Below are 288,358 nucleotides of genomic sequence, written 5' to 3'. Positions count from 1 at the left end.
TGACATTTTTTCCCATTCCTCCTTGCAAAACAGCTCGAGCTCAGTGAGGTTGGATGGAGAGCATTTGTGAACAGCAGTTTTCAGTTCTTTCCACAGATTCTCGATTGGATTCAGGTCTGGACTTTGACTTGGCCATTCTAACACCTGGATATGTTTATTTTTGAACCATTCCATTGTAGATTTTGCTTTATGTTTTGGATCATTGTCTTGTTGGAAGACAAATCTCCGTCCCAGTCTCAGGTCTTTTGCAGAATCCATCAGGATTTCTTCCAGAATGGTCCTGTATTTGGCTCCATCCATCTTCCCATCAATTTTAACCATCTTCCCTGTCCCTGCTGAAGAAAAGCAGGCCCAAACCATGATGCTGCCACCACCATGTTTGACAGTGGGGATGGTGTGTTCAGCTGTGTTGCTTTTACGCCAAACATAACGTTTTGCATTGTTGCCAAAAAGTTCAATTTTGGTTTCATCTGACCAGAGCACCTTCTTCCACATGTTTGGTGTGTCTCCCAGGTGGCTTGTGGCAAACTTTTTATGGATATCTTTAAGAAATGGCTTTCTTCTTGCTACTCTTCCATAAAGGCTAGATTTGTGCAATATTCGACTGATTGTTGTCCTATGGACAGAGTCTCCCACCTCAGCTGTAGATCTCTGCAGTTCATCCAGAGTGATCATGGGCCTCTTGGCTGCATCTCTGATCAGTCTTCTCCTTGTATGAGCTGAAAGTTTAGAGGGACGGCCAGGTCTTGGTAGATTTGCAGTGGTCTGATACTCCTTCCATTTCAATATTATCGCTTGCACAGTGCTCCTTGGGATGTTTAAAGCTTGGGAAATATTTTTGTATCCAAATCCGGCTTTAAACTTCTTCACAACAGTATCTCAGACCTGCCTGGTGTGTTCCTTGTTCTTCATGATGCTCTCTGCGCTTTTAACGGACCTCTGAGACTATCACAGTGCAGGTGCATTTATACGGAGACTTGATTACACACAGGTGGATTGTATTTATCATCATTAGTCATTTAGGTCAACATTGGATCATTCAGAGATCCTCACTGAACTTCTGGAGAGAGTTTGCTGCACTGAAAGTAAAGGGGCTGAATAATTTTGCACGCCCAATTTTTCAGTTTATGATTTGTTAAAAAAGTTTGAAATATCCAATAAATGTCGTTCCACTTCATGATTGTGTCCCACTTGTTGTTGATTCTTCACAAAAAAATACAGTTTCATATCTTTATGTTTGAAGCCTGAATTGTGGCAAACGGTCGCAAAGTTCAAGGGGGCCGAATATTTTCGCAAGGCACTGTATATCAAACATTAACTTCCATCCCAACTTCTTAACCTGAATTTAAGGACAATCCACTGGGCATAATATGTCATTTCAAAGTGGATAATTGGTTAATATTTGGTTGAGACGTTGATCAATGAGATTGCAACCTAGACTACCGTTCAAAAATTTGGGGTCACTTAGAAATGTCCTTGTTTTTGAAAGAAAATACAATTTTTTGTCCACAGTTCCTCTGTCCAGTGTCTGTGTTATTTTGCCCATCTTAATCTTTTATTTTTATTGGCAAGTCTGAGATGTGGCTTTTTCTTTTCAACTCTGCCTAGAAGGCCAGGATCCCGGAGTCACCTCTTCACTGTTGACGTTGAGACTGGTATTTTGAGGGTACTATTTAATGAAGATGCCAGTTGAGGACTTTTGAGACGTCTGTTTCTCAAAATAGACAGACACTCTAATGTACTTGTCCTCTTGCTCAGTTGCACTGAGCACCGGGGCACCGGGGCCTCCCACTCTTTCTATTCTGGTTAGAGCCAGTTTGCGCTGTTCTGTGAAGGGAGAAGTACACAGCATTGTACGAGACCTTCTGTTTCTTGGCAATTTCTCGCATGGAATAGCCTTCATTTCTCAGAACAAGAATAGACTGAGTTTCAGAATAAAGGTCTCTGTTTCTTCCCATTTTGAGCCTGTAATCGAACCCACAAATGCTGATGCTCCAGATACACAACTTTTTTATATCAGCACAACAGTTTTAGCTGTGCTAACATAATTGCAAAAGGGTTTTCTAATGATCAATTAGCATTTTAATATGTTTAAGCTAATCCAGGTTTATCAACGTGCCATTGGAACACAGGAGTGATGTTTGCTGATAATGGGCGTCTGTACGCCTATGTAGATATTCCATTAAATATATATTTTTTTTAATCAGCCGTTTCCAGCTACAATAGTCATTTACAACATTCACAATGTTTCCACTGTATTTATGATCAATTTGATGTTATTTTAAATGGACAAAAAAACATGTATTTTCTTTCAAAAATAAGGACATTTCTAAGTGATCCCAAACTTTTGAACGGTAGTGATTGTACCCACTCAAAAAGACAACCAAAAGTTAGTTGGATTTCCAATGTGTTATCACTATGCTTTTAACAATCTAAAAAGCACAACCAAATTCCAATGGAAAAACAATGTCATATTTTTGGTTTAGTTGTCACCCTATCAATGCGCTTTCAACCATTTAAAAGCACAACCAGGTTAAAATTAGAATATTTTGTTTATTTATATAACAGATTGTGTTATCACTGGTCTACATTAAAAGTATATGGTGCGACCATCTCCCCAGACTTTTGCATGCTATCTTGAACATGCATGCTATCTTGAACATGCATGCTTTATGATTACATAAGAAATGTATACAGTTACAGTAAACTCAAAATGTGGCCATGGATTGTGTTACTCATTTTAAAAGGTTGAACGTTACATTAATATTAACTTTAGGGTATTTACTGTATTACACATGTAATATTGAACTGTGTTTGGTTGACAACGCAACCAAATATTAACGGAGTCACTGGCTTAATCCCATTCTTTAACTTGTATTTTTGGTTGAGTTGAAGACGTGAATCTAACATATCTAACTTGATATGGGCTATTTATTGTATTTTAAAAGTGATATTGAATTGGGTTTGGTCGTCAACGCAACCAAATATCAACATTTGAAGGAGATGTATTTTCTGCTTGGAAAGTTCCATTGACTTAATGACTTAATCTGGCTTTAATATTTTCTGCTTGGATAGTGCCACTGACTTAGTCTGGCTTTAATTCCAGTTAGTCTACAAATTAATAACTGATATGTTGGATTCACGTCTCCATCTCAACCAAAAATCTAAGTTAAAAAATAGGACTAAATCAAATCAAACTTTAAATGCACTTTACATTCTTTAACATAGATGTTTGGTTGAGAGGGAGACATTAATTCATTTTTTTCTGCAAATTAATAATTTATAAATTGGATTATGGCAGACTGTCAGTGGCACAGATGGAACTATCCAAGGCGTAGTTACAGTACATCCCTGGGTGGGATCTCCTTCAAAATGTTGATATTTGGTTGTGTTGACATCAACGCATCATCACGCTGTAATGCTGAACTTCAGTTGATTGGAATTGAAAGGCTATGTTCCCTCGTTAGCGGAGACCACATTCACAGTAAACGCTGCATTCAGGGTCTTCAGAAAGTATTCACATCCCTTTTCTTTTTCCACATTTTGATGAGTTACAGCCTGAATTTAAAATTGATTACATTTAGATTTTTTGGGGTCACTGGCCTACATACAATACCTCATAATGTCAAAGTGGAATAATGTTTTTCAAAATGTATACAAATTAATAAAAAATTAAAAGCTGAAATGTCTTGAGTCAATAAGTTTTCAATCACTTTATTATGGCAAGCATAAAGTTCAGGAGTAAAAATGTGCTTAACAAGTCACGTAATAAGTTGTATGGACTCACTCTGTGTGCAATAGTGTTTAACATGATTTTTTTAATGACTACCTCATCTCTGTACCTCACACATACAGATAATTGTAAGGTCCCTCAGTCAAGCAGTGAATGTCAAAAACTGATTCAATCACAAAGACCACAGAGGTTATCAAATGCCTTGCAGAGAAGGGCACCCATTGGTAGATGTTTTAATAAATGTTTTAATTAAAAAGCAGACATTGAATATCCCTTTGAGGATGGTGAAGTTATTCATTACACTTTGGATGGTGTATCAATACAACCAGTCACAACAAAAGATACAGGCGTCCTTCCTAACTCAATTGCCAGAGAGAAAGGAAACCACTCAGGGATTTCACCATGAGGGAGAAAACTGAGGATGGATCAACATTGTAGGTACTCCTGTACAGAATAAAAATATTCAAAAACAAGCATCCTGTTTGCAACAAGGCAATAATGTAATACTGCAAAAAATGTGGCAAAGCAATTGACTTTTTGTCCTGAATACAAAGTGTTATGTTTGGGGGCAAATCCAATACAACACATTACTCTCCATATTTTCAAGCATAGTGGTGGTTGCATCACGTTATGGGCATGCTTGTAATAATTTTTCAGGATAAAAAAAAGAAACCAAATACCTGGTTCCGTCTGCTTTCCACCAGACACTGGAAACCCAAAATACAAGGCTAAATCTACACAGGAGTTGCTTACCAAGAAGACAGTGAATGTTCCTGAGTGGCCGAGGTACAGTTCTGACTTAAATCTACAGCAAGACCTGAAAATTTTTGTCTAGCTATGATCAATAATACATTTGACAGAGCATGAAGAATTTGGCTGTAAGAAAAAATGTGGAATAAGTCAAGGGGTATGAATACGTTCTGAAGACACTGTAAGTAGGCTACATTGGAAATGTAAAATTGGGAAATCTGTAACGCTTCAGTGATACCTGATATTTAGATTGAATCGAGCCCTAAATATCATTACATTTCGCTAGGCCTTTTGTTTGTTGAATTCTGCGTTGAATTCAAACAATAGCTGTTGATGACTTTGCAAAGGTTCTATAGGCCTAAATGGCATCATTGATGATTATTTTGCTCTGTTAGACCTACTCCTTGTAAAAATAGCACATTGGTAATAGTCAGTGAAAAATATCATAGCTAAGCAGGGCTGGGCTTGGTTAAAACCCTTGATAGGAGACCAGAGGGTAGCTGTAGACAAATCAATTCTCCAGTACTTTGTTTTAAGGTACAGATTCAACATATTTTATACAAGGTTTGTCTTTGTAGAAACTTGATTACCATGATGACATAATCCTGTAGTTAAAATGTCACCCTCAAAACAGTTGATTACTTTTTTCAAATCCAATGTATTTTCCACTTAATTTGTCAACGTGCAATCTAAGTTTGTCAACGTATAGTTTGGGCAGTTTGTGCCCAGTGGGAAGGTTAATTCTATGTTTTTTAACCTGTGCACTTGGATTCCTGTTTATCAGCACATCCCCTTATAATACCAAACCAAACTGGGCATAAGTACACACACACACGACAGGTTTCCTTTTGAACTAATTAGGCCCACATTGTAGGATCACTCCTTTCACTGTGAAGTGAAGCCAAAATGGGGCAAACATCATGTCAGTGTACTATTTAACTAGATGGAAAGAAGACTGGCCAACAGTTAATTGTCACGGATGAAAAAAACTCTCACAAATGTGGATTTTACTCTGTATTGCGTCACATTTGCAGATCAACGTTAACAACAAAAGAAAAACGTATAACATTATGATGTGTGATAAACCTCCATAACAAGTTACAACAATGATTTAGGCTTTGTCCATACTAATAATGATATTTGGAAATAGTTCATTTAAAAATAATCCATCAGGCACTACGTGTACTGGAAAGCTTATGTATGACACATGTAGTGTTACCCATGAACAGTAGGTATGAAACTGAACATGTGACAGATGAAAAAAACACACAAAAGAAACAAGCTGTGAACAAGCACAGCTTTTAAGAAACAATCTTATTTATAAAGGACTGTTTGTACAAAGGCCATTCCTTTTATAACTTGTAGCACGTGGGCAGGAGTCTCTAACGTGGGAAGGAGAGCTTAAATTAAAGCTAAACAACAGGGTGCACCTTGTTTTTGAAAAAATAAGTGAATTAGTGAAGAACACTTAAGGGTGAAAGTAATGGTGCAAAATGATTGCATGGGTGGTATAGTGTAAATACTTATGAGTGGCAGTTAATTGCATAAATCCTTCTATTATTATTTTATTCTGCGAACACCTAGTATAAACCCAATAGGCTATTCATGTGTAATGTCTAAATAATTAATAACATGTCAACAAAGATGTAGACTATTGTTTAAAGCCAATTTTGAGTCATATGACATTGTCGAGTAACACCGGAACCTGATAACAGTTTATTAAACCCTTCCCCTTTTGAACAAAGGAGCAACCTGAACCTCCACATGTTAATCCCTTTACCCGTGCCAAGTAGGCCTACTGTACATATGCGCTCATTAAAATATCATTGTCTCTTTGCTGGACTCTTCCAGGTTGGCTAAAACCAACAGAAAATGGTGGATAAAGGCTAAACATGTGAGGCTTGGGAACCATAGGCCTGTGGATAATACTCACCTTTGAACAAGGGGCAGATTGTGGCTAGAGCATGCACCGGTCCCAGACGGGTGTACTGCCCAATAGCAAACTCCATGAAGAGAAGGGGGATGCCACACAGAAACAGCATGAGAAAGTAAGGAATGAGAAAGGCACCTAAACGAAGGGAGATATGGAGCCAAATAGATTAGTAAAACAAGAAGTGTTCAAGATAAACAATAAATGTCTTGTTTAATTTGCAGTTTTTCTGGACCCCCGCAAGGCCGGAGTTTGTTAAACCTAACATTTCACAAAGCTATACACAGTGTCACAAATTGCTGGCTGGTGGCAATAACATATGTTGGAAATTCAAACATTGCTGATTGTAAAATAAATGTCTGATGCAACATACTAATCAGCTACCAATATATATTTTTATTTTAATATACAACTGTCCTGTATAGGCTACTTGAACCTGCATGACATGAGTCGTCCTCACGCTACCTCCCAGCGTGTATAGAAAGTTGTTGTGCGTGTGTACAATCTATAGCTATATACTGTATTTGGCTGCTATTTATACACTTTTTTTAAATGACACATGAAACACACAACCAAACAGCAAGAAAAAAAAAGTATTCGGCTTGAGGATAAATTCAGCCATTATTTCTTGTTGAACTCGGCGAATTTTGTCTGGCTAATGGCCAACACAAATGGGCTGCAATATTCAAGGTAAATTCAATTAAATCAAATTAAATCCAACAAGAGAGACTCCCCGGTCTCCTGAAGTCCTCCTTTATTGTGTGCAAATGTTTTCCCTACGGCCTGTAGGTCAATTGCGCTGCACACAACTTAAACTTAGTCTTGAATGATGCGTGCCAAGATACAGCGGCTTTGGAAAGTATTAAGACCCCTTCTCTTTATCCACATTTTGTTACCTTACAGCCTTATTCTAAAATTGATTCAATTATTTTTTTCCCCTCATCAATCTACACACAGTACCCCATAATGACAAAGTGAAAACAGGTTTAGACATTTTTGCAAATTTATACAAAAATAAAAACAAATACCTTATTTAAGTATTCAGACCCTTTGCTATGAATCTCGAAATTGAGCTCAGGTACATCCTGTTTCCATTGATCATCCTTGAGATGTTTCTACAACTTGGAATCCACCTGTGGTAAATTCAATTGATTGGACATGATTTGGAAAGGCACCCATCAGTCTATATAAGGTCCCACAGTTGGCAGTGCATGTCAGAGCAAAGGAGGCCCGTGATATGCGCTTTTGAACACCTGAGTAAGCTCCACTCATTGCACTGGCGCCGTCGAAGCCTTGACCACGGCATTTCTCACTGATATCCCCTTATACTTTCAATCAGTTGAATTTTGTATTTTTCAAGGCCTGAGGCCCAAGAAACAATGAACTCTCAATGTTGGTTAAATTCAATTGAAACTCGACCCAGGTAGTGCACCATCAACTATTGTCTACTACTACCACCAATACAGCATCTCCGTTTACATAGCAGATCCACCCTATCTCAGTAACTGGATAGAGGTCTGGACTGCTAGCCCAGGAAACGGTCATATATGGTAATTACCATGACAGATAGCTTAACACCAAGGAGGATGAATAGGCAACACATGGTGTGTCTTACTGTAATAAAATCAAGACAGTCTTAATTCCCTAAACTACAACTAGAAATGTCCTTATACTTGTTTTAAGCTCTCGGGTGAGGGAATGAGATGCAGACCCCTTATTGTAGTTGTCACAGACAGGATTTGAACCCTGGTTCCTCACAGGAGAAACATACATCTTGACCATTAGACCAAGAGGCAATTCCCCCACGAGATTATAAATCCAATTTATGTCTGCTACATAAACCAGGGATGTGAATGAATGCCAGATGAATTGAGTGCCTTCTAAGTGCCTGAGCAAACCAGTGTGATGGTATCTGTCAAGGTAGCACATTTCTGTTATACAGTGAGGTCCGTGGCAAAACAGGAGAAGAAGTAAACTATTTGTATTTATTTTATTTAACCTGTATTTAACTAGGCAAGTCTAACGAGGAAATACAACAGAACACATAATCATCCATGTCTGTTGCTTGGGAAGGTCTGATGTTTTTCCGAGTCACACATGCCTAGATCTCAGCGGTGCTGTAAGCCAAGGCAATGCAAAGTCATGATGATGATGATGCAACAATAAAGGACCAGTGCAGTCAAAAATGTGATTTTCCTATGATATATATATATTTATTTCCACCTATGTGGTTTGAATAACACTGTGAGAATGATCATATAATTTTAGTGTAAGAGCTGTTCGAAAAGATAGAGTTTGGGATAGAGTTTTTGCCTGCCTCGTGATAATTCCTTAATAGAACAATACAAACAAGAGTTCAAAACCTCTGCCAATAACAGCTTGTTTTCAGTTTCCCCCTCCCCACTTAGCCCACTCCAAGACAGTCCCAGCAAAACTAGTAGTGTGGCTCCTGGCTCCTTCAAGAAGTCCAGTTTATATTCATAACATCTTGACGTTAATCTCAACCTGAAAGTCTTCCTTTGTGGTGTATTTCAGAGGATGTGGCAGACAGAATCCCTGAGATCCAAGTTTCAACATTTTATTAAAAACAGAATCCATATGGCATCATTTGGCTCAATCCTTCCTATATTCTATAAAAGGCATGCAAGTAAGATTAAAATCAGCAAGTAAGATTAAAATCAGCAAGTAAGCAAAATGTCATACATCTTCAAGAAACAAACATCTAACATAAATGAACACATTATCTTTATTCTGAAAGCAACCTTGTTATTGCAGTGTGAAAAGGCTTCTCCTTTTTTAATTAGTAAGGCTATTGTTCAACCAAAAGGCACATACACCACAAGTAAAGTTTATGTAGGCTACATCACAGATTGATCATACCTGTTGGCAGGTAGACTAGCAGTTAGAATGTTGGTCCAGTAACCAAAAGGTCGCCAGTTTGAAAGCCCCGAGCCTACAAAGTGAAAAGTCTGTTGATGTGCCCTTGAGCAAGGCACTTAACCGTAATTTGCTCCAGGGGTTCTATACTACTATGGCTGACAACAACACATTTTACTGCACTTATCATGTGTATGTTGCAATAAAAAAAAATGCAACAAACAGGATTGCAAACTTCATGTGACTGTGCTCAGTAATTACACTCGTTTCTAAATTAAACAAACCGAAAAATCTTTCTGGATGTATACTTCCACATATACATGCTTACCTCCACCGCTCCTGTAGCAGAGGTATGGAAAGCGCCACACGTTCCCAAGTCCCACCGCGTACCCCACTGACGCGAGGACGAACTCAAGGCGGCGACCCCAGGTGGCCCTTTCTGCTGTCGCGTGCCCCACTTTCTTTGATAACATAGCATTCACGTTTAAGGGTGCTTTCGAGGCAATATCAGTCTCCTCTTTGTAGACTCCCTTGGTGGTGGATGATGTCTTTTCGGACCCCACTCCCATTGTAAAAGTGTAATAGTCTTGACTCTCACCAACAATTTCAATTAAGTTATGGGCTACTATGCCACTTACTAACAGATAACAGTCGAAGTTTCAGCTTAATCAATAGGCTAAATGTGACGAGAACCTTTATAATAGAATAAATCAGTAGGATAATACTGAATATTATGAACAAAGCCTATAGCAGGAAATATATAATAGGCGCACGAGTAAAATGTCTAAACCAAATAGGCTACAGACAATCTGGACAACTCAATTCCCTTATGAAACACAATTATATTGGTATACTAGCTTTAGCCTACAACGTGCGCTATCTTACTGTAGGCATCAGATGATACCTCATTCGACGACTGCCTGACATATCACAACTAATGCCCCGATTTACCATCAATTCACATGCAGGATAATATGCACTAAACTCCCGGTAACCTACCCGTTCTTATTATACCTCAATGAACCCACCGAAACATTGACCTAAAAATGTTCATTCTACCTGCTTATGTACTGTCATAAAAAAAAATCGGGAACCCGCCCCTACGTGCCGTAGTTTCCTAGCGATGCCCTTGTTGTGGGGTTTCCACTAGTTACCACAGCCACAAACTACAAATTGGCAGTCAATATGAATGAACACAAAAATGGTCTTAATTTAAGGTTAGGGTTAGGCATAAAGTTAGCAGTGTGGTTAAGGTTAATATTTGGTTTGAGTCGAGTGTGACGCAATTATGTATATAATCCCTGGATTGCCGATGCTATGTATTGGCCATTGACAGGCTCTGAAGCCACCGGTCGGCCATGTTGGCTCTACCCTGTAGGCGCAGTCCTCCTAAGAATGAATGAAATTCCACAGTATTTCAATTAAGTGTCACATGTATTTACAAAATTATATTCAGTTTTTATTTTGTTGTAGTGGGGACGACCGTAACATTAGTAGTCTCTAATAATTATACTTTAGGGGAAAGGTTTTTATCTATTTTTTCAGGTTTTATTTTTATGTTTAGCTCACATTATATAATTTAAAAGTATGCATTAAGGGGTCTTTAATATAATAAAACGTGGCAGAAACGAATTGAGACATTAATAAATGCATTTCTATAGCTCCAAAATGTGTTTTACGACAGTGAGGGAGTGCCAAGATGGAGGCGCAGGGGCTTCAAAACAGTGCCCCATATATCATCAAGTGTAAATATAAATCATTGGTGCGATGTCTGACGTCACTGTTTTAAAGGCTGCGTTCATACAGGCAGACCCATTTTTTTTCACTAATTGGTCTTTTAACAAATAAGATAATCTCTAAAAAGCGCAGACGTGAAAAGATTGCATGTGTTTGGTCAAAAGACCAATTAGGGGAAAAAAATATCAGAATTGGGCTGCCTGTGTAAACACTCAAATCAAACCTTTTTAGTTGATTATCTTTCATTATCACTTGACTTGTAAAGGATTTAGATGCGATTCTTAATAATTTTATTTGGAGGAACAAGCCTCAATATCTAAGGAAATCAATTATCAGTAGTGCCCAGAAACAAAGAGATCTTGTGGTTTTAGATTTCAATATAGGGTGAGTTCAGAAAGAGTGGGACATATAAACTGGGAGAGTTTAAACGCCCACAACATTAGAAATCCACTTTTTCGAGTTGAAAGATGGCCAGAGCTTACCCATGATGTTGCACAATGATGTAAGTCAATAAGTTAGCGTTTTAGTCAAAGTATGATATATTTGGGCTTAAAGTGGCAAAACCGAACTACCTGCTTCATGCAAAATTGTGCCAATGATGTGTCTTATGAAATTACGTATAAATAATTTTTCGCCTATGTTTAATTGAAGGCTGGGTTTTATTTGATTGGTACCACCCACCAGTATGGCTTTGTTTATTAATCAGAAACATATGCAAAGTTTGAGTCGCTGCTGAGCAATATTAAAGTCCGCCACAGCGGACACGTCATAATACCTATAAAACTTTTACAGATGCACAATCGAGAGCATCCTGTCAGGCTGTATCACCGCCTGGTACGGCAACTGCTCCGCCCACAACCGTAGGCTCTCCAGAGGATAGTGAGGTCTGCACAACACATCACCGAGGGCAAACTGCCTGCCCTCCAGGACACCTACACTACCCGGTGTCACAGAAAGGCCAAAAAGATCATCAAGGACAACAACCACCCGAGCCACTGCCTGTTCACTCCGCTATCATCCAGAAGGCGAGGTCAGTACAGGTGCATCAACGCTGGGACCGAGAGACTGAAAAACAGCTTATATCTCAAGGCCATCAGACTGTTAAACAGCCATCACTAACATTGAGTGGCTGCTGCCAACATACTGACTCAAATATCTAGCCACTTTAATAATTAAACATTGGATGTAATAAATGTATCACTGGCCACTTTAAACAATGCCACTTTATATAATGTTTACATACCCTACATTACTCATCTCCTATGTATATACTGTACTCTATCTAGAGGAATAAATGCATTAAAAAATGAACGGACAAATAATTTACTTGAATGGGGACTCCTGTTCTATTCATTCTATTTCTATGCCTTTAATCCTATCTGATAGGCGAAATCCAGATATACTGAACAAAAATATAAACGCAACATGTAAAGTGTTGGTCCCATGTTTCATGAACTGAAATAAAATATCCCAGAAATGTACTTTATGCATAAAAAGCTTATTTTTCTCAAATGTTTACATCCCTGTTAGTGAGCATTTCTCCTTTGCCAAGATAATCCATCCACCAGGCAGGTGTGGCATATCAAGAAGCTGATTAAACAGCATGATCATTACACAGTTGCACCTTATGCCGGGGATAATAAAATAACACTTTAAAATGTGCAGTTTGTCACACAACACAATACCACAGATATCTCAAGTTTTGAGGGAGTGTGCAATTGGCATGCTGACTGCAGGAATGTCCACCAGAGCTGTTGCCAAATAATTGAATGTTCGTTTCTCTATGTTGTTTTAGAGAATTTGGCAGTGCATCCAACCTGCCTCACAACCACAGCCCCAGGATCTCCACATCCAGCTTCTTCACCTCCGGGATCGTCTGAGAGGGAGCTGAGGCATATTTCTGTCTGTAATAAAGCTCTTTTGTGGGGGAAAAAACTCATTCTGATTGGCTGGGCCTGGTTCCCAAGTGTGTGGGACTAGGCCCACCTATGGCTGCGCCCTTGCCCAGTCATGAAATCCAGAGATTAGGGCCTAACTTAAGATAACTTATGAAAAGCTGGGCGCAGGTATACTGCTGGTCAAAAGTTTTAGAACACCTACTCTTTCAAGGGGTTTTCTATGTTTGTACTATTTTCGACATTGTATGAAATAACACATATGGAATCATGTAGAGACTTGCTTGGGTTGAGGGAATGCCAAGAGTGTGCAAAGCTGTCATCAAAGCAAAGGGTGGCTATTTGAAATATATTTTGATTTGTTTAACACTTTTTTTTGGTTACTACATAATTCTATATGTGTTATTTCATAGTTGTGATGTCTTCACTATCATTTCTACAATGTAGAAAATATAAAAAATAAAGAGAACCCCTTGAATGAGTAGGTGTCCTAAAACTTTTGACAGGTATCCACTCCACCAAACCGTAGAATAGTAGCTATCCTGTGTGGAGAAATAAAGTGAGATCCCTACTTTTTGACAGTAGATGGTGCTCCCGTTTCAGTGCAGTAGTGCCTGTGGGCTCTCCAATTATTTTCTCCTGTTCCAGGTGTTGCTGTTTGATTCGTTCCGGTCTCCGTTCAGGAATTTAAACTGCATGACGTCATTTATCCTGCTAACAAAGTTAGGCTACTGCAAAACTGAGCTGGGATATTAACCTTCCGTGGAAAATGTGACGGGATTTAGCGGACAATTTCCCAAGAACTGGATTTTAAGATTTTTGGATGTGTAGAATGAAAACACCCCATTGTAACTCATGCTGGATCACGATGAGAACTTCCTGAGAAGAAAAAAAATCGACGACACACAGAAATTAGCTATATGGAGGAACTGGAAGGTGAGCGGTCTAAACTTTTTTTCCCATTAAATTGTTAATTTGCTTAGCCTACATGTGGATAACAATGTGGATTTAAAAATATATATTGTTATATATCAACAATATTTGGTGTGTAAAGGGAAGCCCAAGTTACATCCAGTAGGGGGGACGCACTATTTTCTGGACTTGGTCAATTTTCGACTAGATAGTGTTTATGTCAAATGAGAACTTGCTGCAATGTATCTGATCATCGGGACATACACAGTTACTTTCTAACTACGGCAATGACTCTGCCATCAAAGTTCAGCTGATTATGTTGACTTATACTATGTATTCTACTGCGAGTCCAATTCACTACCCACTTTATATTTGTAAATATAGTCAATTATTACTGTGCATACTTACTTGTTATTTTGTACTTTTCTGTTATTGATTAATGTAGGCTACTGCATTGTTGAGGGAGCTAGAATTTTGCTGCACGTTTTATACCTGCTGTAAACTGTTGAAATATGAAGAAATAAGATTTTACTCAAACTTGAATTTAGCTTCTTGGATTCATTGGGCTTGTTTGAGTGGTAAAGCTGAAGCAACCAATCCTTTACATATACACTAGAATTAATGATGGGGGCGCTGTGTTGAAGCCACCTTGCCTCCACTTTGGCACTCCCCCACCATTGTAAAACATATTTTGGAATCTATAGAAATCCATTTATTAATATCTACATTTGTTTTTGCCACATTTATTCTATTAGACACCATAATGCATACTTTTAAATGATATTATGTGAGCTAAAAAATACAAAATATGTAAACATTTTACTTTAAAGTAAAAAAAATTGAGATTACTAATGTTACTGTCAACAACAAAAACTTAAATTAATGTAATTTGTCCTTGAAGCATTTAATTGAAATACTGTATAATTCCTATGGAGTACTGCTCCTACTGGGGAGTGCCATTATTGCCAACCGGTGGCTTCAAAGTATCTCAATGGCCAATACATGTTTTATATACCTAATTGGAAGCAACCTACTTCAGATGAAAGTCGAGGAGTGGAGTTGAGGTAGGTACATCTGTGACTGCCGAAAGTCGGACACTGATTGGTTTATCAACAGCAAGGCTCAGTGCAACATGGCAGTGTTGCCATTGTTGATTAATCTTTTCTTTGTAATTTTGAAATGTCTCCAAACACTATAAATATGTGTGTACATTGTACTATCAATTAGGGAGAGAGGGACTCAAATATCAATCATTTGTACACTGTATACATTGCGGCAAAGTTGCTTCCTGTTTCAGTCACGTCCTGTTCGCGTGGGTCAAACAAAAACACTTGAATGATTGGTTGACAGTTATTGCCTCCCACAATGCAGGTGATGGCTGCAAATTGCAGCTGGTGAGGGGCAACTGCAGAAAATTGCAGTCGACTTCATGACCATTGATCACATGGTTGTTATAAAGTTCATGCAGTCGACAATATTTATCCCCATAATGCAACATACTTTGAAAGGTCACCGACTTGACAAAAGTGAGCTGCTCGAACACGCCCACTCATTTCTAAATCCCCCAGTTTTCACACCATATTCTTTGCATAGAGCTTGCTAGGGGTGTATTCATTACATAAACATTTTTAAGAAGCAAACAGAGGAAACAGGGAGGGACTTACCTGAATTTGTCCAATAAAAACTCTTGTTTGCGTTTTACATTTGGAGTAGGTCCCGTGTGGCTCGGTTGGTAGAGCATGGCACTTGCAACGCCAGGGTTGTGGGTTTGATTCCCATGGGGGACCAGTATGAAAAAGTATGACAATGTATGCACTCACAACCCTGGCGTTGCAAGCGCCATTGTAAGTCGCTCTGGATAAGAGCATCTGCTAAATTCGATAAAAAAATAAATAAAACACTTTTTATGGCTACAGGGGCAGTATTGAGTAGCTTGGATGAAAAGGTGCCCATTGTAAATGGCCAGATCCTCAGTCTCAGTTGCTAATGTATGCATATTATTATTAGTATTGGATAGAAAACACTCTAAAGTTTCCAAAACTGTCAAAATATTGTCTGTGAGTATAACAGAACTGATATTGCAGGCGAAACCCTGAGGAAAATCAAAGCAGGAAGTGGCTTCTATTTTGAAAACTCCATGTTCCATAGCCTCCCTTTGCTCCATTTAAAGGCATATGAACCAGATTCCTTTTCCTATCACTTCCTCAAGGTGTCAACAGTCTTCAGACATAGTTTCAGGCTTTTATTTTGAAAAATGAGCCAGAACGATAACATCGCGTCAAGTGGTCACGTGAGTTTTGCTCGCGCAACAGAGTTTGGATAGGTATTGCTTTTCCCTCACCTACTGTGAAAGACATTTGCGGTTGATATATTATCGATTATATATTATAAAAACAACCTGAGGATTGATTATAAAAAACGTTTGACATGTTTCTGTGGACATTATGGAAACTATTTGGAATTTGTCTGCGTTGTCGTGTCTGCTCTTTCCTGTGGATTTCTGAACATAATGCGACAAACAGACAGAGGTATTTTGGATCTAAAAATAATCTTTATGGAACAAAAGGAACATTTGTTGTGTAACTGGGAGTCTCGTGAGTGAAAACATCCGAAGCTCATCAAAGGTAAACAATTAATTTGATTGCTTTTCTGATTTTCGTGACCGAGCTACCTGATGCTAAGTGTACTTAATGTTTTATCGTGCGATTGATAAACTTACACAAACGCTTGGATTGCTTTCGCTGTAAAGCATATTTACATGATTTACACGTGGATTAACAAAATACTAAACTGTGTTTTCCTATATTGCACTTGTGATTTCATGAATATAAATATTTATAGTAATATTTATTGTATGTAGCGCTATGCTATTCAGCGGTTGTTGATGACACAGCCATAACAAGTTTTAATGCGTAAACGGTTTCTGTTGCAAAATGTTTTGCAACAGATGAAGCTTTGCAACAGAATATGTGTAATGATTTCATCCCAGCTTGTAGTCCTAAAAACCGGAAACGAGTTACTCCTGGTTCGTTCAGCCAATCCTATGGGGGAAATTAATGAGGTCTGAGGTTAACACAGGCTTAGGAGATCTCTTCAGTAAGTTAACATTACCTTTATGAAGCCTTTATGTGCTTGTTTTGTTTACATAAATGCTTTTTTAAATACATTTTACTTCAGCTGATGATGATTATCTCCTAAAACAAAACGTATAAGATCTCCTAAGCCTGTGTTTACCACAGACCTTATTTTCGGCGTTTATCCCCCCAAAATTGATTAATTTCCCCATAAGCTTTGGCCAGCGAGCCATGGCGGAGTTAGTGCCTACAAAAAGACGGCATTACTATTGCTCTCTATTGGAATGGAAGCGTTGTGAGTGCAGGCTTTTGTGAGAACAAAACTTTGGGAAAAGCTCAATTAAATATCTTGTTTAAGAATGATACGCAGGCTTGTCTGAAAGTTTTCCTTGTTACTTGAGAATCACTTATAGCCTTAACTTTATAATGTAAACAGCCTGTGTCACCCTATGTTCTACAAAAACAGTAGCGGAGTTTCTCAACTCCACGATGTACATCACATCAATGGAGGTGAGGTGCGACGAGTCTGGGCGAACTGTACACCCAACTACATCGAGTCGCTGTCAGACGATTCTTAAACTCTTTCCGTGTACCAACGTTTGTCCAGTGTAAAGGCACGCCTTTGTTTGTTTAATGAAATTTGTGGTTTTTGATAAAAGTATAATTTTCTGAACCTCTGCCAAGGTTCCATTTTTGGGATCTCTGTCAAATCCAACTGACAACTCTAACAATCAGGGCAAGCACAGGTACAAGTATCAATCAATCAATCAAATGTATTTATAAAGCCCTTTTTACATCTGCAGATGTCACAAAATGCTATACAGAAACCCAGCCTAAAACCCCAAACAGCAAGCAATGCAGATGTAGAAGCATGGTGGCTAGGAAAATCTCCCTAAAACGGCAGGAACCTAGGAAGAAACCTAGAGAGGAACCAGGCTCTGAAGGGTGGCCAGTCCTCTTCTGGCTGTGCCGGTTGGAGATTATTAGAGTAAATGGCCATTAAGGCCAGATTGTTATCAAGATGTTCAAACATTCATAGATGAACAGCAGGGTCAAAGAATCACTGTGGTTGTAGAGGGTGCAACAGGTCAGTACCTCAGGAGTAAATATCAGTTTGCTTTTTATAGCTGAGCATTGAGAGTTCGAGACAGCAGGTGCGGTAAAGAGTCGAAAACAGCCGGTTCGGGACAAGGTAGCATGTCCGGTGAACAGGTCAGGGTTCCCTAGCCGCAGGCAGAACAGTTGAAATTGGAGTCGCTGCACGACCAAGTGGACTGGGGACAGCCAGGAGTCATCAGGCCAGGTATTCCTGAGGCATAATCCTAGGGAGCATACTTAAATTCATACAGGACACCAAAGAAGACAGGAGAATTACACCAGATGTAACAGACTAATAACCCTTGCCCCCCGGGACATAGAGTATTGCAGCATAGATACTGGAGACTGAGACGGGTGGTTCAGGAGACATTGGCCCTGTCCGACGATACCCCCGGACAAGGCCAACCGGGCAGGATATAACTCCACCCACTTTTCCAAGCACAGCTCCCACACCACTAGAGGGATATCAACAGACCACCAATCTCCTCCACCGCACAAGCTCAAGGGGGCGCAAAACCGTCTGTAACTCAACCCACTCAAGTGACACACCCCTCCTAGGGATGGCATGGTAGAGCACTAGTAAGCCAGTAACCCGTAATCGGGTCAGAGGCAGAGAATCCCAGTGGAGAGAAGGGAGCCGGCCAGGCAGAGACGGCAAGGGCAGTTCGTCGCTCATGTGCCTTGCCGTTCACCTTCGCTACCCTGGGCCAGACTACACTCAATCGTAGGACCTACTGAAGATATTAGTCTTCAGTAAAGACTACAAGTGGTAGTGCCAGCTTGAAGTCGTAACTTCCTACTCCATTGGAAAACAATGGGTTATGGGGCATAGTTTGACAGATCACATAAAATGAATCCCAAACTACGGATTTCAGCAAACAAAGAAATGCACGCTTTTAAATAGGACAGACATGGGTACACGGTAAGCGTTTTAAGAATTCACATTTTTGCAAGTATCGACTGACTGCGACACGATGTAGTCGGAGGTACAGTTCGCCCACACTCTTCAATTCCACTCCATTGATGTGATGTACAGTGCCTGCAGAAAGTATACATACATCTTGACTTATTCCACATTTTGTTGTTACTACCTACATTTTTTTTTTAAACAAGTAAAACATTTATTCTCACATCTACAGACAATACCTCATAATGAGAAAGTGAAAACTTATTTTAAGAAATGTATTGAAAATGAAATACAGAAATATCTAATTTGCATAAGATTTCACGCCCTTGAATATACAAGTTAGAATAACCTTTGGCAGCAATTACAGCTGTGAGCATTTTGCACATTATAAAAACAAAAAATATTACATTTCTGTCAAGTTGGTTGTTGATCCTTGCCGTAGACATTGAAGCAGATTTAAGTCAAAACTGTAACTAGGCCACTCAGGAACAGCAACTCCAGTGTACATTTGTCATCGAGTTTTAGGTTATTGTCCTGCTGGAAGGTGAATTTGCATGTGCTTAGCTCTATTCCATTACTTTTTAGCCTAAATAACTGTAGTCATTGCCGATGACAAGCATACCCATAACATGATGCAACCACCACCATGGTTGAAAATATGAAGAGTGGTGCGCCGTGATGTGTTGCGTTGGATTTGTCCCAAACACAATACTTTGTCTAAAGGACATAAAGTACATTTCTTTGCCACATTTTTTTGCAGTTTTACTTCAACGCTTTATTAAAATCAGGATGCATGTTTTGGAATATTTTTATTCTCTGCAGCAGGGTTCCCCAATTTTGTGGTAGTACTTGGCCCCCCAAGTTTTCATATTTTTTATTTATTTATTATTTTGGGGGGACATAAGACTGTAAAAACACCAGGAAATCAGCTCCAAGTGATTTTAATTTAGGGATTCTGTTCCCAAGTATTCCCACGTATAAGAGAGAGACGTGATCGTAAACAAATGTAAGACATTTTAAAATAAATGCCAAATATTATAAATGTTTGGACTTCTTGCAGTCAATTTCCAGTCTACAAATGATTTGTAATTGTGTTCCAGCCCCCTGACCATCCGCTCAAGAAAAAAATAGACCCATGGTTGAATCTAGTTGATGATCATTTAGGTTAGTATTGTGGAGTATTGTGGAGTAACTACAATGTTGTTGATCCATTATCAGATTTCTCCTATCAAGCCATTAAACTATTTTAAATGTTTTAAAGTCACCATTGGCCTCATGGTGAAATCCCTGAACTGTTTCCTTCCTCTCCGGCAACTGAGTTGGGAAGGACACCAGTATCTTCATAGTGACTGGGTGTATTGATACACCATCCAAAGTGTAATTAATAAGTTCACCATGCTCAAAGGGATATTCAATGTATGCGTTTTTATTTTTACCCATATACCAATAGGGGCCCTTCTTTGCAAGGCATTGGAAAACCTCCCTGGCCTTTGTTATTGAAATTCACTGCTTGAATGAGGGACCATACAGCTTAATTGTATGCTTGGGGTACAGAGAAGAGGTAGTCATACAAAAAATCATGTTAAACATTATTATTGCACAAAGAGTGAGTCCAGGCAACTTTTTATGACTTGTTAAGCAAATGTTTACTCCTGAACTTATTTAGGCTTGCCATAGCAAAGGGGTTGAATACTTATTGACTCGACATTTCAGCTTTGTAAAAAAAAATCTAAAATCATCATTCCACTTTGACGTTATGGGGTTGTGTGTGTGTGTGTGTAGGCAGGTCAGTGACACAATCAACATTTAATCAATTTTAAATTCAGTCTAACACAACAAAATGTGGAAAGAGTCAAGTGCTGTGAATACTTTCTGGAGGCACTGTACATTGTGGATTAGAAAAACACAGCAAAAAAAAAAAAACAGTACCCCTATAACCATGGTATTTGCAATTACTCAGAATTGCAGATATTTCCCTATCTTCTTATTTCCTTAAGAAAAATGTGACTATGCAAAAAGAGTAGATAAAATGTTATTTGTCACATGCTTCGTAAACAACAGGTGTGGACTAAGTGAGATGCTTACTTACAGGCCCTTCCCAACAATGCAGAGAAAAATAATAGCATGATAAATAAATACACAATGAGTACCGATAGCTTGGCTATGAACACGGGTACGAGTCGATGTGCAAGGGTACGAGGTTATTGAGGGTGGTATGTACAGTTGAAGTCAGAAGTTTACATACACCTTAGCCAAATACATTTAAACTCAGTTTTTCACAATTCCTGACATTATAATCCTAGTAAAAATTCCCTGTCTTATATCAGTTAGGATTAGAGGTCGACCGATTAATCGGAATGGCCGATTTTAATTAGGTCCGATTTCAAGTTTTCATAACAATCGGAAATCTGTATTTTTGGGTGCCAATTTTGCCGTTTTATTTATTATTTATTTGTATACCTTTTTATTTAACTAGGCAAGTCAGTTAAGAACACATTCTTATTTTCATTGACGGCCTAGGAACGGTGGGTTAACTGCCTTGTTCAGGGGCAGAACGACAGATTTTCACCTTGTCAGCTCGGGGGATCCAATCTTGCAACCTTACAGTTAACTAGTCCAAAGCTATAACCAGCTACCTCTCGTTGCACTCCACAAGGAGACTGCCTGTTACACGGATGCAGTAGAAGCCAAGGTAAGTTGATAGCTAGCATTAAACTTATCTTATAAAAAACAATCATAATCACTAGTTATAACTACACATGGTTGATGATACTACTAGTTTATCTAGCGTGTCCTGCATTGCATATAATCAATGCAACGCTGGGGGAGGATTTAACAAAAGCGCATTTGCGAAAAAAAGCACAATCGTTGGTCGGCTGTAAGTAACCATAAACACCAATGCCTTTCTTAAAATCAATACACAAAGTACATATTTAGCTAAAAGAAATCCAGGTTAGCAGGCAATATTAACCAGGTGAAATTGTTCTTCTTGCGTTCATTGCACGCAGAGTCAGGGTATATGCAACAGTTTGGGCAGCCTGGCTCATTTCAAACTAATTTGCCAGAATTTTACGTAACTATGACATAACATTGAAGGTTGTGCAATAATGTAACAAGAATATTTAGACTTAGGGATGCCACTCGTTAGATAAAATACCGAACTGTTCCGTATTTCACTGAAATAATAAACTTTTTGTTTTCTAAATTATAGTTTCCGGATTCGACCATATTATTGACCAAAGCCTCGTATTTCTGTGTGTTATGTTATAATTAAGTCTATGATTTGATAGAGCAGTCTGACTGAGCGATGGTAGGCAGCAGCAGGCTCGTAAGCATTCATTCAAACAGCACTTTTGTGCGTTTTGCCAGCATCTCTTTGCAAGCACAGCGCTGTTTATGACCTCAAGCCTATCAGCCTAGTGGCTGGTGTAACCGATGTGAAATGGCTAGCTAGTTAGCGGGGTGCGCGCTAATAGCGTTTCAAACGTCACTCGCTCTGAGACTTGGTAGTTATTCCCCTACTATATTAAGTACAACCTAAAACATCTTACCTTGGAATATTGAAGACTCATGTTAAAAGGAACCACCAGCTTTCATATGTTCTCATGTTCTGAGCAAGGAACTTAAACGTTAGCTTTTTTACATGGCACATATTGCACTTTTACTTTCTTCTCCAACACTTTTTGTACATTATTTAAACCAAATTTAACATGTTTCATTATTTATTTGAGGCTAAATAGATTTTTATTGATGTATTATATTAAGCTAAAATAAGTGTTCATTCAGTATTAGTGTAATTGTCATTATTACAAATACATTTTTAAAAATCGTCCGATTAATCGGTATCGGCTTTTTTTGGTCCTCCAATTATCGGTATCGGCGTTGAAAAATCATAGTCGGTCCACCTCTAGTTAGGATCACAACTTTATTTTAAGAATGTGAACTGTCAGAATAATAGTAGTGATTTTATTTCAGCTTTTATTTCTTTCATCACATTCCCAGCGGGTCAGAAGTTTACATACACCACTCAATTAGTATTTGGTAGCATTGCCTTTTAAATTGTTTAACTTTGGTCAAACGTTTCGGGTAGCCTTCCACATGCTTCCCACAATAAGTTGGGTGAATTTTGGCCCATTACTCCTGACCAAGCTGGTGTAACTGAGTCAGGTTTGTTCATAGGCCTCCTTGCTTGCACACGCTTTTTCAGTTCTACCCACACATTTTCTATGGGATTGAGGTCAGGGCTTTGTGATGGCCACTCCAATACCTTGACTTTGTTGTCCTTAAGCCATTTTGCCTCAACTTTGGAAGTATGCTTGGGGTCTTTGTCTATTTGGAATCTTCACGGTTGGAATGGTGTTCTTCGGCTTGCAAGCCTCCCCCTTGTTCCTCCAAACATAATGATAGTCGTTATGGCCAAACAGTTCCATTTTTGTTTCATCAGACCAGAGGACATTTCTCCAAAAAGTACGATCTTTGTCTCCATGTGCAGTTGCAATTTTCTTTTTTAACCTTTTATTTAACTAGGCAAGTCAGTTAAGAACAAATTCTTATTTTCAATGACGGCCAAGGAACAGTGGGTTTAACTGCCTGTTCAGGGGCAGAATGACAGATTTGTACCTTGTCAGCTCGGAGGATTTGAACTTTCAACCTTCCGGTTACTAGCCCAACGCTCTAACCACTAGGCTACCCTGCCGCAATCTGTAGTCTGGCTTTTTTATGGTGATTTTGGAGCAGTGGCTTCTTCCTTGCTGAGCGGCCTTTCAGGTTATGTCGATATAGGACTCGTTTTACTGTGGATATACAGTGGGGCAAAAATCTATTTAGTCAGCCACCAATTGTGCAAGTTCTCCCACTTAAAAAGATGAGAGAGGCCTGTAATTTTCATCACAGGCACACTTCAACTATGACAGACAAAAAATCCAGAAAATCACATTGTAGGATTTTTTTATGAATTTATTTGCAAATTATGGTGGAAAATAAACTTTTGTTATTGACCAAATACTTATCTCAATACTTTGTTATATACCCTTTGTTGGCAATGATAGAGATCAAACGTTTTCTGTAAGTCTTCACAAGGTTTTCACACGCTGTTGCTGGTATTTTGGCCCATTCCTCCATGCAGATCTCCTCTAGAGCAGTGATGTTTTGGGGCTGTTGCTGGGCAACACGGACTTTCAACTCCCTCCAACGATTTTCACTAGATCCCCCCCGTGTGGTTCTGGGATTTTTGCTCACCGTTCTTGTGATCATTTTGACCCCACGGGGTGAGATCTTGCGTGGAGCACCAGATCGAGGGAGATTATCAGTGGTCTTGTATGTCTTCCATTTCCTAATAATTGCTCCCACAGTTGATTTCTTCAAACTAAGCTGCTTACCTATTGCAGATTCAGTCTTCCCAGCCTGGTGCAGGTCTACAATTTTGTTTCTGGTGTCCTTTGACAGTTCTTTGGTCTTGGCCATAGTGGAGTTTGGAGTGTGACTGTTTGAGGTTGTGGACAGGTGTATTTTATACTGATAACACGTTCAAACAGGTGCCATTAATACAGGTAACGAGTGGAGGACAGAGGAGCCTCTTAAAGAAGAAGTTACAGGTCTGTGAGCCAGAAATCTTGCTTGTTTGTAGGTGACCAAATACTTATTTTCCACCATAATTTGCAAATAAATTCATTAAAAATCCTACAATGTGATTTTCTGGATTTTTTGCTTCTTATTTTGTCTGTCATAGTTGAAGTGTACCTATGATGAAAATTACAGGCCTCTCTCATATTTTTAAGTGGGAGAACTTACACAATTGGTGGCTGACCAAATACTTTTTTGCCCCACTGTAGATACTTTTGTACCTGTTTCTTCCAGCATCTTCACAATGTCCTTTGCTGTTGTTCTGGGATTGATTTGCACTTTTTGCACCACAACCTAAGTGTATGTAAACTTCTGACTTCAACTGTAAATAAATACTACGTGGTCAAAAGTATGTGGACCAACCTTCAGATTAGTGAATTTGGCTATTTCAGCCACACCCGTTGCTGACAGGTGTATGAAATTGAGCACACACCCATGCAATCTCAATAGACAAACACTGGCAGTAGAATGGCCGTAAATGAAGAGCTCAGTAACTTTAAACGTGGCACCTTCATAGAATGTCACCTTTCCAACTACCGTAATTGCTGGACTATTAAGCACACCTGAATATAAACCGCACCCACTGAATTATTTAAAAATATGTATTTTGTACATAAATAAGCCGCAGGTGCCTACCGGTACATTGAAACAAATGAACTTTACACAGCCTTTAAACGAAACACGGCTTGTAAAAAAAATTAAACAGTAGCCTACCAAGAAAGTCATTGGTCACTATCTTCCTCCTCCTGTGCACTGAAACCACTGAAGTCATCTCCTTCGGTGTCGAAGTTGAATAGCCTTAGAATTGCTTCATCCGATGTTGGATCGCTGCCCCCTTCAACACGCAGCAGTCCAGCCTTTCGAAACCCGTTGATGATAGTGGATTTTTTGACAATGCTCCACGCTCAGCAGCTCTATTTCCTTTTCCAAAAGCCAGATCGATCGCCTTCAACTTGAAAGCTGCATCATATGCATTTCTCCGTGTCTTTGCCATGATGAGGGTGACAAAATGACTACCGTAATCAGAATGATGGGAAGTTTGAGCGCGCTCGATTTACGTCACATTATGTGACAGTGCTCAGTTTTTTGGCGGCATGAATCTTGTGAAAGCGGGAAAAATCCATAAATTAGCCGCGTCATTGTATAAACCGCGAGGTTCAAAGCGTGGGAAAAAAGTAGCGGCTTATAGTCCGGAAATTACGGTAGTCAGTTTGTCCAATTTCTGGCCTTGACTGGCCTGCACAAAGCCCTGACCTCAACCCCATCGAACACCTTTGGGATGAATTAGAATGCCGACTGCGAGCCAGGCCTAATCGCCTGACATCAGTGCCCGACCTCATTAATGGTATTTTGGCTGAATTCAAACAAGTACCCGCAGCAATGTTCCAACATCTAGTGTCAAGCCTTCCCAGAAGAGTGGTAGCTGTTATAGCAGCAAATGGGAGACCAAATCCATATTATTGTTCATGATTTTGGAATGAGATGTTCGACAAGCAGGTGTCCACATACTTTTGGCCATGTAGCGTAGGTAGGGGTGAAGTGACTAGGCAACAGGATAGATAATTAACAGTAGCAGCAGCGTATGTGATGAGTCAAATAGTGCAAAAATGGTCAAATAGTCCGTGTAGCTAACTATTTAAGTGTTATTGCTTGGGGGTTCAGGGGTCCTTTTGGTTCCAGACTTCATCAGTACCGCTTGCTGTGTAGTAGCAAAACAGTCTATGACTTGGTTGGCTAGAGTCTTTGACAATTTTTAAAGGCCTTCCTCTGAAACCACCTGGTATAGAATTCCTGGATGGCAGGGAGCGCTGCCCCAGTGATGTACTGTGCCGTACGCACTACCCTCTGTAGTGCCTTGAGGTCAAATGTCAAGCAGTTGCCATACCGAGCGGTGATGCAGCCAGTCAAGATGCTCTCAATGGTGCAGCTGTAGAACTTTTTGAGGATCTAAGGGCCCATGACAATTATTTTCAGCCTCCTGAGGGGAAATGGCTCATATCAACATCATGACTCACATGTATGAGCCACACCTTTGTTCAGTCAACAAAACATATTCAGAAATTCGTAGCTAATGTGATATGACTTTTATGGATGGATAGAGTATGCTTTTCCTTTAACGAAATCCTTGAACCCTACAGGTACACATGGACGCCACTGTGCGGGTTGCGGAGGAGTGATTCAAGATGCATTCAATGTGAAGGTTCTGCAAGGAACTTGGCACAATACCTGTTTTCAGTAAGTCATACTTTTAAATGTGGATTTCAGTTATATTCACGGTTTTATTTAATTGACCATTTATTGTAGGAATCACGTGCTGTTTGCACTACGCATTAGAACTGTTTTGACATTAAATAAGCAGCATTGACGTCAACAATGGACTGTTTTGCTGGTCAACATACAGCTTTTGACAATTTCAGGGATTCTTTGGGGTGAAACTGTATGCACATGTTTAGAAATGGACTTGTGGGTAGTCCTATAGAATTCTACCTGTCCTGTGAAATGTTTTATCATTTTCGGCAGGAATGTCTCTGTTCAGTGTTCAAACTATTCTACAGTAACGCAGAACTCCATTACAGTACTTATTGAAAATCTAGTCACTCAAATCCCATTTGCTGAATACCACCATTCTACTTTTTTTCTTCAAACCATTGTAATTAGAAGTTGGTACAACAAGTTAACAACTTTAAGGTGGTAGCTATTTGTTATCCTTTTGCCTTTTTAAAGGTGGAAAATAATAGACATGAGGCATTACTCGCACATGAATTTGCATGGGTCACAGGGACAGAGAATCCCCCCACCTCTCTCTCCGGCCTTGTGGACTTTGGCCCTGGCAGTTTCTCTTCGTCCTGTGGCTTAGTCATTGTCAGGATTGAGACTGTCTGGCATTCTCCGGTCACTGGCCCCCAGTGATAACCCTCTAGACTTGGGCTGAACAGAGGTCAATATGGTAGGACCTATGTACAGATGCTCAAACAAAAACAATTTTTAGCTCCCAAAGCTCTCTTTGTGAAATACGATCACTCAGGTTTTCTTTTCCCAGAAGAGAATGTATAGATATGATGATGGTGCTTCAGTTAGATAAGCAGTCCAAGAGTCATGGTCTAGATGATGATTCGCCCCACAGCGTTTTTGTGGAATGGGAAGTTGGGATTGAGGGCAGAGTCACAGCAGCTCTGTTCATATAATCCGGAGAGGGAGTGTATTTCTGACACTCACTGTGCCCATCCAGCACACAACGTGGCGTAACACGAATGAAAGAATAGAACTGATGAATAGTTGAATGGAACTGAATAAAGTAGAGCTGTTTTTCTAGAGCTCTGAATTCCCCCTGAATATAATAAATGAATTAGGAATATAGCCTAAGAGGACGCCAAATTCACGTCATATCATTTCAGTAGTCTCCATTGGGTAGAAGGGGCTTGAAATCTGTGTGTTCCTTAGCCCAAGCACTCAAATTTCAAACAAAGCTTTTCAGCAACAGTGTCCTTATATAACCCAGGATTTGGGTCTCTTTCTCTATTTATATAATGGCTCTTTTATAGAACCACGGAACCTTGTGTCAGTTCAAAAGCCAAGTCCTTGATACAGCTGTGCAATTCTCACTCTCTCGCTGTCAGTCTGTGTCTGGGCATTTCCATGTAAAAAGCACCATGAGAACTTAACATGCGAAGTTCATCCAATTTGGTGAATAATAAAAGCTAAGAGTCTATTAAGGCATATACATTGTTCAACCATTTTCCATACTAAAAATCTTGATTATGTAAAGGCTTTGATTTCTGGTCTAACATATGGAAAAGGGGTCTGAGAAAACATCTAGCAAAAAGTCAAATTTCACATTTCTCTCCCTCGTGAAAAGGGAGGATAATGGAAGTTCACAGAAGTAACAAGGTAGACCTACTAATTAGTTATTGATTTTACTGATACAATTTGGTTTATGATTTAAAATGAGTCGTTCTGTTACTAAATCGGTAACTCTCTCTCCCTCTCCCCTCTCTCTTGTTAATATCACTGACACCTACCCATGAGCCTCCTCTCTTTCCATTTACTGTAACCAGCCCTCTCACCTGCTAAGCTCTGACCGACACCGGACGTCCATGGACGCTGAGAAGTTGCAATTTGGTCAGTCCAAATCTGAACCAGGCATAGACTGTTTCACAAGTTTGTAAAGAAAAGTAGAGTATAGTACTGTACAGTGAAGAGTGGTGTATCGGTTAGTACAATACTGTAGAGTTTAGTACAGTAGAGCACACTAGAGTACTGTATATTTTACTGTACTGAACGATACTTTACTCTGCTGTGCTGTACTCTGCTGTACTGTGATGTCCAAACCTTTTAAATAGAAAAATCAGTCTCTGCGTCATTCTGTTACCGTGGAATTGCCCCTTTGTCTCTCTCTCTCTCTCCCCCTCATCCTTCTCTGTTCCTGCCCAAGACCACCTCAGTCATTTTCTATGAAATTAACACTTTAGATGGAGCATCTGCTTTGGGAAAAACTGCCATCGAGCCAGACTACCGTACTGACGCTCAGCCAAGTGTGCTGGAGTTTAGCCCTCAGCAGTCAGACCCCCTGGCCCCAAATCTGCCCATTTTCTGGTACTTTGAGATGACCAAAGTCCTGTTTTTGTAAAATGTTGTACACAAATTTCGTCCTTGGAGTACACAATTCCTTTCACTCTCCGTGTGGGACATTGTCTAACTTTAAAGCAACTACAGTAGTTTCCTTTTCCATGTTACCCCCTGCTCTGTTCTATTGTGTACACAGTCCTGCACCTCCCCCAAGTTGTGCAGCATTGTGAAAGGCTGACGTTATCCCTGTTCCAGTAAAGCTGACATTCAGGCGAATGTATAGGTAAAGACTAGACTAGACAGTGTGTGCCCCGCTGCCGCATTCCTAGACAGCGATTCAGAGTCGTGGGTCGGCTGCTCCCGACACTGCACAGAGTCCTTTGTTTTTCCCAGGGAAAACTAGATTTTGGGTTGTCCCAAAGGACTGTCCTTTATGAGTCGATGTTAGTCCTCTAAAAGAGGTGAAGCCTTCTGGCTCAAGTCATAATGATAGTACTTTCCCCTTGTTAATTGTCTGTTGGGTCCAATCATGTAACGTTGATGTGTTTGACTTGAACTTTTACTCTCTGTTCACATTGGTTGCCTTCTGAAATGAAAATGTGCTTTCACTTAGCCACTGCTCTGGCTGGTTTGCTTTGGTTTGGTTACTCATGAGTCCCTTGATAACAGCCAGACCTGCATTGACCAATACCAACCATGATTGCAATGTGTGCTATTGTGTTCTTGATATGTTGTTATTAAATCGGATCTTAGTTGGCTAACATTGACAGTTGTACATGCAGTCCATTAATACATATGCTAAAGTTTGAGAGGTTTCAGGTTAAGTTCCGTGTTATGGCATCTTGAAGTAGTGTTTCTTGTTTGCATTACTACGACTCTGCTTCCCCATAGGCCTAGTGCTTAGTGTCCGTTTTCATCATAGAAAACTTAAGTATGGACTCTAGTACACTACAACAAAAGGCATTAAAGTTGGCCTTCCACAGGTATAGTGGAATTGAGGAAATGGAATAAGTAATGTTTGCCCATTGGTGTTTGTTCATAGCATTGTTGGAGGACCAGTCCTTCCTCTCACCTGAGACAGATGTTTCTCTTCTTTTTTTTCCCTTCTTGGATAAGAAATGGCACCCGTGTTGTTTACTCTGCTGATTGAGGTGTTTGTAAGGTCAGATGGTCTAAAGACCAAAACAATGATTATTTCTTCAGGGACATGACTGTGTAATCTTCAGTTATCTGTCATCCCCTACACTGGCATTGACAAAAAACAATGTTTGTCATGAGGTATTGGGTTGTTTTGCAATGACAGGGAGGGAGGACACAGTGACTCAACAGGGACCAGCCAAGGTTACTTTGTTCAGTTTTACAGTGAAAGTTGTTTTCCCTGCAGCATACCTGGAGCCCCTGTGAGACTCGTCTGTCCAAGGCACGACATTCTTCACACTTGTCGCGTGCGTGTTTGTCAGTGTAGTTCGGCGTTGCCTTCTGTTTCTGTCTGTTTCCGTGACTGTTATAAAAACACTCATACAGTGCATGCCTAGCAAACAGACAGCCATGAGTGCACAGGCAATATGCAGGTTTACTATCACATACAGTAGGACACTACTACTGACCACAGATTGGCTAGCAGACTAAACTGTTGCTCACAGAGGAGAGTATAGAGGAGGGAAAAGACTAGTGTTTTTAAAATGCACTTCCTTTTTTTTGTCACTTGTTTAGTCTCGTTTTGTAACCGGGGCGTATTGTCTCGTCAACATTCTGTCAGAATGTTGATCTTTATCTGGACAGCCTTTCAGACCACCTCTGCTTTTCCACATAATCCCTCTGTGCACAGGAAGGCCCGGAAACCTCCTTTTCACTCTATTCCTGCTTACCTATTCTTGCTTTCATTTCTGTGTGTGGTCTGCATTTCCTCACACAATGTACCAGAAGCTATTAACCACCTCTATAAGGTTTACCCAGTAATAAACATTGTGTTAAAGAATGAACCATTGTAAAAGGGAATTGACTTTCCTAATCTCCAGGAGTGGATTGTCTCTCCAAAGGCTGATCAATTGGGATTAGCTCTACTGCAGGGTTCAGAGATCACTGTGATCCACAGACCCAGGCCAGCAGTGGGCAAAACTACAGCAAATCCCCAGACCGGCAGGTGGTTGGCATATTTGTTAACTGTTACCTCAGTGTTTGTCTGTTGCCAGTGCACCGACTGTTCTCCATATGAATATCAGTCAGTATGCAGAACTGGCAAACTCTTCTTCACAGGGAGCTGTCTGTGGAAGTGGGTTGCCAGTTTAGTGGCTTCATCTCTTTGACAGAGGTGTAGAATTGATTGTGTGCCTGACACAGCTTAACCTGGTGCCACCATTTTGCATAACCTGTGAAACTTTGGGAAGGTGCGCTCATAGCCTGAAGGTGCTCTCTCTGCAACTTCAGCATTCCTAACTCTGAACGTTTCGTGACTAAGTCCGAGCCATACTTTTCTGCCTGATTTGCCAAGTTTCACTCCAGTCAAGGATGTGGATCAATCCGCTCTTGAGTAGTGGCATGGCAGGATCATTGGTCTAATCATTGTATTAACCACAATTTAAGTTGATACCCCTTCACCGGGCTGTAGATGGTTGTCCGGGTTTCTGTCAGAAAGGTGCTGCAGAAACATCTGGAACACATTAAGATGCTGGAATGTGGCTGTGGACGGGGAGGGCAGTGTTTGGTGTTGGTTGCTGGTATTTAGTACCAGGTTAATGACCATTGTTTCCCACCGTCTACTGCTTATCGCTTCATTCTTCTCTGAAACCACATCCCTCCGGTAGACACTGTGTGTGTGTAGTCACTAGTCACCCTGTTCTCAGTGTTGCCCACCTTGTGCTGGAGCACACCAATGAGGCGTGACATGTCTCAGGAACAAGGTAGCCTACTTCTTCATCGTACCTGACGATCAGAGACGAGTACATACCGTCCTTCTAAAGAAAGGCCTGAAGCAACCGCTGCACTCCAGTGCAACATGGGAGTGGAAAGTATTATGTTCACCAGTGTAATTTCTCACACGATGAATGGCTTCTGCTGCACTGTGTCTAATGTGCCAGTTCCTCTCATTAAAGCATACTTTCACCTCCACACTCACTTTGTTGGTTGAGGTTTGGTTGAGGGAAATTTTACAGACAGGTCTGGTTAACTGTTTGGGCGTTGGTTAAACTATTTCCAATGTTACCTGACTTCGATCGCACACTAAGCATATTTGTCTTTGTCAAATGCTGTTTTCTTTCAGGGTCTTTTGCAAGGCATTTCTGCTCTAGCTTTGTGTCTTGTTTATTTGTTTCTATATGTGTATGTCAAATCTCTCAGCTCAGTCAATACGTGAACGCTCACAGACTCCTTCATTGTTTGAGAGTGGACTCTCTGCTCAATTGGAATCTTTCAGGAATCTAACACAAGCCTTTGAGATTGTCAACTTGTCTTTGAAATGATGCACCCAGGCTTTGTAGTGAGTCTCCTTTGAATGGCCTTGAAACAGATTGCTTTACGCTTGATATGGTCTCCACTGAAAGGATTTGTCTGTCCACTCTACTCCCTTCATTTCCTGCAGAGGTCATGAAGTGTGTTTTCCCATCCACAGGTGCTCGGAATGCTGTGACCACCTGACCAACTGGTACTATGAGAAGAATGGCAAGCTGTACTGCCGTAAACACTACTGGGAGAAGTTTGGGGAGCTGTGTCACGGCTGTTCTCTGCTCATGATTGGACCTGCCATGGTAAGTTGCCCCGTGTGAAATCAAGATGAACCCTGGTTGGCCCAGGATCCAGCGTATCAGATATTATGATGCAGTAGGCTTCTAGCTTGGTTCACTTGGATCTCATGGAACATGAAGAGGACAGTGTTGGCGAAGAACCGCTATTAACTGTGTGGTTCCAGCCCTGGTATGTCAGACCATATACCCCGGGTATGACAAAACATTTTATTACGTTGTTAACCAGTTTATAATAGCAATAAGGCACAAGGGGTGTGGTATATGGCCAATGTACCGTGGCTAAGGGCTGTATCCAGGCACTCCGCAATGCGTTGTGCCTAAGAACAACCCTTAGCCGTGGTATATTGGCCATATGCCACACCCCCTTGTGCCTTATTGCTTAATTATAAACTGGGTGGTTCGAGCCCTGAATGCTGATTTGGCTGACAGCCGTGGTATATCAGACCGTATACCACGGGTATGACACAGCTTTTATTTTTACTGCTCTAATTACGTTGGTATCCAGTTTATAATAGCAATAAGGCACCTCGGGGGTTTGTGGTATATGGCCAATATACCACGGCTAAGGGTTGTGTCCAGGCAATGACAAAGCTGTACATTTAATATAATATTTGAATAATAATTCACTGTCAAGGTTACCATTGTATTCAGAGGTTAGATGTGTAGGGCCATACTCAAGTAACACCAGTTCACAGTGAATCACTGTTCTTTTGATGTGAGTTCAGGGGGTTGTGGACTAATAGGATCTGTTTTTCCTCTATGTACACAAATGATGGAATGGTCAGCTTTACCCCTGTCCCCTTGCCCCTCATCTGTGTTGTAACAAACATCTCCTTGGTGATTGAGGTCAATACTTATGTACAGAAGAGGTCATGGGGGCTGGGCTATGGCTCAACAAGTAATCACCCACACAGAGCAGCCATACTTTGCATCCTGGTTGCTTTGAAAGATAGCCGACTGGACCTGAACCTTCTCTCTGAATCTGTGGAAGTTAGGTTCCCCATCACAATGTGTGTATTAGTTAGGTCCCCCATCATGGCCCTGCTCTGGTCTCTGTATAGTCTCCACAGTTCACTTCCTCCAGCACAATCTTTGGGGTGAAAACCGAGAACATGGAGTGATTTTGGAGCCAGTCCATCACCTGATTCGGTCCACTGCGGTGGAAAGGCAATGGATACTACGCACACTGCACCACCAGACCACCACACTGTTTATTGGGGATGGTTTTTGAAAGATCGACTATCTGTTATTAAGGGAAGGTTAGAATGGTTATGGTCGACTGCATTTGTCAAATCTATGTTTATCTTACAGGATTAGACCATGAGCTCATGGTTATGATATGGAAGAGTCACTGAAGGCTGGATATCGGTTAGCTTTCTTGTTGTTTCATCAGTGCTATGGAATGCCCATGCCTCATGCATGGGGTTGGAGTGCTGTGGAACTTCATTTTAACAGTGTTATTGGCCCAATTTAAATCAGGTCTAAATTAAACTGCTGCTGGCACAAACAATTGCTGGTCACAAAAGGATGCTTTCTCTTCAACTGGATTAAAGGGGGGTCCCAAAATGATTCTTTTTTTAGAGCAAGAAGTTTGCCAGTAAGCAAAACACACAATGGGCCTTTCTATTTGTTCTTGGCCACATTGGCTCTGAAAGCGAGATGCCAAGTATTTCTGGCAGAGTTGAATTGGCAGGCTTCTCTTACATAGCAGCCGAACCAACACGGCGTAAAATCGTATGGCTGTTGGGTCTTTCAGGAGAGGAGAGCAGTGTGGAGCAGGCCGCTACTTATGACCGTTGTGTGTTTGATGGGCAGGTTACGGCACAAAACTGCATTCAGTTCTCCTAATTAGGAGTGCGTGGCATGACATTTGTTTTCTTCAGTTTTGCTTACTGTAAAACACGTTTCACAGTTCTGACACGTTGTAAATCTGACACGTTGTAAGATCCTTCTTTTTGTTCCCTTTTATTTGGATGAGATGGGAAAATGAACTCAAGTGTGTTGTGTAAGAGACATTTCCTCTGGAGTCATGTTGGTCATACACACACACACACACACACACAAATGCACACCAGCCTAGCCTCCCCTCTGAGAGAGCCTGCACACACACAGCCACCTATGGACTATGACACAGCCATGTGTGTCCTTCAGGCTGTTTCTGACTGGGGTCAGTGTGGTAATGCTCCAGCCTGGAGGGTGGGAGGCACAGCCACAGATGCACACATGGCTTACATCACCCAGCCTAATCTCACTGCTGCCTGCAACGGCAACAATATCCTTTCCCAACAGTCTTACTCATAGCAGCATACAATGAACAGCAGGGGGGTAATGGAAAAGGTTATCCTACTTCAAAGACTACAGGTTTTCATTAATATCTTCACATTCCTTATAAGTTATCCCTCTTTGAATTCATCTGGGGAAGAGCTTGCGTCTTGGCACAACAGTCGTAAGACTCCCCTGGAAGTCTTAATACTGTAGATTATCTCCCCACACTCTCCAGGCCTCATATTTAGGTTTTCCAGCTGCCTGCCCAGCCTTAAAAATAAAGAATTGGGGGGGAGCGGTTGAGGTTTTATTGTCACATACACCAGAAAATTGCAGTGAAATGTGTTATTTTACAGGGTCAGCCATAGTAGCACAGTGCCCCTGGAGCAAATTGGGGATAAGTGCCTTGCATAAGGGCACATCAACAGATTTTTCACCTTGTCGACTTGGGTATTCGAACGAGCGATCTTTCAGTCACTGGCCAAACGCTACAGTGCATTTGGGAAATATTCAGACCCCTTGACTTTTTCCACGTTTTTTGTTGTTACAGGCTTATTCTAATATGGATTCAATTGTCCCGTCCGTCCCCGTCCCCCCCCCCAATCTACACAAAATACGCTATAATGACAAAGCAAAAACAGGTTTTTAGAAATGTTTGTAAATGTATTAAAAATTTAAAAACGGATCATATTTACATAAGTATTCAGACCCTTAACTCAGTACTTTATTGAAGCACCTTTTGGCAGCGTTTACAGCCCCAAGTCTTCTTGGGTATGACCCTACATGCTTGGCACACCTGTATTTGGGGAGTTTCTCCCATTCTTCTGCAGATCCTCTCAAGCACTTAGGTTGGATGGGGAGAGTTGCTGCACAGCTATTTTCAGGAACCCCATCGAACATCTCTGGAGAGACAAGTCTGCGCTCTGGCTGGCCACTCATGGATATTCAGAGACTTGTCCCGAAGCAACTCTTGCATTGTCTTGGCTGTGTGTTTTTGGGTCATTGTCCTGTTGGAAGGTGAACCTTCGCACCAGTCTGAGAAGCTGCTCCGGAGTGCTCAGGACTTTATCAAGGATCTCTCTGTATTTTGCACCGTTCATCCTTCCCTCGATCCTGACTAGTCTCCCAGTCCCTGCCTCCAAAAAACATCTCCACAGCAGGATGCTGTCACCACCACCTTTTGGCAAACTCCAAGCGGGCTTTCATGTGCCTTTTACTGAGGAGTGGCTTCCGTCTGGCCATTCTACCATAAAGGCCTGATAGGTGGAGTTCTGCAGAGATGGTTGTCCTTCTGGAAGGTTCTCCCATCTCCACAGAGGAACTCTGGAGCTCTGACAGAGTGACCATCGGGTTCTTTGGCACCTCCCTGACCAAGGACCTTCTCCCCCGATTGCTCAGTTTGGCCAGTAGCCACATCTAGGAAGAGTCTTGGTGGTTCCAAACTTCTTCCATTTAAGATTGATGGAGGCCACTGTGTTCTTGGACCTTCAATGCTGCAGAAATTGTTTGGTACCCTTCCCAGATCTGTGCCTCGACACATTCTTGTCTCGGAGCGCTATGGACAATTCCTTCGACCTGATAGTTTGGTTTTTGCTCTGACATGCACTGTCAGCTGTGGGACCTTATATAGACAGGTGTGTGCCTTTCCAAATCATGTCCAATCAATTGAATTTACCACAGGTGGACTCCAATCAATTTGTAGAAACATCTCAAGGATGATCAATGGAAACAGGATGCACCTGAGCTCAATTTCGAGTCTCATAGCAAAGGGTCTGAATACTTATGTAAATAAGGTATTTTCTGTTTGTTATTTGTAATACATTTGCAAAGATTTCTAAAAACCTGTTTGTGCTTTGTCATTATGGGGGGTTGTGTGTAGATTGTTGAGGATGTTTTATTTATTTAATCCATTTTAGGCCGCAACGTAGCAAAATGTGGGAAAAATAAAGGGGTCTGAATACTTTCCGAATGCACTGTATAACCTCAGGAACCTCTGCTATGGCACAGCCCCTGTTTGTACTTGTTCCTTGCTTTAGAGGGTGGATACTGGGGATCAGGTTAAAAAAAATCAATACAGTAGAGTTTTGCAATTTTTACAATTTATTTTTGACGATATTATATTGATTCTCCCCTCAAAAAAAGGTTGTTTTTGCTAGGTAGTTGACGTTAGCTAGTCGGCTGTACCTGTGCTAAAACTTCAGTATTTCTTCTATAGCTTGGCCTCATTCTTCTTAAATGCTGAGGTAACATGTTTTCAGCACTTTTTTCCCCCCGTGACTTATCAAAACTTGTTTTTATTATGACTCTCGATTGTCCCTCTGCAGCAGAGACATAGTGAACAATATGTTTGGAACATTGAATCGCAATTCAATCGCTGTATCAAATCGCAATACATTTTGAATCATGATAAATTGTGTAATATATAGAAGCACAATGCATATCGTATCGTGATATTGTGTGGTCCCTGGAAATTCACAGCTATAGTGGATAAGTTGTTTAATTTAGCATGAGTGCAGGACCAACAGATTAGGAGTGCGTAAGTTGTAGATAAAAAGGGAATGAGTAAGCAAGGGTGTGAGGAAAGTTAGCGAGGGTGAGAGTGTCAGCAAGAGGTGTGCTGTGATTGGAAAAGGCAGGGCTTGGGAGCTGGGAGGTAGATGACATCATAGCAGATTCCAGACAGGCTGAGAGTGGAGCAGCTGTTACTGACTGTGTTACTGCCACAAAGAGAGGACAACACACACACACACAACACCATCTAGCACACAACACAGGACAATATAGAACACCACATAGTGTACAACACAGCTCAGCACAGCAGGATCACCCTGAAGAATTTTCTGCTTGGACCTGGAACACCATGGGAAAGATCAAAGCCAGGAGACAAACTCACCTTTATCTGTTCTTCCAGGTGGCTGGAGAATACAAGTATCACCCAGAATGCTTTGTATGTCTGAGCTGCAAGGTGGTCATCGAGGACAGAGACACCTACGCCTTGGTGGAGCGATCCAAGCTGTACTGGTGAGGGTTGTTTTACGATCTACTGCTCACAGAGTTGTTGGTTTTATTTGTTTAGATTCTGTTTGTAAGTATGGTGTTAAGTCAGATGTTGATAGAGGCAACTAGGGAATGTGATGTTTGTTATTGCAAACCGTCAACGTCACTCTGATTGATCTTTTAGGAATCTGGTGCGTCTGTCACACTGTAGAGTCCCCTCTATAGTCTGACTCTCTGCATACCCCTCCTTCCTGCTCTCTCCTTCTCTTCATATTTTTCTCCAATTAAATGTTATTGAAAGTAGAATAATTTGATGTTTAAACACTGATGAACACTTTTGAATACTTTAAGAACTGGTAAGAACTTAAAAAACAATTATCCACAACAATACCCCTTATTCCTTGTTTCTTCTCTCCTCTCTCCTCCTCTCGGTGTAGTGGGAAGTGCTATAAGCAGGTAGTCCTGGCCCCCGTGCTGGAGAAGCGTTCGGCCGACTCGGCCCTGGACTCTCTGCCCCACACGGTCACCCTCATCTCCATGCCCTCTGCCACCAACAGCAAGAGGGGCTTCTCTGTCTCTGTCCTAAGAGACGTTGCCAGCGGCTCCGCTAGCGTTCAAGTCAAAGAGTGAGTGGATTTAACTGTCACACACAACTAGTGAATCTGTACACCCTTCACTATCTAGGCCTGAGTGGGACCGGGTGAGTCGGGTTCTGTAACTGATTATAGGTTTGCTGAAATAACAGGGCATTAGTCCTGATGTGTGTACATTACTAATACGATTATGTAATCTGGATTTAATAGTTAAACCCCACATCTCTTTACTTTGGTGTTTATTATAGTCTTGATCCAGGTCAGGCAAAGGAGTCTCATTAGCTGATAGATGTACTAGATGTTGTGGACAGACGGACACACCCACCTCTGTATTGTCCAGGTGCTCACTGCTGATTGGTCAACAGAACCAGCTCTCCGTTGACAGACCTATATGGAGTCATAGTTCATTCTGATACTGGTGCTCCAGACTGACATGGCTATGTGCTGTATTTCTCTCAGGGTCAGAGGAATGCATATCAGCCCGGAAGTTCGGAATGCCATCCATGTTGGTGACCGGATCCTGGAGATCAACGGTCTTCCAGTGGGAACACTGATGGAGGAAGAGGTGAGTTGCAGGATCCAGCTTTTGACAGTACACTGAATAATAAAACATTGAAACTATTCAGACTATTCAGTTGTGACCCAGTGGTGTATAAAATGTGACTATTACATAAGTATTTGTTACTCTAAAATAGATTTCGGGAACATGTGATCTTTGCATTCCATTCATTCTGCCTTCATTTAAACATTCTTTAGCTGGGAGAGGATGGCATCTGAAAGGACTCCAACACACAATCTCACAACACACCTCACTCAACCATGTTCATTCCAATGGTGCATTCACTAATTACATTTTAGTTCCCACCTTTCCTGTTTGCAACAAGGGGCATTCCAATTTTAAATTATTTGGCTTTATTCAAGTCATGTAGTTTAAGTCAATTTGATAGCTCTTCGTTGTCAGGAATCAGGATCCTTTTCTCATTGGAACCCTGCCTAGTTCTAATTCCATCCTGTGTTCTGTATAGGCCTTATACCAATACCTCTCTCAATAGTGTTGCTTGCTCATGTTACTATGTCAGAGTACTTTGGCCTAGCAGATTATGTATTCTGATTGATTTATGTTTCAGGTGGAGGACCTCATTCATCGGACCAGTCAGACGCTGCATCTGCTCATAGAGTATGATCCAGTCAGGCAGCGGTTAGAAAGGCTCAGACTGGGGTCCTCGCACAACCGCTTGGGGGTCCCCGCCACCTCCCGCATGCGCCTGTCTTCGCCCTCTGACAGTGTCCTGGAGAGGACAGATCTGGTGGATGATGCCACCCTAAAGAGGAGGTCTCTAAGGTACAGCTTAACCAGCCAACCTTGGGAGAGAGGGAGTCTAAGCATTGGGGCAAAAATTAAGAGATACAAAGTTATTTATTTGTTCCAGTAGAACCTGATCAATGTCTTACTGACCTTTGTTCCTCTCCGTTAATGGAAGGCGTAGCAACAGCATCTGTAAGTCCCCTGGGCCAGCCTCCCCTAAGGAACACCCTATCTTGACCCGGGACATCGGGCGCTCTGAATCCCTGCGCTCCTCCAGCAGCTGCTCTCATCGCATCTTCCGCCCCTGTGACCTCATCCATGGAGAGGTGCTGGGCAAGGGCTTCTTTGGCCAGGCTATCAAGGTCAGCTTTTCACTCAAAAATCAACTTCTTTTCCACACACATCTCAATCTGTATTTCCATACCTATTTGCTATAACTTTAACCAAAGCCTAAAGGAGTGCATGTGTCCACAGGCGTAGAAGGAAGCTAAAGTAATTCCACTGCCTAAAAATAGTAAAGCACCCCTTGCTGCCTCTAACAGCCACCCAATCAGTTGGCTGCCTGTTCTTAGTAAACTGATGGAGAGAATTGTTTGACCAAATACAATGCTATTTTTCAGAGAACAAGTTAACTACTGAATTTCAGCATGCTTATAGAGAAGGGCACTCAACGTGTACTGCACTGACTCTGATAACAGCTGTCCCGACCTAAAAAACGTATTGGTCAATTGAGTCATCTGTTCTTTCGACTCAATCGATTGGTCTACATTTTTAAATGTGCATTTTTCCATACATTCACACCCTGTGTGTTTTAATAAAATCAACTATGCACTGCGCTTGTCTGATGCTTTAAGCACACTGTTTGATGAAATGATTAAGACACAAATGACTTGAGGGAGCCAGAGATCAATAGCCCCCCCTCACAATTGTTTCTGATCTGCGTGCCAGTTATGATTTTCATATGCAAATTTTTGTGGAACCGTTTAATTTCAGTTATAATAACGTGTTTTTGTTATTTTGACAACGAGGTAAAACCAATTTAAAAAACAATACAAATATTGCAGGCATAAAATATCCTGATATAAATAAATAAATAAATAAATAAATAGCCACTTAATCAAATTGGCTACGCATGCAGGTTTGTTCATGTTCTTCAATCGCATGAATCTCTCTACTCTGCCTGCCTGTCTGCAATGAAAGTGAAACATGGTATCAACTATCACCTGGGTAGGGCCTCCCGCGTGGCGCAGTGGTTAAGGGCGCTGTACTGCTGCGCCACCAGAGACTCTGGGTTCGCGCACAGGCTCTGTCGTAACCGGCTGCGACCGAGAGGTCTGTTAGTTCAATCTGAAAGCCACACTCCCCTTCTTGACTCAACATTTTAAATTATAGGCCTACACATTATCTTCACACATACTCTAGGCCTAAGGAATACTCTCACAAACGGTGTCAGGTTCAAAGGAGTAGCCAATTATGGAAAACCAATGCAATTTCACTTATTTTCTAAATTTGCTTGGTGTGCCAAGGCAAATAAATACCCTCGCGGCACGCATGCCTGTCTTAGTGATGTTCCATGCCCGTGGCCTCCGCAATGGATTCATCCACTGAGACAGGTATGCCATGATTTTGTCTTTTTGTGACTGCTCGACTAAACAAATCTCAATCAACAGCCTATCGACCAAACAATCGGCCAGTCGACTAAATGGGGTCTAGTTAAAAGAAATGTAGTTAAAAGTTATTGATAGTTGACCCTAGTTAAAAGAAATTGATAGTTGGAGCTCTGTTAGATTTCAGTGCAGTGATGTTAATGATCATAAATTGTTATTGAAGAAACTCACTTGCTATGGCTTTCCCTGCCATCCCCATGGTTGGAGAGTTCTCTAATAGAACCCAGAGTGTTCTCCATTGGAAGCTCCTCTAACAGCAAATACAGTGCATTTAGAAAGTATTCAGACCCCTTGACTTTTTCCACATTTTGTTACATTACAGCCTTATTCTACACACAAACTCTAACACACACTTTTTTCTTTTTTTTTTTTTGCTTAGTTTGTATTTTAAATGTGTGTGAATGTCCATGTCTGTCAGTGTATGTGATTTATTGTCATGTTTTGTTTTTTTGTGGATCCTAGGAGTAGCTGCTGCTTCCACAAAACCTAATAGGGATCCAAGTAAACAAATGACTCTCTCACATCTACACAGATGTCAGTGTTTTGTTTTTCTCCAATTTGACAGGTGACCCACAAAGCCACTGGTGAGGTGATGGTGATGAAGGAGCTGATTCGCTGTGATGAGGAGACCCAGAAGACCTTTCTAAAGGAGGTCAGTAGACTAATCTGGTTATACATTGGGCCGTGATTTATTATACCCACAAATGAGAGCTTGCCAAATGTCCCTGTATTAGCTTCATAGATGGATTCCTTTAGGCCAGCCTTATTATTTTTGTATGCATTTGCTCCAGTCCTCAGAGGGAAAAAATAAGCTTGTGATTTTTTTGCAAAGATAAAATAGTTCCAATGTGGAAACTGATTACTGTGGTGATAAACACAATGTAATTGTGAAAGTGATGATAATGCCCTTGTGTGAGAGCTGTTTGGAAGAAGAAAATAATTGCAGTTTCATTATGATCTGGTGGGATGGAACTTTTGACCCACATGTCGTCACAATTTGATCTGCTTATAATAAATAGACCAATGCCTGTACATATGGGTAAGGGGGTGGGCTCTAGACCATCCTATCAGCCAATCAGAGATGTGTATGTAAATATCTTGACAATTCTTTCCTGTTGCCCACACGATCAGACTGAGCATTTCAAGGGCCAAAGGAGGCTCAGGGAAATAAATGAAAAAAATATATTTCTGAGTTATATTCGTTAAATATACACACCCAGTGGTTTTAATAAACATACAGTGAAAATAAAATGACAAAGACTGCATGGTGGGGGCTTTAAAGGAAAACTCCACCCAAAAACTATATTTTGGTGTTTGTTTCATTAGTCCATTGTTGACATGGTCCCAAAATGTTTTGCTTGTCAGCAATCAAGTTTTCAAGATATGTAACTTTCAAAATACAGAAATCCTCCCAGTATGATGCATATGTTATAGGTGGATGATATCTGTATTTTTGAAAGTTACATATCTTGAAAACATACCTCTTTCTTTCTTTCTCCCCAGGTCAAAGTGATGAGGAGTCTGGAACATCCCCACGTGTTGAAGTTCATCGGCGTGCTATACAAGGACAAGAGGCTGAATTTAATAACCGAGTTTATCCAGGGAGGGACACTGAAGGATTTCATTAGAGACATGGTGTGTTTCAACTAGTTAAATTCACTTCACTCTCTTTATGCTCTCCCACGCCTCCAAAATAGCATTAATGTTGGCCTTGGGTCTGCTGTTAGTGTTTTCCTTAAAGGAGAAGTCATTTTTTACAACCAAATCTAAATATTTTCTGTAAATGGTATGTTATAGAAGGGTTAAGACACCTTTTTGGTGACTTTTTATTTTTTATTTACTTACCCCAAACAGCGAATCACTTCCTCATTCTTGTTGTGCGGTATAGGGGCCTGTAAAAAATGTGTACATGGGTTCCAAAAACACCCAAATACGTCCTTTTGGAAACAGCAAAGCTCTCAGTATATTGATACGGGTCTTTTAGATGTTATACACATGAAATTGTGTCATTCCTAACTTTATCCGCAACATTCTATTCAAGACCTGCATCACTATACTGAGAGTTTTGCCGTTTCTTGTAGGACGTATTTCAGGGCCCCCATACTGCACAACAAGGGTGAGGAAGTGAGTCACTGTTTGGGGTAAGTTTATCAAAAACAAGTGATATTGCAAAAAAAGGTGTTTGGACCCTAAAATTCCATTTACATAAAAAATTGATTTGGTTGTAAAATAAAATTCAAACTTTTCCTTTTATGGGCCTGTGCTGTGTGGGACTGGGACTCACTGACCTCAGCTAAAGGCTGTTGGCTCAATGGTGGGCTGGCTGGCATGTCAACCAGCAGACCTATTCATTTAGTTCTTTCTTCTCTGGGTTGTTATAGGACCAGTTTCCATGGGAGCAGAGGGTCAGCTTCGCTAAAGGTATTGCTTCTGGAATGGTGAGTTGGTGCCTTCCAGGGATATTTACCATTGGCGGTAAAACACTGTCCATATAGACACTGTCTGCTTTTTTGTTCAGCTGGACTAGCCTCCAATATGTATGGTGGTAGTTTAACACAATGCACTTAAAGGTACAGTACCTGAAGTGTTTAATTCCAAAATGCTATGCTATGTAATGCTATGTGAACTAGCTTTTAATGTTTAAAGAAGTTATGAAAGAGTAGTCCCCCCCCCCCCCCCCCCCCATCTAATCATGAGGAATGAGGTTGTTAAATAACAGACATGTACAGTGCCTTCAGAAAGTATTCATACCCCTTGACCTATTCCACATTTTGTTGTTAAAGCCTAAATTCAAAATGTATTAAATTAATTTTCTTTCCTCCCCCCCCCACAACACCCCATAATGACAGTGAAAACATGTTTTAGAAATTTTGGCAAATTTATTGTAAATTAAATACAGAAATATCTCATTTACATAAGTATTCACACGCCCTTGACCATCCGCTCAAGAACAAAAATTGTCCCGTGGCTGAATCTAGTTGATGATCCCTGTTCTACAGGCTTCCTTCTTTTCACTCTGTCATTTAGGGTAGTATTGTGGAGTAACTACAATGTTGTTGATCCAGCCTCAGTTTTCTCTGATCAGTCTTTAAACTGTAACAGAGTTTAAATGTATTATAATATAATCTATTTCTTTTTTTATAAAAGAATGTCTTAACATAATTCCATATGACTTAAGGTGTCGTGTGTGTAGGCCAGTGACGCAACATTTCAATTTAATACTTTTTATTTATTTTTTATTTTATTCATTTTAATTAAATATTTTTGAATTTGACCCCCTTTTTCTCCCCAATTTCGTGGTATCAAATTGTTAGTAGCTACTATCTTGTCTCATCGCTACAACTCCCGTACGAGCTCGGGAGAGACGAAGGTCGAAAGCCATGCGTCTTCCGATACACAACCCAACACAATCCAACCCGGAAGCCAGCCGCACCAATGTGTCGGAGGAAACACCGTGCACCTGGCAACCTTGGTTAGCGTGCACTGTGCCCGGCCCGCCACAGGAGTCGCTGGTGCGCGATGAGACAAGGATATCCCTACCGGCCAAACCCACCCTAAACCGGGCGACGCTAGGCCAATTGTGCGTCGCCCCCACGGACCTTCCGGTCGCGGCCGGTTACGACAGAGCCTGGGCGCGAACCCAGAGTCTCTGGTGGCACACCTTAACCACTGCTCCACCCAGGAGGCCCGTTAATTTAATACATTTTAAATTCAGGCTGCAGCACATCAAAAAGTCAAGGGGTGTGAATATTTTCTGAAGGCACTGTATTTGTTTGAAATCTAGCCTTTGACGGTTTCGTTTCAGAGACAAATAATCATGTTTTGTTGCAAAATACTATACATATTTCAAAGGTTTGGGTTCAATTCGAAATGTCATTGTTTTTGAATGAAAAGCTAAACATTTTGTCCATTTGTGCTAACATAATTGCAAAAGGGTTTTCTAATGATCAATTAGCCTTTTAAAATGATAAACCTGGATTAGTTTACACAACGTGCCATTGGAACACAGGAGTGATGGTTGATGATAATGGGCCTTTGTACGCCTATGTAGATATTCCATTAAAAATCTGCTGTTTCCAGCTACAATAGTAATCTACAACATTAACAATGTCTACACTGTATTTCTGATCAACTTGATGTTTTAATGGACAACAAAAAAAATAGCTTGTCCTTCAAATACAAGGACATTTCTAAGTGACCCCAAACTTTTGAACGGTAGTGTATATCCCACCTTTACACAAGGTGATAAATAATTACATATTTTAATAAAGAACTGTGCAAATGATACATTTGTGACATCAATATTTTAAAATCTGGGTCATACTGGAGTGGTTGGGGCTGGGCAGTGACCAATCATATGCTCCAGAGACCTTACTGTCTGTCTTAGCCAACAGTGGCAGGCATGGGCCTGCATGTTTCCCTGGAGACCAGCTCAATGCTGACAGTAATCCTAATTTTCTTTCCTTTTCCACAGTTCCACCACAGAAACACAACTATGTGGGGCAACAAAAACAAATTTAGATTTTCCTACTTAAGGAATTGTCAAATGATGAGGTTTCTGTCTCTAATATGGCGTGTTTGCTTCCCTTTGTGGATGATTGGTTTGTTTTGACTCATGTTTTTTCTTTATTTCAGGCCTACTTGCATTCAATGAGCATCATCCATAGAGATCTTAACTCTGACAACTGCCTGGTGAAACTGGTAGGTGACCTGTCCTGAATTGTACATTGCATGCAAACTCGGAAATAGATGTATAGAGGAGCAGTGATCCCTTTCAATTTTCCTGATTTTAATTTACAGAAACACCATAAAGATACTAATCCAGACTCATTATCTCAAATGAATCATGAAGTCATTGTTTCTCTCTTATACCAAAGTGTTTGGCTCCTAAACAGTTAAAGCTAGATGTACCTTGGGCGTAGGTTAATGTTTCAGATGAGCCTGGGGGCAGGGTGTTCTAGAGCATGTTTTGTTGTTGTGACAGGAGTCTGTTACTGAGCCAGTGCGTTCTTGTCGATACAGGCCAGGGTCCGGTAGAGCTAGGTTCTATTCTAGCAGCCGAACACAATTTACAACAACATGTTGTGTAAGTAGTAAAGTACAGGCTTATATAGATCTTCACAGATCTTTCACTGTATGGCAACACTCAATGAGGTGTAATGAGTCTTGTCTGTTATTTCCATTGAGGTGGCATCTGTATAATTGTCTCAGTTCAGTGACATTATATACAGGAAGACAACTCATTGTTTAAATTTGATACACATTTCTGGTCATATTGCATTGTGATTTATTTTATTTTTTTGTCAATGACTTTACACACAACAAGCAAAATCCATTGAACAATCTTATTTTATTGTTGACCCATATTGATTGAGGTATGAACAAAACACCTACCACTAATTACATTGCCACTACATATGCTCTTGACCTCTGACTTCTGACCTCTGTCCTCCCTTAGGACAACACAGTGGTGGTGGCAGACTTCGGCCTATCCCGGCTCATGGTGGAGGAGAAGGTCAAGCACCCTCCCCCAGAGAAATTGGCCAATAAGAAAAGAGTGTTCAGGCGCATTGATCGTAAGAAGCGCTACACAGTGGTGGGGAACCCCTACTGGATGGCTCCAGAGATGCTGAACGGTGAGCAGAGCAGGAGGACCCAGCGTGGAGCTGTGGATCACACGGATCAGTCACTTCAACACGTCTTTATTCACTCTATGCTGGTCAGTTAATTGTCTTTCTATTTTGTCATCCTCAGGTAAACGCTATGATGAAAAGGTGGACATTTTCTCCTTTGGAATTGTGCTTTGTGAGGTAAGAATGCCATTTTTAAAGTCTTGCTTTTTATATTGACAGTTTTAGGCTATGAGCTGTATGTTGAATTGAAGGATACATTTTGTGCTTCAAAGTTAGGCTAATATAGCTTCAGTATAATTTTCATCAGTTTGATTTGTCCAGTGTTAGTCAGATACTGTAATCTGGAGTGTGGATCCATTCTTAACTCTGTCTCTGTTGTAGATTATTGGGCAGGTGAATGCCGACCCAGAGTGCCTTCCAAGGACCTATGACTTTGGCCTCAATGTAGACAAGTTCATGGAGAAGTTCCTTCCTGATGACTGCCCACAAGCTTTCTTTGCATTGGCTGTGGCTTGTTGTGACCTCATCCCTGAAAACCGGTGAGTTTTATACAGTATCTTATGGCTTTTCACTCTGAGTAATGTATTACAGTTGAATCTGTTGTATTATCTAGATTATATTTGTATGCTAGTGACAACAGCTATAGTAGGCATGTTTACAAAACATTCTGTAATTGAAGGCTCAAAGGCTCAGGCTGCTTTCCCAGGGACACTCCCTCATCCTGACCTGCCTGCCTAGCTACATTCCTGGTTGTAACCCCCCCCCCCCCCCGTCTACCCCCACTCCCTCCCCAGGCCTGCCTCCCAGAAGCTGGAGGACTGTTTCGAAGCCCTGTACCTCAACCAGGAGATGGGTATCCCTCTGCCAGCCGAACTGGAAGAGCTGCACCAGAGACTGTGTCGACTCCACCCCCCCAAAGACAGCTCCTCTCCGTCCCAGTCCACACCCCCAACGCCAGCCCCTGCTGAGGATCCCAGCCTGGCTGACAACAGCACCTAGCCCACCTTCCAGGACCACCGTCTGGACTGCTGCACTGGATGAGGAGTGGGGAAGACGGACCTAACTCGTGCCATCTGGGAACTGGATACCCTGAGCTAGCTGGACAAAAAACCCAAACACCAGGACATGCAGGGTACACATCTATTTTTACCATATTACCAGAACATGTTATGTGGTGCACTGTCTCTATAAAATGAGGAATCATATTGAGAGTGATCTCTCCACAGCATTTAATATCAATCCCCACGTGAAAGCTGTTGTGTTTTTCACTGGGTTGTTTTTTTGGGGTTGGTCTGAAGTTGAAGTTTGCTGAGTGTGGAATGTAGAGATGAGACCCAGCCCATGAGAAGACTCCTTCAGCAGGCAGGCAGGCAGCAGCAGAGAAAACAGAGATGTGTGACAGACTGGCTTGATTGATGACTGGCTCAGAGTTAATGCAAGGCAGGGAGTTTGGAGTGAAGTTTGTTAACCATCAGGAGGACATGTCTAAGGACAAAACGAACACTCTCTCTGAGGAGGCCAAGTCACATCAGTCAGAGAAATATGTGGAGCTGTGTCAAATGAATGTTATGAGCTCACCGACCAGAAAAATAGTTGTTGAACAGTGCTTCACCTTGAGGTGTGACTCTCTGAGGTCCTTGATCTTAGAGAGAACTTTCAAACTGATGGAATCAGATCCACTCTACAACCGTTAAGTGTAATCATGTGCACTCATCCTTTAGTCTTAAGGCGTCCACATGCTTTCCAGCCAAAACATTTCGGAAGAGTTTGTGCATATATATATTATGACATTTTGTGACATTTGGTGAGGTTTTTTTTCAGGTGTTCAGATGTGATTGGTCAAAGGTAGGGATTCTTCAATAAAGTCTTTGTTGTCATTCAATGAGAGACAACGCGTTTTCATGAAAATTTTGTCATTAAGAAATACAGCTCCAAACATCTTAGTTAGATGTAAAATTGTGCAACTAAGATCTCCTAAGCAAAAACATCAAAATGAATGACAGATTTCTTGAGTTACCTTAGATTCATTCGGACTACTTTGATGAAGTGTATACTGGCTACGGCGTCTCAAAATGGGCAAACGGTACTATTGCCGCTTTTTTTCTTGTTTTTCAAGCGAGTATGCGAGCACACTTGGTTCACCTAGCCGACTTGGACTAGCCAGCCAAGCTAAAGCATGCTGATGCCTTTGTCAGTGGAGGGTTTATGGGGCATCTACCGACTTCAAGTTACTGTAGAGGGTGGTAATGGTTGTGTATAGATTTTCTTACCATTCGCTAAATGTTTTCATTCCACTTTATTAACTCCATATGACTTTATCTGTTCATGTGCAGTCATGGACAGATTTTAAATTGAATTGTGATTTGGGGATTTTTAGAGCTATTGACTGATTTGGAGTTTATAGAATGAAATTAATATGGTTGTTTTCACATGTAGCTAAGCTAGCACACTTTCAGAACCAGACCGGTACCTGGTGCTTGATGTTAAAGGCCCAATGCAGCCATTTTTATATCAATATCAAATCATTTCTGGGTAACAATGTAAGTACCTTACTGTAATATAATTCCATTAAAATGGGCAAAAATAGCTTTTTAGCAAAACTATTTCTCAAGCAAGAATTTTGCTAGAACTGTCTGGGAGTGGTCTGAGTGGGGAGAGGAAAACTAGCTGTTATTGGCAGAGGTTTGGAACTCATTTAACCAATTTACTGCATGATGTCACCATGGAAAGCTGAAACTCTCACCCATGCAAACCTGCTGATTAGAAGGTTCTGTGTAGATTGTATTTTCAACCAGCAACTATCAGGAAATAATATTGATCACATTTTTTCACACTTACTGTGTTCATTTCAGCAGCTGTAGGACAATTATTCAAAACACAGGAAAAACAGAATTTGGACTGCACTTGGCTTTAATGACTACTCAACACAGCTCTGTATGTGTGTCAGAATCTCAGCTGCTGATTAGACACTGAATATGTGTAGTAAATGGAGCTCTGCTCTCAAAGGCATTGTACAACTTACTAAAAAGTGACTTGTATAAATAAAAAAACTGGATTTATTTGTTTTTGTGAAGTTTGCTGTAAGAAATGTATATATGAATCTATCTGAGAATCAAGGGTTTATATATTTTGTTTAGACATTTTGTACAATATGAAGATTAAATAAACTTTGAGGTTTGTTTGATAGCATAATCTTTCTATGGTACTGACTTGTACAAATTGTAACCACTATCATTTATATCACCATAGTGTTGAATTAATTTAATGAATTAAACAATAGCATTTTGAAAGGAGTTTATTTTTTTTGCCTATGGTGCTAACTTTACAAACAACATTATTTACTTCAGTGGCACACACCGAAATCCTCCCCTCCCCTTGTAAATGGAGGTAGATGACCACTAGAGGGTGGCTTTGTGTAACTTTGCGTCTCTGATAGTCTAATTTAATTCCCAGTGAGCATGACTCATTCTCTTAACAGGAATAGCAGGTTTCAGCTAAATTATGTTTTAAATTGAGAGAGTTGTGATGAATTGGGATTGTGCAGCAGAGCATCATGGGGGATGTATGTGTTGAGATAATCACGTTCTATATAAATGTTTGAACTGCATTTCTGTCTTCCGTCTCATCATTATTGAATTGTTTTTAGACGTGGTTATGAAACCCATGAGACAAAACAAAAGATCTGTACCTACAGTTTTTACAAGTTTAACATTTTCCATGGTACAAGAATGTGTAGTGCAATTTTGTTTTAGGTGAAGGAACGGCAGTTGAAAAGTTGAATAAGCCTTTCATTATATACTGAACAAAAATATACACACAACATGTAAAGTGTTGGTCCCATGTTTCATGAGATGAAATAAAAGATCCCAGAAATGTTTCATATGCACAAAAAGCTTATTTCTTGAAATGTTTTTGCACAAATTAGTTTACATCCCTGTTAGTGAAATTATGTCATTGTCATTTGCCAAGATAATCCATCCATCTGACAGGTGTGGCATATCAAGAAGCTGGTTAAACAGCATGATCATTACACAGGTGCACCTTGTGCTGGGGGACAAAAGGCCACTCTAAAATGTGCAGTTTTGTCACACAACGCAATACCACAGATGTCTCAAATTGAGGGAGCGTGCATTTGGCATGCTGACTGCAGAAATGTCCACACTTGCCAGAGAATTGAATGTTCATTTCTCTACTACAAGAGAAATGAACGTTTTAGGAGAATTTGGCAGTACGCCCAACCGGCTTCACAACCACAGATCACATGTAACACACCAGCCCAGGACCTCCAGCTTCTTCACTTGTAGGATGGTCTGAGACCAGCTAATGAAACTGGGTTTGCACAACCAAAGAATTTCTGCACAAACTGTCATCGTTTTCACCAGTGTCTTGACCGGACTGCAGTTTAGCTTTGTAACCAACATCAGTGGGAATGGTCACTGGCACTGGCACAATGGAGAAATGTGTTCTTCACAGGATGATTCCTGGTTTCAACTGTTTCAGGCAGTGGCGTCATGTGGCCGAGTGGTTTGCTGATGTCAACGTTGTGAACAGAGTGCCTGGTGGGGGTGGGGTTTGTTGTGGGCAGACATAAGTCTTCGAAAGCCAAGATAACAAACAGATCACCGACCATTTCAAATCCCACCATACCTTCTCCGCTATGCAATCTGGTTTCCGAGCTGGTCATGGGTGCACCTCAGCCACGCTCAAGGTCCTAAACAATATAACCGCCATAGACAAAGACAATATTGTGCAGCCGTCTTCATCGACCTGGTCAAGGCTTTCGACTGTCAATCACCACATTCTTCTCGGCAGACTTCGCAGCCTTGGTTTCTCAAATGACTGCCTCTCCTGGTTCACCAACTACTTCTCAGAGTTCAGTGTGTCAAATCGGAGGGCCTGTTGTCCGGACCTCTGGCAGTCTCTATGGGGGTGCCACAAGGATCAATTCTCGGGCCGACTATTTTCTCTGTATACATCAATGATGTCGTTCTTGCTGCTGGTGATTTGCTGATCCACCTCTACACAGACAACACCATTCTGTATACTTCTGGCCCTTTGGACACTGTGTTAATTAACCTCCCGACATGCGTCAATGCCATACAACACTCCTTCCGTGGCCTCCAACTTCTCTTAAATGCAAGTAAAACTAAATGCACGCTCTTCAACTGATCGCTACCCGCCCGCCCGTCTAGCATCACTACTCAATTCTGACTTAGAATATGTGGACAACTACAAATACCTAGGTGTCTGGTCAGACTCACAGTAAGCATCTCCAATCCAAAATAAAATCTAGAATCGGCTTCCAATTTTGCAACAAAGCCTCCTTCACTCATGCTGCCAAACATTCCCTCGTAAAACTGACAATCCTACCAATCCTTGACTTCAGGGATGTCATTTACAAAATAGCCTCCAACACTCTACTCAGCAAACTGGATGTCGTCTATCACAGTGCCATTTGTTTTGTCACCAAAGCCCCATATATTACACACCCCTTCGACCTGTATGCCCTCGTTGGCTGGCTCTCGCTTCATATTCGTCGCCAAACCCACTGGCTCCAGGTCATCTATAAGTCTTTGCTAGGTAAAGCGCCGCCTTATCTCAGCTCACTGGTCCCCATAGCAGCACACACCCGTAGCACGCACTCCAACAGGTATATTTCACTGGTCATCCCCAAAGTCAACTCCTCCTTTGGCCGCTGTTCCTTCCAGTTCTCTGCTGCCAATGACTGGAACGAATTGCAAAAATCACTGAAGCTGGAGTCTTATATCGCCCTCACTAACTTTAAGCATCAGCTGTCAGAGCAGCTTATCGATCATTGCACCTGTACACAGCCCATCTGTAAATAGCCCACCCAACTACCTCATCCCCATATTGTTTTTGTTTTTTTTGCTCCTTTGCATCCCAGTATCTCTACTTGCACATTCATCTTCTGCACATCTATCACTCCAGTGTTAATGCTAATTTGTAATTATTTTGCCACAATGGGCTATTTATTGCCTCCCTAATCTTACTGCATTTGCACACACTGTATATAGATTTTTCTATTGTGTTTTTGACTGTACGTTTGTTTATCCCATGTGTTGCTTTATCTTGGCCAGGTCGCAGTTGTAAATGAGAACTTGACCTCAACTGGCCTACCTGGTTAGATAAAGGTGAAATAAAAAATAAAAAAGCCACGGGCAACGATCAAAATTGCATTTTATCTATGACAATTTGAATGCACAGAGATACTGTTACGAGATCTGAGCCCATTATCGTGACATTCATCCGCTGCCATCACCTCATGTTCCATCATGATAACGCACGTCCCCATGTCGCAATGATTTCCTTATATGAACTGTAACTCAGTAAAATCTTTGAAATTGTTGCATGTTGCAATTATATTTTTGTTCAGTGTAGAATATGCATATAACACAACCTCTGCCTATGCCCAAACGTATCATATAAATAAAACGTTCTATTTCATGGGAACATGCATTTAGATCTTCTTGAATTACTGTTTCATGAGCGTATTAGAGCAGATGGTGTTAACAAACTATTGGCCTTTCTTGTATTTTGGTTTCATTCAAGGCATACTGTATATTCTGCCTCGTGGCGCGCTCTGTTGAGTTTTGACACACACAAAAAAAAGCTTCAGCTAACCATCTGTCAAGAGAATTTTCAATCCCAATGATAACTAACAATCAATAAGCTTTGACCAATTTTCCCCTAGGTTGCTAGGGTTAATAAGAATTAGGCAAAGACTTTGTTCTAGTTTATTCATGAGAGCGCTCTGATGTCCATAATACAAAGACATTCATTTTATAACTTGCTCCCTACTTACGCACATACCTACACACAAATAGGCTCTAGTCGGCTGGCCCTCGCTACATATTCGTCGCCAGACCCACTGGCTCCAGGTCATCTACAAGTCCATGCTAGGTAAAGCTCCGCCTTATCTCAGTTCACTGGTTACGATGGCAACACCCATCCGTAGCACGCGCTCCAGCAGGTGTATCTCACTGATCATCCCTAAAGCCAACACCTCATTTGGCCGCCTTTCGTTCCAGTTCTCTGCTGCCTGTGACTGGAAGGAATTGCAAAAATCGCTGAAGTTGGAGACTTTTATCTCCCTCACCAACTTCAAACATCTGCTATCTGAGCAGCTAACCGATCGCTGCAGCTGTACATAGTCTATTGGTAAATAGCCCACCCATTTTCACCTACCTCATCCCCATACTGTTTTTATTTATTTATTTTTCTGCTCTTTTGCACACCAATATCTCTACCTGTACATAACCATCTGATCATTTATCACTCCAGTGTTAATCTGCATAATTGTAATTATTTGCCTACCTTCTCATGCCTTTTGCACACAATGTATATATAGACTCCCCTTTTTTCTACTGTGTTATTGACTTGTTAATTGTTTACTCCATGTGTAACTCTGTGTTGTCTGTTCACACTGCTATGCCTTATCTTGGCCAGGTCGCAGTTGCAAATGAGAACTTGTTCTCAACTAGCCTACCTGGTTAAATAAAGGTGAAATAAAAAAATAAAAAAATAAAAAATAAAAAAAATAGTAGATATCCTATGCACATACATACACACGAACAGTAGGTGAGTTCTCACCACTGTTTATCACTACCAAGCCGACAGTTCCATTCCCCTGAGATTAGAGGAACCTTGAAAAGGACTCCCTGTCCTATCATAAGTTTCTCAGAGTTCTAGCCAGATCGGGTCAAACACAGTTGAATTGTTCTCTGTATTGTTCTCTGTACACACACACACACACACATTTCTCTACCAAACCTTATTGGACTTACGTTTAGTACTTTAATCATTCATTATACATGCTACGTTTAGTACTTTAATCATTCATTATACATGCTACATAAACTAATAATCACTAATTAGTTACGTTTCAGGGTGGGATTCTTTAATCATTACCTTTAAGCATAATTCCCTTATCAATATCCTAAAATCTCATTATAAATGAGGTGTTATTAACAATAATAAGTGATGAGTATGACTATAAGGGACAGGCAAAAGATCTTGATGAGATCTCATTTTAAGAGATTGGAGTGCACTTTGTGCTGCTCTCACAATGATGTTAAAGAAAATGAACCAACTTCCTGAAGGTAAGCTCCGCCATTCGGCCAGTTGAGGGGAAAAAAAACAATTACCAGTAGGCCTATAGACTAATAGGCCTATGACTACGTGGTATAGCTATTTGTAGGCTATAGCCTAATGTTAAAACAAGTACATACACACTACATGACCAAAAGTATCTGGACATCTGCTCATCGAACATCTCATTCCAAAATCATGGGCATTAATATGAAGTGGTCCTCCCTTTGCTGCTATAACAGCCTCCACTCTTCTGGGAAAGCTTTCCACTAGATGTTGGAACATTGCTGCAGGGCACTTGCTTCCATTCAGCCACGAGCGTTAGTGAGGTTTGGCACTGATTTTGGGCGATTAGGCCTGTTTTGCAGTCGGTGTTCCAAGTCATCCCCAAGGTGTTTGATGGGGTTGAGGTCAGGGTTTTGTGCATGCCAGTCAAGTTCTCCCACACCGATCTCGACAAACCATTTCTGTATGTTCCTCACTTTGTACTTTTGTATATGCAGTGCATTTGGAAAGTACTCAGGCCCCTTGACTTTTTCCAAAAATATTTAATTTACAGCCTTATTCTAAAATAATTATATTTTTTCCTCAGCAATCTACACACAATACCCCATAACGACAAAGCGAAATCAAGTTTTTTGACATTTTTGCAACTGTATTAAAAATAAAAACAACTGTTTACATAAGTATTCAGACCCTTTGCTATGAGACTTGAAATTGAGCTCCGGTGCATCCTGTTTCCATTGATAATCCTTGAAGTTTCTACACCTTGACTGGAGTCCACCTGTGGTAAATTCAATTGATTGGACATGATTTGGAAAGGCACACACCTGTCTATATAAGGTCCCACAGTTGACCGTGCATGTCGAAGAAAAAAACAAGCCACGAGGTGTCTGCAGCATTGAAGGTCCCCAAGAACACAGTGGTCTCCATCATTCTTAAATGGATGAAGTTTGGAACCAACAAGACTCTTCCTAAAGCTGGCCGCCCGGCCAAACTGAGAAAACTCTCCAGAGTTCCTCTGTGGAGATGGGAGAACCTTTCAGATCGACAACCATTTCTGCAGCACTCCACCAATCAGGCCTTTATAGTAGAGTGGCCACATGGAAGCCACCCCTCAGTAAAAGGCACATGACAGCCCGTTTGGAGTTTGCCAAAAGGGACCTGAAGGACTCAGACCATGAGAAACAAGATTATGTGGTCTGATGAAGCGAAGGTTCACCTTTCAACAGGACAACGACCCTAAGCACACAGCCAAGACAACGCAGGAGAGGCTTTGGGACAAGTGTCTGAATGGCCTTGAATGGCCCCGCCAGAGCCCGGACTTAAACCCGATCGAATATCTCTGGAGAGAGCTGAAAATAGCTGTGCAGCGACGCTCTCCATCCAATCTGACAGAGCTTGAGAGGATCTGCAGAGAAGAATGGGAGAATGGCATACAGGTGTGCCAAGCTTGTAGCGTCATACCCAAGAAGACTCAAGGCTGTTATCTCTGCCAAAGGTGCTTCAACAAAGTATTGAGTAAAGCGTCTGAATACTTATGTAAATGTGATATTTCAGTTTTTGGTCAGAAAGGAAATTATGTCCAAAAACTGAGATTTGTGTTCACAGCAATAGGTCGCAAACTGCACTTGGTAATGAACTTAACACTGTGCCAGCTTGTGATAGATGTGACGTTATCACTGAGTTCTTAAAGGGACAGGCTTTCTTACATATACACTCAGCAAAAAAAGAAACGTCCCTTTTTCAGGACCCTGTCTTTCAAAGATAATTTGTAAAAATCCAAATAACTTCACAGATCTTCATTGAAAGGGTTTAAACACTGTTTCCCATGCTTGTTCAATGAACCATAAACAATCAATGAACATGCACCTGTGGAATGGTCGTTAAGCCGTTAAGTCGTTAACAGCTTACAGACGGAAGGCAATTAAGGTCACATTATGAAACCTTAAGACACTAAAGAGGCTTTTCTACTGACTGAAAAACACCAAAAGAAAGATGCCCAGGGTCCCTGCTCATCTGTGGGAACGTGCCTAAGGCATGCTGCAAGGAGGCATGAGGACTGCAGATGTGGCCAGGGCAATAAATTGCAAAGACCGTACTGTGAGACGCCTTAGACACGCAACAGGGAGACAGGTTGGACAGCTGATCACCCTCGCAGTGGCAGACCACGTGTAACAACACCTGCACAGGATCGGTACATCTGAACATCACAACTGCGGGACAGGTACAGAATGGCAACAACTGCCCGTTACACCAGGAACGCACAATCCCACCATCAGTGTTTAGACTGTCCGCAATAGGCTGAGAGAGGCTGGTCCGAGGGCTTGCAGGCCTTTTGTAAGGCAGGTCCTCACCAGACATCACCGGCAACAACGTCGCCTATGGGCACAAACCCACTGTCGCTGGACCAGACAGGGCTGGCAAAAAGTGCTCTTCACTGGCGAGTCGCGGTTTTGTCTCACTAGGGGTGATGGTCGGATTTGCGTTTATTGTTGAAGGAATGAGCGTTACACCGAGGCCTGTACTCTGGAGCGGGATCGATTTGGAGGTGGAGGGTCCGTCATGGTCTGGGGCGGTGTGTCACAGCATCAACGGACTGAGCTTGTTGTCATTGCAGGTAATCTCAAAGCTGTACGTTACAGGGAAGACATCCTCCTCCCTCATGTGATACTCCAGCATGACAATTCCACCAGCCATACTGCTCGTTCTGTGCGTGATTTCCTGCAAGACAGGAATGTCAGTGTTCTGCCATGGGCAGAGAAGAGCCCGGATCTCAAGGGTGAGGGCTAGGGCCATTCCCCCAGAAATGTCCGGGAACTTGCAGGTGCCTAGATGGAAAAGTGGGGTAACATCTCACAGCAAGAGCTGGTAAATCTGGTGCAGTCCATGAGGAGGAGTTGCCCTGCAGTACTTAATGCAGCTGGTGGCCACACCAGATACTGTTACTTTGGATTTTGACCCCCCTATGTCAAGAACATATTATTCCATTTATGTTAGTCACATGTCTGTGGAACTTGTTTAGTTTATGTCTCAGTTGTTGAGTTCTTATGTTCATACAAATATTTACACATGTTAAGTTTGTTGAAAATAAGCGCAGTTGGCAGTGAAAGGACGTTTTTTTGCTGAGTTTATTAACCCCCGCTGTACAAAACTAAATGCTAGACTGGAAGCAAGGGGAAATAAAGTGCAAGTTGAGATAAATATAAGAGATGATTTGGAAGCAACATGAACATGATATTCTTATGGAGACGCAGTGATCACTATCAGATGGAACTGTTAACAGGCATAGGTATGTCTGTGACTGCCAATACAACACAGCTTGTAACACTGCTTGTCCAATCAGCATCCAGGATCCAAACAACCAGTTTCATAATACCTTATAACAGCCTAAATACATATTTCAAATGAATGCATGTCAAGTGTTCCCCCCCCGCCCACTTAGCTAAGTGTTTACATATTAGGCTTACATATAATTCAATAGAAGAAAACAGAGTGAGAGAAGGAGAGAAAGAGACAGACCGTTCCTTAATGTTTTGGCTGTATAACACAGCCAATGGCTACATTTAGGAACTGGCAGTCTCTCTCTCACCCTCTCTGTTTTCTTCTATAGAATTCCTATACAACTTTCTGTGCTTGTCAAAGAACAATGCCTGGACTAGTTGATGTGGATGCGAATAGATTTCCAGTGTTGTGCTTCGTTTGACAGTGTAGCGTGCGTATGTGAATCTTCCTGCCAAGTAGTGACGGGCCTTTCAGTGAATGAAACAAGCGGGAGATAGGCAGGACTTACCAGCCATCAGTGTTGGTGGCTATGTAAATGTAATCTGACACCAGAGACACTTGTTTCTACAGCTCAAAAACCCACCAGCTGGGCTGAATAGACTGAGATACAGAAGCAAATAAAAATTTGATAAAACAAGTCAAATACACAGACAGGCCCTAAATTGACAGTCCCCTTTATTGTAAAACATATTGACTTATGTTAAGTAAAAGGCACTGATTAAATGTCTAGTAGATGGCTATTGCCTGACCTATGTGTTATAAAAGCCAATCTAACAACTTGTCAGGCTATATTGCAAGTAGCCTAGTGTCTAAATGTTCCACTGAATCTCCCTTCCTAATTAGCCTACTATAGTAGGTATGAAATATATGTCATACAATATACGGCCAAAATACATGATCTGTGTCAGTGTGCGTGTCTGTTTTCTTCCTACCTCAGCTGCACCACAGCATCTGACCTGTAATTTCTCACAGACACACCACTCGGACCAGCAGAACCAGAATTTTCAGCAAATAAGTCGATTATTTTCACACATTTAGCAGCGTCGGTGTCCAGCACTTTTTTTGGTCTCTAACTTTTTCGGCACCACCTTTCCGTTTTTCTGTTCTGAAATAGTGACTGACAGAGTCATGGTAGGTCTCACTCTCTTTAATGATGCTCGTTTAACTTTGAATGTGAATTTGAGCTACCTCAGCTCAGCCAATCAGAAAACTGGGCAGACCCATCTTGTTAGGGAGGCCGACAACAGAGAAATAGCACAAAAGTCCATTATTGTATTTTGATATATAATTTTTTTGTTAAGTTTTGTTTTGTCAATTTCGACCAGCCCACCCCATTAAAAGATGGTCCGACCCTTCTGGCAGAATTGCCAGACTGCCAATCCACCCATGCTGTGCAGGGAACATTCTAAGCCTTAAAGTTGAGGTCCTTCCCCTCATTAAACAGAAGGTGGTGTAGTCTAGGTTAGGTTACCACACATAGGGTAACCTCTAGTTTCACAGACAAGGTTTAAGCCTAGTCCCAGACTAAAATGCATGTTTGAGCTGGCTTAACTCAAAGCGACTTGCACAGACTTATCTTAAAATAGTGGTAGATTTAGCCTGTTCTGGATTAAACAAAGCTGATTGCAAGAGGGAGGATTAGAGCTACTCTAAGACTGAATTGAAGCTTAAATGAATCCTTCAAAGAGGCAGATTTAACTTCTGCTTAGTACTGTTTGTGAGGGAGCATGGACTATTTGGAATATCTAAATGAAGTCCAACATGCACTACAGAGGCCAGCCAGATGAGTACTTGTGGATAGGAGTAATCCATTTAATTAATTTGATGAAATAGCTTTTCGAGACCGCTTTCATATGTACGAAGAAAATGCATCGGAGATAATATCTTTGCTTGAGCTTAGACTTTCCTCTCTCTCAAAGAGGAAGGCCTTTACTCAATTCTCTCCAAGTTCTGATCACCTTTAGGTTTTTGGTATCTGGAATCTTTCATTGTGAAACTGGTGATTTGTGTGGTGCCAATGAAGCAACTGTGTGTAGAATAGTTTCCAAAGTCTGCAGGGCCATTTGTGAACTGAGGAGTCTACATTTCCTGATGCTGCTGGCCAAGCCAATTATAAAGTGCAATTCTATGAATATGGGCACATCCCAGGAGTGATTGGCTGTATAGCTGGATGTCACGTTCCCATAAAGTGTCCATCAACTCCTGATGCTGAGGTGTACAGGAACCGTAAGAACTGGTTTTCCATCAATGTTCAGGGTGTGTGCACTCCTAATTTACAGTTTTCAAACATTGTTGCCCGTTGGAAAGGTGCAACTCATGATTTCAAGGATTTTTCTCAACTCGTCATTGTGTGCTCAGTTTCGGAGAGGACAACATAGTGTACTACTACTTGGTGACACTGGATATGGTCAGAGTAACATTTTATTCACTCCATACATAAATCCCACAACAGCTAAGCAGCAAAGATACAACCGAGCTCATATCCGCACGAGAGGGATGGTCGAGCATATGTTTGGAGTATGGAAAAATCAATTCCAGTGTTTACGCAATACACTTTGCTTCAAGCCAAGAAGATGCTGCAAGGTGATCATTGCTACAGCTGTGCTGCACAACTACTCCTCCCATGGAAGATCAGGATCAAGCAGATGTGGCCATGGGTGGGGCAGGCAATGGCAATGGCCAATGAAGACTTGCACACAAAGTTGCTTTCACATTGCAGCACAACTAGATGAGATTCATTTATTATGGCTTATTTTTGCTTTGATAATGTTTGTTCTGTACAAAATGCAAATAGTTTTCAGCAAGATTGATTGACTAAACCAAGGCTGGTTTAAAATGTAGTTTGTGGTGATTAAAATACTCTCACCCGTGAATATCCAAATGACAAAACATGTATTTTTTACATATCACATTGTTCACCATGGCTGGTAATCACCATTGTCTCATTTCTGTATCTTTTGGGGGATTATACCTCTCTCTTCCAACTTCATATCCAATTCAACCTGTAGAATTCTCATTTTTATTTCATGTTCTTCCTTCAGATATTTCTTATTTTATTTGTATTTTATGCTCATGAAATTCCCTGGCTAACTTTTCATGCATGGTCATCTTTTTTGTTCTCTGCTGAAAGGTGGTGGCAGCATCTTCTCTCAGGGATGTTATAGCAGATGTGGAGGGTACACACTCATTGTGCACTAGCTCTTCCACCCTGTTCAGATTCCTTTCCTCTGGAAAAAGAACACTGTTAGAAGCACAAATAAACTCATATGATCCTTAGAATGAAAGAAGAATAATGATTGACACAGATAGTGGAATATATTTACCAAAGCAAGTAACCAATTTACTTTCTTTGGTATATGTACCATTTGTGCTCAGTTCTTCATCTGAACTGTCCAAATGGTCATCGTCTGGTATACCAGCCAGAGGTTGGTCATCGTCTGGTATACCAGCCAGAGGTTGGTCATCGTCTGGTATACCATCCAGAGGTTGGTCATCGTCTGGTATACCATCCAGAGGTTGGTCATCGTCTGGTATACCAGCCAGAGGTTGCTGGCGCTTTATTATTCCAGACAGGAAGTCACTCAATTCATCAGTCTTGCCTTTTTTTGGTGGTCCACCACCAGTAGTAAATCACTCTCTTCTGATCTCTGCATTCTCTCTTTTTAAAGCCAGTTTATGGTTCTTCCACAGAGTCTATAAAGGCAGATATCATTCAATATAAGTGATGTCACAAAAATATGAATATGAAAAATGTGAAATACTGATAATAATGAAGATTTCTCACCTGAAGTTGTTGTACTCTTCTTGTGGTTACATTTTCATTTGCATTGAATTCACTGCAAATTGCAGCCCAACCACTCTTTTTATTTTGCTCAGTAGCAGTAGTATGGTTTTTACTTTCAATAACTGGATGGTTTGACAACATTTGTTTTAGTAGCATTTTTTCATACTCACTAAAGTTTTTTGAACTAATTATTTCTGCCTCTGTTTTGTCTCAAGATTCACACCAGTAATTGTGTTTTCTATTCCCTTCTGGGTTTTTATGAGCCCCATTAGACCAGCAACATGTGCTCACACTTAACACCTGGGTTAAACCTGATTAGGTTCTCATTTAGGTTTACTAACCTTACTCCAGGACTCCATAGTCTCCAACTAACTAAGCCAAATTTAAGCCACGTTCATGAAAGCTACTTAAATGTCCTAGTTTAATTAGTACACATTAAGGCCTACTCCTGGCTTAATCTAAGCCCTGTCTGTGAAAACGGCCTCAAGCTTTACGTAGCACAGCCGGCAGCTATACTGCGATAATTTCAGAATATAACAGGCTGTTACTGCAATTTCTGGTAAAAAATCAATAAAACAAGTTTCAAATATTAGGAAAATATCTATAGGGGGAATTCAGAAAGAGTGGAACATATGAACTAGGACGGCTTAATCCTGACCATTTATTTTATTGGTCTGACAAGAGAAAATCTCAACTATAAAGCCCTTGCAGAGAAGTCACATTATCAAAAATCACATCACTTCATTGGTGGGATGTCATAAAGGGGGGCAGAGCAAGCTTCAATCAGGAAGCTCACAGTAAGATCAGTGACTTAGCTTTTTAATGTTTTGATAAAGGTTATAAAACTGTCAGAAATAGTGCACTGCCAAATTGTGATGTAAATGTGCATACTATGTACCGGCAAATGCTATTTGGAGAATAGCAAAAACAAACAAAAATGTCAGACATTAACACCTCAATATTAGGTTTGTATTAGGTTTAACGGTCTGTGGAATGGCTTGAACAGTGTATTACTCAACCGAATTATGCATAAACTACATTGACTCATTTAGCCCACTTGTGGACAGTGCATACAGTGCAACATGAAATAGATGCGTAATACACGCTATCAAGGCCGACTTCAAATACTGACATCAATGAGAAAGTAACTGGAGCATAAAACAGCTGACTGCGAATGAAAACTATGCCAGATACTGTAAATCCTACACATGCATAGACATAAACGGCACACATCAAAGGAATTACGTAGGCCTACAATCGATAAGGATGAATAAACACAAACAAACTCAACCAAGGAATAAAGAAAAATCTTTATTTTATTCAGCACCGCTGAATGGACAGCGCCTCACAGGTAGGCATAGTGGAGCTCCGTGGGGTGTGGCTGAATGGACAGCGTCTCTGTCTATTAGCCAGGTAGAATTAGGCTATTCAGTTTGTGGGCAGTTAGACATTTTCTGGGCACAGTTGAGAAGCCTACAATGTTTATTTGAAAATAATAAGTGGCACACAGATCCTTAGAAATTGTAGGATCAATTGTAAATTGTCACACATATGAAAAAGGCTGCAGACCCCCTGCTATAGGCTATATGAAGTCACCCTTGTGGAACGCGCATACAGTGTACTATGACAGTGTCATTGTCTCGTGTGCTTACCACCAAAATTGTTCCTCTGCATTCAGAAATGTTCCTTGTAATGTGTGTGCCCAGCTAGCTCATTTTTGTATTGGCATGTTCGCCAGGGAAGGGAAACGTTCTGCGAATATTGAAGCATTTCATCAACAAGGTGTTTCTGAGAATAATTAAACGTTGTATCAACGAACGAGGCGGATCGGAGAACATTGAAACCGTTTGTATCAACAAGACCGCTCCGATAATATTAATATTGCTACAGTTTATCCTCCGGCCAGCTTGTCTCTGTCTGATATTATTGTGTTATCTAAGCAGTACCTGGGTGCTCATTATATCGACACTATAGCTAAATAACTTACCAATATTTAATGACGTTTTGGCATCAAGATTAATCTAATAGAATATATAATTGTAATTCAGGAAGATAGACAAGCAAGACTGATAGAGTGAGAGGTGGACATGCATTATAGCAGAGGCAGGTAGGCTACAGGTAGGGATGCAGGCAGAGGATGATTTAGGCCTACAGCAAGAAGCACTTTTTTTAAAACCCAACTAGGTAATCATTCATTATTTGCATTATCTCAATTATCATTCGGTCACGTGTGTTACAGCCTACAATTGGTATTGTATTTGAAGCCAAAAACAAGACATGTATTTTGTGGAAATGCTCTAAATAGCAAGTTTTTAACGTGTTTGTTTTCATACCATTAGGCCTACATAATTGCACTAGCCTATTGGACGAATAAATGAAAATATCAACTAGGTTTACAGCTATCACAACCTATATTTTAATAACAATAAAACAGCTTTTGGTTTCGAGTGGTCACCAAAAGGGAGGGCTCAATTAAATTAACCGCTGGCTATAATATTACAAGGCTTACAAGCCAAATATCAAATGCCGACATCAAATTCAAAGCAATCCGCGCACAGCCTAAACAACTGACCCGCAAAGCAAATGGCACTCTCTGCTTTCTAAAATTGACAGAAAAGGCGCACGGTCTGGCAGTTGCTCTCCAAGCAATGCTCCTAAAGCCAGCCATTACGGTAAACAACCAATGTTTTTTCATCGGGATTGGAATGATATGCCTACTTTTGGTGGAACTTTGTTTTTTATTGCAGTGGACAGTTTAGGGCCTGGCTCCCCAGTGGGTGCACCTCTGTAATCCCAGGCCTGCGCCCCTGATGCAAACAGAACATGAAACAGAACATGACAATTGCGCATTAGAAATAGCCTACTAACCAACACTTCGGACTAAAACCTTTTCAATACCTGGGTTGCATACCCATTGTTGCCTTAGTTAACATTTGCTGGTAGATATGTTGAAACGTCTTTCCTACCCTACCGGCTACCAATTCATCTGTGTACGGTCAGTTTTATGTGAACTGCTTCGTGCCTAAACCAGTTGAGTTGCACACTTGCCGCCAGCAGATAATATTCCGTTTCAACTAGGCTGTGTTCGGCGTGCGTGTGAATATGTTTCACGTGCTTGCATAGGCTACTTTGTGCATGATCTCTCTATTTGTAATGAGGTCTGTGTGTAGCTGGTGTAGAGAAGTCAGGCGCAAGATAGCAGATATGATTAAATAAACGTACTTTACTCAACAGATACAAATGCAATACAAAAAAGAGCGCCCACATAAAATGACCTTACTACATACAAACAATTACTCACAAACAAACATGGGGGAACAGAGGGTTAAATAATGAACAAGTAATTGGGGAATTGAAACCAGGTGTGTAAGACAAAACAAATGGAAAATGAAAAGTGGATCGGCGATGGCGAGAATGCGGGAGACGTCGACTGGGGCAAGCCAGCAGAAAATACAGAGCGTTGCACCATGATTGGCTCAGTGTACTGTCACTCATGGGGACACTACATCACCGCCAAGTCTAGGGGTAGAGCTAGAAAGTTCTAGCCTCTTTGGTGCTGCCATAGAGTTACATTAGAAGTGCCGATTCAAGAAGGCCACAGATAAAAGGACATCAAATCACGTGATATGTACAGTAGCTTTGATTGGACTGATCATGTCAACATCATACTTTCAAAATCTTAGCAAGCAGTCATCATCATGAATCAAGTCGACAATCTACTGGCAAATCATTTTTAATCCTTGTCATATGAAGAGAAATAATGAAGAGAAATTTTAGATAAAACGTATCGGTGCTCATCGGCCATTGGACATAAACATTACACAACAAGTTCGAAATCGCAAATTCAACAATAAGTGGTTTGGAAGGAATTGGTGACAGTGGCTAACTGCAAGCATTGCAAAGCAATCACTAGCCTGCTATTCAGTGGAGTGGCTGTGTGGTCCCAAATCTGGGATTAAGGGGCTCTTTTCCAAATTTAAAATGATAAACATTCAACATTGGCCATGCTGTCAATAAAGCATGATTTGTGCAACGCTCAAAACAACTGTTAACCCAGAATTGCGAAAACTTGACTTCAGTGAGTTCAAGACACCTGGGCAGTCGGGAATAAATGAGCTCCGACTGGGAAAATATGTTTTGAACGGTCATCCAAATCGGAATTGTAAATCCGGCCTCTTTCTAAAGCTACGGCCTGAAGATCAATGACGTCATCATGATTTGACCTTGTTTTTTTCAGAGACCTAGTTGTTTTGAAAGCACCATAAATCCAGAGAATGCCAGACTTTGATGACAAAATTTGCCCACGAAGGATCGCCGCACCACCTTCTTGCTCAAGTGGGCACAGCACAACAAGGTGAGTCCAAAAATGTATTGTATTGTATGCTATTGCTGCTGCATAAATGATGTAATATGCCAGGGAGATATGTATACTGTAGCTAAGAAAGTAATACTAAGTGTATATTGTGTAGAACAATGTTAGTAGCCCATGTGCCTCACCCTAATAATATAGTCAATTTGCCCCTCTTAATTTCACCTACTGTTCTGACTTGGTGGTGCACTGTTTTAGAGAAATGTAATCATCCAATATTGTAAGAGCTTTCATTGTCTGCTTATATGCCCACTTTATATATCCTACGGTTCTGACTTGGTGTACAGGGAGAACACTGTAAGAACTGCCCATGTTCTGAATTCTGTCATTGTACATTTCAAAAGTGCTAAACAAATAGTTATAGTGATTATGTCCGTCCTAGCTCGCTCATGAATGTCTTAATCAAAATTACGGATTGCCTCTCATCTGCTTGTCGTCCCTTTATTCCATAGCTTGTACATCTCATTTGTCATTAGAAACAACATTTGTTTAAGCAAGTCAGCCATATCAGCTAGGTTTTTTTAAAGACAGTAAATGAGGCTGAATGAACTGTTTTCGCTGCCAGACAAGGCTCCGCTGATAGCCAAGTGTAACAGTGGTAAGGTGTTGGGACTGCTGTTGGGACAGCTTTATGTAGGCCCTAACAATTTGTTGGCACCGTTTGTCACCGTTATAGTGCAATGAATGTGTTTTGTATTTTTTTGCCCCACCAAGATTTACGTGCTGAAATCGCCTCTGCTTCATAGTACACTCTGCTGATCTGATGCTGTAACGGTGTCAAGCGTGTCATGGGTAATTGCTTATGTGAAGTGTGTTTGAAAGTGGCGGTTGCAAAATAAGTGGGAGGATCAACATACGTGGGTGTATGGAAACCTAACAGCTAATTGGGCAAATTGGTTGCCACTCAACACCATTTTGCATGGCTGCTTGCTGCTTTTATGTAGTGTTTTAGCTAAGCCTAACCCTTTTCCTAACCTTAACCTCATTCTCCTAACCTGCTAGTTTAGTTCTCCTAACCTGATACGTTAGTTATCCTAACCTGCCACGTTCATTCTCCTAACCTGCAACGTTAATTCTCATAACCTGCCACGTTCATTCTCCTAACCTGATACATTAGTTATCCTAACCGGTTTAGCTAAAACGCTACAGGGAAGCAGCCAAACAAAACGCTCTTGAGTGGCAACCAATCTGCCCAATTAGCTCAGCTGTTATGTTTCAATAACCCCACTTATTTCGCAACGCCCACTTTCAGACACTGCACGTATGCAGTTACCCATTGTGTTAAACCAGTGTTATGATACTAATGATTTGTCTCCACAGATGGTTTGTTTATATTTCTACCATTGTGGCGATATAGAGTAGGCCTACCGCTACCTATCTATCTATTGGTCGCCTCGGGGACAACAGTTGTTGACAACTGTAACATTGTCGCTAACCCTTTACTACCTTTAACCTAATTCTCCTAACCTGCTGCGTTAACTCACCTAACCTGCTGCGTTAATTCACCTAACCTGCTGCGTTAATTCTCCTAACCTGCTGCGTTAACTCACCTAACCTGCTGCGTTAATTCACCTAACCTGCTGCGTTAATTCACCTAACCTGCTGCGTTAATTCACCTAACCTGCTGCGTTAATTCTCCTAACCTGCTGCGTTAATTCTCCTAACCTGCTGCGTTAATTCACCTAACCTGCGGCGTTAATTCTCCTAACCTGCTGCGTTAACTCACCTAACCTGCTGCGTTAATTCACCTAACCTGCTGCGTTAATTCACCTAACCTGCTGCGTTAATTCACTTAACCTGTTGCGTTAGCTCTCGCCTATCTTTTCTTTGCATTAGTGGATACATCTCATTATTGTAATTATTTTTTAAATATTTGATTGAGGTTATTGACGTCAACCGCCTGTATTCAATGGAGAGAGATGCCAAACTAACCCAAAACAGACAACAGCCTATATTTTTTTGTTTTTTTAACCAGGCAAGTCGGTTAAGAACAAATTCTTATTTACAATGACGGCCTACACCAGCCAAACCCAGACGACGCTGTGGAAATTGTGTGCCGCCTTATGGTACTCCCAATCACGGCCGGTTGTGATACGGCCGGTTGTGATACAGCCTGGATTCGAACCAGGGTGTCTGTAATGACACCTCTAGCACGGATATGCAGAGCTTAATTCACTATTGCACTCCTTAACAACAATATTTTGTCCACTCTGTTCTTAACAGATTCTAGTTTTGGAAACAAAAAACTGTATTAAAATCAAATGTTTCATCGATGAGAAAATTTGCAGAATGTCAGCCAAAATGAATCTCCTCCCGCTGCCGGCCACTGCGCTTCCTCTCACCGCCATATTTGGTAGTGGGTGGAAACGCCAAACGGATGCTTCATATATATACATCCGATGAAATATCTGTTTCATTGTTCTGTCTCGTTTTAAATCTGCTATTTACAAGCCTCATTGCATGAATATGCATCAGACAACTCTGATATAAATGTTTTTTCTCAAAGTTGCCGGGATGCCACGTGTCCTACTTATATCAGTACACAACTTAAGCATTACGAAACATGAAATTACGAAATTTGATCAAATCAACCTCACATTGCAAATAAGCCATTTATTGTTTTGTTGACCAAATTCCACACTCATTGGTCTCCTTGCTTGGTGGGCGAAGCAATGGAAAAACGCCATCTGCTGGACGGAAACAGATTTTCTGCCGAGTTGGGCCTCACTCTTCCTCTTCCTCTGACAGCGGAAATGGTCATTGCCTGCCTTCAGTATTCTCACCCCAATGAAGAAACATCCTACACTATATATACAAAGGTATGTGGACACCCCTTCAAATCCCCCTCCCACACTCGTTGCTGACAGGTGTATAAAATCGAGCACACAACCATGCAATCTCCATGCAATCTCTCTCAGATAGGATGCCACCTTTCCAACAAGTAAGCTTCGTGAAATGGGTTTCCATGGCCGAGCAGCCGCACACAATCCTAAGAACACCATGCACAATGCCAAGCGTCGGCTGGAGTGGTGTAAAGCTCGCTTCCATTGGACTCTGGAGCAGTGGAAATGCATCATGTGAAGTGATGAACCACGCTTCACCATCTAGCAGTCCAACGGATGAATCTGGGTTTGGCGGATGCCAGGAGAACGCTACCTGCCCCAATGTATAGTGCCAACTGTAAAGTTGAGTGATGGAGGAATAATGGTCTGGGGCTGTTTTTCGTGGTGGGGCTTTGCCCCTTAGTTCCAGTGAAGGGAAATCTTAACGCTACAGCATACAATGACATTCTGGACAATTCTGTGCTTCCAACTTTGTGGCAACATTTTAGGGAAGGCCCTTTTCTGTTTCCCGTGCATAAATCAAGGTCCACACAGAATTGGTTTGTCGAGATCGGTGTGGAAGAACTTGACTGGAGGCTGTTATAGTAGCAAAGGGGGGACCAACTCCATATTAATGCCCATAATTTTGGATTGAGCTGTTCGACAAGCAGGTGTCCACATACTTTTGGTCATGTAATGTATCAGGAACAACGAAATAGAAAATGAAAAAGATAAATGGGATATTGTGACATATTATGACTGAAATAATACTGGAAAATGTAGCCTGTCAATTACGATGATTATGACTGCGGAAATAAAGTTATTGAAGACCAACTTTTAATCAATGACATTGTAAATGAAAGTGATATGGATTGCAGCAACGGGTGTGATAGACAATTTAAATATCATTTTACAACAAAGCTCTTTGCATCTGTTTCTTTGGAGAACAACTTCCATATCATAAGAAATGACTCTCCCTGCCACATTTCAGACATTGTTTCTTCAATGAAGTAGGCTACAATATGCTACAGTAGACCTACTGGCCTAAATAATATTTCGTACAGTAGCCCTAAACGAAATTCTGAAGGTTCACTATTGAGTGTTATCACATTGTTCTACACATAACTTAATTAAATAATCTCCACTATCCGCACAATATTACAATGCAATATAATTTGATTCCAAATACAACAAAATCACAATGTTTAGTTTCAAATGTTAAATGTGTAGCCTACAGTTCAGCAATATTTCCTGGCTTTTCCCTTCTTGATAAGAAATGACCATTAATGGATTACATACATTTGAAATGAAAAATGTATCCTACAACATGACTTTTCCATTCATAAAGAGTTGTTGTGCTAAATGAGGAAATGGAATGCTTTATTTCAGAGTACAGAATTATTGTCAAATAGATCAACAGCACTTAGTGAGTTCAAATAGCAAGATCAAATTGTTCTGATAATACCCGCCAGAGGGCGTAATTGACTTGAAAAATGTTGGTAGCAATCAGGACAAGATAACGCCGATATCCGTGTTATGAAGTGGTAAATCGGTGGTGGATGATGGTTGCAACTGAGATCAGCTGTGTGGGGGATTTTAGAGCATATTGATGGTTTAAGGAGAGATCAGCTGGCTATAATCTAGTGGCCAATCTTGGTGTCTATTGGCCCATCACTTGTATATCTTGGTCAGTCCTTGCATGATAGCTCTATGAATTTGAGAGTGGTTACATTTATCCAGGCACATCCCTCTGCCTTTTACTAAAACAGAGGTCAGGGGGAATCCACTTTGTTATTGTTTCGATTCCGGATTGCCCCTTTAAGGGTGAGGAATGAGAATGCAGTTCATCTTTTTCAAAAATCAGTTTTATTTCAGTCGCAGCAGTAAAAATCTGCCAAACATACAAATACAAGTACTAACCTCCAATGAGGAGCAACAGTACTTTGATGCATTGCAAAAGTGAAGAAAATGATATTTACAAAACATTGCACTAAAATTAAGGAACCACAAGGATTGAGAAGTAACCAGTGATGCAGAATGATTTTCATAGTCTCATCACAAAATACCATTTTGGAGTGATGCAAGGTTGCATTAGCAGAACAATAGAGCAACCATGTAAAGCAGAAAGATATTACATTTCATCCCAACAAAAGAGATTGTGCTGAAATCAATGACTCCGATGATACGTTACATTTTCTAACCAACTCTGTGGCATTACTTTCAGCATCCTATTTCAAAATGTGACAGACTACTTATTAAGCAGTTAAACCATCCTGTACATATCTAATAGGCTAGGTTACCTCAAAAGGTTTGTACTTATATAGCCTCTTTACACTCTTTTACTTCGCTCCACTGCTTGCCCAAACATTTGGGACACATAATTCAATGGTCTAAATTCAATCTAATGTCACAGGCGTCAACCCTTAACAAAAGACTGTTCTGTTCTGTCCAGATCATTCAACAGGATCTGTCTGGTTCTAGCCAGACAGCAGACTGAGCGGTGTTCTGTTTCACGCCAGTGCTGCTGCATTTTGACCTGAGAACAAACTGTCTCTTCGATTTTCAAAAGAGGTTTCCCTTTTCCCGTCACTCCTTAACCTGAGGAACGATACAGTCCGTCTCATGTAAAGCCAACGAATGGCTGATGTTTGTAGTTACTGTATATTGGCTTCTTGTCGCACAGACTTCAGATGAGTTAAACAGAAAGGTCACCGGGGGAACCATGCAATACATTCAGATGAGTTAAACAGAAAGGTCACCGGGGGAACCATGCAATACATTCAGATGCATCATGCTAAGGCAACGCCACAGCGTCAGCGAGTGGGAGATGTTGCCTTTTCTTTTACAGATCTGATTTAGACCTAATATGAATTTTCTCTGAAGCTAATTCATTACTCCACACATCTGTTCCAACACTCTCTTTCAGACAGAAAAACACAGATGTCTAACAGGGCTATCCTATACATCTACTGTATACTAGATGCACTCCCATACCTGACCTAGCACAGCCAAAGGGTCAGGGGACGTGAGTAGCATTGTTTTCTCTGGTAAGCCCTTAACACCCAACTGCCGCACTTCAATATGAAAAAGAAAGCAGAAAAGGCTATGAATTCCAAAGCTCATAAAATCACCCTCTCTCATTAACGTTGATTGATACACATCCCATTGCTATAGCAGGGGGTCAGCCCATGATAATGTTTTCTTAGATATTAAATGCACTATTTCTCAATGAGCATCCCTGACATTCACATTTGTACACAACCATCACCAGATGGTCTACACATGGAGTGAAATTAGTCCTCCTCCACATGTTGTGTCGTATTCTTTCCCTTTTTGTGACACGTGTGTGTGTGTGTGTGTGTGTGTGTGTGTGTTATAAGCAGGGCAATAAGGACACAGTTCAGTCTTTGGAGCTCATCCCTTCTCCTTGTAGGCCTTTAACAGGGGGGTGATTTGGGGGCAGAGGGAGGTCAGGCTAGGGGAGTGTTTTGATCCTCTGAGGTTCAAATGTCATGGTCCATTCCCAGTCCAGTGGGGTGGTCAGTGCTCAGGCTCCTGGTGTACCAGCCTGATGGCCCATCAGGGGGTCTCCCCCCTCCCCTACCATACCATCCTGGGTGGGGGTCTGCTTCTCGGCCGTGATGACGATGGTGTTTTCATCCAGCAACTCACAGGTTGGGTTGGAGAAGGCCGACAGGGGCAGGGTGATCCTCTGCATCTCCCGCTCATACACACGCTGGTCATGCTGCTGCTTCAGGTCCCGACCTCTGCAGCAAACAACACATAGACAGAACAGGTTAGGTGGACTGTGGTACCAGGGGCGGAGCCAGAGGGGTGTCCGGGGTGGCACTGGACACCACTGACATCGGATTGGCCACCCCGGGTGCCACACCAAAATGTCATTCCCTACTGGCAGTTTGATGCTGATTGACATCTCATTTCCCCTCTTGTTGAAAGAAGCAATTATTTAGACGTTTTCAAATCGAGGACGAGGAGGAGAGAATATTAACGTTGGTTGCGAGATACAGAAGAAGAACAAACAGAAGAAGAAGAGAACATTTTCACAGATCCACTAGCTCTTTTCGCGATTGGTGAAAGCATCATATTTGAAGTAAGTTAAGGTTCAGCGTCGGGTTTAGGTTTCCTGAACAACTTTTACGAAAGTTGAGTCGCTGTGTAAGTTAATGGAGCCAAAGGTCTAACGTTAACAGACAGTTCATAAGATAAGAGAGATTGGTTCCCAATTTAGCCTAACATTATGTTTACATCTGTGCTAGTAATACACGCATATACAGTGCAGTGTCGTAAGTTACAGTATACGAATATTTAGCTAATGTGGGGTAACTAGTAGGTTACAGCTGTCAGTGTTCAGCAAGTTAACATTCAGCCATTTGAAATCCATTAACTCAGATTTTCGTACTTGAACTCAAAACAAACAATTGTTATTATCAATCTGTTAACGTTACTCAAAAGATTACCACAATTTGCAGATAGCCTGTTTGCTATCGTAAAGGTGTAAGAAATTTTAGCTAGCTAAGTTACTTACTGCAGAGTAGGGCTAGCCATGATCTAACTAGTAACTTACTGCAGAGTAGTCCTAGCCATGATCTAACTAGTAACTTACTGCAGAGTAGGGCCAGCCATGATCTAACTAGTAACTTACTGCAGAGTAGTCCTAGCCATGATCTAACTAGTAACTTACTGGAGAGTAGGGCCAGCCATGATCTAACTAGTAATTTACTGGAGAGTAGGGCTAGCCATGATCTAACTAGTAACTTACTGCAGAGTAGGGCTAGCCATGATCTAACTAGTAACTTACTGGAGAGTAGGGCTAGCCATGATCTAACTAGTAACTTACTGCAGAGTAGGGCCAGCCATGATCTAACTAGTAACTTACTGCAGAGTAGTCCTAGCCATGATCTAACTAGTAACTTACTGCAGAGTAGGGCTAGCCATGATCTAACTAGTAACTTACTGGAGAGTAGGGCTAGCCATGATCTAACTAGTAACTTACTGCAGAGTAGGGCCAGCCATGATCTAACTAGTAACTTACTGCAGAGTAGTCCTAGCCATGATCTAACTAGTAACTTACTGCAGAGTAGGGCTAGCCATGATCTAACTAGTAACTTACTGCAGAGTAGTGCCAGCCATGATCTAACTAGTAACTTACTGCAGAGTAGTCCTAGCCATGATCTAACTAGTAACTTACTGCAGAGTAGTCCTAGCCATGATCTAACTAGTAACTTACTGGAGAGTAGGGCCAGCCATGATCTAACTAGTAACTTACTGGAGAGTAGGGCCAGCCATGATCTAACTAGTAACTTACTGGAGAGTAGGGCCAGCCATGATCTAACTAGTAACTTACTGCAGAGTAGTCCTAGCCATGATCTAACTAGTAACTTACTGCAGAGTAGTCCTAGCCATGATCTAATTAGTAACTTACTGCAGAGTAGTCCTAGCCATGATCTAATTAGTAACTTACTGCAGAGTAGGGCCAGCCATGATCTAACTAGTAACTTAGGCCGGTAGTTGATTTTAACGTACAGTTATGATAAAGGGGATTTATAATTGAGATTGAGATTGGACTAAAATGTGGGTAATTGGATGCTTATATGTAACCATAGACTGTCTTATTTTTGCATTGGGTCAGACTTTTTTTAAAGAGGCAGAAACAGGCAGATCAGGTGCAAATAGACCCCAGCCTTTGCATCACCACCGGACCCCAGAGCAGCTCCCTACCTGAGGCTAGTCAGAGTCAGTGTGGTCAGACTTCACAAGGACCTAGTCTACCAACACCAGGTCAGAGCATCCACCAGACAGTCAGTCACATGCCCAGTTCAGAATTTAAGTTTAGCTTCAGCTTTTAATAGATGGTTTTGTCAGATTAAGCCTCACTTTAAAATGTTGGTTGTTGATTCATGTGTGTTCTTGTTTGATGGCTGTGGTATTTTTATTTTGATTATACACTAATGGTTCTTGTGTTATTTTAATGTAATAGATGTATCAAGGGATGACACAGAGACCTCTGACTCTGAGCAGGACAGTGAGCCAGAGCTGCCAGGAGATGTCATCGAGCCCCTCCCTACTGCATCAAACACCAGATATGCTGTTCCAAAAGGACCCAATGGTAGGCCAGGCCTATACTTTAAACTACACCCAATGGTAGGCCAGGCCTATACTTTAAACTACACCCAATGGTAGGCCAGGCCTATACTTTAAACTACACCCAATGGTAGGCCAGGCCTATACTTTAAACTACACCTAATGGTAGGCCAGGCCTATACTTTAAACTACACCCAATGGTAGGCCAGGCCTATACTTTAAACTACACCCAATGGTAGGCCAGGCCTATACTTTAAACTACACCCAATGGTAGGCCAGGCCTATACTTTAAACTACACCCAATGGTAGGCCAGGCCTATACTTTAAACTACACCCAATGGTAGGCCAGGCCTATACTTTAAACTACACCCAATGGTAGGCCAGGTCTATACTTTAAACTACACCCAATGGTAGGCCAGGCCTATACTTTAAACTACACATTTTAGTTAGCAGCTGTTAGTATCTAATCTTGTGGATCCCTTTCCATAGAGATATGACACATTATTTAAAGTGTATTTCAGACATTTCAAGATCCAGAGAAGAGGGTCCAGCCGTGTTTGAAAACATTTCCCAGAACTCAGCATGGTACTAGGAAAGGGGCTTTCAACAGCGCCTGGTATAAGGACAATTCATGGCTTAAATATTCTGTAAGTCAAGATTCAACTTATTGTTTTACCTGTAGGCATTTTTCTCTGCCCAATGCACCTGAATCTGCCTTCACATCACAGTCATGTTTCTCTGCCCAATACACCTGAATCTGCCTTCACATCACAGTCATGTTTCTCTGCCCAATGCACCTGAATCTGCCTTCACATCACAGTCATGTTTCTCTGCCCAATGCACCTGAATCTGCCTTCACATCACGGTCATGTTTCTCTGCCCAATACACCTGAATCTGCCTTCACATCACAGTCATGTTTCTCTGCCCAATGCACCTGAATCTGCCTTCACATCACAGTCATGTTTCTCTGCCCAATACACCTGAATCTGCCTTCACATCACAGTCATGTTTCTCTGCCCAATGCACCTGAATCTGCCTTCACATCACAGTCATGTTTCTCTGCCCAATACACCTGAATCTGCCTTCACATCACAGTCATGTTTCTCTGCCCAATGCACCTGAATCTGCCTTCACATCACAGTCATGTTTCTCTGCCCAATGCACCTGAATCTGCCTTCACATCACAGTCATGTTTCTCTGCCCAATGCACCTGAATCTGCCTTCACATCACAGTCATGTTTCTCTGCCCAATACACCTGAATCTGCCTTCACATCACAGTCATGTTTCTCTGCCCAATGCACCTGAATCTGCCTTCACATCACGGTCATGTTTCTCTGCCCAATACACCTGAATCTGCCTTCACATCACAGTCATGTTTCTCTGCCCAATGCACCTGAATCTGCCTTCACATCACAGTCATGTTTCTCTGCCCAATGCACCTGAATCTGCCTTCACATCACAGTCATGTTTCTCTGCCCAATACACCTGAATCTGCCTTCACATCACAGTCATGTTTCTCTGCCCAATACACCTGAATCTGCCTTCACATCACAGTCATGTTTCTCTGCCCAATACACCTGAATCTGCCTTCACATCACAGTCATGTTTCTCTGCCCAATGCACCTGAATCTGCCTTCACATCACAGTCATGTTTCTCTGCCCAATGCACCTGAATCTGCCTTCACATCACAGTCAGGTTTTTGTAACTGGAAAAAGGCGCTGTTTAAAGATTCTGGGTTTAAGCTCCATTCGGAGGCAGAGCATCATATCAATGCTATGTATGCTTGGAATCACCATAAAAGGGATATTGACAGCAACTCATCAATGTTAGATGTCATAAATAAGGACTGGAAAAAGAAAGTGGAGGAAAACTGTACTTACATTAAAACAATTGCAGATGTGCTCCTATTAACTATCACTCAAAATATAGCACAGAGGTCATCGGGAGTCTGATGACTCTCACAACAAGGGTCATTTTTTGACAATCTTAGAAGAAATAGCAAAGCATGACCCTCTCATGGAGAAGAGGATGAATGCATGTGGCAATGCTAAGTACACAAGCCACCAAATCCAGAACAAAGTTCTTGAGGGCTGAGCTGAGATGGTACAAAGTGAAATAATAAGAGAAGTAAAAGAAAGTTACGTTTTTAGTGTAATTGCAGATGAAACCAAAGATTTAAAGAAAAAATAACAAAAGTCTTTAGTTGTGAGGTACTATTACAACGGGGCCATCCACGAAAGATTTTTACACTTTCAGTCAGCTGAAAGATTAGATGTCTCACAAATTATAATTGATTGCCTTGATTAGGCCAATTCCAAAACGTTTCTTTGCTATTAGTTAACATAATATATATGAGCATAAATATGATAATCTAAATTTGTAATATTGATGGGCACAAATTATTTTTAAAGTCCATTTCTGCTTGATACCAGGTGTGTCAAATTGCAGTGTTTTTTTGTAAATAACATTTTTTGTAAATAAACTATGCAATTTATGTAACACACACATGCTATCTTATTATATATATAGAATTTTCTCAAAAATATTTTGGATGTTCAACACTTATAGACCCAGATTATATATGAATGAAAACAGAGTGATTCAAGTCTCTCGTGTGTGTGTGTGTGTGTAATGTGAGAGAGAAAGAAATTGAGCTGCAGTTCTGAGGTAGAGACACTGACTATCCATAGTATGTTATAGAATTCTAGTGAAGTAACCCTTTATATGAAGTAACCCTTTTGGACCACACTATCTGCCACATTGAAGAACTCCGCGTTACGTGAATTATCACTTCTACCTCCAATCAGTAATCCTACGATTAATTCATGCTCCTTAGATGCCATGTTAGGATTACACACTCATTTTCTGTCATGGTCTATGGACCCCCTGAAGTAGCCTTGGCCACCCCATGTATAAAACTCTAGTTCCGCCACTGTGTGGTACTGATCATAGTGTTGGGGCAGATTATATACACACACATGGGGTTGACAGTTGCTATTTCACACTGCAGTTTGCAGAACTAATGTCTTTAACCTCAGGAAAACACAGCTTTAAATCAGAGAGGCTCATCATAGCGTGCCTCAGCAACTTATTTTGGCCTGGATAATCTTTCAAAACACTTGGGAGAGCCATCTTGGGTCCTGATTTTTATTCATGACAAGAACGAGAGGTAGTGTCCCATGCTCAGTCTCATATCATTGGATGAGGCTATTTTTAAGTGTCCCAAGCTGAGTCTCATATCATTGGAAGAGGGTATTTTTAACAGTGTCCATTAATCTTGAGGTAGCAGAAATGACAGGGGCGGTTCAAGGCAGTATCTGGTCTGGTACAGGGAAGGGAATGTTTTGATGGAGACTGGGGGTAGGTGGTGGCAGGCATGCTGCAGTATGAGCTAAGCCAGTCTAGGCAGTATGAGCAAACCCAGTCCAGGCAGGTGACTGGAGTTGTCTCAAATGGCACCCTATTCCCTATATAGGGCTCTGGTAAAAAGTAGTGCACTATGTCGGGAATTGAGTGCCATTCGGGACACAATCTGAGGGTGTTGTGAGGTCTGCTATCTGCTGAGCCCCAGCCGGCACAGGGAACATGCCATACTGTTGGCCAGGAGCCTCTTCCTGCCCCCTGCTTCTATGCGACACTACGCCCCACTACAGCACTGATTCTACACATTGGGTCTGCGTTATGTCATTTTAGGAATCAGCAAATCCTCCTAACCTTCGCTATTTACTTATTGTGCGGCTATCCTTCCAAATCTTGTCTCGTTGACTCGACACGCCTGGGTTTCAGAGGCTGTACCTTTTCCCTAAACCTGATATTACTGCATGAGAAAGAAAAAGGCTAAAACTCTGTATGTACATATGATTGGAAATTGATCTAATCAACACATACACATATCATTGGTGGCATGGATTCACCATCAATATGTGATATTGCATGTTTACTATACATGTAGGAGGCTAAGCAAGCATCACATTACACCCCCCCCCCTCTCTCTCTACTCTTTCAGAATCAAACGTGGGTGCCTAAAATACCCAGACCACAGGCATTCTCTTCCCCTGTTTTTCCATTCCGTTTCTTGTTTTCACGTTGTTGTTGTCTTTGTGGCAGTTGGTCTCATTACATCCGAGTGACATTGCTCTACATCCTGGTAACATTCTGTGCCCACTGCCCACACATGCCCTCCCTCCACCCACTGGCATTCCGCCAAAGAGGTTCCAAGCACTCAGAGCTGCTGCCTTCATCATGAACACGACAAGTCTAAACTTGCCTTTGCAACGCTACATTCCAGTTTTGAATCACCACTACACCACTGTCTCTCTCACAGTAGAACAAAGCATCTGTTGCAAATCGATGAAACATTGTGTTCCTACTCTCCGGAGAGGCACCATTTAGTCTTGTGGTGCACGCCATGTACTCTAGTTCTTATGTCACTCACACATACCACGTGATACAACCTAACAAAGTAGTAAAACATAGCTAGGGTTGTAATGTCTCTCCAGTTGTAGCACCTAATGTAGCATAGTGGCTGATACTGACCTCTTGTAGAAGTATCCGAAGGTGATGCCCACCCCGAGGAGGATGATAATGGACATCATGAGGATGCCAACCACATAGCCTGAAAGAGACATGACAAACCGGCTCTGGTTACCAAACTGAATTCACAAAAGTTTATATACAGTATGTATTTGAAAATGTGCATATCAGTGCAGTTCACTTGCAGTGAGGTAAATAATGCTGTTATGACTATGAGAATATTTTGAATCCTTTATAACTCATGACCATTTATATCCATCTCATTGTACCAAGCCGAGCTGCATCAAGCTGGCCCGTTCTTTTTAATACTGTCCCTTTAGGTTCACATGTTATGGCCCTATGGCATCGCCCCTTTTCCCTATGGCTCAGCAATGAGATCAGGACATACCAAGAGTGCCCAGGTCCTTCTTCTTCTTGGGTCCTGTGCGTACCCTCTGGATGATGCCCATGACTGGCTGGACCGCATTACCCCCTCCCTGGGCAAGCCCAGACTTGGCCGGCTCAAAGATCTCTGTCTGTGCTGTGGTGAGGGGGCCTGCTTCTGCCTCTGTAGGGGCTTCGTCTGTGGAGACAATATGATCAACATCTAGTCCCCAAACACTGACCAACCGCCATGTAAGTTTGCTTTCTGTTTTTTCCGATGTTGTATTTGGGTTTCTGTACTTTAGGACACATGATAGTAATAGTTTTAACTCTATTTCTTGTTTAATGATTCACATTTCCCAGGCCGGCCAGAAGAGGCTCTTTACGTGCTTTATTGTAGAATCAACATTGAGATAAAATAAATGAGTGAATGGAGGAGGAAACTAATTTCCACTTGGTTCCATGTAGTAAATAGCATGGTTTTTAATCACTACCTTGTTTGACATCAATAAAGTTGACACAGAGGCTATCCTCAGATGGGCAGGAGAGCTACTGGATTAGTCTAATTTGTTTACTTTGGAAGCAGTTCTATAAAGAAAATGCATAATCAAAAATGACAGCCATTTCACAGCACAATGGGGCAGAAGCGCACTACACGTGACGTGATCGCAGTCTCAATCGAAAAGGAAACTGCAGCTGCGGATGTCAACATCTGCTCTCCAAAAAAGGTGTTTACCAACTCTGCTGGAGTTAAAGAACATGAGGTCATAGCCAGCATTAGCCAATTGCCTGCTGTCTCCATGGGAAAGGTCTCATTTCCACCAATGGGTTGAGTAAGAGTTTCAGGCTTATACCTAACTTTAGGCAGCCGCCTACCTAACAAGCTATGGCTCTTTAAAATGTAGCATCTGCAGGTTCCTTAAGGACAGGGCCCTTGTTATTGTTTGACATGTATTGTCTTCCCAGACAATGAGAGGTCAAAGATCAAACCCCCAGGAAACAGCCTCATGGTGGATTGACTCTTCTCTCACAGCTGTTCACATGGGAGAAGAAACTTCTCCAGATATGCCTAATCAGCAGGGTTATTAAAAATAAAATGCAGCAGTTTGTGTTTAAATGCATAACCATAAAAAAATAACTACAGATATCTCTTGTCTAAAAATCTTCAGCTAAAGATCTCTAGTTTCCTTTTTTAAAATGTATTCTTTATTTAACTAGGCAAGTCAGTTTAGAACTTGCCTCCTAGAACTTGAGAAGAAATACATTCTAGGTTCCCGAGAAAGAAAGACACGCCTCCCATTAGTTTACTTGGTTCTCAAGGCCAACTCTTAGGGGGACATTCCCACCATAACACTTCTAGAGCCTCGCACCTTAATAATAATATTCACAGGGTTAGTTCGGAGAAAAACATTTACATTTCACCTCTTTAAAGTTAGCTATTTCTCAACTACAGTGACTTTCCTTTCCGAGAACTGCTTTGGGAATACATTTAGGGAAGGGCAGAGGAAGTAGCCCCCCCTCCTCATCCAATAATGTGTTTTTACCCAGCCCTGACCTACATTTCAATGTGTGGATAATATATATATTCCCTCTGCCAGGTATATGTTTATTTCTATTAGACCGATTATTACTTTTTTTATGACTGGGAAGCTAAATACCTTTGCAGGTGTCAATGGCACATGACTGTCTCTGTGCCTCAGCATCTGGGCCAGTCACGTAGCACCAGGGCTTCTCAGATGAGTCTGGGTTACGGCAGTAGTTATGTTCCCCAATACCTACAGAGCATGAAGAAAATGACATCAACATCCTCACTGTTCCTCACGGGTGGAAAAACCCTCACGGTATAATTCATTACAAGCTTGCATAATGAACACAAAGGGTATGAAATATACTGTACTACTGAAATGCATGCTCTGGCTCTGTATTTTGCCAACAATATTAAAATGCATCAACCCTGACCTTACTAATATAACCCACACAGAGAGACTAGAGCCTCGAGTTATACACTCGTGTCAGGAACATCTATAACCAAACAAACATTTTTACCATCACAACAAATGTGCCATTTAAACCAGGGCACTTCTAGTGAACACTTCAGCAATGGTGGCCGGTGAGAACTTGTCAAATCAATGAACTATCAATTTGATGGTATATTACATGTTTGATTGTGTCATGAAATGACAATGTAATTTACCCATTTGTGAATCTCTATACGCCATAACATCATAGTCCCGGGTTGTGTTGGTCCAGTTCAGACAGGTTAGTCCTGTGTAGGACCTCTGTTGCTCCCCTCTGTACTCTACACCGTTGGATTTGATGCAGTCTGGGGACACATTGATTTATGGAAAAATTAACGTGTTCAGTTGAAATGAATAGCAAATAAAACATCAACATACTGTAAGTGCAGAATCTAGAAGTAACACATTCAACAAGGAATTGCCACGAAAGTGCTGTAATCGTACATTCATATTAATTATCAACAAAATGTATTCTTGAATCTCCTTGTTGTAAACAAATACATTTTAGAACTTGCATTTTCTTGGACTCAATTTCTCAGGTCCTAAGTCATAATGTAACCATACAATTCTTAACTGATAAAGTGAGTATATTGAGTATATAACAAAAACAAATAAACATTATATGTAATAATAAATAGACTAGTGTGAACAAAGGCATTGCTTTTCAGTCGTCGTAATAAGAGTATTGTGTTACCTTCAGCATTGGGTGTTCTGTCCGCTAAAGCAATGCTTAGCAAAACAAAGTGCAGCGAGAAAAACATTCCGTCGACAGGATGAATAAAAACGAAAAATGATCAGTGCACGAAAGGAAATAGATGGGTTATTTAAAAATAACAATATATTTTGTTGTGGAAGAGCCTATGCTGAATAATTCAGTCAAACTGCTCTCCTCTCTGCAGACGAGCCCTTCTTCTTGTCAAAGCAAGATCTGTTTTCTTCGTAAACAGCCTCTCTCTCTCGCTCTCTCGGACAAGGAACGCCCCTTTGCACTGCAGTACCGGGCAGCGGCAGCTGCGGCGCTCTGCCCTTTTCAATGTCCTAGACGTAGAGCCAAAAGTGCTCCACTCAGAAACTCGCTCCATCCATTGAGACCAAATTGACATGCTCAGATTGGTTACTCGGCACTGAATAGTACACCTTTTAATATCGTATCGTCATGTAGTTATACGATTTGAATAACTCACTGTTTCTCTTGATGTTTGAGCAGCTAAAATGTAGTTTGTATAAGTAAATAATATATGGTTCCTTTAGGATCTGTTGATTTGAATGAACTGTGTTAAATGAAAATGTTTTTAGATGGCCTTGTTATACTGATCCAACTGATCAATTGTATCATCCTTTTTTCTAATCTTCTTTTGATGGTAAGATTTAGGTGATCTCCTCCTTTGGCAGCACAGAGCAAAGCCAACCCACTGCCCCACCAACTACATTATCGGCTGCAGGAGACGTGGCAAAATGAATTGCAGAAAATGAAACAATGAGAAGCTCCTTAGAGTAACAGCATTGAAACACTTGTCCCTTGTTTGTTCCCCATTCAGCCTGCTGGCCCACTAGGCCCAATGGAACACATTACGGAACTCATAAATGATTTCCCCCCTGCCCTACTTCACCAGCATACAATATAGAGACTGCCCAGAGTCCTGACACCGTCCCACTGTATCTCTCAAAAAGCCTCTCTGCCTTCCTGAGCTGTCCAAAGATTACCCCAAAAGACTCACACTATAAAGTATGAGTGCTGGTAATAGACTTGACTTGCAACACTTAACATATTACCTCAATTATTACCCCCAAGTCATAAGACTCCTGAACATCTAATCAAATGGCTACCCAGACTATTTGCATTGCTGCTACTCTCTGTTATTATCTATGCATAGTCACTTTAATAACTACCTACATGTACATATTACCTCAATTACCTTGACTAACCGGTGCCCCCCGCACATTGACTCTGTACCGGTACCCCCTGTATATAGCCTCGCTATTGCTATTCTACTGCTGCTCTTTAATTATTTGTTAATTTTATTTTAAGTGTTATACTCATCTATTTTTACTTAACACTTATTTTTCTTAACTTCTTAAAACATTGTTGGTTAAGGGCTTGTAAGTAAGCATTTCACTAAGGTCTACCTACACCTGTTGTATTCGGCGAATGTGACAAATACAAAGCTATGCCCTTTGCTCCCTCCACACAACCTTCCTCCACCACCCACCCCCTCTCTCTCCGCCATGTTCTCCCTCAGCCTCGGTCCCTGACAGGACATCAGAAGGCCATGGGGACTGGAGGGGGCCGATGTTAAATGCTGCCCCCTCTCCCTGTACAGGCAGCTGGGTGCTCAAAGGAGAGAGGCCCCTGTCATTGTTGGCTGACCCCAGCAGAAGGAGAGAGCCACAGGCCACTGGCAGAGCACGACTCATTCACTCAGCAGCCGCTTTTCAAACAAACGTCACCCTGCTTTCAAACAATTACCAATACAAACACTCTCCCTCTCTCTCGTACTCTCTATCCCATACTATAGTCACTCCGTCTTTCTTCCCCATGCCAATACAAATACTCTTCTCACACCCAGTTCTCTCTCTGGTTCATCTAAACACACACACACACTAATGCAGTATATTACTTCATTGTCAGTCCTAAAAAACAATCTCACACGGACAGACTTCGTATATTTATTAACTTTACATTGAGTTGACCCAAATCAAGTTGTGTTGATGATGAGTAAAGTGTGAATGTTCACTCTTATTATTTCCTTAACCAGAACTGCACTGACTGGCAGAATGTCAGTTCGAGAAGATCCCTTGTGACACTAATGGAACACTCAGCTCATAAAATACTTGTTGCTGTCTGCAGTGTCTAATCATTTCATTACCTGGACATAGACTTAATGAAACCTCCAAGGCTGTATCCAGGTAAACCTTCGGTCTCAGGGAAATGGTAACAAAAGCTCTAATAAGGCCAGACGGACAGCCTCCAGGTTCCTATTAAACCCTCGCCAGAGTGCAGGAAGCACGTACGCACACACACACACACCTTCCAGAAAAGACCCAACTTTCCTTTTCTTAATTATGTATGGAAAGTTTCCAATGGAAAACCATTTGGACAGTTAAATAGGTCATTGTTAGACAGATGAGGGGGAAAAAACACTGAAATAAGAAAATGGGAAATTGTTGTTTATAAGATTAGGCGAGTCATGCTTTTATTATTAATTTCATTATATGTATGTTCTAGTTCAGGAAGACTCAAGGACAGAAATCAGAACATGTTATCTGTCCATCTTTGTCTGGAACTAGCACAGAGTTCACAGATCTTTTTTTCTGTTTGTTTTAAAAGCACTTGAACCTCAGTGCCGGGTGTCACAGTGGGTAAGTCGGCAGACCTACCTTTAAGTGTTCTGGTACTGTTCCTACTCCAAGCCTGCTGTGGTTTGCTCTCAGACACATAAATCCTATAGGATTATCTCTCATTTCTAAGACGTGTCTGAGGAACACGTACTGCATAATTCCCACGTATGAGTCATTAAGTGGTTACAAAGTAAGTGAATAGGGAACTGGTAAAGAAACTGGCTAACATGTCACCCAGTTGCTCTTAGACCTGTATGTTAACATTGTAATTAACACAGGAGGGGAAAAAATGACCAGTTCAGAAACAGTCCTACTTTATAATGGCTGCTCCAACAGTCTACAAGGACATATTAGAAAGGTCATTCAGGCCCAATGTACACACAAACACTTCTAAAGAGCGTGAACTGTAGCCGTTCAAATATTTGCCTGCCACCAATAGAACAAAAAGGAGTGGACTGCTGTGATAATGGTGTAAGACTGTTCTAGTGTGGGGTGTTGCACGGCAACCAGCAACAGTACAGTCAATCATCTGAGGGAGGCAGGCAGTCTGACAATGGACACTTATCCAGGCAGGAGACTGGCCACTAATGGAGCATAAAGCCTTATATGCCCATTCTGTTCACCAACCCTCCTGTCTGTCTGCCTCTACTCCTGACGGCCGCCGGCATTACATCACTGTCTGTCTCCCACTGCTGCAGATGAAGCCCAATAAGACGTGGCTAATGCGGAAAGATGAGCAGGAGAGAAGAAAAGGCAACGTAGCCTACTATAGAGTAGAATGAAGGAGGGCGCCTTGCTGTGGCTGCTGGTGGTATGACAGATATACCAGTAGTGGTCGAAGGCAGTTGGAACCGGACTGAGACAGCTGGAACCGGTCTGAGAATTCACAGAGGGGCCTTGTTCAAGCACAACAGAGGGATTTAATGTTGGGCAACAGATAAAGACATCCTAAACATAAAAGCCTACAGAAAAGAGAGGACAACCCCAATTTGATAGATTATTTAATCTATAAAATTAAACATTCATCCTTTAAAACCATACAAAAATACTTGGCTGCATCATGATTACAGACATGAAAATGCATTAACATAGTAAATAAAATGCACAATAGTAACAGAGATGTTCTAAGAGGCTCTTTGAATCAGTATAGACACTCAGTTCAGGCATAGTAGGTGTAAGGAGATGCTCTCTATAGCTGGTCAATACTTAGCAGGCCTCATCAGCAGCAGCAAGTAATCTGATCATTGCATTCATCTGGCTGTAGTCAGTTCTTTTACAGAACTAATTGGAGAACCTGCCTGCCAAATGCTACTGTACTGTAGTGCAGAAGCTACAGAGAGTACATTCAATGCCCACGTTGTTTGTAGCTGCAGTAGGCATTCATGCAGCATCCATGGAGTCATTCATTCTGGACTTGGATCGTCAAAGAGGAGAACTAAGGCAATCTGTTGTCACAGTGTGGACCAGACTAATGTTTCATCAAGGCAGGTCTCCAGTCAGAGCTGCAGTAAAGGCAGCGGGCATCTGGACACCGTTCTGGCGGAGCACACAGTGAACTTCCTGGATGTTCTTACGTAAACTCTCGGGATCACAGAGGGGCCGGAGGTCATCAGACATTTCTAGCAGCCGCAGGAGGAATGCTGCCCTGGCCCACAGACCACACAGGGTGCCATGGAAACTAGAATCCATGAGAAGGGCCAACCAGGCCGGGTCCAGGGTGTCACCTAGAATGGAAGAACAGTTAAAGGGATACTTCGGGATTTTGGCAAAGACGTTCTTTATCTACTTCCCCAGAGTCAGATGAACTTCTGGATAACATTTTTATGTCTAATTTGTGTCTCATGCTAGTAAATACCCATAGACTTCCAATCATTGCGCTAATGCTAGTTAGCTTTGGCTTGCGTAATTACCTCTAACTTCCTTCATAAGGAGACATACAAATGGTATCCACAAGTTCATCTGACTCTGGGGAAGTCGATAAAGGGCCTCATTGTCAAAAGCCCGAAGTATCCCTTTCAGCTCACGTAATCCTGTCTGCCATGACATTTTCAGTATGTTTACATGCACACTAATAATTTGATATTAAACTGATTATGGAAGTGTGCAGGGTATGGCAATAGTCAAGTAAACACTTGACTCTGTTTATCTTAAAATGGGAGTGAGGTCAAAATCGAAGTAAGCATACACTGCTTAAAACCTGGTTTTCTGAGCCATCTTTCAAGCTATTGGGACATGTAAACAGCTTAAAATCAGCGTTCCAGCCGTGTATTTGATCTGCACATGTGCCAGCAGCAGTAGCGCAAGCCTCCCTCTTATGTGCGAGTATCTTTGAAATAGTTCACATACAAACATTATATGCCCGAACTCAGAATCAAATATGCTTCGCAAAAATAACATGGTTGCTGTGGTAGAACATTTATTTTGATGGCTGATTTTCAGCATTTATTTAAGTCCCATCAGGTAGATTGATTTCAGGTGTGTCCATGTAAACAGGATTATTAGGGAAATTGTTCTTGCAAAGCATGTAAACATTTTAAGGAAACTATTATATTAATGACTAGCCACAATAATTGTGTTATTATGTGCTTTCCGACACAATCAGTAAGTATGTGGTCCTTGGCCTGTGTGTTACCTGGCTGGAGGTCTTTACAGACCCGGAGGTTCTCCAGCAGGTCTGTAACATTCTCCCTGGCCCATACACCCAGGCGTTCTCCCACCACTGAGGATGCTGGGTACTTTTCAGCGAGCTGAAGCAGGTATGGAAGCAGACATGCTGACATCACAGACGGTTCTGCAAATACGTTGGCCTCATCCTGCTCATAGAGACTGGCACACCTGTGGAACAGAGAGGGATTGATGAACAACATAAACAAAACAAAAGCCACTCGGCCTACATGCCATGAATTTGTTGACTGCCTGTGTGTGTTGTGACTCACCCAGTGTCCCTGGCCTCCCTCAGTACTGAGCTCAGGTCAGACTGGGGCATGTGACACAGCAACACCTCCAGGGCACCAGGACTATCCCAGCATTCCTCCAGCAGCAGCTCCAGCAGGAAGGGCAGAGCCTGGTTGACCTGCATCAGGTACATGCTCCTCTCCCCTCCTCCTCTCCTGGCTTGGCAGAGTGTGGAGGCAAAACCTGCCGCTTTTATCCTCACCTGCTGGCTCTCGTCCTGCAGCAGGTAAAGCCCTGTGTTGATCAACCTGCATAGGAAGAAAGACGGAGAGGACATTATGCAGCAGATTGTGACAAAGTCAGCATGCATACTGTAATTTACTTTTTAACCTACGACCCTGCTCTAGATCTCTACCTGGTGCTGAAGACAGGGAGAGGAGTGTGGTCCCTCAGGGCCATGCTCAGTAAGGGGGCCCCAGCCAGACACAGGGCCCCGGCACAGGATCTCCTGAGAGCCTCAGGGGCCTCTGGCACCCGGTGGACCTCCAACAGACTGCACCACCGAGGGAACAGAGATGTCTGAAGACTGAGACAGAGGGAGAAGAAATGTGTGAATGTTCAGTATGTTTTTTGTGGATCTGACACCCTAATGACTTGTTGTCAAGTAAATTCAAAATCATGTTAAAACAGAGATGAGTGCAGTGTGCAGAATTCTGTATGCTGACCTTTGGGAGAGCAGCAGGCTGGCAGCACACAGGGCCTGGGATAGAAACTCTGGCCCCCCTCTGTGGCCCTCCAGGGCCCCCAGCAGCAGCTCCACACACTCCAGCAGGACTGGACCCTCCAGGGGGGGAGAAGGGGAAGGCTTCTGGGACAGAGTATGGTCAGCCCCAGGAGTCATCACGGCAATTAGAGTTGTCAGATATGTCCTGCTGTACTCCACACTCTGATCCAACAGCGCCTCCTTCAGGTTGGCCTGAGTACAGAGAGCAATGTTAAACACCATTCCCATTAAACAGCATGGTCAGGTCACAATTGTCAAATCAGGAACGTGAAGTCATTAAAGGGCAGCTAATAGGTGGGAAGACTTTGCTGTCCAGAAACTGAAGGAGGTATAAAAACAGGGGCACTCACACAGGCATATTGATTGGGCCTATGGAGTTTTATTAAAAGGCAAAATAATGTTTTCTTTAGAATGTACAATAATATATGCCATTTAGCAGATGCTTTTATCCAATGTGAATTAGTCATGGGCACATACATTATATGTATGGGTGGTCCCGGGAATTGAACCCACTTCCCTGGTGTTACAACTTACAAGTGCCATGCTCTACCCAGTGGTATTTGAAAGTACTAAAGCAAAAATACTTTCAAGTACTACTTAAGTCATTTTTTGGGATATCTGTACAAAAATATAAATAGTTTACTATTTACGCTTACTTCACTCTTAAAGAAAATAGTGTACTTTTTACGCCATACATTTTCCGTGACTCCCACGGCATAACACAGCAGAGAAAAAGGATGGATATCCTTGACTGTATTAGTCTAGTTCAGATTTACCTGACCCTGTTTAGTGAGTTGGGTGTGAGCTGATACACACCCATTCATTTTCATGAGGAAAAAAAAACAATTCTCAGCTTGATTTCAGCCCTATGCAGCATTGTGTTAAAGTCATATCTTTAGTGCCTTGAATTCCTCATGTTGTATATTGAAAACTAGTCATTGAAAACTGTTGGTACGTTTTTGGACAGGGTGACTTTCCCAGCATTCTCTAGTCTAGACAGGGTGTTTATGTCTCACCTGCAGTGCCGTCTGCAGCACCTGTTGCATGCTGGTCCCACTCCATCGCCGCCTTTCAGCCGCCCAACTGACCAATGACAGCCTCAGGTCAGAGCTCTCTGTGGAGAAACTCCCCCACACCTGGCATGCCCACCGGGGCTCTGCACAGAGGAAGTGGATAGCGTTCTGATGGAAGGAGGCGGACCCAACCTGTAAAATGGAATGTCATAAACTTTCAGTATTGTGGGACCCAGATTATGAAAAGGATAACAAATCATGACAGTATCACTGGATAAGAACGGTGTGTGTGTGTGCATGTGTGTGAGAGACAGGATCTGTTGGGCACCTGGAGTCTTTGGTGTGGTGAGTGGAGCTCTGACAGGAGCACATCCCTTATCTGGCAGAGGAACCCCTGAGAGCAGAACCCCCTCAGCAGGCCTGCCACACCCAGGTAGGCCCCACGCACCAGGGGACAGTGCTGAGCCCCTGTCACCAACCACAGTCTGGACTCTACACGGTCCACCACATCACACAGTGCGTCTGGGGGAGGACTGGGGAAATAACTAAACAAATTACAAAACCTGACAGTGCCTTAATCACAGAATAAATAGAACATTAATTATAGAACCTCTATGGCCTCCATAGAATCCTTCCCTGTTTGTTTTCTACTCTGTAAACCCTCACCGTTGTGTGCATAGACCCCTGTCCAGGATGGCTCTGATCTGCAGTAGCTGTCCATGCAGACGATTGTGACAGCTGGGGTCCTGGGGCTCCGGCAGCTCTTCTGTCAACCGGAGAAGGGTGCTCACGTATTGGCAGGGGGGCGTCATGGCGACCAATGCTTTGGAGGTCATGACCCTCACACTGTAGACGGGACTGGCAGCCAGCTGGAGCAGGGGAATCAGGAAGTCTGACAGAGTGCTGCTGGGAACAAAGGTTTCATGGACCAGTTTTCATACTGCAAGGAGATGCACAGAACACTGTAAATGATTGTGTGCCTACCTGGAGAATACAGGTGTGTTATCCTTAAACAGGCCCATGGACATCATCACCTGCTTCATTGAGTAGATGCAGCTATAAAGGGATTCCTTAGCTTGACAAAATTAAATAAATGACATGAAAACAGTAATCACCCAGTTTGGTCTTGGACCCCTCGCTGGAGTTTGGCCAAGAGGGTGAGGACAGGGTAGAGGGAGGGGTGCAGGCGGAGCCGGGCCTCCCCAGAGGGACCCTGCAAGTCCTCTGCCGCCCCCCTCAACTCCCCCAGGAGGAAGGGCTGCAGGGCAGGGTAGTGGGTGAAGAAGGCGGGGGGAGACATGCCATGCTGGGTGGAGCCCTCCTCACCTCCAGAGCGCTGTCCCAGCAACCTTGAGCACAGAGAGCCTGTTCATGGGAAAGGGTTCAGTCAGAGGGAGCACAATAACAAATGAATAATTTAACATGCATGTCTGATCGCTACATGAAAGAAATTGGAGCAGACAGCACAAGTGAACCTAATGGATTCTCTCCCGGTCTATATGATCTAATGTTTGAGCTGGTCGGTTTCAGAGAATACAAATGACACTGAAAAACTGAGCTCTGTCCTCAGTGTGCGCATTACAGTAGTGAGAGGGAGAGATTGTCTTTTTACTGTAGAGCTGCAGTGCAGCATTCCTCATGGCCCAGCAGGGGGAACTGAGGAGGGTCAGGGACAGGATGGCCACAGCCGGGGCAAACTGCAGCACAGCCACCCCCAGCCCAGAGCCTCGTACCAGGGCCTGCAGGGTGTGGACCGCACACACCTGGGGGAGAGGAGGGGAAAAGCCAACATTAGACAGCATGCTAACTGACCTGGACTTGAGTATCCTATTGGTATGTGTGTATCTCGATGGCTGTGCATCTCATCTGTGTACGTGGTAGGTAATGTACATGCGTATAATTATAATGTACATGCGTATAATAATAATAATAATAATAATAATAATTCAGAATCTGGCTAACTTTTGATGAATTCATGATGTGTATTACCTGTGGCAGGTCCAGTGTCTGGTCCCAGTCCTGGGGCAGAGGGGACCTGGCTGTGTCCAGCAGGGTGTGTATGCTGTGGGCCAGGAGGGGCCGGGCCTTACTGGCCTCCTCTGCTGACACCACACACAGGATGAGCATGGGAAGCCCTGCCGCCCGCCGGGTCACTGACGTACAGCGAGACTGCAGCACCTCTAGGCCCTGGAGAGAAAACCCCATATCAGTTAGCACACACACAGTTTAACCATACTAGCTTAATATGTATGCAACATAGCTTCATTGTTGCAGGTAAAATTAGATATGAATTGGCAGAGAATGATAAGGTACATCACTGGCCTGGACCTAAAACATACTCTACAGAAACCCCTTTACCCCATTGAGAACCCTGTCTGTGTTGTGGATGAGCATCCTCAAAAGGGCCTGGGTCAGAGGTTACCTGCTTCAGCATGTGTGCTGGGATATCCCTGAGCTCTGGGTCACTGCTGCTCAGGAGACAGGCACAGAACCTGGTAAAGCCCACACAGCAGCCCTCTACTGCCCCCTGGGGGATAGAAATGTGTATGTCAGGACTGAAGATAAGACAAGAAAACCAGGGAGGCTTTGAGTTGTGACCCATAGATGGATGTTATGTGTTTTTTACCCAGTGGCGGCATTTGAGAAGAATGTTCTTGAACACTTTAGAGGCCCTCTTCAGGTCTTCTAAAGTTAGAAAGGGTTCTGTCTGTTTGGCCTGAGCAAGGATTCTCTCCACCAGAGAACCTAGAAAGATTCCTATTTCCTGAAAAGGAAAACAACAATAGTTATTTAAGGCCAGAATGTGTTTCTTAGTGGTGCTGAACATGGGTTAGAATGTGCAGCCGGGTGGTCAGTGCGAGTGTTGATCAGTAAGATGAAGAGTACCTTGAGGGAGACCCAGCAGCAGGTGAGGACCAGACTGTGTTCCTCAGACAGCAGCACACACTCATCCCCCTCCCCCTGGTCCTCTCCTGCCACCTGGCCTACCAGAGAGGTGATGGCATTCCCCATGTCACAGAAAGATGGGGGTATATCTGGAAAAGACAAGGGCGGGGGTGAGACAACCGTTCCATTTCAAATGTACCCTTCTCCGATCTCTTGTGCGATGTCTCTTTACTCCTTCGTGGCGATACCTTTCTCATCACCGCAGGCATCCTGGTCTCCATACAGCACACCCAGTAGGAGCAGAGTGATCCTCTCCAGGAGAACCAGGATCTCTATGGTCATTCTGTGATCGACCACATCACACAGGGTGTTAGGTACCTCTAGTATACACCTCTCTAGGGCAGTCAAAATACCTGAAACAAATACATCACTCAAATAAGGTTGCAATGTCAAATGCTTTGGAATTCAACATGTTTATATACAAGCTGTTAGACAGCTGAAAATGTAATTTTGTGAAATAGCAATGATGCAACAGGTCTCACCGTGTATGGGTTTGGTCCTTGCAGCAAGCATCATATCATCCTTAGCAATCAGGTAATGCTGCTCGAGTTCCTTGAGTAGATACCTGACCAGAGTAGAGGCCTTCGAGTCCCCAGAACTGACGTAGTTGATACGGCTGTCCAGCCAGGGCACATGAGACTGACCTCCAGACCTTCGGAGAGGGGGTCATGCAACACTGAGGTCGAGGACCAGAGCTCTGGCTACAGGTGGTGTAGAAATTAAGGTCTACTTACTTCTGGAGGAGGACCTTGATGATCAGAGCTCCCATCTGAGCCTCTGGCACACGGGGACTGCAGAGGAGCAGTTCTGCTCGGCCGAACAGCACAGGAGTAATGTCCTCCAGAAAACTAGGTGGGAAAAATCTCACCAGTAACCCTGCAGAGAGCTCCCGAATCTACATAGGAAGAAAACAGAGCAGAGAAAACACTTTATTTCACTTATCCTTTCTGTCACTTACAAATGTATTAAAAATAAAACATGGAAGTTGTAACATAAGTATTAAGTCTACCTCATTGGTGGAATCCTCTAAACAGCCAATAAGGACCAGCTGTTTTGATCGAGAGAAGAAATCCCACCATCCTCTCAGCCTTGCCCAGTTGATCAAAGAGGCCATGTTAACTACAGAAAGGGAACAAAAACCTCTTGGAATTTTGCGTCATACAGGCTTTAAAGCCCCAGAATGAAGTCAACCATCTCATTCAAACCCCCTTTACTGACCTGGGGGTTGGCCCTTCTTCTTGTCTGGGCTCCAGGTGTCTGTGCAGGTCTCTAGTACAGCAGACAGCAGCAGCAGGACAGTCTTCTTCCTCTGGTAGCTGTGTCCTGGTGCCAGATAGGACAACGTCAGCTGGGACAGCCAGTCCACAAACCCTACAATGATCAGGATGAATAGGATATTAATAAATTGCACCACACAGCTAGATGAGACAAGGAAATAAAACCATTATTTAGTGCTTCAAACTTTCACAGCTCTCACCTACTCCCTGATCCAGTGCCATCTCTGTCTCCTTTGTGAGGCTGACACCACCGTCCCTTTTTCCCTTCTGTCCTCTGAGGTGGGCCAGGCAGCTGTCTCGGATCCGGACCAGAAACCTCTTCACCCCCGCCTGAAGGTGCTGGCGGAACGGTGACGACTCACTGTTGAGGTTCTGGGGGATGAAGGTCCTCATGGTAGACAGCTCTTCCGGTGTCGGGGCCTCTTTGGTCTTTGGGCTGCAGCATAGCAGGTTGAGGGCGGCCAGGCGGACTCGATCGTCCACACATCCCAGGGCAAGACGGAGAGTCTCCAGGGCATAGCCACTCTCCAGGGCCCAGGGGGAGCCTCCATAAGTGGCTCGGCGGGCACTCATCACACAGGCCCAGGCATGGAGGTGCCCTGGAGAGGCAGGGTCTAGAGGGGCCAGCAGGGGCTCCACAGCAGCGGGGAAGACACGCAGAGTCCAGGGCAGCAAGTGGCTGGAGCTGTTGTTCTGAAGAAGGGTCACGTCAGAGGTCAAGGCCTCCAGCAGAGTGGTCCGCCAACGCCTGGCCCACTGATTGGCCAGATCCAGCTCCAAGGGAGGAGTATCCTGGGCCAGTTCCTCACACAGCTCGCACCGCTGCTTCTGGATCAGACACTTGTAAAGCTCTGAGGCACATGGGGACAGATGATTGGTGGACATGCACTTCAGGAGATGGTTGGGAAGCTCGGAGTACTGCTCCAGCACCTGAGGGGTTAACGGAAAATTAATTATAATCAATTTCCACAACTGAACATACACTTTAAAAAGGTTAAGATGACTTTGAATACACTCACCATGTCAGTGCCAACATAAGGGAGCAGTGAACAGAGGGGGAAGTATTTGGCTTTGGCCTCCCAGGGCAGTTTGGTTATGCGGTAGAGTAAGGAAATGTGCAGGTTCTTCTGTGTGTCTCCAAAACGCTGGCAGTCCATCTCATAGATCTCCAGCAGCAGGCAGAAAGCACTGCGCACAACCTCTGACACACCCTCGACCTAGGCATGTGTTAGGAGAAATGGGATGTTATTGTTACTACTATACTTTGCCCATGAGCTGTTCTTGTCTATTCATGTTCTGTATTATGTCATGTTTTGTGTGAATCCCAGGAAGAATAGCTGCTGCTTTTGCAACAACTAATGGGGATCCTAATAAACTACCCCCCCCCCCAAAAAAAAAAATATGTATACATACACACACACATACAGTGGGGCAAAAAAGTATTTAGTCAGCCACCAAGTTCTCACACTTAAAAAGATGAGAGAGGCCTGTAATTTTCATCATGACAACTATTTCAACTATGACAAACAAAATGAGAGAAAAAAAATACAGAAAATCACGTAGGATTTTTTATGAATTTATTTGAAAATGATGGTGGAAAGTAAGCATTTGGTCACCTACAAACAAGCAAGATTTCTGGCTCTCACAGACCTGTAACTTCTTCTTTAAGAGGCTCCTCTGTCCTCCACTCGTTACCTGTATTAATGGCACCTGTTTGAACTTGTTATCAGTATAAAAGACACCTGTCCACAACCTCAAACAGTCACACTCCAAACTACACTATGGCCAAGACCAAAGAACTGTCAAAGGACACCAGAAACAAAATTGTAGACCTGCACCAGGCTAGGAAGACTGCATCTGCAATAGGTAAGCAGCTTGGTTTGAAGAAATCAACTGTGAGAGCAATTATTAGGAAATGGAAGACATACAAGACCACTGATAATCTCCCTCGATCTGGGGCTCCACGCAAGATCTCACCCCGCGGGGTTAAAATGATCACAAGAACGGTGAGCAAACATCCCAGAACCACACGGGGGGCCCTAGTGAATGACCTGCAGAGAGCTGGGACCAAAGTAACAAAGCCTACCACCAGTAACACACTACGCCGCCAGGGACTCAAATCCTGCAGTGCCAGACGTGTCCCCCTGCTAAAGCCAGTACATGTCCAGGCCCGTCTGAAGTTTGCTAGAGAGCATTTAGATGATCCAGAAGAAGATTGGGAGAATGTCATATGGTCAGATGAAACCAAAATATAACTTTTGGTAAAAACTCAACTCGTCGTGTTTGGAGGACAAAGAATGCTGAGTTGCATCCATAGAACACCATACCTACTGTGAAGCATGGGGGTGGAAACATCATGCTTTGGGGCTGTTTTTCTGCAAAGGGACCAGGACGACTGATCCGTGTAAAGGAAAGAATGAATAGGGCAATGTATTGTGAGATTTTGAGTGAAAACCTTCCATCAGCAAGGGCATTGAAGATGAAACGTGGCTGGGTCTTTCAGCATGACAATGATCCCAAACACACCGCCTGGGCAACGAAGGAGTGGCTTCGTAAGAAGCATTTCAAGGTCCTGGAGTGGCCTAGCCAGTCTCCAGATCTCAACCCCATAGAAAATCTTTGGAGGGAGCTGAAAGTCCGTGTTGCCCAGCAACAGCCCCAAAACATCACTGCTCTAGAGGAGATCTGCATGGAGGAATGGGCCAAAATACCAGCAACAGTGTGTGAAAACCTTGTGAAGACTTACAGAAAACGTTTAACCTCTGTCATTGCCAACAAAGGGTATATAACAAAGAATTGAGATAAACTTTTGTTATTGACCAAATACTTATTTTCCACCATAATTTGCAAATAAATTCATTAAAAATCCTACAATGTGATTTTCTGGATTTTTTTTCTAATTTTGTCTGTCATAGTTGAAGTGTACCTATGATGAAAATTACACGCCTCTCATCTTTTTAAGTGGGAGAACTTGCACAATTGGTGGCTGACTAAATACTTTTTTGCCCCACTGTATAACACCATTTATATTAATAATGAGATGATTGGAAACTCACTGGACTCTCAGCATTGTCCCAGATGACCTGGATGAGTTGTTGTCTCAGGCTAGAGTCATCGGGCAGCAGGGGAGCGCTGGTCACCTCCCAGATCTCAGCTAGACACTCCTTAACACTCTTCAGCCACAGTGTTAACACTGCCATCAGACATAGGCTTTATTAAACGTTGATTTGATACTCAGGTATTTCTTACTTTCATTACGTTTGCACTTACAGAAACACACATAGGCACTGGTTTGGTTTTACAATACCTTCAAAGACATAGTAGTGACAGTCAAGCTTCTCCTCACACAAAGCAGAGACCAAAGGAAACAAACCACCCAGGAGTAGACAAGTCTGAAGCAATAGAGAGAACTTTGAATCAGAAACCACATTTTCTAGATTGGCCGAGAATTCCATAAGAACGAATGAAGAAGATATATCAGTTAGCATGAGCAGTCTGTGACATACCCCTGTGGTGTCCACCTGACTGACTAGGATGCCCCTTCTACAGCAGGTCAGCAGACCCCTGCTCACAGCCAGTCTGTCCACTCCGTCCTGCGAGCGGGGGCTGCACTGCACCTGGAGACCACCCACACACAGCTGCCAGGGCTCTGAGTAACACACATCAACCAGTGGCATATATATATATTTTTTTTAATCATCACAGTCCTTATATACATAGGGTTATGGTTCAAATCCTTCATATGTGTTGTGATGATTTGTAATGTAAACAATGTAGAATGTAAACAATAAAAGTCAACATACAATGTCAACAATATGAAAGTCCTGAATGTGTACCTGAGTGAGTGACTTGTAGCAGACTCCAGGCAGCTGCTCCTCCCTCCCCTCCCTCGAGTACGGTGTTAATCAGCATGGCCACTGTGGTGCCAGCCAGGAGACGGGTGTCCCTGTTGGAGCACTGCCCGCACACAGAGGAAACAAATAATATAGTAATAAAATAAAATAAATGCTATTTAGCACACGCTTTTATCTAAAGCAACTTACAGTCATGCATGCATAATCTTTACATATGGGTGATCCCGGTAATGTAACCCACTACCCTGGTGTTACATGGGCCATGCGCTACCAAATGAGCTACAAAGGACCATGCAGTAAGAGAAAGAGCTGGACCATGGAGCGACATCAGGGAGAACAGACTGGCAAACCTGAATCATATTTTATTTAAAATAGTTTGGGATTTAACCTGAATCGATGTCAAACACAGACCTGTCCCAGGATGATGTCCATTAGAGACTGTAGGATGCTCTGCACTGCCAAACTCCCCTGTTCCTTCTCCCACACCAGAGGGGCCACCTCACCTGGCAACAGCTGAAAAACCTGCAAACACACCTGAAGGGACATGTCGCAGATCAGTAAGACACCTACTAACACAGCCAACTCACAGGTCAGTTCAGTGACAAGACGTCTTCTGAACAGTGCTTCAAATGAATGAATGAAAAATGAAAAAAGACAAGTACAATTTTGTTGACAAGCGCAAGGAAGTTAAAGGTTGATAAAGTGCATATAGAGTATTTACCTTGACAGCTTGGTAACACAGTGGTCCATTTCTCAAACCCTCCTGCTCCAGTATTACAGGGAATAACTCAGCCACTTTATCTATCAAGGAAGGGCAGGCCTCTCGCCACAGCTCACGACCAATAGAGCTGTCCTCCAGGAACATGCAAGCTGCAAACACAAACCACACACAGGAGATCACTTGACACCTAAAATGAGGCCAAAAAGATAATAGTTAATATTGACAATGCCACTCACACTAAAACAAAGAACCATTCAAGATGATTCTAATCCACAACTAACCTATCTGGAGGTCCCCAATGGATAATGCCTGAAAAGGAAAGATGCTGAAATATTAACATTAAACATTATCACATTGCTAAAGAATACTTCTAGCCATGGATTATTTTTAGAACAATACACATACCTGATCCTTTCCCACAATAGTGCACAAACAGTGCTGGATTTCTCGAAAAACCAGCAAACGATTGACTTCTGCCAGATGTTGTAACATCTGTAATGGCATGATCAAATACATATTCAGAATAGCACTTTAGTTATTCAGCATTGAAAACATAACTTCTAAAGGACAGAGCTTGTTCTGGACCTGGTCTAATTTGCGACTGGCGATGTTAAACATCTGCATCTGCATGGCGACGAGTAGCCTGATGAGTGGCAAGAGGAGCCTCTCCTCTAAACACTGAAGCTGCTTCACTGGGATCTTCCTCAGCAGCTGGCCTGCCTCCTCCAGACTACGCTCTTTGCATCGCTTTATGCTGCTCCTGTTCAGAGACAGACAACATGCCATGAAGATGAGTGACACCGACGGTAAACAATGAATGTGTACTAATTGGTTGGAAATGGAGCTGGAACCAGCAACTCTGTGACACCGCAGGGACTATCCCACTGCTGCCACCAGTGTAGTGATGGAGATAGAACAATCGCTGCATGGCTTGAGTCAACAAGCCTTTGCTTATTGTGATGTGAATGCATTACCACCTGAAAGCCCAGATTTCTTGGCAGAGGCAGTAGTACATGCATTCCCACACATGCATTGTCATACAAACATCAGGGGTGTATTCATTATGGAAACAGTTTAACGTTTTAGCACCAAACAGAAGCATCAGAGCATAACGACAGTTTCTATTGGAAAAATGCAGGTAGGTCACTCCTGTTTCATTCTGTTTAAGAAACATTTTGCAACAGAATCGGTGTAATGAATAAAACACATTAGGCACTTGTAAACCAGATTTACCTTGAGCACTCATCAAGTTTGTTCATGAAAAGCTTTAACGTAGTGCTGACATCTGTGGGTATTTTATACTCAGTGACCACACAGTCTAGTACAGCTTTCATCTGATCTTCGACCGATTGAACAGGCACCATTGTTTGTTAATTCCCGAAAGTTTGTCTTAAAATTATCCCTGGAAAGAAAGAGAACATGCTTCCTCGTGTTTTTCTTGTCAAACTAAATCTACTGTTGCGGAGTTGAGTCGTTACAGAACAGTGCATTTTCAATTACCGCCATCTAGTGTATAGGAGTATGCGTTCGGTTAGCAAATCATCTTTGTAACATTACATTACGCTTTTGTGTTCATGTTTTGTTGTCAATTCATTAGGGTGCATGCAGAGAGTCCATATAATAGTGCAGGTTGCAAATTTACTTCTAGAAGTTTGCTATAACAGATATATTCTTTGTCTGTTTCCGTAGTACAGAACAGCCCCACGAAGGTCGCTGTTGGCTATCTCAGTAGAAGCTCGCCCATTTCTGGAGCATGAACGCAAGTAATCCCCTAAACTGTGATTGGTTAATATGTCATTGCCATTGACATCTCTCTACAACAATTTGCAAAAATGGTGACTCCCTGGTGAGGTGGAACTATTGCGTTCTCTACAGGTTGTAGGGAAGGTTCACAGATAGAACAATTCTATATATATATATATATATTAGGTTTAGTTATACAAATCTTTGGAAGGCTCGCAGTTCGATTCCGGGGAGGACTACGGTTCTTTCCGGTTTAAGAAAAATATGTCGGAAGCCGGTGCTGAGTTCGAAACAAAATAAGTGAAGACGAATGTTCCGAATGGACAACAGCAGTAGCGAAAACTATAACAAAAAGGAAATTGTCTAAAATTGGAGTGGATGATACGTGTATGAATGATAATGAATCGCTTCTTGTTGGGATGCATATGTGGGAAACCCGTTTGATGTGTCAAATGGTGAGGTATGCGCTGGAAAAAGTCTGTCATACATACTGGTCTTATTTTGATGAATCGTATTTCTGAAGAACATAGGAAGATTGCAGTGAGCCTCAAAGGAATCTGAATAACAGAAGTTTTGAACTTCGGAGTAGAGCACTCTCAAAGGAGTCGTTGAATACCCGAAGAAGATTCCTGGTGTGGCTGGTGCCCAGCGTCTAACCCGCTGGGTGAATGGAGAAAAAGAAGAGTGTCGGCCCAGTTGTTTTCTGATAAATAGAAAATACCTACGCATGTGAAGCTTGGTAATGTACGATACGCTGTACGAACTGTCGTCCCCAACACATTGCAGTGTAAGCAGTGGCGGTTTTAGCTTGTATGGCTCCCTTGGCGAACCCGCCGCCGCTCCCCTCAAAAAGCACCATTCTCTACTAACTAATTTTTATTCAGACATTTGGAACAACACAAATAAATATAACATTTGAAAACTATATAAATCAAAAAATATATATACAAAAATACTCATGAATAAAGTGACAAAGAAACAAATTGTAGTATATAAATACAAATAAAAAATATCATTATTACACTATTACCCTACTGCTAACAAAAAACACAAATAAAACTAAATTGCACAAATCCTATACCACACAAATACACAACACACTTTCAAAGAAGATAACCTGATTATTACACTATTGCACTTCAAACAAGAAACACACTAAATTGCACAAATAATTGCATTACTAAATGCATTAGTACTGTACAAAGGTGCGCTATTTGATAGATTCCCCCTACCTCGGGTTTCCAGTGGGGGAACCTGAGGTCAACAACCCACCCATTTCATACTTCTGAGTGGGAGACCTTCCCAGGCAGTAGCCTGCCTAGCTCACTGACGATCCAGGACGTCCACTCCGACAAGGTTAATTGACCCACAGTCCCACACGATGACAAGATATCATTGACGTAACGTGCAAATTAGTGATAGATCGCACAAATGTCACCTTTCCAATTTGTTTTTGTGCGGGCGCCTCGTGCAGCCCCCGGCAAGATGCCTCCCTGGGAGGCTGCCCATGTCGCTTATACCTACATCCGCATCATTAGAATTGATAAGGATTTGGCCATGTTTCAAGTGTATGCTGATGGACAGGGTATTGAAGAACGATGTGTAGAAGAACGACGGTGTTGCAATTGTGGTGGTGATCATGATCCCGAGTTCCTGGAGTGCCCTGTAAGGGTGAAGGAGATTGAGGTGGCAAAAGGTAGAGCAGTCAATCGAATCTCATATGCGGAGGCGATTAAAATAATTGAGGAAACAAGTGACGCTAGTGAAGATATGGTAGTAGACGCACCACAGCCTGTAGTCATTTTTTTTAGAGGGGGATCAGCTTAATATTGCGGAAAGATTGTTACTTCCATCATTGTAATTGTCTGCATAATTTCCAATCCCCCATATCTTTTTTTGTTGTAAATTTATATATACATATACATACACATATGTATACACAAACATTCATAGTTCATAGTTCGCAACGAGCCAGGCGGCCCAAACTGCTGCATATACCCTGACTCTGTTGCAAGAGAAATGACACATTTTCCCTAGTTAAAATAAATTCATGTTAGCAGGCAATATTAACTAAATATGCAGGTTTAAAATATATACGTGTGTTTAGAAGCTTCTGATAGGCTAAATGACATCATTTGAGTCAATTGGAGGTGTATCTGTGGATGTATTTCAAGGCCTACCTTCAAACTCAGTGGTTCTTTGCTTGACATTATGGGAAAATGAAAAGAAATCATCCAAGATCTCAGAAAAAAAATTGTAGACCTCCACAGGTCTGGTTCATCCTTGGGAGCAATTTCCAAATGCCTGAAAGTACCACGTTCATCTGTACAAACAATAGTACGCAAGTATAAACACCGTGGTACCACGCAGCCGTCATACCGCTCAGCAAGGAAGAAGCCACTGCCTCAAAACCGCCTTACAAAAAGCCAGACTACGGTTTGCAACTGCACATGGGGACAAAGATCATACTTTTTGGAGAAATGTCCTCTGGTGTGATTAAACAAACATAGATCTGTTTGGTCATAATGACCGTCATTATGTTTGGAGGAAAAAGGGAGAGACTTACAAGCCGAAGCACACCATCCCAACCATGAAGCACGGGGGTGGCAGCATCATGTTGTGGGGGTGCTTTACTGCAGTAGGGACTGGTGCACTTCACAAAATAGATGGCATCATGAGGCAGGAAAATTATGTGGATATGTTGAAGCAACATCTCAAGACATCAGTCAGGAAGTTAAAGCTTGATCGCAAATGGGTCTTCCAAATGGACAATGACCCCAAGCAAAATGGCTTAAGGTCAACAAAGTCAAGGTATTGGAGTGGCCATCACAAAGCCCTGAACTCAATCCTATAGAAAGTTTGTGGGCAGAACTGAAAAAGCGCATGAGAGCAAGGAGGCCTCCCAACCTGACTCAGCTACACCAGCTCTGTCAGGAGGAATGGGCCAAAATTCACCCAACTTATTGTGGGAAGCTTGTGGAAGGCTACCCGAAACGTTTGACCCAAGTTAAACAATTTAAAGGCAATGCTACCAAATAATAATTGAGTGTATGTAAACTTCTGATCCACTGGGAATGTGATGAAAGAAATAAAAGCTGAAATAAATCATTCTCTCTACTATTATTCTGACATTTCACATTCTTAAAATAAAGTGGTGATCCTAACTGACATAAAACAGGGAATTTTTTTCTTTATGTACATTTTTCTTTATTGCTAAGGCACTAGGATTGGACTATAGTGAGAACCTGGGTTGCCTTAGTGGGAGATCCAAGCAGTGGAAGTCAGATAAGTGGTAAAAGCCTATAACACTGTCCATTGCCATGACACCTATGTTACTTTTCTGTCTGTGCTGTCCTTCTTTTGAGACAAAAAAAGTGTGATTGAATAAAGTCCTCCTTGTTAGGACTACTGTCTCTGATGTGAGTGTTGCCCCGACTGTGACTCAGTCTTTCCCTGTCACCTCCACCATCACCTTCACTGATATCCCCATCAACACAGGACCACCCAAAACCAGGTGACCCCTGACATACTAAAGCCCTCAGAATTGAAATCAACAGCTTCCGTATAATGTTTTTATGACTACGTTGAAAGGTTTGGGAAGTGCTGTGAATAAAACTCTGATGTGGTTCTGCCCTGGTGTCCTTCAGGTTTCAGATGAACTTTACTGAGTATGACTGCGACAGGAATGATGTGTACTGGCCCCAGCTGTCTTTCCCCCTCACCAGGTCTTACACATGTGAGACTCTGCTGTCCCAAGATGTGACAAGTGAAATATTATAAATAGATGATGGCAGTAGGATTTAAGCTTTCCCTCCACCTTTACCTCCAGGTGAGTTCTGGCCAAGCCTTATCCTGGTGTTTTTCGTCATCGCTGCCTCCATTCTTGAGACTCGATGGAAACAGATCCGACAGGCATGGAGAAGTGCTTTTCTCTAAACCCAGGTTTCTGAGAAAGAGTGAGGTAATAATCAGACAAATTAACATGCACTAACTCTTGAGGCTTGAATATGCTTGATCCTGCTGTTTGAAAAATAATGTCTGAACATTGTTATTGATGTAATGAAGTCATGTTCAGGTGGTAAGATTAACAGTTTCAGCAGGTTTTTATGGTTTATAAGAATGTAAATTATCAAGTTTGATTGTATTTTGATATATTTAAAGATATTTTTTTACCTTTTAAAATCTAATTTTTGATTAACTTGAAATGTGAATCTGGCCTGGGACAAAGATTGTCTATTATATTTGTGAGATATTCAAGTGACCGCTCTAAGAATAGAAGAGGTGAGATCAGGTGGGACCATTCTAACCAATGAGAGGGCAGATACAAGTGTGAACAACAGGCATAGAGATAGATAGAGGACTCGTCTTTGTATCTGTGCCATTCTAGCATCTGCGATGGCATGGACAGTGCCATTGAAAACATCTCCATTTTATAGTAGTCCATTTCCTTCTTCATTGGCTGATTACTCCCTACTCATAGCAATCCCCACCTAGTTGACTACTTTATTTTAAAGTAGTACATTTTCTTCTTCTTCATTGGCTGATTGCTCCCAACTCATAGGAATCCCTATATAATAGACAATATTTGTCCCAGGCCAGATTCACATGTCAAGTTAATAAAAATGCTTTCCCTTACATCAGACTTTTTTGTACATGATGTTGCCGCTACCGTCTCCTATGACCGAAAATAACTTCTGGACATCAGGACTGTGATTACTCACCACGGACGGGCAGAATCCTTTTTTTCTTTTAACGAGCCTGAACGAGCCTGAACGAGCCCAACGCGAACAACATACTGCTTTCTCGGGAACAGGCACAGATCCCCGTGATTTGCGTGAAGAGGAGGCAGAAAAAAAGGTGCTAGAGGGCAGGCTGCCTTCTGAGAATTTGTAAGCGATCGAATAAACCCACACTTCCTTCCATTCTGCTAGCAAACGTGCAATCTTTGGATAATAAAATTGATGACCTACGCAGAAGATTAAACTACCAATGGGACATTCAAAACTGTAATATCTTATGCTTCACTGAGTCGTGGCTGAATGATGATATTATCAACATACAGCTGGCTGGTTATACTCTGTACCGGCAGGATAGAACAGCAGCGTCTGGTAAGACAAGGGGCGGCTGAATATGTATTTTTGTAAATAACAGCTGGTGCACGATTTGTAAGGAAGTCTCCAACTATTGCTCGTCTGAGGTAGAGTATCTCATGATAAGCTGTAGACCACTCTATCTACCTAGAGAGTTTTCATCTGTATTTTTCGTAGCTGTTTACATACCACCACAGTCAGAGGCTGGCACTAAGACAGCATTGAATGAGCTGTATTCCACCATAAGAAAACAAGAAAACACTCACCCAGAGGCGGCGCTCCTAGTAGCCGTGGACTTTACTGCAGGAAAACTTAAATCCGTTTTACCAAATTTCAGTCAGGATGTTAAATGTGCAACAGGAGGAAAAAAACTCCACACACAGAGACGCATACAAAGCTCTCCCTCACCCTCCATTTGTCAAACCTAACCATAATTCTATCCTCCTGATTCCTGCTTACAAGCAAAAATTAAAGCAGGAAGCACCAGTGACTAGATCAATAAAAAAGTGGTCAGATGAAGCAGAAGCTAAGCTACAGGGCTGTTTTGCTAGCACAGACTGGAATATGTTCCGGGATTCCTCTGATGGCATTGAGGAGTACACCATATCAGTCATTGGCTTCATCAATAAGTGCATTGATGACATCGTCCCCACAGTGACCGTATGTACATACCACAACCAGAAACCATAGATTACAGGCAACATCCGCACTGAGCTAAAGGCTAGAGCTGCCACTTTCAAGGAGCGGGACTCTAACCCTTGAAGCTTATAAGAAATCCCGCTATTCCCCCCGACAAACCATCAGACAGGCAAAGCGTCAATACAGGACTAAGATCGAATCGTACTAAACGGGCTCTGACGCTCGTGGCAGGGCTTGCAAACCATTACAGACTGCAAAGGGAAGCACAGCCGAGAGCTGCCCAGTGACACAAGCCTACCAGACAAGCTAAACTACTTCTATGCTCGCTTCGAGGCAAATAACACTGAAACATGCATGAGAGCACCAGCTGTTCCAGAATAACTTTTAAACAGGTCAACATTCACAAGGCTGCTGGGCCAGACGGATTACCAGGACTTGTACTGCAAGCATGCACTGACCAACTGACAAGTGTCTTCACTGACATTTTCAATCTCTCCCTGTCCGTGTCTGTAATATCAACATGTTTTCAGCAGACCACCACAGTCCCTTTGCCCAAGAACACTAAGGTAACCTGCCTAAATGACTACCGACCCGTAGCACTCACGTCTGTAGCCATGAAGTGCTTTGAAAGGCTGGTCATGGCTCACATCAACACCATTATCCCAGAAACCCTAGACCCAGTCCAATTTGCATACCACCATAACAGAATTCGAAATAAATCACAACAGTGTCACCAGCTAAGCACACCCACACCATCACACCTCATCCTCCTTGCTTCAAGGTGGGAACCACACATGCGGAGATCATCCGTTCACCTACTCTGCGTCTCACAAAGACACGGCGGTTGGAACAAAAAATCTCGAAGATTTCCACCGGTCTAATGTCCATTACTCATGTTTCTGGGCCAACAAGTCTCTTCTCTCTTCTTATTGGTGTCCTTTAGTGGTTTTCTTTGCAGCAATTCGACCACGAAGGCCTGATTGACGCAGTCTCCTCAACAGTTGATGTGAAGATGTGTCTGTTACTTGCATACTCTTCAAAGCATTTATTTGGGCTGCAATTTCTGAGGTTGATAACTCTAATGAACTTATCCTCTGCAGCAGAGGTAACTCTGTGTCTTCCTTTCCTGTGGCGGTCCGGATTGACTGACCTTCATGTCTTAAAGTAATGGTGGACTGCCGTTTCTCTTTGCTTATTTGAGCTGTTCTTGCCATAATATGGACTTGGTCTTTTAACAAATAGGGCTATCTGCTGTATACCACCCCTACATTGTCACAACACAACTGATTGGCTCAAACACATTAAGAAGGAAAGAATTTCCACAATTGAACTTTTAACAAGGCACACCTGTTAATTGAAATGCATTCCAGGTCACGACCTCATGAAGCTGGTTGAGAGAATGCCAAGAGTATTTAACCTTTATTTATCTAGGCAAGTCAGTTAAGAACAAATTCTTATCTTACAATGACTCCCTACCCCGACCAAACCCTCCCCTTACCCGGACAACGCTGGGCCAATTGTGCACCGCCCTATGGGACTCCCGATCACGGACGGTTGTGATACAGCCCAGGATCAAACCAGGGTCTGTAGTGACACCTCTAGCACTGAGATGCAGTGCCTTAGACTGCTGCATCACTCGGGAGCTAAGACAAAGGGTGGCTACTTTGAAGAATCTCAATTATAAAATATATTTAGATTTGTTTAACACTTTTTTTGGTTACTACATGATTCCATATGTTATTTTATTGTTTTGATGTCTTCACTATTATTCTACAATGTAGAAAATAATACAAATAAAGAAAAACCATTGAATGAGTAGGTGTGTTCAAACTTTTGACTGGTACTGTATGCTTCAGTAAGGTTGGCTTCTTACCGTTCATGGCAATGGTTATCACAGAAAATTGATGTTGTGGTGCCAGCTGCAGAGATGTATTTTGGCATACGAGAGATTTGACTTCAGAAGAGTTACAGGATGTGTTGAGTGGTGGTGTCCCGTCCTCCCAGGCCGTTGGCATGGTGCAGGAGCAGATAGGGTCAAAGTAGTGGAATGAGGTTGTGGACTTTAGTTGGTAGGGTGTAGAGTTAGTTGGTAGGGTGTTTTTTTTATTATATATTTTTTTTGTTTAGTTTAGTTTTTCCTTTTCCCATTTTGTTTCACAAAGTATAATATATTTATATTATGGTCCAGTTGAAGGCGGTAATGCAACATATTGGAAGCCAACCGATGTTAAACTCAAAAGAAGAAGACTTGCGGAGTTGGATGATGGTTGGGTCAAGTCGGAGCTCCCTTTTCCCCCCGAGTTACCAGTCGTCTTGAACGCACTGAAGTCGGAGATTTCCAAGTTGTTTTGAACGCGGCATAACTTGCATACAAGCTCCATATCAATGGGCGCATGAGAATTTAAAGCAAGTCAGTCTTATTTGAAGTTTCTAAAATGTGCTTATAGTAATAGTTATCTACCGGAACGTTTGTACTGTCAGAAGCTAGCTAACGTTACCACAACTTGATTGAGAAGAGAGTTTACGGAACCATCTAACGCTAGCTAGTGACAGAGTGGACCTTCTGGTTCGCTAAATCGATAGCCACGTTAATATGGTTACAGCAAGATGACTTCGACGGGGTCCTTTTTGAGACTCACTGGACTGGAGACGTATCACTGATTGGCCAATGATTGACACGGTGTTGAAGTGAATGCACCGATAGTTTGTTAGCCAGCCAGCTAGCTGCTAGCTTGCTTGCCAGCTAGCTACTTCTAAGACGCCGGAGCTCGCCGGTGAGATTGTTCGTCCGCTAAGCCTACCCGGGGAAGTGGTTTGTGCTCGTGACTAAGATTAGCTGAAACTAGTGAGCCGGTTGTATTGTGTGAGGAGAAGCACAGGCTGTCAAGATGGGCTCGTTGTTCCGAAGTGAAGAGATGTGTTTGACCCAGCTGTTTCTGCAGTCTGGATCAGCATACGACTGCATCAGCGAACTGGGAGAAATGGGTATGGTGGAATTCAGAGACGTAAGTATTGATCCCCAAATAAACTGTCATCTAACTAGCACAGCTGTATTGAAACAAATTGAAAAGTTATTCTCTCTTTGGTGCTGTTGTATTGTGAGCTGTCACTGTCAGACATGAGCAGGAATGTAGAATGTTGCCCATGGGTCTCCTTAACACAAGACCTGACACAAGATGGCTTATATAACACGTCAAGTCTAACCATATTGAGTACAGTAGATTGCTTGCTTTACCGATGTTAACAGGTTCTTGTGAGGAGTCTGGACCAGTTTGATTTCATTCGTTGCAACTTGCCCTGTAGAGCAGTGGTCACCAACCTTTCCCGAGGCAAGACCACTTTGAGGCTAAATTCAAGCAGAGATCTACTGCTCAGATTGTTTTTAAACATGACTTAAACGTAAGCCGAGGCAACAATAACCAATTAAAAACAGTTTTCTAGTAATGAGGTTTTTTCATTATGCTATATGGCCAATAGATTATCACTGCATATTGGCTATGCTAGATTTGTACTGGTGCTGTTGTTCTCCTCAGATAATTTTAAAATGATTTAAACAATTGAGGTATATGATCACACTGGTAATAGATAATTTGTTGTATTACTTGTGAGGCACAGCTAAGTAAGCATAATGTTATTTTCTTTTTTACTGGACTGATGGCCTGCATCTAATGGTCAGTCTGAGGGTCAGTCTGAGGGGAGTGAGGGAACAGCGTGAGGCTTAACACCCTGACTCTCCAGAAAATGGGACGCAGTCTTCCAGCTGATGTTGTTACTCCTATGACCAGAGAAAGTGAAATATTTCTTGGTATTTCAAAATACACAAGTCGCTAATAATAACACAAGCTTATCGGAACACTTTGCTATACTCATTCCTTGCAGCTGCAATGCTGGTGGCTTATAAATGTGTTGACAGTGCTGAATAACAATTTAAATATGAACTTACAAACAGTAGCTCTTTTGTATTCGTTGAGTCGCCAGTCATGGTTTTAAGTTTTGAAATCTCACAGTATCAACATGGCATGTTCCAGGCTTCTTTTTACAGTCTATGGCTCGAGGAAACTTTGCAGAAGCGGTGATCTGGCCTATCTGATTGGCCAGTGGTAGGCTTATAGGTGCACTTGATTTGCTCACTGTGCCTGCCGGGTACGCAGAGTTCTACCTTCAGACGCATGAAATGGTTCAAAATGGGAACGTTGACTTCCTGGTGCTAGGGCTGCTGAATCAAGTGCACCTACTGCCAACAGCGTGAAATGAATACAAAAAAATAGGACCGCAAATGGTGTTATCGTTGTGTTTTTAACAGAAATGTCTTGTGGTCGACTAGAAATGCCTTGGAGAACGATCAGTCGATCGCGATCGGCCGGTTGGTGACCACTGCTGTAGAGTATAATGTGGAATGTTGACGATAATTAGCAAAATCCAGTCAATCTGCTCAGACAGGTGTATGTTTGTGGTGAAAGTAACAATGTGGCTCTGCTCTTACTGTTTCAGCTCAACCCCAGCGTGAATCTATTCCAGCGGAAGTTTGTCACTGAGTTAAAAAGATGTGAGGAGATGGAGAGAATTTTAGGTAAGGATAAAACAGGTCGGTTTAATCTTTAATAAAAGTGATGATGGGCATGATTCACTCCTGAATAACTCAACAACATTCACACTTAGTTAGTTACTGTGTAAATCCCAGTCTCCATGGTCATGGTAAAGTTATGAGATACACTGATCTGGCCAATGAGTCTCATCCAAGGCAGCTAAACTCAGGCTTAATTTGAGGCCAATGCTTGGTGATTAAATATACGTCCCCAAAAAAGGAAAGTACAAGGAGCGTTGGGGTGAGTTTCTCAGAAATGTGAGCTCCTGAGAGGAAAGGATAAGTGTGAGGCAGAGTACATTTGACTCGTGAGGACTTTAAACACTGCGCTGTCCTTAGCACCGGACAAAAGGTGTTTTCACATATAGTCCTCTTTAAAAAAAACAATCTCAGTTCTCTTTAAAGTGAACTCTGGGGTAAAGAAAAAGAGAAGCAAAATAACTGTTCTCTTTGTATTCACACTGCCCTTGCATTTGAATAAGGACTCAACTATTTTGCCAGTTCACTTCACCTATTTTGTGGATAGAGTCGTCTTTGCTTTCACATTGCTAACTTCAACAAGCATTTCTCAACGGTTGGCCATGCCTTCCTCCTGGCTACTCCAACCTCGGCCAACATACATACATACGACAGTACTGTGCAGCCGTCCTTATCAACCTGGCCAAGGCTTTCGACTCAGTCAATCACCATATTATTTTCGGCAGACTCCGTAGCCTCGGTTTTTCTAATGACTGCCTTGCCTGGTTCACCAACTACTTTGCAGACAGAGTTCAGTGTGTCAAATCGGAGGGCATGTTGTTCGGTCCTCTGGCAGTCTCTATGGGGGTGCCACAGGGTTCAATTCTCGGGCCGACTCTTTTCTCTGTATATATCAATGATGTTGCTCTTGCTGCGGGCGATTTGCTGATCCACCTCTATGCAAACGACACCATTCTGTATACTTCTGGCCCTTCCTTGGACACTGTGCTGTCTAACCTCCAAATGAGCTTCAATGCCATACAACACTCCTTCCGTGGCCTCCAACTGCTCTTAAACGCAAGTAAAACCAAATGCATGCTTTTCAACCGTTCGCTGCCTGCACCCGCACCATCACCACCCTGGATGGTTCCGACCTAGAATATGTGGACATCTATAAGTACCTAGGTGTCTGGCTAGACTGTAAACTCTCCTTCCAGACTCATATCAAACATCTCCAATCTAAAATCAAATCTAGTTGTTTTTCTATTCCGCAACAAAGCCTCCTTCACTCACGCTGCCAAACTTACCCTAGTAAAACTGACTATCCTACCGATCCTCGACTTCGGCGACGTCATCTACAAAATAGCTTCCAATACTCTACTCAGCAAACTGGATGCAGTTGATCACAGTGCCATCCGTTTTGTTACTAAAGCACCTTATACCACCCACCACTGCGACCTGTATGCTCTAGTCGGCTGGTCCTCGCTACATATTCGTCGCCAAACCCACTGGCTCCAGGTCATCTACAAGTCCATGCTAGGTAAAGCTCCGCCTTATCTCAGTTCACTGGTCACGATGGCAACACCCACCCGTAGCACACGCTCCAGCAGGTGTATCTCACTGATCATCCCTAAAGCCAACACCTCATTTGGCCGCCTTTCCTTCCAGTTCTCTGCTGCCTGTGACTGGAACAAATTGCAAAAATCGCTGAAGTTGGAGACTTATCTCCCTCACCAATTTTAAACATCTGCTATCTGAGCAGCTAACCGATCGCTGCAGCTGTACATAGTCCATTGGTAAATAGCCCACCCAATTTACCTACCTCATCCCCATACTGTTTTTATTTATTTACTTTTCTGCTCTTTTGCTCACCAGTATCTACCTGCACATGACCATCTGATCATTTATCACTCCAGTGTTAATCTGCTAAATTGTAATTATTCGCCTACCTCCTCATGCCTTTTGCACACAATGTATATAGACTTTTTTTTTTTCTCTACTGTGTTATTGACTTGTTTATTGTTTACTCCATGTGTAACTCTGTGTTGTCTGTTCACACTGCTATGCTTTATCTTGGCCAGGTCGCAGTTGTAAATGAGAACTTGTTCTCAACTAGCCTACCTGGTTAAATAAAGGTGAAATAAGAAAATAAAAAATATGTTTAGAAAGGAACCAAGATGCTTTTTCTAACATGCACTCTTGGTTTTTACAAAGTGCAGGCTAGATGCAGTGCATTCTGAAAGTTTTCAGACCCCTTGACTTTTTCCACATTTTGTTACAGCCTTATTCTAAAATGGATAAAATAAATTCCTCAGTCTACACACACTACCATAATGAAAAAGTTGTATTTGTATTTTAGCAAATGTATTAAATGGAAATACCTAATTTACATAAATATTTAGACCCTTTGCTATCAGCCCTGAAATTGATCTCAGAAGCATCCTGTTTCCATTTATCATCTTTGAGATGTTTCTACAACTTGATTGGAGTCCACCTGCGGAAAATTCAATTGATTGGACATGATTTGGAACAGCACACACCTGTCTATATAAAAAAAAAAAAATCCATGTCGAAGGAATTGTCCGTATTGCTCCGAGACAGGATTGTGTTGAGGCACAGATCTGGGGAAGGGTACCAAAAAATGTCTGCAGCATTGAAGCTCCCCAAAAACAGTGGCCTCCATCATTCTTAAATGGAAGTTTGGAACTACCAAGTCTCTTCCTAGAGCTGGCCGCCTGGCCAAACTGCGCAATAAAGGGAGAAGGGCCTTGGTCAGGGAGGTGACCAAGAGCCAAATGGTCACTCTGACAGAGCTCTAGAGTTCCTCTGGAGATGGGAGAATCTTCGAGAAGGAAAACCATCTCTGCAGAACTCTACCAATCAGGCCTTTATGATAGAGACCAGAAGTAAAAGGCACATGAAAGCCTGCTTAGAGTTTGCCAAAAGGCACCGAAAGACTTTCAGACCATGAGGAACAAGATTCTTTGGTCTGATGAAACAAAGATTGAACTCTTTGGCCTGAATGCCAAGCATCACGTCTAGAGGAAACCTGGCACCATCCCTACGGTGAAGCATGGTGGTGGCAGCATCCTGTTGTAGGGATGTTTTTCAGTGGCAGGGACAGGGAGACTGGTTAGGATCGAGGGAAAGATAAATAGAGCAAAGTACAGAGATCCTTGATGAAAACCTACTCCAGAGCGCTCAGGACCCCCGACTGGGGCAAAGGTTCACCTTCCAACATGACAACGACCCTAAGCACACAGCCAAGACAATGCAGGAGTGGCTTCGGGACAAGTCTCTGAATGTCCTTGAGTGGCCCAGCCAGAGCCTGGACTTGAACCAGATTTGAACTTCTCTGGAGAGACCTGAAAATAGATGTGCAGCGATCCTCCTCATCCAACCTGACAGGGCTTGAGAGGATCTGAAGAGAAGAATGGGAGAAACTCCCCAAATACAGGTGCGCCAAGCTTGTAGACTCTTCTTGGGTATGACGCAAGGCATTAATCGCTGCCTAAGGTGCTTCAACAAAGTACTGAGCAAACGGTCTGAATATTTATGTAAATGTGATATTTCAGTTTTGTATTTTTCTTTAAATTTGCATAAATGTATACCCTGTTTTTGCTTTGTCATTATCAGGTGTTGTGTGTGTGTGTGTGGATTGATGAGGGGGGGGGGAACAATGTAATCAATTTTAGAATAAGGCTGGAACGTAACAAGGTGTGGAAAAAGTCAAGGGGTCTGAATACTTTCCGATTGCGCTGTATACCTACTTACATTTTGGAAGCTAATAGATTGCATATATTTAATCTGAGATATTGTAATCAGAAGATACTATTAACATGTCCATTTTATTGGTAACAGAATAAATAGCAATAGAATAACTGCAGAATAAATAATGCTGTAATTTGACAATTGTATGCCCAAGGTAGCGCTACAATAGATTATGTAGCATATGTTGTGATTCTCACCAACTATATTGTCTAATCACACTATGCAAACCCCACAAGCAATAAACATCATATGAAGTTATCTTAGTCTATATGTCACATATTGCAAACAAATAATCTAAACTAAAAACTCCACACATTTTGGAATTTCTGTGCGTCATTGACAATCGCTAATCAATATCCAAAAACGGCACATTTTCTTTTTCTGTGAACCTGCACATCTTCTCTCATTTGTGGCACCAATGTGAGGGTTTATGCCAGGGGAAACGGTGTTACAGTAGTCTAGTGTGTGGTGCGGGAATAATGACCAGCAAACCTGGGGAGCTTTGCATTTACATTGTCCTAAAAAAAGGAAACTGGACTGCGGAATTCAAGCAAACCGAACTCAGACCACCTCTCGAAAGTCTACGTTCAGTTCGCTTCGGGTGCTCTTTTGAAGGGTCTGAGTTCACACTACCCCAAAAAAATTAAGCGAACTGCTCTGAGTTCACAAAAATTTCCTGAAAGGGCCTTAAGATTGGCCCTGGGATAGCTTATCCTGTGTTCACACAAGCATTTGTTAACCTTGGGCTAAGCTTTAGCCTTGGACTAAGGATTCACATTTGTATCCCAAAGCCCTGGACTAACAGACGAATGCAACACTCGACCAGAGGTGGAAAGTAACAAACTATTCTCATTACATTATTTTAAAGCTGCAATATGTTACTTTGTCTTTTAAAAAACCAATTATGTTCTAAAGCTCTTAAATTGCTAGTGATCATCCAATGTGATTTCAACAGTAACAATATTGCGCTTCCAGCCTACCTGAAAACTGCTGTATTCAATTTCCCTGTCTGGAAAGATTTACAACTGCATATAATGAATTAGGAGTTTCCGGAGACAGTGCCAGATCAGACTGAGATATGAATGGAACTTTGATGCCCATATGGCAGATAGAGGTAGCACACAACTTGTCCCAGCAGTTCAGACCCCATCTAACATAAAGAAACTAGAGGTCGGCCGATTATGATTTTTCAACGCCGGTACCGTTTAAAAAAACATTTTTTATCAGCCTATTTTTAATATATATTTGTAATAATGACAATTACAACAATACTGAATTAACACTTATTTTAACTTAATATAATACATCAATAAAATCAATTTAGTCTCAAATAAATAATTAAACATGTTCAATTTGGTTTAAGTAATGTACCAAAAGTGTTGGAGAAGAAAGTAAAAGTGCAATGTGTGCCATGTAAAAAAGCTAACGTTTAAGTTCCTTGCTCAGAACATGAGAACATATGAAAGCTGGTGGTTCCTTTTTACATGAGTCTTCAATATTCCCAGGTAAGAAGTTTTAGGTTGTAGTTATTATAGGACTATTTCTCTCTATACCATTTGTATTTCATATACCTTTTGAATTTGTATGTTCTAATAGGTACTTTAGTATTGCCAGTCTAATCTCGGGAGTTGATAGGCTTGAAGTCATAAACAGCACAATGCTTGAAGCATTGTGAAGAGCTGCTGGCAAACGCAGGAAAGTGCTGTTTGAATGAATGCTTACGAGCCTGCTGCTGCCTACCACCGCTCAGTCAGACTGCGCTATCAAATCATAGACTTAATTATAATATAATAACACACAGAAATAAGAGCCAAGGTCATTAATATGGCCAAATCCAGAAATTATCATTTCAAAAACAAAACGTTTATTCTTTCAGTGAAATACGGAACCGTTTTGAATTTTATCAAACAGGTGGCATCCATAAGTCTAAATATTGCTGTTACATTGCACAACCTTCAATGTTATGTCATAATTCTGTAAAATTCTGGCAGATTAGTTCGCAATGAGCCAGGTAGCCCAAACTGTTGCATACACCCTGACTCTGCGTGCAATGAACGCAAGAGAAGTGGCACAATTTCCCTAATGTTGCCTGCCTAATGTTGCCTTTTAACTGAATATGCAGGTTTAAAAAATATTCTTCTGTGTATTGATTTTAAGGCATTGATGTTTATGGTTAGGTACATTCGTGCAACGATTGTGCTTTTTTTCACAAATGCGCTTTTGTTAAATCATCCCCCGTTTGGCGAAGTTGGCTGTCTTTGTTAGGAAGAAATAGTCTTGACACAGTTTGCAACGAGCCAGGCTGCCCAAACTGCTGCATATACCCTAACTCTGTTGCACAGAACGCAAATTCATGTTAGTAGGCAATATTAACTAAATATGCAGGTTTAGAAATATATACTTGTGTTTTGATTTTAAGAAAGGTGTTGATGTTTATGGTTCGGTACACATTGGTGCAATGACAGCGCTTTAGTCGTGAATGTGCTTGTTAAAACACCCGTTTGGCGAAGTAGGCTGTGATTCAATGATAATTTAACAGGCACCACACCGATTATATGCAACGCAGGACAAGCTAGTAATATCATCAACCATGTGTAGTTAACTAGTGATTATGTTAAGAGTTTTTTTATTTTTTATAAGAAGTTTAATGCTAGCATCTTACCTTGGCTCCTTGCTGCACTCGCATAACAGGTAGTCAGCTTGCCACGCAGTCTCATCGTGGAGCGCAATGTAATCGGCCATAATCGGTGCCCAAAAATACCAATTGTTATGAAAAATTAGGGCCGCTTTCAAGTTATCAGCCATTCCGATTAATCGGTCAACCTCTAAAAGAAACAGTGAACTTAAGAGCCAACAGGCGAAAAGGGAAAAATGTTTGCACCCGGGCCAAGACAAGAGTCGAGACTGAACCTCCTATTTGCGTTCAAAGTGGCGAGAGCTTGCTAGCGAAGGGATTCAAAACAGACCTGCTGAAAAGGTAAGACATACGTTAGCTAATGTAGCTATCTTGCTAGCTAGATATAAAGTGATGTGTTGCATTTTAGTTGTAAATATGGAAGTGTGTGTTATAGCTACTATGGATTACTTGTTTGGATTTTTGTTGTTGTTAGCTAGCTGACTGCAACAGGCATTGGTTTGTTTCATTTTAATTTAAACTATTGCGTCGCTATTTAGTTGTAGCTAGCTATACGGTTGAAGTCGGGAGTTTACATACATACACCTTAGCCAAATACATTTAAACTCAGTTTTTTACAATTCCTGACATTTAATCCTAATAAAAATTCCCTGTCTTAGGTCAGTTAGGATCACTACTTTATTTTAAGAATGTGAACTGTCAGAATAATAGAAAGTGATTTATTTCAGCTTTTATTTCTTTCATCACATTCCCAGTGGGTCAGAAGTTGACATGCACTCAATTAGTATTCGTTAGCATTGCCTTTAAATTGTTTAACTTGGGTTAAATGTTTCGGGTAGCCTTCCACAAGCTTCCCACAATAAGTTGGGTGAATCTTGGCCCATTCCTCCTGACAGAGCTGGTGTAACTGAGTCAGGTTGGGAGGCCTCCTTGCTCGCACACGCTTTTTCAGTTCTCCCCACAAATTATCTAGAGGATTGAGGTCAGGGCTTTGTGATGGCCACTCCAATACCTTGACATTATTGTCCTTAAGCCATTTTGCCACAACTTTGGAAGTATGCTTGGGGTCAATGTCCATTTGGAAGACCTATTTGCGACCAAGCTTTAACTTCCTGACTGATGTCTTGGTGTTGCTTCAATATATCCACATAATTTTTCAGCCTCATGATGCCATCTATTTTATGAAGTGCACCAGTCCCTCCTGCAGCAAAGCACCCCCACAACATGACGCTGCCACCCCCGTGCTTCACGGTTTGGATAGTCTTCGGCTTGCAAGCCTCCCCCTTCTTCCTCCAAACGTAACGATTGTCATTATGGCCGCCAAACAGTTCTATTTTTGTTTCATCATTTTCTCCAAAAAGTACGATATTTTTCCCCATGTGCAGTTGCAATCCATAGTCTGGCTATTTCATTGTGGTTTTGGAGCTGTGGCTTCTTCCTTGCTGAGCAGCCTTTCAGGTTATGTCGATATAGGACTCGTTTTACTGTGGATATAGATACTTTTGTACCTGTTTCCTCCAGCATCTTCACAAGGTCCTTTGCTGTTCTGGGATTTTCGCATCAAAGTACGTTCATCTCTAGGAGACAGAACGCGTCTCCTTCCTGAGCGGTTTGACGGCTGCGTGGTCACATGGTGTTAATACTTGCGTACTATTGTTTGTACAGATGAACGTGGTACCTTCAGGTGTTTGGAAATTGCTCCCAAGGATGAACCAGACTTGTGGAGGTCTACAATTTATTTTCTGACGTCTTGGCTGATTTTTCCCATGATGTCAAGCAAAGAGGCACAGAGTTTGAAGGTAGGCTTGAAATACATCCACAGGTACACCTCCAATTGACTCAAATTATGTTAATTAGTCTATCAGAAGCTTCTAAAGCAATGACAACATTTTCTGGAATTTTCCAAGCTGTTTAAAGGCACAGTCAACTTAGTGTATGTAAACTTCTGACCCACTGGAATTGTGATACAGTGAAATAATCTGTATGTAAACAATTGTTGGGAAAATTACTTAGATGTAGTAGTAGAATGTAGATGTAGCAAGTAGATGTCCTAAACGATTACCAAAACTATAGTTTGTTAACAAGAAATGTGTGGATTGTTTGAAAAACGAGTTTTAATGACTCCAACCTAAGTGTATGTGAACTTCCGACTTCAACTGTATGTATCCTTGACCTTTGTGTTATATTTATGTCTGTGATCTTAACAGTGCATCTGATTGGCTAACCAGCTACTTCACAATAGTGGCACGGAATAGCCATGATCATCATTTGACGACAAAGCTCTAACTAGAAAATATATTTCAACAAAAACATTGCCACTTTTTCAGTTATAACAGGGAGCAATCGACATCAACACCTACCAAGTGTAGTGTGTTTCCAGCCCCACCATTGTCAAGTATTGAATCAGATCGGGACGCAGGCTTTAGCAAAGTATTTTTGGCCATGTTAGTTCCAACTTTGTATTTCCCCTAGCTGGCCAAGAACAATAATATTTCTACTAAAAATGAAGTAGACATCTGCAAATGCTAGGCATCTATGTGGCTAAGATGTTTAGGAAAATTAACTACCCAGGATTTTCTTTGAGTAATGATGGCATACTATCCCAATAGATTAGCTTAGTGCACAGAGATATGACCATGTTATTCCTCATTTGAGCTGTCTGGCTGAGATGTAGACAGTCCTAGCCCGAAAGCTACACATGTATAGGACTGTGACATTTATATTAAATGACTGGAAACATGAATTATGGTATGCCTAGTAGCCTCCTCCAATTATCATTAATCCTAAACTGGATGTATTTACCCTGGAAATATAAGATTGCTTATCATCAAAGGCAGTTCCCAGTCCCAGTTGTCAAATAGTAAAATTGGATTTCAGATTGATGGAGCATGTTAGTTTTTATTTAATGTATTATCTCTAGGTCAGGGATGGGTAACTCCAGTCCTTGAGGGCTTGATTGGTGACACACATTTGCCACAGCTGACACACCTGACTTCAATAATCAACTAATCATGGTCTTCAGTTTAGAATGCAATTAGTTTAATCAGGTGTGATAGCATATTTCTGTTTTTTTTTTTTAAATGACGGGCTGGGGGAAAGTGTGGCACCAATTAGCCCCCGGGGACTGGAGTTGCCCATCCCTGATCTAGGGCTACATCTGAGCTGGAGTCATTCTAGAACCACACTAATTTACATGGTTACTTTCCCTCCTTTGGTAGAACTTGTAACCATCGTCCAGCCTCATGGAATGCGGAGGGCAACTATGTAAGTGTCAACTACAGTTCTGCACTTTATAGTAATAATTCTATAGACAGAATAATATTTGGTGAGCATTTTATCTTTCAGCTACAGGAGACTCTACAATAAGTCTCGAAGGTGAAGTGTCTAAGCATTGACAACTTCAGAGGTCTACTAAACCTACATCCCAGAACTTCAGAGAGCAGTGTTAAGAAGACTGGGCTCTCAATTGGTGCTACCAAGAAGAATGACCCTAAGATCAAATGAACCAAGACTCCATGATGTGCCTCCACCAACAACGGCTGAGCTGCTACAACTTCAAGGAGATATCACCACGCAACACAGGATGCAGTTAGCACACCTTTTGAATGGGGAAGGAGCTTTCCCTCATGTCAGACTTAGTGGTTCCTGGGAATGTGTGAAAACATTTCAGTACTCTGTAGGTTGTTGAAAGAGGGTGGCCTACAACCGAACATGAATCATATGTAAATAAGGGAAGTTTGTGTGGGCAACAAACTTGTGTATGAAACAATATTTGTGTATTCTTTATCTAGCATATAGGCATCATTATTGTGGTTTTAGAATTATTTACTAAACTGGTTTCCTTTATCTATGCTCTGGATGGTTTTCACTTAAAATTAGCATACTTACAGTAGGGCACCTATCTAGAAAGATGGACTACCCTGGTGTAAATACAGTACAAAAAGTCAGATTACACAGATCATGTCAAATAAACATTTATTAGGGATATAAAACGACGTATTCTCTAACCTCCAAAATAACAAAAGCGCAGTGTAAGAAATACTTACTTAAAATATATATTCCAAATGCAAAACATACAAACCTCAGCGATATCACCCTGCCCAGACCCACCTGCTCACACCCACATCTCCAGTGCCTGCATCACTCTCTGCCACATGACCTCAAACTGAACCATTTTGTTTCCCTCTGATATAAAACATTCAGATAAAGTACTGAACTGCTATCACCCAGACCTAGGGGGAAAAATCATTACTATAAGAATATTTTGAAGATAAATACACAATGCAGAGACAGGAGAAGTCAATAGAGTAATAACGATCAATTGAAATAGTTGGTTTTCAGTTCATCTGTTAGGAATGTCAGTCCTGAACTTATGGTGTGGCACGTTCTCATTGGTCCAACCTGAAATAGGATAGCGTTTTATTGCAAGGAATTTTAACTAGTCAGCCACAGGCTAGAGCTGGGTTATAACCTACATCCTGTCCCTTTGTTCACTGGGGAGAACCACAGGAGAGGATCGCTGAGGGAGCATCACTGAGAACCAGGAGAATGAACATCTACCCCCAAGATTTGTCCTATTTGAATAAACCTATTGTCCTCCCCCTGATTTGTTTGGGGATCTGTGTTAAAGAATAACATCAACTGCTTAACATTAAAGATAGGAAAAATATTCAATTTGGATCCAAGTGAAGAATAAAGTACAGTGTAGTCATGGAAAGTGTTCAAATTCAAAAAAGTTCTCTACTGCAATGGATTTCCATCATTGATTCTTGAGAGGTCGTTTTTGAGATCAGTGTAGATCTGCATTCAACATCTCCAGTGGGGGTTGGAGATGGCATAGCCTAATACTAACAGAAGCATGTCTTTTCAGCCACAACCGTTGATGACAGGTGTATAAAAACGACCACACAGCCATGCTATCTCCATAAACAAACATTGGCAGTAGAATGTCCCGTACTGAAAATCTCCAGTGACTTGCAACGTGGCACCATCATAGGATGCCACCTTTTCCAACAAGTCAGTTTGTCAAATTTCTGCCCTACTAGAGCTACCCCGGTCAACTGTAAGTGCTGTTATTGTGAAGTGGAAACGTCTAGGAGCAACAACGGCACAGCCGCAAAGTGGTGGGCCACACAAGCTCACAGAACCGTGCCGCAGAGTGCTGAAGCCTGTAAAAACTGTCTTTCCTCGGTTGCAACACTCACTACCGAGTTCCAAACTGCCTCTGGAAGAAATGTCAGCACAAGTTGGAGTGGTGTAAAGCTCACCTCCGCTGGACTCAGGAGCAGTGGAAACGAGTTCTCTGGATTGAGGAATCACGCTTCACCATCTAGCAGTCCGACGGACGAATCGGGGTTTGGAGAACGATACCTGCCCGAATGCATAGTGCCAACTGTAAAGGAAGAATGGTCTTGGGGCTATTTTTCATGGTTCGGGCTTGGCCCCTTCGTTCCAGTGAAGAAAATCTTAACGCTACAGCATACAATGACATTCTAGACAATTCTGTGCTTCCAACTTTGTGGCAACAATTTTCCCTTGACTGTTTCAGCAAGACGATGACCCAGTTGTGAGGCGTTGTGTGGGCGAGCGGTTTGCTGATGTCACCGTTGTGAACAGAGTGCCCCATGGTGGCGGTGGGGTTACGGTATGGGCAGGCATAAGCTATGGACAACGAACAGAATTGCTGGTCACAGAATTGTGAGGAGATCCTGAGGCCCATTTATTTTTTCTTTTAAGGTATCTGTGACCAACAGATTCATATCTGTATTCCCAGTCATGTGAAATCCATAGATTAGGAGCTAATTCATTTATTTCAATTGACTGATTTCCTCATGAACTGTAACCTAATGTGCAGCACAGTATCGCTCAACTCTAGCCTACAGTAACTGCTGGCAAAGTAATTCAAAGCCTGTACTTTATCACTCAGGATATAACTTTCCAGTGCTACTATTTTTGCCATGTAGGCCTAATGTTGTTATTAAAACAAAATCAGTCAACCGCATAGTAGAATAGTTTTTACCTATTTACCTAGTCAGCTTGTTGTGTATTTTATGCGAGATAAATATTCCTCGAGGGACATTCAAGTTGCGAGAGCCATGAGAGGGGAAACATGTCCGATTCTGATTAGCAGTCAATACACAACACTTCCATGAAAGCAGTTTTGGCAAATGTAGTTTGAAAATAAAGTTGGGGATCGCAGTTTTACGTTCTACCACGTTTATTTATCTACTCCTTCAATTGCGGGTTTGGCATCGTTTTACAAATGTAGTTTTACAACCTGAGTTTTAAGAATGGTTTCGGCGCAACAAAGCTTATAAAGGAGAAATGTCCTCTTAAAAGGGCAATGAAATACTTTGTAATAGAAACAAAGCAAAAGTCACATTTTGAGTGAAATTATTTTTATTCATATTCATTATAGAAAATAATTAATACTATCAATCAGGATGTTGTGTCCAATGGGGTAAATGCAAATGGATGCAGGTCACTGAACTAAATGACTATCGCCCGTGGCACTCACTTCTGTCATCATGAAGTGCTTTGAGAGGCTAGTTAAGGATCATATCATCTCCACCTTACCCGACACCCTAGACCCACTCTAATTGGCATACCGGCCCAATAGATCCAGGGATGATGTAATCGCACTGCACACTGCCCTATCCCATCTGGACAAGAGGAATACCTATGTAAGAATGCTGTTCATTGACTACAGCTCAGCATTCAACAACATAGTCCCTTCCAAACTCAGGACCCTGGGATTGAACACCTTGAACACGGGGGCCCCTCGGGGGTGTGTGCTTTGTGCCCTTCTGTACTCCCTGTTCACCCACGACTGAGCAGCCGCGCACGACTCCAACACCAAGTTTGCTGACGACACAACGGTGGAAGTCCGAGACTTTATCAGCCAGACAGAGGAGCTGATTGGGGACTACAGGAACTGGAGGACGGGGGGTCCACATTGATTGGGCTGTAGTGGAGCGGGTCGAGAGCTTCAAGTTCCTCTGTGTTCACATCACTAAGGAATTAACATTGGATGTTCTTATAGGCACTTTAGTATTTCCAGTGTAACAGTATAGCTTCCGTCCCTCTCCTCGCTCCTACCTGGGCTCAAACCAGGAACACATCGTCAACAGCCACCCTCGAAGCAGCGTTACCCATCGTTCCACATGCTTGAAGCATTGCGAAGAGCTGCTGGCAAAACACACAAGTGCTGTTTGAATGAATGCTTACGAGCCTGCTAGTGCCCACAATCGCTCAGTCAGACTGCTCTATCAAATATCAAATCATAGACTTAATTATAACATCATAATAGACACACATAGAAATACGAGCCTTAGGTCATCAATATGATCGAATCCGGAAACGATCATCTCAAAAACAAAACGTTTATTCTTTCAGTGAAATACAGAACCGTTCCGTATTTTATCTAACGGGTGGCATCCATAAGTCTAAATATTCCTGTCACATTGCACAACCTTCAATGTTATGTCATAATTATGTAAAATTCTGGCAAATTAGTTCGCAACGAGCCAGGCGGCCCAAACTGCTGCATATACCCTGACTCTGTTGCAAGAGAAGTGGCATATTTTCCCTAGTTAAAATAAATTCATGTTAGCAGGCAATATTAACTAAATATGCAGGTTTAAAATATATACTTGTGTATTGTTTTTAAGAAAGGCATTGATGTTTATGGTTAGGTACACGTTGGAGCAACGACAGTCCTTTTTCGCGAAAGTGCACCGACTCGATTAAATGCAACGCAGAACATGCTAGATAAACTAGTAATATCATCAACCATGTGTAGTTAACTAGTGATTATGATTGATTGATTGTTTTTTATAAGATAAGTTTAATGCTTGCTAGCAACTTACCTTGGCTTACTGCATTCGCGTAACAGGCATGCTCCTCGTGGAGTGCAATGTAAAGCAGGTGGTTAGAGCGTTGGACTAGTTAACCGTAAGGTTGCAAGATTAAATCCCCGAGCTGACAAGGTAAAAAAATCTGTCGTTCTGCCCCTGAACAAGGCAGTTAACCCCCCATTCCTAGGCCATCATTGAAATTAAGAATGTGTTCTTAACTGACTTGCCTAGTTAAATAAAGGTGTAAAAAAAAGAAAACCGTCCAAATCGGTGTCCAAAAATACCGATTTCCGATTGTTTTGAAAACTTGAAATCGGCCCTAATTAATCGGCCATTACGATTAATTGGTTGACCTCTAATTCCAGGTATGCAAAGCTCTTAGACTTACCCATAAAGACTCTCAGCTGAAATCGCTGCCAAATGTGATTCAGTGGTGTAAATACTTATGTAAATGTGATACTTCTGCATTTAATTTTCAATACATTTACAGCAATTTCTAAAAACATGTTTTCACTTTGGCATTATGGGGTATTATGGGGTGTGTGGATGGGTGATAACATTTATACACCTGTTGTACACCTGTTTACGAAGCATATGACATAACATTTGATTTGAATTTAAGAAAATGTTTTGTTTTTCTGTCTTGAATAAAAGTAATAATGGAAAAGAATAATGGCTGGGTCTTGACTTGTTTATTAAATTGTATTATGTAGTCTCGTTTGTGTAGCCAGAAGGCCGACATTTCATTTATTTTATGCAGTTACTAAATACATTTTTTTAAACAAAACATTGAGATGATAATTAAATGTATTGCTAGAATAGGCCTACCATTGATTTTCAGGCTAATGAATGATAACGAATGTAATAAGTCAATCTTAGCTGTTATATACAGTGGGGCAAAAAAGTATTTAGTCAGCCACCAATTGTGCAAGTTCTCCCACTTAAAAAGAGGAGAGAGCCCTGTAATTTTCATCATAGGTACACTTCAACTATGACAGACAAAATGTGAGAAAAAAATCCAGAAAATCACATTGTAGGATTTTTAATGAATTTATTTGCAAATTATGGTGGAAAATAAGTATTTGGTCAATAACAAAAGTTTATCTCAATACTTTGTTATATACCCTTTGTTGGCAATGACAGAGGTCAAATGTTTTCTGTAAGTCTTCACAAGGTTTTCACACACTGTTGCTGGTATTTTGGCCCATTCCTCCATGCAGATCTCCTCTAGAGCAGTGATGTTTTGGGGCTGTTGCTGGGCAACACGGACTTTCAACTCCCTCCAAAGATTGTCTATGGGGTTGAGATCTGGAGACTGGCTAGGCCACTCCAGGACCTTGAAATGCTTCTTACGAAGCCACTCCTTAAGTGGGAGAACTTGCACAATTGGTGGCTGACTAAATACTTTTTTGCCCCACTGTATAAAATATAGCATACCTTAAAATGTCACATGATTCACAGCGAGTTTGGATTCGTGGGCAAAATATAAGCGCAACATGCAACAATTTCAAAGATTTTACAGTTCATCATATAAAGAAATCAGTCAATTTAAATATATTCATTAGGCCCTAATCTATTGATTTCACATGACTGGACAGGGGTGCAGCCATCAGTCGGCCTTGGAGGGCACCCCCCACCCCCCAGACGATTCCACAGGTGATGAAGGGATGTGAAGGTCCTGGGCTGGCGTGGTTACACGTGGTCTGCGGTTGTGAGGCCGGTTGGACATACTGCCAAATTCTCTAAAACAATGTTGGAGCCAGCTTATGGTAGAGAAATTAACATTCAATTCTCTGGCAAACAGCTCTGGTGGACATTCCTGCATTCAGCATGCCAATTGCATGCTCCCTCAACTTGAGACAGCTATCGCGTTGTGTGACAAAACTCTTTATAATGTTTTATTTACATTTTAGAGGCAATAAGGTGATAGTTGCATGCCGCCACCTAATAATGTATTGGCTGTGTATCGGCTTACTATTCTGTAGTATGAATTCATTTCACTTTGTGAAAAAATTGCCCTACCAACTATAACCTTACACCTATTGAAACCTCATCACTGTCCACTACTTTTAGCCCTATCTGATCCTACAGAGAGCGGGAGGTTCTGGGGAATTGCGTTCAAATCTAGAAAAAATACTGCATTCTTGCCAGAGGGGTCTCCAAAAACACTTATACACACATACAGTAGTTACGCTGTGCAGCTTTTAAATTGGTTTTGAATGAAGTTTTGTACTTCGCTACTTTTGTTTAAGCATCTGTTACATAGTGCATTTTTGTAGGCTAGATTTTGTAGTTTTTGTAGGCTACAGTAGAGGGATGACACGGAAAGTTTGTGGCAGCCCCTTGGAGTCAGAAAGAAAATTGCTCATCGTTGTTCAGAGATTCTAATTTCCTGCAAGTTTCTAAAGACGTAACGACATGCATGGGAATGCTTGCACATTAAATATAACTTTGTAATCAGTTAGCGATGCTAATTAAAATAGTTTTGGTAAACGGAAAGGCTTTCCCCAAAACCTTCTCAATTCAATGTTAACTACAAAGTAGGCTTACCTGGCAGAATGATATCATGATTATTTGTATCAATCAGGTGGGCATTTGTATAGCAAACTCTGCAATCATGTGCAGTGTAGAAACATCTCTAACCAAACACATTCCTCTCTTTCTAGATTTGCAATTAAAGGGGAATTACAATCAATCAACAACAACATTAAATTATCCCACATTTCTTCGGGTGTGATTTATGCATTAACATCCACTCAGAACATCCAATTTTGTTGCATTCTATAAATAATTGTAATTTTGATAGTGGAAAGCAAAACAAAAATGAAAAAGAATCATAAACCAGGAAAAATATAACAGAGAAAATGGAATTTGGGAAAATACTAAACCTAATTAATCAAATGGGGTGTGTGAGTGGAAGATGGAGAAAAGTTAGTGAATGAGGGAAAGTGTGAATGGGTGAGTGAATGTCATTGCATGGAAAAGATCATGTGTAACAACGTTCAGGTAACTTTAGAGAAATTAGCTATATATCAAGGTCAATGTTTTTATTTTAAAAGTAACTTAATTACTTTGACTCTGACCACGTTTTAAATTACCTACACCCATGCCTGCGACGTTCAGGCCCTCCCCTACCCGAGCCTGATAACACAGCTTCTTCCTCAGTTTAATAGTATCAATAAGCTGCTTGTCTCTCTGTCCCCGCTCCCTGAGTGTTTTGGCTGCTCAATGATGAGATGTGAGAGAGAGCTGTTGGCTGACGTTAGCCAACTACTTTTCATCACTCTAAACTCTGACAAAATGTGTGGAACATTATTATTTTCTATCAACTCGGGCAATGTTTTTGCTAGGGCTGGCACAATTACCATATAACCGTGAAACCAACGGTTATGAAGACCGTCATGAAAATAAAATAACCGCCATAACCATTATTTTTTATTGAAGATTGGACGGCTGGGCATTCATGCAGTTGAGTCCGTTTCTGTGGTAATATGGACTCTTAACTCTTATGAAACTTTTTTGCTCCTTGCTGAAACAATCAAGGTGTTGTAGCAAACGTTCTACATTCCATGGTAATAAAGAATGTCCATTCAAATGATGTTAGATTCAGCAAAATGAAGCCACGAGCAGCACTGTAGATATTGAGATGAGCGAGATGTAAGACTTTGCTCTCGCAGTCACACACAGTGTCTGCGTAGCTTCACGCTGTTACAGCGTGGTAGCCAGGGCACCAAAACAGCAGAGAAGTGGAGGTTTTCGCTTCAAAGCTCTGTTGTTCAAGAAATTGACCCACTATGCAGTTTACTTTCTGCATCTGCGTCATATCGCTGAGTCTACCTTTTTAAAGGGACATTTCTAAAAATGTTCAACTTCATATTCATAATCTCCAGCCGGGTTTAGACATAATTATGACTTTGTGACTGTGTTAACTAGTGACGACCCATATTGATGTGTATTCCTCCTGCTTTTACTTCCTGCTTTTACTTCCTGCTTTTACTTCCTGTTTTTACTTCCTGCTTTTACTTCCTGCTTTGCTCCTATGGGTATACTCTCAATGGCCGCCAGTCCACCCATTATGCCATCATTGACTTGAATGAGTACGCCCGTTCCATTCATTCTATTTCTAGGGCAGCACATGCGGTCAGGAACTGAGGAGAGGAGAAAATGTTCTCCATAAAAAATACAATTTGACAGTGAATATTTTACGTGTTGTTCTTGACCCCGTAAAACACTGGATATTTTGGCACTGTGTTTCTGGGGCTAACCCCTGAAAAGTCGGCGCTAGGGCCAGCTAGCCCTGGGCTAAGGTTGGTGCTAGTCCACTATAGAATGTGCAAGTGTGAACACTCGCTTAGCCCTGGGCTAAAATCTCTTGTGGGCTTGATGAAAAACACAGTGTAAATTACAACAGATTAAGCTTATTGATATACATGTATTATTTGAAACAAATGGATTGTTTGAAATGCAGTGACTCTGTGTGTTGTGTACTAAGACTTCATTGCATCTTTGACAGGGTACCTTCTAAGAGAAATCAAGAGGGCAGACATCCCACTTCCAGAGGGAGAAGTGAACCCGGTTGCACCCCTGCCCAAACATGTCCTAGTTATAATGGTTAGCGCACCCAACTGTCTCTCTAGAACGTTATAAATAATTTTATCATAAGAATGAAGTATTGACTTCGTCCCAAATGGCACCATATGTTCCCTAAGTAGTGCACTATATATAGGGAACATATGGTGCCATTTGGGACACCGCCCGTATTGCCATTACCATTGCTATTGACTCTCTGTATGTATGGCTGTCTCCAGGAGCAGTTGCAGAGGTTGGAGGTGGAGCTGAGCGAGGTGACCAGGAATAAGGAGAAGTTACAGAAGAACCTCCTGGAGCTGACAGAGTATACACACATGCTGCGCATCACACGCAACTTTGTGCACCGCAGCGCAGAGGTAGGTCCAAAAGCTTCTCCACAAAGCAGGATCCCACTACTGTACAACACTTTGCCCCTCAGTTTGACTTAAGAGCACTTGCATTGGCTTTGATTTGCTTCATGAAGAGACTGAGCAAATTTTAGGGTCACATGATTTGGCTTTGCGCATAACATTGAGGCTTTATTTTCTCTTTTCTTTCTTTATATAGGATGTTTTGGGGATACATCTGGGGCTAGCCAAAATCTTGCTGCTTGTCTTTTATTCATTCATGCATGGGAAAATTATTGCCCTTTTTCTAACAATGTGTTATGGGGGTGTATGTGTTTTGTGTTTGTCCTCACACTGGGGTTATGTTTCACAGTGTGAGCCCCCGCAGGTCCAGTATGAGGAGTTCCCCTTCCTAGAAAAGGATTCCATGATGGACTACAGCAGCATGCAGCGACTAGGGGCCAAACTAGGGTAAAGGGCTATCAGCAGTCATATATATTTGTACACACTTGGGTATTTGTGCCTGTTTACTGTAATACCCTGTTTATCTCACCCTCACTCCTGCAGGTTTATATCAGGGCTGATTCAGAGAAGGAAAATAGAGGCCTTTGAGCGCATGCTGTGGAGAGTGTGTAAGGGCTACACCATCCTTAGCTACTCTGAGATTGACGAGTACTTGGAGGACCCTGACACGGTGGGTCAATATTGTTCTGCCTGAGAGAGATTCTTAGCCCTTTTCTAAATGGTTGAGTGTGAGATAAAATAATAAGCTACTGCTTACCACATAGCTAAATTTAACAGCATCCCTGTTGGGCTTGTGAGAGGTAAAACATCTCACCTCAGCCTTACCATGTCTATATTCTAATCTGCTTCCTGTTCTCTGGTTATTGCAGGGTGAGCCAACTAAGAGTGTGGTTTTCCTCATCTCCTACTGGGGCGAGCAGATCGGACAGAAAGTCAAGAAGATCTGTGACTGGTAATTAAAACACCTCTCCAACTGACCTGTTACACTTTCAGCCTGAGGTGATTCCCTGTCAAACCATTAGGCCTGTTATCTTGCTCCCAACAAGCTCTGAAGACTGTGGCTTTAACCTATGTGATAACATCATGGAGCTTGTCTTTTTGCCCCTCAGCTACCACTGTCACGTGTATCCATACCCCAACAGCAATGAGGAGAGGAATGATGTTGTGGAGGGACTCAGGACTCGCATCCAGGACCTGCACACTGTAAGCTCTCTAAAATCCTTGTGAGCAACTACATAGTGGGTGATGTTTTTTTTGTTTGTTTTGTCTTTAAGTAATGAAAATAACTTTTTGACTATCAAATTTGTACAGTTAAAAATACAGATGTTTTCTTTTTATTATTACACCCATGTATTCTTTAACCAGAAAAGGTTAACTCCAGAGATCTCTCCCTAACGTCACTGGCTACTTAAAATATAAGCTATCAACAGATTAAGGTGTTCTTCCTGCTGAATTTAGCTGTTGAAATACAGTGCCTTCAGAAAGTATTTTAGTCCTCTTTTTTTAGTCCTGTTTTTGGTCCTTCCTCTATTTCTGGTGTCCATCCAGTTTGATTTCTATTTGTAACTGCTATTTCACAACATTTCTTAACCTACAGTTGAAGTCGGAAGTTTACATACACTTAGGTTGAAGTCATTAAAACTCGTTTTTTCAACCACTCCACAAATTTCTTGTAAACAAACTATAGTTTTGGCAAGTCGGTTAGGACATCTACATTGTGCATGACGCAAGTAATTTTTCCAACAATTGTTTACAGACAGATTATTTAACTTATAATTCACTGTATCACAATTCCAGTGGGTCAGAAGTTTACATACACTATGTTGACTGTGCATTTCAACAGCTTGGAAAATTCCAGAAAATGATGTCAGGGCTTTAGAAGCTTCTGATAGGCTAATTGACATAATTTGAATCAATTTGAGGTGTACCTGTGGATGTATTTCAATGCCTACCTTCAAACTCAGTGCCTCTTTGCGTGACATAGAAAAATCAAATGAAATCAGCTAAGATCTCAGAAAATAAATTGTAGACCTCAGCAAGTCTGGTTCATCCTTTGGAGCAATTTCCAAACGCCTGAAGGTACCACGTTCATCTGTACAAACAATAGTACGCAAGAATAAACACCATGGGACCACGCAGCTGTCATACTGCTCAGGAAGGAGTTCTGTCTCCTAGAGATGAACGTACTTTGGTGTGAAAAGTGCAAATCAATCCCAGAACAACATCAAAGGACCTTGTGAAGATGCTTGAGGAAATGGGCAAAAGTATCTATATCCACAGTAAAACGAGTCCTATATCGACATAACCTTAAAGGCAGCTCAGCAAGGAATAAGCCACTGCTCTAAAACCGCCATAAAAATGCCAGACTACGGTTTGCAACTGCACATGGGGACAAAGATCTTACTTTTTGGAGAAATGTCGTCTGGTCTGATGAAACAAAAATAGAACTGTTTGGTCATAATGACCATCGTTATGTTTGGAGGAAGAAGGGGGAGGCTTGCAAGCCGAAGAACACCATCCCAACCTTGAAGCACGGGGGTGGCAGCATCATGTTATGGGGGTACTTTGCTGCAGGACTGACTGGTGCGCTTCACAAAATAGATAGCATCATGAGGCAGGAAAATTACGCGGATATATTGACGCAACATCTCAAGACATCAGTTAAAGATTGGTCGCAAATGGGTCTGCCAAATGGACAATGACCCCAAGCATAATTACAAAGTTGTGGCAAAATGGCTTAAAGACAACAAAGTCAAGATATTCACAAAGCCCTGATCTCAATCCTATAGAAAATCTGTGAGCAGAACTGAAAAAGCGTGTGTGAGCAAGGAGGCCTACAAACCTGACTCAGTTACACCAGCTCTGTCTGGAGGAATGAGCCAAAATTCACCCAACCTATTGTGGGAAGCTTGTGGAAGGCTACCCAAAACGTTTGACCCAAGTTAAACAATTTAAAGGCAATGCTAACAAATATGTGATGGAAATAAAAAGCTGAAATAAATAATTCTCTCTCCTATTATTCTGACATTTCACATTCTTAAAATAAAGTGGTGATCCTAACTAACCTAAGACAGGGAACTTTTACTAGGATTAATTGTCAGGAATTGTGAAAAGCTGAGTTTAAATGTATTTGGCTAAGGTGTATGTAAACTTCGGACTTCAACTGTATACCCCTTGACTTCTTCCACATTTTATTACAGCCTGAATTCAAAATGGATTAAATGGATTTGTTACCCTCACCCATCTATACATACTACCCAATAATGACAAAGTAAAAACATGTTTTTTAGATTTGTTGTACATTTATTGAAAATGAAATACAGAAATATCTCATCTACATACAGTACCAGTCAAAAGTTTGGACACACCTACTCATTCCAGGGTTTTTCTTTATTTTTACTATTTTCTACATTGTAGAATAAGACATCAAAACTATGAAATAACACATGGAATCATGTAGTAACCTAAAAGGTGTTAAACAAATCAAAATATATTTTATATTTGAGATGCTTCAAAGTAGCCACCCTTTGCCATGTTGACAGCTTTGCACATTTTTGGCATTCTCTCAACCAGCTTCATGAGGTAGTCACCTGGAATGCATTTTAATTATCAGGTTTGTCTTGTTAATTTGTGGAAATGATTTCCTTCCTAATGCGTTTGAGCCAATCAGTTGTATTGTGACAGTGTAGGGGTGGTATTTAGAAGATAGCCCAATTTAGTGAAAGACAAAGTCCATATTATGGCAAGAACAGCCGCAAATAAGCAAAGAGAAATTACTTTAAGACATGAAGGTCAGTCAATCCGCAAAAAACAAATGAAACTGGCAGTTGCTATGATGAAACTGGCTCTCGTGAGTACCGCCACAGGAAAGGAAGACCCAGAGAGGATAAGAGGATACGTTCATTGGAGTTAACTGCACCTCAGATTGCAGCCAAAATAAATGCCTTTGAGTTCAAGTAACAGACACATCTCAACATCAACTGTTCAGAGGAGACTGCGTGAAGCAGGCCTTCATGGTCGAATTACTGCAAAGAAACCACTACTAAAGGACAACAATAAGAAGACGACACTTGCTTGGTTCAAGAAACACGAGCAATGGACATTGGTCTGATGAGACCAAAATTGAGATTTTTGGTTCCAACCGCCGTGTCTTTGTGAGACGCAGAATAGGTGAACTAATGATCTCTGCATGTGTGGTTTCCACTGTGAAGCATGGAGGAGGAGGAGGTGTGATGGTGCGGGGGTGCTTTGCGGGTGACAGTGTCAGTGATTTATTTAGAATTCAAGGCACAATTAACCAGATTGGCTACCACATCATTCTGCAACGATATGCAATCCCATCTGGTTTGCGCTTAGTGGGACTATCATTTGTTTTTCAACAGGACAATGACCCAAAACACATCTCCAGGCTGTGTAAGGGCTATTTGACCAAGAAGGAGAGTGATGGAGTGCTGCATCAGATGACCTGGCCTCCACAATCAACTGACCTCAACCCAATTGAGATGGTTTGGAATGAGTGCTCAGCATATGTGGGAACTCCTCCAAGACTGTTGGAAAAGCATTCCTAATGAATGTGGTTGAGAGAGTGCCAAGAGTATGCAAAGTTGTCAAGGCAAAAGGGTGGCTATTTGAAGAATCTCAAATATAAAATATATTTTTATTTGTTTAACACTCTTTTGGTTACTACATGATTCCATATGTGTTATTTTATAGTTTTGATTTCTTCACTATTATTCTACAATGTAGAAAATAGTAAAAATAAAGAAAAACCCTTGAATGACTAGGTGTGTCTAAACTTTTGAATGGTACTGTAAGTATTCACACCCTTGAGTTAATACATGTTAGAATCACCTTTGGCATCGATTACAGCTGTAAGTCTTCCTGCATAAGTCTCTGAGAGCTTTTCACACCTTGATTGTATGATATTTGCCCATTATTCTTCCCATTATTCAAAATTCTTAGAGTTCTGTCAAATTGGTTGTTGATCTTTGCCTGATCCAGCCTCAGTTTTCTGCTATCACAGCCATTAAACTCTGTAACTGTTTTAATGTCACCATTGGCCCCATGGTGAAATCCCTGAGCGGTTTCCTTTCTCTCCAGCAGCTGATTTAGGAAGGGCGCATGTATCTTTATATTGATACACCATCCAAAGTGTAATTAATAACATTACCATGCTCAAAGGGATATGCAATGTCTGCTTTAAAAAAATATATATTTACCCATCTACCAATAGGTACCCTTCTTTGCGAGGCATTGGAAAACCTCATCGGTCTTTGTGGTTGTATCTGTGTTTGAAATTCACTGCTTGACTAAGGGACCTTACAGATAATTGTATGTGGGGTACAGAGATGAGGTAGTCATTCAGAAATCATGTTAAACACTATAATTAAACACAGAGTGAGTTCATGCAACTTATTATGTGACTTGTTGAGCAAATTTCTACTCTTGAACTTATTTAGGCTTGCCATAACAAAGCGGTTGAATGCTTACTGACTCAGATTTTAATTTTTTAATAATTGGTATACCTTTCTAAAAACATAATTCCACTTTGAAATTGTGGTGTATTGTGTGTAGGCTAGTGACACAAAATATCACCATGCTCAAAGCAATATTCAATGTCTGAATTTTTAAAAGTTTTACCCATCTACCGAGATATACAGTCACTACAAAGATGCAGGCCAATGGTGACATTAAAACAGTATCCCTTAAAGAATGGGCCTCGTGCTTCCGGCTACGGCGAAGATTATAACTTCTTGGAAAGAAGCAGAATGGAGTGTGAGGGGTAGAGGTTTAGGAGCGAGAGGGAGAGTGCTCTCACTCAGGCGCCAGAGCGTGACCACTCTGGGGTCACTTGACTCTGCTTGTGCCTTGCAGTCTGGAAGACTGTTCAGATCAATCGTTTTGGAAGTTCTACCTCTGAAGAAAAAAAGAACTAAATTAACCTCTGGTCCCAGCACGTGATCTCCATGAGGTCTCAACTGAAGGCTGACTCTCCCTCCTCCCTTCCTCCCTCATGCGAACACACGCACATTCCAGAACTTAAAGCACACACACTCAAATTCCCTCCCTGGCATGTTCATTGCATTTTCTCTAGCCCCCACACAACATTCTTAGACATTCATTCATCATTTACCCAACTGTGTCTCGTGACAAAAATACCTTTGCTTCAATACCCAAACAAGCTATGGGCCCTTGCACTCAGTGGAGGCTGTGCTCAACGAGCCTAAGTCAATTCTACACACCCTTTTGATTTTCTGAATGAATGTGAAATCCCTTCCATTTGTTAAAATGTCATACTAATAACCCCCCACCCCAACCCCCGGCTTCCACCAGGTACTCCACAGGACAGAGGACTACCTGAGACAAGTCTTGAACAAGGCCTCTGAGTCCGTCTACACCTGGGTCATCCAGGTTAAGAAGATGAAGGCCATCTACCACATCCTCAACCTGTGTAGCTTTGACGTCACCAACAAGTGTCTGATAGCCGAGGTGTGGTGCCCTGTCAACGATCTGCCCATCCTGCGGAGGGCATTAGAGGAAGGCTCGGTGAGTCAGCTCCCTGTTACAATGGCTCCCTGTGTAATGTCATCGTTGGGCTTAACTATTTTATTGTTTTGGATTGTATTGTCATTGTTTGTGACCCCACCTTCTAACTACACTTTGTTCAGTATTTGGCTAAACCAACAGTCACACACCCAGTCAGCATGACCTGCTTTAATAATGGGGTTTTGGTTGTGGTAGAAAAATGGAAATTGTTCTCGTCTTGACCACCTCTGATCATTTAAGACAGATCCAGCTATTTAGAGAGTTGGGCCAACTTTTTGAATTGTGAATATTGTTATAATTCTAGACATTCAGTTACATAGCATTATTTTAATATTCCATGTCATGTTTATACGCGATAACATGGCTGCCATAGAATTTTGAAGTGTCATGTAAATGCTTCATAATGCTTATTCTAGACATTATTGTCCATGTACTGTAATGTTAATGAGGCGCTAACATGGCTGCCATAGAATGTTGTAGTGTCATGTAAATGCATAATAATGCAGAAACCTCAATTGCCCAACTCTAAATACATGGCTCTGGTTTAATTTATTAAACTAGTCTAGTCGTGGGTCCTGTTGGGCCCCAATTGAGGGCTACCAGGGATTCTGTCCATTATTACATTACACTGGCTAATGACGTACATATCATAAAGTCACATTCAGTTCAATGACAGCAGTCAATGCAAAGGTTCTGCCAGTCCTTTAAAAGGCTTAAAGGATTCTTCTAAATACGAGGCTTAAATGGTCAATGTATTTGAACAGTCTTGAATGGTCTAAAATATTTGAACTAACTGTTTGATGTTAGGATTCTGTCTCCATTTGGAGAAAACAAATGATGTCTCAAATAATTGGGTTGCCATCACTCAATCTCCATGCAACCTTAATAAGGCTAACATTGCAATAATCCCAGTCTGAAAAGCTACTGTCTTGACATTATTGGCTTACCTTTACAGAGGAAAAGTGGAGCCACGGTGCCTTCTTTTGTCAACCGTATTCCCAGCAATGACACTCCACCAACCCTAATAAGGACCAACAAGTTCACATCAGGCTTCCAGAACATAGTGGAGGCCTATGGAGTGGGCAACTATAGAGAGGTTAACCCAGGTACAGTACACCCTCGCTAGCCAATGACCGCTGATTACTACATTTAGGATTAAATCACATGCTATCATTAGGCCTACTGCTTTTATGTTTTCTGTTTGTTTGCTATTTCTATGAGCCACATGCCTGTAGCCACAGACACATGTTCACTCCTAACAAGGATGGACAATAAAGTTTTACACTTTATTGATAGTTGAATGTGTATATGGAGTAATTATGATGTATTGTCTGTTGTGTCTAACAGCTCCTTACACAATCATCACCTTCCCCTTCCTGTTTGCTGTGATGTTTGGAGACCTGGGCCATGGTGTGATCATGGCTCTGTTTGCTCTCTGGATGGTGCTGTATGAGGACAATCGCAAACTGAAACGCACCAGGAACGAGGTGAAAGGGGCAGAGGAGAGGGTGTCAGTGTGTACGTCCCAAATGCCACCCTATTCCCTATGTAGTGCACTAGTTTTGACCAGAGGCCATGGGGATTTGGCCAAAAGTAGTGCACTACATAGGGAATAGGGTGCCGTTTGGGATGCTGCCCGGTTGTGTGGGGAAATTGTTTCTGGTCTAAATAAGCTAAATGAGTAATAAGCAAACAGTAAATGTTGTGGTTAGCTGGATGTTTCCCCCTATGTTGACAATGGTGTATTTGTATGCTCAGATCTGGAACACATTCTTCGAGGGCCGTTACATCATCCTTATGATGGGCTTGTTCTCGGTCTATACCGGACTCATCTACAACGACTGCTTTTCCAAGTCTCTTAACATCTTTGGCTCGGGCTGGAGCGTCAATGCCATGTTTGAATCTGGAAATTGGACTTGGTAAGTACTGTACTGTAATATGTTCTGTACTGTAAAATCTGTTCCTGAGATTACAGAGATGATTAGGTCAGGGTGAAAGTCCACATGATCACAACTCAATGCCAATATGTTTTGGTTTTTGATGTCCTATCACTGATTGGCCATACTGGTTTTTCAATTATATATTAATTACAAGTCAAATTAAGTATAACAATTGCAAAGATGTATGCGACATTAAAGATTACATCACCTGATAGCTTGTTCTTTTAATTGTTCACTTTTGTATTTTCTTTAAAAGGGATTCCACACTCCGCACCAATGCCTTTCTGACCCTTGATCCCAATGTCCCTGGGGTTTTCAATGGACCCTACCCTTTGGGCATTGACCCGGTAAGTACATGGCTTTATGATTCATGGTCACAAACTTCTTTGTCTTGTCTCTATGTTTGCTACACACACAAGCTATTCCCTGTCTCTTCTTAACCGTACACATTTGCCTCTCACCAACCAGGTCCAATAAAGTAAGTCATGGATCATTACTCATTGTCATTTCAATGTTTTGTTAACAATCGCATCAGTCTGACTGTGATGTAGTCTGTCCATACCTCAACCTGATGTGGTTATTTTCCTTGTTTCTTCCAATGTGTAGATTTGGAACTTGGCGTCAAATCGTCTGACCTTTCTGAACTCCTACAAGATGAAGATGTCTGTGATCGTTGGTATCAGTCACATGAGCTTCGGGGTCATCCTAGGTATCTTCAACCACCTGTGAGTTACAGCACACACTCCCCCCACACTTTGCAGCCTTCTGTGTGTCTATGAAAGAACTTTATAGCTCTGTTGTCTGTGTCTATCTGTGTAGGCATTTTAGGAAAAAGTTCAACCTGTACTTGGTACTCCTCCCGGAGCTGCTGTTCCTGCTGTGCCTGTTTGGCTACCTGGTCTTCATGATCATCTACAAGTGGCTGGCCTTCTCTGCACGCGACTCCCAGATGGCCCCCAGCATCCTCATCCACTTCATCAACATGTTCCTCATGCAGGGGGACGGGGTGCCACCCCTCTTCCCAGGACAGGTACATGTGTGTTCACACAGTGGTTGTCTCCAAAATGACATCCTATTCCCTATATGCACTATAGGGAATAGTGTGCTATTTGGGACACACTCGCTGAATATGCATATAGAACTGGGACTTCTCACTAAAACCCTTACTTGTGAAGGACCACTCGCTCAGTGAAGACATGTATACAAGCCCAACCCGCTCTGAAGCTACTTCAGTGAGACTGTAACAGACCTGTCTGTTCTTTCCCTCTCCTACTGTAGGTTGGGCTGCAGGTGTTCCTGGTGGTCATTGCTCTACTATCGGTGCCTGTCTTACTGCTGGGGAAACCAGTCTACCTCTACTGGCTACACAACGGAGGAGCCAACCGCATTGGAATGTACAGGGTGAGGCTTTGAGTTTGTAGCTCTAGCTGAGCTACGAGTCATAAGCATGTGTGGGTAGTGTGTCCATATATGAGTCTGTGTTCTGGTTGTAACATAGTCTATGGTGGTGTGTGTGTGTGTGTGTGTAGTCTGTTTATAGGAGTGCGCTCCGGTTTTAACATGCAGAGTGTGTGTGGTGTGTGTCAACAGGGTTATGAGCGTGTGCGGCGGCACAGCGAGGAGGAGCTCTCTCTGATGAGGGCAAATGACATGGAGGAGGGCAGTGTCCCCAGTGACCTCTCCACCAGCAGAGAGCAGCAGAAAGAGGAGGTTAGCTGATGACAGCACAGTCACCACCCCCCACTAGCCTCTCATTCAGACATCAGTACACTATGGGTCCCGAAAGTAACAGGTCCTTGTTGTGTTTTACAGTTTGACTTTGGGGACATGTTCCTGCACCAGTCTATTCACACCATAGAGTACTGCCTGGGCTGCATCTCCAACACAGCCTCCTACCTGCGCCTCTGGGCTCTAAGTCTGGCACATGCCCGTGAGTATCAACACACCACATCAAATGTTTATTATTTGTATTAACATTTGAAGGATAAACATTTAAAGTGCATTTTATATTGAGAGAGGATCATTATTTATGTATGTAATGTTCTCTGACTGGAGCAACCTTCTTTTAAATTATTAAATCAAATGAATCAATCAGAGATGTGACGGTGTTTGTTTGTCTCTGCTCCCCCAGAGCTGTCGGAGGTGCTGTGGTCCATGGTGATGCGGTTGGGCCTGCGGATGGACACCAGCCTGGGCATCATGTTTCTGGTGCCAGTGTTTGGGATATTCGCTGTGCTCACTGTGTCTATCCTCCTGGTTATGGAGGGACTGTCTGCCTTCCTCCATGCTCTCAGGCTGCACTGGTTAGTTACTCTCTATACTTGCAGAATTGAGTGAAGGACAGGAAATATGTGTAAAAATTCAACACATCATGCCTTTATAATGCTTTTATTAATGCTTACTCTATATTCAGTGAATTCTGTTCTCTCTCCATAGGGTGGAGTTCCAAAATAAGTTCTACACTGGGACTGGAATCAAGTTTGTTCCCTTTGCCTTCTCCCTCCTGCCCTCTAGCTTTGAGCATGATGGCTTGCTGTGAATGGGACAAACAATGCTTCTGCCCTCCCAGAGGCAAACTGCCACAATGTGCCAGCAGGATCCAGTGCTATATAGCTAGCCTGGGTACTAGTCGGTTTGTGCCATCATGCCACTCCTAAATGACAAGGAGTGGCATGATGGCACAAACATATTGGTACCCGGGCTTCTAATGAGCCTCATCGACATACAGTCCAATTTCATAGTTGTTTTTTTCTACTATTTGTTGCCTTACGTAAGTACAACCAAATCTCAGTGTATCATGCTCTATTTTCAATTGAATGAAATTCTGGGTTACCAAAACTTTGCAAGGAAAAGCCTCCTTCAGTCATGTTTGTAAATGAAAAGTATTTTTGGATGAATGTGGGAGAGATGTACATTTTATTTTATAGAGTGATAAAGTTTGAATAAGAAATTAACATTTGAATGACTACGACAGGCTTACAAAAAGTGGTGCATCACTCTTGAAAGTATGCATACCGTGTTGTGCTGAATGCTGACAAAATTATATTAAATTAAGATGTGTTTCCTATGCCTCCATCGCTTTGTGGAAGACTACTCCTTAAACTGCCCATTCCATGGATGAAAATGAAAAGTATAGCTCAAGACATCATTTAATGACACCAACGATCCCTGATTATGAATAAAGCAGGAAAAGCGGGCACTGGACCAGTGCAGAGATCAATTCTCTCCAAAGCTTTTTACTATATTCCCATCCTGTAGCACCATAGCAGGAGGATGTAGTTTATGCTGTTGGGTAATTGTACCTTCAAGATGGAAAAATAAGAAAGAGTTATAATTTTTTATTTCAATTTGTTTTTGTTGATATTGGTTAAATGTCCTAATGATGGTATTAAACTCTCTGAAGAGGAGCTAATTGTTTGAATGGGGAGCTTGCACCATTTCATTGTAAACTCACTTGCTGTGTTATCAAACAGTAATGTGCTGTATCTTAGTGATGCTTAAAGATGCCTCTAAAGCAGGATTCTATGGGAAATGCTGCTGTGAAGTTGAGACGAGGGGAGAATCTCAATTGCATACTCCTCGCATCCTCAAAACCCATTGGAGGAGAAGTTCAGAGGGGAAGGACCTCTGGCTTTCTCATCCAATGGGTTTTGAGGAGGCGAGGAGCGTGGCCTCAAGGAGTCTGCAATTTAGAATATGTCTAGGTAATGTAAAAATAGTGGTTAGAAAATACTTTTCTATAACTATGATGACCACTAATTCTTAGATGTGAAGTCTGATTAGCAATGGCTCTAACGTCTAATCCTTGATTACACAATATGTGTGGTTTGTTGAAGGGCTTTCTGTAAATGTTTGTACCTATTCTAATGTAGTCTATTTTAATCATATTTATTTTAAAGAATGTAAACATTTGATTTATTCGCATCATTAACTCCATACTTATATTAGTGGTATGCATACATTCCTCTGTTTTGGCTTTGCTGAATTATTTTATATCAGATAATGGTGAACATGTTTTCAGTGTAACAGGTGAATAAAGCTGACTGAATAAAGTTGAATTTGACTGAAAATGTTAATGTCAGTGGCGTTACTTTTGCGCCAGACACCAGTGCCCAAGCGCCGCGCGAGACTATCAGATGTTGCGACTGGAGGGCGCCAAAGGGGGCGCATGGCTCACAGAAACAGAAAGTTGACCAGTTGCCATAGTGACATGAGGCTGTCAATTGGTTGCAAGTAGCTAGCTACATCAACAAACGACAACATTTGAAGTTAGCTAGCTAAAAGCTAACATTAGTACTTTGTTGTAACTTAATTGAGGGATAAAATGTCCCTCGACGACCCGCGGGTGGAGTGGATCCGAAACCGGGTATATTCCTGTTTTTATTTGCCGGAGCCAGGTTGTTTCGAGGAATTGCTGAGCCGCGGAGATGGAGAAGAAGAGCAGAAAATAATCCGATTTCTGAATGAAGTCACCGAGGAAGAGTCAGCATCGACGCTGCTGTTTTTCAAAGGAGTCAACGAGGAAGAGATTGAAGTTGAAATTCCGATTGGTACGTAAGTGACGAGTAGCCACACGTATGTTGTCAATGTCGCGTTCAAGACCACTACAAACTTGAAACTCTGAAGAACTCGGAAATCGCGTTAAGTGCGACTTCAGTGGGTTCAAGACAACAGCTGGAATTTCAAGAATAACTCATTTTAATACATTCTGAAATAAAATATCAATCAGAAACTCTGACATCATCCTTTGCTGGGTTCAACACAACTGGGAACTCGGAAATCTCTGACTTCAGTGCGTTCAAGACAGAGAATGGTGGAGGTTTCTAGTGGCCAAAAGGCTGTATTAGCATGGGCAGCACCATTGAGGTCTTCCACCATTTTAATGTAGGCAACTGGGTGGGACTTCCAACTTCATTGGCTTATCCCTCTTGGGGACCCTGTTGGAGTCATGTCCAACCGGGTCATCGGGAGGGATCAGCCAATCCTGAAGAAGAAAATTGACGACTTCAAAATAGAGATTGCCCCAATGGTGCTGCCCATGCTGTCATAGAGCTATAATGGCACAGATACAAAGATGAGTCATCTGTCTATCTATCTATTCTATTTAGCTATCTATATGGTTCAAGACAACTGGGAACTCTGAAAAAAACAAGCTGTGACTAGGAAAAATTGTTTTGAATGGTCATCCAACTAGGAATTCCAAGTTCGAAAACGCAGACATCTTCGACTTCCCTACCTGAAGATCACTGACATCATGATTTGACCTTGTTTTTTCCCCGGTTCTCAGTTGTCTTGAAAGCAGCATAATGACTCACTCCTCATCACACTGTGGCCTTTTCTCAATTGGATTTGTTCAACTCCTGCATCCTCTCACGCTTCCTTTTTGAAAAGGTCAAAGGTAATCTAGGCGAGGTGGCGAGGAGAGGGAACGTGGACAAAAATGAGCTTGTATGAAACTCCTCCAGTCACGCATCATCAGGCAAATTACATTTACTAGACCAAAGCAATCGTTGCAAAGAGATTGATGTAAAGTAATTTAACATTGAGTTGGGAATGGAATTTGAGAGGAATGCGAGAGCCTTCCCAATGATAAACTCACAGCTGGGGCTGCAACCTGGTCTCAGAGCATTTTGTATTATTCTGTATGTAAATCCGAGACACTTCATTTAGTATGATATTTTTCCACCTTGTCGGATCGAGGATTCAAACCAGCGACCTTTCGACATCATAGCATTAGATAATGGGGATCCTAATAAAAAATCAAATTCAAGAAGGCAGGCCTTCAGTAGGCAACCTCAAGAAGGCTTCCACCCAGGCCAGAGGTTCATGGGCCAGAGGTTCCTGGTCCAGAGTTTCCTGCTCCAGACGTTCCTGGACCAGCACAGGGATGATGTCCACCTGGATGGTCAGTTTCCTGAACCAAAGGTGGGAGCAGTTCCTGGGTGTGTCCTGAGCCAGTCTTACAGCTGGGGGCTGAATCAGTGCCTCTCTGGTTCTCACCTGGTTAGTCTTATTCATCCCACACTTCCAGTAAGGCCTGGTCTCTTGCTTAGCGACAGTGGCTGTTGGGACAGGTTCCTGGGCCACAGTGGGTGTTGGGAGTGGTTCCTGGGCTGGAGTTTGATATGTTTCATGGGCGTCTCTGGTGGTACGGTAGTTTATGTATGTCGACGTGTGTCAAATACACTATATATACAAAAGTATGTGGACACTCCTTCAAATTAGTGGATTAGACTATTTTAGACACAAGGTGTATAAAATCGATCAAAAATCCATGAAATCTCCATAGACAAACATTGGCAGTAGAATGACAGCTCAGTGACTTTCAACATGGCACTGTCATACCACCTTTCCAACAAGTCAGTTCGTCAAGTTTCTGCCCTGCCAGAGCTGCCCCGGTCAACTGTAAGTACTGTTATTATGAAGTGGAAAGTCTAGGAGCAACAACAACTCAGCTGTGAACACCGGCGAGTGCTGAAGCTTGTAGCACGTAAAAATCGTTTGTCCTCGGTTGCAACACTCACTAGTGTCGTGACGTGACTATCATTAATGTGATGACTGTTAATTTTCGAATCAACTATGTTTAATTGTTACCTGATTAAATTAATCATGTAATAATTAACTAATTGGGAATTTGGGACACAACGGAAAAAGTTGTTTAACGGGTTACCCTCTCCCGAATTAAACTCAAAGATATATATATATATATATACACACACACACACAGAAAATCACATTGTAGGATTTTTAATGAATTTATTTGCAAATTATGGTGAAAAATAAGTATTTGGTCAATAACAAAAGTTTATCTCAATACTTTGTTATATACCCTTTGTTGGCAATGACAGAGGTCAAATGTTTTCTGTAAGTCTTCACAAGGTTTTCACACGCTGTTGCTGGTATTTTGGCCCATTCCTCCATGCAGATCTCCTCTAGAGCAGTGATGTTTTGGGGCTGTTGCTGGGCAACACGGACTTTCAACTCCCTCCAAAGATTTTCTATGGGGTTGAGATCTGGAGACTGGCTAGGCCACTCCAGGACCTTGAAATGCATCTTACGAAGCCACTCCTTCGTTGCCCGGGTGGTGTGTTTGGGATCATTGTCATGCTGAAAGACCCAGCCACGTTTCATCTTCAATGCCCTTGCTGATGGAAGGAGGTTTTCACTCAAAATCTCACGATACATGGCCCCATTCATTCTTTCCTTTACACGGATCAGTCGTCCTGGTCCCTTTGCAGAAAAACAGCCCAAAGCATGATGTTTCCACCCCCATGCTTCACAGTAGGTATGGTGTTCTTTGGATGCAACTCAGCATTATTTGTCCTCCGAACACGACGAGTTGAGTTTTTACCAAAAAGTTATATTTTGGTTTCATCTGACCATATGACATTCTCCCAATCTTCTTCTGGATCATCCAAATGCTCTCTAGCAAACTTCAGACGGGTCTGGACATGTACTGGCTTAAGCAGGGGGACACGTCTGGCACTGCAGGATTTGAGTCCCTGGCGGCGTAGTGTGTTACGGATGGTAGGCTTTGTTACTTTGGTCCCAGCTCTCTGCAGGTCATTCACTAGGTCCCCCCGTGTGGTTCTGGGATTTTTGGTCACCGTTCTTGTGATCATTTTGAACCCACGGGGTGAGATCGAGGGAGATTATCAGTGGTCTTGTATGTCTTCCATTTCCTAATAATTGCTCCCACAGTTGATTTCTTCAAACCAAGCTGCTTACCTATTGCAGATTCAGTCTTCCCAGCCTGGTGCAGGTCTACAATTTTGTTTCTGGTGTCCTTTGACAGCTCTTTGGTCTTGGCCATAGTGTAGTTTGGAGTGTGACTGTTTGAGGTTGTGGACAGGTGTCTTTTATACTGATAACAAGTTCAAACAGGTGCCATTAATACAGGTAACGAGTGGAGGACAGAGGAGCCTCTTAAAGAAGAAGTTACATGTCTGTGAGAGCCAGAAATCTTGCTTGTTTGTAGGTGACCAAATACTTATTTTCCTCCATAATTTGCAAATAAATTAATTAAAAATCCTACAATGTGATTTTCTGGATTTTTTTTCCTCATTTTGTTTGTCATATGTGAAGTGTACCTATGATGAAAATTACAGGCCTCTCTCATCTTTTTAAGTGGGAGAACTTGCACAATTGGTGGCTGACTAAATACTTTTTTGCCCCACTGTCCACTGTGTATATATATATATATATATATAAATTATTTATCGATATCAGTCTCATTCTGAATGTCGCATAATCCTTGGATCTGCAAGAACCCCAGCCTTTCTGAATTTTCAGTACTACACAAATTGACATAATTTATTTACTAACTAACTAAATAACACAGAATACACATACACACTTACATGAGATAAAAGTCCTTTGTGGACTGACTTGTTACACATATGGAGAGGGAGGAGTAGGTAAAGAGAAGAGAGACAAAGGGAGACAACACTTGGATACATTTGGAACCTACGCTAAAAGGAATAGTAATACTTTGCACATGAATCAATGCTCATTCACTTTCTTTCAGTGGTACATAGTCAAGTTCTAGATCCCTTTACATGCACAGCTGCAGATTGTCAAATGTTCTGGTCTAGTCTATCTTCTTCACTCGTTTTGAGAGTTTCAGAGTTTTTAATTAAAGCTGAACTTGCTTTTTGCCTGAGTAACCTCTGGTGCCATTCCATGACCATTCCATGATGACATTGCTCTATACTGTATATAACTGAGTTACGCCTTAAATCTGTCTTTGGTTTGGGTACCGTGAAGAAACCCATAGTGGCGTGCCTGATGGGGTATGTACAGTGGAAAGAAAAAGTATGTGAACCCTGTAGAATTACCTGGATTTCTGCATAAATTGGTCATAAAATTTGATCTGATCTTCGTCTAAGTCACAACAATAGACAAACACAGTCTGCTTAAACTAATAACACTCAAACAATTATATATATTTTTATAATTCATGTCTTTATTGAACACACCGTGTAAACATTCACAGTGCAGGTTAGAAAAAGTATGTGAACCCTTGGATTTAATAATAGGTTGATCCTCCTTTGGTAGCAATAACCTCAACCAAACGTTTTCTGTTGTTGCGGATCAGACCTGCACATCGGTCAGGAGGAATTTTGGGCCATTCCTCTTTACAAAACTGTTTCAGTTCCACAATATTCTTGGGATGTCCGGTGTGAACCGCTCTCTTGAGGTCATGCCACAGCATCTCAATCGGGTTGAGGTCAGGACTGACATGGCCACTCCAGAAGGCATATTTTCTTCTGTTCAAGCCATTCTGATTTACTTCTGTCTTTTGGGTTGTTGTCCAGTTGCATCACCTAACTAACGTCTGTTGAGCTTCAATTGGCGGACGGATAGCCTTACATTCTCCTGCAAAATGTCTTGATAAACTTGGGAATTCATTTTTCCGTTGATAATAGCCAGCTGTCCAGGCCCTGAGGCAGCAAATCAGCCCCAAATCATGATGCTCCCTCCACCATACTTTACAGTTGTGATGAGGTTTTGATGTTGGTGTACTGTGCCTTTTTTTCTCCACACATAGTGTTTTGTGTTCCTTGCAAACAACTCAACTTTAGTGTAATCTGTCCACAGAATATTTTGCCAGAAGTGCTGTGGAACATCCAGGTGCTCTTTTGCGAACTTCAGACGTGCAGCAATGTTGTTGTTTTTTGACAGCAGTGGCTTCTTCTGTGGTGTCCTCCCATGAACACCATTCTTGTTTAGTGTTTTATGTATTGTAGACTTGTTGACAGAGATGTTAGCATCTTCCAGAGACTTCTGTAAGTCTTTAGCTGACACTCTAGGATTCTTCTTAACCTCATTGAGCATTCTGCGCTGTGCTCTTGCAGTCATCTTTGCAGGACAGCCACTCACAGTGCTGAAATTTCTAAATGTATAGACAATTTGTCTTACCGTGGACTTTCTTTTAGAGATACTTTGGTAACCCTTTCCAGCTTTATGCAAGGCAACCATTCTTAATCTTAGGTCTTCTGAGTTATCTTTTGTTCGAGGCATGGTTCACATCAGGTAATGCTTCTGTGAATAACAAACTCAAATTTTGTGGGGCAGGGCAGCTCTAACCAAAATCTCCAATCTCATCTCCTTGATTCGACTCCAAGTTAGTTGACTCCTGACTCCAATGAGCATTTGGAGAAGTCATTAGCCTAGGGGTTCACATACTTTTTCCAACCTACACTGTGAATGTTTACATGATGTATTCAATATAGAAGAGAAATGCAATAATGTGTGTGTTATTAGTTTAAGCACACTGAGTTTGTCCATTGTTGTGACTTAGATGAAGATCAGATCAAATCTTATGTGAAATTTATGCAGAACTCCAGGTAATTCCAAATGGTTCACATACTTTTTCTTGCCACTGTATGTCTGTTTGAAGTGTATGCAAATATATTATACAAGTGGTTAGCCATTTTTAATACATGCATGTTTCTTAAAAAGACTAGAAGAGAAGTAGTACATTTCTCCTCAACAGTGAAAGACTATCATGCGTGTTGTTGATGTTAGTTCTGTGTGTGCAGTTAAGGTTAAGGAGTGCTGCTTTGTTTTGATCCAGCTGCAGCTTTGCTAGGTCTTTCTTTGCTTCATATTACCAGGCAGCAATCAAGATGGGACAAGATCAAAGCCTGAACAACTAGTACAGTTGATCTTTGTGTCATAAACGCAGAATAGCTTTTTATAACAGACATACCTCTCCCCATCTTCACAACAACTTTGTCAATATGACTTGACCATGATCACAGACCATCCAATGTTGCTCCTAGGAGTTCAGCTTCTTCAACTTGTTCAGTGGTTACACCCTTTATGCACAAATCCAGGTGATGTTTAGGTCTAAGAGAATGCTTTGAACCAAATACAATGCTTTTGGTTTTTAGATGTATTTAAGTCCAGTTTATTGTTAATTACCCATTCTGACACTGACTGTAACACCTTGCTATGGGTCTCAGTGCGCTCACCGGATGTAGGTGCTAATGTGTAGTGTGCAATCATCAGCATACATAGTCATTTTAGCTTCTTGTAAGACAAGTGGCAAATCATTTCTAAAAATAGAGATGCGTAATTGCCCAAGGAAACTGCCCTGAGGGATACCACACTGTACATATCTGATGTTAGAGAAGCTTCCATTGAATATTACTCTCTGAGTTATATTGGATAAGCAACTCTCCAACCATGTGATAGCAGGTGATGTAAAGCCATAACAAGTTAGTTTTTTCAAAAACAAATTATGATCAATAACATCAGAGGCTGCATTGAAATCTAACAATAGAGCTCCAACTACCATCTTATTATCCATTTATTTTAGCCAATCATCTGAGTCAGTGCAGTACAAGTCGAGTGCCCTTCCCTATATGCATGCTGAAAGTCAGTAGTTAACTTGTTCTTTAAAAAATAGCATTGTATTTGTTCAAACACAATTCTCTCCATCGGTTTACTAAGAACAGGCAGCAAACTGATTGGGCGGCTGTTAGATCCACCAAAGGGTGCTTTACTATTTTTAGGTAGTGCAATTACTTTAGCTTCCTTCCACGCCTGTGGACGTACACACTCCTTTAGGCTTTGGTTAAAGACATGGCAAATATGGTGTGGCAGATTTCAAGACTGGTAGGATACACTTTTCCGTTCACCTTCTAACTAATTGACATCTCCTCTGCCACTTATCAGTTTCCGGGTCACGGAGGAGAGAGGGTAGAATATGGACTTTTGCCCAAATGAGAAAAGACCTGTGATACTTCTGCTAGCAAAGCAGGTCCAAGCAGCCTAGCTAGCTACGTTAGCTACATTTGCTAACCAACAACAGAGGTTTCTGATTTAAACCTAGCTACATGACCAAGAGTGACTGTGACAGCAAACAATGTTTTCAATTGTTCAGCTAGTAATTACTATTTTATGTAACATTAAAATACTTTCTACCTCTGTTTTCTGATTAAAGGTACCTCGGAACTAGCTGAGAATGAGGATGAAGGCAGCCTGGCAGAGTCATCCAAACCCTCCTGTGACACACCTGCTTCTGAGAGAGACAAGTCCCCTGGAGATAGTCAGTACTACTAGTGTAGTATCTGCTTAGATACAATGTGACTGATTGTGGTGTAGTGGTACACGTAATACATACAGTAGACCTATCTTTTCCCCTCCTATTATTGGATACAAGCTTTTACTGTCATTGCATATATTGACACTTGTTTCTGTATGGCCACAGAAAAGAAAAAGAGGAGAGACTCAGAGGCCTCACGTATGTCAGATGCCCCAAAGACAGAGTCTACACACCCTGCAGATGACTCCCAGGCCCATGAAACTGAGGGCACCTCTGACTCAGAAGATGAGCCTCCCCTCACTGTAAGATTTACCCTCTGTGTGGGACTACAGCCTCCCTTTCAAACATTATTCAAGGTGTTATAAAATACACAGCACTTAATAGTAGTCTTGTTTTTGAGGGCTAGGCTATAACAAGAATCTGGAATCTGGTCAAATTATATGATCTGTGTATTGGACATGAAGTGAAGGTCATATTAGTTGAGTGAGATGGAAGCACATCTATCTTGTTATCTGTCTGATTTTCTGTTCTTTTCACAGAGGATTGAGGTTCGAGTCGTGTACCACATGGAGCTGCATGTAGCAGTAAATCATGTCCCAGAGAGGTTCATGAAATCCAACATCCTCTACTTTCTCAGGAACACTAAAGGTGGGTTAGAGAAGGGAAGCGAAGGAAGACCGATCTACTCACTCTGTTATTATTCGTGTGTCCCTAATTTGTCACAGAGAAAGCATTCAAGACAAACCTATGTCGTGGAAATTTCCTCTATTTACCAAATCATGGGAGCAAACCACACACACAAGTCAGAGTTAGTTATCAAAGTCCATCTTTAATTATATGAGCTCTATCACAACCCTGTGACTCTCAGATAAATTCAGTGTCTCTCAGTGAATTCTCTGAGAGCCCCCTTACAATGCAACTGAGTTCCTTTAATAGCAAAGACACACATAGTCAGACAGCATAGACATAACTCATCGTTCAGCTTTGTCTCCTTTCCCAAACCCAGAACCATAAACCAATCCTCCATTACAACAGGCATATATCAAATTGTCATTTAGATACAACCCACTCTAAATACAAACTCCTGGACAAACTCACGGAGAGGAGGGTGAGGCTATAGTTTAAGATAGAAACAACACTGCAACCCTTCTTTCCCCACTAGAAAAGGTAGGGAGTAAAAGATATGTTTACACATGATGACACTTTGACCTCTCCCCTCTCAGCGGCCATGCAACTTAGTCTTGACATAGAACAGATACTTCAACCCTGCCCACAGTATTATACAAAAATACCATTCTGATGAGAATTAACTTACACACATTTGATAAATATAAAACATCTTACATATGTTACCAACAAATTCTGAATCTTCCCTAACACCTATTTAATGTTTCATTTATATATATTTCTTCTGTTTTTAGAAACCATCATTGAGCCCATTGACGTGAATGAGGCCAACAATCTGATGCCCAAACTGTTGGAGATTGGCATGCTGAATGGGCACTCCCTACTGATGCTGAAGGACATGCTCAACCACGTGTGTAATAGACAAGGGATTCATACTCTACTTGAGACAAAATCTTCAAACTTGATGAACAAGTTAGATAGGATATTCATGTTTATGACTCATGTATAATATGCACTCTTCTTTGCAAGTGGCCCATTAAAGCTTACTGCGTTCTGTTCTTAGTTGTTTCAGATGAGCCCTTTAAGTCTCAAGCCATCGTTACCCTACTGTTTCTTGGTGATTTCAGGTGTACATTCCAATGCTGTCTGTCAACCAGCTGAAGCTGACTGATGGAGGCTACCAGCAGGGGGCAGCTGCCTCCCAGGATAAGGAGGCAACTGGTGATGGGAAGGGGGACAAGGATGAGAGGCCTGTGGAGTCTCGTGGGGTACTTATGATTCGTGATGAGTTACTTAACAGCACTCACAAGTTCCTGGGTCACATCGAAAGGACTCTCCAGCAGCTGGAAGGTGTGTGTGTCTGTGTTTGTATATCATACCAACAAATAGTCCCTCCTCCCAGACAGGACCCAACCATCAACAGGGTCAAGACTTAGTTCAGCAGCTACCATGCCCTCTGTAAGCATGATATGTGTAAATGCATGCATGCGTCATGTAACAAGTGCACCGCTTTCTCTGGTGTTTTAAACAGTATCTGAAGGTTTATGTGGTAAATGATGATGCTGTGGCCTCTCCATTTCAGGTGAGATTAAGCTGCACATCCCTGAGTTGGACCTGGAGCCAGAGGTGGATGCGCTGCTGGCCACTCCAGAGGTGGTGGAAAAGCTGGAGCAATGTGTGATGAACTGGCAGACTCAGATCACCATCGTCATTGAGGAGCAGCAGAAGAAGAAACCACAGGTGAGAGAGAGGGAATAGGCTACTGGGCCCATACATTTGATGTATGCAGAGCTTTTATGATTCAAAATGAAAATAAATGAGTAAAATTGTTGTTGTTTAAAAATGTCTGATTACTACTATTTCTCGTTGTTTTACACTCATTCCTATTCCCAGGTGCCAGGCCCCATGGCAGAGATAGATTTCTGGCGGGAGCGAACAGCCATTCTGAGTGCTCTGAGTGAGCAGCTCAAACTGCCTGTGGTGAAGAAGATCCTGGAGGTGATGACCAAAGCTGACCCGGTCACTGTCCAAAACCTGGACCTGACAGTGACCGAGCTCAGCAAGCTCCATGTGGAGTCTGTGGAGAATGTACGCTTCCTCAGCACACTGGAGCGACACTTCAAGGTGGGCATAGAAAAAGAGACCCTGTTCTCCCCAAACCTCACATTATGGCAGAAACATTCTATGTATAATTGAAAGATGTAGGTCTGACTATTCTGCTGCTGAAAGATGGAATAAGTTATTTTGATATGTCGTCCTTACATCCTTGAGGCCAAATTGTAAGCTCTTCTCCATGCCCTGACTTAGCATTTGTCTTGTGTATCCCAGAACCTGGCCACGGGGGCAGACTTTGGTGTGATCCTGGACACCATCCCTCTGATGATGAACGGCCTGCGCATGGTGTGGATAATCTCCAGCCACTACAACAAGGACGAACGCATGGTGCCCCTCATGGAGCGCATTGCCTGGGAGCTGTCTGAGCGTGTGGCTCGTGTCGTCAATGTCCGCATGCTCTTCAAGTGAGTTGACCCTGTCCTCTTACCTCTTCTCATGACTTCAACTAACTCCACACTTAGTTTTGAAATCCTAACTGCAATCCAAAACCCTAAAGGTTTTTATACGAAAGTCATGTTTTCTCATCCTCTCTTTACAATGACATGTACTGTATGTCGCTGTCTTTGCTTGAATCTTATATTCTTTGTAATGGACAGAGACAAGAGGGAGGTAGCGAAGGCCAAAGCTCAGGATGGAAAACAGGTGCTGGACCAGTGGAAGGCTTGTTACTTTGAGGTGCGGGCCAGGATTGAAACATCAGGTAGAGACCCACGCTGGGAGTTTGACCGCAAAAAGCTGTTTGAGAAGACCGACTATATGGCCTCCATCTGCCAGGACCTGTACAAAATCCTGCAGGTCAGTTCAACCTGCCTGAGTGACAAACACCTCAACATCCTCTCAATCTTACCTTAAACAGACCGATCACATGCATATCCTTTATTTATTCAATGACTAACCCACACCCTGTTTTCCCATGCGTTCTATGAATGCTCAACACTTTATGAAAACCAATTGTAAGGCATTCACTTCTAGCTAAACACAATAGGAACATACTTTTGCAGATCTTGGAGGAGTTCTATAACATCTTCGGTCCAGAGCTGAAGGCAGTGACGGGGGATCCTAAGCGTATTGACGATGTGCTGCGCTGGGTAGACAGCCTGGTGGTGCCCATCGAGGAGCTCAGCTTCGACCCCTTCAACATCCGCAAGATGGGCAGTTGGAAGATGGTCATGCAGGACTTCAAGGCCAAGGTTCAGGTGGGAGCAGCAGGACATCCTGGTAGCAATTTTGGAATCCACATTCATTCATTCATTCATCATCAAGCCATGATTCACTCCTCTCACCTTGTTTGTCTACCCAGGCTATCGAAGGAGAGGCCATCAACTTCATTGACCAGTCCTTCAAGACGCTGCGCTCTGCGTCGGCAGCCTTCGACATGCTTCTGAAGTTCAAACACATCCGCTCCAGAGAGGCCATCAACAACCAGATGATGATGAAGTTCAACGACATCCTGGCCCAGTACTGCAAAGAGGTACCTTAGGAAACAGACATCAAAAGAACAGAAAAGAACACAAATGTGTTGATTGGTTGGTCTTGACATAAGCTCCAGGCTTATAATATATAATTGTATATTTTTCATATAATTTGTAGAGTTCAAAAGGTACTCGCACTGAAATCATCTAATTTGTATACACAATGTGGCATCTGGATGGAGTCATGGTAATGGTGTGAGCTTTAGGAAAGCTTGGTCACTGTTGTGTGTTGTGGGATAGGTGGACATAATCAACGGGATATTTGTGAAGTGCAAGGATAACCCTCCTCTGAATAAGAACCAACCCCCGGTGGCTGGAGCCATCTACTGGGAGCGTTCTCTCTTCCACCACATCAAACACACCATCATCCGTTTCCTGGAGGTCACAGATATGCTGGAGAGTGAGCCTGGCAAAGCGGTGAGAGCACTGAGCAACTAACTAACTAATCAGAGTAATTGCTCCATGTTGTACATCACATGTATGTCTCCAAAATGGAAACCTATTCCCTGGTCAAAAGTAATGCACTACGTAGGGAATAGGGAGCCATTTGGGATAAAAACCTTTGTCTGAAACAGTTTTTTTACAGAACCATCTTCTTCTCCTTAGGCCAAGGCCAAGTACCTGGAAGTGGGGATCCGTATGAAGGAGTATGAGCAGAAGAAGTATGAGCGCTGGCGTGACGAGACAGAACAAAGCCTGCCCCTGCTGATGAAGAGGACCCTGCTGGTCATGGTCAACAGCTCAGGGGTCATCACTGGAGAACAGCCCCCTCTAGACATGGTACATAGTAATGCATCACCGGGCGGCTGGGCCTAGGATGAAATACACCTTTCCTCACTAGCAAGGCTTTTATGAACAAGTCTATCCTGTAAACATCTTGTGAAGTCCCTTAACATTGTCTCTTGGGTGATATGTCCCTTATGTTTTCTCATCTCTGCATACTTTCTTTCTTTCTCAGACTGGCCCAGCAACTGAGCGTGACATGGAGAGAGGGGTGCGTTACATGATGAATTTTGCCCCGGAGCTGAAGGAGATCATTTCAGAGACCAAGTACTTGGAACAATTGGGCTACTCTGTGCCTGAGCTTGCCCGTAATGTGGCTCTGCAGGAGGACAAATTCCTCAGGTGATATTTCCACACAACCAACACTGAGTGGCAACAGATGGAAACAGCTAAACCAGTTGGTGTACTCATCACAGTTGTCTTAACCTGCTTTAACACTGTTCTACTAGATATGTGGATGGGTTGAAGAACCTGGTGAACCGCTACCACTCTCTGATGGACTGTCTGAACGATGCAGAGTTCTTCCTACTGGCCGAGCAGATCCAGGAGCTGAGGAGGGTGATGCGCTCAGGATACAAGAGGCTCAACTGGAACGCCCTGGGTACATACGCTCTGCTCTGATATAATGAAATAAATGTGTGTTTGAAGTTTTCATTGTTTTTCGTTCCCCAATGTGAGTAAACGTCACAATACTCAGAGGTATCTGTCCTTTCTGGTTTAAGGCATCTCTGAGTTCATCAACCGAGGCACCCAGGCTGCGTCTAAGTTTGAGTCGCTGGTCAATCAAATTCAGAAGAATGAGAGGGACATTGATGCCAAGTTGCAGTCCATTGAGACAGCCAACTTATTCAAATTTCCAGCCCCAGACAAATCTGATGACCTTCCAGGTAAACAGAATGTCAATACTATTTAGAATGACATTGGGTAAGCTAAAATATCACATCAAGTGGGAACGAGAGTCTGATAAACTGGCATTTTCAGTATTTTAGCCCTCCCTCACTATAACTGTGGTTTTAGGAGTGAAAGAGTTCTGTGAGCTGATCGAGCGAGAGAGGGCAAAGGATTTGAATCTCCTGAGTAGGAAGTACACAGCCATTGGCCCCCTGCTCACCAAGATGGAGAGTCTGATCATGCAGACCAACAGTGGCAAAGCCAAGCGCATGGGCCAGTACTACACCTACTGGGAACGCAAGGTCTTCGACTCCCTCACCAAGATGGTGCTCAGGTGGGACATTTAGCATACCTCTTTCCAGGTGGCTTTAAGTACAGGCAAATACACATTGTGGTATTGTAAGCTATGGAAAAATTGGTAATGTTTCATAATTTGAGATGAAAGGTGTGGACATAACAGTGCATTATCTCTGTTCTCTCTTGTAGGAACATCCAGACTTTTAACATGGCCATGATGGGCAACACCCCACTTTTCCAAATTGAAACCATCTTGTCTGCCCCTGAGATTGTGCTGCACCCCAAAAACAGTGAGGTGTACAAGCTCATCATGCAGTGTGTCAGAGACTGTGTAGAGAGCACCAAGGTAGGACACAACACCCTTCCCCTCCCCATACCTGTTTACCAACATATAAGAAGATATCCCTGTGTAGTGTATGACTGGTGTGACTCTCTTCCCCCACTAGCGGTTTGTGCGCTGGATGCATGGTACCTGTATAGAGTGTCCCCCTCAGCGTGTTGATGGAGAGGGTGAGTCGGTGGTGTTCAGTTTCTACAGCGAGGTGTGTCAGCACCCCCAGGTCAATGAAAGGGCCATGGCCGTCTCCCAGAATATCCAGCGCCTCCTCAGCGCCGTGGGACGCTACCTCAATCGCTGGAAGCGCTACCGGCCCCTCTGGAAGCTGGATAAGGCCATTGTCATGGAGAAGTTTGCTGCAAAGAGGCCCTCTTATGTCATGTATGACGAGAAGCTGCAGTTCTATGCCCGGGTTAGCGTAGAGGTGGCACTGCAGCCACTGGTAAAGGATGAGCACATCATGAGGCTGAACCTGGAGCCTCTGGCCCGCACCGTGCAGGAGAACGCTCAGGCCTGGGTCAACTCTCTGGGCAGACTGCTCAACGAGTCAGCCCGAGAGGACCTGTTCAACCTGCGGGATGAGCTACTGGTACTGCATACTTATTATTCAGTCAATGTTCCTATCGGTCCGAGACTATGGCGACATCATCTACTGTATATGAACGCAGCTGCCACTTCATTAAAGCTGTTAGATGTAGTTTATCATAGCGCACCGCACTTTTTTACGGCAGACAGTTGTATTACTCATCACTACCAGAAAGTTGGTTGGATCTCTCATTGATGTCACGTAGGTTGAAACATTGCTCTGTTTTCATTTATAAAGCCCTTTTACAAAAACTGCCACTGTACTTAACATCATTACTAAACTTTTGACTTTTGACTGCAACCAAATGCTTCCTACAGATATTGATCAGTCTCACATTGCTGTGGAGGAATGTTGGCCCACTCTTGCATGCAGAACTGCCTTAACTCAGCAACATTTGTTGGTTTTCATGCATGAACTGCTTATTTGAAGTCCTGCCACAACATCCCAATTGGGATTAGGTCTGAACTTTGACTAGGCCATTACAAAACTTCAAATGTGTTGCTTTTTAACCATTTTCATGTAAACTTGATTGTGTGTTTTGGATCATTGTCTTGCTGCATGACCCAGTTGCGCTTCAGTTTCAGCTCACAGACAGATGGCCTGACATTTTCCTGTAGATTTCTCTGATACAAAGCACAATTCATGGTTCCTTCTATTAAGACAAGTTGTCCAGGTCCCAAGGCAGCAAAGCATCCTTCTTACCATCACACTACCACCACCGTGCTTGACCATTGGTATAAGGTTCTTACTGTTGAATGCAGTGTTTGGTTTTCGCCAGACATAATTGGACACATCTCGTCCAAAAAGTTAACGAAAGTTGGCCAAAAAGCACCTGGAAACATCTGGATGATCATCAAGACTCTTGGAAGACAGATAAGTCAAAAGTATAACTTTTTGGACGACATGGGTCCCATTATTCCTGGCGAAAACCAAACACTGTATTCAACGGTAAGAACCTTATACCAACTGTCAAGCATGGTGGTGGTAGTGTGATGGTTTGAGGATGCTTTGCTGCCTCGTGACCTGGACAACTTGTCTTAATAGAAGGAACCATGAATTGTGCTTTGTATCAGAGAATTCTACAGGAAAATGTCAGGCCATCTGTCTGTGAGCTAAAGCGCAGCTGGGTCATACAGCAAGACAATGATCCAAAACACACAAGCAAGTCCACATGAAAATGTCTGAAAGCAACAAAAAAAATACATTTTGGAATGGCCTAGTCAAAGTCCAGACCTAATCCCAATTGAGATGTTGTGGCAGGACTTGAAACGAGCAGTTCCTGCTTGAAAACCAACAAATGTTGCTGAGTTAAGGCAGTTCTGCATGCAAGATCGGGCCAAAATTCCCCCACAGCAATGTGAGACTGATCAATATCTGCAGGAAGAATTTGGTTGCAGTCATTGCAACTAAAGGTGGCACAACCCGTTATTGAGTGTAAGGGGGCAATTACTTTTTCACACAGGGGAATTGGGAGTTACATAACTTTTAAATAAATAAAGTAAGTATCCATAAAAAATAAAATGTCAACTTAAGTTCCGTTTATCTAATATTAGGTTTTGGTTGAAGATCTGATAACATTTAGTATAAAAAATATGCAAAAATAGAGAACATCTGAAAGGGGACAAATACTTTTCACAGCACTGTATTTATATTTTGATGTGTGTATTTTCTGTCATTTCTGTAATTTAGGGCTCATCGGTAAAAGAGACCTTGGTCTCAGTATGACGCCCTGATAAAATAAAGGTTAAATAAAAAATAAATGCATCATACTATGAATTGCGGCTATTCTCTATTCCTTATTAAGCAACCTCTCATGTTTGTGTATGATTGTATTGTTGAATAGCAACTGTCTGAGAACCTGAAGAGGAGCCCAAACACCCTGGAGGACCTGAAGTTTGTCCTGGGCACCATCTCAGACATCAGGGACATGTCTCTGGCTGTGGAAATGAGGTTCACTGACATCCAGGAGAGATACAGGACCCTGGGCATGTACAAAGTAGAGGTGAGGAACATACATTACTCGAGTGTCTGTATATTGTCTCTTCGTTATTTGTCTGTTGAGTGTAAGTCCGTATAGTTTTCCCTTTTGAGTTTATTGTGTTGCTGTCCCCTGTTTGAGTGTGGATCCCTGTGTGTGTTGCAGGCCACGGAGGAGGAGCTGCAGTTGTCGGCTAGTATCGGCCGCCTGTGGAGTGATCTGTTTGAAGAATCCAGACTGGTGGACCGCAGCCTAGGACGGGTCAAGAAGACCTTCACTGAGGTGAGACAGACGCCATGACACCTCGACCAACACTAACTTTACCATCACAGTCTCGCTTATATCTATCATTACGATCCTCATCCCAAAATGTACATCCCCTCTCCCCTGTCTCACAGATTACTAAGGAGCAGATTGAGACGTATAAGCAGGAGCTGACCGTCTTTGCAGAGAGCTTCAACATGCATGGACCTGGAGCTGTGGGAGACAACCTGGAGAAAGGTAAGTGTTGACCCCCTTCCCATCAGACTGTCCTAACAGCCCTATCACTGCTCACTGGGTGATTTAATGTCTTTCCCCATTCTCTGTGTAGGAGTGACAGTGATGGGGACCTATGAGACAGAACTAGCCAAAATAGAGGCGGGACGTCAAGAGTTGGCCAATGCAGAGAAGCTCTTTGACCTGCCAATCACCATGTACACAGAGCTGCAAAACGTACAGAAGGAGATGAAGGGCCTGCGACAGATCTACGAGATCTACAAGTCTCAGAAGGTACGAGTTTGTGGATTGAGTACAGTGTGAGTTTGTGTAGTAGAGAACACAATGGCGCCAAACTTGCAAGCATTTCAAGTTAAACAGGTTCTCATGCACAAAATGTGTATCAGCCAATTAAAATGGCTGATTTACTTGCATGTGACATAAAGACGAATATATTGATAAAAGTCACCTTGTGATTTACACGGTTATCAAAATGTCACGCCAGGGTAAGCCTACACAAATCACAGACCTTATTGTAAGTGTTTCTAAAATCCCATATGGGAAAAATGAATGGTGGAAAAATGATTGGAACCATTGCCAGGTTTTATGGGTATTATGACTCATACTGTGGTACTCTATAGTAGCTGGTCCCATCAGATAACATGGCACATGTTAGCCCTTTTTTATTGATTTATTTTACAGCTTCTGCAGCCAATAAAAATCCTAGACGTAGTTGGACATGTTCCAACACTTGTTAATGGAAGCATCTTTAACATACCTCAGTCCAACAGCATGTTCTGATCAAAGCAACTAGGCTATCACGTGTCTTTGACTGACTGGTCAAATTGCTGTCTGTGTAAAGTTCCTAGTCCATGTAATTGTCCCAGATTTTGGCAAGAGTTTGAATCTCACGAATAGTCGTCCCCCGCCCCCTTTGAAATATAGATTTATATGTAGCCTATTGGGTTAGTGCGTGCATGGGTGTCAAACTCATTCCACTGTGGGCCGAGTGTCTGCAGGTTTTTGGTTTATCTTTTCAGTTGTTCCTTACTAATTAGTGATCTTAATTCATCAATCAAGTACAATTGTGGAGCGAAAACTCGCAGACACTCGACCCTCCGTGGAATGAGTTTGACACCTGTGGGTTAGTGTGTTGAAAAGGGACATTCATTAAATTTCAGCCTTGCACACAAACACACTGCTATTGCCTAAAAATCTGATTGCATAGGATATCTTACATGGACGTGTACGCCTGAAAGCAGGCCGACATTTTCATGCATTTTTATAATCATCTGCTTTGTCTTAAGTGTTATTTCACTAGAGAAGGATGATCCAAAGTAGAACTACAGTCGTGGCCAAAAGTTTTGAGAATGACACAAATATTAATTTTCACAAAGTCTGCTGTCTCAGTTTGTATGATGGCAATTTGCATATAGTCCAGAATGTTATGAAGAGTGATCAGATAAATTGCAATTCATTGCAAAGTCCCTGTTTGCCATGCAAATGAACTGAATCCCCAAAAAACATTTCCACTGCATTTCAGCCCTGCCACAAAAGGACCAGCTGACATCATGTCAGTGATTCTCTCGTTAACACAGGTGTGAGTGTTGACGAGGACAAGGCTGGAGATCACTCTGTCATGCTGATTGAGTTCGAATAACAGACTGGAAGCTTCAAAAGGAGGGTGGTGCTTGAAATCATTGTTCTTCCTCTGTCAATCATGGTTACCTGCAAGGAAACATGTGCCGTCATCATTGCTTTGCACAAAAAGGGCTTCACAGGCAAGGATATTGCTGCCAGTAAGATTGCACTTAAATCAACCATTTACAGTGCCTTGCGAAAGTATTCGGCCCCCTTGAACTTTGCGACCTTTTGCCACATTTCAGGCTTCAAACATAAACATATAAAACTGTATTTTTTTGTGAAGAATCAACAACAAGTGAGACACAATCATGAAGTGGAATGACATTTATTGGATATTTCAAACTTTTTTAACAAATCAAAAACTGAAAAATTGGGCGTGCAAAATTATTCAGCCCCCTTAAGTTAATACTTTGTAGAGCCACCTTTTGCTGCGATTACAGCTGTAAGTCGCTTGGGGTATGTCTCTATCAGTTTTGCACATCGAGAGACTGACATTTTTTCCCATTCCTCCTTGCAAAACAGCTCGAGCTCAGTGAGGTTGGATGGAGAGCATTTGTGAACAGCAGTTTTCAGTTCTTTCCACAGATTCTCGATTGGATTCAGGTCTGGACTTTGACTTGGCCATTCTAACACCTGGATATGTTTATTTTTGAACCATTCCATTGTAGATTTTGCTTTATGTTTTGGATCATTGTCTTGTTGGAAGACAAATCTCCATCCCAGTCTCAGGTCTTTTGCAGACTCCATCAGGTTTTCTTCCAGAATGGTCCTGTATTTGGCTCCATCCATCTTCCCATCAATTTTAACCATCTTCCCTGTCCCTGCTGAAGAAAAGCAGGCCCAAACCATGATGCTGCCACCACCATGTTTGACAGTGGGGATGGTGTGTTCAGCTGTGTTGCTTTTACGCCAAACATAACGTTTTGCATTGTTGCCAAAAAGTTCAATTTTGGTTTCATCTGACCAGAGCACCTTCTTCCACATGTTTGGTGTGTCTCCCAGGTGGCTTGTGGCAAACTTTAAACAACACTTTTTATGGATATCTTTAAGAAATGGCTTTCTTCTTGCCACTCTTCCATAAAGGCCAGATTTGTGCAATATACAAATGATTGTTGTCCTATGGACAGAGTCTCCCACCTCAGCTGTAGATCTCTGCAGTTCATCCAGAGTGATCATGGGCCTCTTGGCTGCATCTCTGATCAGTCTTCTCCTTGTATGAGCTGAAAGTTTAGAGGGACGGTCAGGTCTTGGTAGATTTGCAGTGGTCTGATACTCCTTCCATTTCAATATCATCGCTTGCACAGTGCTCCTTGGGATGTTTAAAGCTTGGGAAATCTTTTTGTATCCAAATCCGGCTTTAAACTTCTTCACAACAGTATCTCGGACCTGCCTGGTGTGTTCCTTGTTCTTCATGATGCTCTCTGCGCTTTTAACGGACCTCTGAGACTATCACAGTGCAGGTGCATTTATACGGAGACTTGATTACACACAGGTGGATTGTATTTATCATCATTAGTCATTTAGGTCAACATTGGATCATTCAGAGATCCTCACTGAACTTCTGGAGAGAGTTTTCTGCACTGAAAGTAAAGGGGCTGAATAATTTTGCACGCCCAATTTTTCAGTTTTTGATTTGTTAAAAAAGTTTGAAATATCCAATAAATGTCGTTCCAGTTCATGATTGTGTCCCACTTGTTGTTGATTCTTCACAAAAAAATACAGTTTTATATGTTTATGTTTGAAGCCTGAAATGTGGCAAAAGGTCGCAAAGTTCAAGGGGGCCGAATACTTTCGCAAGGCACTGTATCGGATCATCAAGAACTTCAAGGAGAGCGGTTCAATTGTGAGGCGAAGACTTTTGGAGGATGGCCTGGTGTCAAGAAGGGCAGCAAAAAAGCTACTTCTCTCCAGGAAAAACATCAGGGACAGACTGATATTCTGCAAAAGGTACAGGGATTGGACTGCTGAGGACTGGGGTAAAGTAATTTTCTCTGATGAATCCCCTTTCCGATTGTTTAGAGCATCCGGAAAGAAGCTTGTCCTGAGAAGACAAGGTGAGCGCTACTATCAGTCTTGTGTCATGCCAACAGTAAAGCATCCTGAGACGATTCATGTGTGGGGTTGCTTCTCAGCCAAGGGAGTGGGCTCACTCACAATTTTGCCTAAGAACACAGCTATGAATAAAGAATGGTACCAACATATCCTCAGAGAGCAACTTCTCCCAACCATCCAAGAACAGTTTGGTGATGAACAATACCTTTTCCAGTATGGGGGAGCACCTTGCCATAAGGAAAAAGTTATAGCTAAGTGGCTTGGGGAACAAAACGTCGATATTTTGGGTCCATGACCAGGAAACTCCCCAGACCTTAATCCCATTGAGAACTTGTGGTCAATCCTCAAGAGGCGGGTGGACAAACAAAACCCCACAAATTCTGACAAACTCCAAGCATTGATTATGCAAGAATGGGCTGCCATCAGTCAGGATGTGGGAAGTTAATTGACAGCATGCCAGTGGCGGATTGCAGAGGTCTTGAAAAAGAAGGGTTAACACTGCAAATATTGACTCTTTGCATCAACTTCATGTAATTGTCAATAAAAGCCTTTGACATTTATGAAATGTTTGTAATTATACTTCAGTATTCCATAGTAACATCTGACAAAAATATCTAAAGACACTGAAGCAGCAAACTTTGTGGAAATTAATATTTGTGTCATTCTCAAAACTTTTGGCCACGACTGTACAGTAGAAATAGTTTGCACTCTTGTTATCATCCTACAGGTGACAGTATTGCATCTTAAATCAACTCAATGTAGTGACACTTGGCTGTCATTAGTATGTTCTCATGTATGCTACACTTACATGCAGGCCTACAATGTTTTATAGTTTTGCACTATTATAATAACCCCCTTTGTCACATGCCTTTTGAATCGAGCATCAAGGACCAACATTGAACAGATTTTTCCTCAACAAAAATGCTTAATGCGACAATGGCTCGACCCATTGTTAAAAAGCACTATCATTTACGAGTCAACCACTTTAGTAGTGGGTTCCACCTAGAAGTGGTGAGAACTGCGATTTGACAAATATATAAGACTCTTTCTTTTTTTAACGATGTATAATAAGCTTTCTTGTAAGGACCTCATTTATATTTTTTTCCATTGATGGATTCTGACTTCTAAACTTGAAATATTGTTAAACATCAGGTATCCTATGGCAAGGAGAAGGGCCACAGTATGGTTGTTTCACACACCAGAAGTTAATGGTTATCTGTAGGAGGAATGTATATGGTGGAGTCAATTAAGGTTGGATATGAGCCAGGGGCTTGGATTCTTACTGTGTGAGGGAAAGGCAATCACATGGTTGCGGTCCCTGATAAGGGTGGAGAGCTGTGGATTAGTGAGGAATGGGGGTCAAGGTCAGGTCAGGTCACAGTAAGGGAGAAGGAACAGTTAATTAACCACATCACTTAACTTCCTGCCTAGCAATAAAGATGTAATGTTTAGAGGGAAGGAGGAGTTCACCTAAATTGGAGTATATATATTTGTGCTGGTGGGAACATGTCTTTGTCTGTTCAGCTGTCTGACCCTTTGGGTGAATAAACTTGGTTTGAGCTCTTTATAGTTGTCCGTCAGTTTTTACCCTGTTATTTAGAACCTAACACCATAAAATCACATAGATGTGAGTGAAGTTGTCATATATGCAAAAACAGGAAAATGTTGTCTAACGTTAGTAGTAGCTAATAGCTTAGTCAAGAATGAATCCGTGCAATTTTGGCACGCAACATTTTGTTACAGACCAATGGAACAAGTAAACCTTGAATTTGTAGGTTTAACATATCCTTCTAGTGGCCAGGGTCAACCTATTTTAAGAAATGCCATTGGTTGGTGGATAGAAAATCTAAGATATTTGATAGGCTGAAGCAGAAGTTGTGCTAGGATGTAATCACTTCCACCTGGTGAAGTTAGCATAGGGCTAACTTGTACCATGTTATCTGATGGGACAAGCTACAATTTAACGTTCAGTCATATGCTAGTAAATCAACTATTTTAATTGGATGATGCGCATTTTGTACGTGAGAATCTGTTTAACTTTAAATGCGTGCTTATGTTTGCAAGTATGGCCCCAATGTTTTCTAGAGTTCTGTGTGCATTGCCTTTATGTGTGTTGCCTAATGTGTGTCTTTCAGGCAGCTAAGACGGAGTGGTCCCAGACTCTGTGGGCGAACCTGAACATCCAGCTGCTGCAGGAGGGCGTTGAGAGCTTCATTAAGAGTCTGAGGAAGCTGCCTAAAGATGTGCGTGCCCTGCCTGTGTCCTTCTTCCTAGAGGGACGCATGAAGGAGTTCAAAGAGTCCCTGCCTCTCCTTCTGGACCTGAAGAACGAGGCCCTCAGAGACAGGTACGCCTAATCACCTATGGATGTGGACTTAGAGAGTAGGATGTTTAGGTGACAGAACCTGATATCAACACACAGGCCCTATAACAATCACATGACTGTAGTGGGAAGTAATATTTGATATGTGTATATACAGGATATTATATATACAGTATATCACACAAGTGAGTACACCCCTCCCATTTTTGTAAATATTTGAGTATATCTTTTCATGTGACAACACTGAAGAAATGACACTTTGCTACAATGTAAAGTATTGAGTGTACAGCTTGTATAACAGTGTAAATTTGCTGTCCCCTGAAATTAACTCAACACACAGCCATTAATGTCTAAACCGCTGGCAACAAAAGTGAGTACACCCCTAAGTGAAAATGTCCAAATTGGGCTCAAATTGTCAATATTTTGTGTGGCCACCATCATTTTCCAGCACTGCCTCAACCCTCTTGGGCATGGAGTTCACCGGAGCTTCACAGGTTGCCACTGGAGTCCTCTTCCACTCCTCCATGACGACATCACAGAGCTGGTGGATGTTAGAGACCTTGCACTCCTCCACCTTCCGTTTGAGGATGCCCCACAGATGCTCAATAGGGTTTAGGTCTGGAGACATGCTTGGCCAGTCCATCACCTTTACCCTAAGCTTCTTATCATGTTGGAATACTGCCCTGCTGCCCAGTCTCCGAAGGGAGGGGATCATGCTCTGCTTCAGTATGTCACAGTACATGTTGGCATTCATGGTTCCCTCAATGAACTGTAGCTCCCCAGTGCCAGCAGCACTCATGCAGCCCCAGACCATGACACTCCCACCACCATGCTTGACTGTAGGCAAGACACTCTTGTCTTTCTACTCCTCACCTGGTTGCCGCCACACACGCTTGACACCATCTGAACCAAATAAGTTCATCTTGGTCTCATCAGACCACAGGACATGGTTCCAGTAATCCATGTCCTTAGTCTGCTTGTCTTCAGCCAGCTGTTTGCGGGCTTTCTTGTGCATCATCTTTAGAAGAGGCTTCCTTCTGGGACGACAGCCATGCAGACCAATTTGATACAGTGTACGGCGTATGGTCTGAGCACTGACAGGCTGACCCCCCCCCCCCCCCACCCTTTCAAACTCTGCAGCAATGCTGGCAGCACTCATACGTCTATTTCCCAAAGACAACCTCTGGATATGACGCTGAGCACGTGCACTCAACTTCTTTGGTCGACCATGGCGAAGCCTGTTCTGAGTGGAACCTGTCCAGTTAAACCGCTGTATGGTCTTGGCCACCGTGCTGCAGCTCAGTTTCAGGGTCTTGGCAATCTTCTTATAGCCCAGGCCATCTTTATGTAGAGCAACACATATTTTTATCAGAGCCTCAGAGAGTTCTTTGCCATGAGGTGCCATGTTGAACTTCCAGTGACCATGAGGAAGTGTGAGAGCGATGACAACAAATTTAACACACCTGCTCCCCATTCACACCTGAGACCTTGTAACACTAACGAGTCACATAACACCGGGGAGGGAAAACGGCTAATTGGGCCCAATTTGGACATTTTCACTTAGGAGTGTACTCACTTTTGTTGCCAGCGGTTTAGACGTTAATGGCTGTGTGTTGAGTTATTTTGAGGGGACAGCAAATTTACACTGTTATACAAGCTGTACACTCACTACTTTACATTGGTGTAAAGTGTAATTTCTTCAGTGTTGTCACATGAAAAGATATGCTCAAAAATATACAAAAATGCGAGGGGTGTACTCACTTGTGTGATATACTGTATATATAATATACAATTAGCCAATTAAAATGTTTATCTGACTCCATAAAGATAATTAAAATATATACATGCAAGCATTAGGCAATGAGTTGACATTGAATCGCAAGAATTGGTCTGAGAATTGTCTATATCAAAGGCAGATATTTAATTAACTTTGCACAATGAATGGATTCACATACAAGGGATAAAGCTTAAGTTATAAAACATTAACAAGCATTACAAACCATACTTCTAGGCATACAGTGGGGTAAAAAAGTATTTAGTCAGCCACCAATTGTGCAAGTTCTCCCTCTTAAAAATATGAGAGAGGCCTGTAATTTTCATCATAGGTACACTTCAACTATGACAGACAAAATGAGAAAAAAAAATCAGAAAATCACATTGTAGGATTTTTTATGAATTTATTTGCAAATTATGGTGGAAAATAAGTATTTGATCAATAACAAAAGTTTATCTCAATACTTTGTTATATACCCTTTGCTGGCAATGACAGAGGTCAAACGTTTTCTGTAAGTCTTCACAAGGTTTTCACATACTGTTGCTGGTATTTTGGCCCATTCCTCCATGCAGATCTCCTATAGAGCAGTGATGTTTTGGGGCTGTTGCTGGGCAACACGGACTTTCAACTCCCTCCAAAGATTTTCTATGGGGTTGAGATCTGGAGACTGGCTAGGCCACTCCAGGACCTTAAAATGCTTCTTACAAAGCTACTCCTTCGTTGCCCGGGCGGTGTGTTTGGGATCATTGTCATGCTGAAAGACCCAGCCACGTTTCATCTTCAATGCCCTTGCTGATGGTAAGCTTTGTTACTTTGGTCCCAGCTCTCTGCAGGTCATTCACTAGGTCCCCCCGTGTGGTTCTTGGATTTTTTTCCCCCACCGTTCTTGTGATCATTTTGACCCCGCGCCGGTGAGATCTTGCGTGGAGCCCCAGATTGAGGGAGATTATCAGTGGTCTTGTATGTCTTCCATTTCCTAATAATTGCTCCCACAGTTGATTTCTTCAAACCAAGCTGCTTACCTATTGCAGATTCAGTCTTCCCAGCCTGGTGCAGGTCTACAATTTTGTTTCTGGTGTCCTTTGACAGCTCTTTGGTCTTGGCCATAGTGGAGTTTGGAGTGTGACTGTTTGAGGTTGTGGACAAGTGTCTTTTATACTGATAACAAGTTCAAACAGGTGCCATTAATACAGGTAACGAGTGGAGGACAGAGGAGCCTCTTAAAGAAGAAGTTACAGGTCTATGAGAGCCAGAAATCTTGTTTGTTTGTAGGTGACCAAATACTTATTTTCCACCATAATTTGCAAATTAATTAATTAAAAATCCTACAATGTGATTTTCTGGATTTTTTTTCTTATTTTGTCTGTCATAGTTGAAGTGTACCTATGATGAAAATTACAGGGCTCTCTCATCTTTTTAAGTGGGAGAACTTGCACAATTGGTGGCTGACTAAATACTTTTTTGCCCCACTGTATACTGTAGAGCCTAAGGTTAACTTATAAGACAAAGCATGAACAAAGAGATGCCTATTAGGCCAGTGGCCTAGAAGCCTAGGAAATGATAATTGATCATACAACCTTCCTCCATGGACTGGATACAGGAGAAGAGCAAGAACAAAGGCATTTAATTCCATTTATAATATATGAAAGTGTACATTTCAACCTAAAACCAACCACTATTGACCATTACCATTAACGTAAACACTCCCATGGCCAATCGCAACAGTGTGTCACAGAATTTAAAGGTGTGTGTGTGGGATGAGACCTATGTAAATAAAGCAGAATTCCTAAGAAGACAAAACGTTTACATAATAGAGTAATTTAGAGCTAGAGATCATCATTCATATAGATAGCAGAGTTATCCTCCGTGAACATGTTTCAGATAGATACCAAACATGGATAATGTAGTATCATTCTGTCACTCATTCAATAGTCAGTCCTCTGGATACTGTAACAGAGATATACATTTTGGCCCCTCAGAGGGAGAAGGGCTAACTAGTCTTTGAGCATTGTCCTTTGTGCTTTCCTTGTGTTCCTGGACCATTTGCCACGCAACTCCATGTGTCAGAGAGCACATAAATGAAGGCCAACAAAATACCTCCTGAATAAACTAGAAACAAATTAAGTGAATGTGGTTTTAATGTATTTATTTATATAGAGAGTATGTGAATGTTTGTTTGTCCTTGATCCTCCTCAGACACTGGAGGGAGCTGATGCAGAGGACTAACACCAGCTTTGAGATGAATCCAGACACCTTCACTCTAGAGAACATGTTCGCCATGGAGCTGAACAAGTATGGCAATGTCATCGGTGAGATTGTCACCTCAGCTGTCAAAGAGCTCAGTATTGAGAAGGCAAGCAACCCCTTTAGGACGTTTATTTCATCACACAAAGCTGTACTTGTACAATTCTCTTTGCGGTGTGTTCAACATTGTATGGTCAGTATCAATAACTAAACATTGAGTTTATATGGCATTTACATTTAGATAATGGGTATATGTGTGTTTGTGTACAGGGAGTGACGGAGGTAGTGGAGACCTGGGAGAATATGAAGTTTAGTGTGCAGCGCTACTTCAAAGGCACCCAGGAACGTGGCTCTATCCTGGGGGTGGTGGACGAGATTCTGCAGAACCTGGATGATAACGCCATGAACCTTCAGAGTATGGCAGGCAGCCGCTTCGTAGGGCCCTTCCTGGCCACCGTACAACAGTGGGAGAAGAGCCTGTCCCTCATCAGCGAAGTCATAGAGGTCAGTCAACGTCCCAAATAGCACCCTATTCCATATATAGTGCACTACTTTTTACCAGGGCCCATAGTGCATTATGTAGGGAATAAGGTGCCCTTTGGGTCACAGCCAGTGACCTTTGGGTCCTAGTTCATGGAAGAGTTCAAATACTGTTGCGTACAACTCTCATCACAAGCTCATTGTCCTTTGAAACCACCGTTGAGTATAATGGTAACCACCCATACAGGATCTGTCCTGAAATGATATGGCATCTCCTAAGGTTTGGATGCTGGTGCAGCGGAAGTGGATGTACCTAGAGAGCATCTTCATTGGAGGGGATATCCGCTCTCAGTTACCTGAGGAAGCCAAGAAATTTGACAACATTGACAAAATGTTCAAAAAGGTGATTGACTTGAGTCCCACTTCTATTAGAACATAATTAAACACAACACGTAATGCTTTTAGACAGTATTGTCTTACTTAGTTTTGTGTGCTTGCATGGTCTACTCTAGATTATGACAGATACAGTGAAGGACCCGGGAATTAAGAGGTGCTGTCTGGTGCCCAACCGGCTGACTGACCTGCAGAGTCTGAGTGATGGTTTGGAGCGCTGCCAGAAGAGTCTCAACGACTACCTGGATTCCAAACGTAACGCCTTCCCTCGCTTCTTCTTCATCTCCGACGACGAGCTGCTCAGCATCCTGGGTAGCAGCGACCCTGTCTGCGTCCAGGAGCACATAATAAAGGTACTGTAGCATGTCACTACAGGCCAGAGATGGTTCTCTTCAGGTGATCAAAGGTGTAGTCATCTTTGTGGCTTTTGTTTCTTAAAGTGTGTGGAGTTAACGTTGCCTTTTCTCTCCCTTTTTCCTCCCACCCAGATGTATGACAACATAGCGTCTCTGCGGTTTGACGTGGGGGGTAACGGGGAGACGGTGGCTGGGGCCCTGGTGTCTGCGGAGGGAGAGGTGATGGACCTGAAGCGGCCGGTGCCAGCCGAGGGCCGGGTGGAGGACTGGATGACTGGAGTACTGCTGGAGATGAGGAGGACCAACAGACTCATCACCAAGGAAGCCATCTTCCGCTACTGTGAAGACAGGGGCAGGTTAGTGTGTTTCAGAAACACTCCTGTCTTCAAAGTAAAACTTTGTATGTGTGTAAGATGCCAGTGAAATATTCAGCAGCACCAGTCCATAGTGTGTGTTTCCCTCAGGATCGACTGGATGTTGCTGTACCAGGGGATGGTGGTGCTGGCTGGGAACCAGGTGTGGTGGACCTGGGAGGTGGAGGACGTCTTCCAGAAGGTGAAGAAGGGAGACAAGCAAGCGCTGAAGAACTACGCCAAGAAGATGCACCAGCAAATAGACGAGCTGGTGACACGCATCACTCAGCCCATGAAGAAGAACGACCGAAGCAAGATCAACACTGTCCTCATCATCGACGTCCATGCCAGGGACATTGTGGACAACTTTGTCCGGGACAGGTAGGGAACAACATAGTGCTTTGTTATTATACATACTGTACTGCATGCAGTGACATATGACTTCAGATGAAAACTAGATGATGTTTCTCCTCATTTCTCTCTCATGCAGTATAATGGACGCCCGTGAGTTTGAGTGGGAGAGCCAGCTGAGGTTCTACTGGGACCGGGAGCCCGATGATCTGTTTGTGCGCCAGTGCAGCGCTGCTTTCTCCTATGGTTATGAGTACATGGGACTGAATGGTCGTCTGGTCATCACCCCTCTGACTGACCGCATCTACCTCACCCTTACACAAGTACAATACCTGAACCTCAGAAAGCTTTGTCAGTCTGTATTTATACACTGTTGAATGATGGAGGTGAATGATTTTGTCTAACTGTAACTACCACCGTGTTTGTGCTTGCCTCAGGCCCTGTCCATGTACCTGGGTGGAGCCCCCGCGGGCCCGGCTGGAACGGGGAAGACAGAGTCCACCAAGGACCTGGCCAAGGCTCTGGGTCTCTTGTGTGTGGTCACCAACTGTGGAGAGGGCATGGACTACATGGTGACGCCCCTCACACCAAACTTAAAGCTTTATTTCCTCTATTGTAGTCCACATGAATAGTTTCTTTATTTACCTCGTGTATTCATTTATCATGCTTCTCCTCTCCTCTGTCTTCCCCCTCCTCTGTGTCCAGGCTGTGGGGAAGATATTGTCTGGCCTGGCCCAGTGTGGTGCCTGGGGCTGCTTTGATGAGTTCAACCGCATCGATGCCTCTGTGCTGTCTGTCATCTCCTCCCAGATCCAGACAATCCGCAACGCTCTCATCCTGCACCTCAAGAGGTTCCATGTAAGTTATTATGACACACAGTCATCTCTTAGATGTCTGGAGACTGCCTGGACAGTTCTGGATTGGGAGAGGGTGATACTAAAAGCTTGCAATTTGAGTAGGTAAACACAAAAGATTGCTATTTTACCCCCAAAATTCGTGGTATCCAATTGTTAGTAGCTACTATCTTGTCTCATCGCTACAACTCCCGTACAGGCTCGGGAATGACGAAGGTTGAAAGTCGTGCGTCCTCCGATACACAACCCAACCAAGCCGCACTGCTTCTTAACACAGCGCGCATCCAACCCGGAAGCCAGCCGCACCAATGTGTCGGAGGAAACACCGTGCACCTGGCAACCTTGGTTAACGTGCACTGCGCCCGGCCCACCACAGGAGTCGCTGGTGCGCGATGAGACAAGGATATCCCTACCGGCCAATCCCTCCCTAACCCGAACGACGCTAGGCCAATTGTGCGTCGCCCCACGGACCTCCCGGTCGCGGTCGGTTACAACAGAGCCTGGGCGCGAACCCAGAGTCTCTGGTGGCACAGCTGGAGCTGTAATGCAGCGCCCTTAACCACTGTGCCACCCGGGAGGCCCGTTTTGGGATGTTTTCCCTCAAAACTGTTGGTGACATTGACTCAGGACGATTTTAACTCAGTACTCTGTATGTGTTGTGGGTGTCAGTTTGAAGGCCAGGAGATCAGCATGGATGACCGCATGGGCATCTTCATTACTATGAACCCTGGCTACGCTGGACGCACAGAGCTGCCTGAGTCAGTCAAAGCCCTGTTCAGACCCGTGGTCGTCATCGTTCCTGACCTGCAGATGATCTGTGAGATCATGCTCTTCTCAGAGGGATTCCTCTTGGCTAAGGTGAGCAGCACATCCTCTCATCAACACACACACACACACACACACACACACACACAAAAACACACGTACAATATTATAGATAAGTGTTGTCTGACATTGTTAGATGCACACTAACTCAGTTAGTCATCTTCCTTTGAATGTAGATTCTGGCCAAGAAGATGACGGTGCTGTACAAGCTGGCCAGGGAGCAGCTGTCTAAGCAGTTCCACTATGACTTTGGCCTGCGGGCTCTGAAATCTGTGTTAGTGATGGCTGGAGAACTGAAGAGAGGCTCACCAGACCTCAATGAGGTAAAGACCTGTGAAATTATGCAAAGTCCACTGTGATACGATTCCTATGTGTTGTACTTATAGTAAGGAGACAAGGAGAGCATTTATCATTTTCTAGAAGTTTTGGGTGGTTTTATCTCATTGCCTTCTTTGACAATCTCTCTCTTTCTCTATCCCTCTGTCTTTTTTCATTCTCTCTCCCGTTCTCCTTCCTCACCTACTCCTCACCCTCTCTCTCCATTTTTCTCTCTCAGGATGTGGTGTTGATGCGTGCCCTGCGGGACATGAACCTGCCTAAGTTTGTGTTTGAGGATGTGCCTCTGTTCCTGGGGCTGATCTCAGACCTGTTCCCGGGGCTTGACTGCCCCCGTGTGTGCTACCCCAGCTTCAATGATGCTGTGGAGCAGACCCTGATGGAGAACAAATACCTCATCCTGTCCAACCAGGTGCCCTGGCTACTCTTCTCTGTCTAAACTTTAAATCTCAGAGCATAGGCAACTTTGTGAAAATGTCCATCCGCATTGAAAGATGACTAATTATTATTTCTACACATGAAAGTGAAGATGTTGATAAGTCCCTGTTTCTAATGCTGAGTGTCTGTGGTGTTCAGGTGGATAAGGTGGTGCAGATGTATGAGACCATGATGACCAGACACACCACTATGGTGGTGGGCCCCACAGGTGGAGGCAAGTCAGTGGTCATCAGCACTCTGTGCCAGGCCCAGACCAGGTCAGTGCCTCTCAGACCAATGTGACAGCTGGCATCACAACAGCCTTGCTTCTCAAAGCGTTCAACAGAGAGTGTTTTTAGGAATAGTAGCCCTCATAATTGTGGTTGTTTTCATGCCTACAGGTTAGGCTTGGTGACCAAGCTTTACTGCCTGAACCCTAAAGCCATGAGTGTCATCGAGGTGTACGGCATTCTGGACCCTGTCACCCGTGACTGGACTGATGGGATACTGTCCAACATCTTCAGAGACATCAATAAGCCCACTGACAAAAAAGAGAGGCGGTAAGACCATGTCACTGCCATTCCCTTGTAGAGTTCAACCTGAAGTTTCTAGGTATTTTGTTGTATCCAATGCTACACTCTAGACCCAAACTGTTATAGATCTATATCCATCCTGCCCTGCCTTTCTAAAATCTTCGAAAGCCAAGTTAACAAACAGATCACTGACCTTTTCGAATCCCACCCTACCTTCTCCACTATGCAATCTGGTTTCCGAGCTGGTCATGGGTGGACATCAGCCATGCTCAAGGTCCTAAACGATATCATAACCGCCATCGATAAAAGACAGTACTGTGCAGCTGTCTTCATCGACCTGGCCAAGGCTTTCGACTCTGTCAATCACCGCATTCTTATCGGCAGACTCAATAGCATTGGCTTCTCAAATGACTGCATCTCCTGATTCACCAACTACTTCTCAGATAGAGTTCAGTGTGTCAAATCGGAGAGCCTATTGTCCGGACCTCTGGCAATCTCTATGGGTGTGCCACAGGGTTCAGTTCTCGAGCCGACTCTTTTCTCTGTATATATCAATGATGTCGCTCTTGCTGCTGGTGACCCTCTCTGATCCACCTCTACGCAGACGACACCATTCTGTATACCTCTGGCCCTTCTTTGGACACTGTGCTAACAAACCTCCAAACGAGCTTCAATGCCATACAACACTCCTTCCGAGGCCTCCAACTGCTTTTAAATGCAAGTCAAACTAAGTGCATGCTCTTCAACCGATTGCTGTCCGCACCCTCCCACCCTACTAGCATCACTACTCTGGACGGTTCTTACTTAGAATATGTGGACCACTACAAATACCTAGGTGTCTGGTTAGACTGTAAACTCTCCTTCCAGACTCACATTAAGCATCTCCAATCCAAAATCAAATCTAGAATCTGCTTCCTATTTCGCAACACAGCCTCCTTCACTCATGCTGCCAAACATACCCTCATAAAACTGACTATCCTACCGATCCTTGACTTCGACGATGTCATTTACAAAATAGCCTCCAACACTCTACTCAGCAAACTGGATGTAGTCTATCACAGTGCCATCCGTTTTGTCACCAAAGCCCCGTATACTACCCACCACTGCGACCTGTATGCTCTCGTTGGCTCGCCCTCATTACATACTCGTCGCCAAACTCCAGGTCATCTGTAAGTCTATGCTAGGTAAAGCCCCACCTTATCTAAGCTCACTGGTCACCATAGCAATACCCACCCTTAGCACGTGCTCCAGCAGGTATATTTCACTGGTCACCCCCAAAGCCAACACTTCCTTTGGCTGCCTTTCCTTCCAGTTCTCTGCTGCCAGTGACTGGAACGAATTGCAAAAAGCACTAAAGCTCGTGTCTTATATCTCCCTCTAACTTTAAGCATCAGCTGTCCGAGCAGCTTACCGATCACTGTACCTGTACACAGCCAATCTGTAAATAGCACACCCGACTACCTAATCTCCATATTGTTCTTATCCTCTTGCTCTTTTTCACCCCAGTATCTCTACTTGCACATCATCATCTGCACATCTATCATTCCAGTGTTAATGCTAAATTGTAATTATTTTGCCTCCATGGCCTATTTATTGCCTTACATCCCTACTCTTCTACATTTACACACACTGTACGTAGATATTTCTATTGTGTTATTGACTGTACGTTTGTTTATGTGTAGCTCTGTGTTGTTGTTTTTGTCGCACTGCTTTGCTTTATCTTGGTCAGGTCACAGTTGTAAATGAGAACTTGTTCTCAACTGGCCTACCTGGTTAAATAAAGGTGAAATACATTTTTTATAAAATATATATATACAGTGCCTTCGGAAACAATTCAGACCCCTTGACGTTTTCCAGATTTTGTTATGTGACAGACAGACAACCTTATTCTAAAATGGATTAAATAAATAACAATTCCTCAGCAATCTACACACAATACCCCATATTGACAAAGCAAAAACAGTTTTTTATAAATTTCTGCAAATGTATTAATAATAAAAAGCAGAAATACCTTATTTACATATTATTGATACCCTTTGCTATGAGACTCGAAATTGAGCTCAGGTGCATCCTGGTTTTCCATTGATCATCCTTGAGATGTTTCTACAACTTGATCAGTGTCCACCTGTGGTAAATTCAATTGATTGGATATGATTTGGAAGGCACACACCTGTCTATATACGTTCCCACAGTTGACAGTGCATGTCAGATTAAAAACCAAGTCATGAGGACAAAGGAATTATCCGTAGTGCTCCGAGACAGGATTATGTCGAGGCACAGATCTGGGGAAGGGTACCAAAACATTTCTGCAGCATTGAAAGTCCCCAAGAACACAGTGGCCTCCATCATTCTTAAATGGAAGAAGTTTGGAACCACCAAGACTCTTCCTAGAGCTGGCCACCCGGCCAAACTGAGAAATCAGGGGAGAAGGGCCTGGGTCAGGGAGGTGACCGAGAACCCGCTAGCCACTCTGACAGAGCCCTAGAGTTCCTCTGTGGAGATGGGAGAACCACTCCACCAATCAGGCCTTTATGGTAGTGGCCTAACGGAAGCCACTCTTTAGTAAAAGGCAGATGACAGCCCGCTTGGAGTTTGCCAAAAGACACCTAAAAACTCTCAGAACATGAGAAACAAGATTCTCTGGTCTGATAAAACCAATATTGAACTATTTGGTCTGAATGCCTAGCATCACATCTGGAGGAAACGTGGCTCCATCCCTACAGTGAAGCACGGTGGTGGCAGCATCATGCTGTGGGGATGTTTTTCAGCAGCAGGGACTGGAAGACTAGTCAAGATCGAGGCAAAGATGAACGGAACAAAGTACAGAGAGATCCTTGATGAAAACCTGCTCCAGAGCACACAGGACCTCAGACTGGGGCGAAGATTCACCTTCCAACAGGACAATGAGTCTAAGCACACAGCCAAAACAACGCAGGAGTGGCTTTGGGACAACTCCCCGAATGTCCTTGAGTGGCCAAGCCAGAGCACAGACTTGAACCCAATCGAACATCTCTGAAGAGACCTGAAAAAAGCTGTCCAGCAATGCTCCCCATCCAACCTGACAGAGCTTGAGAGGATCTACCGAGAAGAATGGGAGAAATTCCCCAAATACAGGTGTACCAAGCTTATAGCGTCATACCCAAGAACACTCGAGGCTGTAATCGCTGCCAAAGTTGCTTCAACAAAGTACTGAGTAAAGGATCTGGATACTTATGTAAATGTGATATTTCATTTTTTTTTAAATAAATGACCAAACATTTCAAAACTGTTTTTGCTTTGTCATTGTGGGTTATTGTGTGTCAATACTTTCCAAAGGCACTGTGTATATACAGTACCAGTCAAAAGTTTGGTTACACCTACTCATTCCAGGGTTTTTCTTAATTTGAACTGTTTTCTACATTGTAGAATAATAGTGAAGACATTAACACTATGAAATAACACATATGGAATCAGGTAATAATAATTATTCAAAGTAGCCACCCTTTGCCTTGATGACAGCTTTGTGCACGCTTGGCATTCTCACAACCAGCTTCAAGAGGTAATCACCTGGAATGCATTTCAATTAACTTCTTGACGCTACCCATCCCTGTCGCGGGATCATTTTCGTCAGCAACCGCTGAATAGCATAGCGCAACAGTCAAATAATATTACTAAAAAATATTCATATTCATGAAATCACAAGTGCCATATTGCAAAACACAGCTTAGCCTTTTGTTAATCCACCTGTCGTCTCAGATTTTGAAATTATGCTTTACAGCGAAAGCAATCCAAGCGTTTGTGTAAATTTATCGATAGCCTAGCATAGCATTATGTACACTTTGCATCAGGAAGCTTGGTCACGAAAATCAGAAAAGCAATCAAATTAACCGTTTACCTTTGATCTTTGGATGTTTTCACTAACGAGACTCCCAGTTACACAGCAAATGTTCCTTTTGTTCCATAAAGATTATTTTTATACCCAAAATACCGATGTTTGTTTGTCGCGTTATGTTCAGAAATCCACAGGAAAGAGCGGTCACGACAACGCAGACGGAAATTCCAAATAGTCTTCATAATGTTCATAGAAACATGTCAAACGTTTTTTATAATCATTCCACACGTAGTTTTTAAAATATATATTCGATAATATATCAACCGGATGTGTGTAGGTTTTTCAATAACAGCGGGAGGAACAATGGCGGCTTTACTCTGTAGAGCAAAAACTCACTCTGAGAGCCCCCACCTATCCACTTACGCGATGTGATCTTTCACGCTCATTTTTCAAAATAAAAGCCTGAAACTATGTCTAAAGACTGTTGTCACTTTACGGAAGCCAGAGAAAAAGGAATCTGGTTGATATCCCTTTAAATGGAGGACAGGCATGCATAGGAACAGAAGGGTTTCAAAACAAGAGGCACTTCCTGATTGGATTTTCCTCAGGGTTTCGCCTGCAATATCAGTTCTGTTATACTCACAGACAATATTTTGACAGTTTTGGAAACTTTAGAGTTTTCTATCCTAATCTGTCAATTATATGCATATTCTAGCATCTGGTCCTGAGAAATAGGCTGTTTACTTTGGGAACGTTATTTTTCCAAACATAACAACAGTGCCCCCTAGCTTCAAGATGTTAACAGGTGTGCCTTGTTAATTTGTGGAATTTCTTTCCTTCTTAATGCAAGAAACGAAGACCCAAAGTTACCTTTGCTGCAGAGGATAAGTTCATTAGAGATACCAACCTCAGAAATTGCAGCCCAAATAAATGCTTCACAGATTTCAAGTAACAGTCACATCTTCACATCAACTGTTCAGAGGAGACTGCGTGAATCAGGCCTTCGTGGTCGAATTGCTGCAAAGAAACCACTACTGAAGGACACCAATAATAAGAAGAGACTTGCTTCGACCAAGAAACTACGAGCAATGGACATTAGACCGATGGAAATCTGTCCTTTGGTCTGATGTGTCCAAATTTGAGTTTTTGGTTCCAACCCTGTGTCTTTGTGAGATGCAGAGTAGGTAAACGGATGATCTCTGCATGTGTATGGTAAACGGATGATCTCTGTGAAGCATGGAGGAGTAGGTGTGATGTTGTGGGAGTGCTTTGCTGGTGACACTGTTATTTATTTAGAATTCGAGGCACACTTAACCAGCATGGCTACCACAGTATTCTGCAGCGATACGCCATTCCATCTGGTTTGCGCTTAGTGGGACCATCATTCGTTTTTCAACAGGACAATGACCCAAAACACATATGCAGGCTGTGTAAGGGCTACTTGACCAAGAAGGAGAGTGATGGAATTCTGCATCAGATGACCTGGCCTCCGCAATCAACCGACCTGGTTTGGGATGAGTTGGACCTCAGAGTGAAGGAAAAGCAGGAAACAAGTGCTCAGCATATGTGGGAATTCCTTCAAGTTGATTGAAAAAGCATTCCAGGTGACTACCTCATGAAGCTGGTTGAGAGAATGCCAAGAGTGTTCAAAGCTATCATCAAGGCAAAGGGTGGCTACTTTGAAGAATCTCAAATATAAAATGTTTTATGATAATTTTTTGGTTTACTACATGATTCCATATGTTATTTCATCGTTTTAATGTCTTCACTATTATTCTACAGAATATATATTATTTTACACTAATACAATTGCTCTATTTTCATGTCATCTGACCATAGCAGCAGTTCTAATCCAAGTGCCAATGCCATTTAGCAAACTCCAGGTGTTTACATTTGTTGGAGAGCATGCAAATAGAGCTCTTTGGCCACGCATACCAGTAAGGAAATAAGGATGCACAAGCAGAAAAGAACCGAATACTATTAATTACTGTAAAATATAGTGGTTTATCTTTAATTTTATGGGGCTATTTTGCATCCACTGGTCCTGGGGTCCTTATTAATGTTATTGGCAGTATGAACTTGTTACAACTTCTAACAGTGGTGAGTGGAGGAGTCAAGCGCAGAGAGCAGGTAATTCAGTTCGTGGATATTTTATTCCATAGACTGTGGCGCCACGACATGCAAAACACCAGGGCGCATGAAACAACCCGTCCCAAAATACAGCGGACTAAAAACTGTCCGGAAAAATACTGATTACACTCATACACCAGATAACAGGAAAACAAGCCCGCACAAATACCCAGCGGGCCTAGTGCCCTTAAGTAGCCAACAAACAAACACTAACTCAAAACAGGTGTACCCAATTACCCAATAAACAGAAACAAACGGAAAGGGAATCGATGGCAGCTAATAGGCCGGCGACGACGACCGCCGAGCGCCGCCCGAACAGGAAGAGGCACCATCTTCGGCGAGATTCGTGACAGAACTTTACCCAGTACCTAGATAAAAACCTGGTTGCCTCTGCCAGTAGGCTGAAACTTGTCCGCAAGTGGATCGTCCAGCAAGACAATAACCCCAAGCACACATCAAAATCCACATATAAATGATTAATTGACCACAAAATCAGCATTTTGCAATGGCCATCTCAGTCTCTGGACTTGAACCCCTTTGAAAACTTGTGGTTTGAATTGAAGAGGGTAGTTCTAAAGCGCAGACAATGGATATCAAGGGTCGGAAAATATTATTTATGGAGGAATGGTCTGAGATCCCTCCCAATGTGTTCTCCAATCTCATAAAGCATGTTAGAAAAAGGTTCAGTGCCGTTATCCTTGCAAGGTGAGGTATGGAAAGGTATTGAAATAATAATAATAATAATAATAATAATAATAATAATAATAATTTTGACCCCTATCTTTTTGAGAAAAAAAATCTTACTTGTTAAACAAAATCTCTTTTTCTTAGCAATTGTATTAGTATAAAATAATATGATTTCCTTTTTTTTAGCATACAATAAAGCACATTATTTGTATTATTTATTTTATGTGGTATTTTTTGTTCATCTTTATCAAGGGTGGCAATAATTTGGAACCTGACTGTATATCTCTTGTTGCCACATGAACTCTTACCTACAGGTACATCATGTTTGATGGGGATGTGGATGCTCTGTGGGTGGAGAACATGAACTCAGTAATGGATGATAACAAGCTGCTCACCCTGGCCAATGGAGAGAGGATACGCCTGCAGAACCACTGTGCTATGCTATTTGAGGTTTGTCACTAATATCACTATAGTCTCTTCAGACCACACCTTACTTGCACAGTTGTTAAAGGAATAGTTTACCCAAATTACAAAATTACACACGTTTGTGGCGCAAATCCCATTCAAGTCATGGGACCCATGTTAGCATTTTTCACACATCATGTTCAAATCATCTATAAGTGACTTTGTTGAGTTTCACAATCAATTTTAGATACTTCTGAAAAATTTGGACGTGATGCGCAAAAACAATTATATCGGTCCCATGACTTGAAGGGGATTTGTGCAACAAATTCTAAAATGTTAGCATGTGGAAACTAAATAAAAGCATGATTTTTTGTCATACCTTGTCCATAGACTGCTTACAGGGTGAAGAAGTCAATGTGTCATTTTGTAATTTGGGTGAACTATCACTTGAAGAATTTCTCAATGTGAATGGTAAATACATTTGTCCATCATGTGTTGTAGGTTGGAGATCTGCAGTATGCCTCCCCTGCTACAGTTTCTCGCTGTGGGATGGTGTTTGTGGACCCCAAAAATCTTCGCTATACTCCTTACTGGCAGAAATGGGTCAGTAACAGATCTCCAAAGGTAAGGAAAATGACACAGTAAAATTCATAAAGGTATAATCCTTTCAGCTTTATCAAAATTGATGTTGAAATGTCTCATCTTGCATTTGCTTGTCTTTTCCTGGACAGGAACAACCACACCTGGAGAAGCTATTTGTAAAGTACGTGCCCAGCACTATCGACATGATAGTGGAGGGTATTGTTGACGGCAAACAGGTGGAGAAACTGAAGACCATCGTCCCTCAGACAGATCTCAACATGGTTGGTACAGCTTGGCCTTCATGAGTGTTATAACATGAGTGTTATAACATGTTGCTAATTATATTTACCCAAATTGAATCTCATGAACAGGTATGCAGTATTTCCTGCAACAATATCAGTTTCTGTATCACCTACCTAATATTGGATCCAGCAAACTTCTTACCCTACATTTCTAGTTCCATAGTAAATTTTCATGATGCCTGTCCATAACCCCTCTGTCTGTCTGTCCATCCGTCCGCCTGCCCGTCCGTCCGCCCGCCCGTCCGTCTGTCTGTCGTGTCCAGGTGACGCAGTTGTCCATGATGCTGGATGCCCTGCTGGAGACAGAGGTCTATGATGCTGACGTTCTGGAGTGTTTCTTCCTGGAGGCGCTGTATTGCTCTCTGGGGGCATGCCTACTGGACAACGGAAGGGCCAAATTTGATGACTTTGTAAAGAAACTATCCAGCTTGACCACTGGTCATGAGGAGAAGGCTCTTGTTGGACCTGGAGAGATTCCAGGTGAGAGAGGCACCATCCAAGCCATGGGTCAAATACAGTCATACTTCAATTTGTATTCAGCTATTAGATACCCAAAACGACAAGTTATTCATAAAATGAATGGCTGGGATGTCCGTTCACACAGGTTACCTGCCTACTCTGTACGATTTCCATTTTGATGGGACCAAGAAGAAGTGGGTTACCTGGAGCTCCCTGGTCACCAAATACGTCCACAGCCCTGATGTGAAGTTCATCGATATCCTGGGTAAAGCATCAATGCATGTGTGCTCAGCAAAAAACTAATAAATTAGTCATCCACTGGATTCCTACAGATACCAAATGTTTCCAACCTCCCCTCTTTCTCCCTCCTCTCTCTCCATATATTTCTCTCAATTTCTATCTCCATCTTTCTCTCTCTTACAGTCCCTACTGTGGACACCACGCGAGCCAGTTGGCTACTGGAGCAGATGGTGAAGATCAAGAGGCCTGTAGTTCTGGTGGGAGAGTCTGGCACTTCCAAGACAGCCACTACTCAGAATTTCCTGAAGAATCTCAACATGGACACTACTGTGAGTTTACAATAGGATGTCACAGAGACACAGACAGAGCCCATGACACTGAAATGGCAACCTATTCCCTATTCCTTATATAGTGCACTACTTTTGAGGCAGGGCCCATTTAGGACGAACACCATGTGTATTAACTGTGTTTAATGTTGCTTCTTTGTGTCTCCAGATGATGCTGACCATCAACTTCTCATCACGGACCACCTCCATGGACCTCCAGAGGAACCTTGAGGCCAGCGTGGAGAAGAGGACCAAGGAGATATACGGCCCTCCCATGGGCAAAAGACTGCTGGTCTTTATGGATGACCTCAACATGCCCAGGGTAGGTACATGCGTGCTCTTCTCTAGCTCCCCATCACCCTCTCTTCTATCCCTCAACCTTCATCCTTTACATGTGTGTCTGTATTAATGTAGGTTAGTGTGTTTGTTTGTCTGGTTGATTGTATGTTGGTATGTCATTGTACCTGTGTCCTATCAGGTGGATGATTATGGGACCCAGCAGCCCATTGCCCTGCTGAAGCTGCTGTTGGACCGAGGAGGCATGTATGACAGAGGGAAGGAGCTGAACTACAAAGTTCTGAAGGACCTAGGCTTCATCGCAGCCATGGGCAAGGCAGGAGGTGGGAGGAACGAGGTGGACACCCGCTTCATCTCCCTCTTTAGTGTCTTCAACATCCCTTTCCCAGACGAGGACTCCCTCCATCTTATCTACTCCTCCATCCTCAAGGGACACACCAGGGTGAGACGCACTATCACACATTTTAAGATGCAGCTCTTACCACCAAAAACAGCATTACCACACATTAATTATTGTATGAAATGACTTGATTGAACTCTAACCATTTAAACCGTAGCCGTTTGAGGAGTGCATCCAGACGATGTGTGACAAGCTGACTATCTGCACTTTGGAGCTGTACAAGAACATCATCAAAGACCTGCCGCCCACGCCATCCAAGTTCCACTACATCTTCAACCTCAGGGACCTGTCCAGAGTCTACAACGGTCTGGTCCTCACCAACGCTGAGAGGTCTTAAACATTACCCTCGGTTGAATCTAAATAACATGTGTTAAGAAGATGTTGCTAACACCTAGAAGCTCATGTTAAGTGTTGTGTCATGTTTAGTCTCTGAACGCTTCTCTTCTGTAGGTTTCTAACGGTCACCCAGTTTGTGCGTGTGTGGAGGAACGAGTGCCTGAGGGTGTTCCATGACAGGCTCATCAATGAAATAGACAAAGCCCTGGTACGTTCATCTGCATGGTTCTGTTCTGCTTAATCATGAAAAATGTATTAATCCCTTTACAGTAACTTCCTCTTACTATATTGTACTTGTTTTCCATTCTCATCTGTCCCCTGTCTTGTTGTCTCAGGTCCAGGACCATATAAAGAACCTGATAGATGAGCACTTTAAGTCAGACTTGGAGTCAGCCATGAGGGACCCCATCCTGTTTGGTGACTACAGAACTGCCCTCAACGAGTCTGAGCCACGCGTCTATGAGGACATACAGGACTATGATGCTTCCAAAGCCTTGTTCCAGGTACTCAAAGTTGGGATGATGACTTTCAAACGTGTTTGATTTTTACATTTATAATTGCCCCTTGTCACCTGTACTAGGCAAAATTAAACGGCACCCTTTTTTCAATATGTTCAAAATATCACAACTTTACTGTTTGCCCAGTCTCAAGCCTTTGTCTCGTTGCTGACCTGCCCCTGTCACTGCTCTGTAGGAGATCCTGGAGGAGTACAATGAGAACAAGACCAAGATGAAACTGGTTCTGTTTGACGACGCCCTGGAGCACCTGACAAGAGTGCACCGCATCATCAGGATGGACCGCGGCCACGCCCTGCTGGTGGGGGTTGGCGGCTCCGGGAAGCAGTCCCTTACCAAGCTTGCCGCATTCACCGCAGGCTGCGAGGTCAGCCAGACACATCTTCTGCTCCCAATTGGCACCCTATTCCCTATATAGTGCACTACTTTTGCTCTGGACAAAAGTAGTGCACTATATAGGGAATAGAGTGCCAGTTGAGACACATCCATCATCTGCTACTGCTCATATGGGAGGAGGCCTTTAAAGAGACACCAGAAAGATACCTTCTCATATGGACTGTTGTTTGCCTCTTCAGGTGTTTGAGATTACACTGAGTAGAGGCTACTCAGAGACCAACCTCCGTGAGGACCTGAAGATCCTGTATCTGAAGCTGGGCATTGAGGACAAGAAGACAGTTTTCCTCTTCACTGATGCCCACGTGGCTGAGGAGGGCTTCCTGGAACTCATCAACAATATGCTCACCTCGGGTAAACACTTGAGCATACACCAGCTCCCACACATTGTGTGCATCCGAAATGTCACCCTATTCCCTAGATAATGCACTACTTTGGACCAGATTCTGCAGTCTGACTAACCCTCTGTGTGTGCAGGCATGGTCCCTGCTCTGTTCCCAGATGATGAGAAAGAGATGGTGCTGAACCAGCTCCGTGATGAGGCCATAAAGATGGGCTCTGGCCCGTCCAAGGAGAGCGTGTGGCAGTACTTTGTCAACAAGAGTGCCAACAACCTGCACATTGTCCTGGGAATGTCCCCTGTGGGAGACACCTTGAGGACACGCTGCAGAAACTTCCCAGGTACACAACCCTTCACTACCGTTCACTTGGCTTTGTCTACTGTCTGAAGAGTTTATGTAATTGCTCCTTGTCTCATTTATGTCACAGGGCTGGTGAACAACACTGGTATTGACTGGTTCCTGCCCTGGCCTCCTCAGGCTCTGCATGCTGTGGCTCAGTCTTTCCTGGGTATGGAATCACAGATTCACACTTCCACCACCACTGCAATGTACTAAAATTATACAATCGATACATTTATCACTGACTCTGATTAGGGTGTTTATATAAGCTTTATAGTGGTGCAACTGAACCCATCAATGTCATGCCACAGGTGAGAGTCCGATGATCCCCGAGAGGCACTCGGCAGCCGTAATTGCTCACGTGTGTATGGTGCACGGCTCGGTGGGTGACTACAGCAAGATGTTCCTGCAGAAGCTCAGACGCAGCAACTATGTCACCCCTAAGAACTACCTGGACTTCATCAGCACCTACGCCAACCTCCTGGAGGACAAGGACCAATACATCCTGGGTAACAGGGAGCACAAAGTGGGAGAAATATCAAAGGGCCTTGGTTTCCCTGCTACTGCTGTGCTGTATTGCAGTGGTATTTGTGGGTTTTTTGTGTGTGTGCCTGCGTGTGTGAGAGATTGTAAAGTTGTCTCCCTCTGTCCCTCACGTGGTGTCCCAGCTCAGTGTAAGCGTTTGGAGGGTGGTCTGGATAAGCTGAAGGAGGCCAGTGTGCAGCTGGCTGAGCTCAACATCAAGCTGGCAGAGCAAAAGGTGGTTCTAGCAGAGAAATCCTCCGCCTGTGAGATCCTACTGCAGGAGATCGCCACCAACACCACCGTGGGTCAGTGCAGTCAACACAGCATTAGACTGAGTTCAAATGTAACCCTTTCCATATACCCTATTCCCTATTTAGTGCATTACTTATGACCAGGGCTCATACGGTAATGCACTATATAGGGAATCTGGTGCCATTTGGGAAGAGCCTTTAGACACGTTCGCTGTACCCATACCATGCTAATCATAGCCCACAGGGCAGCACAAGTAAACACAACTCTCCTTCTTGTGTAGCTGAGGAGAAGAAGAAGCTGGCGGAGGACAAAGCCAAGGAGATCGAGGAGCAGAACAAGGTTATTGCTGTGGAGAAGAGGGATGCCGAGAGCTCATTGGCTGAGGCCCTGCCTGCTCTGGAGGCAGCCCGCATCGCCCTGCAGAGCCTGGACAAGTCTGACGTCACTGAGATCAGGTGCCCCTCCCTACCTTCCCCCCTCTGTGCTCCACTGCACCCACCTGGTTGGTTTTGTGTCCCACAAGTTAAACAGAGGTTGCATCACAAATGGCACCCTATTCACTATATAGTGCACTACTTTTGACTGCACTATATAGGGAACAGTGTAATTTGGGCGGCACCCATAATGTAGTGGTTACACTCATCAGACAGTCTGGGCCAGGAATCAGCAGTCTGGTCCTGATGGAGTGTCACGTTGTCATCTGGCCCTTTCCCCGGCCCTTGGCTCCCTGGAAAATAGGAAAATGTTGTCATAGGAAAATTACAAATGGTGATTTTGGGAAATGTCTTATGTTGATTAATGGAACAAGTTACTCAGTGGCTTTAAAGCTTACACAGAGCAGACCTCCAGGAGCAGGACTGAACTGAACACACTTGGTCCAGACCACTAACCTCATAGATAGAGAAGGCAGCTTTGGTTAGACACAAATCAATAAAAACATATAACAATAAAACACAAATCAAATAAGTCATTCCCACACTTCAAAAACATTCACTGGGAATACGTTTCGAGTTTTTAATCCATCTGTTGAAGGAGGATGTAAGTATGAACCTAGTGTGACCTATGCTTTTTTCCGTGATCCTTATCCTAATTCATAGAAAACTCCATTTCAACACTCCAAAGAAAATACAGTGCCTTCAGAAAGTATTCACACCCCTTGACTTTTTCCACATTTTGTTGTTACAAGGAGGGATTAAAATGGATTTAATTATAATTTTTTGTCAACGATCTACACAAAATACTCAATGTCAAAAATTCTAAGATTTGTAATTTTAAAAAAATAAGAAAAATAAAACACTATATATCTTGATGACACTAATATTATACAGTTGAAGTCAGAAGTTTACATACACTTAGGTTGGAGTCATTAAAACTCGTTTTTCAAATACTCCACAAATTTCTTGTTAACAAACTAAAGTTTTGGCAAGTCATTTAGGACATCTACTTTGTGTATGACACAAGTCATTTTTCCCAAAATTATTTACAGACAGATTATTTCACTTAGAATTCACGGTATCACAATTCCAGTGGGTCAGAAGTTTACATACACTAAGTTGACTGTGCCTTCAAACAGCTTGGAAAATTCCAGAAAATTATGTCATGGCTTTAGAAGCTTCTGATAGGCTAATTGACATCATTTGAGTCAATTGGAGGTGTACCTGTGGATGTAATTCAAGTCATACCTTCAAACTCAGTGCCTCTTTCTTGACGTCATAGGTAAATCAAAAGAAATCAGCCAAGATCTCAGAAAGATAGTTGTAGACCTCAAACAGTCAGTCTGGTTCATCATTGGGAGCAATTTCCAAATGCCTGAAGGTACCACGTTCATCTGTACAAACAATAGTACGCAAGTATAAAAAACATGGGACCACGCAGCCGTCATACCGCTCAGGAAGGAGACGCGTTCTGTCTCCTAGAGATGAACGTACTTTGATGCGAAAAGAGCAAATCAATCCCAGAACAACAGCAAAGGACCTTGTGAAGATGCAGGAGGAAACCGGTACAAAAGTATCTATATCCACAGTAAAACAAGTTCTATATCGACATAACCTGCTTTGCTGCAGGAGGGAATGGTGCACTTCACAAAATAGATGGCATAATGAGTGAGGAAAATTATGTGGATATATTAAAGCAACATCTCAAGACATCAGTTAAAGCTTGGTCGCAAATGGGTCTTCCAAATGGACAATGACCCCAAGCATACTTCCAAAGTTGTGGCAAAATGGCTTAAGGACAACAAAATCAAGGTATTGGAGTGGCCATCACAAAGCCCTGACCTCAATCCTGTAGAAAATGTGTGGGCAGAAATGAAAAAGCGTGTGCGAGCAAAGGGGCCTACAAACCTGACTCAGTTACACCAGCTCTGTCAGGAGGAATGGGCCAAAATTCACCCAACTTATTGTGGGAAGCTTGTGGAAGGCTACCCTAAACGTTTAACCCAAGTTAAACCATTTAAAGGCACTCAAATATTAATTGAGTGTTTAAAGGCACTCAAATATTAATTGAGTGTTTGTAAACTTCTGACCCACTGGGAATGTGATGAAAGAAATAAAAGCTGAAATAAATCATTCTCTCTACTATTATTCTGACATTTCACATTCTTAAAATAAAGTGGTGATCCTAACTGACCTAAAACAGGGAATATTTACTAGGATTAAATGTCAGTAATTGTGAAAACTGAGTTGAAATGTATTTGGCTAAGGTGTACGTAAACTTCAGACTTCAACTGTATCTTGATGTTAGAATCACCTTTGGCAGCAATTACAGCTGTGAGTCTTTCTGGGTAAGTCTCAAAGATCTTTGCACACCTGGATTGTACACATATTGTCACATTATTATTTAAAACATTCGTCAAGCTCTGTCAAGTTGATTGATCCTTATTAGACAGCCATTTTCAAGTCTTAACATAGTTTTTGAGCCAATTTAGGTCAAAACTGTAACTAGACCACTCAGGAGCATTTAATGTTGTCTTGGTAAGCAACTCCAGTGTATATTTTGCCTGGTGTTTTAGGTTATTGTCCTGCAGAAGGTGAATTTGTCTTCCAGTATCTGTTGGAAAGTAGACTGAACCAGTTTTCCTTTAGAATTTTACTTAGCTAGCTCTAATCTGTTTATTTTTATCCTAAAAAACGTCCTAGTCCTTGCCGATGACAAGCATACCCATAACATGATGCAGCCACCATCATGCGTGAAAATATGAAGAGTGGTACTCAGTGTTGTGTTGGATTTGCGCCTAACATAATGCCACATTTTTTGCAGTTTTACTTTAGTGTCTTGTTGCGAACAGGATGCATGTTTTGGAATACTTTTATTCTGTACAGGCTTCCTTCTTTTCACACTGTCATTTAGGATCGTATTGTGGAGTAACTACAATATTGTTGATACATCCTCAGTTTTCTCCGATCACAGCCATTAAACTCTGTAACTGTTTTAAAGTCACCATTGCCTCATGGTGAAATCTCTGACCGGTTTTCTTTCCTCTCCTGCAACTGAGTTAGGAAGGACGCCTGTATCTTTGTAATGACTGGGTGTATTGATACACCATCCAAATTGTAATTAATAACATCACCATACTCAAAGGGATATTCAATGTCTGCTTTTTTTATATTTACCATCTACCAATAGGGGCCCTTCTTTGCAAGGCATTGGAAAACCTCCCTGGTCTTTGTGGTTGAATCTGTGTTTGAAATTCACTGCTTGACTGAGGGACCTTACAGATAATTGTATGTGTGAGGTACAGAGATGAGGTAGTCATTCGGAAATCATGTGAAACACATTTGAACTCCTGAACCTATTTAGGCTTGCCATAACAAAGGGGTTGAATATTTATTGACTCGAGACATTTCTGCTTTTCATTTTTTATTAATTTGTAAACATTTCTAAAAACTTAACTCCACTTTGACATTATGGGGTTTTGTGTGTAGGCCAGTGACACAAAATCTCAATTTAATATCTTTTTTTAATTCAGGCTGTTAATACTTTCTGAAGACACTGTAAATCCTGTTTTATAGATCTTGCTGTGCTGTGTTGAGACACACATTTCCTCCTTGGAGAGGTGTAGGATTTGCCAATGGATAGAAACAAAACAAATATTTTTCCCGCTTGACTCCTTTAAAGCAGCAATTTGTACTTGGTGAAACTGCCATGTCCATTTGTGATATTACAACAACAAATAAGTTATTTCAGACAACGAACACAGTTTTTTTCCCCTCAGACATCATTACATGCGTGATTTTTTTCTAAATTACCATGATGCCAGATGTTCCTCTCCTCTTTTTCATCAACAAAATAAAATAATAACCAAGGCGCTACGTCATACAGTGGTGCTGTTTCACCTTATGCGGATTCCAGCTTTAACAAAAGTTGTTGCCCTAGAGCTCCATTCATGTTCATTGATTATTTTTTTCCTGTGCCTGTCTCTTTGGTTGTGCTTCTGTCCACTCGTCTGGCGCGTCAACCCTTGCAGATCATTTGCCAAGCCGCCCAAACAGGTGCAGGTGGTGTGTGAGTGCATCCTGGTGATGCGAGGCCAGAAGGAGATCAGCTGGAAGTCAGCCAAGAGCATGATGTCAGAGGGCAACTTCCTGCGTGCATTGATGGAGATGGACTGTGATGCCATCAACCCCAGCCAGGTCAAGACTGTCAGAGGTAGGTAGGCCACTTCTGTTCTGTGGTTTTCACTCCAAAACAGTACAACAATAGGTCTAACTTTATCCGTAATGCAACTTTAATATGCAGTATGAGCCCTGAAATAGCAAATACATGGATACAGGTAACTGCCAAAATAAAGGAAACACCATCATATAGTGTCTTAATAGAGTGTTGTGCCACCATGAGCCGCCAGAACAGCTTCATTGCTCCTTGGCGTAAATTCTTCAAGTGTCTGGAACTCTGTTGGAGGGATGCGACACCATTGTTCCACAGAAATCATTTGGTGTTTGTGGTGGAGGCGCAGCTCCAGAATCTCCCATAAGTGTTCAATTGGGTTGAGATCTGGTGGTGACTGAGACACGCACACACACTTTAAATCCCCTATGTTCCTTTGAGACCCCTGTGGCTTCTTCTAGCCATGGTAGCCAAACTCATGGGCAACTGGGCATATGTATAGATGACCCTAAGCATGATGGGATGTTAATTGCGTAGTTAACTCAGGAACCACACCTGTGTGGAAACACCTGATTTCAATATACTTTGTAAGCCTCATTTACTCAAGTGTTTTCTTTATTTTGGCAGTTACCTGTATATGTTCACTCTATTGCCCTGTGTTTCCCCTGGCCAGGCTTCTTGAAGAACCTGAACACCAGCTTTGAGGAGATGCAGGCCATCAGTAAGGCTGGCTCTGGGATGCTCAAGTTTGTGGAGGCTGTCATGGGCTACTGTGACGTCGCCAGGGAGATCAAGCCCAAGAGAGAGAAGGTAACGTGATCCAGGCAAATGTGATAGAGATAGTATAAACAGTGTAAATGACTTTGATCGGCACAGGGGAAGTGTCATAGTTATAAATCTCTTTTGTTTATGTTATAGGCATAACACTATCCAGCACATGGCCCATGCCAGTTAAATGGCACCAGCCTTTAAGAATGAGCAGTGTTGTGTTAGTGGCGTTTCAACCCCCCTGGCTGTCTGTTGCAGGTGGCGCGCCTAGAGAAGAACTTCTTCCAGAGCAAGCGTGAGCTGGAGCGTATTCAGAACGAGCTGGGGACCATCCAGAGGGAGCTGGGGGCGCTGGGGGACAAGTACAGTGCTGCCATGGGGGAGAAGCAGCTGCTGCAGGAGGAGGCTGAGGTCATGGAGAGGAGGCTGATTGCTGCTGACAAACTCATCTCAGGCCTGGGCTCGGAGAATGAGCGGTGAGGACAGCACGGTGGAGTGCATATACACACAGACTCAGCATGAGTTACAGCCAGTTGAAGGCTGTGGACCGTATTTGAATCAACGTTGTTTCCATGTCATTTCAACAAAAAAATTAAATGTGATGATGTTGAATCAACGTGGAAAACTGATTGGATATGCAAGAAGTCATCAACGTCAGCATGACTTAACAGCCAGTTGAAGGCTGTGGACCATATATGAATCAACATTGTTTCTATGTCATTTCACCCAACTTTTAACCTAAATCCAATGACATGGTCAAATGTTTTGTTGAATTCACATTAGTTGACAACTCAACCAAATGTAAACCAAAACTAGACGTTGAAATTACGTCTGCCCTACCATCTCTGTATCTGTCTCTTCCTCCTCTTCTCGTCTTCCTCTCCTTCTTCCTCTTCCCAGATGGACAGATGACCTGGAGGAGTTGAAACAGCGTCGTGTGCGTCTCCTAGGCGACTGCCTGATCTGTGCTGCGTTCCTGAGCTACGAGGGGGCATTCAGCTGGGACTTCAGGAATGAGATGGTGTTTGACGTGTGGGAAAAGGATGTGTTGGAGAGAGGCATCCCTCTCAGCCAGCCCTTCAGAGTGGAGAGCCTACTGACCGACGAGGTGGAGATCAGCAGGTCAGAGACTGTACGTGTGTGTTGGTGTGTGTGCGTACATGCATTCATACTTGCATTTGTGAGTGCGTTTTTTTGTGAGAGGAAGAGAGGAAGTAAAGGTGTCTGTGTTGTAGATGGGGGTCAGAGGGCCTTCCTCCAGATGAGCTGTCAGTCCAGAACGGGATTCTGACCACCAGGGCCAGCCGCTTCCCCATGTGTATCGACCCCCAACAGCAAGCCCTCAACTGGATCAAAAAGAAGGAGGAGAAGTTCAACCTTAAGGTACGGCTAACTTTATCAGCTGACTTCACAGGATCTAACTATTATTCTTTTACATCTGCATTTACTGGATGTTATTCTTATACTGTATGTGATTGACCTCTTCCATAGATCTCTTCGTTCAATGACCCAGACTTCTTGAAGCAGCTGGAGATGGCCATCAAGTATGGCTTTCCCTTCCTGTTCCAAGACGTGGATGAGTACATTGACCCTGTGATCGACAACGTCCTGGAGAAGAACGTGAAAGGAGCCGAGGGCCGGCAGGTTATAACGCTGGGGGACAAAGAGGTGGACTACGACCCCAACTTCAAACTCTACCTCAACACCAAACTGTCCAACCCTAAGTACTCTCCCTCTGTGTTCGGAAAGGCCATGGTCATCAACTACACTGGTGAGACGTCTCTGTATGTCAGCACGCCTGTGTCTACACTGTATGTGGTGTGAGTGTGTGGGGTAACAGTTTGTGTGCTTGTGTGCGTGTGCGTGTCTCTCTCAGTGACGCTGAAGGGTCTGGAGGACCAGCTGTTGAGTGTGATCGTGGGCTTTGAACGTAAGGAGCTGGAGGAGCAGCGGGAGAGACTGATCCAGGAGACCAGTGAGAACAAGAAGCTGCTGAAAGACCTGGAGGACTCTCTGCTGAGGGAGCTAGCCACCTCCACAGGCAACATGCTGGATAACGTGGAGCTGGTCCACACTCTGGAGGAGACTAAGTCCAAGGCCAGCGAGGTTTGTCTGGAAACAGGATACACTCACTCTCAAGGGGAAGACATCAGAGAGCATGAGGCCTGGGCTCTCTTAATGCTTTGTCTGTGTTCTCTGATGTAACTCCCTAGGTGTTTGAGAAGCTGAAGCTGGCAGAGAAGACATCAACAGACATTGATAAGCTGCGAGATGGCTACCGTCCCGCTGCCAAGCGCGGTGCCATCCTGTTCTTTGTGCTGGCGGAGATGGCCCTGGTGAACAGCATGTACCAGTACTCTCTGGCCTCCTATCTGGAGGTTTTTGACTTCTCCCTGCGCAAGTCCCTGCCTGACTCCATCCTGCCCAAGAGGCTGAAGAACATCATGGACACCCTGACATACAATGTCTACAACTATGGATGCACAGGTGAGGTGACAGGGTGTTCAGGAATGGTCAAACTTGGACTTTTGTGGGACCAGTTATGTGATAGCTGGGATTGATCTGAAACTGTGTGTGTGTGTGACTCAGGTCTGTTTGAGAGACACAAGCTGCTGTTCTCCTTCAATTTGACAATAAAGATTGGGCAGCCAGAGGGGAGGGCTCCCCAGGAGGAGCTGGACTTCTTCCTCAAGGGTGAGAGACATATGATGTCATCTACCATACACTCACATAAACACAGCACACCAACTTGGAGACCCATAACTCACATACGCTTTTTTTCCTCTCTGTGCTCCCCAATCCAGGCAACCTGTCCCTGGAGATGAGCAAGAGGAAGAAGCCGTGTCACTGGCTTCCAGGCCAGGGCTGGGAGGACATCATACGACTGGCTGAGCTCTTCCCTGCTGAGTTTGGCTCCCTACCAGATGACGTGGAGAAGAACCTGCCAGAGTGGAAGACTGTGAGTAACATCATCCAATCTTGTGACCTAGTGATGCACTGAATATGTTCCTATGTCCTCTCTAGAATGGTTCATTGTTAACCCTCCTCTCTGTTGTCATCTCAGTGGTATGACCTGGATGGGCCAGAGCAGGCTCCCTTCCCCATGAAGTATAAAGACAACCTGACTGCCTTCCAGAAGCTGCTGTTGCTGCGCTGCTTCCGCCTGGACAGAGTCTACCGGGCTGTCACTGACTATGTCACCATCACCATGGGAGAGAAGTAATATACCATTCTCCTACTTGTAAACAAACCTGAACTCCTATTGCTTTGATCCAAAATATCTTGACTTGTGGAGATGAGACTTTAGTGTTTCTCCCTATTCACTTTCTACTGTCTACCTCACCCCCCTCCCTCTCAGGTATGTGCAGCCCCCTGTGATCAGTTTCGAGGCCATCTATGAGCAGAGTTCACCCAACTCCCCCATCGTGTTCATTCTGAGCCCCGGTTCTGACCCAGCCAGTGACCTCATGAAGCTTGCTGAGAGGTCTGGCTTTGGGGGCAGCAGGCTAAAGTTTCTAGCCATGGGACAAGGTCAGGAGAAGGTAGCAGGCAACACTCATTAATCACAGCAATAGAGCTTCCAATGTTACAATTTATTTTTTATTTTTTTATTGAACCTTTATTTAACTAGGCAAGTCAGTTAATTAAGAACATACCAAAAGGCAAAAGGCCTCCTGTGGGGGCTGGGATAAGAGAAAAATATATAGGACAAAACACACATCACGACAAGAGAGACACCACAACACAACATAAAGAGAGTGGTCTAAGGCACTGCATCTCAGTACAAGAGGCGTCACTACAGTCCCTGGTTCAAATCCAGGCTGTATCTGGCCGTGATTAGGAGTCCCATAGGGCGGCGCACGATTGGCCCAGCGTCATCTGGGTTTGGCAGGGGTAGGCCGCCATTGTAAATAAGAATTGTTCTTGGGCCTCCCGGGTGGCGCAGTGGTTAAGGGCGCTGTACTGCAGCGCCAGCTGTGCCACCAGAGACTCTGGGTTTGCGCCCAGGCTCTGTCGTAACCGGCCGTGACCGGGAGGTCCGTGGGGCGACCCACAATTGGCCTAGAGTCGTCCGGGTTAGGGAGGGTTTGGTCGGTAGGTATATCCTTGTCTCATCGCGCACCAGCGACTCCTGTGGTGGGCCGGGCGCAGTGCGCACTAACCAAGGTTTCCAGGTGCACGGTGTTTCCTCCGACACATTGGTGCGGCTAGCTTCCGGGTTGGATGGGTTGTGTATCGGAGGACGCATGACTTTCAACCTTCTTCTCTCCCGAGCCCGGTACGGGAGTTGTAGCGATGAGACAAGATAGTAGCTACTAACAATTGGATACCACAAAATTGGGGAGAAAAGGGGGTGAAATTCAAAACAAAAACAAAACAACAAAAATTGTTCTTAACTGATTTGCCTAGTTAAATAAAGGTTGAAATAAAACATATAAATGGATGAGAGAGCTTCCTACTGCATGAGCTATGTTCTTGATGTAAATTGAGAAGAGCGTGGGGCCTAGGATCAAGCCATGGGGTACTCCCTTGGTGACAGGCAGTGGCTGAGACAGGAGATGTTCTGACTTTATACTGCACTCTTTGAGGTAGTTAGCAAACCAGGCCAAATACCCCTCAGAGACACCAATACTCCTAAGCCGGCCCGCAAGAATGGAATGGTCTACCGTGTCAAAAGCTTTGGCCAAGTCAATAAAAATAGCAGCACAACATTGCTTAGAATCAAGGGCAATTGAGACATCATTTAGGACATTTAAGGTTGCAGTGACACATCTATAACCTGAGCGGAAACCAGATTGCATACCACATGTACTTTTGGTGCACATTCAACCACAAAGCTAATTGGAATGTTGTTAGTATGATACAGTATTGTTGTTGTGTGCTGTAGGTGGCGCTGCAGCTGCTGGAAACGGCGGTATCTCGGGGCCAGTGGCTGATGCTGCAGAACTGCCACCTGCTGGTGAAGTGGCTGAAGGACCTAGAGAAGTCCCTGGAGAGGATCACCAAGGCCCACCCTGACTTCAGACTGTGGCTCACCACTGATCCCATCAAAGACTTTCCCATCGGCATCCTACAGAAGTCTCTCAAGGTGAGGAAGAGCTCTAACTTAGTCAAACAGGCCTGCTACCTACTGCACCTAACACAGACTGTTGCCTACTGCAGCTAACTGTATACAATGTGACTTAGACAGACAGACACTTTATCATAAAACTATCTCTGATTCACTCTTCCAACACCATACAGTTTCCCCAGCCCGATTCGTTCACCTAATCACAGCAAAACAGCCATTGAGGATTGAAGCGAATTGACTTTAGGACCTGATCTCTGTTTCTCTGTTCTTCCAGGTGGTGACGGAGCCTCCCAACGGGCTGAAGCTGAACATGAGGGCAACCTTCTTTAAGATCGCCCACGAGACTCTGATGGGCTGCCCCCACCCGGCCTACCGCAGCCTGGTCTACGTGCTGTCCTTCTTCCACGCTGTGGTGCAGGAGAGACGCAAGTACGGCAAGATCGGCTGGAACGTGTCCTACGACTTTAACGAGTCTGACTTCCAGGTGAGTGGGAAAATGACTGTTTTTAACAGCATCCACAGGACTTACACTATTGATTACATTTACTTCATAGTAATTTCCTTTTGCTGATCAGTTTAAATGTCATGTCTGTAACTCCAGTCTTTGTGTGCGCTGATGTGGATGTTCTCTGTTGACCAGGTGTGCATGGAGATCCTGGACACCTACCTGACCAAAGCTCACACTCAGGGAGATGCTAAGATCCCCTGGGGAAGTCTCAAGTATCTCATAGGAGAGGTCAGGCTCACCTATTCATACATCACATTGACTTAACAATGATAGTACAGAATCCTATTAGTATAATAGCCTCGCACTAATGGCTTCCATTTGTGTTTGTGTGTGTGTGTGCGTGCGTGTGTGTGCGTGCGTGTTTACGCTCCCTCTCTCAGGTAATGTATGGAGGCAGGTGTATAGACAGCTTTGACCGCAGGATCTTGACGGTCTACATGGATGAGTACCTGGGAGACTTCATCTTTGACACCTTCCAGCCCTTTCACTTCTTCCACAACAAGGACGTGGACTACAAGATCCCTCCTGACGGGCCCAAGGAAAATTATGTTGGTCAGTGGATGTAGTTCATCACTGGTCTGATATACAGACTTCAAATGTAGCTTTTTAAATACGATTTCTACTGCACTGCCATTGTTGTTATTAACTTGTAGTTGTCATCCATCTTCTCTGATTGACTTGCTATGTATCACAGGGGAGATTGAGACCTTGCCCCTGGCCAACACTCCAGAGGTGTTTGGTTTGCACCCCAATGCTGAGATTGGTTACTACACACAGGCAGCCCGCGACATGTGGACCCACCTGATAGATCTGCAGCCGCAGACTGGTAACAGAAACCTCACACACACACATACACACAGACTGAGCATAATCTGGCCTCCTCACCTTTCTGTCGGGGTCCTCAGGTGAGTCTGGTGGAGGCATCAGCAGGGATGAGTACATCAGCAACGTGGCCCGGGACATCCAGAACAAGCTGCCCCAGGTGTTTGACCTGGACGTGATCCGTAAGAAGTTTGGCCTGGAGATCTCCCCCACCTCCGTGGTGCTGCTGCAGGAGCTGGAGCGCTTCAACAAGCTCATTGTCAGGATTGGACGCTCTCTGGCTGAGTTGCAGAGGGTGAGAGAGGGGGAGAAAACAGGCAGGAACAGTGAGGGGTATAGAAAGAGGAAGAACTACAGGGACAGATTGTCATGGGGCCTTCTTTTGTATCTACATAAAACAGTATAATTATCTTTAGAACGTTTGCTGTTGTCTATTGCACATTTACTAAAGGAACCAGGTGAGATACCTATAGTACCTATAGTTTGGTATGGGGAGGTGAACTAACAAATGTGTCTGTGCCCATAGGCTCTGGCTGGTGAGGTGGGCATGAGTAGTGAGCTGGATGAGGTGGCACGCGCCCTCTTCAACGGCATGATCCCTGCTATCTGGAGGAAGCTGGCACCTGATACCCTCAAGTCCCTGGGCAACTGGATGATCCACTTCAAGAGGCGTTACGACCAGTACAACTCCTGGGTGAACATCCTGCGCTCTAATACAGTTATTCTCTGAGACATATCGTACACATCTCCCAGAAGATTGGTTTAGTTTATAAGGATCCCCATTAGCTGTTGCTCATGCATATATGTTATTCAAGGTCACACTTTCTTGGTATCAAAGTATCCATGATGTATAGTACATATAAATGTAAATACAGTATGTACATGTATGTATGTAGTGGTTGTGTAGTTCTGTTTTATTTTGATGGTTCTTCCTTCCAGGTGGATAAAGGGGAGCCCAATGTGATGTGGTTGTCAGGGCTGCAGATCCCAGAGTCCTACCTAACTGCTCTGGTTCAGGCAACATGCAGAAGGAACGGCTGGCCACTTGACCGCTCCACACTCTACACACAGGTCACTCAGTACACCACTGAGGAGGAGGTCAACGAGAGGCCTGGACAGGGTGAGAGTCCTCTGACAGACAGACACACACACACACACTCACACACGGACGGACATATTAACGCACACTGACAGACATATTAACACACACGCTGACAGACATGTTAACACACACTCGGACGGACATATTAACACACACTGACAGACATATTAACACACACTGACAGACATATTAACACACACTGACAGACATATTAACACACACTGACAGACATATTAACACACACTGACAGACATGTTAACACACACACTGGCAGACATACTAACACACACACTGACAGACATATTAACACTGACAGACATATTAACACTGACAGACATATTAACACACACACTGACAGACATATTAACACACACACTGACAGACATTAACACACACACTGACAGACATGTTAACATACACACTGACAGACAGATGGACAGACAGACAGACAGACAGACGGACGGACATTCTAACACTGATGGACAGACAGACACACACACGGACGGACAGATGGACAGACAGATGGACAGGCGGACAGACACACGGACGGACATACCAACACTGACGGACGGGCGGACGGACAGACTGTCACGGATGGTCATACTAACACGGACAGACGGACGGACGGACGGACATGTTAACACACACACTGACAGACATGTTAACACACACACTGGCAGACATACTAACACACACACTGGCAGACATATTAACACTGACAGACATATTAACACTGACAGACATATGGACAGACAGACAGATGGACAGGCGGACATACTAACACGGACAGACAGACACACACACACACACGGACATGTTAACACACACACTGACAGACATATTAACACATACACTGACAGACAGATGGACAGACAGACAGATGGGCAGGCGGACAGATGGACAGACGGACAGACAGACAGACAGACAGTGATGCTTTGATACTGAGGGTTGTGGTTGTGTTCTCCCAGGCTGCTTCGTGTCAGGCCTGTATCTGGAGGGAGCAGACTGGGACATAGAGAGGGGTTGTCTGATCAGGAGTAAACCCAAAGTACTGGTGGTCCAGTTGCCCATCCTGAAGGTCATCCCCATAGAAGCACATCGCCTCAAACTACAGGTAGGGGTAACACCACTCACCACCTTATCCCTTCAATCAATCAATCAACTGTATTTCTAAAGCCCTTTTTACATCAGCCGATGTCACAAAGTGCTATACAGAAACCCAGCCTAAAACCCCAAACAGCAAGCAATGCAGATGTAGAAGCACGGTGGCTAGGGAAATCTCCCTAGATTGGCAGGAACCTAGGAAGAAACCTAGAGAGGAACCAGGCTCTGAGGGGTGGCCAGTTCTCTTCTGGCTGTGCCGGGTGGAGATTATAACAGTGGCCAAGATGTTCAAACGTTCATAGATGACCAGCAGTGTCAAATAATAATCATCACAGTGTTTGTAGAGGGTGCAACAGGTCAGCACCTCAAGAGTAAATGTCAGTTGGATTTTCATAGCCGAGCATTCAGAGTTCGAGACAGCAGGTACGGTCGAGAGAGTCGAAAACAGCACGTCCGGTGAATAGGTCAGGGTTTCATTGCCGCAGGCAGAACAGTTGAAACTGGAGCAGCTGCACGACCAGGTGGACTGGGGACAGCAAGGTGTAATCAGGCCAGGTAGTCCTAAGGCATGGTCCTAGGGCTCAGGTCCTCTGGGAGGGAGAGAGGGAGAATTAGAAGGAGCATACTTTAATTCACACAGGACGCCAGATAAGACAGGAGAATTACACCAGATATAGCAGACTGACCCTTCAGAACATGTGCTTAGTGACTTCGCTAGTGGCCTCTCTAGCAATGCAGTTTCATTGTTTTAAAATGTCTGTTTTGACGCTTTCTAACTGTGTCAAAATGTCTATGTGTTTGTTTCGTAGAATACCCTGAGGACTCCAGTGTACACCACGTCCATGAGGAGGAATGCTATGGGTGTGGGGCTGGTGTTTGAGGCAGATCTCTTTACCACCAAGCACATCTCCCACTGGGTGTTGCAGGGAGTCTGTCTGTGCCTCAATGCAGACTGATGATGTTTATATTTGTTTTAGATTTCTATGTAGATCATTTAAAGGCACATTTTAAAGGCTGAATTTATTTTAAATATTTGGGAAACAATCAAATATCACATTTGGTGACATGCTAGCATACTATTACATCAATCGATTTCTCTGGATTTTTCTGGCTCCCGAGTGGCGCAGTGGTCTACGGCACTGCATCTCAGTGCAAGAGGCGTCACTACACTTCCTGGTTCAAATCCAGGCTGTATCACATCCGGCTGTTATTGGGAGTCCCATAGGGCGGCGCACAATTGTCCCAGCGTCGTCCAGGTTTGCAGGGGTAGGCCATCATTGTAAATAAGAATTAGTTCTTAACTGACTTAGTTAAATAAAGGTTCAATAAATAAAGTTTTAAAAATCCAGTTGTTCTTATCATGAATTAACACTAGGTGGCAGCCCACCCCAGTCCTGTGTTCACTCAGAGTAGTGGAGTAGAGACCCACTGCAGAACTCCTGTCTCCAATCAGTCCTCTGAAGAGGTGCCATTGGATCTCAGAGGTTCTATCCCCAACCCCTGCTATTTTTAATCTCTGACGACAGATCTTTTTATTAAGTCCTCTCTCTGCTTTATTCCTCGTGACATTTCTAATGCCCAGCATCTGTGCTCAGGCCGCCTCGACCGACTGACGGGGGAAATAAATCCACAGGGAAAACAAGGTCTGTTTTGTATTAGTTTTAATTAAAATCGTAACATTATTTCTCCAGGTTATATTTCATCCCCCCTTTTCGTTGACTACATAGAGCTGGCGTATAGGGGAAGGGAGGCCCTCCATTCTGATATAGTCTAAAGATAGGTGTTTTAAAATGTATATCCCCACACATTAAATGTAGATTTAGGTCTGAATCTGATCGTACAGGTCAGATGTGTACGTGCTGTCTTCATATGTTTGTAATTTAATTAATTGAAACATCTTACATGTTTTTTTCATGCATAATCCAAAAGGAATTGAGTCCATTTTTAAGGAGCTTGAGATATATTTCCTGCCTATAGAGGCTAAAAATGTATTATAGCTGTCACTTTGGGAAAACCAGGAGTCTGGAAAATGTGTATCTGAGTGAAACATTGACCAAAGTGCACACTCCACAAACTTATCCTAGACCTCCAATATTATTTTCCTTTTTATTTATTTGATCGAGCTCTGACTAAGTATTGTGGTTTGTTCTCTGCGTTAGCTATTCAGAGTGAGCAAATAGACTGATATTGAGTAATCTCAGATACTGAGGTGAGATAGCGGTCTGGGTCACAGAGGGGCTCAAGCATGACCATGACGTCGACATACAGCACATGTACAGGCAGTTCTGCCTGGAATTATCTGACTCAAGTCACCCAGCTCGAGCTCTGTATTGTATAATCCCACAGCAGTGAGCAGTGTGACCAGTCTTGACAGTGTGGGGCAATGGTTAGAGGGGTGAGGGGGGCAGGCCAGATAGCACCTGCTGGTTTCACTAGTATGGCTGTCATAAAGCAGACAGCACTGTGGAGAGGAGCTGGAGGCACTTTTATGAGCCTACACAGGGAGGGGGGAGGCAGTAAAAAGTCTGTGTTGCACTCTATAGAATAGAAAAGTCTGAATGGTCTACTTTTTCATGTATGTGCACGGCAAATTAGTCAAAGGAACTTCAGTAATACATGACCTTAGAGAGACAATAGGTAAAGGAACTCTTTATATTTGATTACAGGGTGGAGAGAAGAAAAAAGGGTAGGAAAAAGTAACAAGACAAGAAAGGGAAAAGATAAAATGCAAACGACCCCTACCTCCCCCTTCAGAGGCCAAGATAATTTTCAGCTGCGCGAGACTGGAGGGATTTACATTAACCCTAAACTCCTCCAGTTCCTTCTTGGCTCCACTCTGCGCCGGTCTGCTGCCTCATAAAATGCCAAGCATGCCCTGAAACAAAAAATGCAGACACTACAATCCCCCCCGTCAAGCTTTCTGAAGCAGTTTCCGTTTGGTGTGATTCGGAGCAGATGAACCTCAGAGAGTAGATCAAAGCTTCCACTGCACTGCGAGGAGAGTCCTGCGCCAGTCTGTCTCTGCCCATCTGTGCAAGGGTGTCTGAGTCTGCGACAACCCACAAGCAAAGCCACTACATTAGGGAAGCTTGCCCACCTACGTGTTAATGTGTGTAAGGGGGTGCAGTCATCATCAATGCCGTAATAATCTCATAAATGCAGTAGTGATAGGAGACAAACTACCTCACAACATACAGTGTGCCTCAGGAGGACAGGATGCCAAGAATTCTGCCCTGTGTTGTGGTGTAACTGTGTGCTGTTATGAATCATGCTCTTAGATGGCCTCTCTTCCTCTTCAGCATCATGATTGTGTGCAGCTGGTAAGCCCTACAGTGCTGCCCATTGAGAGACCTGAGAAGTGTAGTCACTCTGACCACAGATATAGATTACTGGGCTGCAGGCTGCAGGTCCAGGTGTTTAGCTTGGAACCTGCCCACAGCTCTGTGGTTAGTGGCTGTTTGGACAGAAACCTTCCAGGCCCCTTTCCGCTGGGCATGGGAGAGAGGTTACAGAGCCCACCACCCCTGCTCTTTGGCTCTGTCTGCCTGGACCTTGCCCAAACACCAAGGTCTGCCCACAGGCTGCTGAGTTAGGATGCAAATGGCAACCACATAGCTTAAGGCTGGACAAAGACCATGATTAGGAGGGACTGGAGGAAGAAGGATCACTGGCGTAGCACATGCCCCACATATAGCATATGAATGCATCATAAGCCATGCCATTTTTTTTTTTTAATTACAGGAAATCCTCTTTCACACTGCCAAAAATGCTCTCAGCCTCATGGTAAAATGTGTAGAATAGCAGGAAATAAGCTCAAGGATTCTTGAAAGTCGGGACAATCCTTGTCCGGCACAGAAACTGTATTTTATAGTTGAAAAAATTGCTTTTGTTGCATTATTTGAGCTTAAAAATGTTTTTTGTAAGGGAATTTTTCTAAGGTAAAATATTTTTTTTTGGGGGGGGGGGGTTTCAAAATACTTTCAATATTAATTTCCATGTCGGCTCTATGCCTGCAAATGCCCTTGTCCGGGGCAAAGGATCCGAAATTAAAACTCTCCAAAATATTATTTAACATTTTTAATAAAACTGGCAAAAATGTATATCAACTGAAAAAAATATCATATGTAGTTTCTTGCAATAGCCTTCTGTGACTTCAAATAATATTTCTCTCAAAATGTTGGTTCCTAAAATGTTTGTCCGGAGATTTGGTTTACTACATCAGATTTGTCTAAAATCCTAAATGAATCAGGAATGAGCATGGTCAGCTACAGAGCCTTCAAAAAATATTCATACCCTTTGACTTATTCCACATTTTGTTGTGTTACAGCATGAAATATATTATTTTTTTTACACACAAAAACCTGTTTTTATGAACGTTGCTAATTTATTAAATATTTTACAAACAGTCAAAGGTTTGGACACACCTACTCATTCAAGGACATTTTCTTTATTTTGACTATTTTCTACATTGTAGAATAATAGTGAAGACATCAAAACTATGTAATAACTTGGAATCATGTAGTAACCAAAAAAGTATATTTTATATTTGAGATTCTTCAAAGTAGCCACCCTTTGCCTTGATGACAGCTTTGCACATTCTTGGCATTCTCTTAACCAGCTTCACGAGGTAATCACCTGGAATGCATTTCAATTAACAGGTGTGCCTAGTTAAAAGTTCATTTGTGGAATTTCTTTCCTTAATGCGTTTGAGCCAATCAGATGTGTTATGACAAGGTAGGATTGATATACAGAAGATAGGCCTATTTGGTAAAATACCAAGTATATATTATGGCAAGAACAGCTCAAATAAGCAAAGAAAAATTACAGTCCATCATTACTTTAAGATATGAAGGTCAGTCAATCCGGAAAACGTGAAGAACTTTGAAAGTTTCTTCAAGTGCAGTCGCAAAAACCATCAAACGCTATGATAAAACTGACTCTCATGAGGACCGCCTCAGGAAAGGAAGATCCAAAGTTACCCCTGCTGCAGAGGATAAGTTCATTAGAGGTACTAGCCTCAGAAATCGGCAATGAACTGCACCTCACAGAGTTCAAGTAACAGACACAACTCAGCATCAACTGTTCAGAGGAGACTGCATGAATCAGGCCTTTGTGGTCGAAACCATCACGAAAGGACACCAATAAGAAGAGACTAGCTTAGGCCAAGAAGCACGAGCAATGGACATTAAACCGGTGGAAATCTGTCCTTTGGTCTGATGAGTCCAAATTTGAGATTTTTGGTTCCAACCGCCTTGTCTTTGTGAGACGCAGAGTAGGTGAATGGATGATCTCCGCATGTGTGCAACAAGACAAACAATATTGGAATCACCATGGTCACAACCATAAACTGTCAATTCCATCTGCCTTATAGATTAAAATAGAATATGAATTTTAGTTCAAATATGTTACATTTAACTAGGTCTTATAGTCATAAAGCAACTGAGGAAAAAGTAAATTGTGTATACCACTTCAATGAAGAAGAAAAATGCAATTTTTGTCAACTCCTTAAAACATAAACTCCATCAGAGTGCTGAAAGATCTGAGAATAATTATGCTTTTATTGGGTATTGTCAAGTAATACGTTTTCCATATTTTACCCATTTTGTATTAAACTTTTATTTTCATAGGCAACAATATGTCTGTTTTGAGTATCTGTTGTCAACTCTGTCATTGACGGCTTAAGATTTTTTTTGTAACCACTGTTCTGCAACAAACAATTGAAGTATTTGCTGTGCTGACCTAAGGGATAATGTTTGCTTTATACATGTTGTTTTATGTTCTAAATCTAGAAAAACGTGCCAAAACGCTAATGAAATTAGCCCTGGAGCATATAGTAGTGCTATAAAAAAATTAGCATTTGGAGATTTCAACAATCAAGGCCTTGTTGGACAATAATTGTGAAAATGAAATGCCTTTTATGGTGTCTGTCAGAGTTGACATAAATCCAGTTAATTGCATTTTATAATTAGGAGGGTGTTCCTTTACATCAGGGTTCCCCAAGTTTTCTGACAAAATAGACTAACATAAAATACTGTATAAACACCAGGAAATCAGCTCCAAGTGTCTTTAATTTAATAAATATGTTCCCAAGTATTCTCCCGCATAATAGATACACGTGATCGTATACAAACATAAGCAAAGTTTGAAATTATTATGTTTTAGTCAAACCTTACATCTGTTTGGGCTTTTTGCAGTCAACAAATGATTTGTAATTATGCCTCCATTTTGGTAGATACTCTTATCCATAGCGATTTACATGAGTATTTATGATTAAGTGCCTCACTCAGGGGCACATCTACAGATTTTTCACCTAGTTGGCTCTGAACCAGTAACCTTTCGGTTACTGGCCCAATGCTCTTAATCACTGCTGACCTTGCCTCCACTGCCCCCGACAATACTCTCAAGAAAATATCTAGTTGAGGGTTTCTGCTTTACATAGTGTGATAGCTGATACTTTGATCTATCAAATTGTATAAACTGGGTGGTTCAAGCCCTGAATGCTGATTGGCTGACAGCTGTGATATATCAGACCGTAGACAACGGGTAAGACAAAACATTTTTACTGCTCTAATTACGTTGGTAACCAGTTTAATAACAATAAGGCGCCTCAGGGGTTTGTGATACAGTTGAAGTCTGAAGTTTACATACACCTTAGCCAAATACATTTAAACTCAGTTTTTCACAATTCCTGACATTTAATCCTAGTAAATATTCCCTGTTTTAGGTCAGTTAGGATCACCACTTTATTTTAAGAATGTGAAATGTCAGAATAATAGTAGAGAAAATTATTTATTTTAGATTTCTTTCTTTCATCACATTCCCAGTGGGTCAGAAATGTACATACACTCAATTAGTATTTGGTAGCATTGCCTTTAAATTGTTTAACTTGGGTTAAACGTTTAGGGTAGCCATCCACAAGCTTCCCACAATAAATTGGGTGAATTTTGGCCCATTCCTCCTGATAGAGCTGGTGTGATTGAGTCAGTATGTAGGCCTCCTTGCTCGCACACGCTTTTTCAGTTCTGCCCACACATTTTCTATAGGATTGAGGTCAGGGCTTTGTGATGGCCACTCCAATACCTTGATTTTGTTGTACTTAAGCCATTTTGCCACAACTTTGGAAGTATGCTTGGGGTCATTGTCCATTTGGAAGACCCATTTGCGACCAAGATTTAACTTCCTGACTGATGTCTTGAGATGTTGCTTCAATATATCCACATAATTTTCCTGCCTCATGATGCCATCTATTTTGTGAGGTGCACCAGTCCCTCCTGCAGCAAAGCAACCCCAAAAAATGATGCTGCCACCCCCGTGCTTCATGGTTGGGATGGTGTTCTTCAGCTTGCAAGCGTCCCCCTTTTTCCTCCAAACATAACGATGGTCATTATGGACAAACAGTTCTATTTTTGTTTCATCAGACCAGAGGACATTTCTCCAAAAAGTACGATCTTTAGTGCCTCCCGGGTGGCGCAGTAGTTAAGGGCGCTGCAGCGCCAGCTGTGCCATCAGAGACGTTTGTCTCTTCGTCTCTCCCCTGAGCCCGTACGGGAGTTGTAGCGATGAGACAAGATAGTAGCTACTAAAAACAATTGGATACCACGAAATTGGGGAGAAAAACTGGTAAAATCCCTCCCCCCCCCAAAAATGTACGATCTTTGTCCCCATGTGCAGTTGCAAACCAGTCTGGCTTTTTTATGGCGGTTTTGGAGCACTTCCTTCCTGAGCGGCATTTCAGGTTATGTCAATATAGGACTCGTTTTACTGTGGATATAGATACTTTTGTACCTGTTTCCTCCAGCATCTTCACAAGGTCCTTTGCTGTTGTTCTGGGATTGGTTTGCACTTTTCACACCAAAGTACGTTCATCTCTAGGAGACAGATGCGTCTCCTTCCTGAGCGGTATGACGGCTGCGTGGTCCCATTGTGTTTATACTTACGTACTATTGTTTGTACAGATGAACAAGGTACCTTCAGGTGTTTGGAAATTGCTCCCAAGGGTGAACCAGACTCGTTGAGGTCTACAATTTTGGCTGATTTATTTTGATTTAACCATGATGTCAAGCAAAGGGGCACTGAGTTTGAAGGTAGGACTTGAATTACATCCACAGGTACACCTCCAATTGACTCAAATGATGTCAATTAGTCTATCAGAAGCTTCTAAAGCCATGACATCATTTTCTGGAATTTTCCAAGCTGTTAAAAGGCACAGTCATCTTAGTGTATGTAAACTTCTGACCCACTGGAATTGTGATACAGTGAATTATAATTGAAATAATCTGTCTGTAAACATTTGTTGGAAAAATTACTTGTGTCATGCACAAAATAGATGACCTAACCGACTTGCTAAAACTATAGTTTGTCAACAATATATTTGTGGAGTGGTTGAAAAACGAGTTTTAATGACTCCAACCTAGGTATATGTTAACTTCCGACTTCAACTGTATATGGCTAATATACCACGGCTAAGGGCTGTGTCCAGGCACTATTGTTGCTTTATGTGTAAGAACAACCCTTAGCCTTGGTATATTGGCCGTGTACCACACCCCCTCGGGCCTTATTGATTAAATATATTTCAAATTGTGTTAATATCAAGATAAATGTTTGCGATTGTCCAGTCTTTCAAGAATCCCTGAACAACAGAAACATTTTCTCGCAGCCTCATGGCAAAATGTGTAAAATAGCATGAGATTAGCTATAAAACTGCTATTTTTTTTCTTGCTTGGACCTTGCTTGTTCAGCATAACTGCGCTATGCCACTGAGAACGATACAGAGCATGTCTACTGCATGCTAATAAATACCAGATGACACAATGCAAAGTGTGTCTGGCATCTAGGTGTTATGTCCTTAGAATAAAGCATGGGCACTTATAGACACTCACGAACAGAGATTAAAGACTAATTCAGCAGCAGCATCATCACCACCATAATATTGGGGCTATTTATGCATGTTTATTGTCATCAGAATGCATCGGACTAACTTCTTTATTTCACAATCATTTATTCTGTTCACATGAGTCCCACGTGTAGCCTACCACTGTAGAATTTCGAAACTATAATGATTTAGGATTAGGATTAGGAATATGACATAAATCACTCCGGGATAGTTCAGTGTTGATAATGACGATAGACGCTTAAAGGGAATCTGTTTTTAAACGTGCCTTGTTTCCGGTGAAATGTTGAAATAGAGAATGGGCAGGGTAAAAGACTGCGGGCTGTGCTTTTAAAAGACTGAAGGAGACTAATTTATTTCCATTGTGAGAAACTCGACTTGAGATAGGCTACAGTACGCTCAGACGGAGGGAGGGAGTGCTGATAGTGAAAAGAAAAGAGACCGGCCAGTCACATTAGCCTACCTATTTTGGCTGGTTGCTTCGGAACACTGCCTATAGATTAGGGCATGTGGGGAACTTTCTGCAAAGTCGGTGAATGTTTGAATATTTTTGTTTTCGGCCTGTCATTTTTACCTTTCTTTCCGTGATATTTAAAATGCAGCCACGTCCTTTCTTGCTATTATAACGGTAAAGGTGTAGTTGATATTTGTATTTTATGTATTTGGTTGATGAAGGGATGCGCTCTCTCTCCGTGAAGCGAAAACCTGGACTTTTAGGTATATTTTTTTCTCGAACTGGAAAGAAATCTACTCACTAGCTCACCTTTTTAGGAACTCTTCAGCCTGTGCTTTTTTGACGCCGCGGAAATGGGAGCGTGTCAACCGGACTGCGTGTCCGCGCTTTCCCGAAAAAGTTTCAGTTGGATTGTGCTGCTGCTGTGGCTGACCTCTGCAGCGCACGGAACCTGGAGGACGGGTCTTTACAAATATTCAACTGGGACACAGCTCAACAGAGAGTCTTCCGCAGCGTCTCAAACCTCTATTTATCAAAAAAGGTATGGATTAATGCCTTATCGTTTATTGTTGTGCATCTTCTAATTTTGTATATTAGAGCCTATAACCTTTCATGGAAATGATGATTACTAGGCTAGTACAGTAGGCTAGATCTTCATAAGGCCCAATAAAACAAACCTGTCAAAGACTCACTCAAAGGTTCTGTGTCTTTGAAGCATCCTTTCAGATAAAACGACCTGCTTTAGGATCCATACCATTCACAATTTGAAACATTCATAGATTAGGCAACATTTAATGTCACTAATTAAAAAGTATATTTTCAATTAATTTTAGTTGTCTTTATTTTTTTTTCAGATATACTTATAACTAACCTATTGTTATCAATACCTATCCATCTTTTGTGGACCTCAAAGACCCCTTTTTTTCTGCCTATTTAAGCAACCAACAATGACTCTTCCCAACCCTATTCTATCCATCTAGCAGGTCTCATTGTCTGCTTGACACTGGGTTTCCTTTTTCCTGTCCAGGCAGCACATTGCGCACTGTGTGCAGTGCTCTCCCATCCTCATTGGCCTGCCCACTGTCGCTCTGTGTGGCCTATTGGCTCCTGTCCTGTGAGAGCAATGCTGTCTCTAAACTGTGCTCTGGTCTGGCCGGCAGCAGTTCTCTTCCTTTCCAACATCTGCTGTCTCTCAGCTGTCAGGGAGCTCCTCATCTGACCAGTCCTCCACTAAGCCCCACACACATCCATAAAGACAGGTACAAACCACCAACTCAACCCTCTCATCTGCCTCTATAAATCCCCCTTGTATGGGTCTCTCAGCAAACAGAGGGGAGCTCTTGAACTGGAATGGGTAGTGAATGGAAAACGCTGGTCTGTTTTATGTTGTAATAAAGTGGATCTGCTGAATAACAGGTGAAAAAGCTACTCTTTATTGTTTGTTGCACAAATATACTACTATATTGTGTGAAATGGTCAGATCTGTCTTTAGTAATCTCTCTTTCTGTTGGATTGTTTTGATGTTCTCCCTCTGTGTGTTCCTCCCCTGTGATCCTCAGAGGTGAGGGTTCCGTATAACAGCAGGGTTGTTGATGAGGGTGGTTCTGTGAGCAAAGCCCTCAGACTAAACACAGAGTGGAAAACACCAGCCCCCTCGCTTCCCTTTTGGACAAAGCTAGTGTTTTTCACAGAGGCCAGCCAGCCAATGTGGATGTGATCAAGTTCCCCATCACACTAATATTTACTCTCTCAGGTTCTGAGCGATGGGGGGGTTGATGAGGGAGAGGAGAGGAGAGTGGGTGGAACGTCCTGCTGATGAGTGTAGTGTCCCTGAGAAGTGTCCAGGTGGTGCAGAGAGGTCCTGGCCTTGGTTCGCTGCGTTTACTCCTCCACCCCGAGTCTCTCTCTGTCACTCATGTGCTGTGGTTGGTGGACATGTTTACTAAACACATGCAGCTGCAGTTCTACTTCATCTGGGCTGTTGTCTGTCTAGGCTGCGTCATGTGGACAGGCATGTTTATGGTGTGTGTCAACAAGACCATTTGGGGGCATTACCATTAGTTCTGTGTAGGACAGAGGGCTGTCCTCTCCTCTCACATGTCCGTAGTAGGAGCACTGTAACATTCCTTTGTCCACATACAAAGCATTGAACAAAGTCTTGATGACAGAGGCACTGAGAGAGATAAAAGTTTATTTTAATAATGGTAGGGGTGGTCAAGAGATAATGACTATTGGTCAAGAGATAACAATGACTGAAAAAAGTCTCCCTAGTGCTAGATTCAGACCAGCATCCCGGGCAACCTAGAAATGTTATTTATTGAACCTTTATTTGACCAGGGTAATCTCGAAGAGATAAACATCTATTTTTCAAGAGATACTTTGACTAAGACAGCAGCATCAACACATCAGTATCAGGGCTCCTGAGTGGTGCAGTGGTCTAAGGCACTGCATCCCAATGCTAGAGTTGTCACTACAGGCCCTGGTTTAATCCTGGCTGGATCACTACTGACTGGGATCAGGAGTCACATAGGGCGGCACTCAATTGGCCCAGCATCGTCTGGGTTAGGGGAGGGTTTGGCTGGGGTAACCCGTCATTATAAAATAAGATTTTGTTCTTAACTGACTTGCATAAATAAAAGTGAAATAAAAGACAAACAGGCACATGACATCAACCAAACAAAATTTCCATCAACACAATAAGCAGCACCTACATGACACAAGCCAGAGCTTGTAATAAATCACAGGACCATTACAGTATCAAAAAAATACTTTGAGTAAACCATTCTTACAATTAAGGCAATGCAGCAGGGTTTTTTCACCCTTGGCCTAAATGAGGGCTATTGAAGCCAAGCGTAGTTAAGGGATAAGACAGCAGCTGTGTCATTCCACTAATTCAGTGGTTCTTGAGAAGTTTAACTTGGTCATAAAAAACTTTTGATTTCATTTTCCCATCTCGAGGTTAAAAAAAACCCAATTAAATTACTATAGTAAGTGCGTATGAAGTGCCAATTAAACTAACAGGGTTGACCGTAACAAGGTTGACAATTCCATCTTAAATCAGCCACAAATCTCCTTGTATGCAAGCTTCACAAGTTTGCATTTATTGTTAAAACATTTCCAGCCAGTCTATCTATGGGTAACAAGGTTGACGTGTTATACTCGACCAGCTCAGTTTTCCACCACAAAACACCAGCAAATGGCCAAAAAGAGTAGGACCAGTTCACCTCCCACTAGGCAGAAACGCCTATTTAACTTCTATTCCCCTTTGGTTTCATTGAAATGACGTGTAAACTACGTTGGTTCAACCAGTGTGTGCCCAGTCGGCTGCTTTTCCACTAGGATTTGACTATTAGATCTTCAAGGTTTCTTTTTTTCACTCTTTTTTTTTAAGGAACAGTTTCACCATATTAAAATGAGTGAATCAATTGTCACCTTAAATAAGTAATAATATTCAGAAATGACTTTGTCAAAGCAACAAAATAACTAGGGCTTTACAATGATGGTGAAAATGTTGACAAAAGCTGGGGCTAGGTGGGTTCAAATGTTTGTAGAAGTCACTGAGGGTGCACGGAAAAAAGTATTTATTAATATAAAAAATCTGAATGATAAAGTGCACTTTATTTAATTCATTTCAAATAACAGTTTTTTTCCAATTCAATATTGGTGCACAATTTCTACTTTAAATATCAAAGGGATGCAAAAGGTACTCATTTTGTGAGCTATTTCCTGTGCTGCCAGCATGAGGAGGGGGAGTCATGGTCTGACTGCCACACAGACCTCTCACTGTGGGACCTCTAGAGCCTGACCCATCACCACCGCATTCTCCTGCACTACCCCCAACAGAGGAGCTGACAGTTATACACACGCACACACACACACACACACACACACACACACACACACACACACACACACACACACACACACACACACACACACACACACACACACACACACACACACATACATGCACACACACACACACACACACACACACACACACACACACACACACACACACACACACACACACACACACACAGCTTGGTCATCCATATCAAAGAGTGTCACACACTCCCACCTACACATTCACTGAATCACAGGTGTCAAAGGAAAGCCCCAAAAATGGTCAAATACTCACACGTCAGACAGTTTTCTCTGCTCCCGCAATGCAAGTGGTACCGGAGCGCCAATTCTAGGACCAAAAGGCTCCTTAAAAAAGGCTACCCCCAAGCCATAAGACTGTGAACAATGAATCATATGGCCACCGGATTATTTACATTGACACCCCTCCCCCTTCCTTCCATTTGTTTTTTACACTGCTGCTACTCGCTGTTTATTGTCTATGCATGTCACTTCCCCCCTACCTACATGTACAAATTACCTCAACTAACCTGTACCCCCGCACATTGACTCAGTACCAGTACCCCCTGTATATAGCCTCGTTATTGTTATTTTATTGTGTATATTTTTATTATTTTTTACTTATATTTATTTGGTAAATATTTTCTTAACTCTTTCTTGGAGAGTCGCTGTTGGTTAAGGGCTTGTAAGTAAGCATTTCACGGTAAGGTCTACACAGAGCGGGGACGTTTATCAGGTATGGAGAGCCCTTTTGCCCGGCTCTGCTTAGAGGGCTTTGGCCCCCTCCTCTCATTCACTATGGCCTGATTGGCCCCTGACATGTCCTTTGATCCTGACTAAAATTGGAGCCCAATGGGACATCCCCTAATGTCCCCCATTAACCTCTCATTCAACACCTCTTCTACACCGCTGCAGTATTTCAACCCACAGAGCAGTGACGACCACCAACACACTATACTACTGGTACTTATATGCTCTTTCATGTTCTTTTTTTGGCTTTATTTATCTTTTTATTTTAATCCGTCTCTCTTCAATAATGTCACTGAATATCTCTCTCTTTTGTTGCACCCTTTTCCCTCTGCCCTGGGACCCACAGTGCATCCTAATTGGTCTATCCTCTACACCTTGTCTGTTCCACTGAGGGCTTCCTTGTGTGACCTCTGCCGTCTCCTCTCCTCCACCTCCTCATCGCTTCTCGTCTGGCCGTCTGCCACATCTGTCTTTTGTCGTTTGTTCTCGACAAGAGCTTTTCCCACAGCCAGAAATCTAGAGGAATTCCTTGAGATTTTTATCATACTAAATGTCTTTTTTTTAATGTTCTACCCTCCTCCCACAGCATTGGGCTGGAGAAAGAGGGTGAGAAGGGGGGCTGCGATTTTTCAACTATGTCCCAGATGAAGAGAGTTATTGAGAGGGAGAGGGACTGAAACAGGAAGCTCGGTGGGGAATGCACCTGGACATTATTCACCCTAACCTGGCCTTCCTCTGTCCTCTGTGAGCCTGCCTGTCTGCCCTCCTCTACTCTCTCTGTGTCTCAGAGGGCCTGGCTCTAGGTTTATTCCTCTCTCTATCTCTGTTTCTATCTTCTCTCTCGCTCTATCTCTCTCTCTGTTGTTGTTTCTTCTCTTTCCAATGACTAGTGCTCTTACCTAACTGCATATAGATCTGCATGGCCTTGGAGGAGCCTTCCTGTGTGAACAACAGTCCTCAGGCACACTGCAGTGAGAGGACAGCAGCAGCGCTGCTCACCTTGAAGAGTAGAAGCTTGTCAACGTGACAATTTCATGAGCTCTCTGTCATTTTTATTAATTAGTTATTGGGCCAAAGCTGTGATCTTTCTCTCCCTTAAGCATTTAGATTTCCTTTTTCCCTCTAAACATTTGGCTGTGATCAGTTTCAGGGCTCGTTGTGCCTTGTGATTTACTTGGTTTTGGTCCAGCATCGGGAGTGAAGGAAGGAAGGAGGGAGGGAGTCTGAGGTGTTTGCAGAGAGACTTGATACTCGCAGTGGGCCTGCCTGCCTGCCTGGTGCCCGTGCCAGTTAAACACAGCCGTGCTGTTGGGTTTCACACCTTGTAACCAGGGGACATCTCAACCCTGGGGAAGTTTTACACTTTGCAGTTGAGACTGGAACTATTAGGTAAAACAAACACCTGTGTCCCTAATGTGAGATGCAGTACCCCAACTTCCCACTAGTTCAGCTGTAATGTTTCACTTTGATAGCACAAGCTACAGTATACTGAGTCTCTATAAAAACTACTTCAGCTGTAATCTGTTTATCACTGTGGTACTTTTGCAATGGATAACACAAGCTCTAGTGAGTCTCTATAGAAACAAAGTTGTCTCTTCTATCAAATAAAGTAATTATTTGTGAGAGCCTTACTGCAGACTGCTGTGATTCCAGCTGAGTAGTAGAAATGACATGGGGGCCATGTTGTAGCAGGGGATAATGGTCTTAGGCAGTGTTACCTCTGCTTAACAGACTCTTGGTGAGCCCGTGGGCCCAAGGTGGATCAAAGCTGGGAACAATCACAGTGTCTGATCCCCTTTGTAGTGGGGAGGATGTGGGCTATTCCTCTCACACACAGGCAGACTCATCTTGGGCATTACCAAACTGGCGTACTGTTATGTTCAGCTCATAACGGTTTTATTTATCTTTCTGTGTACTGAACTCGACCCTACTCTACTCTGCTGTGCTATATTGTACTGCACTGTACTCTGTACTCTACTGCGCTGCACTGTGATGTCCAAACTTGTTAAACATGAGGAGAATGACATTCATATCCATAATTATGTATTTCTGTGTAGTACAGATCAGGGACAAATGACCAAAATATATTTTTTCAATCTCAAGGTGCTATCTAGAACCTTTAAAGGTTCTTTGGCTGTCAACATGGGATAACCCTTTGAAAACCCCTTTTTGGTTCCAGGTAGAACCCTTTTGGGTTCCATGTAGAATCCTTTCTACAGAGGGTTCTACATGGAACCCAAAAGGGTTATACTTGGAACCAAAAAGGATTCTACATGGAACCAAAATGGGTTCCCCTATGGGGACAGCCACTTTTTTATAAATGTGTGCCATGTCATAGCTGACACCTGATTCCTTCTGTAGACGTCTTTGAATCTTAATTCTGAGAAGACAGTTAACAGAGCTTTTGGAAAACGTGGTCGCATAAAAACCCGAGGGAGATTTTCCCATTATTCCGTTAACAAATTTAGCATTTTCACAGTTCTTCCACTAAATTTGTTTTGTACATTTTTCAGTGGAAATTGTTAAAAGTAGTCCTTGTGCATAGAGTTGTATGGTTTGTTAAACGTTGAAATCAATAGTTTCTGTTTGGCAGACATTTTAAAGAAAACAAAACTGAGTCAAAGCATAATTCCATTAATGTGGAAATTCTCTCTTCTAATATCCACTGGATGAATTCATCTGGCTAATTCCCAGTCCTGTTGTGATCTAATCCGTGCTATCAGTCATGGTAATATTCCTCATACAAGGTTAGTGGTTTAAACGGTGTAACCTGCTTTTCTTCTGATCCAGGTCCAATGATGTCCGGGTAGTGGACAGATCATTGTGGGGCGCAGCAGCAATAGCAGGAATCCCCATTTCAGGTGATTGTTCAGGTGATTGTGGTAAGGGTAGGCAACCACACGTCTGCCACGCTGATCCTCAACACGGGGTGCCCCTCAGGGGTGTGTGCTTAGTCCCCTCCTGTAGTCCCTGTTCACCCACGACTGCGTGGCCAAACACGCCTCCAACACCATCATTAAGTTTGCTGACAACACAACAGTGGTAGGCCTGATCACTGACAACGATGAGACAGCCTATAGAGAGGTCAGAGACCTGGCAGTGTGGTGCCGGGACAATGTGAGCAAGACAAAGGAGCTGATCGTGGACTGCAGGAAAAGGCGGGCCGAACAGGCCCCCATTAACATCGACAGGGCTGTAGTGGAGCAGGTTGAGAGTTTCAAGTTCATTGGTGTCCACATCACCAACGATATATCATGGTCCAAACATACCAAGACAGTCGTGAAGAGGGCATGACAACACCTTTTCCCCCTCATGACCCCATATCCTCAAAAGGTTCTACAGCTGCACCATAGAGAGCATCCTGACCATAAGGCACTATAGAGGGTAGTGTGTACGTCCCAGTTCATCACTGGGGCCAAGCTTCCTGCCATCCAGGACCTACAGTATATAATAGGCAGTGTCAGAGGAAAGCCCCAAAAATTGTCAAAGACTCCAGTCACCCAAGTCATAGACTGTTTTCTCTTCTACCGCATGGCAAGTGGTACTGGAGCGCCAAGTCTAGGACCAAAAGGCTCCTTAACAGCTTCTATCCCCAAGCCATAAGACTGCTGAACAATTAATCCAATGGTCACCGGCTTATTGACATTTACAGACTATTTCTTAACTCTTTCTTGAACTGTTAAGGGCTTGTAAGTAAGCATTTCACAGTAAGGTCTACACATGTTGTATTCAGCGCATGTGACAAAGTTTGATTTGATTTGTTGAGTGATAGAATAGCTAAGGTCTAGGAACAAGAAAAGAAAATCGAGGGATATCAAGGGATAAACCACTTCCCCTGGCTAGTTCTGAACTGAAGGAGGGATGGTTAGAGGTCTGGCCTCCCATGAAGCGCAGGGACAACAGATGAAAATTAGCTATCGAGCTAAATCTGGTGCAATGGCATGTTGTACATGGTCCCTGACAAATAAACATAATAATTTTAAAAAGCATGGTAGCTCTCTCTCTTTCTCTTTTTCTCTTCATTTACTCTCCATCTTCTCTCTCTCTCTCTCTCTCTCTCTCTCTTTCATCTTCATCTTCTCTCTCTCCTCTCTCTCTTTCTCTCTTCATCTTCTCTCTCTCTTCATATTCTCTCCTCTTCTCTTCTCTTTTCGCTCTCTCTTTCTGAGGCTTCAGAAGGTCATCTATTGGTTCTGGAGGCCATGGAGGGGGAAGGAAACAGGGACCCATCCCAACAACCCATTTACCCTTTATGGAGGCTCATACAGTGTTAAAGAGGGAAAGGTTCTCTAGATTATATGGCCCTAGTAGGAGCTTGTGTGCACTGTGCAGGCACTACAACATGTAGGAGTTGTTACTGTGGGCTGCTTTAGGGCTGCTCAGCTTGGTACACACACACACTCTTTCTCACACACACACTACATGACCAAAAGTATGTGGACACCTGCTCGTCGAACATCTCATTCCAAATGTATGGGCATTAAAGTGGAGTTGGTTCCCCCTTTGCTGCTATTACAGCCTCCACTCTACTGGGAAGGCTTTCCTCTAGATGTTGGAACGTTGCTGCAGGGACTTGCTTCCATTCAGCCACAATAGCATTATTGAGGTCAATTCATCCAGAAGGTGTTCTATGAGGTTGAGGTCAGGGCTCTGTGCAGGTCAGTCAAGTTCTTCCACACCGATCTCGACAAACCATTTATGTATGGACCTCGCTTTGTGCACGGCGCATTGTCATGCTAAAACAGGAAAGGGCATTTCCCAAACTGTTGCCACAAAGTTGGATGCACAGAATCGTCCAGAATGCCATTGTATGCTGTAGCGTTAAGATTTCCTTCACTGGAACTAAGGGGCAAAGCCCCACCACGAAAAACAGCCCCAGACCATTATTCCTCCTCCACATAACTTAACATTTGGCACTATGCATTCTGGCAGGTAGCGTTCTCCTGGCATTCGTCAAACCCAAATTTGTCCATCGGACTGCCAGATGGTGAAGCGTGATTAACCACTCCAGAGAACATGTTTCTACTGCTCCACAGTCTAAATAATTTTCTCTGGGTGTGCACCAGCTCATGCTTTTTATGAAGCTCCCGACAAACAGTTATTGTGCTGACGTTGCTTCAAGAGGCAGTTTGGAACTCGGTAGTGAGTGTTGCAACCAAGGACAGACTATTTTTATGAGCTACGCGCTTCAGCACTCAGCGGTCCATGTGGCCTATCACTTCTCAGCTGAGCTGTTGTTGCTCCTAGACCTTTCCGTTTTACAATAACAGCCCCTACAGTTAACCGGGGCAGCTCTAGCAGGTCAGACATTCGACAAACTGACTTGTTGGAAAGGTGGCATCCTATGACGGTGCCACGTTAGAAGTCACTGAGCTCTTCAGTAAGGCCATTCTACTGCCAAGCTTGGCACACCTGTATTTGGGGAGTTTCTCCCATTCTTCACTGAAGGTTCTCTAAAGCTCGGCCAGGTTGGATGCGGAGCGTTGTTGCACATCTATTTTCAGGTCTCTCAAGAGATGTTCAATCAGGTTCAAATCCAGGCCTTGGCTGGGCCTGGATTTGGACATTCAGAGACTTGTCCCGAAACCACTGCTGCATTGTCTTGGCTGTGTGCTTAGGGTCGTTGTTCTGTTGGAAGGTGAACCTTCGTCCCAGTCTGTGTTCCTGAGCACTCTGTTTATGAAAACCTGCTCCAATCTCTCTGTACTTTTCTCTCTTCATCTTTGTCTCGATCCTGACTAGTCTCCCAGTCCCTGCTGCTGAAAAACATCCCACAACATGATGTTGCCACCACCATGCTTCACTGTAGGGATGGTGCCAGGTTTCCTCCAGACGTGACGCTTAGCATTCAGGCCAAAGAGTTCAATCTTGGTTTCATCAGATCAGAGAATCTTGTTTTGCATGGTCTGAGAGTCTTTAGGTGCCTTTTGGCAAGCTCCAAGAGGGCTGTTATGTGCCTTTTACTGAGGAGTGGCTTCTGTCTGGTCACGCTACCATAAAGGCCTGATTGGTGGAGTGCTGCAGAGATGGTTTTCCTTCTGGAATGTTCTCCCATCTCCACAGAGGAAATCTAGAGCTCTGTCAGAGTAATCATCGGGTTCTTGGTAACCACTCTGACCAAGGCCCTTCTCCCCCGATTGCTCAGTTTGGCTGGGCGGCCATCTCTAGGAAGAGTCTTGGTGGTTCCAAACTTCTTCCATTTAAGAATGATGGAGGCCACTCTGTTTTTGGACTTTCAATGCTGCAGAACATTCTTGGTATCCTTCCCCAGATCTGTGCCTCGACACAATCCTGTCTTGGAGCTCTACGGACAATTACTTTGACCTCAAGGCTTGGTTTTTTGCTCTGACATGCTGTCAACTGTGGGACCTTTTTATAGACAGTTGTGTGCCTTTCCAAATCATGTCCAATCAATTGAATTTACCACAGAATCATTTAGAATCAATTGAATTTACCACAGAAACATCTCAAGGATGATCAATGGAAACAGGATGCATCTGAGCTCAATTTCGAGTCTCATAGCAAAGGGTCTGAATACTTATGTAAATATGCTATTTATGTTTTTAATTTTTAATACATTTGCTAACATTTCTAAAAAAAACTTGTTGCCCCTTTCTCATTTTGGGGTATTGGGTGTGCATTGTTCAGGATTTGTATTTATTTAATTCATTTTAGAATAAGGCTGTAACAACACAAAATGTGTAAAAAGTCAAGGGGTGTGAATACTTTCCGAAGACACCGTATAGTGTATATAGTAGTTACACACAGTCATTGGTTTAAACATCCTGCCACATATGCAAACATCATGACACGAGTATTATTATAATCAAATCATGGTATTACTATGAAGTACACAGAGACTCCTCTGCTGTTCTGTGTTCTATATACTAAACAGATGGCGATATGGTCATTGTTTTCCATGTTCTGCCCTCTACTCAGCGCAAGCCATATGAGGGTGATCATGGTATTTGTACACTTTGTTGTTAACAAAAGACTACTAACACATGTTGGCTCTAATAGCCTCCGTGTAGATTTCTCTCTGTGTCGCTCCATGTTTCCTTGATTTATGGTTGTCGACTTGAGGGATGAGAAGTAAATCCAAAGAGATATCAATAGGACTTTGTCTTGTCTGGGTTTTGCAGGGTTTGTATCATAAACTCCTCTAGGTTCTCCTCAGTTTGCTCCCACTCTGGTTTATAAAACACTTAGAAAACCTTGTTTTACGTGTGTTCTGTTTTGTCCCTCATCCGCTCTGTGTTGCCGGTGGCTTTTAATTCTTGCTCGATGTCGGACATGTTTAATGAATACCATCGAGAGGTTTACCCCCCCCTTATTTCTAAGAGCATTGTTTCCCTTGTTAGCATTTTGTTCCGACCAATAATGCAGTGATTGAAACCATCCCATGGCTCCTCTCCTAAATCAGGCTCAGATGTCTTTGGCTGCATGTGGTCCAAAATAAATCTAAAAACCAGGACCTTCATTAGTTGTGAGAGCTTTATGTAGTGACAGTATGTATACAGAGCCTTTATAGAGGCTACATAACAACTGAGCGGTAAATGTAAAGCTTTGGTGTTTAACTTCTTAAAAGACACACTTTGACCAATGAGGGCTTCTGTGTCTGATATTGACCTGTGAGGGAGTGGGCCTATGACTTACTATTAACCTGTGTTTGAAACTCACTCTAATGTGTAGAGCTCCCCCCCCCACTCTCGGTTCCCCCTCAGTGGCTCTGCCTCTCAAGAGACCCAAGGGGGGATGCCAGTGGATAAGGGAAGACTGCAATGTCAACACAGCCTACAACAAGAGTGTGCAAAGCTGTCATCAAGGCAAAGGACGGCTACTTTGAAGAATCTCAAATATAAACACATTTTTATTTGTTTAAAACGTTTTTGGTTGCCACATGATTCCATATGTGTTATTTCATAGTGTTCATGTCTTCACTATTATTCTACAATGTAGAAAATAGTAAAAACATTTGAAAAACCCTTGAATGAGTAGGTTTGTCCAAACTCTTGACTGGTACTGTATGTTTGTGTGACAGAGATAAATATACTGTGTGGGTGTTAAATCAGATAATGATATGACCACCTGTTGCTTGTAGTTTTGTAGAACAGGTGTGGAGGAGAACTGAAGCCAATAGTACGTCTTGTTGACTTTGAGTGCGCATGCTAAACCTGCTCTGTGTGTCCCCCCCCTCTCTCTCTCCTCCCTCTCTCTCCTTCTCGCCACTCTCTCTCAGGAACTGGTGTCCCCATACGGTCACTAAGACAGTGACGTGCCAGGTGCAGAATGGGACAACCATGCAGCGTGTCTACCAGACATGTCGCTGGCCACAGGGATGCACAGGGGGCAGGTGAGTCTCTCCAACCCAAAATACAGCATGTCAAAACCTCATGAACACACCCTACATCTACAGCTTGATGAATGAGCCACACGATCAGAGGAACTGGCTCCTCCTTACACTGTTTGTGACATTGGCCTATGCGTGTGTGTTCCTCAGCTACCGGACAGTGGTCAGACCCTCCTATAAGGTGGTGTACCGTGCCGTCACCTCTCTGGAGTGGAAGTGCTGTCCAGGCTACAGCGGCACCGCATGTGAAGAAGGTAAGAGGGCAACAGAGGGATTTATGCACTTACAGACTTCTCAGATCTTCTCCAGATCTTCTCCCTGTCTCTGTACTTCTCTCATTTCTGGTCCCTGTAGTGTCTTTCTCTCACCTCTCTACATCTCATTTTCTCTCTCTCTCTCTCTCTCTCTCTCTCTCTCTCTCTCTCTCTCTCTCTGCGCTTGACTGGCAGTGCTCGCTCACAACTGAAAAGCAGAACAATGAGGACATAAGGTTTTGGTGAGAAGAGAGAGAGACCCCAGGATGTGAGAGTGATTAAGGGCTGAGGTAGTTAATCATGTGGATGTGTAGGCCTGGAGCCTGGTTCTGACGCAGCCCCTCAGCCGTGGGTTGGAGGGGGAAACCGTGACGACCAGACAGCTGCCAGGATGCCTTGGCTCTCCCCTCCACTTCTTCCGTCTCTCCACACTCTCACTTCTCTTTTCACTCTCCCTCTGGTTTGATCTCTCTTTTTTTCTCATCCCTTTCTCCAAGTTATCTTTTCTGACTTATCTGAAGTTCAATAATGTATCTAGGTCTTTGTTCTATTCCCCATTTCCGTCAGCACACCTCTCGGTCTCTATCTTTCTCTGTGTTATCCAGTATTCCCAGTTCCCCACTGTGTTAGTCTCCTAGGAGTTCCTCCGAACTAATATATGAGTAATATGACTAAAGTGTTTGGTACTTTCCACTAGGATACCCCTCTGTTTGCCTGCATCATAACAAAACATTCTCACTTTCCAATAGTCTTGCAAAAACCTCACATCAGGATCTCAGGGCAGAGCCAACAGCCTCCATTTTATTAATCTTCTAGGTTTTTATGTGTCCAACTTCACAGTCATTGAAGCACGTAAGGTCAATTATTTTTTGTGGTTTAGAGTTATATAGTCCAGCTGCAAGTATGTTGTCATCCTCTACCATGCTAATTCTCTGTTATTGCTCTTCTGGTCATTTCAACTCCAGTAGCTCCCCCCGTCCATGCGACCACGCCCCCACACACACCTCTCCTCACCCCTCTCACCCAGAACAGAACAGAGCCTAATGATTTCCCTTGGTGCTGGCTGGCCCCCTGTCTCAGCCTTGTCTGGGGTACAGGGTGGAGTGACTGTTTGTCCCAGGACTCGGGGCTGTTAGTGTTCTAGGTGGAACTGTAAATCGTTGAGCTTTGTGACACAGATTACAATAACCCTTTACTATGGTAAAACATTGAGTTCTCAGTGGTGTTGACATGGGACTGCTGTTTCCCTCTCCAACCAGCTCACTCCTCCCAGGTGAGCTAACAGTTTCTCTGGGGCCTCCCAGGGCCCCGCTGCCTGCTGCTGGGTGCTCTAAGGGGGCCTCTTTTGAGAGAAATTACTCCACTTTTCCCACCAGCACACCCTTTACACATGTTGACACAAGGTGTACACATGTAACACATACTCGGATACAGGGTACAAGACACTCAAAAACACCCATACGTGCATGGATGAAAACAGGCTACCGAGATACACACACACACACATGGAAAGCAGACACACACACACTGTCAACATAATTATCCAATTACTGTATGTGCTGTGGAAGATTCCCTCTGGTTGTCATGGAGGGCTGTAGTGGGGGTTTGACTGGAGGGCGGGGGGGGGGATTAGGCACTTATCAGAGTGTCCTTCCTGGTGGCTCAGATCACAGGCAGCGCTGAGTGGAAGTGACAGCTACTATTTGGAGAGAGCTGCGCTGAAGCACCGTGGATAGCATCCAGGACCGCCTCCGGCGCTCTGCAGAAGAGGCCCCTGACAGCACACAATCTGATACCCCTCCTCTCAGCCCCCTCACCCCCTTTCTTAGGGAGCAAAAACCAGCGACATGGGGATGACTGGAGATAGGATTGCACAAATTGTTGACATAGCGTTGTCAAGGAAGGTTAGAGCGCAACTCACAGGTCCATTGAATGTGAGGTCAAGTACAAGCTGTGTGCTTGTCCCTCTGCTGCCTGTTTGCTGTCTGCCTCTCACAGACTGTGGGAAATGTGCATGATCCTCTCATTTACTTTACCTCCCCTACCTCTACCTCCTCTGTACTGCACCATTACCCTAACTGACCCCCCCCCCCCCCCCCCCGGCTGGTCAGCATTACTGCATCCGTCACCACAGCAAACAGGCAGACTGGGAGGATGAGAGTAGAGGTGAGATTGAATGATGGCAAACCTCCCCACTCAGGAAAAGGCAGAGCGGTGAGGGCGCTGGCTGTAATCTTAGTGCTCAGTATTGTTGTTTTCATTTGCTCACTTTTCTGAGTTCAGCCTATGTCCCATTACATATGTGTACTCTCTGACCCGGTTGTGGCGTTTTGAGTTTGGTCCCCCCTTGCTGCTCCCCTGCCTGCTGACTAGGGGTTCTGACTGTCTGGTCTGTCTGACCTAGAGATAACACATCTCTGTTTTAGTTTAGAGTCCCCTGAATGTGTTTTTCCCCAGTCCCAATGACCCTGGGAGCAGAGTGCACCAACCCAGGATGAGTGAGCGCATGCTATTGGACGGGTTCAGGTCACTCTGGCACCTGAGAGACTCTCCCATCCAATCAGAGGTTCCCATGAGATCTATGGCCTGTTGGCTCCACCAGATCCAGCCCAAGGGCTCCAAAAACAAAACATTACATCACACACAGGGGGGTAACAGAAAAACAGTCAGAGAATCAATGTGGAGTAAGATAACACTGTATTAAACCATCCCTCATATTGCTCTCTGTCTCTCAGGCCCCCACCCCAATCTCAAGCCTTGGCTCAAATTCCAGACCAGTGGTGTGATTACTAGGTCCTAATTGTTTTCTATGAGGTTGGGGAGATATTGTGTTACTGCTGGACCTGGAACACGATGAGCTTGATGGAGGCACTTTCATAAGCTTTCAGATAACAGGGATATCCCTTCACCCTTCCAAATAACACTATCAAAAGTAAACCCCATTTAGATAGCAATTTTATTATAACAGAATTTCAAATGTATTCCGTACAGGCTTGACTATGACATCCAATCTAGCTGTCAATCACATCAGTGTGGCTACAGTATCAAATACTGCATCAAATGGAGATCCCAGTCTCTCTGACATATAAACTGTGATAGTATTCATGTCTCCCTCAGGTCAGGTGTGTTAGTTGGCGTACTGTCCTTGTCCTCTGCTGTGACTGGACTGTACTTGATATATAGAGATAGGCACTTGAAAGCAACTCACCACCATGGCAGAGTAGCTCAGGAGGGGGCTGCAGCCAGGCAGGCAGCACAGTGAGACATTAGGGAGGAGGTTTTGCTGAATTAGCGAGGTTGTCGATGCTCTGCGGGAGTGTCCCCATCAATGTCTCTCATCCAAGCTGAGGCTGCGGTTTCTGGGCCGCAATTACGCCGTGGCCGGGAGGTAGAGGCGCGGCGTCTGCAATAAGCCGCGGAACTGTAATCTGTGTTTTCACAGCTCTGCGTGGCTTATCAGAGGCCTACACTCTAAGCCCCTTGCTTTTAACATCACTGGGCTGCAGCTTGCCATTAGGAAGGGGAGTGTGGGAGTATGTGGGTGCTAGTGGATTTGTGTGTGTGGGTGGGTGGGAGAGCGAGGTGTTGAGGATTTGTATAGTGAAGGATACAGCTGTTAAGTATGATTAGCTGTTTTAATGGCTGCAGTTTCTAGTAGCTGTAAATCGAAAGACCCAGTGTAAGGTCCCGGGTTTGGGGCCTGCACGACGCCAGTTCCCCTCTTTGAGTGCCGATCTCCACTCCCACTCCTCAAAAACAAAATATGCTGACCCAACATGAAGCCACCATTTTCCAGAGCTGTCCCTGAAGTGGTCCTTCTCCCTCCTCTCATCCACACACCCCGGGTCCCCCAATCCCTGTGTTTAACAGGTTGTAAAACCACTGGAACACTCACACGTACAGTGGGGTCTGAAATGATTGACACCCTTGAAAAAGATGAGCAATAATGACTGTATAAAATAAATCATTCAAATACTGAGCTACGTAATGTATGTCTCACATGCTCAAACAAAATGGGAAATTATATTCTTTTCTACAAATACAATTACTTAAGTAATACTTTTTTTTTTTTAAATGGTAGGGGACCAAATTATTAGCACCCCTAAAGATTATTTTAAATAAAGTAGTCAAAAGTGTAGTATTTGGTCCCATATTCCTAGCATGCAAGGACTACATCAAGCTTGTGATGCATGTGTGCAGTTTGTTTTGGTTGTGTTTCAGATGATGTTCTGCCCAATAAAAACGAACGGTAAATAATGTATTGTGTCATTTAAGAGTCACTTGTACAATTTTCTTAACACTTCTACATTAACGTGGATGCTACCATGATTGCAGATCATCCTGAATGAGTGTTAATAATGATGAGTGAGAAAGTTACAGAGGGTCAAAGTTCATACCCCCAAGACCTGCTAATCTCCCCTGTTATTGGTAATGGTGAGAGATTAGCATGTTTTGACCACTTTATTTATAAGGAACTTTAGGGGTGTCAATAAATTTGACTCCTATCTTTTCGAGAAAAATTATTACTACTTTTTCAACTAAATCTCTTTCTCTGAACAGTTGATTAGTATTAAAAAAAAAACACAATTTTTTGGAGAATACAATATAGCTCAGTATTTGAATTATTATTGCTCATCTTTATCAAGGGTGTCAATAATTTTTGACCCCACTGTACATACACACACATACATACGCACGCTTACTGATTTATTTATAAGGAAATATAGACACACACGTCACATTTCACACACATGCATGTTCAGATACACTCACAACACAGGAGGTTGGTGGCACCTTCATTTGGGAGGACGGGTTTGTGGTAATGGCTGGAGTGGAATGGTATCAAATACATCAAACACATGATTTGATATCATTCTTTTCGCTCCCTTCCAGACATTATTATGAGTCGTCCTCCCCTCAGCAGCCTCAACTGACTTAAAATCACCCACAAAACATGATTTACACAGACACACATACCCACAATGGCATCCTATGCATACACACAGACAGGTATGCCCCCAGCAGAATGCAGACAGGCCTGTGTGGAGATTCATGGGCGTGTAAATGGCGAGCGACAGCAGCACAAGTGCCAAGCCCAAATTGGAAACAGCTGAGGCGAGGGGAGCTGAGGGCCCCAGATGAGATTAGAGGTGGGAGTGTCTAGCTCCTCGCTTCTCCACTCAGTGGGGAATAGTCACAACAGCCATTCATTATAAAATGACACCAGTCATTTTACCAATGTGACCAGCCATCAATTAACTAAAGCAAACAGAGAAAATGAAGCATTTTTCTCCCTCTGTTTGCCCCTCTGTCGTGCTCCTCCTGTTGATGTTTGTGTGCTCCTTTGTTAGGGTGGAAATGGTAAAGAGTTGTTTTACACTATTTCGTAGTATATTTTCGAGAAAACCAACAATTGCCACAGGTCAGATGAGGGTTGAGATTCCTTGTGCTGCATGCAGGTCAGTTTATTTATGGTTTCCCTGGCCTCTGTTCTAGGGAGTCCCTAGGGAGGTGTAAATTATTGAAAATCATGCTTCTTCTTCTTCTGGGGAAATGGACCCAGCAGGCAAACTAGAACTTGTAAGGCTGCAGGGATGAAATTAGTGAAGCTGTGCGCACGCACGCACACACACACACACACACACACACACACACACACACACACACACACACACACACACACACAGTCCTGCCCCGTGGCAGACACTATGAGCTCCTCTGTCCCCAATAAATCAGAGGCATTTCCTCTCACCCTGCAGTTTAACAGGGCCTGTGTGGGCTGTATGAGTGACCCGTAAACCCACAGGCACTCTGTGGCTCTTTTCAGGGCCATGCACAGCAAAGGACTATCAATGGGAAGAGGCAGAGAAATGCAGAGGGAGATAGGAGGGGGAAGAGGAAGGGAAACTAGGGTTTTGACATCTAAAAAAATAACCCTCCACTATCCTATTATTTTTCTTTGGGGGGGGGGGTCAGTGCCACTACTGACATCACCCTTCATCTCCCTGTGTTAGCCTCAGTTCTCAGGAGTAGCTAGCGGTGTTGAGGTCAGTCATGATGTGGTGTGGTGCTGCAGCCCTCAACTGTCTCTGCTCTACATCCTAAGTGATGTCATCAGAGGTTTCACTAGGCCTGTCTGCTGTCCCTCAACCCCTCAGAGTGTAAACCAATTACCATCCCTCAACCCACCAAGGCACCATTCAGATGTAGTGAGTGACATGTAGTAGTTAGAACACATAGCTGTCCTGTAGCCATGGTGTATATGTCTCTGTGTTTTGACGTTGTTGAGTCTGAGACAATGGCAGCATTGATGGGATGGCCTGAGCTCCCATGGGGCTGGTGGTAATGTACTGTACAGCCCTGATGAGTTCACCTGGCCTAGCGCTGCCTGGCTCCCAATGGGACTGCCCTCCCTCCATCTGTGGATCTCTTTCACAGAGGGACCATTCCCTATACCACCTCTCCTCTTCTCTTCTCTTTTAATCTCTCTTCCACCTCTCTCCTCGCCTTACCGTGTCAGTCTCTCCACTCTCTTCTCCTCTCCTGTCTTCTCACATCATCATTCCTCTTCTTTCCTATCCTTTAGTCTGCTGTGTCTCTCCTTCCCTTTTCTCTCTCCCTGTGCAGTGTGTCAGTACTGGCTGCCTCTCAATCCTCCACACTGCCAGCTCTCTCTTTCTCTCTTACTTATCTCTTTATTATTTTATTAAAGCCCTGGGCAGCCACAGATATGAATCAGAATGAAATCTCTTCTCTTCTCCTCTTTTCTCCCTCCCTCCTGCAGTTGTGTCCAGATGCTGCAAGGCAGAATGTTTAGTGTGAAACCAGCATGTAAACAATGCTAGCAGTTGCTATGTTGGTGCTGTGTATCATTCTGTTAATATGCAGTATCTGTTTGAGGTTTTGTGTACTCCCAGAAGTCTTAATTGTCTTGTTGCACATTTGTCATGTATACGAGTGCAAAAACATATTACGACACCACATGAGAAAGACTCAAAGTGTTTTGGTCCAATGGGCTGGGATTGAGGAAGGAGCTATCTAACCCAGGCCACACCTCCCCCCACCACCACACTCCCTTATCCCAAACCACAGACAGACCGACAACCACAACAGAGCATTGGACTGCGGTGGACGGACAGGTGGTGATGACATCATTTATGACCCCTCATTTTAAGGACCTCCCAAAATCACTCTTCTTGCTCTTCTGGGTGGATGAGGGGACTCAGGTTGCAGTAACATTGGTGTCCCCACTCCTCTCCCCTCAGTGGCTGCTGCTGACGTGGTGGAGGGAGGTAGTGCTGAGTCAGAAAGAGAAGCGGTCTGGTGATAGTTAGTTCTGGGTTGAGAAGGGGCAGAAGAAGGAGAAGTTTTTTGGGGGGATGAGCTGAACTTACACACAGGCTAATTGGAGACATGACTGGCTCTGTGAGCAGCAATCAGAGAAAACAGAGGACACTGCTTCCCTCTGGGCTCTGTGGAACCAAATGCCTTGACTGGGGGAAAATGACTTCCCTTCATAGGGTGGGACAGGGAATAATGGAAGGTATAGGAGCGTGTCTCTGAAGATCAGATGACTGATATATGAGACCAAATGAAAGTGATTGGCTGGCAGACAGGCTATGCATTTACAGTAGGGTGTGGCGGAGAAAGATGAAGTGTGAAGATCTCTGATAAGACCCATGAGTGACCCATCCCTCATCATCTGTGTCTTGTGTGTGTGTATATGTGCGTGTCTGGGAAGTGACAGTCCTCAGTGACAGTCCTCCTCAGCACAGCCTCCTCAGCACAGCCCTGTATCTGGCACCGAGTGTACGTTCACACATGCGCCAGACAGATGAGGAGCGTTTCCCTCTGCAGTGTGCTGTTTACCTACTAATAGAGCATGGAAGACATGCATCATTTAGGAGAGAGCTCATATCTCCTCCTCTGTCCTGACTCCTCCACTGTCACGCCTCAGAGACCTCTGGACTCCATCATACTGCCATCCCACACACACGCACGCACGCACACGAGCACACACACACACACACACACACACACACACACACACACACACACACACACACCTCCTCTCTGCTCTCTCCTCCTCTCCTCCATGCACAGAATGAAGGACAGACTTGGGAGGACCATCCTCCTCAGTGAATTTTTCATTTTTTTTTAAATAGTGAAACTTATAGTTACTATTTTTAAATAAAACATTATTAAATATATTTCCATGTCACAAAAATAATTGATTAAAACACACTGTTTTGCAATGAAAGTCTACAGTAGCCACAACAGCACTCTGAGCTCTTGCAGCATGAACTGACATGTTGTCCACCCAATCAAAGAATCAGAGAATGAATCTAGTACTGAAAACATAACATAATTAGCTAGCAATGCAGTGCAGTGCATAAAATGTGGTGAGTAATTGACTCAAAGAGAGACGAAGACAATAACTGAACAGTTTTGAACAAATTAATTTCTTCAAAAATGAAGGAGAGGCGAGAGAGAGAGAGCTATATTTAGTTTTATTTTTTTCACTTTCACTTAGCTAGTGAATGCTGCTAGCTAGTTTAGCCTACTCAAACACCTGGATCAAACAGAGAGGGATGGTAAGTGAGCTAGCAGGCTATGGCTATCCAACACTGGTACTTTTCCAAGTCAAGGTAAGCTTTTGGTTTTATTAATTTATTGCCACCGGGTCCGCCGGTGTAACTTCTAAACTGCTGCTTACTGCATGATTGTAGCGTTCTAGTAGCTATGTTAACTGACATTAGCTAATATGGTGACAACGATGTAGGCTGTGTGTAGCGGTTATGATATGAAGGTTTGACTTGGAACGTTTTTTTTTGTCTGGTCACATATGTTCTGCACTGAAGCCAACAAGCAAAGGGAAATGGTGAGAGGAGGAGCGCACGTAGATGCAAGAAGGAATTAATGAGCAGAGTGATCATGCTGTTTGTATGTGGCTGCTATGAAAGTGAACTATATTTGCTTGTGGTCAGGGGTGTATTCATTCTGCCGATTCTGTTGAAAAACGTTTCTTAAATGGAAGTAAACGGAATGAAACAGGGATAAACATACTTGAATTTGTCCAATAGAAACTCTCGTTTGCAGCTGTGGGACTATTGATTACATTCAAGATCAGCTAGATCACATGTCAAACTCTTTCCAAAGAGGGCAGAGTGTCTGTGGGTTTTTGCTCCACTCTTGTACTTCATTGATGAATTAAGATCACTAATTCGTAAGGAGCTCCATGCACCTGGTTGTCGAGGTCTTAATTGAAAGGAAAAACCAAAAACCCGCTGACACTCAGCCCTCCATGGAATGAGTTTGATACCCCTGAGCTAGATGCAGACAAGAGTGTGCAAGGCGGTATTGAATGTGCCACTGTCTGTCTGTCACCTTGATGACTCAAAATGTTTCTCTCGACCTGTGCGCCTACGTTAACGTTCATTCATAGACTAGTTTGTAGCAACCTCATGATGGGTATAGGGAAAATTAGGGTATCATGCCTAAACCTATCAATGTTACATTGAGCTGGGCGAATGGAATATGAGTGACAGTCATTCAATATGCTATAACAGAAGTAAGGCCATGCTCATTAAACGTCACCTACTGCCACTGGTCTAAACATACTGTAGTCTTAGTGCTACTGGATGGGAGCACAGCAGAGCCTCCAGTCACAGCCCTGTCTAGCTGCTGCTGTCGTTGGAGCGAGGCAGGGAGAAGAGTGTGCTCTTCAGTACTGGCTGTATTATTTCTGTTGGCTCACCTCCATGTTGTCTGTCTGAAGGTTTCACCTGACAGGGACTGTCTGGGTCTGAGAGACGGTGCTAAGATTCCTTAACATGACCAGCATGCTGTCTGTTGCCTTATTCTGCAGATGGATACCTGACCTAAAAGAGGAGCTGTGAGGTTCTGCGTGGTTCTGACTCTGAGTATCAGTCAGACTGATACACAAATCTCTCTGTCGCTGTCTCCTCAAATAATGTTTTTCCTTTCTGGACATAAACCCGTCAAAACATCCTATTTACAAAAGAACAGAGGCATTATTCCAAGCTAATGCGTCTTTTATATGAAACTTCCCCTGCTTTGTAAACCTAGCTGCTAGTGTAAACAGAGACTCATTAAGACTGTGTTACCGACGCTGAAACCAGATGGGTTCTGAACCAGAGACTGTTGAGAAGTGCTAAAAGTCCTAGCACAGTTTAGATCCTCCCCGTCTCTCTCTCCTCCTCTCTTTCTCCATCTCAGTAATCTATTCACCCCATTGAAGATGGGGAGAGAGAGAGAGAGAGAGAGAGAGAGAGAGAGAGAGAGAGAGAGAGAGAGAGAGAGAGAGAGAGAGAGAGAGAGAGAGAGAGAGAGAGAGAGAGAGAGAGAGAGAGAGAGAGAGAGAGAGAGAGAGAGAGAGAGAGAGAGAGCGAGAGAGAGAGAGAGAGAGAGAGAGAGAGAGAGAGAGAGAGAGAGAGAGAGAGAGAGAGAGAGAGAGAGAGAGAGAGAGAGAGAGAGAGAGAGAGAGAGAGAGAGAGAGAGAGAGAGAGAGAGAGAGAGAGAGAGAGATGGCGGTGAAAGACATGAGCAGCCGAATGAGTTGAAATTTGCCCCTGCTCCAAAGGGACACGTTTCTCTGAGTGCTGCCAGGAAGAGATAGAGCAGAGAGAAGAAAGAGGATGGAGGTAGGGATGTCCTCTCCTCCCCTTTTCATTGTTAGTCCTGACACTTGGCAGCGACGGCTGAGGGGTTTGGATGCCACAGCGTTTTTTCAGCCAGCGGTGAGAAAAATAAGGTCCTCGTAATAAAGAGAAGAGGAGAAAGAGGGCGTTTATTCTCTGTTTGAAAGGCTTGTTGAAGGTTGGTAAGGTCATAACCTGAAAGGAACAAGTACTGACTGGACAGATTGATCAGCTGACCTAACTGATGGTGATGAGGAAGGTGATTCAGTTGAAGTATTGGATTAGAGGGTTGAGGTCTATAGTACATCACAGCTTCTTGCAGGAGTCTGCAGCCGTTCCCTGCTCTACACATGGGTGATTGCTAGGAGGGGTATAAGGCCAGAGTAAGGAGTGGTACAGGGTAGGGCCAGTGTTATAAAAGAATACCATGCATTATTTCTTAATGGCTTTACCCATGCTATCCCTGGAAACCTCTCAACACATTCTCATGTTCAGTCAAACATACTGAAACCCCTTAAGGGTGTATGTTCTAAGTATGTCAGACCTCTGAGGACAATGTCCCCCTGTGCATTGGTCAAAGCTGAAGAAAGGAAGTGTGTCTCTAGTGTTTAATATATTGTATGATTTCCTCTCATAATAGATGGAGATGAATTTCTAAGATAGTCCAACTGAGTTGTTTCAGCCCTGTAGTACACTCAGTTCCCTTCTCTTTTTCGCTCTCATTTCCCCTCTACTCTCCCTCATTCACTGGCGGGCCGGGAATGCTGCGGTTACCATGGACACCTGCCAGAGGTGCAGAGATTCCTGAGGCGTTTATGAGCGACGGTCCAGTCTGGCCTGGTTCTGACAGACTGCTACTCTTCCTCTCTCCCTCTCTCTTTCTCTTTTTGTTAGTATAGCAGTGATGGAGCCCTCACACACTCTCAGATCCACTTAGGGGATGGAGAGGACATGCTGTGAGATGCTGGTTAGGATCACTCATCTTTCTCAAAGAGCTTTTTTTGCAAACTGGAATTCCTTTCTCATGGCTGCACCTGACAGAGCAGAAATCTGACCCGCTCGTAACAGTACAGCCAGGTTCAACAGCTCTGCACAGTGTTCCATAATGTTCCATAGAGCTGCACAGTGTTCCAGAGTGTTCCATAGAGCTGCACAGTGTTCCATAGTGTTCCATAGAGCTGCACAGTGTTCCATAGTGTTCCATAGAGCTGCACAGTGTTCCATAGTGTTCCATAGTGTTCCATAGAGCTGCACAGTGTTCCATAGTGTTCCATAGAGCTGCACAGTGTTCCATAGAGCTGCACAGCGTTTCATAGAGGTACACAGTAGAAGGGTCTTACAATGGGAAAGAGCATGTCAGCGCCAGGCAGCTAGCTGCCCTCCTCTGTGAATGTGTCTGAAGGACAGACAAAGGGCAGAGATGCATCATCACCCTATAAAATACTAACATCAACACCCATTGTCTGCACTGTGCATAGTTTGTGTGTGTGTGTGTGTGTGTGTGTGTGTGTGTGTCAATGTGGTGTGTGTGTGCTCTCCAGACTACTGTCTTTTAAACTTTTAAACTGGGAAATCGTTCCACCAAGCCTGACTGATAGGGTTTTATATGAGTCAGTCATGGCAGAGATAGGGATTATCAATGAACCCTGTTGCTATGAACGCAGCCAAGGAGTCACACGTCTCAATTATGATAACTCGCCCCCTCGCTCCTCTTTCCACCCTCATCCACCCGCAGAAATATGGTAAAAGGCTTTAGTGCTGAAATTGCACTGTTACTTTCATTTTCCACTTGCTTCAGCGTCTCATCATCTCACCACCAAGTGATGTCATTTATAATTATAAAGATTTCATAAAGATTATAAGTGAAATACTTTTTACGACAGCTTTTATGTAAAGACCATTTTTATGTAGACAGGAGTGTAATGATTTTAACATGATTGTCCTAAATTGTTACTTGTGATTTTTACAGCTTTCATGAGTAGTTTAACAGGCTGCTGATAAAACAGAAATGGTCTGCTAAGTCAAGGACCTTGTTCCTATTAAACTCTACCAATTATATTATACTCCCTCAAAAATGACCTAGAGACTTCAGTTCAATTATCACTTTCATAAACCCCATAAAGTCCTAAAAAGGGTTGAAGACCCTTTCAGATACAATGGCGCCAGAGGAGATGGCTGCCGTTTCACGGCCTCCTAAACAATTATGCTATTGTGTGTGTTTTTTCGCGTTGTTTGTAACTTATTTTGTACATAATGTTTCTGCCACTGAAAAGAGCTTCTGGATATCAGGACAGAGATTACTCACATCGTACTAGACAAAGATGTTTTCTTTACCGAGTTGGACACAAAGGATTTACTTCAGACACCCGACAAGGCCCAAATCCCAGTCATTTGCATGAGAAAAAGACAGAGATATCTGGGACGCAGGTCGTGGTGCCTTGTAAGGATCTGACAGCAAGTGGGTAATCTGTCTCTACCATCAGTCCTATTCGCCAATTTGCAATCACTGGAAAACAAACTGGATGATCTACGGTCGAGACTATTCTACCAACGGGACATTTAAAAACTGTAATATCTTATGTTTCACCAAGTCATGGCTGAACAATGACATGGATAACATACAGATAGCGGGTTTTACGCTGCATCAGCAAGATAGAACAGCTGCCTCCGGTAAGACAAGGGGTGACGGTCTGTGTATATTTGTAAACAACAGCTGGTGCATGAAATGTAATATTAATTCTCAAGGTTTTGCTCGCCTGAGGTAGAGTATCTCATGATAAGCTGTAGAACATACTATTTACCAAGAGGCAGCGCTCCTAGTGGCCGGGGACTTTAATGCAGGGAAATCTAAATACGTTTTACCTCATTTCTACCAGCATGTTAAATGTGCAACCAGAGGGAAAAAAACTCTACACCACCTTTACTCCATACACAGAGACACATAAAAATCTCTCCCTCGCCCTCCATTTGGTAAATCTGACCATAATTATATCCTACTGATTCCTGCTTACAAGAAATAACTAAAACAGGAAGCACCAGTGACTCGGTCAGTAAAGAAGTGGTCAGATGACGCAGATGCTAAGCTACAGGACTGTTTTGCTAGCACAGACTCTTCCGATAGGATTGAGGAGTACATCGCATCAGTCACTGGCTTCATCAATAAGTGCATTGATGACGTCGTCCACACAGTGACCATACGTGCATACCCCAACCAGAAGGCATGGATTACAGGCAACATCTGCACTGAGCTAAAGGGTAGAACTGCCGCTTTCGAGGAGCCCAAACGCTAAGCTCTAACCCAAACACTTAGAAAATTCTGCTAAGCCCTCCAAAGAACAATTAAACAGGTAAAGCGTCAATACAGGATTAAGATTGAATCTTACTACACCGGCTCCAACGCTCGTCGGATGTGGCAGGGCTTGCAAACTATTACAGACTACAAAGGGAAGCACAGCCGCGAGCTGCCCAGTGACCCGAGCCTACCAGACAAGCTAAAATACTTCTATGCTTGCTTCGAGGCTAGCAACACTGAAGCATGCATGAGAGCATCAGCTGTTCCGGATGACTGTGTGATCATTCACAAGCCCGCAGGGCCAGACGGATTGCCAGGACGTGTACTCCGAGCATGCACTGACCAACTGGCAAGTGTCTTCACTGACATTTTCAACCTCTCCCTGACCGAGACTGTAATACCAAAATGTTTCAAGCAGACCACCATAGTCTCCGTGCCCAAGAACACTAAGGTAAACTGCCTAAATGACTACCAACCAGTAGCACTCACGTCTGTAGCCATGAAGTGCTTTGAAAGGCTGGTCTTGGCTCACATCAACACCGTTATCCCAGAAACTCTAGACCCACTCCAATTTGCATACCGCTCCAACAGATCCACAGAGGATGCAATCTCTATTGCACTCCACACTGTCCTTTCCCACCTGGACAAAAGGAACACCTAAGTAAGAATGCTATTCATTGATTACAGCTCAGTGTTCAACACCATGGTGCCCTCAAAGCTCATCACTAAGATAAGGACCATGGGATTAAACGCCTTTCTCTGCAACTGGATCCTGGACTTCCTGATGGGCTGCGGGCTGCAGGCTCCAGGTGGTAAGGGTAGGAAACAACACATCTGCCACGCTGATCCTCAACACGGGGGCCCCTCAGGGGTGCGTGCTCAGTCCCCTCCTGTACTCCCTGTTCACCCATGACTGCATGGCCAGGCACGACTCCAACACCATTAAGTTTGCAGACGACACAACAGTGGCAATCCTGATCACCGACAACAGTGAGACAGTCTATAGGTAGGAGGTCAGAGACCTGGCGCCAGGATAACAACCTCTTCCTCAATGTGATCAAGACAAAGGAGATGATTGTGGACCACAGGAAAAGGAGGACCGAGCACGCCCCCATTCTCATTTTACCTATCTATTTTTGACTTAACTCTTATTTTTCTTAAAACTGCATTGTTGGTTAAGGGCTTGTAAGTAAGCAGTTCACTGTAAGGTCAACACCTGTTGTATGTGGCACATTTGACAAATAAAATTGGATTTGATTTGACGGAGAGGGAGAAAGAGACAAAGAATGAGTGTGAAAGAGAAATGGAGAAAGAGAGAATGAGGATAAGTGTTTGGGAGATATAGGGCAGATGAAGATAGAGGGCGAGTAAGGGAGAGGATGAGGACTAGAGGTCTTCATGAGTCCAACAGATCTAAAATTTCGAGATCCAACACGAGAGTGGGTCCTGATCCTAAATTCTGACTTTTGTCTCGGATCTGGGTCTGATATAATTGCCATGAGTCTCAGGTACAGTACCATGCGAAAGTATTCGGCCCCCTTGAACTTTGCGACCTTTTGCCACATTTCAGGCTTCAAACATAAAGATATAAAACTGTATTTTTTTGTGAAGAATCAACAACAAGTGGGACACAATCATGAAGTGGAACGACATTTATTGGATATTTCAAACTTTTTTAACAAATCAAAAAACTGAAAAATTGGGCGTGCAAAATTATTCAGCCCCCTTAAGTTAATACTTTGTAGCGCCACCTTTTGCTGCGATTACAGCTCTAAGTCGCTTGGGGTATGTCTCTATCAGTTTTGCACATCGAGAGACTGACATTTTTTCCCATTCCTCCTTGCAAAACAGCTCGAGCTCAGTGAGGTTGGATGGAGAGCATTTGTGAACAGCAGTTTTCAGTTCTTTCCACAGATTCTCGATTGGATTCAGGTCTGGACTTTGACTTGGCCATTCTAACACCTGAATATGTTTGAACCATTCCATTGTAGATTTTGCTTTATGTTTTGGATCATTATCTTGTTGGAAGACAAATCTCCGTCCCAGTCTCAGGTCTTTTGCAGACTCCATCAGGTTTTCTTCCAGAATGGTCCTGTATTTGGCTCCATCCATCTTCCCATCAATTTTAACCATCTTCCCTGTCCCTGCTGAAGAAAAGCAGGCCCAAACCACGATGCTGCCACCACCATGTTTGACAGTGGGGATGGTGTGTTCAGCTGTGTTGCTTTTACGCCAAACGTAACGTTTTGCATTGTTGCCAAAAAGTTCAATTTTGGTTTCATGTGACCAGAGCACCTTCTTCCACATGTTTGGTGTGTCTCCCAGGTGGCTTGTGGCAAACTTTAAACAACACTTTTTATGGATATCTTTAAGAAATGGCTTTCTTCTTGCCACTCTTCCATAAAGGCCAGATTTGTGCAATATACGACTGATTGTTGTCCTATGGACAGAGTCTCCCACCTCAGCTGTAGATCTCTGCAGTTCATCCAGAGTGATCATGGGCCTCTTGGCTGCATCTCTGATCAGTCTTCTCCTTGTATGAGCTGAAAGTTTAGAGGGACGGCCAGGTCTTGGTAGATTTGCAGTGGTCTGATACTCCTTCCATTTCAATATTATCGCTTGCACAGTGCTCCATGGGATGTTTAAAGCTTGGGAAATATTTTTGTATCCAAATCCGGCTTTAAAATTCTTCACAGCAGTATCTCGGACCTGCCTGGTGTGTTCCTTGTTCTTCATGATGTTCTCCGCGCTTTTGACGGACCTCTGAGACTATCACAGTGCAGGTGCATTTATACGGAGACTTGATTACACACAGGTGGATTGTATTTATCATCATTAGTCATTTAGGTCAACATTGGATCGTTCAGAGATCCTCACTGAACTTCTGGAGAGAGTTTGCTGCACTGAAAGTAAAGGGGCTGAATAATTTTGCACGCCCAATTTTTCAGTTTTTGATTTGTTAAAAAAGTTTGAAATATCCAATAAATGTCGTTCCACTTCATGATTGTGTCCCACTTGTTGTTGATTCTTCACAAAAAAATACAGTTTTATATCTTTATGTTTGAAGCCTGAAATGTGGCAAAAGGTCGCAAAGTTCAAGGGGGCCGAATACTTTCGCAAGGCACTGTATGTACAATTAAAATATATTTACAGATTTGCGGCGATTGGATCCGACCTCTGTTAATTTAATGTGTGTGAGTCGATGAGATCTGCGTGAGCTTGTTATCTGTCAGCCAGTTGCAACTCAATAAAACTTGTAGCTTATGTTAAACTGGTTCCGGCTACTTATGACATATGCGCCTGGTGCTGAGGCGAGAGAGAGCGAGTGGAAGGAGCCTTGGCCTAGGCTACTGTTGATTGAGAAAATTGAGGCCTTTTTCATTTAAGTAAAATTAAAGTTAGAGGAGGAAGAGTGTAGTGAAAAGAATCTGACAAGGGGACTGTCCTCTGGGACAACTTTTAATATTGTATTGGACAAAGATGAGAAGAACGTTGGCACGGCCATATGGACTGTGTGTGCAACTCGCTAATCAGGTTTGATGCAATTTTCTAACTTTTATGTATTTATTTTCATATTTATTATAATTTGTTTTATCGTTATTATTATTATTATTATTGTAGACCTATTTAAGAATCTAAGCAATTTCCTTATATATGCACAAAGTGTTTTGTTTCATTTTGTTGATACATTTTTGTTGGCTAAATTAAGTTTGAACTGTCTTTTTAATTTTGTGCTATATTTAGTTGAAGATTAAAAATAGGCCTCTTGTGTCTATGGGTATCTGGAAGTCTATTGGTATCTGCTAGCATGCTAGTAGATACCCATAGACTTCATGGCATTGCGCTAATGCTAGTTAGCATTGGCTCGCAAAACTATCTCTAATTTCCTTCACACTGGACACAGAGACATACAAATGGTATCCACGAGTTCATCTGGCTCAATGGTTTCCATTGATCATCATTGAGATGTTTCTACAACTTCATTAGAGTCCACTTGTCATAAATTCAATTGATTGGACATGATTTGGAAAGGCACATAACTGTCTATAAAAAGGTCCCACAGTTGACAGTGCATGTATTAGCAAAAACCAAGCCTTGAGGTCGAAGGAATTGTCCGTAGAGCTCCGAGACAGGATTGTGTCAAGACACAAATATGGGGAAGGATACCAAAACATTTCTGCAGCATTGAAAGTCCAAGAACACAGTGCCCTCCATCATTCTTAAATGGAAGAAGTTTGTAACCACTGAGACTCTTCCTAGAGCTGGCTGCCTGGCCAAACTGAGCAATTGGGGAAGAAGGGCCTTGGTCAGGGAGGAGACCAAGAACCCAGTGGTTACTCTGACAGAGCTCTAGAGTTCCTCTGTGGAGATGGGAGAACCATCACTGCAGCACTCTACCAATCGGGCCTTTATGGTAGAGTGGCCAGACGGAAGCCACTCCTCAGTAAAAGGCACATGACAGCCCGCTTGGAGTTTGCCAAAAGTCACTTAAAGACTCTCAGACCATGAGAAACAAGATTCTCTGGTATGATGAAACCAAGATTGAACTCTTTGGCCTGAACGCCAAGCGTCACGTCTGGAGGAAACCTGGCACCATCCCTACAGTGAAGCAAGGCTGTAACGTAACAATGTGGAAAAAGTCAAGGGGTCGGAATATTTTCCGAATGCACTGTATAATGCTTATCTTTATAAAAAAATAATAATAACAAATTAGCCTCCTTCTGTATGATTATATCTGTATAGCAGTAGTAGCCTATCTGACAATTATAAAGATATGAATGTCATGTCGGGATATCTGTATCTTTCTCTCGGTTGCTCTAGGCCTAGTTCTCTTCCTTTATATGTTAAATATGAATATTATACAGTGGATGTTTAGGCCTATATGCCTGTAATGCCCTGATGCATTTAGGGCTCAACCCTCCGACAGCCAAACCATGTGGTGGACAATTATTGTTTTGGGAAAGTAAAAACCAATAAAACAATAGGCCACAAAGTTTTGAATATGCTACACATCGAAACAATGAATGTACATTTGTTGTTGTTGTTATAGGCAGTTTTTAAGGACACGTAACTGTGGATCACTTAGCCAATATCAGTCATTTATGATGGGGCTGGCAACACCGGTCTGAGGTTTTGTTCCTTTTTCTCTCTCGGATCCCAACCGGCTGTTCTTGGGTCCATTCGGAACGGGTCTCAGTTTTATAAAAATGTATTTATGCATATCAGGTGGGGTGGGAAAGCCACTAATTCAGTTCGGAACAGGTCCAACGTTTTGGACTCTTCAGTAGTGTTTTTCATCTTCCCACTCCTGTATTGTTTGAATTAGAGTTGCTCTCCAATGGTTTGTATGACAGCTGGATCCTGTAATTCCCCATCACTCAAACCTACACTCACTATGCAGACACACACTCACACTGTCTCACACACTCACACTGTCTCACACACTCACACTGTCTCACACACTCACACTGTCTCACACACTCATACTGTCTCACACACTCACACTGTCTCACACACTCATACTGTCTCACACACTCACACTGTCTCACACACTCACACTGTCTCACACACTCACACATGGACACGTTACCACATACTCACACCCTCATACTAATCCACATTCACACACCGTGTCCTACTTACGGTATGAAACATATGCTATCACATTCTCTCACTCAGAGACACATGCATGTGCACAGAAGCACTCACACTCACTCCCTTTATCTGTACATGGATGTCACTATGTTTGATTTAGTTCTCTTGCCTCACCAGTTCCTGGGCCAGATGTCAGTGTGAGGGATAATATACTGTATATCCATTCTGCTTTACTACACTCCACTCTCATACGCCTAGGGACCCAGGTCTTTCCCAGCCATGACCTCTGGGCCTCCTCCAGAACAAAACACATACTGCCAGACACATCAGGAGGACACACACACACACACACACACACACACACACACACACACACACACACACACACACACACACACACACACACACACACACGCACACACATACACAGGTAGAGAGGTACAGTGGAGCAGACAGAGAAAGTTTTGGCCCAATGATTTATAAGGTCTCTGTACGTGTGTCCCAGGCACAGTACTGTCTCTGGAGTGGAGAGTAGAGCTGGACGTGTTTTCATGGGACCACTCACCCAGCCTGCACATTATTTAGACCTTACACACAGTTACAGTTAGCAGCCAGAAAACACCCCTTTAAATGCAAGCCTCTTATTACTCATAAATTAAGGGGATTTTTTCTGGTGATCATATTTGTGTCCAATGAAATAATGACATTTTACCCAATCCTCTATTCTGCTATGATGATTTCATAGAACCAGTGTGCCATAGAACCGTCCAACATGTCCTCCCCTGCTGGGCCCCTGAGGGTGAGCTGAACCCTGTTGACCCTGAGCTGTGATCACACAAGCCTTTTTATAAGCTGATGAGAGAACAGCAATTGATGGCTCCGGATCGCTCTTTTGAATTTCTTTTGTTTGTCCTTTTCTTTACAGTAAAGCCCATGATAGTCCTGCCATTTTTCTTCTTTTCCATTTTGATCTGCCTCATCTGTCATCCCTCTCTCCTGATCCTCGTTCACACTCCTGCATGGGAACCTCCGATCTGTGTGTGTGTGTCATTTATCCCTGCATGTCTTCACATACACAGCTCTGTCTGAAGGCATGTTGTGTTCAAGTGCCTTTCAGAGATAAGACTCTCATCATTCTGCCTGCTGGGAAAAGAAGTGAACAAGAAAGGGGCAAAGACACAAACAGAATCCTCCTTTATTCTCTCTCTCACCCCTGTCCTTCTTTCACTCTCATTCAGTTTCCCTGCCTCCATTTCTTTCTGTTTCTTCCTGTGTTGGTGGTCCAGCGTATTGAGAAAGCAGGCATGTGTCTCGGTCATGCTGTTTTTGAACCCCAGCTTCGGCCTTAGCTGTATTGCTGCCTGGCCCTGGGACTGGCCCTGGACTGGCACTGGGACTGGCATTGGGACTGGCCCTGGCACTGGGACTGAGAATGAGAATGGATGTCAGAGAAAAGCTAGAGCACTTCATCACTACAGCATTGTCTCTACAGCTCTGGCTGAGAGATGGGAGAGAAAGAGGGTGAGAAAGACAGAGAGACAGAAAGAGAGAGAGAGAGAGAGAGTCGGGGGGGGGGGGATAGGCTGTCTCTATAGGCCTCTCTCTCAGTCCCCTATTGGCCGTGGTGTATTTCAGCCAAGAAGCCTTTGAAAGCCCAAACCCCCACGTCTGCTATACGACTCTGAGAGCACTCATCACACGCATAATAAATTTGGCCTTTAAAAGAAACTACTCCCTCTTTTAGACACAGTAAAACAATAACGACAGGGAGGGGTGCATGCATGCATGCGAGGAGGGCATTGGGTCTGTGTATGCATGTGTGTGTGCGGGTGTGTGTGTGTGTAGTAGGTGTGTGTGCCTGCGTGCGTGCGTGTGTGTGTGTCTGCACCTTGTTTTATTTGCGCTTGTAGGATGCAGAGCAGTTTAGGCATCTAGACACACACGTGCGCACACACATGCACCTTCACGCTAGTGATGCGCGGGTTGACTCATAGGGTCATTAAATACTGTGTGGATGAAGGGCGGGTGGCTGGCGGGTGTGTTGAATGAAGAGAAAACAATAGCTTAAAAAATCCATAAATGTATTATTCTTGTGCAATTTATATCTATAGGGTACATTGAGGTTTTTCTTTCATTATTTTAGGCAATCTGGCATTACTGTGTAAGCCTTAGGGCCTATAACGGTATGCCAAATAGCCTACACGCCAATCGCTTTTGGGAACTAGCACGCACACACACACGATCGCACACACACAGACAGACAACTCTGGCTCTTTTCCCTCCAGCTATTTAAGCGACCACATTGCAGCCTGCCACTGGGGAAACACTCAATGATCCTAAACTGGAGATTTAACTCTGAGGAAGGCCCCATGTTGAACCGAGTAGCCCCGTCCCCAGTCCTCTCTCCTGATCCACTGGCCCCTGCTCCCTCACTCCCCAAGCCCTGCTCCCTCTCTCCCCAAGCCCTGCTCCCTCTCTCCCCAAGTCCTGCTCCCTCTCTCCCCAAGCCATGCTCCCTCTCTCCCCAAGCGCTGCTCCCTCTCTCCCCAAGCCCTGCTCTTTCCCCCAGCCCTGCACTCCCCCCACAAAACACAAACAGCCTACTGACCCGGTGAGCAAGAGGGCTCTCTGTATTTCTGTCTGTCAAAGGAACCAGATGAGATATAGACCCACGCGCCTCTCTAACACTGCCCAGACCCAGGCCCTGGCTGGTTCAGATAGGGGTGAGATAAAAGGTGTGGATGCATACATCTGTAGCACAAAGGACCATGGTGGAGTTGAGATGAGATGAGCGAGGCTTTCATCTAGGCTGATATCAGGGAGAGCAGCACATCACATCAGTAAGATAAGATAGCACTATACAACCATCCACACACACAGACACACACACACACACAAACAAAACTGTCTGAGTATTTGCTTTGGCTTAACCATTCATTAAAGCCGGAGGATGGTGGGGAGGGGCGGGGGGGCCAGCTCAAGCCTGCCTGCCTGTCTGGTCTCGCTCGCCTGGTACTGAAAGCTCAGGTCCTTTAAAGGTCATTTCACTGCTATTCTTCTCATAACACCATTGGATCCATTTCAACAAGCAGGGTTACTCTTATGAAATACTGTATGTATTTATCTTACTATTCCATAGTATTGTTACATTAATTCAGCATCCACATTACCCACCAATACAGGAGAGTGTGTTGTGATTACTATTGTAGTGACTACACCTACCTGCCAGTCTGTTTTATGTGTGTCCAAGCACAGCTGTTGCTTTAATTATTTAAAAAAAAAACATTTTAATGATTTCTTATATCTATCCGATCTGTTTGTAGCCATAGAACTGCACAAGTGTGTGTGTGTTTATTTCGGTTGAGGTGGAGATGCTCCGGATATCCAAGGCTATACGTAGATAAGCCATTGAAGTTCCAGCATGCAAAGAGGACAAGGTTGTGAATGTGTGTGCCAGACGGAAGCCACTCCTCAGTAAAAGGCACATGACAGCCCGCTTGGAGTTTGCCAAAAGTCACTTAAAGACTCTCAGACCATGAGAAACAAGATTCTCTGGTATGATGAAACCAAGATTGAACTCTTTGGCCTTTGGCGCTTTCCTTTATACAGTGCCTTGCGAAAGTATTCGGCCCCCTTGAACTTTGCGACCTTTTGCCACATTTCAGGCTTCAAACATAAAGATATAAAACTGTATTTTTTTGTGAAGAATCAACAACAAGTGGGACACAATCATGAAGTGGAACGACATTTATTGGATATTTCAAACTTTTTTAACAATTCAAAAACTTAAAAATTGGGCGTGCAAAATTATTCAGCCCCTTTACTTTCAGTGCAGCAAACTCTCTCCAGAAGTTCAGTGAGGATCTCTGAATGATCCAATGTTGACCTAAATTACTAATGATGATAAATACAATCCACCTGTGTGTAATCAAGTCTCCGTATAAATGCACCTGCACTGTGATAGTCTCAGAGGTCTGTTAAAAGCGCAGAGAGCATCATGAAGAACAAGGAACACACCAGGCAGGTCCGAGATACTGTTGTGAAGAAGTTTAAAGCCGGATTTGGATGCAAAAAGATTTCCCAAGCTTTAAACATCCCAAGGAGCACTGCGCAAGCGATAATATTGAAATGGAAGGAGTATCAGACCACTGCAAATCCACCAAGACCTGGCCGTCCCTCTAAACTTTCAGCTCATACAAGGAGAAGACTGATCAGAGATGCAGCCAAGAGGCCCATGATCACTCTGGATGAACTGCAGAGATCTACAGCTGAGGTGGGAGACTCTGTCCATAGGACAACAATCAGTCGTATATTGCACAAATCTGGCCTTTATGGAAGAGTGGCAAGAAGAAAGCCATTTCTTAAAGATATCCATAAAAAGTGTTGTTTAAAGTTTGCCACAAGCCACCTGGGAGACACACCAAACATGTGGAAGAAGGTGCTCTGGTCACATGAAACCAAAATTGAACTTTTTGGCAACAATGCAAAACGTTACGTTTGGCGTAAAAGCAACACAGCTGAACACACCATCCCCACTGTCAAACATGGTGGTGGCAGCATCATGGTTTGGGCCTGCTTTTCTTCAGCAGGGACAGGGAAGATGGTTAAAATTGATGGGAAGATGGATGGAGCCAAATACAGGACCATTCTGGAAGAAAACCTGATGGAGTCTGCAAAAGACCTGAGACTGGGACGGAGATTTGTCTTCCAACAAGACAATGATCCAAAACATAAAGCAAAATCTACAATGGAATGGTTCAAGAATAAACATATCCAGGTGTTAGAATGGCCAAGTCAAAGTCCAGACCTGAATCCAATCGAGAATCTGTGGAAAGAACTGAAAATTGCTGTTAACAAATGCTCTCCATCCAACCTCACTGAGCTCGAGCTGTTTTGCAAGGAGGAATGGGAAAAAATGTCAGTCTCTCGATGTGCAAAACTGATAGAGACATACCCCAAGCAACTTAGAGCTGTAATCGCAGCAAAAGGTGGCGCTACAAAGTATTAACTTAAGGGGGCTGAATAATTTTGCACGCCCAATTTTTCAGTTTTTGATTTGTTAAAAAGTTTGAAATATCCAATAAATGTCGTTCCACTTCATGATTGTGTCCCACTTGTTGTTGATTCTTCACAAAAAAATACAGTTTTATATCTTTATGTTTGAAGCCTGAAATGTGGCAAAAGGTCGCAAAGTTCAAGGGGGCCGAATACTTTCGCAAGGCACTGTATGTGGCCATGCTTATCCCGCTCTTGTGTTTCTCCATGTGCTGCGGTCGGAGGGGAGACAGACAGGGGCCTGAGATCTCTGCCAACTCTACCTCTGGTTGAGTTGCTTTACTTCCTGTCTTTGACACTGTCTACTTCCATGATAACGTCTCCTCCACATCCCATGTGTTGTCATTGCAGATCAGAAGAAAACCCTTCAGATGTACATACTATTGAGTAATCTTGTATTTCGCTCTCTCTTCCTCTGAGAGCGCAACAGACAGCTGTGTGATTCTACCTAGGTAAAGGTCGAAAGTCATGTCCGGTTAAATCATTCACATTTGTTTGGTAAAAACAACAGGATAAATACACATGTAAGTAAAGTCCATTCTCCTTTTTTTCTCCTTTGTGTAATTTTGTCAGAGATCAGTCCTAGTGTTTGTAGTAATCTTTGACCAGTCCCGTTGGATGTTTGTTTAGCCTTGAAGGAGACAGATGTGTGGGCCAAGACAGTGTTACAATAACTGTTCGTCATTATAATTATCAGGAACTTGTTCGCTTGTGGCTCAGCTCTATTGCTTCACTCATTGTACAAGGCTACCTTTCATTCATAAACCATCTCCATGAATGACTGCAGGTTGACGTTTATTGGGATGAGTCTTGTCCTGGAGGCAGAACTTAGCAATTTCGTCAGATGTTCCAACTGCAAACTAAAATTAGTCTATATTGTAAAAATGTATGGTCTTAATTTAAGGTTAGGGTAAGCATTAGGGTTAGCAGTGTGGTTAAATTTAGGGTTAAGTTTAAACTCTGATTTTCTGACTTTTGGCTATGTCAGCAAGTGACCATTCTGCAGAACTGCCTCCAGAACAAGATTCATGACAAAAAACGCTAACCTGCGGAATGACTCTCCACACAGTGTGTAAAGTGATCCCAGATTTAAATCTGAATTATTTCTCATTTGTGTACCTTGTTTGTGTAACTTCCAGTAACTGAGGTCTAGAATACTTAATTTATTGTTGAAGTGTAATCCCAGACCCAGGTCCTATCTCCCAGGGCCCAGCTGTCAGTCATCACAGCTTGGGTTAGCAGTGACATGGATTAGGTCAGAATTTACCCCCACTGGCTGTTTGAGACCTGTGTTAGAGTCTCATGTCTCTGCTGTGGTGTCGTGTTCCCATGTCCCCCTGTGTGAGTCAATCTCAGGTGAGTATGGGCTCAGTGTCCCTCACACCACCACCCTGGACGCCATAGTCCAATCAGCTTTGATCCCGCCCGCGGCCCCTGGAAGTAAGTGGGGTCTAATCCCCAGAAAGCCCTATAAGACACAGAGGAATGTCTGGCACACAGGAGACCATTCAACCAGGGATTACACAGAAAGCAGCTCCGTCTCATACAGCCATAAACCCGGTGTGTGTGCGTGTCCTTGCATGCGTGCAGGCATATGTGAGTGTATTTGAGTGACCAGAGCAATGAGGGTGTTGATTCCTCAACACAGTTTTGTGTATGTAAAGAATCGGTGACCACACATCTGATAATAGCTTCCATCCCCTTATTAACCCTTTATGGAACTAAACCTTAAGCGACAGAGATTGTGTCCATCCACACACTGAGCCTGATAGTTTATCCATACCTGCTGTGCCAGTTGAAACGTAGAGCAGCTGTAGGGAAAACGTTGTGAGAATGTTTCAGATGTTTTTTTAGGTGTCTATGGCCCAGAGGTGGAGAGCGGCCATATCACTGTCTCAGCACTCTGGCTTTTATTCTCTGTCATTCTCAACCCTTATAAGAGGTCAACTCTTGGACACTCAAGTATATAGTGGATTGATGGTTTCTCTGTGGATATTTATTTTATTTAGCCTTTATATAACTGGTTGATGGGTGTCCATATGGCAGTACTCCGCCTGTTCATGTGTACTAGGTGGGTTTGAAACTCATGTTACAGATCCACGGGAACCAGCGTATCATCATCTGCATCCCAATTTGCACACTATTCCCTATATATTGCACTACTTTTGACCAGGGCCCATGGGGTAGTGCACTGTAGGGACTAGGATGCCATTTAGGATGCATACCCAGTGTCTTCCTGCAGAGTGTTCTGCTGTGTAGGGATCCCAGCCCAGACTCCCCTTCTGTTTTCTACCCTTCAGCTACAGACAGCTCCCCTCTCCCTGCCCTGACCCACTCTACAAGTATGAGATGGCCTGCTGGGAACCTTGTGTGTGTGTGTGTGTGTGTGTGTGTGTGTGTGTGTGTGTGTGTGTGTGTGTGTGTGTGTGTGTGTGTGTGTGTGTATCACCAGGCGTACAGTCGCACACGTGTGCATGACTGTAGAGATTGATGTAGCGATTTGGCCCAGAGCAGATGGTGAAAACAATGAGGCAGCAATCTGGAGCAGGACCATCAATCTGGAGGAGGACCATCAATCTGGACCAGAACCATGAGAGTGGAGGGAATTATGTTGATCCTGGCCAAGGGCCATGGAATTAAGAGTGTGTGTGTGTGTGTGTGTGTGTGTGTGTGTGTGTGTGTGTGTGTGTGTGTGTGTGTGTGTGTGTGTGTGTGTGTGTGTGTGTGTTTGCATGTGAGTGTGTGTGTGTGTGTATTCTCGAGTCTACAGTAAATGCTGACTAGTACAGGTTCCTTATATTGTCTAGTGGAAAAGACATGTATCTTTATCCGTTTGTTTATATGTACCAAACGTTTCTTTTACATGCAGCTATTCCTTCCTGCTTTTTTATGTGTAATGGTTTTACAGTCGGCCCAAATAGACAGTGACGTTTTTATCTGCGGAGAGTATATAGGCCAACTAAATCAAGGCCTCTGAGACCCAGCTGTCTGAGCGCTGCAGTCTGTGTCTTTCTGAGTCAGGACCACAGCAAAGAGCTTCTTCTGTTAACATATAGCCTGGCTGTCTTCCGGCCTTACTGCCTGGCACGCGGACACAGCACTCTAATCATCCTGTGGTCCATGTCTGTCTTCCTTGGCCACATCCTCTGCTCGGGAATCAGGGAACCAGGGGACCTGGAGGACAGAGCTTTATACACAGATCATCCATTAGTGCTATTGTACCTGTCAACGTGCCGCCATCTGTAGTTCAATCTAAAAACTCCCACCCTGCTGGGAGACTTAGACATCAGCGTTATGTCTGCAACTACTGATGCGTGGTACTGAATTTGCAATAATACAGTGAATAAAAGGTATTCTGAGACCAGTGAGTGCTGTGTGCCTGGCACTCTGTCTGGGCAATCTCTCTCTGCTCTGTCTAAACTTTAAAGAAGGAATGTTTAAAAAGGACTGGTGTTTTGGTTTTTTCACGATACTAAATCTTTTGTTTTTCCTGAGAGAACTGAGTTTCAGTGGAAATTCCACTGCAAGGCTAAAATCTCTGAACGTTGCAGTGATCCAAGCTTTTAACGACAATAGAGAGATTTGGGGGCCGTGAGAGAAGTCCCATAGGAACATGTACATTTAAATAATAGCTGAGCGAATGAGGGAAATGGACAATGTTCTCTAAAAGGAGCTGAATCCTGAGGAAAATGTAAAGAAGAAAGATGGCGAGCTTCGCCCCCCTCACCGTGCCCGTCTCTGCTGCTTCTAGTTCATTTATAGCACACTGGATTAAGGCAGGTTTACGGTTTGCTGTTGGAACAGAATATCACCGAGGTGGGAGTTGGAATAGCTACGCCTGGCAACCGCTGCCTGGCTTGTGGAGCTGTGCAGTCACTATCATATAGTCAGTCAATATATTAGAACAAAACCTTTGTGTTTGGTTGCCATGGGTACAGTTACGAGGTTGTCATAGGGGGCTCTTAATTATTTGAGTTGTTTCGGTGGTTGGTGATGGGAGGGAAGGGTGTTTTAAGCCTTTTTTAATACGCCTCGCTTGCCTTCATCTGCTCTCATGTACAGATCAGCTGCCCGTCCGTAGAACAAATACAGTGCTATGGACTGATGGAGCAACAACAGGCCCCAGAGCTACAACGAGTAATCAAAGCAAACTCTGGGTTTTACTGTGGCATATTAACGATGTGTGTTGGAGCTGATGTGTCATTCAAAGATTTAGGCCACAGGACATGGGGCCGGATGTTTAGCTGCAGGCCTGTGGCCTGAGCTGCTTCTCGCTTGGCTGGTGTTGTGGGCAGAGTGGGCAGAGTTGGGGGCTGAGTTCCAAATGGCATCCTATTCCCTATAAGGTGCATTACTTTTGACCAGGGCCCATAGTAGTAGTGCACTACATAGGGAATTGGGTGGCATTTGGGGCTCAGCCCATGTCACATATCCAGGGTAATGAGCCAGGCCAGAGTACATGGTTCACTGGCCAAGAATTCCCCCAGTATTTTGTTGTTGCAGGGTGTCTTGGTGCAGCAAACCACAGTGTGTGAAATAGCCTAGCTCACCACGGTTCTTACATGGGGTTTTAGATCAGTGTTCTTAGCTTGGAAGCAGATTTTTCATATTTCTCTCTTTCCTCTCTCACAGTTTTCTCTAGTATTCAAGCCAAGAGTGCAATGCAATACTTGCCTCTCACAGCACATGAGTACTGTGTATATTTACTGTTGTCAAATTCAGCTACTCTATTCCTCAACTGGTGGAATTTTAAAAAAATGTATGCATCGTGAACATAGACTTTATAACTCATTGCAAAGTGTTAATACATAGTAATGCACGGTGTGGTTATTAATGGGCCTGGGGAGAGGATGTAATGCACGGTGTGGTTATTAATGGGCCTGGGGAGAGGATGTGTATGTATGGAGGTCAGTAAGCAGGTCTATTCCTGGGCCTGGGGAGAGGATGTGTATGTATGGAGGTCAGTAAGCAGGTCTATTCCTGGGCCTGGGGAGAGGATGTGTATGTATGGAGGTCAGTAAGCAGGTCTATTCCTGGGCCTGGGGAGAGGATGTGTATGTATGGAGGTCAGTAAGCAGGTCTATTCCTGGGCCTGGGGAGAGGATGTGTATGTATGGAGGTCAGTAAGCAGGTCTATTCCTGGGCCTGGGGAGAGGATGTGTATGTATGGAGGTCAGTAAGCAGGTCTATTCCTGGGCCCAGTTGTTTTTGGAGCCCTTGTTTGTCAGCCACTTGTGGCTGTGTGTTGGCTTAGAGGAGAGGGTTTTAATTGCTGTGGTGTGTTGGGATGGGACAGGAGGAGGTCACAGACGGTCCTCTCCCTGCCACTCTAAATACACAACAGAGGAGATGAGGCGAGTGTGGTTTTACCCAGGCACTGTCAGCAGCACAGCGCTCCTGGTTTGAGAGAAGCATCTGCATGCAGGTCGACTGGGGTCACGACACAGAGACATGAAAGGATGTATTTTGTATCGTTTTCCAGTGTTTTGTGTCTTAGTAAAAAAGTGATGGGTGGGAGTTGGTAACGTCAGCCTTTGCCTCATGTTTTTATTGGACATCTGTTACCTTCAAGCGGAGGAAATGTTTAAAAAGTGTCGGGCGGATTTGTGGTGCAGCCGATCACAACCGCATGCCGCCTCAAACCCAGCATGCTTCACTTCCCGAGATATGCCTGACGCTAATTTTAGCCATTTTACACAGACCGCAACGTTGTTTGTTTTCGCAGCACCAATATAATGGTTTCCATTTTGCCATAAACTAACAATCTAAACCATTTTTTTTGGAGGGGGGTAGTGAATCTTTTTAAAACCATGTTTAGCCTTGCATTTTCACATCTGTTTGTTATTTCAGAATACTTTTATTTTCTGTGGCTTGCTCTATGAACCCACCCAGTTGTTGTTGTGAGCATCAGGTATCATGTTGGTGAGATGAAACTTGCTGAGAGGACTGAAACAGTGCTGAAGCAGATGTTAGGAAAGGAAAGGGATATTTTGGACTGTGAAATAAATAAAGTGGTCAGGCAGAAAGAGAGGGAGTACTGTAGTCAGTAGTCAAAGGTCAGAGGTCAGAGGGAGGTACTGTTGTCAGTACTCAGAGGTCAGAGGTCAGAGGGAGGTACTGTAGTCAGTACTCAGAGGTCAGAGGGAGGTACTGTAGTCAGTACTCAGAGGTCAGAGGGAGGTACTGTAGTCAGTACTGAGAGGTCAGAGGTCAGAGGGAAGTACTGTAGTCAGAGGTCAGAGGTCAGAGGGAGGTACTGTAGTCAGAGGTCAGAGGGAGGTACTGTAGTCAGTACTCAGAGGTCAGAGGGAGGTACTGTAGTCAGTACTCAGAGGTCAGAGGGAGGTACTGTAGTCAGTACTCAGAGGTCAGAGGTCAGGGGGAGGTACTGTAGTCAGTAGTCAGAGGTCAGAGGGAGGTACTGTAGTCAGTAGTCAGAGGTCAGAGGGAGGTACTGTAGTCAGTGCTCAAAGGTCAGAGGGAGGTACTGTATTCAGTACTCAGAGGTCAGAGGGAAAGTGAGGAGAGAGGGAGATGTGAAGCAGAGCTCATTGTTCCTGTATTCATTATAGTCATTATTATTTATGAGAGTGCCTTGGAGCGATTCTCAGCAGTGGGACTGCACTTCAGGATGGTACCCTACCCACAGACCAGGCTGATGGGAAATAATAAGCAAGGGCTTAGAGAGGAAGGGGGAGGGGAGGGAAATTAGGCTGCCCTGTGTGGAGATGCGTCATCCTTGGGGGGGTGGGGGAGCTGAGGTAGAGGAAGGTAGGAGGAGCAGCTCCTGTCTGGGACAGGAAGGTGGGAGGAGGAGAGATAGAAAACCTCCTCTTGCTGTGTAAGATTAGAGGTCTGTCTGTGTGCACATCTGGCTACATGAGCTGATAGCTCTGATCTGAGAACAGAGGCCAGCGCTACACTACTATAGGAACCATTTAGGAAGAATGCTCTCATTCACCCTGCCTCCTACCGTGTGTGTGTGTGTGTGTGTGTGTGTGTGTGTGTGTGTGTGTGTGTGTGTGTGTGTGTGCGCACTCCATATTATGGGACCACAAGGGCCTGGCCTTCTCTGTTGAGGAGCTGGTGTGGGTTAGTGCCACCCTGCTGAGTCTGTCTGTACCTGCTCTGTGGAGGCCAGTTAACAGCTCATCTGGAATCAGAACACACAGGTATGTTCAAGAGGAAGACAATAGAATTCCGTCAGTAACTGCAGCCACACAGGTTACCACACTATGCTGAGAGGCCATGCATGCCAAGTGTTTGTTAAATAATCCAGGGAGTCTGAGTCTGTTCTCAGAACCATTAGTGATTCAGGTCTAGCCTAGTGGAGGTGGAGGGAGGGAGGGGGGGTCTGACTGCAGACCAGGGCTCTCCTGTCTGTCTGCCTCCCGGCCTGCTGGTGTGTTGACTGATGAAGTGAGATGTGTCTGTAGGAGGTGAAAGCTCCTCCCGCCCCTTCCCTGACCCCCCACCACTCCAACCCTCACCTCAGAGTCCTACAGGCGACGTCTGGTTTCAATTGCAGTTTGGCTGGCCCAACACCACTGCAACAGGTCTGCTCACAACAGCTATAGCAGTGTGTGTTTGTGTGTGTAGCCAAATATGTGAGTGTAAAGACTCCCTTACACCTGCCCACAGGAACCCAGTGGGTACTGCAGTGTGAGAAGAGAGTGTGGGTCGCCGCACCACTGCAGGCTGAGGTCAGGTGTCGATGGGGTGTGGCAGTTCCTCTGCAAAAGAAAGGAAATAAGGAAGGCCGTCCCTCCCTCTCAGCCAATCACCTAATCAAATCAAATCAAATCAAATTTATTTATATAGCCCTTCGTACATCAGCTGATATCTCAAAGTGCTGTACAGAAACCCAGCCTAAAACCCCAAACAGCAAGCAATGCAGGTGAAGAAGCACGGTGGCTAGGAAAAACTCCCTAGAAAGGCCAAAACCTAGGAAGAAACCTAGAGAGGAACCAGGCTATGTGGGGTGGCCAGTCCTCTTCTGGCTGTGCCGGGTGGAGATTATAACAAAACATGGTCAAGATGTTCAAATGTTCATAAATGACCAGCATGGTCGAATAATAATAAGGCAGAATAGTTGAAACTGGAGCAGCAGCACAGTCAGGTGGACTGGGGACAGCAAGGAGTCATCATGTCAGGTATTCCTGGGGCATGGTCCTAGGGCTCAGGTCCTCCGAGAGAGAGAAAGAAAGAGAGAATTAGAGAGAGCATATGTGGGATGGCCAGTCCTCTTCTGTTCTCCTCTCCTCTCCTCTTCTCTTCTCCTCTTCTTCTAATAAAAGTAAAGCTGGAATCCTGGGAAAGCATAATACACTGGGGTACAGGCAGGTTTGTGTTGGCCCATTGAGGATGAGCCCAGGTCCCAATGCAGTCTGGGAGATGGAAGGAGGGAGACACAGAGAGAACTGGATGAGCATCACCCCAATTTGTTATCATATGTCATTTTAAGTCAAAATAGTAGACTATGGAAACTGCTGGATATAAAGCATATTTGTAGGATCAGAGGGTTGTCTAATAGTAGTGCTTCTACAGAAGTGTCCATATCTTTGTCCACATGCAGCAGTGGTCTTTAGTCTTCCTGAAGGCTTAAGCAGCATTGTGACAGAGACAAACTCTGTGGCCTGGCTGGTCAGCAGCACCTGGTCACTAATGGTGTCGTAGTGCTGAGCTCAGCTCTCTGAGCAGACAGAGATGGATCAGATCAGGAGGACTCCCCTCCTCTCCCCTCCCCTCCCCATGACCCCCCCCCCCCTCCCCTTCCCAGCCCTCCCCTCCCCTCTTCCCTCCCCTGAACTGCCCTCCCCTCCCCTGCTCTCCTCTCCCCTCCCCTGCCCTGCCCTCCCCTGCCCTGCCATCCCCTGCACCCCCCTCCCCATGACCCTCCCCCTCCCCTGCCCTCCCCTGCCCATTCCTCTCCTCCCCTCCCCTGCTCCCCTCTTCCCTCCCCTCCCCTGCCCTGCCCTCCCCTCCCCTGCTCTCCTCTCCTCTCCCCGCCCATGCCCTGCCCTGCCCTCCCCTCCCCTGCCCAGCCCAGCCCTCCCCTCCCCTCCCCTCCCCTCCCATCCCCTCCCCTGCTCCCCTCTTCCCTCCCCTCCCCTGCCCTGCTCTCCCCTCCCCTGCCCTCCCCTCCCATCCCCTGCACCCCCCTCCTCTGCCCTGCCATCCCCTGCTCTCCTCTCCCCTGCCCTGCCCTCCCATCCCCTGACCTCCCCTCCCCTGCCCTGCACCCCCCTCCCCTGACCTCCCCTCCCCTGCCCTGCACCCCCCTGCCCTGCACCCCCCTCCCCTGCCCTTTGTTGACTGGATGGTCTGTGTGTCCACAGCTGCCCCCACATCCTCAGATCCCATACCTCCACATGGGAACCTCTAGCTCTAAGATAAACCAGTCTTATGAAACTCAAGCAAAAGGAAGGGGGGGCAGCCAGAGCCTCAGTCAGTGACATGTCACAGGGTTCTTTCTCAGGTCTGACTGGTGAAATCACAGAGCTTCACTTCACACCTCGTTTTTGATTCAACTCCAGCAAGGCCACCACCGAGACGAGATGTGTGTGAGCTTGCATAAAGTCAACCGTCAATCATTACAGACCATATGAAACAAAGAGACGCTTTAGCCATTGAAGTACCTCCACAAGACAGGCCTTCCTGGCAGAAAGCAGCACAAGGACTGTGTATGTCTGCACAGTGCTACTTATCTTACATCCATATGAAAGAGAGAATAAATAAACCAGGGCAAATAATGAGCTGAGGAGAGGGAGCACGGATGGGCTCTGTAGATAGAGAGGAAGGGGGAAGCGTGCTCTCTGGGCTGACTGGGCACTCTGCAGGATGGTCTGGTTTGTTTTCACTGGTAGTATTACTGGAGGACTGACCTTGGACCATTAATAATATTGCAGGCAGAGGAGAGGAGAACAAAAAGAGCCTGTGGAAAATGACCACACACACACACACGCAACCACACGCGTGCACACACCAGCCTGCTGGTTGGTTAAACATTGTTCTCCTCTCTGAGTGTGATGGCTCCCAGCCCCTCTCCCTCTGACCTTGTGCTGGCAGGGGCCTCCTTCGGACTGCCACAGAGGGCCCTCAGAGCCATGCTTAAAGGGTGGTGAAGGGGGTTATTTGGGTAAACCCAGTCACAGAGGGGGAACGTGTTATGCTTTTTGGAAGCTTGGCAGCAAGAATGCCAAGACCCCGTCCCCTGCTCCTAGCGCCAGTACACATACTGTATGTACTTTATACTTCTTCATATGAGATAGACATTGACACATATAAAGGAGGTATGAGTGAGACTTGCCATTTATCTGCCCTATCAAGTAGGAAAAGCATCCAACCCTACTACTGCCACTCTGTCTGTCTGTCTGTCTGTCTGTCTGTCTGTCTGTCTGTCTGTCTGTCTGTCTGTCTGTCTGTCTGTCTGTCTGTCTGTCTGTCTGTCTGTCTGTCTGTCTGTCTGTCTGTCTGTCTGTCTGTCTGTCTGTCTGTCTGTCTGTCTGTCTGTCTGTCTGTCTGTCTGTCTGTCTGTCTGTGTCTGTCTGTCTGTCTGTGTGTGTCATACATTATTTCTGTGGCTATGTGAAAGTTGTGACACACACACATACACATAGGTTTTAGGTAACCCTGACACTGCAGTGGTGTGACCTTCGCTCCTCTCCCTCTTTATCCTGAGAGGGTTGCACCAGGCAGGCCAGGCCAGTGGGGAGGAAATTACTTGTCAGTGTGTTTGTAAACAGTGGAAAACTCCCCTTGTGCTGTGCTGTGCAGTGTGTCCTATCCTGTCAGCCCCAGAGCCTGGAACCAGACACAGAGACAGAGCTGATGTCAGGATGACCTCTACCCTCTCCTCTCTCCACAGGGGTCTCCTCTAATGAAGAGTTCTGATTCAATCACTGATTACGGCCCAGAGCAGCGCAGGGTCAAGGGCCAAACGCACTCTCAAGTCTCTTTGACCCCCTCTAGTGGGCCAATTAGCTGAGAGACAGAGAGAGAGAGACACAGAGATAAAGAGAGAGACACAGAGAGAGAGACACAGAGATAAAGAGAGAGAGACACTGAGAGAGAGACAGAGAGAGAGAGAGTGGACACACTGAACCATGTCTGTCAGGGGCCAGTCATTAGCCCTGACATTATTACTATCTGCCCAAATGAATGGATCCCAATCAGCACATCTAAGTCAACACACACCCATCCCCGCACACGCACAGACATGCACACACACCCTGGTTAACAGACACTGTCTATGGGGATATAGAGGAATATAGTTTTCTTGTTATCCTGTGATTTCTAAAACTTGAGACATGGAGAGACAGAGTGAATAGAAGAGAGAGTAAGAGAATGGAAGTTAGGCGGTTGGGGTGGGGGACGGTTGTCTGTGTGCAAAGCCAGCAGAATGTTTTATCAATGTGTTTGAGTGTGGGTGGAGGGAACTTGGCACTTGAATGGTCTATAGTCTAGAGGAGAAAAGAGGTGCTGTCTGTCAGAGAAGAGAGGGACGCTGGGTTAGAGGTGCCTTCAGTGCGTTCTGGTGCAGGGGTATATTTTCAATTCCCGAGCCCATTTGAAATCGGACACAGCTATTATTATGAGCCGGTCTCCATAGGAAACTTCTATTGAGTCCCCCCCACCACACACACACTCACACACACACTCGCACACACACAAGCTCACGCTCACGCTCACACTCATAGACAGACATGGAGCAGAACAGAGTGTGTTTAGTCCCCGATCGAAGTTCGCCACACATTTGACATTCTTACTGAAATGGAAGAAGACATGGCTCATAGCAGTTTTTCTTTACACATTCCTTTGAACATACCAATACTTTACAGTCTCAGCTCTAACATTGTTTCATTTCCACATGCACTATTAGTAACCCGCTGAGAAAGCCTTTACAACCCAAAACATAGAAAATCAAAACCACAGAGGTTGAGGGAAAGTGTCTGGAGCAGGATCCATTTACACAAAGCCTTTTCACACTGTTATTTTCTCTTTCTCCTTCTCTCTCTTTATGCACATTGACTCTTTCTGTTAGGGCTCTCCTTTGTCCTCTCTCTCCCACTCACTCTCACCAAACTCTAAACAGAACATGAACTCTCTGTTCCGTGTCTGTCTGTGCTGTCTCCGACAAGCATCTGTAGCGCATAGGATATGTTACAGTATGTGTGGCTGACTGTGAGTGTTTGACAGAGAGAGATTGAGTGAGCTCTTGGAGGAGTATAATTGTCTCCTCTCCCTGCCCCTGAAAGGGTTGCAGGTGCTATTCCCAGGCTATGTTGGGCAGTGGCTTGCAGTGTGTTTGGCTCCAGCCAGCGGACTCTGAGAGGAGAGGAGATGTTGGCTGTCCTCTAACGAGGTGCTAAGCCCAGGCTCTTGTTTTTGTCAGGAGCACCTGGGTCATACAGACGGAACCACACAGTCTAGGACTTCACAAAGGTCTGCCCATTCAAAACATCCCCAACCCGCAGGACCACAAACTCCCACACTTCATCAAATAAAGGAAAGACAGAACATCGAGCTCAGAGTTGAAATGGCTCATTCTCCTAATACAAGGCAGCTATTGTTTGTCTAACTCACTCTCTCCCAGGCATTGTGTTTTTATACTCAATAAAATCATGCCAGAATGAAAGCAGTTTATTGTGTGTGAATTTGATACAATTGCAGAATATGATGTTTATGGGTGGGACTTTGGAGAGCAGAAGGCATGCTGTGGGCCTTTCGTGTCTGATCTGGCACCATCCCTTTCCATCCCTCTCCCTCGTGGCCCTCACCGGCTGGGTCTCTGCCCACCATGACTGTGGTGTTGGTGAGGTCACCTGGTGGAGAGGGGCCCTGTCTCCTTACTGTCACAGGACACCAGAGAGTTATTGTACGGGGCTTTCAGAGCAAATGCCAGATCATTTGAAATGACAAGAGAATGTTGGCTCCACTGAGCATTCCGAAATTGAGTGAAAATACATTTTTTTGAGGAGGGGGGGTACTTGTTTTCTTTTTCTGTTGATTGAGTTGTGTAATGAAGTTCTGTTGTCTGGAAGCCTCGCTGCTCATCAGTGCCATTTGCATGACTGACTATGTGCCTCATAACAGAATGACGTCTGTATGACCTCACTGTGTGGTCCATCGATCGGACTCCACTTCATCCTCCTCTTCCTCTGCAGAGTCAGGAAACCAGCTGGTGGCTCAGGAGGCGGTGAGGAAGCCGTCTACTCTCCGCCGGCCACCTGCCCAGGCCCGCACAGGAACAGGGGAGCAGCTCTCCACCAGTAAGAACCAGGACCCTAACACTCTCTTACACAGTACTATAACACCTGGAACCATATTTCTCTCTTGAATATCGTCAGACTCAGAACACCTGGGATTTCATTTCCCTCCTTTACACTGTTTCTGTTTTAATACTCAGGCCCCATGTTTCTCAAATTCCCTGAAGTACATTTTAGAGGCGCTTTTTGCAGATATCCATACTTGTCCACATATAATATCTGTCTCTTTCTCTGTTCTCCAGATTGCCTCAACTGTAGTCGAATCACAGCCCTGACAGACAGACTCAGCTCACTGGAGGCAAAGGTACAGGGGTGACTCCTCTACAGAAGAATGTGCTGCAGTGAGAGACTACACCGTCTCTCATCATAAACAACAGTGTTGGAGTCCATTTGAAAGGCATTGGAGTTACTCTCTAAATGTCTCTCTTTCTCTCTCTTCACCATTTTATCCCACTAGGTCCAGGTGCTGTCCTCTCCCGCTTCCACTTCTCACCGCCACCTACAGGGTAAAGGAGGATTGGCACGGGAATCTTCCTCACAGATGGTGGATCCACAAACCAAAGGAGCCCCTGGCGAGCAGGGACCCATAGGTATGTACAAGTCTCCTATGCCCATGTATGGGCAGGTTTGAGGAGCAACCATGATTGCCTATTATTTTGAGTGGAGTGGTTATGTTTGATAATTGAGTAAGAAATCACTCTGCACATGCCATAATTCTTTCTCCATTGCCTCTCTACCTGCTCTCCTCCCCTCATATCCTATTTCCTCTGTCGCTGAGAGAGAGATGGAGACACACACACACACACACACAATCATTTCTTCTTTGACTAGTCAGAGTCCTGTTGTCTGCACTGCTCACTTTCAGGGTTCTGTGGGAAGGAGGGAGGGATGGTGTGTGGAAAGTGAACAGTTTAGGGCATGAAAGCCCTCTCCTTCCCTGGAGCTCAGCCTAGCCTTGGCTGCAGCTGAAAAGAGAAGGTGCTCTGCTGCTGTACTCTCAAAAGTCCTTTCAATAGTGTATCAACTTCCATCCAATTACATTCAAATCTGTTTTAGCTAAAGGCTTCCAGGTTAAGATCATCACTGGCCTTCTAAGGCCTGTTGAAGAATGTAAATGCCCCATTATGGGCACCCTAACACACAGTCAATGTCTTACTGGTTTAGAGAGAGAAGGACATTATCTGTTTGGTATAGGTGTTTAGTTCCCCTACAATATTAGAGCTATAATTTGTCTGAAATGTTCGCCCTGCATGGGCTTGGGTTTTGGGGTTTGGGTTTTAGTCTCCCATGACAAGCTGAGGGGTTCGTTCCTCACTGGCACCTCTGTGGCACTAATTAACATCTCAGTGCTTAGTCTGTCAGCGAGTCTGTCTAATCCAGAGCACAGCGCAGCTGCTCTGCCACCTCCATCTAGTGACCCTTCACCTCAGGAAGCACTCAACCTCTAGTCCATTTCTCCACACAAGGCAATGGACGACCCCTTTCTCTTCCTCTTTCCCCGGTCTGCTGTCTGACGTCTGTCTGTTTCCTCCCTAACACACAGGTCCACAGGGTGAAAGAGGCAGAGACGGTACCCCTGGACGAGATGGTAAGTTTGAGATGTTGTCAGCTCAGTCATTACTTTTTTTGTAACACAAAATATTGTGGCTGTATCAGTATGGCTCCATGGTTACTGTCCCCTGTCTTTGCTCAGGGAAGCCAGGGTCTCAGGGACTGCCGGGACCCAGGGGCGAAGCTGGGGTGAGGGGCCCCTCGGGGACCCCAGGATCTAAGGGGACCCCAGGACCAGTGGGTAAGATACTTACTGTAACTAGATGATGGCAGACTGTATGATTTAATTAAACAACCACTGATTTCACTGTAAGATTTCATAAGCCTCCAAATTTGGTACAGTCATTCCTTTTGGCTGAAGTATGATAATAACAGACCGTAATCAGTATGAATGATAGCAGTTTCATGAATACCACATGAAGATAATTCCATGTTTACAGTTGATCAAGCAGGGTGCACCGATGTCAAACAAGACGATGACACTGTTTGTCAATAAATGCGCATGTTGTGAAGCTCATTGTGGGCACAGAGGGATTGTATGCATACCCACCCACTTAACCCATTGTCTCTGACAAAACTATGACAATACTCTCACTAGGCCAGCGCAAACAAGAACCCTGAGTGTTGCTCACTTTAAGGCCTGAAACAATTGTGGAAAAAGTCCCTCAGAACTATCTCAACGAACTGCAACAAACTGCATCTTGACGTCCTGCATCAGAGTGTTTGTGTTTCTGTGAAACCACTCGGCCATTCCACAAACCTATGCTGTAGTCCATGAAAAACACAGCTGTTCCTCAGTGGACAGCACGGTGATAACTTCGACTTTTCAAACATAAGACTTACTAAATACGGAGTTTGATTCAGCATGGTTTCCAGCAGGCTGCCAAAATATTTGTCCTCAGACTACACAAAACTCCCCTATGGCTCGGGAACACTCGCTATTGTTCCTGCCTGCTGACCAACCAGAGTCGTCCGTTCAACAACATAAAGAAAGCAAAAATCGTATATTTTAGGCTAAATGGTTACGGACAAATAATAAATAACAGTCGCGAAACAAGAAATCCCCGGGCATCCCCAGGCAGTTACAAGTTTAATGATAATAAAATAAATAATGTTTGTCATAACGTGTTGTAGCTGGCGGCGTTGGTTCCGATTCCTCTCCGTGTGGAACATTTAGACCGTGTGAGTCCTTTCCTCTCCGAGGGATATATGAACCCTGCTCTGTGCCTACTGCTGCCGGATAGGCATGAGAGGTGGAGCAAATGTTCCACTACAAAACCCCTTTCCGAGAAGCACCATGTGAATCCAATCTGAAATGAACATGAGCTGTGTATACAAGTCCTGTCTCCTTATGCCTTCCATATGTCTGCGGTGTTGTTGTTTTCCCTATCTCCATTATATGATGTGTATTCTCAGAGTGCACTAGAGTTTCTATCCAAAACGATGTTCTCTCTCCACATGCAGAATTCTTCCTGGCCGTTGCACAGAAGACAAATGTTACCATTGACGAGAATGTGTTTGATGTAACCTGAGCGTTATGAGAGCGTGTTCGGTGGCGATAGGTCCAGGGGGGTAAGGTGTAGGTGTAAGGGAACGTAATGAACTCAGGAGGGGTGACAACACAGTAAAGACAGATTCAATGAGACTCAAGGGGAGATTGAATGACATTAACAGGGGGCTGCTACTTTTCTGCAGGGAGGGAAACAGTGTGAGGTTGGGGTTGGAGCGTGTGCAGCCCTGCATTGCTGTGTTTTGGGTTGTTTTTCTCTTAATCAGCGCACAGAAAGGACATGTTTCCTGTATAGAAGAACTAGGATTCCCTAACACACACACACACACACACACATACACATGCAAGAGCACACACACTTTGACTCACACATTGACACCGTAGCCCACAGCCGCATCAGGGCCCCATTACTCTGCAGGAAAAATAGAGCCTTGTTTGCCCTAACATCATGGGAACACACAGACTCTGGAGAGGCCACTTTGACTACCCAGCTGTGCTACTATACTGCTGACCAAGGGTCATGGTCCTTCAGGTGGGGTTGAGCTAGTGCAGAACCACCACGCAGTCAGTTACAAATTAAACAATATTATGCCAAGTTATTCATAGTTGATAATACAATAATTGTAAAACCTCCAGAGCCTTATTCAAGGTCACAAGATAAGGAGATAGATTAATAGATGATGGTTATGTGTGCTTGCGCTTTGGGGATGGGGAGGTCAGGGGTCATGTTGAGCACAGCATTACCTCAGGAAAGTGCAAACAATGAGGTCAGATGTTGTGGTTGGGAGGTGAAGCACTTTGTTTGGGTTTGTGGATGGAACAGCCCAATCCAGCTGGGCCACAGGGACAAGTCACATCTCAGCTTTTCTTTCTCGACCTCTTTTCAACAAAAGGAGAAGTCGTTGTGGGAGGGAGAGAGAAACATTGGCTGGCTTGTCGGGACAAGTTATATATACACACACACACACACACACACGTGCACAACGGCGCACGCTCCCACACTCCGGCTCGTGCAGACGCAGGCAGAATGTAATTTATTGCGCAATAGTCCGCTAATACGCTCCGGCTTTAATGGTGTTTATTTGAGCTTTCCCAAGTCTCCCTTTGAGCTCCCAGCACACGGCCATTAAGAGGCCTCCTCCTGTTAATTACAGCTGAACACCAGTCAGTCTCTCAGCCCCCCTCTCCTCTCCTCTCCTCTCCTCTCCTCTCCTCTCCTCTCCTCTCCTCTCCTCTCCTCTCCTGCTCCTGCTGATATTAGCCTGCCTCGCACAACCGCCAAGCACTGAAACTTAATACACCATGCAGCGCTTGCTGTCTCTCCCGCACTCTCCCTCCCTTTACATTCTCTACTATATATCGTATTGCTCTGTACCCATCACCTTTTTATAGGTTCACCAGCGTTCTCCTGCCACTGCTATGCATGCCAGGAAAGGCAACACAGGGTGAAACCTCTTCATCAAGGAATCACCTCTGGTGCCCTTTGAAATGATGAAAATACTCAATAAAAAATCCATTGGTATAGCAAAAGAGATGAAAGGTTTCTCTGTTCACCAATGCTGTCCCTCAGCATAACAGTGTGGTGTATCTCCTCTCCCCCCAGGACCCAAAGGTCTACCAGGTCTCCCAGGAGAGAGGGGTCTACTTGGGCTTCCTGGACCTCCAGGACCCCCTGGACCCCCAGCCACTACCAGTGCCCACATCCCAGAGCCAGACCAGGGTAAGGAGAGCACCACTACAACAGACAGCCATATCCAACACCACACACACTCCATTCATCAGATTAACAGTAGTGTTATGGAACACCTCCCACTCAAATCATTTGTTTGTAATTATGATGTCATGTAGGGCAATGTGTGTGCCTTACAGCCCTAATTGCTCTTTGTCACCATCGCTCATGCTCATCTGGGTCAATTTTCCATTCAGTGGGTTTGTATGAAAATTCTAGTGCAGTTCATGAGTTTTCACACCCCGGAATTATGGACTTGGAGATGTCCCAGCGGTGAAAAACCAGATGCATAGTCGGCCTCTGTCAGACAACCACCCTCACCCCTCCCCTTCTCACAATAGGTGGTCTTTTTCTGTGCCAAACCAGAGGAAGTGACCTCAGTCCACACAGAATCAATTTGCCATGAGTCCAAAATAAGTGGATCTGCAGAGGCAGTAGTTTACTGAGAGGTGTGGGCTGAGGATGCCACCTTCCTTTGGTCTTTAAATAGGTGAGAAATACCTGTTGATGCTCTCACTTCCACTGAAAATCGCCATGTTCCCCATGTCTTTTACATTACACAGTGTCACACCCTGACCTTAGAGATCCTGTTTATGTCTCTATTTTAGTTTGGTTAGGGTGTGATTTGGGGTGGGTATTCTATGTTCTATTATTTGTATTGCTATGTTTTGGCTGGGTAGGGTTCTCAATCAGGGACAGCTGTCTATCGTTGTCTCTGATTGAGAACCATACTTAGGTAGCCCTTTTCTGTCTCTGTGGGAAGTTGACTTTGTTTATGGCACATAGCCTTTAACTTCACGGTTTGTTTTGCAGTGTTTATTGTTTCGTTTGCCGTCTTTTCTAATAAATAGAATATGTACGCTCACAACGCTGCACCTTGGTCCTCTTCATTCAACGACCGTGAAAGAACTTCCCACCACAAACGGACCAAGCAGCATGGTAACGAGGAGAAGCGTGTTCAAGAGGACTGGACATGGGAGGAGATCCTGGTGGGAAAGGATCCTGGACATGAGAGGAGATCCTGGTGGGAAAGGATCGCCTGCCGTGGGAGCAGCTGGAAGCAGAGAGGAAGGCGGAGGCAGCGAGAAAGAGGGCCCAGGATTACACAGGGTCACGGCTGGCACTAAAGACCAGGAGGCCACTCCAAAAAAAAAATGTTTGGGGGGGGCACACAAGGAGATTGGCTGAGTCAGGTTGGAGACCTGAGCCAACTCCTCGTGCATACCGTGGTGAGCGTCGTACTGGCCAGGCACCGTGTTATGCGGTGGAGCGCACGGTGTCTCCAGTACGCGTTCTTAGCCTGGTGCGTTACATTCCAGCTCCCCGCATCTGCCGGGCTAGGGTGAGCATCCAGCCAGGACGGGTTGTGCCAGCCCTGCTCTCCAGACCTCCAGTGCGCCTCCTCGGCCCAGTATATCCTGCGCCGGCTCTGCGCACTGTGTCTCCGGTACGTCTGCACAGCCCAGTGTGTCCTGTGCCAGCGCCCCGCATTTGCAGGGTGAAGATAACCACCCAGCCAGGACGGGTTGTGCAGGCTCTAAGCTCAAGAACTCCAGTGCGCCTCCACGGCCCAGTGTATCCGGTGCCTCTGCCAAGGACAAGGCCTCCTGTATGTCTCCCCAGCCTGGTGAGTCCTGTGCCTGCTGCCAGAACCAGGCCTCCTGTATGTCTCCCCAGCCTGGTGAGCCCTGTGGTAGCTCCGCGTACCAGACTGTACGTCTCCTCACTCCAGTGATGATCCATGGTACGAAGCCTCCAGTGATGATCCATGGCAAGAAGCCTCCAGTGATGATCCATGGCACAAAGCCTCCAGTGATAATCCATGGCACAAAGCCTCTAGTGATGATCCATGGCAAGAAGCCTCCAGCGATGATCCATGGCAAGAAGCCTCCAGTGATGATCCATGGCAAGAAGCCTCCAGTGATGATCCATGGCAAGAAGCCTCCAGTGATGATCCATGGCAAGAAGCCTCCAGTGATGATCCATGGCAAGAAGCCTCCAGTGATGATCCATGGCACGAAGCCTCCAGTGAGTAGTCATGGCACGAAGCCTCCCACGACGGCCTCCAGTCCGGATCCCCCAGCGACGGTCTCCTGGCCGGAGTCCGCACCTTTGGGGGGGGTTCTATTATTTGTATTTCTATGTTTTGGCCGGGTAGGGTTCTCAATCAGGGACAGCTGTCTATCGTTGTCTCTGATTGAGAACCATACTTAGGTAGCCCTTTTCTGTCTCTGTGGGAAGTTGACTTTGTTTATGGCACATAGCCTTTAACTTCACGGTTTGTTTTGCAGTGTTTATTGTTTCGTTTGCCGTCTTTTCTAATAAATAGAATATGTACGCTCACAACGCTGCACCTTGGTCCTCTTCATTCAACAACTTTGACACAGTCATGTTGAACTTCTATTTGAGTTAGAAGAGAGAGATGGAGAAACAGAGAGGATGGCTGAGGGAATAAATGTAAGGATATTAGAAAGAGACAAATGTATGCAATGTGTTTTAACTGGTACTCCCTCTCCCCAGGTCATGTCTACTTGCCAAAATGGCCTGAGAGGAAGGTGATTGAGTGCCGGTTGAGAGGGTCTGAGTCTGTGGAAGGGAAATATATACATATATGATGGGGGAGAGAGAGAGAGACAGAGAGACAGAGGGAGGGGCGAAGACACAAACTGGGATAAGAACCTGTCCATCACTGATGTCACTCAACCATTTCCAGATGTGGAGCTGAAACAGGGGTTCATACAACCTCCCGCAAGGTTGGAGCTCAGGCAATATGGGAAGGTATGAGGGCTGAATGGCTAAAATAGAGAGGAGGAAATGGGCTGCAGAGTGTCGGTTGTGTAGTTGAAAAGATGGATAATTCTAGCTGTAAGTAAATCAGGGTTGGCATTGAGAATTCTGAAACTAGGAGCCGTTTCCTTCACATCAAAGTGAAAGCAGGGGTTCTGTGCTGAGCTTCCTTTGGAAAACACTGGCTTATTGGCTTCCCCGTATCGATCTGGAGGCTGGAATCTCCTGTCACAGAATGGGAATAAACCCTGCTATCTTCAGGTGGGACAGGTAGAGAGGAGAGGATGTGTGAACCTAGCCGTTTTAGAAGATCATAGACATTACAGATGTAGGACACTATTGTAAACCCAGGACATTGTGGGGTTGGAAAGTAGAGGGACATGAACTCCATGTCAGAGAAGGTGTTGAAGAACAGGAGCAGGAAATGAAGAGAACAATAAAGAATGTTTCAATAGAGACAGACAGGCAGACAGACCGAAGGACGGACTAGTGGGAGGCTCGGAAGAACAGACGAACAGACAGAAAAACAGGCAGACACCTCACCTCCGCAGCTATTTTTAGAAAGGGTTGTGTGGGACTGGAACAGAGTTTAGAGTCAGTGTGGCAGCTGGAGGATGTGTCTCGTTGATAGGCCTTCTCCTCCCTGCTCTCCTCTTCTGTGGCACTCCATCAACACTGTGCCCCCTGTCAGCCTGAGACAACTCTTAAAAACCACACACTTCCACATCACTGGGACATTTCCTACCTTTTTTCCTCTCTCTTTCCCACAGATGTAGAGCAGCTCAGAAGTGCTCTGTCAGCACAATGTCAATGGAGGTGACTCAAGTCATTCTTAAATAGTGAACCATGTGTACTTGTAGGACATGAATTCCACATACACATGAGTGCAAACAATGTGATAATCATGATATGATATTTAGCCATACATTTACCTATCTATGTAGAAGATGGGCCCGTGTGATGGTTCTGAAAGAAGCCTGGACATTTGTGTGAGAGCATTGCCCCCTGTAGGCACCTGTCAGTAATGCAGTTCAGTAAATGAAGTGCTCCATCAGTCCTCTTGCCATTGTCCTTTTTAACCACTCGTCTGTGTGCATGTCCTCTGTATTCCAGGTCAGGGCAAGCTGCTCCTCTCCAACACCTTCCCTGACCCACGAGGGGCTCCTGTCCAGGGCCCCCAAGGCCCTGATGGACCTGCTGGTCAGTATCTCCGTCTCTCTGTCTTGGTCCCCAGCCAGAAAACATGTTGGTTTCAATATCATGTCAGTGTAGTGATTCAATTGCATATTCATTTGGGTTCTCGTACCAGTTATGCCCCTGGACTAAATATAAGAATGAACAAAAGTCTCCGTTCTCTGTCAGATTCACTGAAACACATCTCTCCTGTCCCCAACTCTCCTCTTGAAATTGCTGATTTCCTCATTAGAGGAAGTTGGAGTTGCTTCCTGTCTCTTAAATGTTGTATTGATTTGTTGTTTGCCTGTCCCTCCTGCCTTAGTTTGCATCAACAGCGTTCAATGGAATTATGTGTCAAGATGAGCCTTTTCCATTCCCGTGTTTAAAGTGAGCCGTAAGAGGAGTGAGCTTGGGCCAGCTCCTATGATTGATCATATTTTGGATAAGACATATCTAGCATCCCTTCTATCATGACCAACCAAGGCAGATTTAAGTGTGTTCAATATAACATTGTAACAAGCATGTCTGTATATGTAACGGTTTTCCCAGTCCAGTAATTCTTTACACGTCTACAGTGGAGGTAGGAATAGGAAGACACAGTTGTTAGTATTCATCTGAAAAATGACTTCTTATTATTTGTTTGACTTTTTAACCGTGGTTTATGTCATAGTCCAAATGCCTTTGCATAATCTGATTGTCTTATCTTGTTCCAGCTGTTCCAAAACACACACAACATGAAACCCTTTCCTATCCATTATCCATTATTCATCTTTTTTTCTCTCCTTTATTTTGTCTCTCCTTTCATTCTCAATTTGCCTTGTGTGTCTGATAATAACCTATCTTGGCCTATAAAGGCAACCTAACCTAAAAGCTGCTTATTACCTTAATGCTCACAGTCCTTATGTGTCCCATCATACAGGTCCCCCAGGCCCCAAAGGCCCCATGGGACCCCCTGGCCCAGCAGGACAGAACGTAGGTGTTTGCCTTAGCACTACATTAGGCAGTGTGTAAGGGTGCAATAGAAATAATAATCATCATATGAGTGAGATTAGATCCACTTACTGCACACTTCTACAAATGATGTGTCTTTCTCAACATTATCTCCGGTCTCTCTACAGGGGAAGTCGGGGGCCCCTGGGAGACACGGCCCAGTGGGGCCAAAAGGAGAACGTGGGGAGAGAGTGAGAACAATGCACAGGCCAGCCAGGGCCCAACCACACCTAATGTTTCCATTCTATTTTTTCCATCCCCTAGATAGAGAGACAAAACTCCTAACTTGCCTCTGGCTTCTTAGGGTCCTCTGGGATATCCAGGAGAGAGAGGATTCATAGGAGATCCGGTAAGACACCTACTTCCTGTATAGCTGTGGCCCTGATGAGTATGGCCTTCATAAAGACGCGTTAGTGTGAGGAAAACCTACACGTCACACCTGAATACAGCATGGTAAACTATACAAACCAGCATTCTCACAAACTCAGAGAATGGGTTTCTTCTGCTGCTTTTTCAAAGGCAGTACTGTCATGCAATTGAAGTGACATCACAGGTGTTCCATTACTCTTTACTTAATGTTTCTATTTAGGGAGTACCAGGAGCCAAGGGAGAACCAGGAGAGAAAGGCCTGCCGGTAAGACTAAAATATATGGGCTGTACACCACTGGGCTGCATAAGACCAGGAGGCAGGAGAGGAAACTGGGGCCCTTTCTCAATTAGTCTTTCTTTGATTCCTTGTGTCTTCTCTCCTTGCATCCACCAAAGCCATATGAGGAGAATGTCCAAGGGGAGGAACCTTGGGGTCTTCTCTTCCAATGGTCTTTGAGAAGGAAGCGAGGATATAGGATGCGAGAAATGTGGGAAAACGAATTGAGAAAGAGTCAATTTCCTCACAGTGTACTTAAATTGTATAAATACTGTTTACTGTATAGACAATGATTGTGTCCGTCTAATCACTGCTTTTCCTTTGCATCTTTCTCATGTTACAAGAACAATCTAAATGTAAGTGATCTAAATGATTTTTGACAGCAAGTCACCACTACGATCCATGTCCAATCACCACGTTTACATGCTTATCTTTGCGATTTCACTTTTTTGATAAAGTTTACTGTTAGTATTGTTCTGCAAATGGTCCTGCATTTGTTTTGTTTTTGAAATACTTATTTACTTTATAGTATGTCCGTTTACTGCATGTGGGATTGTGGTTGCTGTTGTTTGTGTGTGTTCTGTTTCGTGATGATTTTATGATCATGTGGTTTTTTGGTCCTTGGGGTGTGCTGTAGAATGCTGCCCCTTGTTGAAAACACTGTCCTACTCCTGTCCGACCCTAAAGCTGTCTGACTCCCTCTGCAAGCTACTGTCTCCATGGCTACCTTTCACAGTCACATTCTGAGAATCTGACATTGGCATATACATACACACACGCCTACCTAACGCTCCTACCTCACACGTGCTAAGTCATTTGCTGACTGAGGGAAAGATCATGGAATCTATAAGAATCTGTTGAGTGGCATGTAATATATAATTGTATTGAGGATCAATGATCTGATCATGCCATGCTTTTACAAACCCTTCTACAAATTATATACATTTTGCAAAGGATGACATGTTCATATGTTAATTTAACTAGTGTACAACACATATTGTGTATACATCGTATAAATGTTATTATAAACTGGGTGGTTCGAGCCCTGAATGCTGATTGGCTGACAACCGTGGTATATCAGACCGTATATCACAGGTATGACAAAACATTTTTACTGCTCTAATTACGTTGGTAACCAGTTTCTAAAAGCAATAAGGCACCTCGGGGGTTTGTGATATATGGCCAATATACCACGGCTAAGGGCTGTATCCAGGCACTCGGTGTTGCGTCGTGCATAAGAACAGCCCTTAGCCGGGGTATATTGGCCATATACCACACCCCCTCGGGCCTTTTTGCTTAAGCATGTGTCGAATGTATATGCCAAATCACTCCATTTAGAGTTGTGGGAACAGTGGTGATGGGTTAGTGCTGGGTGTGTGGGGTAGGGTGTTTGGATTGGGGTTGGAAATGTGAGTGGATACAGCTATCCTCCAGTGTCCCACAATGCATGGCTGCATGCTCCCATCCTTATTTACTGCACTGTTTGCCATTTCTCTTTTTGCTTGCCAAACTCATATGTAAACTCTGTGTTTAACTTAGTGTAATAACAAAAAAATGTAGCAATAACACAGGAACCAGGCAAGATTACTCTAAAATGTATCGCAAACCCAAAATATATTTCTTATCTCCTCGACGGCCTCACTACAGCCCCATTATCTGTTCTGCTCCCATCTGCTCCTCATCAATCAACCATGACATAGAGGAGCTTGTTATTGTGGAGCCATACAACCTGGAAAAACACAAGTACACTGGACATTAGACATTGTTATGATTTATACAGTACTGTAGCTTAAGGAAATCTTGCCTTTTGTTCCGTAGAGATTTGTCCGCTACTCGTTAATCAGTTTATTTCTTTACCCAAGAGAAAAGTACTCAGGCATCCACGTTAACACAATCGTGTGCATGCGTTCTTTATCAACTGTCACTGACATGATTGCTTGTCTGTGTTATCTTTGTGTTTTTATTTGCTATGTTTCATATTTTTTCTTAGGGGATTATTCATAAAGCCAGTAGGTCTTTCTTGAAAAGTAGATATTGATCTGTTTCTCATTTTAAACAGAAACTTTAAAAAAGACTAAAGACTTACTGGCTTTATCTGGTGAGCATATTTTAACACAGTGAGAGATGGATTGGCAGCTATTATGACCACAGCTGTATTAACAGTCATGTAGATACAATATACTGAGACTTCAGACTAAGACTTTACAAATGTTTTTAGAAAATCACTTTTTTTGTCATGCAACCCCTCTAAAATACTTGCCTGGTTGAATAGCTGCTCATCTTGATCAAGTCCAGAGGGAATGTGGATGGCATGGTCAAACCTGAAGCCTTGGACAGTCTACTCCACTTTTGTTATGTCAACAACATAGGAATATGTTGTGATGTGCATGCTGTTTTTACCCAGCATGGCAAAGACTGGCCTGGTATGGCAGCATGGCCAGAGAACGAGGGAGATGGAGGGATGAGATAAAGGGATGCGGGCTGGGTGCGTGGACTGGTTTTAACCTGCTAACTGCTGTAATGGATTGACAGAGAGAAAATGACTTGCACCTTGGCGGGCAATTTGTTTGGCTTGTGCTCCTTACCTTGACGGCTGTATCTATCTTCACAGGGGGACGGGATACATCAGATCAGAGAAGCGCTGAAGATCTTAGCCGAGAGGGTTTTAATCCTCGAGACTATGATCGGTATTCATGGTGAGTAGGAGGCGTGGTCAGCTTGAGGCAGCAGGGTCAGCTTGAGGCAGCAGGGTCAGCTTGAGGCAGCAGGGTCAGCTTTAGGCAGGGGTCAGATGAGGCTGGATCTCACCCCACCCTCCACCACTCGTGGGACGTGGGACGTGGGACATGGGGTATGGACAGAGGTAGAACAGCCCCAGGACCAGGCCTGGTGTGTCCACTCTCCACCCCTCACCCAGTCCCCTTGTCACTGTTCTCCGATAGGACATTAGTTTGAAGATGTTCCAAGACTTGCAGGCAGACCTGGAGCTTCTGGCTCGCAGGGTGACACTGCTGGAGGCTATCATCTGGCCAGGTAACGCTGGTAACCATCCTCACCCCTCATTCAGGCTAGATTACACTATCTACTGCATTTGGCATGCAGGGAACATACTTATAATACTATTTGATGTCTTTTTTTGCTTTAAAAGTTGTTGCTCTATGCGGACTCACATTAGTAGACATCTACCAGTAAATGTTGATTTCTTCACTAAATAAATGCATGTAACTCAAATGACTTTCATCTCTAGACACATGATAATGATGGATATCTCATCAGCCTATGGCAACATCATATAAATGCTTTATGATATTTAATAATGTGCTCTATTAACTAAGTATTTGATATGTATGTCTCATATATGTATGCATAGGGTAGCATGGCCCCAACTCATTGTTTCTTCAACAGAGCCTGATCTAGGGTCTGGAGATGGTTCGTTCGGCACTGCGTCCCAAGGCGGTTTCTACAGGAATAAGCGGGCAGGCGCCCTACCCTATTGGCTTGTCTCCCCTCCTCTGTCCTCAGACACCAAGGTTCAGGGGAAGTAGCATCCCTCCTGCATCTCTGAGGATCACGGGGTCTAACCACCCCTCCCTTAGGTCTCTCTGGCACTCTACTGATCCAGACCTTATCTGATACCCTCTGTCGGCTGTACCATCAGATGAAAGGTGGGGGACACCTCAGGGAAGCCCCGCTGGTGCTCCGGAGTCTTCCCACCTCCATTGGGAACCAGTACCACCCCCCTCTACCCCAACACACACCTCCCCATAGACCCATGGCTCCCCCTGTGTCCCGTCCCTGTGTCTACAGCTAGGAAATATTTCAGCCTCGGAAAACATGCAAAGATAAAAGGAAACCCAATATTGAAGGAAAATACCACCCCAAAACTATATTTTGGTATTTGTTTCATTTGTGCATTGTTGACATAGTCCCAAATGTTTTGCTTGTCAGCAATAAAGTTTTCAAGATATGTAACTTTCAAAATACAGAAATCATCCCTGTATGATGCATTTAAGCATCGTATGATAATTTTTGCGGGGAGTTTTCCTTGAAATGTTTAATGGTGCTCATTCAACTGAAACAATTCTGGACTATAAGGGTCATTGCAGTATAGTAAAAATGAGGGTCAATTAAAGGAGAAATCAAGTGTGAAAGAAAAGAGACTGGCTCTGAGAATTTGTTTGGACTTTAACAATGTCGGGAATCTCAGAGGTTTACTTATTTAAATATATTTAACATGTACAGACTACAAGACACACATGTACACAAACAAACCTCTTCCCTTTATATTCCTTTTGGTTCTATAATATTGTTTTAGTCCTTGTTATGAAGTGCACTATAAAGACGAAGAATTACACGCCGTTCCCATTGAGGTGTCAGTTGACATGTTATGAAAAGTCAAGCATATCCGTGTGTGTGTCTTGGTGTCTGATATCCCCCCATTTAAATCAAACACACAAGGGATGTAATTGTATTTATTTTATTAACATTCTAGTTGAGATGTATGTTGTTGCACATCAAATCAGTTCTGTGCTGCCCTTTTCTGCACTTTCTACATTTTTAGACAGTATTTTCTCAACAACGGTGCCGAAATACAAAACTCATATCCTTATAGCAAAGTATATTCTACAAAGTTCTGATTTGTGATCAAATTCCTGCATTTCTTTCGAACCCCAAGCTGCAGCTCGTGCATAAACTGTCAGTAGTAAGACACCTCACATTTATTTTAAAGCCACAAGCTAAAGCAATGTCGTCTCTAAGAAACCCTTTCTCCTACAGCAACTTCAGTCCTAAGCACACAGTAGGAGTAGAGGACTTGTTGATGGAACTTGAATACATTTTTTGGCGTGACTTTGTACCACTATTTCATTCTTTAGATTTGACATTTTAGTAATTTAGCAGACGGTCTTATCCACAGCGACTTTCAGTAGTGAGCGCATACATTTTTCATACTTTTTTTCGTATACTTCGACTGATTTATCTGTCACAGTCAAGAAAAAGGCTTCTTTGATCAAATGTGTTTCTTTATCTTATAAAAAAATATCAATAGCAGTTTCTTGTTTTGTGTGTAACGTCATATGTATTTTCCATTAAGGGGCCTATTTCAAATTGCTTGCTAATGTGTTATTGTGCAAAAAAATCTTGTAGATGCTTGGTATAATAAATAATTGTTTTGTGTTTTTTAACAGGCTCATTGTCCTCATTCTTTTCATAATTACATTTATTTGAGTACTCTTGTCTTTTCCTTTTACCTCCCAGGGTACATTTTAGCACAAGTTCATCTCAGTAAAACCCAAGCAAATAACAATATCATGATACTAAATCATACCTTCTGTTCCAAGCTCCTGCTAGTTGGCCACTCTGTGTTGATCTGACAAGCCTCAGGTATTCCTTGGTGGCAGGGGGCTCTTTTCTTTGGATGTCGTCACAGCCTCCTCCCCAACTCTGTCATCAATGAGCAGGGAGATGGCGCCATCTAACTGTCTAGTGGCAGCCAGCGCCACCACAGCTTTATGTGTAGGAAACTCTTCTCCAGTTGCTGAAGCCTTAAAAAAAAGATGTCAATAATGTTTTTGCTCAATATAATTATTTTATTTGATGACTCAGGCATGTTTGATCACAGCTTGCTTCTCTGACTGACTTCAGAGAGGACACTAGGACATTGACACTTCCACTTTGACCCCTGGTTCCTCTAGGACATCCTGTAATCCAGCATCTGCTCTTCCAATAACTGGGCCTCTGACACTGCTTCAGACCCATTCATCAGCCATTGAGGAACAGACGCTGGCCAAGGCTGTGGGTTCATGGGTGAAAGGTTAGAGGGAGCCGCCTGAGGGAACGACCCAAATCTGTAATAAACAACAAAGTCTCATGTGACAATACTCACTCATGCAACCAACTCTGCCATTCCAAGGCTAGGTAGTAGTAAGTCAGACTTGAACAAGCTACTGTTGTTCTCACCTCTGTGCCTGGAGTAGTAATGAACATAGGCCCAATCAGGGTGGAAGTTGAAAATCCCAATATCCTTTATTTTCTGCAACACTCCAATAAAGGATGGACAATCGTTAAACAAAGGTAAGGTATATAATCACAGAATGTAAAAGATAAGCTGTACATTTCGATGAAACATGGTGAAGCCCCAAAATTGCCCTCGCTGGAAGCCTGTGTTTCAGACATAAGGAAGTGGATGGCTGTAAATGTTCTACTTTTAAACTCGGACAAAATAGAGATGCTTGTTCTAGGTCCCAAGAAACAAAGAGATCTCCTGTTGAATCTGACAATTAATCTTGATGGTTGTACAGTCATCTCAAATAAAACTGTGAAGGACCTTGGCGTTACTCTGGACCCTGATCTCTCTTTAGACGAACATATCAAGACCATTTCAAGGACAGCTTTTTTTCCATCTACGTAACATTGCAAAAATCAGAAACTTTCTGTCCAAAAATGATGCAGAAAAATCAATCCATGCTTTTGTCACTTCTAGGTTAGACTACTGCAATGCTCTACTTTCTGGGTTCCCTGATAAAGCACTAAATAAACTTTAGTTAGTACTAAACACGGCTGCTAGAATCTTGACTAGAACCAAAAAAATGTATCATATTACTCCAGTGCTAGCCTCTCTACATTGGCTTCCTGTTAAAGGTAAGGGCTGATTTCAAGGTTTTACTGCTAACCTACAAAGCATTACATGGGCTTGCTCTTGCCTATCTTTCCGATTTGGTCCTGCCGTACATACCTACACGTACACTACGGTCACAAAACGCAGGACTCCTAACTGTCCCTAGAATTTCTAAGCAAACAGCTGGAGGCAGGGCTTTATCCTATAGAGCTCCATTTTTATGGAATAGTCTGCTTACCCATGTGAGAGACGCAAACTCGATCTCAACTTTCAAGTCTTTATTGAAGACTCATCTCTTCAGTAGGTCCTATGATTGAGTGTAGTCTGGCCCAGGAGTGTGAAGGTGAACGGAAAGGCACTGGAGCAACGAACCGCCCTTGCTGTCTCTGCCTGGCCAGTTCCCCTCTCTCCACTGGGATTCTCTGTCTCTAACCCTATTACAGGGGCTGAGTCACTGGCTTACTGATGCTCTTCCATGCCGTACCTAGGAGGGATGCGTCACTTGAGTGGGTTGAGTCACTGACGTGATCTTCCTGTCTGGGTTAGCGCCCCCACCTTGGGTTGTGCTGTGGCGGAGATCTGTGTGGGCTATACTCGGCCTTGTCTTAGGATGGTAAGTTGGTGGTTGAAGATATCCCTCTAGTGGTGTGGGGGCTGTGCTTTGGCAAAGTGGGTGGGGTTATATCCTGCCTGTTTGGCCCTGTCCGGGGGTATCGTCGGACGGGGCCACAGTGTCTCCCTACCCCTCCTGTCTCAGCCTCTAGTATTTATGCTGCAGTAGTTTATGTGTTGGGGGGCTAGTTTGTTATATCTGGAGTATTTCTCCTGTCTTATCTGGTGTCCTGTTTGAATTTAAGTATGCTCTTTCTAGGTATTTCTTTCTCTCTCTCGGATGACCTGAGCCCTAGGACTATGCCTCAGGACTACCTGGCCTGATGACTCCTTGCTGTCCCCAGTCCACCTAGCCGTGTTGCTGCTCCAGTTTCAACTGTTCTGCCTGCGGCTATGGAACCCTGACCGTTCACCGGACGTGCTACCTGTCCCAGACCTGCTGTTTTCAACTCTCTAGAGACAGCAGGAGCGGTAGAGATACTCTGAATGATCGGTTATGAAAAGCCAACTGACATTTACTCCTGAGGTGCTGACCTGTTGTACCCTCGACAACCACTGTGATTATTATCATTTGACCCTGCTGGTCATCTATGAACAATTGAACATCTTGGCCATGTTCTGTTATAATCTCCACCCGGCACAGCCAGAAGAGGACTGGACACCCCTCATAGCCTGGTTCCTCTCTAAGTTTCTTCCGAGGTTCTGGCCTTTCTAGGGAGTTTTTCCTAGCCACCGTGCTTCTACACCTGCATTGCTTGCTGTTTTGGGGTTTTAGGCTGGGTTTCTGTACAGCACTTGGAAATATCAGCTGATGTAAGAAGGGCTTTATAAATCAATTTGATTTGACTTGATTTGATAAGACAGAGACAATAGGTACAAAACATTTTTCCAATCATTTGTTGTATTTTATGACAGAGAACGATACAATTGTATCCTATCAGTATGGCACAGAAGTGGAGCAGTCCAGGTCCCTGGGAAGCAACACCAGATTAATGAGTAAGAGCAGCCAGGGCAGGAACCCAACAGGTACACATCTGAGCAGCTTCCTCTGGGTCACCTGACCAAACTGGGCTGCTCTTTCTCTCTCTCTCTCTCTCTCTCTCTCTCTCTCTTTCTCTCTCTCTCTCTCTCTCTCTCTCAATTAAATTCAAGGGGCTTTATTGGCATGGGAAATATATGTTAACATTGCCAAAGCAAGTGAAGTAGATAATATACAAAAGTGAAATAAACAATAAAAATGAACAGTAAACATTATACTCACAGAAGTTCCAAAATAATAAACACATCACAAATGGTCATATTATGAATATATACAGTGTTGTAACGATGTGCAAATGGTTAAAGTACAAAAGGGAAAATAAATAAACATACATTTGGGTTGTATTTACAATGGTATTTGTTCTTCTCTGGTTGCCCTTTTCTTGTGGCAACAGGTCACAAATCTTGCTGCTGTGATGGCACACTGTGGTCTTTCACCCAGTAGACATGGGAGTTTGCCAAAATCTGGTTTGTTTTCAATTTTTTTGTGGATTTGTGTAATCTGAGGGAAATATGTGTCTCTAATATAGTCATACATTTGGCAGGAGGTTAGGAAGTGCAGCTCAGTTTCCACCTCATTTTGAGGGCAGTGTGCACATAGCCTGTCTTCTCTTGAGAGCCAGGTCTGCCTAAGGTGGCCTTTCTCAATAGCAAGGCTATGCTCACTGAGTCTGTACATAATCAAAGCTTTCCTTTTGGGTCAGTCAAAATGGTCAGGTATTCTGCCATTGTGTACTCTCTGTTTAAGGCCAAATAGCATTCTAGTTTGCTCTGTTTTTTTGTTAATTCTTTCCAATGTGTCAAGTAATTATCTTTTTGTTTTCTCGTGATTTGGTTGGGTCTAATTTTGTTGCTGTCCTGGGGCTCTGTGGGGTCTGTTTGTGTTTGTGAACAGAGCCCCAGGACCAGCTTGCTTAGGGGACTCTTCTCCATGTTAATCTCTCTGTAGGTGATGGCTTTGTCATGGAAGGTTTAGGAATTGCTTTATTTTAGTCAAATTTAACAGCTCTTTTCTGGATTTTGATAATTAGCGGGTATCGGCCTAATTCTGCTCTGCATGCATTATTTGGTGTTTTACACAGTATACTGAGGATATTTTTACAGAATTCTGCATGTAGAGTCTCAATTTGGTGTTTGTCCAACCTCACAACCATAAAGGGCAATGGGTTCTATAACTGATTCACGTATTTTTAGACAGATCCTAATTGGTATGTCGAATTTTATGTTCCTTTTGTTGGCATAGAATGCCCTTCTTGCCTTGTCTCTCAGATCGTTCGCAGCTTTGTGGAAGTTACCTGTGGCTCTGATGTATCGTTTTTTGTGTGCCCTAGGGCAACGGTGTCTACATGGAATTTGTATTTGTGGTCCTGGCGACTGGACCTATTTTGGAACACCATTATTTTGGTCTTACTGAAATTTACTGTCAGGACCCAGGTCTAGGATAATTTGTGCAGAAGATTGAGGTGCTGCTGTAGGCCCTCCTTGGTTGGTGACAGAAGCACCAGACCATCAGCAAACAGTAGACATTTGAATTCAGATTCTAGTAGGGTGAGGCCGGGTGCTGCAGACTGTTCTAGTGCCCTCGCCAATTCGTTGATATATATGTTGAAGAGGGTGGGGCTTAAGCTGCATCCCTGTCTCACCCCACGGCCCTGTGGGAAGAAATGTGTGTGTTTTTGCCTATTTTAACCGCACACTTTTTGTTTGTGTACATGGATTTTAGAATGTTGTATGTTTTTCCCCCAACACCACTTTACATCAATTTGTATAGCAGACCCTCATGTCAAATTGAGTTTAAGGCTTATTTGAAATCAATAAAGCATGAGAATACTTTGCCTTTGTTTTGGTTTGTTTATTTGTTTGTCAATTGGGGTGTGCAGGGTGAATACGTGGTCTGTCGTACAATAATTTTGTAAAAAGCCAATTTGACATTTGCTCAGTACATTGTTTTCACTGAGAAAATGTACAAGTCTGCTGTTAATGATAATGCAGAGGATTTTCCCACGGTTACTGTTGACGCATATCCCGCGGTAGTTATTGGGGTCAAATTTGTCGCCACTTTAGTGGATTGGGTTGATCAGTCCTTGGTTCCAAATATTGGGGAAGATGCCAGAGCTAAGGATGATGATAAAGAGTTTTAGTATAGCCAATTGGAATTTGTTGTCTGTATATTTTATAATTTCATTGAGGATACCATCAACACCACAGAACGTTTTGGGTTGGAGGGTTTTTATTTTGTTCTGTAGTTCATTCAAGGTAATTGGAGAATCCAGTAGGTTCTGGTAGTCTTTAATAGTTAGTTCTAAGATTTGTTTTTGATCATGTATATGTTTTTGCTGTTTGTTCTTTGTTATAGAGCCAAAAGGATTGGAGAAGTGGTTTACCCATACATCTCCATTTTGGATAGATAATTATTTGTGTTGTTGTTTGTTTAGTGTTTTCTAATTTCCCAGAAGTGGATAGAGTCTATGGATTCTTCAATTACATTGAGCTGATTTCTGACGTGCTGTTCCTTCTTTTTCCAGTGTATTTCTATATTGTTTTAGTGATTCACCATAGTGAAGGCGTAGACTCAGGTTTTCTGGGTCTCTATGTTTTTGGTTGGACAGGTTTCTCAATTTCTTTCTTAGGTTTTTGCATTCTTCATCAAACCATTTGTCATTATTGTTCATTTTCTTCAGTTTTCTGTTTGAAATTTTTAGATTTGATAGGGAAGCTGAAAGGTCAAATATACTGTTAATATTTTCTACTACCAAGTTTACACCTTCACTATTACAGTGAAACATTTTGTCCAGGAAGTTGTCTAAAAGGAATTGAATTTGTTGTTGCCTAATTGTTTTTGGTAGATTTCCACACTGCATTCCTTCCATCTATAGCATTTCTTAATATTACTCAGTTCCTTTGGTTTTGTTGCCTCATTATTGAGTATTGCTCTGTTCAAGAAGACTGTGATTTTGCTGTGATCTGAGAGGGGTGTCAGTGGGCTGACTGTGAACACTCTGAGAGTTTCTGGGTTGAGGTCAGTGATAAAGTAGTCTACTGTACTACTGCCAAGAGATGAGCTATAGGTGTACCTACCATAGGAGTCCCCTCGAAGCCTACCATTGACTATGTACATACCCAGTGTGCGACAGAGCTGCAGGAGTTGTGACCTGTTTTTGTTGGTTATGTTGTCATAGTTGTGCCTAGGGGGGCATATGGGGGAGGGAATTCTGTCACCTCCAGGCAGATGTTTGTTCCTCTGTGTGCTGAGGGTGTCAGGTTCTTGTCCGGTCCTGGCATTTAGGTCACCACAGACTAGTACATGTCCCTGGGCCTAGAAATGATTGATTTCCCCCTCCAGGATGGAGAAGCTGTCTTCATTAAAGTATAGGGATTCTAGTGGGGGGATATAGGTAGCACACAGGAGGACATTTTTCTCAGTTAAGATCATTTCCTTTTGAATTTCTAGCCAAATATAAAATGTTCCTGTTTTGATTCATTTCATGAAGTGAGTTAGGTCTGGTCTATACCAAATTAGCATACCCCCTGAGTCCCTTCCCTGTTTCACACCTGGTAGTTTGGTGGATGGGACTACCAGCTCTCTGTAACCTAGAGGGCAACCAGTGGGTCCGTCTCTATACCATGTTTCTTGTAGGATGACAATGTCTGTATTTCTTTGATGAAGTCCAGGTTCCTGCTCTTTAGGCCAAAGGCAGATGACCTCAGGCCTTGGATATTCCAGGATGAGATAGTGAAGGCTTTGTGTTCCATAAAGTGTCCAATGTTGTTGGTCGTGTGGTTTGGCCTCAGGCCAATAAATGTGAACAGAGCCTGCTGGGCTAGTACAAGAGAGGGGGTTGGGCCTGTTTGCCTGCTCACGGCCTGGGCGTACGTGTGACTTCCATGTTGAGGCCCTCTTTGCGGGGGTGGAGTGCATGGGATGGGAAGGAGGGGCATAGTATCTCTTCTTGCACATTCATCTTCTGCACATCTACCATTCCAGTGTTTAATTGCTATGTTGTAATTACTTTGCCACCATGGCCTATTTATTGCCTTAACTTCCTTATCTTACCTCATTTGTACTCACTGTATATATAGACGTTTAGTTTTTTTGTTCTACTGTATTATTGACTATGTTTTGTTTATTCCATGTGTAACTCTGTGTTATTGTATGTGTCGAATTGCTATGCTTTATCTTGGCCAGGTCGCAGTTGCAAATGAGAACTTGTTCTCAACTAGCCTACCTGGTTAAATAAAGGTGAAATAAAAAAATAAAAATAGGTCTGATCTGAGGGGGCCTAAATGGGGTGTGGGCATGGTTGACTTGGAGGGGTGTTGATTGGTTGGGGTGGGGGTGTTGATGTGGCTGGTGGTGTTGGGGTCTGGATGTAGGTCCTTTTGGCATGAGTCCTCTATGCGCAGGTCTGGGAGAGTGTCTTGCTGGTCTGGGAGAGTGTCTTGCTGGTCTGGGTGTCTATTGATCTTTTGCTCCTGTGTGAAGTGTTGGGGCTGAGTTTGAGAGCGATGTCCTTTAGGGACCGGGCAAAGGTGGGAACTGCTGCCTTGAATAGGTGGACCTGGTCATGAAGGCTGTTCAAATCCAGGGTGGAGCTGTGGGCCAGGTAAATATTTGGTTTTGAGGCACAGTCATGGGAAATACTTGCGTTTACCCGCTGTATGGTATCAGGGTGGAAGTCTTTTCTTGGTGGCAGGGTGGATATAACCACTTGTGCATTGGGGAAAGAAGGAAGAAGCTTTTTCAATCACTCCCTTGAGTGTTGTGGCCACCATTTCCTGCTGTGTTCTCAGGTCGTTTGTGCCTGTGTGTATTATTATGTGGCTAGGTGAGGCTAGGTGAACCTAGTTGGTCCTCAGACAGAAGGTCTAGGGCGCGCTGGGTGCTTGGACACCAGAGTTTAGACTCACTGTCTTTGGGAAAAAGTAATTTTTCTTGTATATATTTCCCGTTTGAGCCCATAAGAAGTACAATCTGTGTCTTTTGTATGTCCTCAGTGGGTGTGTGGAGGTTGTCAGGAGGGCTATCAGGGTGGTTGACAGGGGGGGTGCTGGGCTTGGGATTGTTAATTGGTCTGTCCCGCTGTAACATCGACGTGGTCAGAGTCTGGGGTGGACTGTTCTGCTGTGGTGTTGAGATTTTTGTCTGGAGCTGAGGTAGTCTTCTCTGTGGGGGTGGCCACCACTCTAGTGGGTTGTTCTCTGTCACACGCCATCCCCCTCACCCTCTCCTCCAGCAGTCTGGTCTTCTCCTCTAGTACTCTGTTCTTCTCCTGCCCTTGCTTTTTCTCCTGTTGATGTTGTCTCACCACAGTCCAGAGTGCAGATATGTCTCTCTCCACCTCTAGCTCTCCGGGTTTGCTCGTCTGTGGGGTTATATAATGAGGAGGTCTGGTCTGACCCGCTCGGGGTGGGATTATCTTTCTCAAGGGAGAGCTTCTCCTGCTGAGCTAATTCTTTGATTAGGTGAAAGTTCAGCTGAAACTGTTTGGGCTTGCCCTGTACCAATACTGTTCCAGGGGATGGTCTGTGTGGAAGATGAAGTTGCTGATGTTTCCATTTTTATAATAGTCAGCAAAAAGTGTCTCTTTATTTTCCATAAGGAGCTTCATTTTGTGCTCTTTTCCTGTCTTATCATTCTTTACATACACATGGTACTGCATTTTAATTACCTCTGATCAGCGGGAGGCAGGTTCTAAGGCCTCTCCATTTGGTTGGAGTAGACTGTGTGACTGTCCTGCCATTGTTGGGCTAAAAGGCTTTGACATCTCTCACTTGACACGTCAGTGCTAATTGAAGTTGTATCAAGATTGGTAGCCTTAACTTAGCGTTCAGTCCTTATAAAGTAATGTAATGCATTTTTATTCTTGGCTTTTGGAAATAAAATATAGCTTCAGACTAAACATTACTCACTCAGTTTCAGGTTGGATGGTGTATCTGGTTTCTGTTGTTTTCCAGAGCATTTTCCAGAGTATAGCTTTGGAATAGTAATCTTTGGTAGTTGTAAGCCTTACATGTGATTCCGTAATTCTGTCCAAAATCAGGTTGTAGTTTTTGAGTTTTGATTTGGAGTGAAGGTCATGTTGTAGAGGATAGCATCCTGTATATGTCCCTGACAAAAAATCTAAGTTTATCTAACTGTAAATCTATCTTTATTTAAGAACATGCTGGAAAATGCAGGACATAATCTGCTCATGACCTCTCCTCTCTGTCTCTCCTCTCTCTTTCTCGTTTCTCTTCTCTCAGAAAACCTGAGCCCTAGGACCATGCATCAGGACTACCTGGCCTGATGACTCCTTGTTGTCCTCAGTCCACCTGGTCGTACTGCTGCTCGCTCCAGTTTCAACTGTTTTGCCTGCGGCCATGGAACCTTTGACCTGTTCACCGGATGTGCTACCTTGTTCCAGACCTGCTGTTTTTCGACACTCTCTCTCTCTCGACCGCACCTGCTATCTCTAACTCTGAATGATCGGCTATGAAAAGCCAACTGACATTTACTCCTGAGGTGCTGACCTGTTGTACGCTCTACAACTACTGTGATTATTATTATTTGACCCTGCTGGTCATCTAGGAACGTTTGAACATCTTGGCCATGTACTGTTATAATCTCCACCCTGCACAGTCAGAAGAGGGCTGGCCAACCCTCAGAGCCTGGTTCCTCTCTAGGTTTCTGCCTAGCTTTTCCTAGCTCACAAACTAGACTAGACAAGCTTAATTGAGCCACAGTCCCACACGGTGACATTATATCATTTTTTTTGTGCGGTAAAATGCCGCTCATGTCGCCTATACCAAAATCCGCCACTGAGAGTGAAAGGGAAGCCACCATGCCCCACCATTGCTCCTGGCATGGATCCAAGCAACAGTAGGACAACTGCATTGTAGAGAAGAGAGGGCAGCTCCTCATGACTGAAGGCGTAGAGTTAAAGATCTGTGTGTGTGAGAGGGAAATTTACACATTCTGTTTTCTATTTTTAATTTCACCTTTATTTAACCAGGTAAGCTAGTTGAGAACAAGTTCTCATTTACAACTGCGACATGGCCAAGATAAAGCAAAGCAGTGCGACACAACAACAACACAGAGTTACACATGGAATAAACAAGCATACAGTCAATAAAAAAATCAAAATAAAGTCTATATACAGTGTGTGCAAATGGCGTGAGGAGGTATGGCAATAAAT

At 43.3% G+C, this 288,358-nt stretch overlaps 7 protein-coding genes across 20 annotated transcripts in view; 4 read left to right on the top strand and 3 right to left on the bottom strand.

Moving 5' to 3' along the window:
* LOC110525731 (sodium- and chloride-dependent GABA transporter ine) overlaps positions 1 to 10,380 on the bottom strand; it is a 51,121-nt gene extending 40,741 nt beyond the window's left edge. Inside the window, exons 1-2 of the mRNA XM_021606130.2 lie at positions 9,619 to 10,380; positions 6,417 to 6,551 (exon numbers count right to left, since the gene is read on the bottom strand). Of these exons, the coding sequence (XP_021461805.1) occupies positions 6,417 to 6,551; positions 9,619 to 9,859 (376 nt within the window). The 5' untranslated portion in view covers positions 9,860 to 10,380. The remainder of the gene's footprint in view (positions 1 to 6,416; positions 6,552 to 9,618) is intronic.
* A 3,176-nt stretch (positions 10,381 to 13,556) lies between these two features.
* LOC110525730 (LIM domain kinase 2) lies at positions 13,557 to 50,909 on the top strand. Its single transcript, XM_036979875.1, has 16 exons — positions 13,557 to 13,858; positions 26,674 to 26,770; positions 32,709 to 32,844; positions 38,018 to 38,127; positions 38,541 to 38,729; positions 39,156 to 39,261; positions 39,824 to 40,038; positions 40,178 to 40,364; positions 42,235 to 42,321; positions 43,173 to 43,304; positions 44,051 to 44,107; positions 46,305 to 46,370; positions 47,128 to 47,305; positions 47,424 to 47,479; positions 47,684 to 47,841; positions 48,097 to 50,909. Exons 1-16 carry the CDS (start codon positions 13,843 to 13,845, stop codon positions 48,299 to 48,301), a joined length of 1,995 nt encoding a protein of 664 aa, XP_036835770.1. The 5' UTR covers positions 13,557 to 13,842; the 3' UTR covers positions 48,302 to 50,909.
* Positions 50,910 to 71,518: 20,609 nt separating this feature from the next.
* On the bottom strand, positions 71,519 to 83,666 carry LOC110525729 (phosphoinositide-3-kinase-interacting protein 1). Its single transcript, XM_021606127.2, has 6 exons — positions 83,385 to 83,666; positions 82,867 to 82,995; positions 82,331 to 82,447; positions 80,698 to 80,871; positions 80,313 to 80,391; positions 71,519 to 73,438 (listed from the first exon to the last, which is right to left on the bottom strand). Exons 1-6 carry the CDS (start codon positions 83,449 to 83,451, stop codon positions 73,219 to 73,221), a joined length of 786 nt encoding a protein of 261 aa, XP_021461802.2. The 5' UTR covers positions 83,452 to 83,666; the 3' UTR covers positions 71,519 to 73,218.
* A 3,256-nt stretch (positions 83,667 to 86,922) lies between these two features.
* On the bottom strand, positions 86,923 to 102,900 carry si:ch211-225b11.4 (thyroid adenoma-associated protein homolog). 5 transcript variants are annotated; one of them, XM_036979873.1, is made up of 31 exons: positions 102,495 to 102,900; positions 100,105 to 100,279; positions 99,925 to 100,011; positions 99,801 to 99,828; positions 99,520 to 99,668; positions 99,210 to 99,332; positions 98,781 to 98,901; positions 98,451 to 98,593; positions 98,252 to 98,336; positions 98,001 to 98,137; positions 95,964 to 96,161; positions 95,145 to 95,874; positions 94,886 to 95,038; positions 94,677 to 94,786; positions 94,402 to 94,562; positions 94,150 to 94,319; positions 93,856 to 94,020; positions 93,608 to 93,756; positions 93,348 to 93,485; positions 93,144 to 93,248; positions 92,711 to 92,908; positions 92,334 to 92,484; positions 91,837 to 92,086; positions 91,388 to 91,627; positions 91,050 to 91,254; positions 90,725 to 90,913; positions 89,650 to 89,900; positions 89,340 to 89,510; positions 88,966 to 89,232; positions 88,662 to 88,864; positions 86,923 to 87,753 (listed from the first exon to the last, which is right to left on the bottom strand). In XM_036979873.1, the coding sequence occupies exons 1-31, from the start codon at positions 102,536 to 102,538 to the stop codon at positions 87,509 to 87,511; spliced, it is 5,541 nt and encodes a 1,846-aa protein (XP_036835768.1). In that variant the 5' UTR covers positions 102,539 to 102,900; the 3' UTR covers positions 86,923 to 87,508. The 5 variants fall into 5 exon arrangements, with proteins under 5 accessions (XP_036835768.1, XP_036835765.1, XP_036835767.1 ...); XM_036979870.1 differs by lacking the exon at positions 102,495 to 102,900 and adding an exon at positions 101,988 to 102,136; XM_036979872.1 differs by lacking the exon at positions 102,495 to 102,900 and adding an exon at positions 101,988 to 102,136 and having other exon boundaries at positions 86,924 to 87,753; positions 91,388 to 91,624.
* Positions 102,901 to 109,043: 6,143 nt separating this feature from the next.
* Positions 109,044 to 143,292, top strand: LOC110525727 (V-type proton ATPase 116 kDa subunit a2). 2 transcript variants are annotated; one of them, XM_021606123.2, is made up of 20 exons: positions 109,044 to 109,996; positions 111,483 to 111,561; positions 130,310 to 130,407; positions 130,605 to 130,742; positions 131,086 to 131,183; positions 131,280 to 131,406; positions 131,606 to 131,688; positions 131,846 to 131,939; positions 137,070 to 137,282; positions 138,238 to 138,388; positions 138,630 to 138,769; positions 139,041 to 139,201; positions 139,479 to 139,569; positions 139,829 to 139,947; positions 140,042 to 140,252; positions 140,501 to 140,623; positions 140,813 to 140,932; positions 141,035 to 141,152; positions 141,354 to 141,525; positions 141,659 to 143,292. In XM_021606123.2, the coding sequence occupies exons 1-20, from the start codon at positions 109,880 to 109,882 to the stop codon at positions 141,759 to 141,761; spliced, it is 2,556 nt and encodes an 851-aa protein (XP_021461798.2). In that variant the 5' UTR covers positions 109,044 to 109,879; the 3' UTR covers positions 141,762 to 143,292. The 2 variants fall into 2 exon arrangements, with proteins under 2 accessions (XP_021461798.2, XP_021461799.2); XM_021606124.2 differs by lacking the exons at positions 109,044 to 109,996; positions 111,483 to 111,561 and adding an exon at positions 129,871 to 130,103.
* A 79-nt stretch (positions 143,293 to 143,371) lies between these two features.
* dnah10 (dynein axonemal heavy chain 10) lies at positions 143,372 to 203,450 on the top strand. The gene is made up of 79 exons (XM_036979869.1): positions 143,372 to 143,772; positions 151,176 to 151,280; positions 151,443 to 151,579; positions 151,817 to 151,925; positions 152,699 to 152,814; positions 153,032 to 153,254; positions 153,487 to 153,644; positions 153,798 to 154,028; positions 154,233 to 154,423; positions 154,616 to 154,814; positions 155,021 to 155,215; positions 155,320 to 155,490; positions 155,732 to 155,908; positions 156,098 to 156,271; positions 156,450 to 156,616; positions 156,724 to 156,875; positions 156,997 to 157,161; positions 157,292 to 157,499; positions 157,652 to 157,808; positions 157,909 to 158,388; positions 160,229 to 160,387; positions 160,529 to 160,645; positions 160,762 to 160,864; positions 160,956 to 161,134; positions 166,672 to 166,883; positions 170,830 to 170,990; positions 171,152 to 171,381; positions 171,638 to 171,760; positions 171,870 to 172,103; positions 172,239 to 172,462; positions 172,571 to 172,840; positions 172,950 to 173,133; positions 173,248 to 173,382; positions 173,516 to 173,668; positions 174,334 to 174,522; positions 174,666 to 174,812; positions 175,046 to 175,237; positions 175,402 to 175,520; positions 175,644 to 175,802; positions 182,718 to 182,853; positions 183,310 to 183,432; positions 183,540 to 183,671; positions 183,956 to 184,172; positions 184,297 to 184,416; positions 184,575 to 184,720; positions 184,887 to 185,039; positions 185,196 to 185,456; positions 185,572 to 185,744; positions 185,865 to 185,958; positions 186,086 to 186,253; positions 186,444 to 186,632; positions 186,841 to 187,012; positions 187,136 to 187,339; positions 187,427 to 187,507; positions 187,650 to 187,847; positions 188,007 to 188,168; positions 188,396 to 188,570; positions 192,581 to 192,762; positions 193,394 to 193,530; positions 193,747 to 193,964; positions 194,389 to 194,610; positions 194,724 to 194,871; positions 194,980 to 195,259; positions 195,365 to 195,594; positions 195,702 to 195,975; positions 196,078 to 196,182; positions 196,293 to 196,447; positions 196,553 to 196,707; positions 196,847 to 197,030; positions 198,377 to 198,577; positions 198,834 to 199,043; positions 199,200 to 199,295; positions 199,448 to 199,619; positions 199,762 to 199,893; positions 199,973 to 200,184; positions 200,416 to 200,583; positions 200,829 to 201,009; positions 201,960 to 202,105; positions 202,905 to 203,450. Exons 1-79 carry the CDS (start codon positions 143,547 to 143,549, stop codon positions 203,049 to 203,051), a joined length of 13,890 nt encoding a protein of 4,629 aa, XP_036835764.1. The 5' UTR covers positions 143,372 to 143,546; the 3' UTR covers positions 203,052 to 203,450.
* A 185-nt stretch (positions 203,451 to 203,635) lies between these two features.
* Positions 203,636 to 278,100, top strand: LOC110525725 (EMI domain-containing protein 1). Of its 9 annotated transcripts, XR_005052059.1 has the most exons (18): positions 211,152 to 211,980; positions 224,293 to 224,406; positions 224,554 to 224,657; positions 262,427 to 262,531; positions 262,771 to 262,832; positions 262,986 to 263,118; positions 264,072 to 264,116; positions 264,222 to 264,320; positions 267,193 to 267,309; positions 271,219 to 271,305; positions 272,201 to 272,253; positions 272,400 to 272,462; positions 272,576 to 272,620; positions 272,861 to 272,905; positions 273,262 to 273,273; positions 275,529 to 275,613; positions 275,860 to 275,950; positions 276,323 to 276,344. XR_005052059.1 is itself a non-coding variant. In XM_036979868.1 (17 exons), the coding sequence occupies exons 2-17, from the start codon at positions 224,354 to 224,356 to the stop codon at positions 276,460 to 276,462; spliced, it is 1,254 nt and encodes a 417-aa protein (XP_036835763.1). In that variant the 5' UTR covers positions 203,636 to 203,738; positions 224,293 to 224,353; the 3' UTR covers positions 276,463 to 278,100. The 9 variants fall into 9 exon arrangements, 6 of the variants coding, with proteins under 6 accessions (XP_036835763.1, XP_036835760.1, XP_036835757.1 ...); XM_036979868.1 differs by lacking the exons at positions 211,152 to 211,980; positions 275,529 to 275,613 and adding an exon at positions 203,636 to 203,738 and having other exon boundaries at positions 276,323 to 278,100; XM_036979865.1 differs by lacking the exon at positions 275,529 to 275,613 and having other exon boundaries at positions 211,140 to 211,980; positions 264,231 to 264,320; positions 276,323 to 278,100.
* Positions 278,101 to 288,358: the final 10,258 nt, after the last annotated feature.

This window comes from Oncorhynchus mykiss, chromosome 6, assembly GCF_013265735.2.
Source record: "Oncorhynchus mykiss isolate Arlee chromosome 6, USDA_OmykA_1.1, whole genome shotgun sequence".
Lineage (NCBI taxonomy): Eukaryota > Metazoa > Chordata > Actinopteri > Salmoniformes > Salmonidae > Oncorhynchus > Oncorhynchus mykiss.
This window is presented reverse-complemented; position numbering and strand designations above follow the sequence as displayed.

Coding starts and splice junctions, on each gene's coding strand:
- LOC110525730 (XM_036979875.1), top strand. Junction 38,128..38,540: donor GAGCGATCCAAGCTGTACTG/GTGAGGGTTGTT, acceptor CTCTCGGTGTAG/TGGGAAGTGCTATAAGCAGG. Junction 40,365..42,234: donor TCTTTGGCCAGGCTATCAAG/GTCAGCTTTTCA, acceptor CCAATTTGACAG/GTGACCCACAAAGCCACTGG.
- LOC110525729 (XM_021606127.2), bottom strand. CDS start 83,451: ATGTTTTTCTCGCTGCACTTTGTTTTGCTAAGCATTGCTTTAGCGGAC. Junction 80,872..82,330: donor TGCCATTGACACCTGCAAAG/GTATTTAGCTTC, acceptor TTGTCTCCACAG/ACGAAGCCCCTACAGAGGCA. Junction 73,439..80,312: donor TTCGGATACTTCTACAAGAG/GTCAGTATCAGC, acceptor TGTTTGCTGCAG/AGGTCGGGACCTGAAGCAGC.
- si:ch211-225b11.4 (XM_036979870.1), bottom strand. CDS start 102,121: ATGGTGCTTTTTGAGGGGAGCGGCGGCGGGTTCGCCAAGGGAGCCATA. Junction 98,138..98,251: donor TCACTACTATGTCTTTGAAG/GTATTGTAAAAC, acceptor GTCTGATGGCAG/TGTTAACACTGTGGCTGAAG. Junction 89,511..89,649: donor AGCCTGCTGCTCTCCCAAAG/GTCAGCATACAG, acceptor CCTCTGTCTCAG/TCTTCAGACATCTCTGTTCC.
- LOC110525727 (XM_021606123.2), top strand. CDS start 109,880: ATGGGCTCGTTGTTCCGAAGTGAAGAGATGTGTTTGACCCAGCTGTTT. Junction 131,689..131,845: donor GTCAAGAAGATCTGTGACTG/GTAATTAAAACA, acceptor TTTGCCCCTCAG/CTACCACTGTCACGTGTATC. Junction 139,570..139,828: donor ACCCTTTGGGCATTGACCCG/GTAAGTACATGG, acceptor TCCAATGTGTAG/ATTTGGAACTTGGCGTCAAA.
- dnah10 (XM_036979869.1), top strand. CDS start 143,547: ATGTCCCTCGACGACCCGCGGGTGGAGTGGATCCGAAACCGGGTATAT. Junction 173,134..173,247: donor TCTACCTCACCCTTACACAA/GTACAATACCTG, acceptor TGCTTGCCTCAG/GCCCTGTCCATGTACCTGGG. Junction 175,803..182,717: donor ACTGACAAAAAAGAGAGGCG/GTAAGACCATGT, acceptor TCTTACCTACAG/GTACATCATGTTTGATGGGG.
- LOC110525725 (XM_036979862.1), top strand. CDS start 211,793: ATGGGAGCGTGTCAACCGGACTGCGTGTCCGCGCTTTCCCGAAAAAGT. Junction 211,981..224,292: donor ACCTCTATTTATCAAAAAAG/GTATGGATTAAT, acceptor ACTCTCTCTCAG/GAACTGGTGTCCCCATACGG. Junction 272,621..272,860: donor GAGGATTCATAGGAGATCCG/GTAAGACACCTA, acceptor GTTTCTATTTAG/GGAGTACCAGGAGCCAAGGG.